Raw genomic sequence first — 283,680 nt, 5'->3', positions numbered from 1 at the left:
ATCCCTTCAAGGTACACTTGAGGTCAGAGACAGATCAAAGAGAAGGAAAGCAACTTCTGAAAGGACAAGGCTTTCCAAAATCGGGGCTGGGGATTTGCCCTCCTGTCCTAGAAGAACAGCCTTTCCCATATGCTGGGAAACCTGCAGGTGCACTCTAATCTGAAGAACCGGGTTTGATTCCCAGCTCTGCCATTTGAGCTGTGGAGGCTTATCTGGTGAACTAGATTAGCTTGTGCACTCCAGCACATGCCAGCTGGGTGACCTTGGGCTAGTCACAGCTCTCTTAGCCCCACCCACCTCACAGGGTGTTTTTTGTGGAAAGGAGATTGTAAAGCCCTTTGAGTCTTCTTACAGGAGAGAAAGGGGAGTATAAATCCAACTTCTTCTTCTTCTTCTTCTTCTTCTTCTTCTTCTTCTTCTTCTTCTTCTTCTTCTTCTTCTTCTTCTTCTTCTTCTTCTTCTTCTTCTTCTTCTTCTTCTTCTTCTTCTTCTTCTGCCTCTGCCTCTGCCTCTGCCTCTGCCTCTGCCTCCTCTTCACCACCTCCTACTGGTTGGTACTCCAGTATTATAGACATTCCGCCTGTCAGCAGGAGGTTCAAGGATGGTCTCTGGTGGACAGTCGGTAAGCACGATCCGAACCTCTGAATTGTGCGCCATCCATCCTAGCAAGGAAGAGGGTCTTTCAAGGAAACCACCCCCCCCCCCCTTCAGGCGCTACTGCCCTTGGGAGCGAGCGGCCGAAAGGGGCAAAACTCCCTTCTTTGTGAGCCCCACGAGAAGCAGCCAACTGGGTTTCCGTAGAAGGCGGAGTTTTTCTGCAAGTTGCCCAGAACGGAGATCTGCCCCCCCCCCCGCAGCCCCTTTCTCACGAGTCAACCCAAACCAATTGCTCGAAAAATTTCCTCCACTCCGCGTAGAACAGCCGCGCCTAGGTAGGATAACCACGTATTAAGGAGCGAGGAAGTGTGCGTGCCTGCAGTAGGGGATGTCCCTGTCTATCCCCCTTTTACACCAGTATCTTGACCCCCGCCACCTCCAAGCAAGAAAACAGTCCCCACGGACCTCATTTTCGAGCAACTGGGTTGGGAAGACTGGCGAGCAGGGACTGCAGGAGGCAAGATCCACGAGATCAGTCTCCGGCCAGATTTGAACGGGATTTCAACGGGATAGGTGTCTAGTTCGATCCCAAGCACGCTTAGGCGGAATACAACAGCACGTCTACTCGGAAGTCAGCTCCACTACGTTTGGCGGCGCTGACTGCCAGGTGGTCCGTGAGCATGAGGGCGCTGTCTCGCAGCGCAATCCTAAACAACCCTAAATCCATTGAAGTCGAAGGGTGTGACTCTATTTAGGACTGCACGCTGTAGAGTCTGCCTCGATGTGCGTTGATAAGATTGCTGCGGCTGCCCTAGGCAAGGGTTTAAATTCGGCGGGATCCTGCCCTTCTGTTTAAAAGAAGGCGTTTCTGAGTGGGCATCGTTGACAGCGCTCTGGATAAATCAGGCTTCATCGATGTTGCACCCAGAGCTTAAACGGAACTAAGGATCGTATAACCGAGGAAGGGAGTCCTTCTAACAGGTCTTTTTGCGACAAGAAGACAGAGAGTTGCACAGCCGTGAGCTGCCGTTCAGAACAACCGCACAGACCCCCTCCAAAAGCACAGCCTTGGTTAGGATTTACTGCCAGTGGCTTCAAGCGGGTTTAGGACCGCGGCTTGGGGGAGAGCAACATCCAAACGACTCGTTGCCAGCGATCAGTTTCTTGGCAGCGCTGCAAGATCCCACAAGCACCAGGAAAAGAAACCCAGGCGACGCGGAGCTGAGCTCTGCTGGCAGCGCGTGCGCAATGTAGGCGCTCCGTCTCCGAGGCACAGCGGAGGAGAAACGCGGACCTACACTGCCCCCTGCAGGCGGCCCGGCTCATTGGGACAAAAGGCTGTCTCTTAAAGGGGAAGGCCTCTCTTAAGGTGGACTGGCTCCAGAAGCTGCGCTCTACCTTTGGGTTTCTTTTACGTCTTCTTTTAAAATTTCCTGATCTCCCTGCAGATCGTTTTCATTGTAGCTCAGTCGCAATATTAATCCTCCTGCGGGAATCTACCCGCGTATTTTTGATAGGAACGGGGTTTCCCCTCCCCGCTCACAGCTAAATATTTGCGCTGTTTACTTTCCCATCATTTTTATTGCTTTGATACAGCACGCCCAGTTTTGTTTTGGCTGTTGATTTTATTAACGCGGCTCAGCCAATTGCTTCCCTCCCGCTTTCTCCCTTATTGATGCGAATCAATAAGAGCAGATACAGCAATAACAGCAGATACTGCCTCGAGAGGAGGAGGGCGGGGGTGGGGGCTGCGCGAAGATACCTACAGACCGGCAGGCAGAGACTCATCCCTGGATGAAAAGGGCTCATGGAAAATTATCGGAGATGGTGGGCTATACAACTGGGTATAGTCTGTTAAAACGAGGATCCTGCTTTGGAATTTGGCATCATTTAATGTGTCCGTGTTAACACCTAGACTTCGCTTCATTCCCTTTTTTCACATCTCCGGTTAGTCGGACAAGCAACCCTAAACCTATAGCAATATTTATTGACCACATCAACTCGTTCTGTGTAATCCGCCTGGAGTCCAAGTGAAAAAGGCCGACTACAAGCAATGTAGATTATTAATTCGACAAAGCGCCTTGCGATTATTGCCCGTGAGACAGGCGGACTACAAGCAATGTAGATTATTAATTCGACAAAGCACCTTGCGATTATTGCCCGTGAGCAGGGGACAGAATAAACCAGTCTGGGTTTGCTGCCATCTCCTTCGCCGCGGCGCCTGCTCCCCTTACCGATGGCTCAGTACATAGACCGTTCAGTTCAGTGGGGTCCAGACGGTTTCGAGGGGACCGAGGCCGAGCGCGCCTGTGTTTAAGGCAGCTGGAATGGGGCTGGTCCGAGACTGGTGTCCAAGGGGAGTCTCGGATAAAGAAGAAGAAGCGTTTGGATTTATAGCCCACCTCTCTCTCCTATAAGCTGGTTTACAAGCTCCTTTCCCTTCCTCTCCCCAGGACAGACACCTTGTGAGGTAGGTGCGGCTGAGAGAGTTCTGAGAGAACTGTGACTAGCCCAAAGTCACCCAGCAGGAATGTAGGAGTGCGAAAACGCATCTGGTTCACCAGATAAGCCTCTGCCACTCAGGTGGAGGAGTGGGGAATCAAACCCGGTTCTCCAGATTACAATCCACCACTACACCATGCTGGACTCCCGGAAAGTGGGGGGGGGGGGGGCAAGAAGCGAACTCCGGAGCCAGCCAGCCAGCCACCCTATCCCATTTCGAGACGCCCTGCAGACCCAGCCGGCATCCCAGCGCCCTTCCCCCGCTCCGCTGGCCCCCCCGCCAGGGAGAGCTCCTGCGGGACCGGACTCAAGTCCCGATGGAGCGCAGCCTTCGGAGCAGCGCCAGCCCTTCGCCCGCCTGCCTTGACCCAGCTGGCCTGGCCGTTGGCGGCGCTCCCGGAGGCGCTTAACCCTCTCCCGGCTCCCTGGCACCCAGCCAGGCGCTCTTGCCCACACACCGCCCCGCTCCCTCCTTCCCTCCCTCCCTCCCTCCCTCCCTCCCTCCCGAGCCGGCTGGATTCCTGCCAGCTCCTGGCGGCTTGGGACGGAGCCTGGTCTCGGACTCCAGCAGCCGCCTCGGATTGTGTCCCGGCAGACACCTGCTTTAAGAAGGCTCCCCCGGGAAGCGTGGCTCAGGTCGACCGGGCCAAACTCGGGTTTTCTTGCCCCGAGGCTTCGCCCGCTTCCAGGGTCCAACCCCATTCCCTCGGAGCTTCGCCGAACAGCCTCCGGGCCGGCACGTACCCAGTCCTCCGAAAGCTAACAGTGCCTCTGACACTATGCAAAGCGCCTTCCCCATCTTACCGGAACAACTAGCAGGTGAGGTCCACGACCATAGGGGCCTTCCCGGCAGACACCTGCTTTAAGAAGGCTCCCCCGGGCTCGTCTGCAGGGCGAAAGCGACAGATTCTGTGCAAGGCATAAGTCGACTTCCTAAGCAAAAGAAGGTGTGGGACAATGGGGCTGGACTCAGATCACACCAGCAGGAAAACGGAGGAGGGAGGAGAGAAAGAATCGTTCCGAGGCCTGTTGAAAATTTCTACTTGAGATATTACTGGCTCCTGCAACCTGCAATTATTAGTAAACAGTACTTGATAGTTATACACCACTTGGTGGTTTTCAAGGCACTCCCCCTACCTTATATTATTGTAGGACTCACAACAGTCTGGTAAGGTAGGCCAATATTACCTCCACCTTGCAGATGGGGGTGACTAGGGGGTTTCTAAGGCGGTTCCAGGAGTTGTTTATAACCAATAAATATTTTAATAGCGCTTAGGAGGACTGGCTCTGTTTTATTAATTGGCCAAGACACACCTCCAATTGTGGTAAATTTTCATCAGGGGTGATCAGAACATCTTGTTAACCTAGCAAGACAGTGAAAAGAAACCTTCTTTTCTTAGCCACAACACACCATCAATTGACTACTGTTGTTATTGCATAATCCCAAATATTTATTTAGCACTTTTTAGTCAAAGAGTTCAGGGCAGCACACTTCATCTTTATTTTATCCTCACCCCAGCCTTAAGATGTAGCTCTGCCTGAGAGAGAGAGTGACTGGCTCAAGATCACTCAGCAAGCTTCATGGCAGACTGGAGATTTGAACCCAGGTCTTCTGGATCCTAGTTCAGCACTAAGTTAACTGCTACACCTGGCCAAACAGGAAGTGGCAACAACAGCCTTGTGTCTGGGCCATGTAGACATTTCCTTGCAGTTTCTATCTCTGCCCAGGACAGCACTTAGTTTGCAGCTGCCTTGGGGCAGCACCATTGACTAGCTTCAGCTGCATTTACAAAGTCCCTGGGGCAGTGATGTAAGTAACCCTACCATTGTGATATTGCCAACAGCTTGGGTATGAAAGCTGAGCAATGGAGAAAGCTGAGAGGAAGAAAATTGATTCATTTGAAATGTGGTTCTGGAGGAGAGTTTTACGAATTCTGAGGACCACCCAAAAAACTGAAGTGGACTGTAGACCAAATCAAGCCTGAACACTCCCTAGAAGTTAAATGACTATTCTGAAGCCATGGCCCTTGGTTCGCAAGACCCCAGGAAGTCTGTCAATGAGAGGATGTTTCAGAAGACATTAATTTATAAGATCACCGTAAGTCAGAAGAGACTTGATGACACTTAACATGCACAATATTATTTACCTGCATGCGATTTTAAGCTTCAGCTGTGCCTTTCCACACAGTAGGCTTCTATTAGAATAACAGCCCCTTCCCCCGCAGATAGCTGGCAACTGTAAGATCAGTAATAAAAATGATGACAGTGCGATCAATCTACCTAGTTTCACCCAGATATTTTCCTCTTTAGGAAAGAAGCAAGCATAAGAGAGGCTTAGGAAGTTGGGGATGTTTAGTCTGGAGAAGTGAAGGGGGGGGATTATAGCTATGTTTAAATATTTGAAGGGATGCCATGTCCAAGAGGGAGCAAGGTTGTTTTCTGCTGGCTCAGAGACTAGGACAGGAGTGATGGATCCAAGGTGCAGGAAAAGAGATTCCACCTAAACATTAGGAAGAATTTTCTGTCAGGGCTGTTTGATGATGGAATTCACTACCTTGGAGTGTGGTGGAGTCTCCTTCTTTGGAGACTTTCAAACAGAGGCTGGATGAACATAAGTTGGGAGTGCTTTGATTGTATATACCTGCATGGCAGGGGGTTGGACTTGATGGCACTTGTGGCACTGGCGTAAGGCCGTTGGGCAAGGTGGGCAGCTGCCCAGGGCACCACCTTGTGGGGGGCATCAAAATGCTGGGTTCGTTACAGTGACCCCCAGCAAGGGGCTTTCAGGACAAGTGAGAAACAGACATGGTTTGTTGTAGAGTCTTCTTTGGTGGTCTTCCTTCCAAGTACTGACCCTGCTTACTTTTCTGGACCTGGTGCAACCATACTGGTTGGCTATTTTACCCTTTGCGCCAAGACTGGACAAAATCTTATTGGATATAGGGCATGGACTCAAACTGTAACATGTTGGTTGTGCCTTCATTACCTATCTTGTCCTCATAGTCTGATGCTTGCTGACCCATACTGGGGCAGATGGCCTTGTCCCATGTGTCAAAAAATCACCACAATTGGCATAGACCTAAATATATATGCCAATTCTGAAGAAAATCACCTGTTCTACATGTTGAAGAGATAAGGACATAGAAAGACAGACAATAGACTTGGATGGACAAAAAAATTGCTTTATAGGGGGACCCATGACTCATTATTTGGATTTAAGAAGAAGTTTGGATTTATATCCTCCCTTTATCTCCTGTAAGGAGACTCAAAGAGGCTTATATGGTTTCCCTCCCCGCCCAACAAATATCCTGCGAGATGGGTGGAACTGAGGGAGCTCGGTAGAGCTGTGACTAGCCCAAGGTCAGCCAGCTGGCATGTGCTGGAGTGCACAAGGTAATCTAGTTCACCAGATAACCCTCCACAGCTCAAGTGGCAGAGCAGGGAATCAAACTTGGTTTCCAGATTAGAGTGCACCTGCTCTTAACCACTATACCACACATTTCCTTAACAAGCCCAGCCCACCAATGAGCCTTTATGCAGGCAAGGCTGAATATTTTTCCCTCTGCAATGACAACTGGCAGTTATAGGCAAGTCCCACATAAAGACAGAATATGTTCATGTCAGCTAAGGTGCCTGAAACCATAAAGCATATATTAGTGCATTGTCCAAGATACGACAGGAGGTGAGTCCAACACATTCTGCCAATGTTACAAGAAATGCACTGGTCAGATGAAAGAACAATCAGATTTCTCCTATCAGATAAGAACCTTGAAACAACAATGAAAGTGGCAGAGTTTTTATCATAAGTTGCTGTAGAATGGAACCCGAATCAGTGTAGAGTGCCACTTTTGTATTTTATTCTTTGTTTCTCTGTTATGTCATGAAAGGTATTTGTTGTTGGCTGTTTCTGTTAGCCCATACCACTTTTCCTCCTTGGCTCTAATATTCAATGGTTTGAAACAGAAACTTATACTCAGAGAAGGAAAATATAGTAGTAGTACAATATAGGGAATTAGTAAATAAGTTTAATGTTTTAGGCACTTTATTGTACATAAATAGAGCACATGCACTTTCCTTCCCTGAGTATATGTTTCTGTTTCAAGCCACTGGGCATAGTGTAAATAGTAGGTTTCTTTATACAGTAATCACACTGCCTAAGATATATTGTAAGTTGTAGCATTCTCCTCTAATACTCCCCCAAAAGCTATTCTGAGAATCGTGGAACCAGCAAGGACAAAAATCCTGAAGGGAACTGAGTGAGGCTGAGGGTTTTTGTGCACTTATTGCTTGCCTCAAGAGCGTTTTTCTGTTTACACAAGAGATTGGGCCGCAGTTCTCACACAGTTTTTAGGCCCAGTCAGCAGACAAGCTGGTCCCAAACAACAGGTTTTTGTTTTGTTTTGTTTTTTTGCAATGAAGGCACCATTTACAGCCATCAGCATTAGCTACCAGAAAACTAGAAACTGAAAGCAAGAGCTTCACCCAATAGGACAAAACTAAGTTGACTAGATCCAAGCCTTTGTTATCTCACCCCTCTTCCTGCTTGATGGGCATTAAGGTGCTCAGATCTTTCATCCAGAAGCTAACTGGCAGGACCCTGGTTGCTCTCCTCACTTGAGTCAGGGTTGTCTACAGTCCCACTTAGGAAGGACTGGAAAAAGTGTTTAGTGAGGTAATATTTTTCAAGACTTTCACCAGCCTCTATCAGTGGGGAGGAGATATAGGAAGAGCCTCCCCCCTCCCCCAGCATATTTCACCTTCCTGCCTTTTCCTTGGCTGGATTAATGGGGATTAGGGGCTGGGGAAGAGTCTCAGTGCCAAACTGGACCCAGGAGAGGCCCCTTCTAAGGGCAGCCACCCAACAGGGGTTCTCCTTTTCCTTTGCCCCATAGAACACTCATTGGGGAAGGCAAACTAGTAGGTCCTGGATTTGCTGTGGTTAGGGACCCACTGCTTCTCAGGGCTGTGCTCCTGAGTAGGATGTTTCAGTCCAAATGATAGAGGACAGAATTTTTCAAGGGAATTCATGATCCGGACTTAAATGCATTCCCAGTCCATGCTGCACTAACACATCAACATTTTTTCTCAAAACTCCCCCCCCCCCAAATGTTCAGCCAATAAGACAGTTGCAGGCCTAGTTAAAATGTCTCTTATGCTTTTCTTTTCTGATGGTGTGTGATAGGTTGTAATCAAACAAGTTTTATTCCTTCTTGTCTTCTAAGAAGCCCCTTTGTGTGTATATGTGTGTGCGGCCAGAGTTTGTTTTGCTGCCTTTTGCAGAGGATTTCCTGACAGCCACTTGGGCGCCACCAAAAGATAATGCAGAGCGGTTACTCTTCAGGAACATCTATACCTCCTTTCTGTTGAGTCAAATTCGATGGAGATACCAGCTAGCAGGCAGACTTCCAGATGATTATTTGACCTTGAGATCAAATGGTGCTCCACCAGTTATGTCTATGATTTGACTAGGTGCTCAAGACAACGGAATCACATTGGTGCTGAAAAATGAGACAGGAGAGATTTTCATTGGTTGAAATCATATTTATTCTTAAAACGCCATTCAGCTCTGCAATCTTTCCTTCTGAGTAAGCGAGCAGGGAGCTGAGCTACATATCTGATCAGGAAAATGCTTTCTACACCAGAATCTTAGCTCAAGCTGAATATCTGAAAACACTTATTAGGGAGTCAAATCCCCATGAAATAAGAGAATCTGTGTATTGTCGAAGGCTTTCATGGCTGAACTCAACTGGTTCTGGTGGGTTTTCTGGACTGTGTGGCCATGGTCTGGTGGATCTTGTTCCTAACGTTTCGCCTGCATCTGTGGCTGGCATCACAGAGAAAAGTGTGTTACACAGTGTGTAACACACTTCTGGACTCAGTGTGTAACACACTTCTCTCTGTGCTACACCTCTGAAGATGCCAGCCGCAAGATCTGCCAGACCACAGCTACACAGCTCAGAAAGCCCACAACAACCAGAAGAGAATCTTTCTTCGCAGTAAACTTGGGCAGTGTGGGTTGGAGATGGTTGGGGCTCATCAGCATCTCAAGCTGAACTGCAAGAAATGAAAGAACAAGGCAAGACAAGACATTCTAGAAGTTTCAACGAAATCTTCCGAAGTCATCTCGTTTTGCATAGGGGCGCCCGATGGAAAGATGAACCTGCATTTCCGAGCCCCCGAAACTCCCGCAGTTGCTTGTCTGCTTTCCTGGAACTATTCAATCCGGAGTGGGAGGGCGTGCGAAGACGACCACCGCAATCTTATCTCCGGGAAAACCCTTCCTTCTGGTCTTGGAGGAACAGGAAAGTGTCGGAGGCGGACCCAGCCCCAGCCCCTTGGCTCCTTGCCCCGTTCCCGGGGTGGGGAGCGACAGCCCAAGAACTCTCTAGGTAGGAAGAAGTCAGCCTGGCGCCTTCTTCAGACAGTCCCGAGAGCTGGGAAGGGGCCAACTTCCTGGTCCCGTCACGAGCCAGGCCAGGGTTCCGGTCCATTTTCTAAGTGCTGCACAACGAGGCGGACGAGCTTTTCCCGGGCTGCGCCGGGTCAGGGCCGTGGAGAGAGGCGACGTGTTGGGGACGGTCCCCCAGCAGCGGTTTGAAGCGCCCCAAGGACGGATCCGGATCCTCGCTTGCCTGGGCGTTTGGCGGGGCCACAGTAGGTCCCTTGGGAGTGGGAGGAGGAGGAGGAGGAGGAGGAGGAGGAAGAACTTGGATTTATGAGTCCCCTCTAAGGATTTACTTGGATTTATGAGTCCCCTCTAAGGAGACTCAGAGCGGCTGACAATCTCCTTTCCCTCCACCCCCACAACAAACGCCCTGTGGGACCCACCAGCCCAAGAGAATGGGAGAGGGTTTCAGAGGGGACTGGGAGAGGTGAGGTTTGAACCACCTCTTCTGGACCGGGCCGTCGTAGGAGTAGTCCATGAAGGAGTGGCAGTCCCAGAACTAGGTCAGGATGAACACGTCCCAAAAGAAAAAGACGAAGAAAAAGCCCATTCCCTCCGTCCACACAGAACAGCCTTCTCTAACACGAGCGCCTTCCTTTGCGTGGCCGGGGCTCGACGTTCCCAAAAGCAGACCCCGGTTGTTCTCGGCCCTACGAGGGCGCGCCCGCACACCTGTGCTCTCGGCTGACACTTTGCCTGGGTGGCAACACGAACGAAAAAAGGTCGCCCCGACCTACTGCCAGAGGACAAAGCCCTTCCTCCGCCATCGAGTCTGTTGGCAGTGCTCGCTGCTGGCCACGGCCACGCAAGATCAGATCTCTCAGGTGGAGACCCCTCCAGCTCTCTAACATCTGGGGGCGGGGGGGGGCGACCTCCGCCGTTCCCAGCGTGGTTCGCCTCTGGGTCCCCTCAGTAAGATTTAGGCTGATTCCGCCTGGGCCAAAAACAGCGGTGTGAAAACGGTGTGAAAACAGTATAAACCCTTTTACACCGTTTTAAACCCTCTTACATCATTTTCACACCGCTTTCACACTGCTCTTTTTGGCCCATGCGGATTCCCAGTCAAGCCGCTGCTGAGCGACTTCTGTAACGGAAGGCAGGGTGAACTCCTGCTGGGCAAATGGGAGCACCCCTGGGGAACTGCCCTTCTTTTCCAACACGTGGTCCTAAGCCCAGGTAAGTCCTATTGAATCCAATGGACTTGGAAGGGTGCAAGCAACAGTGGGAGCCGCTGTGTTTTTCCACCACGGTCCCTCCTGGCAAATAGCCACCTCTGAGTCCGTACCAAAGCTTGTAAGGCAAGTGAGAATCTCCCCATCTCTCCTCCATCCGCTTCCAGCCGTTTGGATTTACAAACCTTTCTTTGTGCCTTAGTGAAAAAAGGTGACAGCGGGAGAATTGGGGCGGGGGGGGGGGGAGGGCTATTTCCAGTCTACATCCCAGTGAGGCGGATGGGTGCCTTTTATACCCAAATCCGGGAAGCTGGAAATAACAGACGCTGCTGCCGACGAAAGGGCGAGGTTAGGCGCCTTTTAAGTCCCGCTGATCCAAAGGGAGAATTTTCAGGACGTGTTTCATCGTCTGAAATCAATGGCATTTGAGAGCGCGTAATCCTGGCTGGATCCGCTCCTCAGAGAGCCATTTTCAGACCGTGTAGCGCGCGCGCACACATCGGCGCGACCTCCTGATCTTTCCTCTCACAACCTTCTTGCGAGGCAGGCTTCGACCGCGCAGCAACACTGTGAAACCCATTTTACAGACCGCAGAAGCGAGGCTGACACTGTAGCGACCTGCTCCTTTGGCTGAAGCGGAATTCGAAGCGTGGCGTTCCTGTTCTGTCCAGTGTGGCACCGGACTCGCCCACGCAGAGTAACTAACTTGGGGAGGGGGGCCTCTGGGCACAATGCTCAGTGGGTGGCATTAAACTAGATTGCATCTGGGGCTTCTTTGGGGTTTTGGAGCCAGAGGCCACATTTCTTTTGCAGCCGTGGCGAAAAATAATTGCACCTTGCAAAGCGAACCGTTCGTTTATTTATTAGCTGCGTAAATAGACAGGGCGTTATAAACTAGTGCCCTTGAGGTTTGTTTTCCCGGGATAACAATAAAAAAAGTTAGGAGACAATGCGCGTTTCCGCGGGGTAGTCTTAAAATTCTTGCGAAGCGACGCCCTTTGTGAAGTTTGTTTATTTTTCAAATTTATATTGAAAAGTTGGCTTCTGACAAAGGAGGAGGAAAGAAAGCAACTTTGACCTAGTTTGATCAATCGGCTGTGGAGACATTGCCCAGAAAGCTGGTGACTCACTAATTGTCAGATTTAGGGAGCAATCCTGATCACATCTGATTGGCATTAAATCCCATTTTATTCACCAGGGCTCATTCCCGGGAGACAGTTCTTAGGATTGCAGCCTTAGTTACATCTTCATCTGCATCATAATGTTACAGCATCGCCTGTTACATGACATCCCCTTCAGTCTTATTTTAAAGAGCCAGCACCTTTTTCTCTTGCCATACTCTGTTTTAAAGTGAGTTCTCTTTTACATGTTCTCTTCTACAGGAGAGTTTCAAAATGATTTTATGTCACTTATTTCTGAGCACATGTGTTTATAATTGCATCCATCCTATTTTTGGAATCTCCCTGGGGCTTTGACAAGCTGTAGCCCATCAGAATAGGCAAGACTTGTTCAACTTGATATGAGTTACATTTATGGGTTCGCCTGAGAAAATATGGCACATATATCCAAAGGGCAATTTTCATGGACCAGCATGCAAATTATTATCACATCCACAAATTGGAATGTAAGCTGCTGAATTGTACTGTCATGAACCAGTAGACAACAAGGGCCTTAAAGACATGTGTGCAACTTAAAGTTTGGAGCACTGGAGAAATCCTCAAGGAAGGAAGGAGTTTGCAGAGGGATATGGGCTAATTTATTTTTATTTTATTTTATTACATTTTTATCCCGCCCTTTCCCAGAGGGCTCAGGGCAGGTTACATCAACTTAAAAACACAGATGGTCCATCCAATAAGAGAAAAGACAAAAGGAAAGTCTAGCAGTGGACATATTTATGCATACCCCCAAGACTGACCTGACTGTTTGCTGAAATAGGCAGCCACCTATTTCCAGACTTTAAGGATGCCAGGAGTTATGAGGTACCAGAGTGGACAGAAGGGAATGTTGATGAAAATTAAAATGTTACTTTTAAAATGTTTATGCTGGCCATTTCAAATGTCAAGAAAATAAATGCAAAAGTTCATTCTAGTCTTCTAATTTTTCTCTCCACTGAATGTGGGGGTGCCAAAAATATCTTGCAAGTCCCACAAATTATTCCACCTGAGGTTGTAAAAGATGATTCTGAGTTGGAGACAGTGCTGGGAAAAGGTTTGGGATGAAATTTGTTCCGAAAGAATGCTCAGAAGGCTTTTGAAGTAAATGCCTCATCTGTCTTGCCCAAGCAGGTACAAGAAGTTCAACACAAAACAATCACATGAAAATCAATAGTCTGGTGTGGTTGCCCAGTAAACTGCTTGTGGGTTGCACACATAGACTGTAAAGAGTCACAAATCATGTGGTCTCCAAGATCCAAACTATTGTGTATTTAAAGTTCTGTAACTAAAGTCAGCAACTTTATTGCAGAGGCCTACGCTCTGAAGTACCTCTTTGCCACTGTCTGAAATAGAACAAAAAAAAAGGTTGCCGGTAAAGTGATTCCTTGGAAGTTAGCCGTTAGGTGCCAAAGAATGCCTACCTGGATTTACCACCTGAATCTTAGCCAAGAAGAAAGCAGTGGTGTTACAGGAGGAGGAAATGAAACTTGTGCCAAGATCGGGACACACCTGGCCTCTTTCCCCAACAGGCTGCCAAAACAGCGCGTTAAACACCCCGTTTCCCTTCGTGTCCATTGAGGAGACACAGGTAATTCTTTGCAAAGCATCTAAGGACAGGCTTAGCAGCTCTGATGCTTGCAAGATAATGCTCTGGGATCGCTTTAGGGCCATTGAAAAGATAATTCTGAGGACTGTAAAGAGATCTTTTGAGAATGCCTTTTAATAAAGTAAGAATGAGAGGTAGGGTTTCCTTTGAATGACAGATGGGATGAATCGAAAATGGGAACAATGGGAGCTATTGACACACCATTGCTACTTGATAACCCCTTGCACCTCTCCAGGGATTTCCCTGGGCCTGGTATGGGGGGTGGTGCCCCAGATGGGGATGCTGTGTTCCAGGGGGTGCATGGGGGAGGAGACTTTGACGAGAACTGGCTCTAGATGGTTAAAGTTTATCGTACCAGGATAAAGAACAGCTACATGGCACATGGCACATTCAAGACTGTTAGAAAGCTTTAAAATGTTTTACTGTCACTCAGACAGCACCAGGGTTTTGGAGTTTTTTTGCATTTACCATTACATTAGTTAGCCACATTATTGTATTTCCCCCACAGAAATTGAGTCCATCAGCTCTAAAATCTGTGTGAGACCGGCCACTAGATCAAGACAGTTAGTGTTTTACTAACTAGAAAGTTAGAAAGTTACAGGAAGATACTTTTGGAGGCTCATCTACTGAGTTTGGTACAAATTATAGCTAAGGCAGTAAATCAAGCCTGTAAAGACAAGTGTGATCTGTTTACACAGATAACATTCTTGGCTGAGAACAATAGCAGTCCCAAATCTAGGGAGAAATCCAACCTCTTCCACTTTGACTGCTTGTTGGAGAAAGCAAGGATGGTCCGGAGGGACGTTCTCTGATATAATTTGCCTTCAGGTACAGCCTCCAAGTCCAGGTATTGATAGCCTTCTATTGCCTGAATCTGCTTTGCGATCGAGATAACGACCAAGCAGGCGGCACTCAAACAGTGGAAAGAGACAAGTAACAGATGGCTAGCAAGTTAGTCGAGGAGTTTGGTTTCTATCTGGTTGTTACCTTTCCTGTTTATGAACAGAATAGGGTTTTCTTTAAATCTCTTATTCTTGCTGGCAAGACATGCTCAGTAGATAATGTAATATAGAGAGCTATCCTAAGCAGATTACTTAAAATCCTACTTGGTTCTATACAATAGGACATACTCCCAGGGAAATGTTCTTAGGGCCACACTGTTTATTGCATCAGCATCTATTACTGAAAAAGAATTTCTGTCAGGCAGATGATGAGTTCAGTGTAACTCTAAAGGATATCTATTTCTTTGGCTGATTTGTAATTTTCTTTTCGTGCCATGTAAAAGAAGAGTTGGAAGAAAAGTTGGATTTATATCCCTCCTTTCTCTCCTGTAAGGAGACTCAAAGGGGCTTACAAACTCCTTTTCCTTCCCCCCCTCACAACAAACACCCCATGAGGTAGGTGGGGCTGAGAGAGCTCAGAAGAACTGTGACTGGCTCAAGGTCACCCAGCTGGCATGTGTTGGTGTACACAGGCTAATCTGAATTCCTCCGATAAGCCTCCACAGCTCAAATGGCAGAGCGGGGAATCAAACCTCCAGATTAGAGTACACCTGCTCTTAACCACTACACCACTGCTAGTGGATTTAGCGGATTTAGCAGCATTCTCTTTTTCTGCTTGGAATTTAGTAGCTGTAGTCTTTTCAGTTTAAGTATCATGCAGACCTTTCTGGAAAAAAAACAATTACTTGTATAGGTGATGCATGAAGCTGGCAGGAAGTTTTTAAAGGCCCCTGTCTGGTTCATATATATATGCTACATTCATTTCAAGTATATGTAAGTGGCCCCACTGCAAAGGACTGGAGCCTTTAAATGTTGGACTTTAAATGTTGGACCTTTAACATACTATCTTGTCCGTTGTCTGCTGCTTAAGGTGATACACACAAGCTTTAGCCTGTCTACAGTGTAATCCTATGTAAATGCAACAGGGGCGTACCTAGGCGAACTTGAGCCCTGGGCAAAACCTGAGTTTGATGCCCCCCCCCCCCCATGGGTGGCTACCCTCCCCCCCCATGACCAAACAATGATTTTTTCCACCAGGTCGTTTCAAAGTCACCATCACATTATAGAACATCCCCCAACTCACAAATCTGAACATAGCAATGGGCCATGCCACACAGCTGAAATAATATTTGGAAAACATTTTCAAAATGCTTTCAAAATGTTTTATTACTGCTATGAAAACATTTTATGGTGTTGTATCCAGTCCCCCCAATTGGGGGAAACAGCATCACTTTCAATGTTATTTAAACTGGGGGGGGCCCAGATTCTCCCTTTAAGGTGGATTTAAAAGGAGAATCTGGGCTCCCTAGTTTAAACAAGTGATGCTGGAATCCACCCCCAAACAGCAGCATTTTAAATGGTGTTTAAACTGGGGACCTCAGATTCTCCCTTTAAATCCATGCCGAAGGGGGGAGATTTAATAACAACAACAACAACAACAACAACAACAACCTTTATTAGGCACTGAGAGAATAAAAGAAAACAAGAAAACAAGCATTGGTGGGAAGGGAGGTGAATTTAAAAAGAGAATCTGGGGAAATTTAGGGGGTGCCTGTTGTCAGGGGTGCAATTATTAAGATAGCAGCACCAAAATTTCAGAGTATCTTCATTGAGACCCTACTGATGATACCACTCAGATTTGGTGAAGTCTGGTTCAGGGGGTCCAAAGTTATGGACCCTCAAAGGTGTAGCCCCCATCTCCTATTAGCTCCCATTGGAAACAATGGGGGATAGGGGCACTCCCTTTGGGAGTCCATAACTTTGGACTCCCTGAACCAAACCTCACCAAACCTGGGTGATATCATCAGGAGAGTCTCCCAAAAACTCCCTGAAATTTTGGTGCTGCTAGCCTAAAATCTGCGCCCCCTGCAGGCCAAAAACGGAAAAACACTGAAAATACAAAATCCCTCACAAACCTGCAATTTTGTCGCCCACCACAAGGTGGCGCCCAGGGCAGCTGCCCACTTTGCCCAATGGGAGGTACGCCTCTGAAATGCAATCTAAACCATAACTTTAGATTGAAGTAATTCTGCATAGGATTCCTGATGGCCTAATGACATGTTTTGTGCATGTGCAGAATTTGCTATCAGATAACTTTTTTTAAAATAAGGCAACTCTTTTCCTTTGCAGGTACAGAAAAATAGACTTGAGAGTATTGGTAACGCTCTGGGGTGTGTGTGTGTGTGTGTGTGTGAAAAGGTCTACCAGCAATTAATGGATGCTTTAAGTTTTTCTTTCTAATACACTCAAGGCAGAATCCCAGACTTTGGTCCCGATTCAAAGACATGAGTTCAAAGCTATTCTTTGCTCAAAGTCTATATACCTCTCAGTGTCTTCTCGCCAACTAAGATCTTCCTTCGGGGCCTACTTTGCATGCCAGCTTTGCACTTGCATGCCAGCTTTTCGGCAGTATTCCCAAAGCTATGGAAAAGTCAGTGGTGACTTATTGGATCCCATTCAGAAAAGGCAACACAATTCACCAAAACAATATGGTCCAAAAACAGTCTGGTCCAAAATGCATTTAGTTCCATAGAAGACTGCATGAACACGAGCAAAAAAACAGTAGAAATACACAAAAGTACAAGATTTATATTGCACCCAAAAATAAAAATGTTCCAATGTGAGGGTGGTATATTGCACCAATGTGAGGGTGGTATATTGCACCAAAAAATAATCGTTGAACTAGGCCTGGAGATACCCAGGTCCAAATCTCCATTATTTCAGAATGTTCATCAGGATAACTTTGGCTTATTCCTTTTCCCTCTCGCTCACACCTAGCCCACCTCAAAGGGTTGTTGTGGGGATTAAATGGAGCAGAAAAAATGATGCATGCTGTCCTGGGTAGGGTGAAAATATGATTGATATACGTTGATATTTTCTTATGGAATAAATATTCTTGTACCTTTTGAAGTTTCTGTTCCTTTTTTAAAAAAACCACTACTATTAGCCTTAAACAATATCAGTCCCATTAATTTAAGAATAAGCCCATTTCTGTGTATGCACATAAGTGCAAATGGCGAGTGCACTTCGCAGTCCTTTATGTTTGAAAAGAAAGGCAAAACGGCATTAATGACTCCAGCTTCAGGTTGTGAGCATTCTGAACTCTGCTTGTTAGGCAGCTGCAAGGATCTGCTCATATCTTGTGACCTCCCCCCCTCCCCCCACTAAAACCCTGTCATTATATTAGCAGTGCACAAAGCTCTTAAAACCCCGCTCCCTGCCTGCCGCTGATGCACACTGCTCATTTTTAACAGAATGAAACGTGTTGATCTACCTTTGACTGAGCACTTATGACAAAATCATGAGCTCTTATGGTTTTAATCCATACAACTTTTATGCTGCTCTCCAGAAGCCATTTGTGCCCTGTAAAAAACACCCCCTCTCTTCAGTTCATAATCTTCTAGATGAACCTCTACATATATTAACTCCCAAGGGGTACGGTTATAAAATTACCTATTATTCCGGCTTTTATCTGAAGCATCCCTCATGAGGGGTTTTGCTCTTCTGAAAAAGAGGTTAGTGGTTTGGGAATTTTGATTTTATAAAATTTGCTTAGGCTTTTCTGTATGCAACACAGTTCGGAAATAAATACAAGTCCTCTGATTCTGTGACCTCGTTAGAAATTAATACTACCAATGTATAATGTTTACACTGAAGAAACTGATTAAAACAAAGGAAGGCCCTACCCTAATACTGTTGTGAACAACTACTTTGGGGCAGTGTGGTGTAGTGATTAGCATGTTGGACTAGGATCTGGGTGACATGAGTTCAAATTCTAACTCCGTCATGGAATCTTGCTGAATGACCTCAGACAAGTCACTGTGCTTCGGTTTAGTTTACTTCATAGAGTTGTGGTTACTAGGCTAAATTGGTCCCCAGCATGCTTGGGATCATTAGTTCTCTGTTGTCAAGTGTGTCTGCAATTTGGGCTGGGGCATCCTTGCTCTGATTTGTCACAGGAATCATTCAGTTTGGCCCCCAGTCCTGGAATGCAACAGCAGATTTGTTGTGGAGGCTGATAAAGTAAGACCCCAAGGATTTAAGCTGCATCCAACTCTGGCTTAATGTGGAAAAATCAGAACCCAAAACTAAACAAGTCTGATATAGTTCTGCGCTGTATACAGCTGTCTCTTCTACATCTCGACTTTTCTGATTGTGGAATCAGTATATTGCAGGTCAGCATGAGAAAGCACTGTAAATGGGAATTTTAATGACATAACTGTTTAATAAAAAAATGAGCAGCTACACATCCCCCCCTAAAATTAAATTTGTAGTAAAAGAAGTGCGATTCAAAGTGTGTTTGCAGCAATCTCTCATATGACATCTCATGGTGATCTGGTAGTGATCTTTGTGCATCAAAGCCTTGAGTTTTATGCATTTTTCAGATTGTTTTATGCATTTTTCAGATTTTGGGGGACACTGGGCCCCTAACCCCTGTGATGTGGAAGAGAAAACTGTTTACTTTTGCATTCACTTCCCTGTGGAAGAGCTGGATGCAGTTCAAAATACCTTGTATACCTTTTAATACTGTTCCCTGCAACAAAATTGCTACTGTACCTGTTGCTGACTGTAACTTTTATATACATAGTGTTATGAAAAGCCAAAGCAATACAGGCAAACGAGTACTTTGCACCCTCTGCCTTTATCACTTTGGAAGTGGGGGAATAGGAGACAGGCCAACAGCAGTATATCAGTGTGGGAGGTGATTTTTAATCAGAATTTAACTGCCTTAAAGAGATAGCACCATGGGGTAAGCAGCATATCCATTATGATTCTAAACAGATAGCATTAAATTAATTCACCATGTTCAAAGTGTCTTCTTCCAGCTTAATGGAAGTTTAAAAGGATGATATTTACCAGGTGACGTTATTTACCTCCTTCCCATGAAAATTTTCATCTGTCCATTTCTACATATCCCACCTGTATTAAGGGGACAGGACATTTTTGTTAGGACCCTGTTGGCAACTGCATTTTTTGAGAGTATAGCATTAATGCTGAATCTTCCAAGTGCCATTGTATGGCTCACACAATAAATAATTTTAGCCTTATAAATGGAACTAAAAGTAAGAACACAGAAACTTTGCCACACTAAGTTTATTAATGATCTGTGTTTGTTTGGAAGAATGACTGTAAACGAATGCCATCACATTTTCCAATTGATCCAAGTCTTTTCAATTTTACAGCCGGATTTTCAATATCATTTTGCGTCCCACATTAAACATTCCCACATAGCCAACCCAATGATCTTTCCTCAGCTTTGTAATTGGAGATGCAGATGTCCTTTGAAGCCTACTGTCAGAGTTCATCTTTTATCACTCATTTACTATAATTCAAATGTCTATTTGGTTTTCTTTTGATAACATTGATCATAGTAGTTCAGGAAACAATTACTTTAAAAGAAGAATTCTGCTAAGAGAATTGCTAGGAAAAAATAGAGAGTTAGGTAGTATCCATGTGTAAGTAGCACTAGCGTAACGTCCATTGGGCAGGATGGGCGGCTGCCCAGGGCATGAGACCGTTTAGTCACGTGGGGGGCATGCGAGGGATGTAGTCACGTGCAGAGGTGGGATGCATCCGGCTCCCGAGAGGTGGTTACTCATTTTTTTTTAGTGCCGAGAAGGGGTTGCTAAGGGCTAGCCTGGCCCCTCCCCCTTCCCCCCTCAGCGGCCGCTGCATCCCTGCCCTGCCAGGCAAACAGACTTGCAGCCAGCAGCACCTTCAGAGTTCAGGCTGTGAAGGAAGTTGAAGGTAAACAAAAGGAGGAGGTGGGGCGGCCAGCCAGCAGTCGACTCTCAGCAGTCGACTCTCAGCTCTCTCCGCCCCCTCCCTTCACACACACAGAGACTTTCTGGAGCCAGGAGGCGAGGCCAGCTGCAGGCAACACGTGGGTCAAAAAACGCAGCAGAGGAGAGACTCCGTCTGGAGTCTGGAGAGAAGCGATTAAAAAAAGGGAAGAGACAAGGTAACTAGCTTCAAGACTCAGTGGGTCAGAGGCAGCCGGGACCTTTCCTCAGCTAAAGTTTGCTCCTCTCCCTCTGGGATGCAAAGCAAATCCCCCCCCCTTTCTCTTTCCCTCTCTTCTGTCTGCAAAACGGGCTTTGCATTTGCTATGGGGATGAAAAGGAGGAGCAGCAGGTCTGAACTCAGTGGTTGGCACACACAGGGGCAGGCATTCCTCCCAGTGACCTGCAATACTAGCTCCTGCAAGTTTCCCTGAAAATTGCAGCATTAGCCCTCTTTGGAAAAGATCCTCCCCTTCCTGCTTTGTTTATCAGATAGACTCTGTCTTTTGAGTCAGAAAGGATTAATGACATCAACCCTCTGGATTTTTGTGATCCATCATCCTTGGGATTCTGGGTTCCATTCAATTCCCACTGGCTCTACAACCCTGTACACAATCATTGAATTGCTTACTTTGTACTCAAAACAAATTTTTAAAAATATCCATTTTATTTACACTGTAAGACCCCTTGAGTTCTGCAAAATGGAAAGGAGGTTAAGAAACATTTAAAATAAATAAGTAAAATTAATAAAGAGCTTCCTTGACATTCTAAAACTTTATGTTGCTATTCATTTTCCATTGGTCTAATTACAGAAGGGGCCTACACCTCTGATTGGGTGGGGACTTGCTGCCACTTGGAGCCTTTACTTAATGGCGAGGGGTGGGTGGGGATGCTGGCAGCTTTGCTTTTGTTCAGAGCCCTTGCAGCCCTTAGGTGGGTGCAGAGCTGCCAGGTATGAGTTCTGGGCAGGTTGGAGTCCAGCATCTTTTGACTGGATGGTGTTTTGGGGAGGATGGTGGGAGGGGGGCTGAAGGATTTCTCCTGCTTCCTGAGACTTAGAGCTCTTTTCAGTGGTTTCTGTTGGTGAGGAAAATAACAGTTCATTTGGGGGGACTTTTGTACCTGGATTTCTGTTAATGTAATGGGTCATTCACTCTTTAATTGTTGTCCTTGCAGTGGGTATTCACAAGGTGATGGCCTCACCTAAACATTCCCCCTACTTCTGGTTGTGGTGGGTTTTCCAGACTGTGTGGCCTTGGTCTGGTAGATCTTGTTCCTAACATTTCACCAGCATCTGTGGCTGGCATCTTCAGAGGTGTATCCCAGAGAAACTGGTTGTTGTGGGTTTTCTGGGCTGTGTGGCCGTGGTCTGGTAGATCTTGTTCCTAATGTTTCGCCTGCATCTGTGGCTGGCATCTTCAGAGGTGTATCACAGAGAAACTGGTTGTGGTAGGTTTCCAGGCTGTGTGGCCGTGGTCTGGTAGATCTAGTGAATGAGCCTATAATTGTTATAGTGAATGAGCCTAATGACTTTGTCATTAATATCCTTTGATGTATCTGTGCCTGAGACCTGTGTGTGGTGCCGGTGCGTTTTCCTGTTTGTCACTGCTTCACATCGCACACCATTGTTTGTTTGTTGGTATTATTGAACAATTGTAAACAGCTTTTGGTTTCTCTCCTTACTTAAGAACATAAGAACTAGCCTGCTGGATCAGACCAGAGTCCATCTAGTCCAGCACTCTGCTACTCGCAGTGGCCCACCAGGTGCCTTTGGGGCTCTCATGCAGGAGGTGAAAGCAATGGCCTTCTCGCGGCTGCTGCTCCTGAGCACCCTGGTCTGCTAAGGCATTTGCAATCTGAGATCAAGGAGGATCAAGATTGGTAGCCATAAATCGACTTCTCCTCCATAAATCTGTCCAAGCCCTGTTTAAAGCTATCCAGGTTAGTGGCCATCACCACCTCCTGTGGCAGCATATTCCAAACACCAATCACACGTTGCATGAAGAAGTGTTTCCTTTTATTAGTTCTAATTCTTCCCCCCAGCATTTTCAATGTATGCCCCCCTGGTTCTAGTATTGTGAGAAAGAGAGAAAAATTTATCTCTGTCAACATTTTCTACCCCATGCATAATTTTGTAGACTTCGATCATATCCCCTCAGGCCTTCCTCTCCAAACTAAAGAGTCCCAAAGCGCTGCAGCCTTTCCTCATAAGGAAGTTGCTGCAGTCCCTCAATCATCCTCGTTGCCCTTCTCTGCACTTTTTCTGTCTCTTAGATATCCTTTTTTTTGAGATGTGGCGACCAGAACTGAACACAATTACTCCAAGTGCGGTGCTTCCACTGACTTTATATAAGGGCATGACAATCCTTGTAGTTTTATTATCAACTCCTTTCCTAATGATCCCCAGCATAGAGTTTGCCTTTTTCAAAGCTGCCATACATTGAGTTGACAATCCCATGGAACTATCAACTAAGACGCCCAAATCCCTTTCCTGGTCTGTGACCAGTAGCACTGACCCTTATGTATGTGAAGTTTGGATTTTTTGCCCCTATGTGCATCACTTTGCATTTTGCTACATTGAACTGCCATTTCTTAGCCCTCACCTAATTTATCAAGGTCCGGCTTGGAGCTCTTAGCAATCCTTTGTGGTTCTCACCACCCTACATAATTTGGTATCATCTGCAAACTTAGGACACCACACTACCCACCCCTACTTCCAGGTCATTTATGAATAGGTTAAAGAGCACTGGTCCCATAACGGATCCTTGGAGGACACCACTCCCTATATCTCTTCATTGTGAGGAACTTCCCATTTATACCCACCCTTTGTTTCCCTGTTCCTCAACCAGTTTTTTAATCCATAGGAGGACTTCCCCTCTTATTCCTTCATTGCAAGTTTTTCTCAACAGTCTCTGGTGAGGAACTTTGTCAAAAGCGTAGGCAGGACATATGTTTCACTTTTTAATATAGTCAAAGTTCTCAGTTGGGTTCTGTCTTTTTCTTTATGGTTGTTGTGCAGCTCAAAAGGAACTGCAAACAAGGTTGATGCTGTATTGTCGAAGGCTTTCATGGCTGGATTCAACTGGTTGTGGTGGGTTTTCTGGGCTGTGTGGCTGTGGTCTGGTAGACCTTGTTCCTAACGTTTCGCCTGCATCTGTGGCTGGCATCTTCAGAGGTGTATCACAGAGAGAAGTCTGTTACACACCATGTCTAGTGAGAAGGGAATGTTTAGCGAGGTATATATTGTCAATCTCCTAAGGTGGGGAACCAATCAGTAAGTGTTTGGGTGGAACTTGCTATGCAAAGGTGTGATTGAGTACACTGTATTGTGGGTGGGGTTGATGCTGGTTTCTCCACTGTCAGACCTAATCTGACAGCCTGAAAAGCCAGACCTAATCTGACAGCCTGAAAAATTCCCAGTAGATGTAATATTTTATTTATCTCAGCTACACTACAGTGCTATCCTAAGCAGAGTTACAAACTTATAGGGCCACTGAAGTCCCTTGACTTAAGCAGGGTATAACTGTACTTAGGATGGCACAGGTAAGTATGCAACTTTGGAGGATCCTGGCATCAGTTAGCTAGGAGTGAAATCACTGTACTCCTTGCAAGTTTTATGAGCACTATTTATCTTGCTTTGTTGACTCATCATCAGTTGGGTGTAGTCTAAATGTCTATTTTTTAAATTTTACTTTATTTATGGTTTGCCTTTCCCACTTGGACCCATGGGGTCAATAGTACTGATGGATGGGGCATTCAATCAACAATGCAATAGGACTAGGGTTGTAGAGCCAACCAGAAACCTAAAAAACAGAACTGAAGCAAAACAGAAGTCTTAACACAACAACTTAAATGATGTAAAATTCCATAGTAGGATCATAGTCTCAACAAACTATACACAGCAGCATGGATCACTATCTCTAATAATTTTCCTAAGTAACTTTGTGAATCATTTGGTGCAATGCAAGTCTACTGCTTGTGTAGAAAAGCCCTCTTGAATAAGTACGTTTTGCATCGTTTTCAGAAAGCCAGGAAAGTCGGAAGCTTCCTGACTTCCTCTGGCAGGCCGTTCCATAAGGTGGGGCCACAGCAGAGAAGGCCCATGTGCAGAGAGTTGATTGGCACCTCCAGAATACACTGCTCCAATGAGCAAAGCTGTTGTGGGTCTGATTTTTATAGATCTTGTTTTCATATATGTTCTGTGTAGTAATTTCATGTGTCAGTCAGTTGAATTTCTGCTTAGCCTGATTAGTAATGACTTCTGTCCTTTTCTCCACCATTTGTCTGTGTGCATGCATGTGTATTTTAAGTGTGTATTTAACGTTTGTGTGCTTTGACCTCCATAGCCCACACTAGCCTGATCTCATCAGATCTCTGAAGCTAAGCAGGGTCAGCCCCCCCCCCGCCCCCGTTAGTATTTGCATGGGAGACCACCAAGGAAAGCTTGTCTCAGTTCACAGAGCTAGGCAATGGCAAATCACCTCCAAACATCTCCTGCCTTGAAAATCCTACAGGGTTGCTGCAAATCAGCTGTGAGTATGACTTGACAATTTTTGTTTTTTTCCGCTATGTATGTATAGTTGCATGAGTTATCAGGAGCCTGTTTGTTTAAATGATGTTGCAGGGGCATCATAGCTCCTCCCTGAATGTACTTTGCTTTAATTATCCTGAATGTCTGGGGACACCACACTGGGGCTATGTTTATTTTCCTGCCAAAGAACTGTTGTTTCAGCTGCAGTTTTATGAAGAAGAAGGGGGGGGGATCACATTTCTAGCAGTGTTTCAGATTAGTCACAGGTGTGTAATCACTATGCATACCCTAAAGGGTATATCATTTCTTCTGCTCTTATGTCAAAAGAGGGGCAGTCTGAATGAGAACCAGAGTGGAATGAAATTTTGTTCATATAGTTCACATTGTTTGTGTTTCGGGACAATGTGTGTAATAGAAGCAGTGTTGTACACAATCCCGTTGCCTGCAGGAGAAGTCCACTGAATCGCCCACTTGCAAAAATAGCTTTGCAGGTTTCATCGGGAAGAGATGGAGTGAAGACAGCTGGAAATAAAAACAGTGAACAATTAAGTGTTAAAACAACAGCAGTACCATGCATTGCCACACTGTGCCACTGACAAAAGCATTTCAGTTATTATGTCTGATAGGATGTGACTGCCTTTCAAGAGCAGCAGGTCGATTTATGTCATCACTGGATGTGCACTGATTCCACCATGAATGAGGTGCCTTTAAGAGTCTGACAGTTTAGAATGAGAACTGCAACCAGTGGGGATCAGCAAGGTTCATGTGCGGGAGCGGTTTCTCCCAGCCTTTATTCACGTGTACAGATGGGGTTGGATCTGATGCTCTGATGGCTGATCACACAGAGGTTGAAATCCTGGCAGACACTAACATTTTCTACTCTCTGATTCATGGGCTATCAGGGGATTTGTCATGGCTACTGGGCCAGAAGCCCAGGTGGCCCAGGAACAGAAGCTAAGCTCAGAGAATGGGAGCTCTGTGGAACCCATTGAAGAGGTTTGCCTATTGCTGGGGACCTGCGATCACCCCCAGAACCACAAGAATGGAAAAGAAAGCACATTGATGGATGATTCTTTTCTTCAATGTGCCATCCTCCTGATAATAATTGCTCCCCAGACCTGTTGTTAGCTATGGCATGGTAATAGGGAACATGCACGTGTTTTGCCTTTTCCCTTTGTTTCATTGACTGCTCCACCCACAGACTACAACACTGATAGGTTTGGGGATTTAAAATGGTTTTATTTACCTACAGCTCTTTAAGAATAGCTGTCTTTGTCTCTGAAATAATAGCTACTGGGGCTCACGTGTTCCATACTTGAGGGATTGCAATGCAAGCATGTTCAAAGGTTCTTTTTTCTTGTTCCTTCCCAGACCTGGACTCCAGCACACGGTAAACTCTCCTCCGCTGATTCGTGCGTTGGCCTGACATATTTCCACAGTATGTAAATGACGGCTGTTATATGCACTCTTATGGAGGTCTAACAGCAGGACTGGAGAAGCGCTTCCCTTCCACATGGAGGCCAGAGACAACTCCCTTGCAGCATATTCCACTGCCTTGCCGTTCAAAGAGCCTGGGTGTGTCACTGCAGCTGCTGCATCAAACAGATTAGATTAATATGAACGTCAAAACCAGCCCTGTCCTCCCATTCACAAAACACTTCAAACGCTGCGAGATATGTCATAGCCCAGATGATTGAGGCTAATCCACTTAATCCCCTCCCTCCCCTGAATCTTGAGTGCAAACTACCAGGACATACCCAATTACTTCCCCACAGTCAAAATAAACTCTTCATTCCAAATACTTCTGTCAAGTTTTTAATAAGAGCTTTCCCATCGCTCTTGACAGTGTCAACCAGACTTTGTAACCCACCAAAATAGCTTAAGGAACATTACAGGAAAGGGGAACGGTGCTCTCATTACTGTCAAAGTACCATCAGCACTGGCCAATTAAAAGACACCAGGCCAAATGTCTTTCAGACTTTTCTGCCTGTACTTAACAGGGGTCTTGAAACCCAGGCATCAGCTTGATGAGACAATTATTTTGTCCTCTGTGATCATCTCAAAGATGCTTCCCTTTTTGGAAAATCCTAGATCTTTAGGTTCCAGCAGTTGATTTGCTCTGCATCTTTCCTTGTTTTCCAACGCAGTTGCACAAATATATAATTAAAAGGGTGGAAATATGTCCCGCCCTGTCTAGCCACGAAACAGCTGCAGACATGCAAATGTTTCATTTCGTAATCCATCTAGGATTGTCTGGATTTAGTTTTGTAAGGCTTTCAATGTTTTGAACTGTGGTTGCCAAGAAGCTCAAACACATGACTGTCACTCTGAAGGACGAGGCTTCAGGGTTCCTTCTGTTCTTCAGGGTTCCTTTTGCCCGACAATACATACTTCCAGTTAAGGCCTAGGTTAAAAAAAATGGAACAAGAACACATGGGAACTCAGTCCCTGCTTGGTTCTTTCCATTCTTCTTTCCCCTCTCTTCAGTTCTCATTTCTTGCTCCTTCGATGGACTGACTCATGACTTTGACAACCTTAAGTCTGACTTGATTCTCTTTAGTTCTGATTGCTGTATTTGGGGCCTGTCTGTTTGGCTGCAATTGGCTCTTCCTGATTACCACTCCTGTTCTTTCTATACCTTTATCGACTCCCTTACCTAGTTCAAGACCCTAACGTGCAAATACCTCTCTGTAGGTGTGCTCAGGGGTCCTCTCGCTCTGATCCCTACCCAGCCAAAGTTTGTGGTCCACGTCTGGTGTGCTCAGGTGTTCACCAGGTACTGACAGTATTTAAACAATCATCTTAGTGTGGCATAATGCCTCAAGTGGATTTAGATCAGGGAGATTCAAGTTCAAGCCTTCACAAAGGTGGATTCAACACAGGCCAAGTATAATGGGTGTAGGATGTTATCTAAACAGTTTGTGGGTGGTGGGATGAGGGACTTAGCACAGATCCTGTTCCCAAAAGAAGTTTGGCCTGTTTTATTCCCCTCAATTTGAGATTTTTGAAAATCGCTTAACCAGCGATCCTTTTGCACAATTCTGAGTTGAAGGTACTCCTGTGTGAACACAACAGGCAGGAGACACAGCAGGCAGGAGATCCTTTATTTCCCTCCCTTCTACCCATTCACTTTGGGTTGCGCATCACTCACTGTCAGGGAGAATCCGTCCACCCACCATTCTGTGCAGGTCGCCAAGCAGGTTGTGAGCAGATTCCCTGAGCTCCTGATTTCATCAGTCCATCATCATACATGAGCACAGGAGGAAGCAGGAGCCAGTAGCGGGGGCTGGTTCCTGCTTTTGGGGTCCTTCGAGCAGACAGTGTCCGGGGGCCTCCATCTGCCCACCAGGGCTCCGCACATGCCTTCCTTTCCCCGCCTACACCTGCACGCCTCTCACCTACTTGTGCATCCTTTTCCCACTTGCATACCCTCCCACCACTCATGCTCCATTTCCTGCACCACCTGCACACTCTTTTCTTGACAGCGCTGGCTGGTGTATGGAGCTGGGAGTGCTGTTGCCATGGCCACTTGGAGGATCACCACTGTGCACCACCCACATGCTCATCCTGAATGATTCTGGGCAGTTGGGAGCATGGATACAGACAAGTGCCGGGGGACACATGTGAATGGGAGGCAGTGTGCCCCACCAGAACTGCTGGGCCCTGGTAGCTGCCCCACCTCAGGGTATGCTAGTGCCAACCCTGGCCAGTAGGTTGGTAAAGGGAATGTTTCACCCATTCTACCAAAGTAGCTTGTACCATTACACCTTTATGGTGTGGCCGCTTTCTTTGTCAATTCACTTTAAAGAATAGCAGAGCATATATGTTTCTTTCGAAGTGTTTTCAACAACCAGGTTCAATTAAGAGAGCTACCATCAGCCAGAGAGGAAATCAGCCCCTGATGATAATCCCAAAGTTGTTCAATGTTAGTACTTCCTTTGAAATCAAAGGGGGATTTTCAGCACGGGACAATTGTGGGATCAGAAAGCATTCTCTGATTGACTGATGTCTCTGATGTGATCATTAAGGGATCAGTTAGGAGTTCTGAAAAAAAGTGTTCCGGATTCTGAACAGACAGGGAGAAGAGAGGCTCACTTTGAAAAGCCAGGTGTCAGGGCTGAATACACAAGAGAGAAAGATGAGGCAAAACACTTATCAAAGGCTGAGTTTGATATTATGTGGTTTACTATAAAGCAAACTTCAGATGATAGCAGAAAAGGCTTACGATACAATCAGGTCCCAAGACCCAGAAACTACACAACAAGCTGCAATTGAATTCAGTGTCAAAAACTAAGAGGTGCCGACCTGCTAGACTTACCTTTTGCTCTTCCATGGCTTACACATGGCAAGCCATGGTTGTTCTTTTGAACAACCGCTATGCTACTGCATGTTGTTATTTCCTTGCGGGATGCCCTAGGATGCAATGGTGAGTATGCTGGAATACTCCTGGGGAGACCTTGGATCAAATCCTCACTCAGTCATGAAACTCACTGACCAATCACTCTCTATCTGAGGATAAAATAGAGGGGGCAAGCCATGCATATTTTCTGAGCTCTCTGGACAAACAGTGGGTGGTTACCTATAAGGTGCCAAAATACGTTTAGCCAATTTTCATGCTGCATCCTTTCCACGGGAGACTGTTTGAAATGTTATGCATTGCTTCAAAAATCATTTAAACTAGCAAAATGGCCATCGTTATGACCAGTTTTACTGTGATCCTTGCAAAAAAAAGGGCAAGTACTCTACTCACAGTTTCTGTTTTCCTCTTGCATTATGTACCCTATTCATTTGTAGTTTTAAACAAGAAGTATTTCAAAGAGTATTGGCATTTGTGCAGTTAGCACACATATCAGAACTTACTGGAAGCCTAGAACTGGTGTGAATGGCAGTTTTCTTATTCTTATTCCAGTTCAGGAAGTTGTGAAAACTTCAGTTCTACCAACCTGGCAAGAAGTCATGGAAGGATGGTGTGGAAGGCTAGGAAGAGTAGAGGATAGGAAAGTGAGGTGCCATTTGTGACCCATTCTTTGTTTAAAGAGCCATTCTCCCTGGCTGGTTACTCCTCCCCTTCAGAACAATGTGTGTAGGCTGAGGAATGGAGGGAACTGTTGTGATGGGAGCTGGCAGGAAGGGAAAAAAACTGCCTGGAGATAAAAAAAATAAATACCAGTAAATCTTGTCTCTTTACTAGAGGCTAATTTATCAGGTGGAGATATTAATGATTTGTGACTGAACCGGCTTCCTATCCTTAGTCATCTCATGGCTACAACAGACGTTTCTGACTCCTTCATTCCCAGTTCCTTTTTTTTTCTGTTGTGTTTTGTATTATGGGCATCGATTCGAGTTGTAAGCTGCCTTGGGTCACGGTATATAAATGTATACCAAAGAAGCAAACAAATTTAAAAAAAAAACAACAACATTAAGAGGACCCAAAGGGGCTATGACATTTTCTCCCCTGTTCCATTTTATCCTCACAACAATAACCTTTGGGGGTTGGCTTAGGCTGAGAGAGAGTGTCTGTTCCCAGGTCACCCAGTGAGGAACTGAGCCTGGATCTTCTAGGACAGGGGTGTCAAACTCGTGGCCCTCCAGATGTTCATGAACTACAATTCCCATCAGTCCCTCCCAACTTGAGCATTGGCTATAATGGCAAGGTCTGATGGGAATCGTAGTTCATGAACATCTGGAGGGCCATGAGTTTGACACCTGTGTTCTAGGAGGTCCTACTCCAGCAACTACTCTATAGGAGCTTTCTGTTTCTTGATGATTTTGCAGTTTAGTTTCTTAATACTGCAGCACAGGGAAAGTCTGTTGGGACAGAGGTACCTCATCCAATTACAGAAATGACCAGAACAAGATTTCAGAACTATAAATAATTCTGAAATGTCTTTCAAATCATGGGTGGGGTTTTTTTTTTTGGTTGGGTTGCATGCTTATTCTTTATATCCACCAGATGGTGCCACTAATCAGCTAAATTGCTTTTTAAAAAAGAGGAAGCCTCATAGTTCAAATGCTGCATTTCCTGTAGGGATAGCTTTGAAAGCTCTTTGAATCTTGGAAGTATTACAGATTTTAGGCTTCCTTTGATCTGTAACATACAGGCTAACTATGACATGGGAATAAACTACGACATGTGGTGTTCTTTCCTTGTTAGGCAAGTTAATTGTTCCTTTCCATTTATTCTGGATGAAAATCATCACAAAGGAACCTCTGTTACATAACCATCCTCCATTAAGCTGAAGCTGAATTATTATATCTTCCTCCAATGTTAAACAGAGTTTTCTGCTGATACAATGAATATAATAAAAAAACCCCAATTTGATACTACTGTGGAATCCCCCCTTTAATTCAGAATGTATTTATAGAGAACATACTTGCTCCAGTGTTGTTTATTTAGTTCAATTATACCGTGTCTTTCTCCTCTCCTCTTTTTTATCCTCACAGCAGCCCTGTGAAGTAGGCTAAGGTAAGAGACTGGGGCAAGGTCACCCAGAGAGCTTCCGTCGCAGAGTGGGGATTCAAACCGGGAACGCTGAGATCCCCAGTCTGATATTCTAACAACTACCTCACACTGGCAGCCCATTAGGGTTTGATGAGGTGCCCTACCGGCTGGCTGAAGTAAGTGGGGAAGTCTGTATCTCTGTGAAAAAAGAAAATGCAGTTTTGATGGGAGACAAGACAGAGAAAAACAGGCAGATCTTGCAAGGGTGAAGCACCCTGGTGGAGCCAAGATCTCTCTCTATGTGGGGTAGCGGATCTGTTTAAGAATGCCTTTGTGCTGTACCTGTATTTTCAAATCAAGCCAATACTACAAGTATGGCAGAAGTCACTAACGTTCCGTCATGCCCCCAGAGACACCCTCACTATTTTCCTTACTTAAACCTCAGTTTTACCCTTAGTCAGAATGGGTTTAGTTGCCTTTTGTACAGCATTCTTTGGGCGGGCGGGCGGCGGGACCTTAGACCCTGTCCCTTTAAGAAGCCCTCTAGAGGCAAAGCACTATAGCAGTCTTATTGGTAAGCAGTTCCTGCTTTACAGTTTGTTTTAGTTTAGGTGTCTGGAGAAGCAATATCTTGGATGTTTAAGGTGTAAAAGATCCATGATACTTTAAGTAATCCAGTTCCAACAGAATTGCAAGAAAACAGATTCCAGTTAGAGGACACTGAGAGATCTCAGAAGAAGCAGCAAGCATCACAGATTTCCTTAGAAGCAGTTAAGGAAAGAGTTGGTGTCTGCCAATTCTTCAAACCATCTCCAAACATTTCCAGCATTCCAAGTAATCTTTATTTAGGTAGACTTCACGGGAAGAGTCAGAGTCCTAAATTTTCAATATTATTAAACTGTTTTTGAACTGTTACTTATTTGTCTGTGGGTTTTACATTCTGTTCTGGCCAAGTGAAAGGCACCTGATTTTTAGTGTGCTTGGGAAAACAGAACATGTTCCATGGAAACCATAAAGGGTTTTTTTTTTGTGATTGCTAGAGCGTTCCCTGGTGCAATGCTAGTACATCCACATAAATCAGAAGTGAAGTCATTGCATAGATCAGGGGTCTGCAACCTGCGGCTCTTCAGATGTTAATGGACTACAAATCCCACCAATTGGCCATTGCTGGCATTGCTGGCAGGGGGCTGATGGGAATTGTAGTCCATGAACATCTGGAAGATTGCTGACTCCTAACATAGATGATACAGAATTGATGCCCCTGAAAGCCCTGCTTACGAGGAAACCTCCACATGGAGTTTGCTTGAGGGAGGAACCTGGCAACCCCACCCTGCTTAATTTACATCTGGGCTTTTGAGTAGATCAGTGTTGTTGGATGTCATCTCCACCCATCAAGCTGCTGAGAAAGCTCCCAGATGGTCTGGCATCCTTACCAAGTCGGTTCATCTTCCTTTTTCTCATGTAAGAGAGAGAGAATGGCACTACTGACCTGGCTCCAGTACCATTTTTCCTAGCAGTGTGAGTATGGTAGTATAATCACAATCGTGTGAAAGTTTGCCATTGGGATAATATTTATGATGAACTTTTATGTACTCTCTAATAACAACACAATCCTAAATGGGCCTGGTCAGAATTTGACTCATAGGCTAGTCAGTGGGGCTGACTCTCACAAAAGTGTTCTTCACCTGGCCCTGGAGTCATTTCCCTCCCTGTGACCCAAATTAGTACTTAATTAATTTGCTGAGGAATACCTGAGATGGTTACTTGCTTGCAGGAACTACAAGGCAGCTTACCCTGATGACTACTTCAAGGATCAGGTCTAAAAGATGTACATGTGAACAGTGAAGGCAACTGTTATTGAGTTTGGGAAACCCAGAATGTTGTCATTAAAAAAACAGGTTGCTTATTTGGAGCTTTTTCTTTCCATGTTGCACCAGGAACGCAACCTCCTGCCAAAAATCTAACTTCTGGCGGTTAGTACTCTGTGCCAGTGGTTCTGATTTGCCTAAGAAAGAGGCATAGTTTATGATTCTCTTCCCCACACCACGAAAAATACATGGTGCTCTCAGACTGTAATGACCTAGTGAGAAATTATCATGAATTTACCCCTGAACCTTCCAGATCTCAGGCCTGCTTGCTCAAGCTCAAACCATGCATTTTTAACATTAAAAAATGTGTTTACTGCACTGTTCCTCCCTCTCAGATGTTTCCACTGAGTCTGCTCTTTCATACTTTTGTTCATTTGATTAGTTTCCATAGAGACACTCATTTGTGGAGTTTAGAGTTCCTTCCCAGCAGGTTCTCATAAATGCCAGCTACTGATCACTGGGCTTGTGTGCCAGGTTAGCAAGACAAAGTCTTGTTAACTTTCATTTGCATATATGTGTGTTCTGTTATGGGGGGGGGGCATTCCTTAGGGAAAGTTCTTTAGCATTTCAAAGCCATTATTTTACAATTAAAAAACCCACATACAGTCCTGCCTGAATTTTGCTTGCTGAGCACTGTGGTACTACATAAGCTGGAGGAATTTCTCTCCAATTTCTGCAGGGCATTGTTGGCTCTCTTGCCTTTATTTCAAGTGCACAATAAGTGATTCTGTTTCCTGACTCATCTTCAGTATTCAGTAATGTTCCCAGTTCAGCTGTTTATACTCCTAAGCAGCCATATGTAAGAACTGGGGATCGGGAATGTAAATTACGTTGCTTTCGCACCAAACTGGATTGCTTCTTTCTGAGTAGCCACGAAATGTTGTATTCCAATGCAATGTCACTTGTCCTTTACCTGCTTTGCTACCACCTTTTGGGGAATAGTGCACTCCAAGCAAGTTAACACAGACTCTGGATGGAAATGTGCACTTTTCTGAGGTTTTGCCCATGCTGGCAGCATTTTCCTTGTGCCCCCTCCCCTACAGTTGCCATTTTCCCTGCTGCAGCACAGTATTTGCTCTAGTGCTGTAATATCATAGCAAACATCAATTAAAAAAGATTTCAAAAAGCCTTCTGGTGGCTTAGGTAGGGGGACCTGGAGGGATGTTGGGAGAGGGGCAGAGATCTACCTGTTCTAGCATTGCATCATCACTTTCAATTCATGCTGAAAGTGATGTTGTATCACCTGGGGGAACACAGATTTCCCCACCATCTCTTCAGGCCTATTGAGTGACAGCAGGGAAGGGGGAGGGGAGAGGAGGAGAGGAGGATCCTAAGAGAAGGATGTGAAACTGGTAGTCCTCCCCTGAGGGAAATAGCTTCAAGGAAAAGGGAGTGATCTCTATGAAATATTAAAGAAGGAAAATTGGACCCTGTGTATGGCCCCTTCTGCACATCCAGAATAATGCACTTTCAATCCACTTTCACAATGGTTTGCAAGTGGATTTTGCTATTCCGCACAGTAAAATCCAGCTGCAAAGTGCATGGAAAGTGGATTGAAAGGGCATTATTCTGCATGTGCGGAAGGGACCTATATGTTCCTGCCTCAACAAACTTCAGAAATTTTGTGTCATTCATTCATTCATTCATTCATTCATTCATTCATTCATTCATTCATTCATTCATTCATTCATTCATTCATTCATTCATTCATTCATCCATCCATTCATTCATTCATTCATTCATTCATTTTATTAAATACAGTCATAGACCAGCAAACATATAAAAATTACAACAATAAGATTAACGAATAGTTAACAAGCAATTTCACATGACACCAACGATTTCCGTATTCTGCTAGCAGTGTAACAAAACTTTGACACTGCATATGAAATAGTGGAATACTTATCTTCAAATAAAATTTCAAGTAAAAACTTAATGTGTAAGTCACGAAGGTTGGCTAAAAAACTAGAATATCCAAAAAGCCCTAGTTAGCATGGGCAATATTGATTTGTAGCATCCTTGTAAGATTCACAATGACATAGAACATGGGCGATCACCTCAACTTCATTTGCATTACAAGGACATAAGTATGTCTCCATAGGCCCTTGCTGGAATCTCCCGCTAAGCAGGCCGATGGAAAAGCATTAAATCAAGCTCTTCAGAAATCCCTTCAGAATTTGAAAAAAAGTAATAGCTGTTAAATATGGTGCAGCAGCAATTCCCATCCATGACTTTAGTGTCCTATATAGATTTGGGAGGAGAACTGTCTTATTCTGCAGCTTGATGTCAATAGACATTGATGAGCCAAGTTCTTTGCCCTCCTAAGACCAGACTCCAGTAACTGGTCCAGAGCTAGGCATAGCATAAGTAACTTTATGGTTATTGTCATGCTCCAATCAGGTTGTGGGCAGTGGTGGGATCCAAAAATTTTAGTAACAGGTTCCCATGGTGGTGGGATTCAAACTGTGGCATAGCGCCAATGGGGCTGGGCGGGGCACGACGGGGGCATGGCCGGGCATTCCAGGGGCAGAGCATTAATAATTTCTCTGTTACTGTAAAAAACTCTTACTCTAAAAAAAAGGTCCTAATATCCAGCTGGTATCTTTCTGTCCATAATTTAAACTCATTATAGCAAGTCCTATCATCTACTGCCAACAGAAACAACTACTTCTCCTCTAATTGACTGCCTGTCAAATACTTAATACTTTCAAATGCTTAGTTTTGTTTCTAGAAATTAAAAAGAAGGATACTTTCTCATAAACAAAGAGGAACTTTTACCATATTTCTAAAACATGTTTTTAAAACAATGCCCAACAAGGGAGAATTATCCCGTTTTTCTACCTTAAGCTAACCAGCCACGCATAAGGAAACAAACAGGACTTTATGCCAACTGTGAAATCATGAGTGAGTTGGTCACTACAGTTTAGTGAAGATTCCACCATCCACCACACTGTTAAGTTAACTATATTCTGAGAAGAGCTAATACATTCCAATACTCAAAATAATTTGCACTTTTAGATTAAAGACTACAAATTCATTAAAACATGGATCCGATGGACCATTCCTACTGCATAAGAGCATATTCAAGGAGCTAGATATCAAGGCTACTGCCAGGATACGCATAGGCCATGGCCCAGATTGCACCTCCTGCTAGACTGGCTTCAGAGTTCCTCGCGGCGCTACTGCTGAGGGAGGAGGGGGGGGCGTAACTAAAGGCAAAAATCACGATAGGCAAAATCAAGAGTAGTGACTCCATTGTTCCCATGCCCCACCACGTGACTCCAAAGTACTCATGCCCTGGGCAGTCACCCAATCCGTCCAACAGAGGTTACGAGAAAGAAGAGAGAGGGGGAGGTAGAGGGGCATGAAGAGATGGAAAAAAGCGGGACCCAGTGAAAGTAACCCCCCCTCTCGGCATACACAAATAATTAGTAACCCACTCTAGGGAACTGGTGAGAACCTGCTGGATCCCACCTCTGGTTGTGGGTCAACTGAAAGGAAAAAAGGTATTAGCCATCCAGGCTCTAGTCTCCACTTTTAGTAGCCCAGCTTCCCTGGCAGAGCATTGCATTGGCAGTACATTTTGGGGGGCATTAAATGGGGAGCTCTGAGGGGAAGCCTGGTTTGTAATTCTCTCCCTAGTGCCGCATGGTTGTTATAGAGGCCCAAAATAGAAGCTTATGCCTCTTTATCTAAGAAGTGACAACCAAGTGACACCCATGGAACAAACTGACAAACTATCTATTGGTATATAGCCGTGGTGTGGGGCGAACCTTTGCAGCACTCAAAATGCTATGGACTACAGTTCCCACTTCCAGCCCCCCTGCCAGCATAGTCAATTGGCCATGCTGGCAGCGGGGGGCCTGATAATTGTAATCCAACAATCCATCTGGATGCCAAGGTCCGCCACTACTATTCTCTAGTTATGTGAAGTTTCCCTCAGTCCGGTAGCCTTTTCCCCTGCCAAGTTTAAACCTGAAATCTCCCTGATAATCTGACTTGACCATTTCCCTGTAAGATTAAAATAAAATAGTTTACGTGTTGAGAATTCATATCAGCCCCTCTTATGCCATATTCAGACATAAACCTAATGAGAGTTTTTTCACTTCCTCCACTTACTAGGCTGGGTCAGAACACATCTATATACATTTTACACTTTGGGGGTGGGAGGAGGCTAACGGAGCTTTCTCCTCTTCCCATATTGAGCTGCTTTCAATGGGATTTGTATTCTTAGTGCATTTTCCTTCAACTACTTTTTGCTGAGTAAGGTTACCAACCTAAAGGTGGGGTCTGGAGTTGTCCAGGAATTATAACTGATCTCCAGACTAGAGATATGCAGGAAATGCCTGAGCTCCTTCATTGTCCCAAGCTCTACCTTCTCCAGGCACCATCTCTAAATTTCCAGGAATTCCTCAAGCTGAAATTGGAAATCTTAAGTGTTGGGACTAAGAACTGGAAATGAATTAACTCTCAGGGGAAAAAACTATCTGGTAACAGGAAGGTTTGTAATAAAAGGGGAAGATGCCATATACGGTACCAATGAACACAAAGTACACTCGCCTATGAAAGTTGGAGAAAGTATACTTTGAACTGTATTGCATGCATAAATACAGGCTGAAGACCACCTGTCTTTTATGACAGCCACGGGTTTCTTCTAAACTATGGCGTGAGTCCTTAGCGTCAGCAAATCTAAGTTCAGCTGCTGCTTGTTTTCACAATATTGCATGTGAATCTATGACCATAATAAAGACTGAGACAGATGCTGATAAGCCTTTCTTCCCTTACATTCAGCTTTTCTTGGCATTTTGAAAATGGTGCACGCTCATTTTGAAAGTGCGGCGTACTTTGCACCAATTAGCTTGCATTCTTCTATTTTGGGCATAAACCTCCAAACAGAATTTTCTTTCGGGCGGTATGCATAATATGAACTGCTGCTGACTTTGGCACAGTGGTTGGAGCTGAGCTTGAATAAAAAACAAGACTCTGTCCCAAAGATGTAACTTTTTTCCTCATAACCTTCAGCATTTGGGACCATTTTTACCTATTCATATAAATAACTATCCATACAAAAGCCATGTAGAGGAGCAGACTGGAACAACCACATAGTAAACATTCACTGAATTCCATGATCATTCTGGAAAAGTTGCTTTTAAGGCTCAAAGCAAGTATGCTTAGGTGATTTTTCATGATCCCCTTGTTTATTGTCTGAATTATGATGTGGGTTGCCCTGAACATGACTACAGTCAAGAAAAGGCACGAATATCCACATACACACAGTGAGACATGACTCTATCACGCTAAGTTATAATGATTTGGAGATGGGGATGTTTTTCTGCTGCAGCTTACCCTATTACATAAATATGAAGGAAATCCTCTGAATATGGTGTTGATACATTAGTCAACATTACATTAGTTGTTTTTAAATTATGTTTCTCTTGATTATATTTTGGGCTGCTGCATAGATTTGTTAGGGTGATTGATCCCTGAATGTGCAAATGCACAAATGAAAGGAAGAACCTAGAATATAGACAGTGATTCATGAACCAAATGTGACTTGAAAGTTACCAGCCAGCTCACCAATTGCTCAAGAACTATTGTCTACCTTCTACAGCAGCTCAGCTATAGTATTACAGCCAACTGCAGTTGCTTGAGGACAATTCTAGGGAAGGACAGGGGAATGGTTTGTGTGTAGTTGCTAGGTAACATGGAATGGGCCTTAAGGCAGCCTGAAGCTGGGTATGAGTCTGTGAAGTGTGTTGTCCTTTCTGACATCGTGAAAAAAATCTTGAATACATATGTACATTGAATGTCTGTAAGTAATTGCTTAACTCACTGCATTAACATTATAGAAAGGGGCAGGGAGTGTTTAATGCTGACTTACAAAATTCCAGATGTGTGTTCCCCTATATTTTCTTTTCCCCCCATTATGGATATTATTTGGCTTAGGATCTTACAGAAAGCAAGTGTATTGAATCTGGCAAGTTAGTTGTACACAGGTCCCCCCCCCCCCAAAAAAAAAAAATCACTAGGAGGAATTGCTTTTTACAAGAAACTATGCATGGTCTGGACATTTAGACTGGAGAGTTGCCTACTGTAAAATACATTTGAACTCTACTACATATATATGCACAAAAGAGTCCTGCTGTATAAGAATTTACATACTTCAAGAAGATTTCTTAGGACCGTTTTTTACAGTCAAGATAAGCCAGAATGACTCAAGATGGGAAGGGGGAAAATATTCCTGAGGAGTCTGACTCTTCTCAAAGTAAGAGAAACATTTAGAAGATATCTGAAACATTGTTGTGGGAAGAATCATTAGAACAGCATCAGGCAGACATTTTGAAGATAGTGAATGTAGCGCTTTGCAGAAGGCTAACTTGGAGGTTAAGAGCCTGGGTAATTGTGACCATAAGTGACCATGTCTTGCATGCCAAGCTAAACTGGTAAAATGTATTTTGCATAGGTGGATCCAGAACTTGATGCCCTGGGCAAGATGCCTTCCAGTGGCCTCCTACCTGGCAACACCTTGCATCATTGTCCTTGGTTTAACATGGATGCCCCCTTTAAAACTCTTCAGGGTTGGAGAGGCAAGGTACTAGACAGCCAGGCAATTGCTATTCAACTCTCTCCAGTGTGTCTCTGACCTAAAGGTGGGAGATTGCCCCTGAGGCCATTGTGAATTACATGGGCCTCTGAGGGTAATTTTCCATTTACTCGTGGAAGTGGATGGGCCATGGGTCTCGGGTCAACAGTGGACGCTCTGAGCAGAGTCCCATCATGCTTATTCCTAGGGACAACTGTGGGGCTCATGCCTCAAGCACCACTTGGGCAACCAAAGGAAGGGCTTTTTAGAAACCTGAATGCAGTTCAGACTACCATGCTGGATGTAACTACCATAGCCAAGATCAGACTGAGGGCCAATAATGTTACACAAAAGCCACAGTATAAGACTGTTTCCACATGGCACAATCATACCTGGTTACAACTGGTTTCTTACAATCTAGGTCTGTTTTATCCCTTCACATGGCTGTCCATTTCTGTAAAGGAATCAAGTTTGTTTTGCATGAGGCCAGATATTTTGTATTTACACCACAAGCATATCTGAGCATGTCCAGTGTCCCGCATTCTGATTGGTTGTTGTTTTTTAGTGGCAGCTTGAATGAATGTCAGGTGGGGAAATGGGGGGGGGGAGGTGAGCAGCAGGGAGGGGAGATCAGGTGGCTGGGCGAGAAAAATAAACTGGTTCTTCTTCTCCTGTGGTGTTTGCATGGTAGTGGCTCACCCCTGGATTTTTGAAAAGAATCGCAAACATTTGGCGATTTTTGAATACCCACGGATGAGGGAAATATCAAAAGGCAAACACACTTTAGGACTGGGAGCTGTGTGAACTTCTGGGCTAGACCAGGATATTTCCCTCACTCAACCCAGGATATTTGGATTGTGCAGAGATGACCTAACTTTACCTTTCCATTCCTGTACACTCCTGTTAGATAGGTTGGGCTGTACAGACAGAGTGTTAAGGTCATTTCCACATGGATATTTTGCTCCTTGGCCTCAAACTGGAAACTGCTGTTATCCTCTTGCATCTGCAATTTCCTCTGCCATATCATAGCAGCTAGTGGAGGTGATGGTGATTCCTGTGAGGGGATAACTGAGGACAGAGGACAGTTAAGAGGGAACATCCATGAGGATTCTACTGTTGCTTCAGGAGTCGACAACAGACAATTGTCATTACGTGGATGCAGCCTAAGATTAACACCAGTTGGCAAGTTACTTACATAATGGTAAAAAAAAAGAGTTGTCCATAAGCCAAGGCTGTTCATGGGAAATACATATAGTTTAATAATGGAGCAACACTGACCCATACAGAAACCAAAAAGCAACACACTCAAATCTCTTGGTTTGTTAAATAATATTGGAGGGGCATTTTTGAGGGTTTCAGCATTGGCTGAAAGAATTCCAGGCTACAAAGACTGTCTCAATTGAAAGAGATTTATAAAAAAAGATGACAATCAGGGATGCCCCCCTCCCCAATAACATTATACCATCAAAAGTAAGTAATGCTGTGCCTACATGCCAGAGTTGCCCTATATATTTTCCAGGGAATAATTACAGCTCCTCAACAATTCTGGCCAGACTACATATGATACTGGAGACCTGTGAATGGATCCATGATTAAATCCCCAGATATGTAATTTAGCTTCAAAAAACAATGGGAAAGTCTGTATTAAACAGGACTGTAGTTCTGGGATTTAACTCTCCACACACAAAGTTTGCCTGATCAGAAACGCCTCCCAAAGCTGCCTTGATCTAATGGAGGGGGAAAGAGCGACAAAATAGGAGTGGGGAGCAAAAACGCAGATGGAGCATTTCTAATTGTGGAAATAGAAGAATTATGTATGGTGTAATGGCTATGAATGGTGGACCACTCATTGGACTCTAATCTGGAGAACCAGGTTTGAGACCCACTTAATGGTGTCTCGGGGGGGTGGGGGCAGAGGGGGCAGATAATCCAGGCACCATTTGCCGGGGTCACATGAGAGGCACATTTCGGTCATTTGCCCCATCCTTCTCTCCCCCCTGCACCCAACCCCGGACAAACTCCCCCTGCTGCACCCCCTTCTTTGGAACGCATGCCGGAGAAGTCGAGGGTCAAGCCTGAAGTCAAGCGAGGATCCTGGCTGCTCTGACTGGGAGTCTCCAGCAGGTGGCTCTTGTCTTGACCCCCTGGCACCCTTGCTGCTGAACACCAGTCAGCTAAGCATTCAGTCACACCACAACCCACCAAGGAAAGCCTTTCTCCACCAGCTGCCAGACTGGGAGGCCAGAGTGGCTATGCTGCAGCAGCCCATGGGTTTCCCACCTGCTGGCAGCATGGACTGCACTCAAGAGGATGTGGGGCCTTTGATAGGCCTAGTGGCCCCCAGGCCTCACTGTCCCCATCCTGGTCCTATCTTGACTCCTCTTCTAGTAGCCTGGGAAGGGGATGGAAATGATCTCTGGGATGGGGCAAAGGCTTGGCCCCACTTCCGCCCACTGCCCAGCAAGCCTGGTTTGGGACGGTGGAGGAAAAAGGTCACAATCTGGCCTTTGCCAAGATTCTGCAAAAGAGCACTCTGGGATAGGATATGTGTTTCCCTTTGCTAGCAAATCCCCATGTACTGAGCATCCCTTCAGCCCTGCCTGCTCAACATGTTTAGAGAGAAGGAGGAGCATGCTCTCCAGGGCAGGTACTGGGCTTTGGCAAAGTTCCCACACTCCTCTCACTAGGAAGCAGCTGGCTGCAGTTCCTGGAGGCCCACTCTTTGACCATGGGGGTGGGGGAGGGTCTGGGGGAAGCAGGAGCTTAGAAACTCTGCCACCACAGAGGCATCTTCCTCGTGACCTCGCCAAGGGAAAGGAAGTTGGGAGCTGGGGGAGCGAAGAGGAAGGGAGGCAGTTGTAGATGCCGGGAAGATGAGAAGGAGGGATGCTGCCACACTCTCAGCCCTGGTAGATTCAGTGGTGGTGGTGGTGGAGGAGGAGCTTGACTGGACAGAAATAATACGGGTTTTTTAAAAATAGAAAATGGTGATTTTGCAAAGGGATACGCTGAAACGGCTCCAAACAAATTAAATATCACATTCCACCTTTATCTATATTTCTTCTGAGTTTAAAGGGAGTCAGCAAGTATTGACTGAGACAGAGAAGCAAAGAAAGACCATGGGGCAAAAGTTCAACATGGGGAGGGTACAATTTCAGTTCTTGCCCTGGGTGCCATTTTATGTAGATAGGCCCCTGTCCCCACTCCTTCACACGAGCAGTGGACTCTTATCTGATGAGGTGGATTTGATTTCCCTGATCCTGCACATGAAGCCTGCTGGGTGACTTTGGCCTAGTCACAGTTCTTCAGAACCCTCTCAGCCCCAACAACCTCACAAGGTGTCTATTGTGGAGAGGGGTGGGGAAGGAGTTTGTAAGCCACTTTGAGACTCCATACAGGAGAGGACTGCGGGGTATAAATCTAAGCTCATCTTCTTCTTAAATTCCCCCCTTCCACTGCCATGTCACTTATCCATGGCTGCTTTTTGTAGTTTACTTCTCTATCTATTTATCTCTATGTAATTCCAGTACTTGTCTGTGACATTAGTGAGTCTTGCAGTCTGACAAAATTTAATTTACCAGTGGTTGCACAAATTATAGGTAACTACCAACCACCCTTTCAAACTGGTCAACAAAAGCTTGTGTTCAGTGGAAAAAGGATACTAGCCTGCCTGATAAATATTTTAGGCTTAAAATACAGTTTTAACTTCTGTAAACTATCCTTACTTGGTTGCTTGGAGAAAATAACTGCTGGGTGGCAGCCAAGTGGCTGTTTACAAGCTTGCTATTGACTGGGGGACAGATGGATATATTAAGATCTCAGGGAGTCAGATGCAGATACTTTGTTTTACACAGGGGATAAGAAGTGCAAAGTAACTGTTATGATCCAGAACCAAACAGGTTCTTCCATCACTTAAGTACATTTATTATACCAATTTTGTCTCATGAAGGCATAGCAAGGTGGATACCTGCAATGATCCATCAGCATAATGGCGACTTGGACTGATAACTGGGTTGTTTCATATGCACACTGCCACTTGATTTTATTGGATATGTGTTAAAATACCACTTTCTAGCTAAATGGATGCCATGCATAATAGGATGATGCTTGTGGCTTTTCTAAAAGAGGAAAAATTACAGTTCAGGTAAGTGGCTCCAAGGAGACACTGCAATTAATGCTTGGAAGGGAATCAGCTCGTTAGAAAATGAGGACATCATGCCACACTAGGCATTAATAAGCTGACCATCTTGACACAACAAATATTTATCTCTCTAAACGTAAGCATGTAACGAGGATTTATTTTATATAAAGCACACTAATTACTGGGGAACAATTCAGATTCTGCAATGCAGAACCAAACAATCAACCAGGCTTTGTTCTACACGTTTTCTCCTTGGGAGTTACTAGTATTTTACCTTTGTTTGCTTTGTCAAACCCTTTCAGAAATGTTAATCTCATCATATATTATGCAGCATTCAGAGCTAGTTCAAGGCCCGGGGGCTGAACTTCTGATAGGAAAAAAAATGGAAAGAAAAGTTTTCTTTCCACCTACATGGAAAAAATTCTTGTTGTTGTTGCCAGAAAAGGCTTGAGGTAAGTTGAAAATATTGGGTTTGCTGTGGCATAGTGATTAAGAGCAGGTGCATTCTAATCTGGAGGAACCGGGTTTGATTCCCCGCTCTGCCGCCTGAGCTGTGGAGGCTTATCTGGGGAATTCAGATTAGCCTGTGCACTCCCACACACACCAGCTGGGTGACTTTGGGCTAGTCACAGTTTTTCAGAGCTCTCTCAGCCCCATCTACCTCACAGGGTGTTTGTCGTGAGGGGGGAAGGGAAAGGAGATTGTAAACCCCTTTGAGTCTCCTACAGGAGAGAAAGGGGGGATATAAATCCAAAACTCTTCTTCTTCAGAACCCAACTTGCTGCCTTGCTTGAGTAACTAATCTTAAATCAACAAGAAGTGCGTATATTGGATTTCTGCTCAAATCATGCAGTGGTCTAAAAATGTGTAGGATGTTCTTGGAGGACTGGTAGATGAATGTTCTTCTCTCTTAAAAGAAGTTTGGCTAGATGGCCTTGCTGGATCTCTGCCAGCTGTGTGATTCTGTGCGGCCAAGATATGATAAAAGCGTGGTTCAGTATACAAGCTTTGATGGTCCAGTTTTGTGCCAACTTAGTGCTTAGACTGGAAGACTAACTCTCTATGAGAATTCACTGTTAGAAATAGCATTCTTGGGTTTGTTTTATAAGTAATTCAAGGTTTGCCAACCAATACCCAGGGAGCATAATTGTAACTAAACTGCTTGTTAATAAGACCCACTGAAATAAGGCAGAGAGCTGATTCCTATGTTTACCTTTCCTATGGCTTGACTTAGATGTTGTGGGATTTTATTTACACATGAATTTAATATGTGCATGGCTAAATTAATTTGAGTTCCACCTAAAAACTAGTTTGCCACATGCAAAGGCAATGTCGGTTAAAGAAACTAGTTTGCCACATGAAAAGGCAATGTTGGTCAAAATGTTGGTCAAAAAAACATCATGGACTGAAAAATGTCTTAGGACTACTCAAGTGTACTGAATTGTCCCTCTGTTCTAAAGTGAGTAGTAACATACTCTTGGTGGCCCTTTCCACACGGGCCATTAACGACGGATTGGGGACGGCAAAAACGCCGTCCCCAGGCCGCCCTCGCACCAGCCGCCCGTCCCCACACCGGCGTTTCCCCAGTGCGCTCGGAAGCGCACTTGTTCGGGAAACGCCGGCTGGAAGCCGCTGCCGTGCAAACAGCAGCGGCTTCCCAGCGCTTCCCCCCCTCTCGCTCCCTGTACTTACCTTGTCCCCGGGCCTCTGGCGTGTCGCCGAGGCCTGGGGACACGCCCCCCTGCCCTGCACCGCTGGAGCAGGCGCGCAGGGCCAGAGGGGCGTGTCCCCAGGCCTCGGCGATGCACCGGAGGCCCGGGGACACGCCGAGTCGGCCGGGCGCCGGCGCTGTGCAGCGCCGGCTGCCTGGCTCTTTCTAGGACCATCCGTTTGGCGGTCCTAGCGTCATCGGGTCGGCGTCAAGTACGCCAACCCGGCCGCTTCCGCATTCGTGCGGAAACGGCCGGCCTTAACAGAGTGCCATAGTATTTTAACCCCACAAATGCTGGAAATATTGAGAACCCTTAAGCGACTGGTTGTTCTTGTAGAGAAAATGAAACATTACAATAGGTAGTATGCAAATACCACTCAACCAACAATTATTTAATTTCTGTATTATCACAAATGGAAACATAGCAGGCAATTTAATCTTCAAACTCCATTGCTTCAGTGACTTGGAAAATTGGGAAATGCTTTAAACAGGACTACCGTATGCTTTCTGCCAGACTAATAGGATTTTACGCTAATGTAACATTTAGACTTGTGGTATTCACTGTGCAGCTCACAGGCTGAATACCAATAATTACAGCTGTTTCTTTCACACTAGGAAACTACTTTTAGTCCCTTGAAATCATATCCTGTATGATTGTCTGTGATAAACTAGTTTAAGCCTGCTCTGCATTATGTAATCTTGTGGTATACTTTTAGTTTGTGGTGTACTTTTAAAATATTATAGATGATGCTGCCCCAAGCAAGACACAACAAGATGGAAGTGCTGGTCTAAGCAGAGATGCATCTTTCTAACACCACTGACTTCAATAAAATTAGATCAATATAAAGTCTGTTTAGGACTGCACCATAGATAAGGTCCACAACTCACAAGAAGAGAAAAAGGCTTTGTGAACTGGGATCATTACAAAGTTTATTGTGGTTAAAATACAAAGCATTCTCAACTGTTTCATTAATTTTATTACCTTTATGTGCATTATTCAGTCACTTTATTTTCACAGAAAGTGAGATGTGCTTGGAGAGCCAGTGTGGTGTAGCGGTTCAGGGAGGCACACTCTAATCTGGAGAACTGGGTCTGCTTCCTTGCTCCTCCACACAAAGCTTTCTGGGTGTCCTTGGGCCAGTCACAGTTCTTTCAGAACTCTCTCAGCCCCACCTACCTCACAAGGTGCCTGATGAGGGAACAGGAAGGAAGGTGAATTGTAAGCCACTTTGAGACTCCTTAAGAGTAGAGAAAAGCAGGGTATAAAAACCAACTCTTCTTTTGATTGTGCACATCATTTGGGGTAGCTTTCCGACAAAAAAGGCAATTAGTGGGTGGCATCCAGTGAAGGATTTCTGCAGATGGAAGGAGGAACAATTTTTGCCCCTTTTCTTCCCACTTCAGACCTACATGCTCTCCTCATTGTTATTCCTGGGGATCCCCTGGCCACTGAACCTGTTTTGTGATGTGACTCAGCAGTGAGAAGGAAAGGAAGAGAAAAGAGTGGGACTCTCATCATAGGAGGACTCTGAAAACTCCATCATGCTTGTGTTTTTGTGTAGATATGATGGAGAATAGGGGGAGGAGAAGGGGTAGAGGTGGCAGTACAGCCAGCACAGTGGGAATGACATACTTACCTGATGCTTCCCCACTTGTGGCTGTTGTGGAAGAATGTGTTTTCATGTCTCAGGAACAGTCACATAAGCAGCATCCAAAAGTGCGGCAGACACACAAAGAAGAAGAAGAAGAGTTTGGATTCATACCCCACTTTTCTTAAGGAGCCTCAAAGCAGCTTACAAACTCCTTCCTTCCCTCTCCCCACAACAGACACTTTGTGAGATAGGTGGGACTGAGAGAGTTTTGAAAGAAGTGCGACTTGGCTAAGGCCACCCAGCAAGTTTCATGTGTAGAAGTGGGGAAACAAACTTGGTTCACCAGATTAGAATCTGCCGCTCATGTGGAAGAGAGGGGAATAAAACCCAGTTCTCCAGCTTGGAGTCCACCAGCTCTTAACTGCTACACCAGCCACCCTCTTGATTATCCCACCCTTGTAGCAATGCAAAAACAAACCATTCCCCTAGATTGTATGGAAACAGTAAAGATAAGCAGAGGTGCGAGAAGCAGAGGTGGTTTGCCATTGCCTTTCTCTGCAGTCATCCTTGGTGGTGTACCATCGAAGTATTCATCCTACTTACCTTCTGAGATCTGACAAGATTGGTCCTTCCAACAAGCTAAACTGAAGGTTTAATAATCCTCCTTTAAAACAGCTTTTTATTTGTTTACAAGTCAAGCCTTTAAATGAAATGACACGAGAAGCTGTGCGCTGCAGAAAATATTCCTTACAAAATAAAAACTTGACGGAACCTCAAATTAACAGAACAGAGAAGTGTCTAGGAATGGAGCTCAGGAGTAGTAAATGATAACAATTAAGATTTTGAATCAGTCCACTGGCATGTCAGCAAACAGTGATACTTTCTTAAATTACCCGATTGCTTTCAGTACTGTTGCCTGCGTGGAAGAGATCTACAATGGTGTGCAAAATGTCAATTTCATCTTGGTGCCAATGAATCAGATGATTTCAGCTGCCGTAAATTACAGGCCACTGTCCCAAGCACAATAAAAAACCCTCCTTCGGAAACTGGCACCACACAAGCATAGCCCCATCGAGCTTGGTAATGCAGACAGCGGGATGAAGGACTTTATAAGGGGGGAGGGGTGCATGACCCCTACTTCACACCAAAAGTAGTAGTAGTAGTAGAAGAAGAAGAGTTTGGATTTATATCCCCCCCTTTCTCTCCTGCAGGAGACTCAAAGGGGCTGACAATCTCCTGGCCCTTCCCCCCTCACAACAAACACCCTGTGAGGTAGGTGGGGCTGAGAGAAGCAGACCAAACATAAGAACAATTGCCTAAAAGTAAGCTCTGTAGGCCTTTATAGGACATCTGGGTAAACACGCAGAGGAGGTCCTTTATTATTTGTAATCACCAGGGGTAAACTGAAGGATCTAGTAGCACGTCATGTTTTTCCTCACTATATTCTTTGATTGCATCCCAGATACATGATAAGAGCCCTGTGCAGCCTAGGCACACGGGGATCATTTGGATCAAAAACACAGAACATGAAGGGAGGGGCCTGAGACCTTCCCTCTGAATCATTTTACCTCACAGGAACAGGCCCCCGAAGAGTTGCTTCACCGAGACATAGCTATATTTTATTTATTTATTTTTTATTAATTTTATATACTGCCCTCCCCCTGAGGGCTCAGGGTGGTTCACAAGGTTAAAACATACATTAAAACATAATTTAAATATCAATTACATAAAAAACAGAACCCATTTAAAAATGTGGATGGCATCTGGCTACCCCCCTCCCTCCCTTGTTTCCACAGGAGGCCAGATGACATGGTAGATATATTTTTAACCAGGCTGGCCAAACGCCTGGCGGAACAGGTCCGTCTTGCAGGCCCTGAGGAAACTCTGGAACTCGGGTACATGTGTGGCCTCCAGTGAGGAAAGTCAGGTCAGGAAAATAGCACAAGTCAGAAAAATGCGGCTGTTTTAGGCCAGGGAAATGGCACAAGGGAGAGATCTAAGCCCCTTCCCTTAAGTGTAAATTGGGCCCCAGTGTGCCTGAGAAGCATGGAAATGCTAGAACATGTTGATTCAACCTGGGGATGTACGTGGGAAAAAATGTGTTGTTAGGCTCATATTGGGGCATAAGCTACCCTATTTTAAAATATTTTAAAAAATGGGGTAATCATCAAGCATCCCTAGATAATAGAGAAACAAGATGGCCTTTTAGGGTCAAAGTCAATGAGAGACCACTGTACATGTGGTGATTTTGTAACATATTGCATGTAGTGATAGATGCTTGCCATCAGTAGCTCACTGTTGATGGTAGCTAGAGGTGGCTTCACATGCTGCTCCTGTCCTGTTAAGATGGGATTGGGTTAATGTAGTGGCTAAGCAAATAAGCTGTGATCTGGATGGTCCCCAGTTTTCTCCCATGAATTTACTACATGGCTAGGTTTGCCACTCTGGATAATAATCACACTGGGCTACCTTGCAAGACTGTTTTTAAAATTCCTTCATTATCTAGCTTGTGGCACTTCGCTAAATCCCTGTCAGCTTCCTGTCCCCACCCAGATTTGGCAGACAATCCTCACCCTTACCTCCACGACCTTGCCCCCTCCCCTTATGTCTTCATTTCCCAGTCCTGATACGTCCTCGTTTTTGGTCTTCACTATTTCCACTCTACCACCCTCAGCTATTTAAATGTCTCCTTCTCCCTCAAATAATTCCACCCTTTCTCCCTCGCTGTCCCTTATGCCCGGAAGCCTCTTGCAAAATGCCACCTATTTCAAATCTGTCTTCAACCTCTATCTTTTCTGTGATGCCTTTGGCACCACTCTATGCTCCTACCATGCAACTAATTCCTGGTTCACACTTGCAAAAGATTGAGTTGGTAATGATGTGTCAAAGTACGGGAGAGGGGGAGGAATAGACTGTTCTATTTCAGATTTCAAGCAATGAATTTGAATAGTGTTCCACAGAAAAACTCTACGCCAATAGAAAACTATCCCCACCGTATGCTGACTGTATTGCTTTTCTATTTGCAGGGAGTTGTGAATATAAGGAAACATTCCAAAACATGATCATGATTCTACACCTGCAGTTTGAAGTGATGAACTCTGTTCTGTCACCTTCTTACTTCACTTCCCTGCATGTCTCAACTGAAACGAACACATTTATTATCTCTCTTATGCCAAATTTTGGATTATATACTCTTCAGAGAAGACACCTGTCTTCCACTTTGTAAAATGCCATGCTGTTTAATGGAGATATGCAATTAAACAGAGAAGCTGGAGGCACCTCACTCCAGAGGGGGCAGAAATGAACCGGGCAGCTTGAGTTTCCCAGGGCTCTCTGTGACATGAACATGCCGCTGGATCGTTTACCTCTGTCGCATCTTTTCTCAGCTGCTGTGTATTTTGCAGAGGAAATGAGACGGTAGGGAATGCATGCTGTGTGAATATGAAAAACCAAAGCTCAACCCCCCCCCCAGCAGAAGCAGTCAGAGCTCCTTTACACATACTGCTTGCAGCCATCTTCTATCCATTTCCCACCCACTGATTTCAAAGAAGGTTATTTTGAAGTGTAGGGTACTCCTCAGGCAATAGTGTTGATATAATAGCACTGAGGAGACTCAGGGTAAATGTGGAGGGGGTAGAGATCAGAGAGGAGGGAACCCTACACCTTTAAAATTGGGCCCGGTGTGAGAGGCACCTGTTATATGTCTTATTTCTTAATGTTTGAGGATGGTAAGGGAATATTTCCATAGGACATGGCAGTCACATTACACCCAGGCACTCTCTTGATGTGAGATGACATAAAGTGCTATGGTGGGAGGGTGTGTAGGAGAAGGCTAGTGGAGTTCTGAACAAAGCACAAAAACCTTTGAAGCAAAGAACTGGCAAGAAAATTACTAATCATATGAGAAAGTGATGAAATGTGAAACTCCCTCACACAGTCTAAGAACAGGAGGAATTATCCGCTGTGGGAGACAGGGGGACAAAAGTACAAAATGATGCTCCTCATATATAGTGTACATATTTTTCTTTATACATATGAATATAACCAACATATATAAAATAAATATATAATCAACAACTCTTCTACTGCAATAAAGCATTCTACTACTAATTAACGATTCTTTTAAATTACAGAATAAATTGGGTTGACTTCTATGAAGTGTTAATGAATCATTACACTTTTACATTATCTTATCTATATATTATTTATGAATAATTGCACTGTTGACACTTGTCAAAAATGTAAGCTGCTGTAAGGGAAGATTACCTTTGACAGCCGTCTCCTCACAACAGCAACCAATCACCTTCTGGTAGGGTGGGCGAAAAATGATGCTGAGAAAAGAGCAGGGTTGAATATTTGCAAATATACACAACTTATCAGAGTTTCCAGTTTTGCCATGTAAATGGTGAATGTACAACTTTAATATTCGGACATCTAACTTGCAATTTTAAAGTGTGAAACTTATTTAGCAGCCATTATTTCCAGAAATGTCTTCTTCGAAGATAATCATGTAAACAGCTCTGCCAGATCAGATCAAAGATCTTTATTGTCCTGTACTCAAACCAGCAACAGTCTTCAAAGCATATCAACTAGTAGTTACTAGCCAGGACAGCTAAATGGAGCTTCCAGGTTTAGAGGCAATCTACCTCCAAATATCATATTTGTGCTCTTCCGGGGGGGGGGGGGGGCACCCCAGAGCAACATAAACAACAACCACAAACTAAGCAAGTCAGCATACTATAACCATCATCTCTATTAGCTGGAGATGAATCACAGCTCGCCTCATCCACTGACTTGCCTCCCCAAGCCAGGGTGGTGAAAAAGAGCCACCCATCCTCCCCCACCCTGCAGGTTCCAAGCGACTAGCCACCCTGCAGGTACCTAGTGACCAGGTACCCCAAAGTCCAGTGTGGCTTGCTCCCCCTGGCTTCCCTCCATGAGGACAGGAGGCAAAGCTGTGCCACCAGTTCTCACCAACCTCCCCACCTGAACCCCATTCTGTGGTCCCTACCTGTGGTGGCTGGGACCATGGGGATCAGCACTTTGGAGACTGGCCTCTGGAAGGAAGGTGACACCACCTCATCCCTTCCTGCCACTGTGAGAACAGCAACCACTGCCCCAGGCCAAAATGCCAGTGCCATAGCAGATGCACAAGCCACTAGCTTCGGGCCTGGGAAAGTGGGGGAGCACCCAGAGGCAAAAAGTGGGGAGGTTGCAGTTTCCACCTCCAGCAGATCCCTGGGCCGAGTGAGGAATCTGACCCTGCCCTGTAACAGAGGGAAGAAGGAAGGGGAGGGGCAGATTCCCTCAGACCTCCTGGGAGTAAGTCAGGGGCCTGGAGAGAGGGCAGAGAGCTTCCCTAAAGGGCAGAGCTGCAGTGCAAATCAGTGCAGTCAGATACTTGCCACTGACCTTGGGATTTTCCCTTGTTATGTAGGGACGCCCCTCTCCCCAACTTGCACAGCGGCCAGCCTCTGAGCTGGCTCCCACTACCCCCTCTCTGCCCACCGCCCGGGACAGCTGTCCTCCTCACCCCCCAAGATCCAGCCCTGGTTGGAGATAAATGTTTTCAGGAGATTTTTTTTTCAAATAATTTTTATTTTATCAACAAAAAGTTACAGAAAAATGAAAGAATGTTAAAAAATAAACAAACATGAGCAAACATAACAATCACAGTTCTTATACAAAGAACTAACTGATTATATTAAATGAATCTGCATTAATAATCGTGTTCACTTAATGCAGATCCAGATAGGAGGAAAAAAGATAAAGTAAAAGAAATAGAAACATAGAAAAGGAAAAATAAATATATTTTAAAAATGGAGGGAGGGAAGGAAGGAAGGGTGGGATGGCTACTTCTGAAAGCTCATGGCTCACACAGACTTGCTGATCCTAGGTTTTCTCAGAGCTATTGGGTCTATATGAAACCCTTTCTAGTTCACCTGTTGAATTTAAGGTCTCCAGTACTTGAGAAGGTGAGAGCTGAGGAGAAACTTGCTCGCAAGTGTCCTGGCTAGTAACTACATTCCATGAGAATGGTTAGGAGCATTCAGAGGCTCAGCTGGAGGAAAGTGCCATTTTCCTGGAAGTCCTTTTCAGGAGATTTGGTAGCTCAAGAGGGGGCTGTAGCTGGAGAAGACTGAATTCCACATATTGCTTGACTTCATCAGTCAAATCTTTGGCTGCTGGCCCAAGGGAGGGATGAATTAATGCCCACTTTAGTGAGGGGGGCGGGCTTAAATGATTATAAAACTGATTATAACGGATCTTAATGTGACTTTCTCCACCCCGGATTAGTACATGAAAACTGTCTGGTCTTATACTCACACATAAGGAAGTAATTTTTGCTTCACATACAGATGACCATACAGAGAATGCTAGCCACCACAGTAAACTATTGCAATCCCTCCCAGAACTATGTTTGAGCAAAGCAGAGGTGGTTTAATTATGCCCCTGAAGCCACATGAACAAACTTCAACTGGCTATCTAGATCCAGAAATAGCAGCCTGCCAGAATGTAGTATTGCTCCTAACCATATTAATCTGCTCAAGGTCTGAGAACTGTCCCTCAGTCCCAAATCTGCCCACTCTAGATAGTGGTAGCGCAAGGAATCTGTCACCAGGTCACAACTGCTCTGCCTTGTACCTCACTGGCTCCTTATTCACCCCATGTGCTGTCACAACTGCTCTGCCTTGTACCTCACTGGCTCCTTATTCACAACTGCTCTGCCTTGTACCTCACTGGCTCCTTATTCACCCCATGTGCTGTCACTCATGCAAGCCTTTCTAAAACCAGAATGGCAAGATGCAGTGGCCTAAAGGGCTTTCAAGTTTCTTGTGAGGTTCCCTTGTCTCATGAGTTCAGTCATCAGTCTGGTTGACCTGGGAACGAATCTCAGGAAAGACTTGGCATCCCTATAGGGCCGTGGTGGCGAACCTTTGGCACTCCAGATGTTATGGACTACAATTCCCATCAACCCCTGCCAGCATGGCCAATTGGAATTGTAGTCCATAACATCTGGAGTGCCAAAGGTTCGCCACCACTGCTATAGGGTACCGTGCCTTGTTTTGTTGGTTTTATGAGGGGCTTCAGGAAAAGGCACATAGAAGAGCTATTTGCAACTCTCAGGTCAGGGCAGGGAAAGTGAGAAAGGACATGCTGCTGTCAAAAACCTGCTTCAATTTGCCTCAGCCATGAATGGTCCTGAATTGGGATGTCCAGGATGAAAAACAGAACAACAAAAGAGAGAAAAGATTTCAGGGCATGATAGAGAAGTCTGTAGTCTGCAGTTTTTATAGTCTTAAAATGGGATACAAGGATGTATTACGAACTCAGCTGGATTAGGTAGTGTTGGATGCATACTGAAGGATACTGGGACAGCAGAAAATGGCAGCTCTCCCTTTGAGAATCCTCTAGCTCTAACTGGAACACACAATTCTCTTACAAGGCAAAGAACTAAAGAAAACCCTAGTAGTCCTTACCACCACAAAGCTGCATATTAATTTAGGCCTGTTTTGGCAAATTTAAAAGTGACTCCTTGGTATGCAAGGATTAACATTGTTGGAAATTATTCCACCAATCTGAGCAAATTTCCATTGAGTACAGCATTCACCCTTCCAAGGGCTCAGCAAACACCTTCAGCAATTCTATGTGGGCTTTACGGCAATGCTCCCTTTTAATCTTTCCACTGTATTTGTGGTGAAAAGGCACTTGATGGTAATCTATGGTTGCTGTTTATTACAATGTTCGCCCACTGGAAACATGAAAACTTAAATCTTATCTTACCTCCTGCTATTTTTTAAAAAAGTCAAAATTTTGCTTGAAAATGCCAACTAAGTTTTGATTCCCTCCAATCAGTTTTGGCAGGTCAGAACGGGAGCCGATATAATAGTTAATGCGGCTCGTCGCGACATAATGGAACACTACCTGGGCTGCCTGAGTGACCTGGGTCTCAAGTGACAGTGTTGGGTCCAAAGTCACTCCCAGGCTTCTGACAGTTTCCCACGCTGCTCTGCAGTCCCCAGACTTCCTCCTCCACGCCGCTTTCTGAGCTCGCTTTGTCAGCTCGCCTGCTTATTTTCATCATTTAAAAAAATATGTCTTTTTGGGAAGGGGGGGATCTTTGAAGCCTCATCTACACAAGCTAAGAGAATTGTGCACAAGATTTCGAAGCGACGTAGTATCGAATTCACAGAGAATTGTTAAAGAAAACCCTGGAACAATCACAACATTGTTTTGAAGGGGTGAGTGTGCCCAAACTGAGGGGGGGGGGGTATAGAAAACATTTTGCAAACTTTTTGGGAATCTGTACAGAAATGGCCTGTGAGTAGCCCAAGATCAAACGTGGCATAGTGGTTAAGAGCAGGTGGATTCTAATCTGGAGAACCGGGTTTGATTCCCCACTTTCACCTGACTGGCAGAGGCTTATCTGGTGAACCAGATGTGTTTCTGTACTCCTACATTCCTGCTGGGTGACCTTGGGCTAGTCACAGTTCTTCGGAACTCTCTCAGCCCCACCTACTTCACAAGGTGTCTGTTGTGGGGAGAGGAGGGGAAAGGAGTTTGTAAGCCACCTTGAGTCGCCTTACAGGAGAGTATAAATCCAAAAGTCTTCTTCTTCATATGGACAGGTGGGGAATAGAACCCGCCTCTCCAGATTAGTGTCCACCGCTTCACCACTACACCCTCCACGGTGGCACTCTTTGGGCCTCCCCCCTAAGAACACGTCACTTGGTGATGAGACCCAAGTTGCCCTTTCTCCCCCCGCCTTCCCTGTTGAGCTGCCCGCATTTCTCTCCCGGGCGTAGGCTTTAGGGCCGGTCTCCCCCGCGGCTCCGATAGGCTCGGCTTTGCAAGGCTGGCGGCGCGACTCGAGCAGCCCGCCCTTCCGCGCGCGCGGGGCGGGCTCTGCCGGGGAACGGAGCGCGCAGGCACGAGGAGGAGGCAGAGCCGGGCGGAGGCTGCAGGCAGCGCTTACCCTCCCACTCGCTCGCACATGCTGTCCAGCTTCTGTCGCAGCAGCAGCCGCCGCCGCCGCCAGCCGGAGCCGCGCTCCCTCCGCCGCTGACCTTCCTCCCTGCCTTCCTCCCTGCCTGCCTGCAGTGCCCGGGAAAGTCGCGCTCGCTCCGCGGGGTGGGCAGGGAATGCCCCAGCGACTCCGCGGGGGTCCTGGGCCGGCGGCTTGACCATGAACCCTCAGTGCGCCCGCTGTGCCAAAGTCGTCTATCCCACCGAGAAAGTCAACTGCCTGGATAAGGTGCGCGCCTGAGGAGGGTGGGGGTCGGATGCGGGAGGGGCATTGCCTCCTGCGTCGGGGGCTTCACCTGCTTGAGGAAGTCGATGCCTTCGGGTACGGGGAGGGGGGGGGGGTGCGTTGCATCGGAGGTCGCGACGCAGGGGGTGGGGGCCGGCATCGCGCTCTCCTCTCTGCAGCCGCTTGAACTTAGCAAAGGTCTCTTGCGAGGGGCAGGAAAACGGACTGCGAAGTCAGAGGCCGCCCGGCCGCCCCTTTCATCTCCCCCCGGCCTCGGAGATGCCTGCAAATGAGGCGCTCGCTCCACGCTGGCCTCGAGCTCTTCCGAGACGACCTGCCCGGGAGTTGGGGGAGGCTGCAGGCAGGCAGGATTCGCGGCGTGGAGGGGCGGTCTGGCGCTGGTTGAGCCGCCGCCTGCGTGGGGGGCTGGGCTGGGCTGCGGCTGCAGGGCTTGGAGGGGAGAAGCGACCGGCGCAGCCCTCGCAAGGGCCAAGCCAGAGGCTTCTGCCTTCCAGCTTCCTCTGCCTCCAGCCTGGGCAGAGTCTCCCCATGACTGACGCATTGCCCGGCCCACTAGCGTAACGTCCATTGGGCAGGATGGGCGGCTGCCCAGGGCATGAGACCGTTTAGTCACGTGGGGGGCATGCGAGGGATGTAGTCACGTGCAGAGGTGGGATGCATCCGGCTCCCGAGAGGTGGTTACTCATTTTTTTTTAGTGCCGAGAAGGGGTTGCTAAGGGCTAGCCTGGCCCCTCCTTCCCCTCAGCGGCCACCTCGCCCTGCCAGGCAAACAGACTTGCAGCCAGCAGCACCTTCAGAAAGTTCAGCTGTGAAGGAAGTTGAAGGTAAACAAAAGGAGGAGGTGGGCGGTTAGCCAGCAGTCGACTCTCAGCAGTCGACTCTCGAAGCCTTCCGCCCTCCCTTCACACACACAGAGACTTCTGGACAGGGAGGCGAGGCCAGCTGCAGGCAACACGTGGGTCAAAAAACGCAGTAGAGGAGAGACTCCGTCTGGAGTCTGAGAAGGATGAAAGGGATGAGACAAGTTAACTAGCTTCAAGACTCCGCGGGTCAGGAGGCAGCCGACCTTCTCAGCCAAAGCTTCTTGCTCCTCTCCCTCTGGGATGCAAAGCAACTCTCTTTCCCTCTTCTGTCTGCAAAACGGGCTTTGCATCTGCTATGGGGATGGAAAGGAGGAGCAGCAGGTCTGAACTCCGTGGTTGGCACACACAGGGGCAGGCATTCCTCCCAGTGACTGCAATACTAGTCTCCTGCAAGTTCCTTGAAAATTGCAGCATTAGCCCTCTTTGGAAAAGATCCTCCCTTCCTGCTTTGTTTATCAGATAGACTCTGGTCTTTGAGTCGAAAAAAGGATTAATGACATCAACCCTCTGATTTTTTTTGTGATCCATCATCCTTAGATTCTGTTCCATTCAATTCCCACTGGCTCTATACAACCGTACACAATCATTGAATTGCTTTACTTTGTACTCAAACAAATTTTTAAAAAAATATCCATTTTATTTCTACACTGTAAGACCCTTGAGTTCTGCAAAATGGAAAGGAGGTTAAGAAACATTTAAAATAAATAAGTAAAATTAATAAAGAGCTTCCTTGACATTCTAAAACTTTATGTTGCTATTCATTTCCATTGGTCTATCTACAAAAGGAGAGGCCTACACCTCTGATTGGGTGGGGACTTGCTGCCAGAGCCTTGCCAATGGCTTAGGGGTGGGTGGGGATGCTGGCAGCTTTGCTTTGTTCAGAGCCCTTGCAGCCCTTAGGTGCAGAGCCGCCAGGCATGAGTTCTGGCAGGTTGGAGTCCAGCATCTTTGACTGGGATGGTGTTTGGGGAGTGATGGTGAGAGGCCAGCTGACTTCCTCCCTGCCTCCCTGAGACTTAGAGCTTTCAGTGGTTTCTGGTGAGGAAAATAACAGTTCATTTGGGGACTTTGTACCTGGATTTCTGAGCAATGTAATGGGGTCATTCACTCTTGTTCTGTTGTCCTGCGGTATTCACATGATGGCCTCACCTAAACATTCCCCACTCTGGCTATTGTGGTGGGGTTTTCCAGACTGTGTGCCCCTTGGTCTGGTAGATCTTGTTCCTAACATTTCACCAGCATCTGTGGCTGCATCTTCAGAGGTGTATCCCAGAGAAACTGGCTGTTGTGGGTTTCTGGGCTGTGTACCGGCCCTGGCAGATTCTGCCCTAATGCTCGCCTGCATCTGTGGCTGGCATCTTCTGTGAGGTGTATCACAGAGAAACTACAGGGTAGGTTTTCCAGGCTGTGTGGCCGCGGGTCTGGCAGATCTAGTGAATGAGCCTATAATTGTTATATAGTGAATGAGCCTTAATGACTTTGGTTTACACATCCTTGATGTATCTGTGCCTGAGCCTGTGTGTGTGTGGTGCGCTTCCTGTTTGTCACTGCTTCACATCAAGACACCATTGTTTGTTTATATTATTGAACAATTGTAAACAGCTTTTGGTTTCTCTCTTACTTAAGAACATAAGAACTAGCCTGCTGGATCGTAGACCAGAGTCCATCTAGTCCAGCACTCTACCGCAGGGCCCACCAGGTGCCTTTGGGAGCTCTCATGCAGGAGGTGAAAGCAATGGCTCCTCTCTGCTGCTGCTGCTCCTGAGCACCTGGTCTAAGGCATTTGCAATCTGGCATCAAGGAGGATCACAGATTGTAGCCATAAATCGCATTCTCCTCCATAAATTCAAGTCCAAGCCCGTTTAAAGTTAATATCCAGGTTAGTGGCCATCACCACCTCCTGTGGTAGCATATTCCAAACACCAATCACACGTTGCATGAAGAAGTGTTTCCTTTACAAGTTCTAATTCTTCCCCCCAGCATTTTCAAATGGTTCTGGTTCTAGTATTGTGAGAAAGAGAAAAATTTATCTCTGTCAACATTTTCTACCCCATGCATAATTTTGTAGACTTCGGGACATATCCCCTCAGACGCTTCCTTCCAAACTAAAAGAGTTCCAAACGCTGCAGCCTTTCTCATAAGGAAGGTGCTGCAGTCCTCAATCATCCTCGTTGCCCTCTTCTGCACTTTTTCTGTCTCTTCGATATCCTTTTTGAGATGTATAATCAGAACTGAACACAGTACTTCCGCGCGGTCACACTAACGGCTTTATATAAGGGCATGACAACTTTGTAGTTTTATTATCAACTCTTTCCTAATGATCCCCAGCATAGAGTTTGCCTTTTTTTCTGTGCCATACATTGAGTTGACAATCCCATGGAACTTATCAACTAAAGTCCTTCTTCCTGGTCTGTGACTGATAGCACTGACCCTTATGTATGTGAAGCTTGGATTTTTGCCCTATGTGCATCACTTTGCATTTTGCTACTGGAACTGTACTTCTAGCCCACTCACCTAATTTATCAAGGTCCTAGCTTTGGAGCTCTTCAAGAATCCTTTGTGGTCTCACCACCCTACATAATTTGGTATCATCTGCAAAATCCACAATTACACTACCCAAGTAATCTCTACTTCCAGGTCATTTATGAATAGGGTTAAAGAGCACTGGTCCTGCTAACGGGATGTCCCTTGAGGACACCACTCCCTATATCTCTTCTATTGCAGAACTTCCCATTTATACCCACTCCTTTGTTTCCTGTTCCTCAACCAGTTTTAATCCATAGGAGGACTTCCCCTCTTATTCCTTCATTGCTGGTTTCAACAGTTCTGGTGAGAACTTCAAAAGCCTTTTTGAAATCCAAGCAAGTAGACAATGTCCACTGGTTCCCCATTATCCACATGCCTGTTTCACACCCTCAAAGAACTCTCTAGTAAGTTTGTAAGACAGGACTTGTTCTCTGTAGCCATAGTTGACTTTCCTCAGCAGGTCTTGCTTTTCTACATGTTTAATACCTCATTTGTACGATAGATTCTACTAATTTACCAGGAACAGATGTCAAACCTGACTGGCCTGTAATTTCCTGGGTCCTCCCCTAGACCTTTCTTAAAGATTGGTGTGACATTGGCCATCTTCCAGTCTTCTGCATGGAGGCTGGATTGTGGGATAAGTTGCATAGCATAAAAGTGAGAAGATCAGCAATTTCAGTGCTTGAGCCTTTTAAGAAACCTTGACGAATGCAATTCAAATAGGATTTGGTAGCATTTAGCTTATCAATGGCTGCCAGAACTTCTTCCTTGTCTACCACTATCTTCGCTAGTTCCTCTGATTCACCTCCTACAGTTTGGGTTCAGGTGCAGGAATTTCTTCTCACCTCTTTCTTGGTACACAGATGCAAAGAATTTGTTCAGCTTCTCTGCAATCTCCTGTCATCTTTTAGCACACCTTTTATTCTCCTTTTGTCATCTAACGGCCTATCGGCTTCCCTAGCTGGCTTCCCTGCTTTGATGTACTTGAAGAACTGTTTGTTACTGGTCTTGATGCTGTTCGCAGCCATGCTCCTCATAATTCTTTTTTTTTTGTCTCCCTTTACAGCTAACCTCTTGCTTCTCTTTGCCACCATTTGTGTTCTCTGGTATTCTTCATCAGTTAAGTTGGACTTCCATTTTCTAAAAGACATCTTTTTTTCCTCCCTAATACTTCTCAACCTCCCCTTTGTTAACCATGCGGTGGCTTTTTTGACTGGACGCTGCCTTTCCTAACCTTAAGTGGAACACATTCCAGCTGAGCTTGAAGACTGTGTTTTTAAATAACCTCCAAGCATCTTTGGACAGTTTTGACTCTCTTGATTTTCCCTTTCAGCTTCCTAAGCACACTATCCCCCTCATCTTTTAGTAGCCTTTCTAGCGGCAATGTAACTACATTAGTTGTCACTTTAGTTCTCACATGCAGAGATACTGAATCTGACAGCATTGTGGTCGCTGTTCCTATCGCTTCAACAACACTGGACACTCGCTAATTCAGGTCCTGGGTACCACATCGAATTAGATCTAGATCACCTCTCCCCCCCTGGTTGGTTCCACAACCATTCGCTCTAAGTCACAGTCATTTAGCATATCAAGGAATGTTCTCTCCTTACTATGACCCGAGGACGCATTTTTCTCGCTATATGGGATAGTTAAACCTTCCATTACCACTACATTTTGCTTTATTGGCCTCTCTTGATTTTTTTTTTCCATCTCAGAATCCTCTTGTGCACTTTGGTCAGGGACGATAATATATTCCTAATGTTAAACTATGCTACACCCCTGGTATTGATATTCACAAAGTTTCTGTAGAGGAATCAGCTCCCCTGCACAGTCTATTTTATGTGACACTATGCTCTCTTTTGATGTAGAGGGCCACCCCACCCCCCAATACCTGTCCTATCCTTCCTGTAGAAAGCCTGTAACCTGGGATAAATACATCCCACTGTTCTCTCCTCTATTCCACCTCATGTTCTGTGATGCCCACTATATCAATGTCCTCCTTCAAAAACTCTGTACCCAGCTCCCCATTTTGTGGGTCGAAGGCTTTACTATTAGCATAGAGACACTTGTCTATTCTGTCTCTGTCTCAACCTGGGATTTATGTGTTTCCCTCTAGCCTTTGTAGACACTACTACTATCACATTGTTAAGCACCTGTTTGTATGTGGTTGATTTAGGAAAAACCTCTCTGTTCAAAAAATTCCATAGATACGCCTTCGTATTCTGAACCGTAAGTCACCTCGTTCTGTCGCTTTCCCCCCCCAGGGATCAGTTTAAAAGCTGCTCCCCGCCACCTTTCACGTGTTGAGCCTGGTTCCTTTGGTTAAGATGAAGCCCGGCCCCGGCTGTACAGGCCTGCCTTGTCCCAAAAAGGTTCCCCAGTTCCTGACAAATCTGAAACCCTGCCTTACACCAATCTTCTCATCCACACATTGGAGACCCTGTATCTCCGCTTGCTCTTACGTTCTGCGCTATGGAACAGGTAGCATTTCGAGAATGCCACCTTGGGGGTCCTGGATTTTAACCTGTTTCCTAGCAGCCCACCACTCTGTGAACCTCCGCTGCATTTCCAGTGTCATTGATGCTAATGTGGACCACAACTGCTGACTGTAGCCCCAGCACTGTCTAACAGCCTATCTAGACGGTTGCACATCCGCGAACCTTCGGCACTGGTGGCAGGCAAGTCACCATGCGTCATCATGCTCTCACAAACCCAACTCTCTATATTCCTAATGATCAAATCACCCACTACAAGGAGCCCCCACCTTCGAAAATCACCCAGAGGATATCTGATCACTAGCTAAGGAAGGGGTCCCATCTATGTGAGCTTCTTCCACCACCTCAGACTGGTACCCTCTGTCTCACTGCACTTATTTCCAGAGGCTAAGTTATTGTTGTTGTATTTTTTAAAGTTATTTTCTAAAGCACTTTTCACAGTAAAAAATTTTTTTTTAAGCATTTTTTTATTTCTGCTGTGTGGCATGGCCCATTGCTGTGCTCAGATTTGTGAGTTGGGGCATATTCTATAATGTGATGATTTAGAAATGACCTGGTGCAAAAAAAAAATTTGGTCGCGGGTGGGGTGGCCGGTGGGGCGGGGGCATACAACTCCGTTTTGCCCAGGGGCTACAGTTTGCCTCGTTACTCTGGTCTCGCCGACTGGAGTTGCTGGAGCCTCAGAGGGCCTTGAGGGGCAGCTAGGTCCCCTTTGGGCCCCCACTCGCCGGCTCTGGTTGCCCTCACGGCTGCTTCCCTGGACGAGCTGCATTCCCGGGCCCCAGTTAGCTCGGCAGGCGAGGCCCCTGGGAGAGCTCAAGCAGGGCTGCAGTGCAGGAGAGATGCTTCCTTACGCAACAGCGGCAGGCAGCCCGCTGGCCCGGCGTGACTGACAGGCGAGGCAGGGGGAGGCCCATCAGCAGCCAGAGCTTGCCCTTCCCTTCGAAATTCCTTCGCCCTCGCCCCGCCGGGATCACAGAGCACGATTGTCTGGAGGGAAACCACAAATGCTGAGGCTGTGACAGAGAGGTCCTAGTACTCCTCACCCTGAAAAGGGGATTAGTGGCTCTGTGGGAGACCTCAGAGTTTGTGTGGTGTGTCCCAGAAACAGGTTTCATGGGCTGGGCTTGCTGTGCATGGGATGAGTCTTGTCCGAGGCATTAAATAAAGAAAAACCCTTTCCTGCTAGCACTTAATGTGTCAAAGACATGTTTGTTTGTTTTCGGGTGTGTGTGTACTCCTGAAGAAGTCAACCCAGGGCCCAGAAAGGGTGCGTGGCAGGAGGAGGTGATGTGAAGTATCATTTAAGGGGCCTGAGACCCAACTGGTGAAACTCTTTCTAGGGCAGGGTCTACATTGTAACAAAAATGCCTGATCTGCACTTACTCATTAAAAAGGCAACATCAATTAAAGAACACTCACATTTCTTCATAGGATGCATTTGTCTAGTTAATGGAAGGTGGGTAAAAGAATTGTGGAGGTCACTTTTGGGTGAAGTCATTAAGGATTATTCTGTAAGCTGAATGAAACACCTGCAGTTTGGGCAAATTTCACCCCCTCCGCTCTGAGATATTTTTATTTTTTTCTGTAAGATGAAGTGGGGGTGCCACAATAAACAAGTTCAATAATTTCATTTACTACTTCCCTACCCTCCTAAAGTCTTGAGACAATTTACAGCTTCACAAAAGCATAACATAGTCTACCGTGGTGGTGAACTTATGGCACTCCAGATGTTCATGGACTATAATTGGCCATGCTGGCAGGGGCTGATGGGAATTGTAGTCCATGAATATCTGGAGTGCCATAGGTTCGCCACCACTGAATAGTAGATGTGTGCATTATGGAAAATACTTACGATGAAACATGTGGCATACATAGGTTTAAAAGGTTTTAACTTGTGCCCTGAAGTAACATTCCTCTGTTGTGCCAGTGGATTTGATGGGACTAATAGCAAATGTTGGCAGTGTAATAATGTGTAATCATAAAAATTATTTTCCAGTACTGGCACAAAGGATGTTTCCACTGCGAAGTCTGCAAAATGGCTCTGAACATGAACAACTACAAAGGGTATGAGAAGAAACCGTACTGCAATGCGTAAGTATTGCAAATATCAGATTTTGCGGAGCTGGACTGAATCTTATGGGGTGCGATTGAGAGGACAGGTAGACCTTTGCATTGTGAACATATTGATTTAGATCCACTACAAGGTTTTAGCAGACAGAAGGGGTTTCTATCTGTGCAACACAACTTCCCTGCCTCGCCCTTCCAGACACAGTCTAGAATCCTCCTGAATGGACATGTCTGAAAATTGGGTCTGGCTAAATATTGAGAGGGTGTGTCTGGGCAGAGCCTCCCTGGGCTATGAGACCCCTTGCCCGGCCCCTTCTGATGAACCAAGCAGGCATTGATAATAGGTCCCTGTGGCCCCACCTCCCACTTTGCCCTATCCTACCACTGTTCCTGCCTACCCCATCACCTTACCCTTCTGCTCGCTCCCAGCCCCCACCACAAATGTGGACCCTGTTGATACTTGGGGACTAGGCTTCTGGCTGAAGGGGATCCTTAGGAGCAGCATGGGGACAGACAAGACATTGGAAATTTGAAGCAGGAGGGGAAAATTGGCAAAAATTGTCCCCCTTTGCACACAACAATAGTTATCTGGTGAATCCAAGCCATTAATTGAACCATGCATGTGTTTGATATAGAAGGATGACTTCAGAATATAAAATTGGTATGTATGTTGTGAAAAATTATAATTTATCCTGAAAGGCATGAGAGGAAACAAAGGCCTGTGTGTGTTTGGCATCCCAGTCAAGCCTGATATCTATGACGTGTATATAACGTGTCAATGTTTAAAAAATCAACTTCCCTCAGTTGCATATTATAGTGCAGGGGTGTCCAACTCTGGTGCTTCAGATGTTCATGACTACAATTCCCATCATCCACTACAATTGGCCATGCCAGCAGGGACTGATGGGAATTGTCGTCCATTAACATCTGAAGCGCCAGAGTTGGACACCTCTGTGATAATGTATGCTGTTGATGCATCTGGTATAGTCCCTAATTTCCCAAGTGCTGTAAGTATTAGCAGTCCACGTTGTGATAATGCACCTTGATGGCTATGCTGAATTAAGATGATGGTTCATCTCCTTGGTTGTTCTCTTTAATGGAAATGCAGCAGCAATAAAAATGCCGTTGGTGTGTCATTGAGTGAGGATTGACTTTCTGATTTCAAAATGATATCAATAGCTGGATTTCTATTTGAGTGTGGGAGGAACTGAAAGAGCAATATCCTGTCTATTTTATGGCAGCTTTTGAAGGGTCAATACGCATGCTGGGAGCTTGTCTGTTTCAGTTGTTTAATTTGGCTATTACAGGTAATACTTGCGTTGACATCAAAACTTGGTTCGTGTTATTGTGCTGGTGGGAGCAATTTTTCCATAATGTTTAAAATAGTATTATTTCATGTTAAGTTCATTTTCTGTGCGTTAAATAATGCATGTTTGGTATTAACATAACCTAAAACACTCTACTGGAACATTTTGTGGAAAAATAATTGCTTTTAAAAAAGATGAGAGCTGAGTTCAGCTTAGTTAGCTAAAGGGTGGAGCTGCAGATCAGTGGAAGAGCATCTATTTTGCACGTAGAAAGTCCCAAGTTTCGTGCAGTTAAAAGGATCAGATAGTAGGTGAGACAAAAGACCTCTGCCTGGGGCACTTCAGAACCTCTGCCAATCAGAGAAGGTAGTATTGTGTTTGATAGACCAATAGGTTGATTTGGTATAAGGGCCAAACTACATGTTACAACAACCAGTTGATTGCCATGTGGACTTATAGCTCTTTAATATATTACTTTGCTTCCAAATGGCCTGTTGGGCCATAAGAAAAGACTGACTGACTGATATTGGGGACTCAATTTATAAATGCCAATTCTGTTTGGGTATTGAGCACAAGGGAGGAAGAGATATTGCTTTCCTGATCTTAAATAGTATTAGAGGACAGAACACCCCTAGCGTTCTTCTGGGTAGGGAAAATGACATGGCGGGGCCCTTTCTCCCTCAAAGTGTCCTGGCCAGAATTAGGACTCTGCAGCTATTTCAAATTGAGGTCTTATAGGGAACTCATCTAGTGTCCTGGTATGACAGATGTAACGTATAATTTGGGTCACAGTTTAAAGTCCACACATGTAGTTTGTTCATATCAATAGGACTACAATAGCTGAATCCTATGCTGAGTTGGCTTATATCTGATCCCACAATGGCCTTACTTACAACATGAGATCAGGCTAAAAACCAAATAGTTTATAGCAAGCAAAACAATTTAGCAATAGGTGACCAGTTGCTAGTGCTATAAATGTTTAACACTGTTCTAAAATATTATTCTGTGTAAATACTTCATCTGCGAATATTCTGAATGGGTTGCCAAACACTCATCTGATCAAAGGATGGCATGCTCTGTTATCTATTATGCCAAATTATTAAATGAATGACATTAAAGCAAAAAAAATATGTGTAGAGTATGGTATGGGATTGCTGGTATGGTATAGTATGGGATTGCTGTTTGCTGGTATGGGATAAAATGACAATAAATCTCTGTAGTTTATAATTATATTATGGCAGTGTTCTTACCTGAATAGTGAAAAAAATGTGGAGTTTTTGGAAACTTGATGCTTGGCTATCTTAAACATTTTATAAGATGTTTTATGCTTGTTGCTCCAAAATTTTAATTCTTGGACAGCTCCATTAGGTAGGTCAAAAAAGACTCATTGCTCAAACTCTTCCAACTTGGTCCATCTCCTGGCATGAATTTATTAACTGTTCTGATGTTGACTGATAATATTGAAGATTGTGTCCTTAACATCTAGCACCGTGGTGGCGAACCTTTGGCACTCCAGATGTTATGGACTACAATTCCCATCAGCCCCTTCGGCAGGGGCTGGTAGGAATTGTAGTCCATAACATCTGGAGTGCCAAAGGTTCGCCACCACTGATCTTGCACGTAGAACCCTAGTTTCCAACTATATTTCCATGTTGAAAGTGGAGTATTCTTGTCTAGATCAATCTCTCATTCTGTCTGAAATTTAGATATTAAAAATGATTTTAACATGCCATGGAGACAAATCCTTCTTAATACTGGTAGTTTTGATTTCTAAAATCCTTCCTATTGAAACAAATACGATTTTAAAAGCCTATTCTTAGACTGTGGTATTCCCAGGTGGTTTTTTGTTTTTGTTTTTACAAATGGGGAGTTCCTGTCAAAGAGAAAAATAATTATGTTTTGATTCGTTGGCAACTACTTGTTAGAATAAGCAATCCACTTTCCAGATTTATTTAACTTTTAATAATTGACTTTTGTTTAGTTGGTTAAACACAATAAAGTTGCTTTTTGTATTAATGATTTATTTTAATATGCATTTGTTGAAAGGTGAGGTTCAGTTTTCTAATGGGCAACCAGGCTATTTGGGAACTGATACACTGTATGGACAAAAAAAGCCACCTGAAAATGTGAGATGATGGTCAGCTCTTCAAAATCACTCTGTAAAAAAACCCAAAACCTAAAAACCTGAGATGAGAGGCCAAGTAGTCAAATTTCCCTTGCAGAAATTCATAACATGTGCTATCTCAACAATCCCAATGGATTAATGTTGGAATCAAAACATTGATATTTTGTGATTTGATCAGGTGTTAACATTTTCCTTTTATACTTTGTATTGATTTTAATTAGAAATGGAAGCCACTGATATGATTTAGACTTAAAAGCAAATGATGGTTTTATGCTGTGTGATGGGGGCATCCCTGGACTTGCATCCTTTTGCCCGCATGCAGAGTCAACAAATTAGTTATTTCTGAGTGGAAAATCATAGTTTGCCATTACATGTTCACTGGTAAACCCTGGTTTATTATTGAAATGCAAACCAGAATGAATACAAACAATTTTTTCTGTTATATCTTCCGCTGGCAAGTTATGATTTGCCATAAAAATAGAAACTGGTTACCTGGCTGCACATGAAGGGATGGAGGAAGGATCACACAAACCCATGGGTTCTTCACTTAGCAGGGATTTCTGTTGGTGTCAAGGAGTTGATACTCTCAGATTGCGTGTGCAAGAACTACAAAATACATTGTTTTTAATATAAACATGTTCTTTTTAAAGCCCCCTGTTAGTATATTCAGAAGTAGACATTTGGAATCCAAACACTCAGGAAATATAGTATAACATTTTGAATGGCCTGAAGCAGATGAATTTTTCCACTATTATGAACAGATAGGATCTTTAGATATGCATTCTTGCTCACTGTAATACATAGCTGTACAGCTCTTTTCCTGTTCGTTTGGCCTTAATAGTGCTGGAAAATGATGACTACTGGTATAGTGTTCACAACATTTAAATATGAACCTTCGGACATGTGTAATGATGTGATGATGTCTTTATGCATAGGTAGCAAACTTTCAACTTGAGACTTCCGTTCTCTTAGACATGGAAGTGCTAATTAGTAAACAGTGCATATGTTGGATTCAGGCATGAGCTTCAGAAAAGGAACAGAAAGGAAGAGATTCAAGTGGGAAAGAGAAAGGCCTCTTCACAAGCTTGTTACAGCATCAAGGAGACAAAAATGCCCAGCCCGTGTGAATCCCAGGTGCTTCAGCTTATGCTGAGTTCATTTTGTATACATATTCCTCAATTGCCTGAATCTAGTTTTTGGCATGTTACAACAAACTACCCAAATAAGTAAGATGGAAAATGTAGGTAAGAAGGTGGGGAGGCCAGCAAGGATGGAAACCATCATGATTCTCTAATGTAGGCCTGACAGAACATTTCAGTCTTGCAGGGCCTGCAGAACTGCATGAAGTCCTGCAGGGCCCAAGTCTCACGGCAGAAAGTTCCACCAGTTGGCGCACAGGGACATTTAAATAAAATTTAGGTGATCAAGGCATGGTGAAAAAGTGGCCAAGGATGCCTGTTTGCCAGAATGAGGTTCTCTCCTGCTCCTTGATCTGACATTGTGGGCTTGGGCTGGTTGCTTCAGAGTTGAGCATTTTATATTAGAAGCTTTTTGGTCACTGCTCCTGGGAGTGGAGGCTTTTCTCAACCACTTTGCACTGCGTTGTTTGAAGGCCTCTAGTAGGTTTGATATTTTTTTGCGATCACAACTGCTAGCTAGGGTAGAAGCTAATTACAGCACCATGTCAGACTAGATGGCTGCCCTATTGTACCTGTGGAAGAACATGGCCAGTGCAGAGCATGTTCCATGAGGCTGACACAGTATGGAATGGCGTCAAGGACAGTTAACATGGTTCCTGTCTAGAGTGTGAGCCCTTGCAATGTAACGTTTTAGCTACCCAGAGTGGTAAATTCAGTGAAATAAAATGCACTTGAGCCTCATTGATTGAACAATTGCATCCCAGCCTGAAGGAGACAAACTCCTTTTCCTGACTGCTGTGGGCCTCCTGAGCTGCGTAGCCATGGTCCAGCAGCTCTTGTTCCCAACGTTTCACCTGAATCTGTAGCCAGCATTTTCAGAGGTGTATCACAGATGAGTGATAGACCTCTGAAGATGCCGGCCACGGATGCAGGCAACACATTGGGAACAAGATCTGCCGGACCATGGCCATGCAGCCCGGAACACCCACAGCAACCAGTTGAGTCCGGCCGTGAAAGCCATCCTTTTCCTGAGGTTTAGCAGTAGACTGGAAGTTCATATTAGGCACCCTGCATTTGTACGATAAAATGGTCACCTTTTTATAAAACTTGAAGTCATGTGTCATGCGGCCTTTTCAGGATTCCAAGAAGCGAGAATGAAGTAATAGGGCTGAAAATCCAATTAATTCATTTTGTTTATGGATGAATAATCACAGAAGCAAAAATGATCCGGCTACTAAAGCATGGTAGTAAGAAGGGCTGAAGGCAAGAAATGTAAGAAGGGCAGATTGCAAGAAAATGATGGCAACTGCGAACACTTGGTGCATTCATTTGACAAGCATAGTTTGGTCAAGTATGGAATTCTTTCATCTTTTCTGTATCACATTGTGGTTCATTAGGATTTTTTCTGTCAGGCAAGAAGACAGCACTTTGACAAATGTTGTGCTTATAGATCATATAGCACATACCCTCTCTGATGATTTAGTGAGATGTAAATGAACTCTGTTTAGTAACAGCAGGGTAAAAAAAATGTGGTTTGACAATATCCACTGTATTTTTTTCCCAGACTTAGAGACCTACAAACCAAAACTTGACTGGATGTTCCAAAACCCTTCCAAAATTCCACATTTTCCCTATCTTTTCTCTATTATTTCTCCTACCTTTTGTGATGTCCCATTTCCCTCCCCCAATTCCCAAATCTTCTGCCTGCTTTAGCCACCGAATCCTGTTTTTCAGCATCCATGTTAACTTCTACCAGTAGGACCTTTTGTTTTCGATTGAATGGTAGCCATAGATTCTCTGCTTACCTCGTCTTTCTATGATAGCAGCTCAGCCAATGGACTATCATCCCAGATTCCTTGGTCCTTTAGAACACAAAAGAAACAACAGGCTGTATGAGAAATTTTTATATGCTGTAAGTGGAGGCAGAGAAGTCTTCCAGAACTGCTGATAGTCTCCAAGTCTTTTGAAGTCTCCAAGTCATGGATTCCTCCTTTGGCCAAGTCTTTCTTGATTTCTTTATTTCTACACGTAAAGGATTTTTAACCTGTATTTAAAATGCTTGGGTCCTTGGGGACTTGACTGAATGCAGTGGATATTGTGCTGGAAGCCAGTTTCTGTGATTCATAGCATGGTTGCTGCTCTCCAGTAAACTAATATCTCTGCTTGTACATGAGCCAACAGGACTTCTTTTTTTCAGGCTGCAGCCAGGTTCCATTAGCATCATATACCTGATACTTTGATAAAAACAGTGGTTTTTTTAAAATATTCCCTGCCTTGTGAGCCATATTTCTCTCTCATAGACCCTCTGCCATGCTGGCTGTGAGATGGGCCGGGGCTGGGGAGTGATGAAACCCCTGGAGAAGGTAGACAGCAGCAGGTTACTCAGCAAGTGCCTGTCAGTAGCAATACAGGTAGGAGTTTGGGCAGCAGGACAGGCAGACTTGATGCGGCCAGCAGCACCCGGCTCAGGGGAAGTGGGAGTCTTCTGTCCTGCCATCATGGATTCCTCCTTTGGCCATACTGTGAAGCTGGGTCGGATGGGGAAATTGTGGGTGGGTGGAAGGAGGCATTCCCCAACAGGAGGGAAGAGGCAGCTGCAATGGCAGCACTGGGCTGTTAGTGACTCAACACTCAAGGAAAGCAGTGGCGGCAATCTGGGGCAGCCCTGGTGGCTGGTGTGATGGGAGTGGGTACCTATCCCCAGATAAGGAGGCAGTGGTATGAGTAATGGTGGGCAGCAACATGCTGACTGGTGCCATCGCAGTTAGGGTGGGCCAGCCAGGGATGCAAATATTCAGTAGGATGGGCTCAGCTTGTGCCCTGAATTGTGACATCTGTGTTGGGAGGTAAGGGGCTGCAGCTGCTCAACTTTGACAGGCTCTGACCCACAGCTGGTGGGGAGCAGGGAAGGGAGAGAGAAAGAGCGCCACTGCCAGAACTGGAACAGGCTTGGTAGATGAGGATGAGGAATCTACCTGCTAGTCCTCTACCACCCACTATGTATTTGGTCATTCATCATAAATAAAGGCTGCTGCTGCTACTACTACTACTACTAGTACTACTACTGGTGCCAACTCTGAATGGAAGTGGGTAGAACACCACAGAAAGACAATGCTCTGTATTGGCCTCCATAGTTTCCTTGAGGTTGGTGGAGAAGGCCGGGATGGTGGGCTTTACAAAAGGCAGCAGGCTGGGAAAGAGATGCCATTGCAGCCAATATACACCATTGTGCCTGCTGATGTCATCAGTGGGTGTGACTTTGGGCTGCAGGTTGTGCTGCTTTTCAATTGGCCTGACCTGGCCCCAGCACAGCCAATCCAAGCTCTGATGGGCAAAAGAGGTGCTGGTACGCTGTGCCAGCTCTACCGGCCCACAAAAGCTCTGGATAAGATGATTTCTAATGAAACGGGTGGAAATGCTTTGTTGCAATTTTGCCACACCAAGACAAGGTTCAGAAAATTCTTTATTTGGAAAACAGCATGATGTTAAGGTTGAGGCACAGTTAGATGATTGTAGGTTGGATTTGATTACCATGGTCAAACTTTTATTTTGAGTATGTTAGACTTTGTCCTGACCTCTTTTGAAAGTTGCTGTCACAATAACATTTAATTTTTCTCCACTTCAGTGTTCCAGTTGCAAAAGGGTTACATTTATTCTATAGGCTGTATTTGTATCAAACAATTTATGGAGCTTTTTAGCTCTTGCAAAGGGCAAGAGTGTTAGTACTCTTTAAGAGAGAAGTGAAAGCAAAAATATGAGGACTCGACTTGTTCAGAACTGGGTAAATAACTGGTTATTCTCTCCTTTCAAATAGTTGAAATACACACATAGTTTTAGTTTGCCTGAAGTCAGTTCCCTAAGGACCTTTCTCTTTTCGTCTTGTTGTCTGTATATAGTTGTTTATACAGTTATATGTGTCTTGATGTTTGGTTTTCCTTTGGGGCTGAGGTGCCTGACCTAAGCCTCTTGGAAATAAAGCATATAGTTAGGAGCCTTCAAGCAAGGATTCATTGCTCACATGAATAAGGGTTTGATGAATGCATTGCCTCTCTGGTTGAGGCACTTCTAAATGCAAATTATAGTTTCAACATTCATACCTTGGCAGAGAACTGTTGCTCAGCTGGCATTGCAACTGTGCTCTATGCAGGGTAAGTCAGCAAGGAGTTCATCTTCAGGTGTTACATAAGTAAACACCCTAGAAGACAGTGAACCACCTGCCTAGGTTACTTACAGTTCATTCCTAAGCAGAGTTATATCTTTTTAATTCTTTTGTCTGCAGTTAGCTTAGAATGAAGCAACCGGTAAGTGTTGTTTTTAATGGTAATTAATGAATTTTGCTGTATTTATCATGAAACAGGATTAACTGAAAGTTTAATCTCTGAAAAATATTGAGCATTTTTTTCGGTAGTGGTGACTTTTGCGAAATAATTGACGTGCAGTTTTTTTGGAATTTCCAGTTAAGCCAGGTGTTTTCGGTTATTCTATTCTTAGTACCTAATTAATATGGCAAAGGTATGTTAATACTGGTCGTCTTTGACATTTATAAATTTAGTAACTCTAGATGCAATTTTTGTATTTCTGTACAAAGCAGGAATGTACAAATGCATGGAGTTATGCCATCAGTGGGGTTCTTTTGCTAAGTGCTTTTTAAATCTACAGCAATCCTGTAAGCCTACATAGCATTGTGCTGTCTGATATTGAAGTGTGGAATGGTTCGGTATATGTTAATCTTTTCAGTACTTGAACTGTACCTGTTGATAAAAGAAAGCTTCCTGTTGGGAAAATGGATACAACAAAGAGATGTTTGTTAGCTTGTATCAGACCTTGCAACTGAACTCGCTGCATTTCAGAGCTGCCCTTTTTCTAGAGCCGGCTAACCTTGTTGCCAGGAGAAATCTCTTCAAGACAGCCAGAATCTTTTGAAAAGTACCTGCCAAGCCCTGTAGAGTAAGAGTTGCTTCCTGAATTCTTAAATTGATTTGTACTGAGAGGCAGCACAGAAGTTAGAGCTATACAGCGATAATATTTTCAGAAAATCAACTAAACCAAGACAATTAACAAAACAGTAGTTTATGGAGGGATGTTTTAGAAACAAAGTGGGAATGATTTGGAGTTTGGAAATGAGGTAAATTGGAAAGGAAGCAATTTGGTAGGAAATTCCAGTTACATATAACACTATTGAATGCTCTACAATAATTTTCAGTTAAGTCTTGATTATACGAAAATACATTAGGTGCATTAAAAGTTACATCTGATGAAGTTGGCTTTAGTCCATGACTCCAGCTGTCCTTGATCAGAGCCAAGGCCATTTTGGCTCTGGCCCTGGCATGATGAAACTCTGTTAAGCAAGGCCCACACCCTGTGGGACTGGATGCAGTTCCACAGGGCCTGTAAAATGGAGATGTTCTACCAGGGAACCAATTTAGTAAACTTAGCAGTCATAGGATGAGAGGACAGGGTTTCTTATGGATCAATAATTGGTTAAATGGTAGGAACCAAAGAGTAGGAATAAATGGACAGTTTTCACAATGGAAAGGGGTAAGTAGTGAGGTTGCTCAAGGATTAGTATTGGGGCTGGTACTATTTACTGATACTGTAACCTTTATTTTGTTTCATTTATTAGACTTGTACCCTGCCCTCCTCCATAGGGCTCAGGGCAGCTAACAACAAAACAGGTAACAACAGAATAACAAACTAATAAATATGCACTGCTACAACAACACTAAAAAGCATAATCCCAATTATCAGTTATCAAAACATCACCAACCATAACAACAATATTAACATTTCTTAACGTAATAGCAAATAGCAAAGCGTCATACCATAACAACAGCATCATATATATAATAATGAAATTACAGCTTTAATAGGCCTAATTCAAGTACACAAAATGAGTATAACATTTGCAATGAATAACAAAATAATTTCAATAAATAACAACCAGTTATGGTATTCCACATAATAAAAGAAAATGCATCATTCAAATATTAAAATACAACATAGATAAAATAACTAGGCCAATTAAAATAGCAAATAATCAATTAATACGTTTGACTAGAATGTAGATAGAACTCTTATTTATTTAAAGTTAACAGTGTTAATAAAAATGTTAATAATAAAAATTTAGTTACTAAAATAGAGATCTCCTTATTAGAGCCTGCCAATAGGAACAAGGTACTATTTAATTTGTTCATAAGTGATCTGGAGCTAGGAGTGAGTAATGAAGTGGCCAAATTTGCAGATGACGCAAAATTATTCATGGTAGTGAAAGCCAAGGATGACTGTGAAGAGCTCCAGGAGGATGCGTACAACTTGGATGAGTGGGCAACAGTGTGGCAAATGAGCTTCAGTGCTGGTAAGTATAAGATGATGCACATTGGGCCACCTCCTTTCCCATCTTCAAGTGTACACTAATGGGATCCAAACTTGTTGAGATAGAAAGGGAAAAAGATCTTGAGGTCAAACCATGACTTGTCATTAATGGGAAGGAGTACTGAGAGGTCCCCAGCTCAAGTGCTTTCCTCTCTCTCCCTTCTTTCCCACTCTTGTATGTGCTTTAGAAATTAAAGTTCTGCATGATTAGCAGAATGACCCTGGCCAAAGGATAAAACCAAAATTATGAAAGGCTAATAAGCATCAAACTGAAAACTATTTATAAATATTCTACATATATAATCCACATCATCAAAATGAGAGTCCAGTTTGGATGGTCTAAAAGACAAAACATGTAGCTACAAGTAATATTGGTGGGTTCCAGAAATAGTCTGGAAGTCCAAGTCTAACAGCTGATTTACTGTAAAATATTCAGTCTCCAGCTCTCAGGTTGAAGGACGCATAGCACAATCCTAAACATGTTGACTTCAGTGGACTTAAAGCAGTGTAAATATTTTTAGGATTGCATTGATTGGCAATCAGCAAATCAGCAGACTTGTACTAGTTTTTTTTAGAAGGTTTTCAATTCATCACTGTTTTGTGTGTGTGTGTGTGTGTGTGCCATAATATTAATGTGGGTGTTTACTGTTGTTAAACCCAAAGGTTACGTATTGTCTTTGTGTGAGAAACTTTCAACACAATCTGTATGCAAGTGCAGTCTCTCCTCTGTGGGGGAGAAGTGGGAAAATAGAGCTGCAAGTAATTTAAGTTGGGAGGGAAAAGTTCACTTCCAGCAAAACAGGACTTAAAGGATAGCTTCGGTATGTCTGGACTGAGACTTTTTCAGATATAGATGTGCACTTGGGGAAAAATGGTATGTTTAAAGTTAGAATATCAGGAAGAGTATCCATACTTTTTAAAAAAAAACTGAATTATTCATTTCCCCAATTTTGTTTGGGGTTTTAGATTTTTTTCCTGAATCCTGAAATAGTTTGGGTCCAATTCTCCCTCAAAGCTAAAGTGACAGAGTCAACAAGTCCATCAGAACCAATGGGAAACCGGAGAAACCCAGCAGAAGCCCAATACAACAAATGTCAAACAAGAGAATCCAAGCCAACCAAAATCAAACCACAAGCAGAATGCACGGCCAGTGGGGCAAACCTAACAGAACCAATGTCAAACCAGAGAATCTACTTGTCTTGCGAAGGTAGACAGTTTTTGTGCTCCCCCTAAAATCTGATCATGTTGCCTGGGACTGCTGCCTCCCTTCACACTCATACCCCTTGCCTGGGAATCCTGAGAAATCATGTCTTAAAACGCTGGCCTTGAATATTTCTGGCCTTGAATATTTCTGGAATTTTCCAAGACCCAATTTTTGGTATTACAAGGAGCCAAAATGGTACAGCAAAAAAAAAAAAAGTTGTATTTCTGGTGGGGGTCAGATGTCACCCGTGACATGGCAGGTGACAGCACAAGATAATCTCCCCTTTTTTCTTTTTGTGCAGATGCTTCAGTGTTGCTGCATAGTCACATCAAACTTTCAACTCAGAGTGGATGCTCAAATATAGAGCACCAACCAGCATACATTGAGGAACACCAAGACATATTCAACAACCTCCCAGCATTAAAATATTGATACACATTGTTGTTCCAAGTCTGCTTTGCTTTGTCCTAACATATAAAAAGTGGCCATCAGTTGCTGGTATCATCAGTGAACTCACACATTTGAACAGCATTAGCAATTTTCTCATTTTTTAAAAAAATTTTTGGTTTTTTGTGGGAAACCTGAATTGATGCTTTGGGTGGGTAGAGGCAAAAATGGGTAGTTGATCACTCTGTATTTGGACTGCCCAGATTGTTGTCCTGTAATAAACCACAATATGTTTACATATGTTTACAGAACTTGTAGCAGTTTATTTTTTCTTTATATATATATATATTTCTTGATTTATATCATTGTGGTTAAAGACACAATTATCCTATCATTTCCAACTTTGTAATAGGGATGGGTATGACTTGATTGAGCCGGGCCCCTGCTGGGGGTGGGGTGGTGGTGGCTCCCTTGGCTGGCCCTAGAATGGCAGTGGGGCGGGGAGGGTGCCTGGACTGGCAAACCCACAGCAGGGTGGGGTGACAAGGAGACTTAACAGACCTGCAAGCTAGCTGAAGGGGGGCTTATTAAGCCCTCTCAAGGGACCTAATCCATCCCTCTTTCACATCCCCCATTCACATGTTTGAACCCCTGCTCTAAAACATACATACTAAGAAACACACGCACACACACACACACACACTGACTCGTGCAGTTTTGAGTAGATATCCACTTCATTACCCATAAGAAAACACCAAGTACCACTTCCACTTCCTAGTCCTTGGCAACACTAACCCAGGCAATGAATGTTGGATGATTTATCCATTCTAGCCTAACTTATTCCATCATTTTATCACTAATTCTATCATTTAATAAAATAGCGTGGTAAATGCGTGGATAGGTGGGAGGGCAACAACAACAACAACAATCTGTGCTGGAAGAGGGGCTGGCTCCTTTTCCATCTCCTCTTCAGTGCAGCAAACATGTAGAGGAGGGAGGGAGCAAGAGCTGCTGAACCAAATCCTTCAAGTCTGCTTTGTCTTCTCCTTTCTGCCTTGCCACCACTGGCGCCGACTTTATTCACACCAACATCCTACCAACAGACCAAGGAGGGGAGGAAGGAAAGGGAGCCAGCAAAGGGAACGAAGGGGAGAGGGAGAAGGATAACGACAGGGTTGTGGAGGGGAGCGGGTTTCTCGTCTATGGCAGCTTTTTCCTTCTCTCTTGTCATCGCCTCCACTTGGGCTAGGTGAGCTGGTACTGGGAGGGGTGAAATGAGGAGAGAAGGAAGAAGAAGAAGGGGAAAAGTGAGTGGAGAAGAAAGACAGGGGAAGCTTTTTCTCCCTCACAGGGCAGAACCAAAAACTGGGGCCTAGACAAGAGCTGGTCATTTGGTGAGGTGGAGGATTTTGCATGCGTAGTTCTGAAACATAAAAAAAACCCCGTTGTGGTTAAAGTGTTTTGAGAAAACATGGAGGAACAAAAAGAAACAAAAAGAAAATGTTTCAAAAATCAAATGGAGGAAAACGTGTGGAAATAAAAAATAACATGAGATACTTGACAGCATGAAACTACGTAAACCCCTTGTGACGAAAAGACCTAGTAACAATTTGGTGTAAAATCAAGCTCCCAAGGTAAAGAAGCCCTGAGGTTGTTTTTACTTCCAAAGGAAAAAGCCATGAAAATAACTTGTAAGAACTGCACAGCAGGGTTATCAGTTGACCTTTGGTTAGATTTTTGCCGACTTTTCAACAGGCAATTGTTAGAATTCCTTTCATGGAAAAATACTGTTTGTTCTTCAGAGGTTTGTTTTATTAAAAGAATAATTATCATTGTTAATAGTTTGCTTGAAGCAAGGGTGTGTTTGAAGTACATTAAAAAACTCCCCTGATCTTTAAGTGTCTAAAATTCCTGCCATTCCCTTTTTCTTGACAAAAAGATATACTGTCGTATACCAATTTTCAGTTGCCATGTATTTTGCACATAGCTGCACTGGCCTGGGGACAACTCCACAAAATAAACATTTTCCTGGCGTTCATTGTAGCCTTAACATTTATCTTAAAGGGAAAAAATTGTAAGTGTAACGGTTAAAACAGGAGGAAACTAAATGCTGATTACCTCATGTCTGCCAAATTTTGAGAACTATAAATAGGAATATTTGGAAAGGACTGAAACACAGAAACTGCTTTTACTTCAACTTGAATTCTGGACGTTGAAAAATTGTTCAAATACTTTTACATTTATAGCAACAAATTTATTATTTTTACATGTATTGCCATTCAATTCAGAGTAATATTCCTTCACGTATCCTTTGAAAATGCAGTAATTTTCCCTGTACTTCTAATAAGTATTCATCATGTCCAAGTTTTACAAAGATAAATGAACTCAACTAAAATACTCTTTCAAGGGTTCACTGTGTCCTAAAAGACATTGTGCCATTATCATTTTCCTCATATCAGTTCTAAGTGTTTGGGGACTGTCATATGCTTTGGGGCAGGGCTTACTCCCAAGATCCCCCAGTGAGCAACCTGGCCTCTGACGGCACTCCACCTCCTCTCTGGAAACAGAGAGGCTGGGGCAAAAGAGGCAGGATTTATGGGGGAGGGAACAGGAAAGGCCACGTCAAGGAGGTGGGGCCAGGGGTGGAGACGAAATCTAGCATAGGGGAGTAGACCGCAGCCTCACTGAGGGCTAGCCACTCACCAGGCAACTAGCTAATGGGTAGTTGCTATTCACCCACAGCCAGCTCTGAGACCCTGGGAAAAAAAATCTGACTCCGGGAAAAATCTGAGTAGGAGGGGTTGCGCTGATCCATGGCACAACACTAAGAACATACACATTCATGGTGGTCACAACCACAAAAAATTAAGAGACTTTCCAGGCAAACATTTTAAATTCAGTTTACAGCATTTACTCTAGTTGTAGTGATCTGGATTAGAGCAGTAGTATTTTTGCGTGGGACCCACTTTCCAATGATAAATTGCAACGATAAATGGCCTACCACTCCTACTGCATTTTTAATTGCTATATGGACTATAGTTTGGAAAATGTCACTACTAACAGTTTTCATGACATTACTATAGAAAAGCAACACTTCATATGCTGGCGACAATTGTAGAACTGTCCCCCAGCATTATTCAGGGTTCTACTGTAGACCTAATACTCATATCCTTCATCATAAGTACTAGATCTACAGGGCAATCCTGAATTATGTGACCACACACTTTTAAATTCATTGACGTTAGATAGGGCTGCCACTTGCCCACCCGTGGTGAGCACCTTCTGCCCCCACCCACTCAGGAAATTGAATAGTGGGAGAAAATTGGAGGTGGGGGGTGGCAATGATTTCACAGACACGGTGATGTCAGCTCATGTCTGTGATACTCTATGATTAAAGCTTCAAAATTATTCCAGTTAAACCAACCTAGTATTCAACCGCAAGAAAATAAATAGAACTTTTTCTGCTGTTTTCGCCTTCAGCCCTGATCCTGTGGTGACTCAAGCTCACAGGCCTTGAGGTTGACTGGTGCTGAGCTGCCAACCATGTGCTACGGCACTGCTCCTGCACCTCCTCTGGGGCCATCTTCTCCAGTGTTCCAAAGGGTCTGGTGACTCAGGGAATGAGACTGGGCCCGTAGCGCTGCTTCTTCAGCTTTATAGCCCATGATGTGAGGCTGAGCGTGTGGCATGCTTTGGTCTGAGACTTCCCCTCTGCACCTGGTGGAGTCTCTGTCTTGTCCAGGGGATCTTCTTGTGGCATCCAGTGGCTGGGCTTGGCTTCCTTCATCTCTTCTTCATCCAAGGAGGCATTGGCAGGCAGACCCATGACACCTGATTGCCAACACTGCAAGGTTTGTTATGGTGTAGGAGGATACACCATAACTTGGACATTGATCCTCGTTGATCTGAGATTGCAAATGCCTTAGCAGACCAGGTGCTCGAGAGCAGCAGCAGCAGAAGGCCATTTCTTTCACATCCTGTGAGCTCCCAAAGATATCTGGTGGGCCACTGCGAGTAGCAGAGGGCTGGACTAGATGGACTCTGGTCTGATCCAGCAGGCTCTTTCTTATGTTCTTATGATAAAATGATATCTATTTTACCATATAGTTTGTGATGTTGAATATTGTGCATCTGATGTCCTTGTGAGCAGTCATCACTAAAGAGGACAGCATCCTGGAACGAAGTTACTATGACAATTTCACAAGCAATCATGGATTCCTGGGGCCTTTACTTTAGATATGACACTGCTCACTACTTGCTCATTACATTTGATGTGCTGTTCAGTTAATATTACTTTGGGATTCACACTTCAATTACAGAAGCTCCTAGTAACAGTTGCTTAGTAACACACATTTTTGAAATAAGCTGGTTTGTGGTGATGGAGTATACAAAATTGTTAACAATGAAGTTGAAAGGTTATCAAAAATATTTTTGAAGGTTTTCTATGGACGGCTTGTTTTGTTTTGTTGTGTTTTTGTACTTTCAGGCTGTGCTGCTGGATTGCCAGCGATGAGCAATGTCCATAGTAGCATTTTCATAGTGCCTGAACATGGAGGTATCACTGTTGGAGTCAATAGAATGGTGCATTAATTTACATTAACTTAAAAGAGTGAGCTAGGGGAGACTTTGGGAGATACACATTGACTTCCCGATTTCTGAAATAGTTCAGTACATTTTGTTCATGCCAAGGAAGGTGGAGCAGGACTCTGTACAGTCCTGTGCCCATAGTAATACAGATTACATCCATAATGTATATATAAGTTGTATATAATGTATGTAAGTTGTGGCTCGTTGGTGCGCAGTTTTAACTAAGGGTTTCGACAACTATCTTGTACAACAAAAGATGTATGGGACTGTAAGAGAAAATAAAACTTTTGGACTCCCTGTTCCCAGTTTTTCTGCTGCCAATTAGACTTGAGCTTGTACCCAAGAGAGCTAAATGGCCACTCCCTAGGAAAAAGTCAACAGAACACTGAAGCAGCAAGTCAGAGACGACTTCTTCCTACAGCTAAACTATTATCTGATTTTCAGCAACCCTAATTTATTCTGCTGCTAATCTAATGTTATCTTCCATTATGCATTAAGTCCTTCACTGTTATTTCTGTACGAGTTCCCTTCTGCTTTGAAACGAAAGTACTGAATCTGCTATGGGAAGTTGGCGTTTGCACCTCCTGGGAAGGCAAGAAACACAAACAGCTATTGTCTGTTTGGAATTGTTGATTGCTCTGGGCAGCAACGAGTAGCAGTCTCAGAGAACTGGATAACTGCCATTTGTAGGTGGGGTACATGTGATGCATTTGCTTCATGTTTTGAGAAGTGATCATCTTGATGTCATGCAGGTTCCCTGTGGATTACTTTCTAAAAATATGCTGTTTTAGGAAATGAATAGCTTAACAAGAAATGTGAGAGATTTATGCTTGATGTTTGTTTCTGAGATTAGTGTTCCTTAATCTACTGCCAAGCTCACCACTGAATTTTTTAAAAAGAAAAAGAAAAAAGGAAGCAGTTGCTACCAGAAAGGGCTGTAAATACAACTCTTGCTGGTAATGTACAGTTTTGCATTCCTTTCTGCATTAAAAATAAAACTATTCTGAAGCCAACTCTAAAAAAAAAAGAATCTTGTAACTGTAGTTGATGAAAACAGCAGGGCTATATTTCTTCTCTGGAGGAGGATCAAAAAATACTATGAGTACAAGTAATTTTTAAAGGTGTACTTCTCTTTATAATATTCCATAAACAGGCAGCAGGAGAAACATCTGCCTAAGGTAGCAGTCTTCAAGCCATTGATTGGGACCTTTTGTTGGGTTGTAGAGACTCACCAACTGGTTTGCCTATGTATGAAACGTGCTGTCCAGTCATAGCTGACTTAAGACAATCCCACAGATGTTTGAAGGCAAGAGATGCAGAAGGGGTCTACCATTGCAACCCTCTTCATAGCATCCTCAGACTGCCTAAGTGGTCTCCCATCCAAATACTAACTAGGATCAACTCTGTTTTGCTTCTGAGCTCCAATAAGATTTGAGTAGCCTGGGCCATCTAGGGCAGGGCACCAACTGGTTTACAAGCCCATGTATAGAGTCACCATTTTTGGGGCTGTTTTTAGGAGGGACCTGCTGAATGAGAGATATAGAGGGCAAGGATTCTATACCTTCTGTCTCATTGTGCAGGAAAGCCGAGAGGAGCATCTGGATAGCAATAAAGAGATTTCCTCCACGGTTCTTGTCTGACCAGTAGTTTGTTGATTTACCCCCTGTTGATTGGCTTGTGTTTCCTGTCTTTCTTGATCTGTTGTCCACTGGCCTGACTTGAAATGGGTGAGATCATAAGTCTGGCTCTCCCTTTTCCTGTTCAGGTGACTGGATGCTTCATGCTTCTAGCTTAGTGGGCTCCTAGTGCTACCTAGTGGATAAATCTGGATTCTGATTCTGAAAAGGTTGAAAACAGCTGGTCTAAACTGGTCAAAGATTTCACAGGTATGCTTTGTGTTTAATCTTAGTATAAATTGGCATGACCATGTGGAATGTGAAGAGGAATTGAGAGAGTATTGCATAATATAGCGTGGAATGCTTTTTGGTTCTGTTTTTCTTCTACTGCAGTTCACCAGTAATTGGGATGCTGGGCAGTACTCAAAAAGCTGGGTCTTCTACAAAGCAACACACTGTTCCTAGATAGGTTTCACTGCCTTAAATGCTTTAATCCTGAATGAGGTTAATAGTTTCTTTCTCCCTCCTGGTAAGGGGGTCTATGTCTGGGTCATCAGTGTGAGGATTACAATCTGTGTTGCGTTTAAGGGTCTGGTGTTTGCCTCCAGAATTACATGATGAGCTACAGTGAGCCTTTCTATTATATTTCCTTCAAGCACACATGCAAATTCCAAAGAGAATAAGTATCGTCAAATGGTTATAAAGTGTTGTACCGGGACAGTTGAAACCCATCTATGTTCAAATCTCCATTTGGGTATAAAGTTCACTAGATAACTTTAAACCACGCTTTGTCTATCAGCCTCACAGGGTGACTCTGTGGATAAAATGGGGGGTAGAGAACCATGTGCTCCTTGTTGAAAGTGTGTGTATAGTTGAGGGGGAAGGTAATAAACACATGACTTAAATGTTGACGCCTATTGAGATCATTTTAATTAGAACTTCTATTATAAGACTGATAATGTTGTTCTTTTCATGGGGTAGCATGATGTAGCCCTGGTCTCTCCTCCTATTTCTTCTGTTGCAGCTTTGCAATCAGCAGTTGGGAAAACAGGTGTGTCTCATTCAAAGCAAGCTATCTTTCTGGTATGATACCTCTTGAACTTTCCACTCCCCAGCTTAGGGACCACAGAGGAATATAGATACTTTGATAAGTACCTAGAAGTTGAATGTTGATTATAGATAACTGTGTCTGTACAAATGATATGTTGGGTGCATGTCTTCATTGTGCCTGATTCTTCTGGTCCAAATGCAATACCGTAAACAGTAATTTGTGCTATACTTTGACTACATTTGCTTTGAATTGTAACTAATAACTTCCTTGTTGATTTTTCCCTTAAAAATTGAAAGGGCAGAAATAATTTGAACATAATGCGCAGTCTGCACTGGCTCCCAGTTGAGTTCCGAATCATCTTCAAGGTGTGGGTGTTAACCTTTAAGGCCTGGGACCCTCGTATCTTCGGGACCGCATTACCCCATATGTCCCTACTCGGCCCCTGCGTTCAGCAGAGGCCAATTTACTGGTGGTTCCTGGCCCCTCAATGATGCGGCTGGCCTCCACTCGGGCCAGGGCCTTTTCTGCCTTGGCCCCTGCCTGGTGGAACATTCTCCCTCCAGCTGTCCGAGCCCTGCGGGATCTTGGTGAATTCCGCAGGGCCTGTAAGACTGAGTTGTTCCACCGGGCTTTTGGAGTGCCCAGCCGCTGATTAGGTGCCCCTTCTACTCTATTCCTCCGGTTTTCGGAGTCCCCCTGTCATCTAGGGGACCCACTTTTGTTACTGTCTTGTTCCCCCTTTTTTGGGAGGGTTTAATCTGGGGTATTGCTGACTCCATTTTACTGAATTACTGCTGCGTTTTAAATATTTAAACTTTTAAACTTACATTTTAATTTAATGGGGTTTTGTTTATATACTGTATATGGAATCCATGTTGTACACCGCCCAGAGCCCTTTGGGGATTGGGCGGTATAGAAATCCCATAAAATAAATAAATAAATAAATAAAATGAGATACTTGTTTCCCATAAATGTTATTGGTTTTTGTTGAGGTGTAGTCATGTGATATCTAGAAGTTCTAGGTGACTTAGCAGAAGGTCTGATGACCTAGACAAAGCACTATGCAATTTGCAGTGCTGTCCTAAGAGTTATATCCTTCTAAGCCTTTTGACTTCAGTAGACTTCAAGTGTATCTCTACTCAGAATTGCATCATTGATCATGCATTAATTGTGAACTTTTTAGCACAGCTGAGGGTCAAACCTGAGTGGAGAATTACGGTAACAAAAGAAGCCACACTCATATGAAAACTTTTTTGGGTCGGGGAGGAATTTCAGTCTTGGCTGCTACACTTAAGCCTCCAGTCAGTGGTGAAACTGGACTCCTCTCTCGAGTGCTTTTGCCAACTTCATTGGAAACAAAATAGGTGAATGGAGAAAGACGTCCTTCTCTCATTAGGATAATTTTTGTCATTGTAGCAACAGAAGGTTGTATGTCCCGTAATTCAGCATGATAGGCTGCTGCATCAGAACAGATATGCAGGATGTGTCTTCTTTTCTGTGCCAGTTACTAAAGGTTGCTTAGCAACTTAATTCTGCCAGCTATAATGACTGTTCTAGCACCTTGAAAGTGGTTGGGAAACAGAGTGTAAAAGTGAACATTTTGATAACCCTTTCCTGTGATGGTATTATTATTTTATGAAATCAGAACTGCTAGATCTTCATCCAGTGTTGGCCTTCAGGCACATTGGGTTCTTACCAAGAACCTAGGGTGTCGTAATGTATCAGCGCAATATATGTGTGGATCCAAGCAATGTGGCCTTTTGTATTTGACAGATGGAGATTTTTTCAATATGTAGTTGGTTCAAATGCCATCCAGGGCTTTTTGGTATGGTACCCAGTGTGCCAATCAGAGACTTAACTAGGGAAAATGGAGCCTGGGGCAAAATCTGAGCCCCCCCCCCGGTATGGGCAGCCACACCTGCACAACAAAAGAATGATTTTTTTGCACCAGGTCATCTCAAAGTCACCATCACATTATAGAACATGCCCCAACTCACAAATCTGCACACCCAAAGCCCCCTAGTTTAAACAGCATTGAAAGTGATGCTGTTGGGAGGGGAATCCACCCCAAAACAGCATAATTTTCAATGTTGTTTAAACTAGGGAGCCCAGATTCTCCTTTTAAATCCTCCATAAAGGGAGAATCCACCCTGAAACAGCATCACTTTCAATGTTGTTTAGACTAGAGAGCCCAGATTCTCCTTTTACATCCACCTTAAAGGAAGACTCTGGGCTCCCTAGTTTAAATGACATTGGCCGATTCCCCATGGTCAATTAATCACATGATACTCTTGCGAAATAACCCTGCTGCCTGATTGACGAACAAGGATTCATCCCGGTTCTGGCGCTCATTCTCCCCCTTATCCTGCATCTTTGCCGAACCTGCTTGAAAGTACTACATTTAAAAAAAACATGTCTTCGATCCAGTTCCAAGGGGAGGATCGGGGGCCTAATCCTGGTTCAAATTTCCTGCCGTGGAGCGTGACACAAATGCCTTACAAGCAATCAATGCGCGCAGTACTGTTCTCATGAGAGCACGAGAGAGCAATAACCAACCAGAAACTTGGGCGGGGGAGACTTGCTGACGTAATTATGTGCTGACATCATTTTGTGAGCACGTTTTTGCAGGAGAAAAAAGGTCCCACCCCAACACGGCACAGCAGCCAATCAGGAGAGACCTGCCAAGCTGACAGCGTGGTAGTAGGGATTGTTACATTTCTTGAATCTGAGATAGGCCTAGATGTCTTCACTGGAAACATGCTGTGGTGGGGAGGTTGACATCTCGATGAAAAGGTGCAGTTTATTTTCAAATTTGGTCTGATCTAGATTTAATTTCCCGGAGGGGATTTAGCCATTGAAAGTGATGCTGTTTCAGGGTGGATTCCCCCCATCCTACCCCCCAAACAGCATCACTTTTAATGTTGTTTAGACTAGAGAACCCAGATTCTCCTTTTAAATCCACCTTAATGGGAGAATCTGGGCTCCCTAGATTAAACAACATTGAAAGTGATGCTGTTTCAGGGTAGATTCCCTCCCCCCACCACCTGTATCGCTTTCAATGTTGGTTGTTGTGGGTTTTCCGGGCTGCGTGGCTGTGGTCTGGTAGATCTTGTTCCTAACGTTTCGCCTGCATCTGTGACTGGCATCTTCAGAGATATATCACAGAGAAAAGTCTGTTATACACTATGTCCAGACTTCTTTTTTAACAGACTTCAAATTACATACATAACATTGCTAAAAGGAAACACCAAAATAAGCTTATATCATACCTTAGATACTAGCTGCTCTTAATGATTATGGTAACACTCAAGTTACTATTTTCCTTCCTTCATTTAAGTGTCAATAAGTACAATAAAACTACATTCAGAATGATTATTTGTGTTAGAAGGAACAAAATTGAGAGGTGAGGGATCTGTGAATGGATCCACCATGTGCTGGCAGCTGCAGGAAACACCCTTTTGGATCGTGGCCATGTTGTATATATGATAAATAAAATGGGATGGTACAGACATTGTATGTCTGAGCTCTGTTGTATTGTCAGAGTAGCAGCTCAGTCTGAGGCAGAGTTACACCTTTCTAAGTCTGTTGAAATCAGTGGGTGTAGAAGGGTGGTGCTCTGTTTAGGATTAACCAACCTGTTTGTTATGTTTGTTTGGGTTTTGTGTTTTCATAGCTACAAGGTGAATTTGCTTTTTTTTTTTTTTAGGTAAAATATTCTTGCAATTATTTTTGGTCTGCCTGGAAATGTTAGAGAGATATGTTACCTAATTTCAGGAACAAGTTACAAAAAAAGGAATGGAAATTTCCAATGTCCCATTTTATCTAGCAATGAAATGTTTCACTTCCCACATACTACAGTAGTATTTTATGTTCACAGTCCTACGCAGGGTATGCCTGACGGTGTCTTGCTGAGGCACAGAGCCGAGATGCTGCTAAAAAAAAAAAATCCCCTTGCATGTATGGGTGGGATCTTGAATTTTCTCACTTTCTGTCACCAGATAGTGTTGTGCTTTCTTGAGAGCGCATTCTCACTGCTTTTGCATTGCATAAAATACTTTTCAGATAATGAGTGAGTGCATTCTTGAACCAAATTTAACCTGTTGAAAGGTGTTAGTGTTATATTCAGTCAACATGTAATGAATAATTATCTGAGAAGGCCCTAAGTGGGGAGGGACCTTTCTATGTATTCATTCCAAGAATGTTTAAAATGTGTTTTCTTTCAAAAACTCATTACTGAAGAACAACAATGTGCTTGTGAGGGAGATTTCGATTGGATAACATTTTATTCCCAAATGTTAGTTGGTTGCCTTATGTCAGTTAGCATTAGTTTCTCTTCAGTTTCAGATTGTCTTAAAAAGCAAACAGTACATTATAACTAGCTGATCTCTCTCTCTTTTTGCCATCAAGTTGCAGCTATTTTTCATTGACTCTGTGGGGTTTTTAAGGCTAGAGATGTTGTGAGGTGGTTTGCCACCGCCTGCCGCTGCATAGTAACCCTGGATTTCCTTGGTGGTTTACCATCCAAATAGTAGCCAGGGCCAACCTTGCTTAGCTTCTGAGATCTGATTTGATCAGGTTAGCCTGGGCCAGGGGTCCCCAAACTTTTTAAACAGGGGGCCAGTTCACGCATGGCCAGAGCCCAGCCGGGGGCCGGACCAAGTGCCGCCCGCAGGGGGGGCGCCATTCATCCACCCTCGACCCGCCCCTGGCCGAGCCCCCCACCCTCGCGGTCCCCTTCCAATCCAGCCCTGAAGCTCCGCTGCCTTTCTCTCTCCCCCCTTTGCCACATTGGTATGGTCCCCTCCAGCCGCTTGGAATGAGCAGCGAGTCGCCCGCGCTTAATGCTGTTTGTAAACCTGGGGAAAAGGAGATAGAGAAGGGGGAGATCTTCCGGGGGCCTGATTTAGCCCCCGGGCCGTAGTTTGGGGACCCCTGGCCTGGGCTGTCGAGGCCAGGGCATTCCGGGGGTCGGGCATTGCTGGGCGGGGCTGTGGCAAGGATGCAGCCGCTGCGCCGGTCCTTGGGCAGGAAATGAATGCACACAGGCGCAGGCTGCCACACACACCGGTGCACCTCCTGCTAGACTGCTTCAAGTTCTGCACGCTACTGCTGAGGAGCAGAGGAGGGGCGTAACTAAGGCAAAAATCATGTGGCAAAATCACCAATTAGTAACCCCCTCTTGGCACACACAAATAATTAGTAACCTACTCTCGGGAACCTGTGAGAACCTGCTGGATCCCACCTCTGCGCATGACTACAAGGGAATATTCAAGAAAGTGCTTGATGACCATCTCTGAGCTGGGAAGGGATATTGAGAATCTGGGTGTGGTAAAACCAAATAACATTTAATGAGCACACTACAAATAACCTGAACTGGTGAACTGCCAAACAATCAAAATAATACAGAGCATTTCACATAATGCACAATACTAGAAAGCCAGCTATAGAGGACTGGTACTCCAAGCATGCAAACACTGTACAAGTTAGTCCATTAAAGTGGGGGAGGCCAGAGGTTAGGAGGGTGGCCTTGCTGATTAATCCTTGGCGGTGGGAAAAGGTGCCTTGAGTGTGGAAGCAGCATTGAGTGGGGTGGAGGTGGATGCAGATGGCCTCCTCTCCTCCTTGTGATCCATTCATGTTAGTACAGGCAAACTAAGGTGTTAAAAAGTTTTGGGGGGCCCTGTTTCCTTTTCATTTTGAGGATTTATCAGGAAAACAGACCGTGCAGTGCAAGAGACCAGGTGGGTCTGAACCTTTGTCTACAGGGTATGCTTCCCTTAAAAATCTGCACGAAAGCCAAAATTTGAGGAGAAATTTTCACTTTTATTAAGTAATTTGGAATAATAAAAATAAACACATAAGATTGGTAAACACCCACAGAGAGTTTCAAGGAGTCTAGGATGTAGAGCAGCAGTGGCGTAGTGGTTAAGAGCAGGTGCTCTTAACCACTCTAACCTGGAGGAACCGGGTTTGATTCCCTGCTCTGCTGCTTGAGCTGTGGAATCTTATCTGGGGAATTCAGATTAGCCTGTGCACTCCAACACACGCCAGCTGGTTGACCTTGGGTTAGTCACAGTTCTTTAGAGCTCTCTCAGCCCCACCTACCTCACAGGGTGTTTGTTGTGAGGGGGGAAGGGCAAGGATTTTGTAAGCCCCTTTGAGTGTCCTTACAGGAGAGAAAGGGGGGATATAAATCCAACTCTTCTTGTTCTTAGAGAAGTGGTCTAGAGAGGGGAATAGAGAAGGGTGTTGAGGGAAGGATGATATTTACAGATCTAGAAGATATCCGAGGAAGCGGGAACCAGTGCCAGTGCTGTTTACAGGAAAATTATGTTGGGTGCAGTGGAACAAGATCCAAGGATTGAACAAGGCCCGAAGGTGAACAGCCTTCATTTGTGGGGTGTAGTTATAGGAAAAGTTAACCCTCTGGCTATTTTCCAGAAACAAAGCAGAGTTCTGTTCCCAGGTTGGAACAATGCTATGGAAAAAGGCTTGATTGGATTAAGGCCTGGGAACACCCAACTCTTTCCAAGGCTTGGGCTGCATTAATGAAATAAAGACAAGAGGTATTCCAAGTTTGGATGAGCCTAGAATGTTGAAACAGAGAAACTCTGGAAGGTTGATGGTTCTTTGATAGTTGCCCAGGAGTTTTGAGATTAAATTAACGTTTGGGAGAAAGGATTCAGGTGATCTAGTTGATTCGCTGATCTATTTACATGTTTGTTGTGAGGGAGCAGAGCTTTTTGATCTAGCTCAAAGGGGAAAAGTTCAGGAAATCCTTAACACCATGCTTAGAATAAGCATGATGTTGTGTGGAAACTCTACAACGAGATGGAGGAAAAACTCCTGCGTGGAAGCAGCCACGGACATCTTTGATTAAGACTGATGGCCAGATATGGGGTACATAAGCTTCTCTTCAAGGTAGCCTATTTAACTGAGGGAATTAAACTGAGAGAATTACAGATAATGGCATTGCAAGGATGCACCATCAGGGAAAGTCTCAGCCTATGTGCCCGGTTGTTGACTCCTTGGAGGAGTAAACTGTGGATGATCGTGTGAGACAGAATGTTGGACTAGATGAGCCAGTGGTCTGATCTGGCAGAGCTCATCTTAGGTTCTTAGTGTGATCAAGATACATGTTCCTAGTTGTTATGCTTTCTCTCTGTTTTAATGTTTTGACATTGCCCAGAAACCATGCTTAATGGCCTGATGCGGCATGCATAGAGGAGCTGGTTGTGGCCTCAAAGTGGGAGGAAGCTCATGTAAGGCATTTAGGCAACCTATTTGGTGTATGGTGGGAGTGAATGTCAGTCACTTTCCCTTTCCATTTTGTCCCCACTTTCACTTTCCATTTTGTCTGCAGCAAACAAGATCTCTTCTAGCATGATTTTAATTTTTTGCTTTGCCATTAGAGTGGGGAGACTTACCAGTGGGCACAGTTTTGCCCCAGACATGTTCTCTCCGCCACTGGCCAGCCTTCCTACTCCCTCACACCACTTTGCGGGCTTTCCCTCTTGCCCTCCCTTCATGCTGTCGGCTCCTTTCTGCTTCCCTAAGTGCTGTAGTGATGTAGAAATTGATAGATTTATCTCTCATATGTATAATGGCGATTGAGTGGGGGAGAGGAGGAGGAAGAGGGATGGATTTGGGAGGCCAGCAAAGCTCAAAAGAAAATTGTCTCTGCTTTCAGCCAAAAGCAAGGTGGGTCATGTCTATCTTGCAGACCCTGTGGAACTGAATCAAGTCCCACAGGTCCCTGGTCTCAGCTGACAGAGAGCTCCCCCAGGTTGGGGCCAGGGCCAAAAAAGCCCTGCACCTGGTTGTGGTCAGTTGGACATTCTTGGGACCAAGGACCACTAAGAGGTATGAATTTAACTTAAAAAGAAGCTTCTTAATCACAGGCTAAAGCAGGATCTTTTAAGCATTTTCTAATTAGCCACTTGTAGGTTAAATCTAGAGGTGTGAAAAAATGCTTAGTAAAGTTTCAGTGACAAAAAGTGTGTTTCCCCATGTGTTTTCCCCCCAGGATGGAAGAAATAATAATAATAAAATATCTACCTGAACTAACTATTCTTCACTGTTTTTTTCTAGTCCCTTCCATCTGTGAACCTTGTATATAAAGCATATGTGCTATCACTAAGCATTGCCTCTCCTCCACATTTTGTGATGATGAAGCCTTAGTGTTACTTCATGCATTAAAATTGTTATTAAAACCAGATCCTTGGTTTTCTTGCTTCTGTGGTTTATGAGATTTTAATAGTTTACAGAATGACTGTTGATTTCTTTTTGTAGCATTAGCAAAAGAATGAGAGGCATACTCAATTTGGCATATGTGTGCAGTTTAGTTACTTAAGTTAAATGGGAATGTGCACTTAATTTTTTTTGCATTTAAGTGGTTCATTAAAACAGCTGTAATCTGCAAAGTGCAAGTTCCAGTGCGAGCTTGCATTAATTTTATACAGATGTGTACTGTTGGGGACTGGGCTCATGTGGTTTTTGAAAATGTGGTTTTATTTTAAAAGGAACTATGTAATCAAAGTTGTAAATTTTTATTGGATATCTAGCTAAAGGATTTTGATATATTAAGTTCAGTTGCTTGTTAATATTGAGGGTAGCCATGATTTTAACCATGCACTCATGGTGATACAGGTTGCTGGATCTGAAGCCCACACCTTCGGTCAGCATATAATAGTTATTTAAACGGTAACTGTGAAGTGGTCTTAGCCCTTATCTTGGTCACCTTTCAGGCCACCCCAACAATGTTGCTTGTTAGGTAACTTAATGTTTCCGGCAGGTGGCAGTAAAGGCAACATGGAGGAAGGTGACATAAGAAAATAAGGCCCCTTCCGCACATGGAGAATAATGCACTTTCAATCCACTTTCAATGCACTTTGAAGCTGGATTTTATTGTGCGGAATAGCAGAATCTTTGCTTTTACAATATAACAGGTCTTTGCTTTTACAATACAACAATATCATGCATGTAAACAATGCAACAGAGTTGGATTTCAAAATAGTTTAACAATGCAATAAAAACAGTGTAGTATATAAAAAGAACTGAGAAATTTTAGGCAGTTTTTATGACTCTGATGTTGACTGTAACTTAGTTTCCTATTCTTAAAAATGCATGTGGAATTATAAAAGCATAGGAGCTTTTTTGGTGTCATCAGTCAGGCCATTATACCAACAGAGAATTCTTGGCTACAGGCAGCTGTCAACCTTATACATTTGCAGGATGTCACCTTCAAAAGGTAGCAGTATTCATGGTGATTGACACTGCTGTTTGGCTGGTTAACTAAACAAGCAACATTCTTGGGACTTGACATTGGAAAAGTGTTATTGAAAGTGTTGCACGGTATAGAACTTCTTCAGGTATTTGGTGCAGGAATGCAGCCTCCTTATCTCTTGGCAAGATATTGTGGCCAGGCCTTTATAGAGAACAATTTCTGACTAGGGAGGATGATGAACTCTGAGTACTTTTTTCCCCTATACATTTTCAAGTTGGGTGCAAATCCCTTCATATCTAAGCCTGCCTTGAAATGACTTGCAAAATACCAGAGGCTGTTCCTTCTCCTTCCTCCCTATTCTTTCCTTGCAAGGGGATAAGATAATCAGTTTTGAAACAGATGCCGCCTGGTATCTATCTGTCTTGTAAATTAATATTTCCAAATGTTCCCAGCTTGATTTCCTGCTGTGTGTGGGGTGGAGTAGTTAAGAGCGTCAGACTAGTTTCTTAGAGACCCAGGTTCGAATCCTCACTCATGCCATGAAAGTTCACTGGGTGGTCCTGGGTCAATCATACTCAATCATACTCTCTCAGTCTAACCTCTCTCCCAGGGTTGTTGTGAGAATAAAAGAGGAGATTAATGTAAGCCACTTTGCGTCCACGCTAAGAACAAAGGTGGGATATAAATGAATTAAATAAATCAAATAGTGGTAGTTTTGGAACTGGAGCTGTAGTTTTCAAAGCCTCCCAAAGTCTGTTGGAAAGTGAGAAATTATACTTCACCGGCTTTCTCCCTTATGTCTCCTGCCTTGTGGGATGGCCTGTTCAAGGAAGTTAGGGAAGCTCCCAGTCTCCTGGCCTTCCTCAAAATATGCAAAACTGAACTATTCTGAAGGGCTTTTCTGCTTGGGTAATAAGACTGCGCTGCACAAAAAGGTCGCAAACTTATTTCGATAAATGATTGATCTATACAGCTGCATATAGCTTATCATTAAGTAGGATTCTGTTCGGTAGTATCAATACTGCTTAATGTGTCATGTTAATGCTTATGCTACGCTTCATTTCTTTCTGGTAGTTCCAGACTTCTAAAATTGTAATGAACTGGTTACTGAGTCTCGCATTTTGTTGACACTCACTTTGTAATCTGCCTTGAGTTCGTGTGAGAAAAGCGGATTATCAGTAACATGAATAAATAACTTCCTGTCCGTCTCATCAGAAAGTTATTTTGATGAAGTGTGGGAGCTATCCTCCACACATGACTGGTTACTCCTCCCCATTTTCAGAAAGTGAGATTTGTGTCATGGAAACGAAGGGGCAGGGACCATTGTTTGTATTTCTGAGTATGCCCCACTGAGCACTTGCAAATGCCTTCAAGAATTTTTTAGTATTCATGGAGGTTTGTTAAATAGGCGATATGCTTAAAAACAAATGTGAGTGATGCTGTTTTGGAAAATAGATTATTTATAGGGAGAGAGCAAGATATGAAATCAATGAGTGAGAAAGTCTGATGTTTATAATTACTGAAACATAGCTCTCGTGGCCCCCCCCCCCAAATTTCAGAAATTCTGCATCTTTAAGGGAGATGCAAATTTTATCCCAGCAGCACTGTAGTATACTTTCCCCAGCATTTCTGTCCAGTGTGTCTGACAGAAGCATGTCTTGGCATAAAAAATATATGTTAAAAGGGCTTGTATTTTTGCCTATGATGGGGGTGGGGTGAAGGGGGAAAGGATAGATGTATATAAGGCATCAGTGGTAAATCTTTCAAGCTTTTATTTTTACTGGTTAGTATTAGCTGTTACACCATAACTAGTATTAAAATTTTTAAATTACTATAAACCCACAGCAAGAAATGATAATATATAAGAAATGGGGATGCTTTTAAAAACAAGTCTTTCTTTATAGAAAGAGTCTAATAGCAGTACATTGTCTACTTTGATTGCATAGCTATTGGGAGAAATTATTCCTTTTTATTACATCTACACCTTTTTAAATAACCCCTTTTGCTGTTTAATCAAGGAAAACTTTGGTGGAACAAAATTTAAAAGGGCACTCACTTTCTCCTGGAAATTACTAAATGCCAGTAGATTTCCCTCCACTTAACATTTATTTCCTGTACTGTATATGTTTTCTAATCAGTTTTATACTATTGTTGTACTGTTGTCTATGTCAATAAAGGCTTGCTTCCAAAAGGGCACTTGGGTGAATCAGATAAATTCTGTATTTATTCCTCCCAAATGGTAACCCTCGAGCCCTCTATAAATGTAAATTCAGAACCACTGTCTTCTAAAATATTTAGTCTTTGAAATCTTTAATTTTACTCTATAATATAATACATTAATGTGAATTTATTTTCAAGGCACATAATTTAGCTTTGAAATCAATGAGCAATGTGTGTGTATGTTAAATAGAATGCAACTTTGAAAATAAATATTACAGTTTTCATTGAGCAGTTCTTATGACCCTGGGAAGCAAGCACAATTTTCTTTACCTGATAGGCAGACAACATCAAAATTTGAAAGATAAGAGAATAGTTGAGCTTCCAAGCTCCCTAACATAATTGCGGGGGCAGCAGAATGACAGTAAGTAGCTAAGGATAAATTTGGAATGTGAGAGAAACAATGAAACCAGGAGAGAAATATCGAAAAGCTGCTTTACTAAATTGGGCTATCTAGTAGTATTGTATATGGGAGCAGGCTTCAGATATTGAGAACCCAAAGAAGAATCCCATTTACTGCTTTGCTGGCAGTGATGCTTTGATTTTACCTGACAGCTTTCATGATGTAGTGGTTGGCCTAGTGGGATTGTGGTAACTGAGAAAATCACTTCTTTTTTGGATTGGGTGGGTGGAAAACAGCGTGAAATTATGCAGACAAATAATATTTGCAGTCCCCAGCGTGGTATCTGGGAACAGCAGAGCACCCAACAAATTACTTCTGGAAAGATTTGGATTTATTCCCTACCAGCTACTTAACTAGGAAAGAAGTTAGTGTATCATAGCTGTATACCCTTGGCTTGGCCACATACATGTTATGCTTGGGATTGGAAACTTCTTTCTGTCTGACAGGAAACAAAACCTTCCACTTCCTTTGTGAACTGACACCAACATCTTCCCCAAAGCAAATAGCTCCCCTTCACATTCTTGATGCAGAAAATTCATTAGAAAAGTCCAGAAGAAGTCAGCTTTCCATGTGCACCTTGTGCTCATTTGGAAGTAGGATGATTGTTAGCTTGGAATCCCCCTAGGGCAGGATGACCCTCAACTTGGACCATCCCAGCATTTTGTAATCAACAGCCATTTTGTGGCAATGCCCATATTTTTCTGGTTGTCAAGTCACAGATAACTTACAGTGACCCCTGGTGGGTTTTTCAAGGTAAGAGATATTCAGGGATAGTTTGCCATTGCCTGCCTCTGCATCATGACCCTGGTATTCCTTGGAGGTGTCCCGTACATGTACTTGCTGGAGTCAATACTGTCAAAATTCCCAAAGTGCCTCCTCTCTATGGAATGTTTTTCTGATCTATAAAAAAATTGGAATCTGATTAAAAGTAAACATTAAAAAAACTAGGGCTTCTGTATTTTCCAATTCACTGCAATTGAAAAGATAGGGTTCAGCCACCATTGCTGCTGTTCAATATCCTTTTAAATGGAGGTGCTGATTTTCAAGATAATTTTAATGAAAAGTATGAAAGCATGCAGCCCACACATTGCGAGCCACAATTCATTGCGAGCAAGGCCATTGAGCAGTTACATTTTCTTGATTTGTAGGTGTGAATGATTAAGCACAGATGAAATACCATGGGCAGCTTTTGTGTCATCACCTCAAATGCAACATTTTTCAATGAAGAGAGTTAGTGAGTTCAGTTCTCATTTGTTGCATGACAGGCCATGAAATGAGATACATCCCTATGAGAATACAAGACTCCAATTGGCAGCATGTAGTCTCATCCCAGATCTGTCACATTGAAAGAGGGAGAGAAGAACCATCTGGTCCCAAGGTGAAAGGAACAGAAAAGCCAAGGACAGCATGCTCCCTCCCCTTGATTTTTAGCACTTTTAGTTAGTACTTGCAGAGTGCTGTAGCTCCACTTCCCAGTTGAATTGCAAATTCAAGCACTTGGGCTGGAGATTTTCAACCTCCACAAGCCATTCTCAATATGCTGGGGGCTGCTTGTTTTCTACATTGAGAACTATGACTTTGACTTTAGAACTGAAGCTGAAATTTTTAAGTTCTCCTTACAATCCCTAACATGCCATTTGAGTTAATATCTGTTGCGTCGCTAGCCGATTAAGCCCCCCCCCCCTTGGCTCAGGCCCTTCCTGGGGCCTCATAGAATCACCCCAGCCACTTGCCGGGCAATTAACTGGCCTTTAGTTGGGCTACAATCTGCCAATCTTTTCTCTTCCCCGAACTTCCAGGCACTGAGCCTTAAATCCCCTCCCTTTGGCTTGACATCCCACCCTGGGGCCTGCCTCTTTGGCCTAGTCCTTCCTGCCTGGTCCCCTTTAAATCCTGCCCTGTCACCTCCGGCCTCTCTTCCATGAGGGAGGGGCTCCAGCAGAGTCTTTCAAGCCAGTTTGGGATTACCCCAGGGAGGCGTCACCCTGGGAGGTTCCGCTTCAGGCGAGCTATGACCTTGCTGCCTACTGACACCCTCTAGTGTCATCTGCTTTCCACCAGCTGGGCTCCTCTTTGTCTTTCTGGCTGCAGATGGCCACTTCCTGGAGGGCTGTGCACCTCTCCGGCCTTGCCAGTCGTCCAGTGGCAATGAGTTGCTTTTCAGTACAGTTGCTGCTGTTACTTTCAATTGTTTGTGGGCCTGTCAGCATTCGTCTTCCCCGCACCAGTCTGGGGCAGAGGTGTATGGGGGAAAATGGCACCCGGAGACAAGCCTTCTCCAGGCACCCCCAGTGCCTGGGGGTAGGGCTCGGGGGTGGGACCCCCACAGGCACCCCATGCCTGGCTTCTACCCTTCCCAGAGCCTGGGGAGAGCAGAAGTCACTGCCAACATCAGGAGACGTGCTTTAAAAGCATGGAGGCTGGGGTAGGGCTTGGGTGGGGCCACACCCTGAGCCCCGCCCCAGCCTTTGTGCTTTTAAAAGCACATCTCTGGAGACTGACAGTGGCTTCTGCTCTCCCCAGGCTCTGGGGAGGGCAGAGGCCATACTGCGGGAGGCCCAGAGCGGGGATGGGGGGGCAAGAGGAGCAGGGACCCATGGGTCCCTGGAGACCTGCTCCTGCTCCCCTGGGGTCTGAGAAGGGCAGAAGCTGGCTCGTTGTCTTTGAGCTCTTTTGGCCCCACCCATGTCGTTGTTCCCACAATGTGGGTGGGGCCAAGGGAGTTTAAAGACAATGTTGTCTTCAGGCTTCCTTGACCCTTCCCACATTGATGATGACATGTGTGGGGCCAAGGGAGCTGAAGATGACGAGACAGCAGTCTTCCTGAAGGCATCGGGTCACATGGGGGGCTGATTTTGCAACCCCATGTGACCAGATTAGTTGCGCCCGGGGACAGGGTTTTACTCCTTGTCCCCAGGCAGATATGCCACTGGTCTGGGGTCGCCTCTTCGTTGCCGTTGTTGGCCTCCTGGCAGGTTCTGCCTCTGCTGGTGATGTCTCTGGCCCCCTCCCTGGCAGATAAGGACACCTTCTGGGCCTCTGGGCCATGGTTGATGCTGTGAGTGGTGGGAAACTCTGGGGAGCTGATGTTGATCCCTGGACAATATCTTTATAAATTATTGGTTTGTAGCTATAAGCAGCTAGCTTAAAAATAGCATAAACATGCCTATTGGTGTTCTTAGAAACAAGGACATCTTTGGAAAAAATAATTCATCTAGCTTTTATATAAAATGATTAGTCTTTAAAAAGCTGAAAGGAAAACCTCATTTTAAAAATAGTTTGTTCATTGAGTTGATGCCGTTATTGTGGCCTTTGACCTTCATTGTTTTGCTAGGGAAGAAACACCCTTCCAGGAGGAAAGGTCACAACTACTTATTGTTGCATTGCATTTTATCGCCCGCATGCAAAACACAAATCATACTTGTGTCCAGGGTGTATTTGTAAATGCTGTAGTTATACATTTGAGGCACATTTGAGGTACTAATTTAAAGGATTCCTATTAATTGAAAAAAGAAAGAAAAATAAAATAAAAATTGAGGTGTTAAAATTAAGATGACAAATTTGAACTTGTCTAAAATAACTGAAAAATATGCTGACATGATTTTCTTTGAATGACATAATTTTGCTTTCCATTCTCTCTTCTCTGTAATTTTTTCCCCCAGGAGAGGAAAAACTGCGGACTCTGTGAGCTCAGGAACATATGAGAAAAATCTTGATCACAAGATAAACATGAGTACACGTCTTTCTGCCTCACCACCCTATTTGCATAACAATGAGGGTTGTGTTCTCTTTCACAAAAAAGAACCCTTAGTCTTCAGTTCTTTGACTGTGAGGAGAGTTTGAAATTTGACAGTAACATTTTCCCTCATCCATATCCTTCCACCAGTCCTGTTCAGTGAAATAAAGATTTTTGATAAGAATTCCTCTAAACTTGTAAATGATGTCTTTCCACAACTGAAACCCTTTAGCACATGCGGCCCACTGAGTGAATCAGCCCCTTAAGAGGGCTGATAGGTTTATGAGCCAGCTGAGGCAACCTGCCCCCTGTCCTATTAACTCCTGATCTGGCCTGGTGTGGCTGCTGTAGGCTCACCAGTCCAGGCAGCCTTTCACTCCCAATCTGGCCTGGTGAACCTGAAGCAGCTTGCCAGTCCAAACACCCACTCCACCCTGCTGCAGGCTCACCAGCCCAGGTACCCACCCACCCCACTCCTGATCTGACCAGGTAAGCTACCCCCCCTGCCAATATGGGCTGGCAAGGCTGCTGTGGGCTGGCCAGCTGAGGCAGCCCCCCTCAGTGTTGATCTAGGCTGGCAACCTGCTGGGAGCTCACCAGCTGAGGCAGCCACCCATTCCCAGGGCCCAGCCTGATCTGACCAAGTCACATTTATATCATATCCAGCCCTCGTAACAAGTGAGCTTGACATCCCTGCTGTAGCACGTCTTCCCACTTGCTTCTTCTACTGATGTTCAAATTCTAATGATAAGTAAGGCTCTGCAGGGAGGCAGAGTCAAAAAAGAATAGAGGTTGCATGGATTTCTTGAGTTTACTAATAGTGGTACCTATTTGCTAGTGAAAATTGCTGGAAGGTGACAGGACTCTCAAACTGATAACTCTGGCTTTAGACGGAAGGACCTTCCACTTCATACTACCGCAGAAGTTTACCAGAGAGGGAATTGCTGGTTCCTGGAGATGGTATTCGAACTGCCATACCAGCAAAGCACAGGTGGCACTACAAGGGGAGAAGGGTATAAAGTTGCTTGGTGTCTCAGTCTAAGCAACTGATTTCTTTGACACAGATAGATTTGCTGCCTTGCTTCCAAGCTTCATTGCCATCTCAGAAGCAGTTGTTCGTAATGTAATGCTGTTTTCCTTACAAGCTGGTTAACTGAAATTCTTGAACTAATAAAAGAAATCATGAAACAGACAGTATTAGAGATAATAGCAGTCAACAAAACAAATTGACTGGGGACAATCCAATTACTGCTGTGGTAGAGTTCCATTAATTTCAGGTGGCCCAGCAAAAGTCTGCTAGACAAGCCCCTAGATGTGTTCTCAGCATCTCCAGTTATCTAAATGCTAAATTATACTGAGTAGGCTTTCCTCAAATCTCAACTGTTTGTCATATCACCTCCTCTGTCTAAGGATTTTTCTCTTCAGCTTATTCCAAGAAGCACTGGAATGTAAAGGAATCGCTATGGAAACAGAATACTTATCAGAACTGATTACACTTTAAAGCTTGTAGAATTGGGGGTTTAGGAATGATTTGATAGTGATAGGATTGCTAACAAGATGCAGAAAATGAAAAAATGGTTTGTAAGGTTCTTGAAGTATGGTATAATATTGGACCAATGATGTATCTTCATAGGAACCATGGATGGTAGCGATGAGCAGGATAGATGGTCGAAGTATACAGAAGTGGGTCACAGTGCTTGTTTTTTTCAAAGGGTAATGGCAGCTGCAGGGTCTTCTTGATTGGGATGAGGGAATGGTGTTGTTGGGGGAGGAGAAGGGAGGACTTAACCCTTTCTCTTCTGCTGTTTCTGTGATGTAAATCATTCCCCTCTCCAAAGCTGCTACTTGTGCCATGAATGAAAACATGCAGATTCCTATACATCATCTAGTCAGCCAGTGTCTGGTTCATTGAAGCCTGTGGAGATGTTTGTGGAAGAAGGGCACACGTTCTATAAGAAGAGCCCTGTTGAATCAGATCAATTGATCATTTTGTGTAGCTTCTTGTTTCACACAGTTATCAACCATTTGCTCTATAGGATCAATAAACAAAGCTCTTCCCTTACGCTGCCTCCTAGTACTGGTATTTAGGGATTTGCTGCCTTTGTACATGGAGGTTTCCTTTACTCACCATCACTTGTAGCTAATGATTGACCTGTCCATAAATTTGTCTCATTCTCTCTTAAAGCCATGGGCAGTGAATCCCACAAGTTAATTACTCACTAAGTGAAGAAGCCTTTCTTTTTGTCTGTCCTGAACTTGTTTTCCAACAACTTCATTAAGTGCTCTTGAATTCTAGTATTATGGGAGACAGAGAAAAATATTCTGTTCATTTTCTCTGACCCATGTATAATTAGCAGAATTTTTATCATGTCCTTCCTTACATGTCTTCTTTCTAAACTCAAAATCTGAAAGCAAGATACATCATATGCAGTAGCATGTGAAATGTGAAATGTATCCATCTGTCTTGCTTCTTAATAGCAGGGGTCCCCAATCTTTTTGAGCCTGTGGGCACATTTGGAATTCTGACATGGTGAGTATAGCAATAAAATGGCTGCCACAAAATAGCTGCCATGAGAAGCAGAGCCAGGCACAATATGGCTGCCTCAGCTTAACTTCAGTAGCACAGTGCTGTGAAGGCAGATGTTGCCAAAGGACAGATTTTTTAAAAAATTGTATAGCCAATCAAATCTCCAATAGTCAATCAGAAACCTTGTTGGGCAGAAGCTCTGTCTCCACACACTTCCTAAAAATGCTTGTCAGATGACACAAAAACTGTCAGTTGGCCTTGTGGCACCCACAGGTTCCATGTTGGATTACAAGTTTGGTTGGTACGTGAAAATATTGCTACTGTCTCTACTTAAAGAATCTGGCATTCAGCCTCAAAACTCTATTGAATTTTAGACATACATTCACACACCTGGCAGCTGGCTCATAAATAAATAGATAGTTCAGCTAGGCCAGTTGCCCCCACCCCCAGCTGGAATTATACTGTGAACACCATCGTTTGTGAAAGATTGCATTTAAACTAGCATTGGCTTCTGACCAAATTGAAAAAGTAATGGGCCAAAACATTGTTCGTCTTGTATGATGAACTGAGTGAATATTATTCTGCTGAATAAGGGCTTGTAGCACCATGGCTGAAGAAAAAAAACCTGATTGAGTTTTATAACAAACATGAGCAAAGCAGTGTTCACTTTCCATGTAAATAGTTCCAATGGTTACTTGCCTTTTTAAAAAAATGCTGCCTACTACAAAATTCATATCATAAAAGAGGAAGAAGGAACTGTAAGAATACATGGCAGATTCTAGAGAGCATAAACAAAATGTGTGTTTTCACATGGAATTATAAATGATGATGATTCCCCCCCCCACAGGATTATCAAGGTACACAACATTTAGCTTTCTGTCCCAAAGGAATGTATGATCTAAAACTGGCAATAGTGGCAGAGAGGAAATTTGTGAATGTTAAAAGAAGCTTATCTATTAAGAACATGAGCACTGATATGATGGACAAGACTAAGCTTCATCTAACCTAATATTCTGTCTCCAAAAGTAGATAACTGCATTCTCTGAACAGATGCAAAACATGAAGGAGAAGATCAACATTTGGTTGGTTATGAAATAAGTATACTTAGGAGACAGACTTTTGATCATTTAAATTTCCTCTATGCTAAAAAGAGAAACAGTTCAGCTTTATTGAGCCATAAGTCTTGTAGGGAGTTCCTGAAATAATACTGAGGTTCAGAACATTGAGGTTCTGAAAGAATAAATTATAGAGGTACTGAGGTTCATGGATCAGAACTAAGAAAATACACAAAAGTTGCTTGAAATTTGTTGTTAGTAATCATAGCCCGGGCAAGTGCAAATATAGGCTTCAGGGGCTCTTCTGTGCACAGCGGTCTTGCAGATGGGTCTCCTAATGTTTTTCTGTTTATATATACAAAGAGTCATTCTCCGCTTGCCCTGAAGCTAGCTTGCTAGTCTCAGTGGACCTCTGGAGCTGTTCCTGGTTTTCTTAACTACACCCATCAAACTCCTCTTAAAGGAACAGATCTCATCACACTCTTGCTGCAAAATAAAGGGCACCGTAAAAGCCCTTTAAATTGCATTTATATTGATATGCCTATTGTAGCAGGTATGGCAATATAACCTCTCCCCCCAGAAGAAAGAGGCAAAGCCATTCCCTGGACCCCACACCCTCGAAGAAGGGGACTATGAACTAGATCCCCTCTCTCTCTTCCTGCTGCTGCTGCAGCCAGGAAAATTGTTTCAAAATACAATATTGTTTGGAAATAAAGTTGTAAAAAGTCCTCGCAACCATCAGGTAGGGCAGAAGCAGAGTGGGGGAGGTGGGGTGGAGACAAAAAGAGGCACTGTTTATATTGTTCTGGTATGAGCATTTAGAGAAGGATCCAGCAATGAAGAACAAGGGGTTAGGGGGAAGGCATGGACGTCATTGTGAGGGAACGGGGGAGGTGGGGTGGAGCCAGAAAAAGACCCTGCTTGTGTCGTTCCTTTGCTGAAGCCAGAGAGTCTTGTTTTTAATATAGAAGTTTTTCTGAAATAAAGTTTTAAAAATGTCCTCCCGGTCCTCGTAGAGGGCAGGAGCAGAGTGCGGGAACTGGGGTGGAGCCAGAAAGAGACTCTGCTTGCATTGTTCCTATTGATATATTGATACAAGCATTTAGAGATGGAGGGGGAAATGTGCAAAGCAGCGCAAGGGAGTGGTGGTGGTGGGGGGTGAGACTTGGCTATGGGTGGAGGGAAGAGGTCCGGGGCAAAGCTCACTGGCAACTCTGCCCGCTCTAGCTGCGAAGCAAAATTAAATTTGTGCTAGAAGTAGTCTCACTTGTTGTGGGGAGAATAAAAAGTGAAAGCAGGGCTCGAGGAGGTTGGTCTGTGCAAGAAATCTTGCGGTGATGCACATTTGCCCCCAAGGACAAACTACCTAAATCCTCAGATACAAACAAAAGCTGCAGATAAACACACCATTATTTCATTATAGTAACAATGCTTAATAGTATAATTGTCTTAACACATCTCACCTAGTAATTACCAAACAGATACAACAGGATGTGAATTACATTGTACAGGTTGAATTATGGTTTCCACAAATGAAACATGGTTAAAATAAGAATATGAACATGAAACTTAGTCCTTACTATATTTAATGAAATATGTGATGACAAAAATGAAATTTTCAACTGGCACCCTAAAGGTTAACCAATCATGCATCTGTGGGGATGGCATTCCAGACACTACAGGAGCATACTGAAAAGTGAAAATGGCCCGAATAAGCCCAGCTGGATAGCCCCATCAGTCAGTACTTCTGGGGCCAGCAGAGAGAACCACTGGCTCACTCTCATCCCATAAAATGCAGCAGCAGAAGTAGAGACAGTGGGCAACCTGACCCTGATTTCCAGTGAAGGTTCTGAGCCAGTTGGTCCCTGAGGCTTTAGCTGAGTTACTGGAACTTAGCCATGAAAAGCCCTCTAGGGCAGTGGTTGACCAGTAAATTTTCCTGTAAGTTAAATTGCCAATTTGCCCCGAGGTGCTATAACATCAAAGATCCCTTTTCTAACTGCCACCCATCTTACTTCAGAAGGTGAGAGGTACATAGAAGAAGACTTTTGATGCTGATCTTTATAGGCAGATTCATATGGGAGCAGGAAAGCTCAGATGTTTTGGTCCAGGGATATTTTGGGCTTTGAAGTAAGAATCAGCACCTTGAATTAAACATGAGTGTACGATTCAGAACACCCATGCAGCAGAAACATTTTGTGCTCTAGTGATACTTCTGTGGATGAGTTCAGTTGCTTCCTCATTTATTTTGTTTACACTTTTAGCAGCTGGAGACAAACCTATTGTATTTTTGTAGAAAGAAGGTTGCTGGTGATGTAGTGATAGGTTATCTTTTTGATTCAACAGCAAAAGCATTTCAGTGGGTTTGAAGAATATCAAACTTTGTTCCACTACAGAATGAGCACAGATGTTTAGCTGAATTCTGAAAAGTAATGATCCTTTACTCTGAAGGCAATAAACAGACATGAACACTCTTTTTAATATATAAAAATAATAATATATAATAATTAATTGAATAATTAATTAAAACAATACTAGTAAATGTAGGAACCTAAACTGTTAATATTTATGTATTTTATGTAGAAATATTTGATATTTTTCTTTCCTTGGAGTAGAAAATCTGCTCAACTTCCTGCATAGTCCTTTTCTGAGCAACTGTGCACGTTATACTACTACTACCACCACCACCGCTGCTGCCGCTGCCACCACCACCACCACCACCACCGCCGCCGCCGCCGCCGCCGCTGCCCCTCCCCTAGCTTCGTAGTGTCTTTCACAAGGTGTTAATTGGCTTAACATAAGAGAACCTTGAATGGGCTTAGCCCTGTAGAAACTGGCACATGCTTTATTTATATCCTGCTATACATTCTCAGACCAAGCAAAACATACTACTGAGTTTCCCCGAAAATAAGACAGTGTCTTATATTAATTTTTGCTCCCAAAGATGGGCTATGTCTTATTTTCAAGGGGTGTCTTATTTTTCTGTGTTCTGTTAGTCGGGCATGCTTCCAAACAAAAACTTTGCTACATCTTACTTTCGGGGGATGCCTTATATTTCGCACTTCAGCAAAACCTCTACTACGTCTTATTTTCAGGGGATGTCTTATATTTGGGGAAACAGGCAGTGGTGGGATCCAAAAATTTTAGTAACGGGTTCCCATGGTGGTGGGATTCAAACTGTGGCGTAGCGCCAATGGGGCTGGGTGGGGCACGACGGGGGCGTGGCCGGGCATTCTGGGGGCGGGGCATTAATAATTTCTCTGTTACTGTAAAAAACTCTTACTGTAAAATTTTTTCCTAATTTCCAGCTGGTATCTTTCTGTCCATAATTTAAACTCATTATAGCAAGTCCTATCGTCTACTGCCAACAGAAACAACTGCTTCTCCTCTAGTTGACTGCCTGTCAAATGCTCAATACTTTCAAATACTTAATTTTGTTTCTAGAAATCAAAAGAAGGATACTTTCCTTAAACAAGGAACTTTACCATATTTCTAAAACATGTTTTTAAAACAGCCCAACAGGGAGAATTATCCCGTTTTCTGCCTTCGCTAACCAGCCACATAGGAAGCAACAGGACTTTATGATTTTTGGACCTAATGGGATTTCTAACGGAAAAGCAGACCCAATTAGTAACCCCCTCTCGGCACACACAGATAATTAGTAACCCACTCTCGGGAACTGGTGAGAACCTGCTGGATCCCACCTCTGGAAACGGTACGTTGAATGTTCCATCTACAAAACAAATGAAATTAACAGGAACACACAAACATTTATCATGGCTCTAGGGTATTTTTAGAGAGGGTTTAAGTCAACATGGTTTTACGAAGGTTGTCTTTTTTTGGAATGAACTGTCCCTTTATATGTCATACCCATGCCATATATTTTACTTCATAGGTGGCTGGGACTTCCTGATGAGAATGTGAAAGAAAGGCAACGTATGCTTCCAGTATGGAGCTGGAGAGAAAGCTCCTTGAAAAAGTATCGGAGTCTTATCCAAGAGTTTGCATGCTGCTTTTATGCTGTGGGATTCGATACTCGCTTTCTCTTCAAAAACTAATGAGTTTGCGGTGGTGTTTCCTTTTTGTACTCATTAGCGGAAAAGCTTTTTAGTGCTTATGGAATTCATTTTGTCAGGGGCTCTAGATGAAACTATTTCTGGATTTGGGAGAATTCTGTTACTGAGCATCAGTCTGAAAATCTCTAGTGTAACCAACTGTATGTTCTTGTTTGTTTCTTTGTACTTAATCTCAGCTTCAGAATCAGAGTATTTGGGCCACATGAATTGGATCATGGGAGTAAAATACCTGTTTCTGTATTGTTATCTGAAAAAGGAACATTGCTAGAGGAAACTCATTGCATTTAAATTGGGAAAAATGTGACTAGAAGAAATAACAATTTTGAAAAGGCCAAATACACATGCAGATTGAACTCTTGGGTATCAGAGTTGAGGCACTTCCCTGAGGGGACTCATGAAGTATAAATCAACAAATGACGTATGTGTACCGATCTATAAATCTATTCTTGCCCATACTGTCAGGGGGAGATTGTGTGTTTGATGTGATGAACTGCGTAAGAGCACAGTGCACGAGAGAATTGCTTTATGCTAAATAGAGTCTGATACTTGATTGTACTGGGGATGCTACTCTGAGGTAATCACAGTGTAGAAGAGTTGTCTGTTCTTTTCAACTTTTTACAAAGTAATATGTGTGGTTAGATTTGCTTTGGTGGCTAACTTAACAATAGATCACTTTATGACAGCAGGTCTTCAAACAAAAGAACCATGATAGGGAATTATCTTTTTCTGAATTTGTTTTTCTGATTTCTTTCTTGTTGTGAACAAATCATGATGCTCATGTATAGAAAATTTACCTCAGCATGCATCACCAATGTTGAACATTGATGCTCTTCCCTAATCTTTATTCATTCTTCTTCCAGCTAATTAAGCGGTAGTTTATGAGAAAATACAAGCTCCCATTTTGATTTGTTAGAGTGAGAAGAGAGAGCTAGGCGAAATGAGTCATAAGGCAGCTGAGGCTGACGAGGCCACACATCTCCAAATTCCATTCATCATCGAATCTCTAATCATGCTGAGGTGAGAAATGGGAAAAAGAAGAAAAGGTGCTGTTTTCTCTCCAGAGGACTGTGCAGACATTATTTTATTTATTAATTGAATTATATTTAATATATCTTCCCTCCCCTTTTGGGCTCGGAGCAGCTTACAACATTTCATATAATGGTTTAAGAACGTTTAAAACATTTAAAATGTTCCAATTATATTTATAATTATTTCCAAGATGGCAGTAAAGCAGTACTCAGATCCATTGAGGGTTGACAGCAGAGTTGATAGAAAAAGGGAGGGGAGGAGGAGGCCACATGGCACCGTAGTTGCCTAAACCATATGCCTGGTGGAACAGCTTTGTCTTACAGGCCCTGTGGAATTGCATAAGATTCCACAAAGCCCTGCTCTCATTGGACAGAGTGTTCCAGCAGACTGGGACTAGGACCGAGAAGGCCCTGGTCAAGACTAGCTGAACCCCAAATTATAAGCGTGTCTGTGCTAAATATGCATAGCAGGGGAGCATGAACATGCCCAATGCCCCTCTATATGAGCAAGGTCTCTTCTTGCAGGAATGCAATAATTCAGAGAGGCTATATTTATATACTTTATGCATACAAGTCTTTATTTAACTTCTGCATGTTAGGGGAGACCTGTGACTTAATCTAACTCCCCTGACATGCATTTAGTCTATGAATCTGTAATATTTATGTATTTAGTTTTATAAACCCAATTTTCTCCCCAGTGGGGACACACAGTTGCTTTCAACATCATTCTTCCCTTGTCCATTTTATCCGCACAGCAACAGCTCAGTGAGGTAGGCTGGACTGACAGAGTATAATTTGTACAAGGTCACTCAGTAAGCTTCCATGGCAGAATATAGATTCGAGACTGGGTCTTCCAAATCCTAGTCTGACACTGTAACCACTACGCTATCTCTCAATACATCCATAGTCATTAGAATTGCTTTAGAGATTGTAAATTTTATATTGTGAGGTATTGTGTTAACTGCCCCAAGCCCTTGAGAAGAGGGGCAGTATAGAAATTTAATTTCTCTGAGTCGAACGATCAGATTAATTAGTATATTTGAGAAGACCCTGGGGGCAGTACAGAGGCCAAACAGAAGGGCCTGAAACGGAAAGTGTTGTTTTCCTATGCAAAATCAGAGGAAACGTTAGTGGCCTATGAAAATAAGTACATGAAGATATGCTTCAGTGAGGTCAAGGGGTGTCAAGAAGTCCCAGGGCTGGAGTGCTTTGGCAATTGACCTCAAAGTTTCCAAATGAAAGTGTTGTACTCTGATGAACTGATTCATAAACTTCAGATTGAAAATGACATACCACTCTCCATTTCTCTTAGTATGGTAAACTTCTATTCCTCATTTGGTGGGGTGGTGGGGGGCGGGGAGGAGAGAGGAAACAGCTTCTGTGGCATTTGTTTTCAACAGGTGGTTGATAGAGAGTTTTTGCTCTTTTTTAACAAATTGTTGGATGGCGGGAGTGCTATTTAGGTGCTCCAGAGGAATAGAAATTCTATCATGTAGCCAGAAGAACGACCCATATTGCTTGCCACCTGCCTTGATTCTGGACTGCCTGACCATGCCTTAGCTAACACCTGCCAACAGCACACTTATGCAAGGTGACTGCAAAGAAATTGATTGAAAAGGAGATAATGGAGGGAGACAGGAACTGGCTTGAGGAGTGGGGGCAAAGTATGTGAGATATCCTTCTACAACCCTGCAGCCCATGAGAGTGTGGGAAAGAAGGGATTAGAATACATAGTCCCGAGAGTGACAGTGGATGGGAGAGGGAATTTGTTTCCACCAGTACTTTGACTGTAGGCCAGGAGCTTTCCTCCTCTTTGAAGCCAACTCTTGACTTGCTACTGGTAGAGTAGGTAATGCATTGACTTTTGTCAGTGTATAGTCAGTGTATTGCCTGGCATGACACAAATAGACCAGTCATTGCATTTCTACCCAAGCCTTCCTGTGAGCCGTAGGTTTTTCCTAGGAGGATGGGTGTGTCACTGAAAATACCTGCCTTATAAAACTTTGTAATCTTGGTAATCAGAATTTATTGCCTCTTCAAGAAGCCATTCCTGGAGCCCAGGAGCTATTAAGTAAAAGCATATCCCCTGTGTCTCTGCAACTACTTTGTCTCTGCAACTACTGTGTCTCTGCAACTACTCTGCAACTACTCCAACTACTCCATTCCTGGAGCCCAGGAGCTATTAAGTAAAAGCATATCCCCTGTGTTTCTGCAACTACTGCAATGTGGAAAATTGTGGACTTCTTTCAAGGTTTTATGTGAATTTTGTGCCAGTGTGAGAATTTCATATGTCATAACATTTAGAATAGAACTCCTTGAAGCTTCCAGAAGACTGCCATACTCTGCAATGGATACTGGGTAGAAGGGAACAACAAAGAACCATGCAAAAGGAAGCATTTCTTACTTTGTAAAACTAAGGCCCCTTCCGCACACGCAGAATAATGCATTTTCAAACCACTTTCACAACTGTTTGCAAGTGGATTTTGTCATTCCGCACAGCTTCAAAGAGCACTGAAAGCAGTTTGAAAGTGCATTATTCTGCATGTGCGGAATGAGCCTAAGAGAATAGCTCCAAGCCCAGCTTTTCTGTGGCATCTTTGGGTTTGCTCTGTGATAAAAACTGCGTTTAGAAGGGAATTCCCGCTACATCTTTTTCATAATTACATTTAGCTCCTTAATGGTGTATTTGCCAGTGGTTAGAGGAAATATGTAACAATATGATTTACAACAGCCAGAGGATGCATTTCCCCTGTTCAGCATGTGTTCTCAATCCAAATTGTCTCCTTGACTCTCTTTAGATAATTTTAAAGAGAACCAGTGCTTATATGAACTTGTGTTTTAGGTATGCATGTAATTGTGTGTGTAAAGTGCTGTCAAGTCCCATGGATGTAACTAGCTACCTTTTATTAATCTTATATTTTCCCGGGGACATAGAAATGTTTAGTTTGTTTGACATGTTACACATTGTTGTAGTTTTTAAGGTTTGTTGGACATTTGTAAATGGGTTTTACTGTATTTATGGCTGGCTTTTAAGAAGAACATAAGAACATAAGAACAAGCCAGCTGGATCAGACCAAAGTCCATCTAGTCCAGCTCTCTGCTACTCGCAGTGGCCCACCAGGTGCCTTTGGGAACTCACATGTAGGATGTGAACGCAATGGCCTTCTGCGGCTGTTGCTCCCGAGCACCTGGTCTGTTAAGGCATTTGCAATCTCAGATCAAGGAGGATCAAGATTGGTAGCCATAAATGGACTTCTCCTCCATAAATCTGTCCAAGCTCCCTTTTAAAGAAGCTATCCAGGTTAGTGGCCATCACCACCTCCTGTGGCAGCATTATCTCCCAAACACCAATCACATCGCTAGCGATGAAGAAGTAAGTTTCCTTTTATTGGTCCTAATTCCTTCCCCAGCATTTTCATAATGAATGCCCCCTTGGTTCCTGAAGTATTGTGCCCAGAAAGAGCAGAAAAATTTTCTCTCTGTCAACATTTTTCTACCCCATGCATAATTTTGTAGATCTTCAATCCATATCCCCCTCAATAGCCTCATCTGCTCCAAACTAAAGAGTCCCCAAAGCGGCTGCAGCCTCTCCTCATAGGAAGGTGCTCCAGATCCCTCAATCATCCTTGTTGCCCTTCTCTGCACTTTTTCTATCTCCTCAATATCCTTTTTTTGGTGGAGATCGCGTGGGAGCAGGAACTGGACACAGTACTCAAGGAGTGCTTGGCTCGCACTCCACTGCTATATATAGAGGGTATGACAATCTTTGCAGTTTTATTCTCGAATTCGCTTTCCTAATTATCCCCAGCATAGAGTTTGCCTTTTTTACAGCTGCCATGCATTGAGTTGACATTCCCATGGAACTATCAACTAAGACAGTTTCTAAATCCCTTTCCTGGTCTGTGACTGATAGCGCCTGACCCCTGTAGCGTGTATGTGAAGTTTGGATTTTTGCCCCTATGTGCATCACTCTTTACATTTTGCTACATTGAACTGCATTTGCCATTTCTTGGAGCCCACTCACCCTAATCTCTTATCAAGGTCCGCTTTGGAGCTCTTCGCAATCCTTTGTGGTTCACCACCCTACATAATTTGGTATCATCTGCAAACTTGGCCACCACGCTACCCACCCCTACTTCCAGGTCATTTTATGAATAGGTTAAAGAGCACTGGTCCCAAAACGGATCCTTGGGGGACACCACTCCCGACATCTCTCCATTGTGAGAACTTCCCATTTACACCCACTCTTTGTTTCCTGGTTCTCAACCAGTTTTTAATCCATAGGAGGACTTCCCTCTTATTCCTTCATTGCTTGAGTTTTTCTCAACAGTCTCTGGTGAGGAACTTTGTCAAAAGCCTTTTGGAAATCCAAGTAGACAATGTCCACCGGTTCACTCCCTGTCCACATGCCTGTTTACACCCTCAAAGAACTCCTAGTAAGTTTTGTAAAGACAGTGATTTGCCTCTGCAAAAGCCACATGCTGACTCTTTTCTCAGCAGGTCTTGCTTTTCTACATGTTTTTTATAATTTTATCTTTAATGATAGATTCTACTAATTTACCAGGGAAATACAGATGTGTCAAAACCTGACTGGCCTTGTAATTTCCCGGGACCCCTAGATCCTTTCTTAAAAGATTGGTGTGACATTGGCCCATCTTCCAGTCTCTCAGGGATGGAGCCTGATTTCAGGGATAAGTTGCATATTAAAAGTGAGAAGATCAGCAATTTCATGCTTGAGCTCTTCCCAAGAACTCTTGGGTGAATGCAATCTGGGCCAGGGGATTTGCAGTAACATTTAGTTTATCAATGGCTGCCAGAACTTCTTCCCTTTGTCTACCACTATCTTCGCTAGTTCCTCGGATTCGCCTCCTAAGAAGCTTGGTTCAGGTGCAGGGAATGTTCCTCACCTCCTCTTGGAGTGAAGACAGATGCAAAGAATCTTCATTCAGCTTCTCTGCAATCTCCCCTGCCATCTTTAGCACACCCTTTGTCTCCTTTGTCATCTAACTGGGCCTACTCTGGCTTCCCTTGCTGGCTTCCCTGCTTTTGATGTACTTGAAGAAACCTGTTTGTTGCTGGTCTTGATGTTGCAAGGCCATCGCGTTCCTCATAATCCTTTTTGCCTCCCTTACAGCTGCCAACTTGCTTCTCTTTTGCCAACACCATTTGTGTGTTCTCTCTGGTATTCTTCTATCAGTTAAGTTGGACTTCCATTTTCTAAAAGACATCTTTTTTTCCCTAATAATTTCCTCAACCTCCCTTGTTAACCATAGGTGGCTTTCTTTTGGACTGGGTGCTGCCTTTTTCTAACCTGTGGAACCTTACATTCCAGCCTGAGCTTTTATTACTGTGTTTTTTAAATAACCTCCAAGCATCTTGGACCAGTTTTGACTTCTCTTGATTTCTTCCTTTCAGCTTCCTGCGCATCTATCATCCCCTCATCTTTGAAATTTCCCTTTCTGAAGGCGAATGTAACTACATTAGTAGTTGCCACTTGTTCAAGATGCTGGAGACATACTGAATCTGGACAGCATTGTGGTCGCTGTTCCCTCATCGGCTCAACAACACTGACGCTTCCTGCACCAGGTCCTGGGTCCCCTACATAGAATTAGATCTAGGATCACCTCTCCCCCCTGGTTGGTTCCATAACCATCTGCTCTAAGTTACAGTCATTTAGCATATCCAGGGAATGCCTCTCCCTACTATGACCTGAACATGCATTTTTCCAGTTTATATGGGGATAGTTAAAATCACCCATTACCACTACATTTTGTTTTTTTGTTGGCCTCTCTAATTTCTTTTTTTTTCCATCTCAGAATCCTCTTGTGCACTTCTTTTGGTCTGGGGGACGATAATATATTCCTAATATTAGAAGCTGTCCTTCACACCTGGTATTGATATCCACTAGTGATTCTGTAGGGGAACCAGCTCCCCTTGCATTGTCTATTTTATGTGTGTGATGCTATGCTTCCTTTGATGTAAAGGGCAACTCCACCCCCAATAAAGCCTCCTGTCCTATCCTTCCTATAGAGCCTGTAGCCTGGTATAACAGCATCCCACTGGCTTCTCCCTCATTCCACCATGTCTCTGTAATGCCCACTCATATCAAAGTCCTCCCTTCTCAAACTCTGTACTTCTAGCTCACCCATTTTAGGTCGAAGGCTTCTACTATTAGCATAGAGCAGGACACTGTGTATACTCTGTCTCTGTCCCTAACCTGGGATTTTATGTGTGTTTTTTTGCCCTCCTAGCCTTTTGTAGACACTATCACTTATCATATTAGCTGTGCTTCCTCACTTGTATGTGGATTTGATTTTAAGAAAAACCTCCTTCCTTCTGTCTGCATCCCCATGGACTCTGTATTCCAACCGAAGTCACCTCCAGCTCCCTGTCGGCTTTCCCCCAGGGATCACTTTAAAAGCTGTCCTGCCCCCTTTTTAATGTTGAGCGCCAGCAGCCTGGTTCCCTCTTTTTGGTTAAGATGAAGCCCGTCCCTTTTGTACAGGCCTCGCCTTGTCCCAAAAGGTTCCCAGTTCCTGACAAATCCTGAAACCCTCTGCGCTTACACCACCTTCTCATCCACGATTGAGACCCTGTATCTCCACTTTGCCTAGCTCGCCCTCTTGGCGTGGAACAGGTAGGATTTCTGTGAATGCCACTTTAGGGGTCCTGGACTTCAACCTGTTTTCCTAGCAGCCTAAATTTAGCTTCCAGAACTTGGCGGCTACAGTTCCTAATGTCGTTGGTGCCAATATGGACCAAAACTGCTGACTCCACCCCAGCACTGTCTAAAAGCCTATCTAGACGAGGCATTGACATCCATGACAACCTCCTCGCACCAGGCAGGCAAGTCACCATCGCAAGGTCATCACGCCTGTCACAAAACCCAACTCTCTACATTTCTAATGATCCCGAATCATCCCACTACAAAGGCAGTTTCCCACCTCCCCGAGGGTATCCCTCAGTCGCGTAGAGGATAGCTGGATCACCAGTTAAGGAAGGGATCCCATCTAAGGGAGCATCTTCTCCCCACCTCAGACTGGCACCCTCCGTCCTCAAGACCTTCATTCTCCATGACATCCTGAAGAGATGTAACCTTGGGAGTGGGACCCGGCTATTAAGTCCCCTGAAAGCCTCGGCTCTGTCACCCTCTCTGCCTCTTTCAGCTTCTCTCCAGGTCTGCCACCTTGGCTTCAAGGAGAACGCACACGTTCCTTGAGTGCCAGGAGCTCATTACCCAGCTGGAGGAGCACACCCACGACTTCTGTCCTAGTAGGCAGATAGTCATACATGTGACACTCAGTGCAAAACACTGGAAAGCCCCTCCCCCTGCTGGCTTTCTGCTCTTCATATCTGATTTGTTTTAGATATTTAAAATATTAAGCTTTTAGTCGAGTGCGTTACCCTGGAGCTATCTGCCACGTGCACTATCTGTCAAATATGTCGCTTATTAATTTAAAAAACAAAAAAATTAAGAATTAAAATGTACCAAACGCCAGCCACTTCAAAGGCGCGCCGCTGGTTCCAGAGACTGAACTAAAGCCCCACCACTCAGGACAAAAGCCCCACCTCTTAGGACAAAGAGGAACAAGAGATGAACTCTGTTAACCCCTGTTAAGCCCCACCTTCCAGATTCAGCAGCCTTAGCTCACAGCAGCCTTAATTTTCATAACTGACCTTGAGTTCTGAAAAAGGCAGACAATAAATTAAATAAATCAAATAAAGCAATATATATGTAATTGCAAAGGGTAGCATATAAAAAACCCCTCTTAGTGAATGGTTGTTCATACTGGCATCAAATATTGTGCCAGAATTGCAAAATCTAGTTTGCATTGCTATTTGGAGAACAGCAACCAACATTTAACATTCTGCTCTTAACCAATACTGTAGCTGTGAATAATAATGTCTGTATTCCTTCAGAAATTCCATCAGGAATTTCAAAATATCAAATGTTAATTACAAAGAAAGTCTGTCTATAAGCTGTGAAAGTATTCTTCACCCCCAAGGGTGATCTAATAAAGGCACTGAGTTGACTTTAAAGCTGGACATGTTAGGGTAGGTGTTAAACCACATGAACAGGTGGAGACTGGAAAACTTATCAGACATGGACGGTCCCGGGAGGGCGGTAGGCAGCTGCGCAGCCTTCGCAAAGGCTGCGCTGTTCCTGAACGCTTATCTCGTCTCCTGGCTTCCAGCTCATCGCAGAGGCCAGGGGACACGCCCCTGCAGGCTGGAGTGATGGTTCTGGAGTCACAGGCCAGGGGGGCGTGTCCCCTGGCCTCTGTGACAAGCCGCAAGCCAAGGGACGAGGTAAGCGTTCAGGGACGGAGCGGGGGACATGGCGCCTTCCAGCCGCTGCTGTTCGCATGGCAGCGGTTGGAAGACGCTGCTTCTGAAAAACCTCACTGGGAGAAACCTGTGCGGAAAGGGCCTATGAGTAATTGTATGATGCAGCTGTTGGCTTTCAAGTTTTAAGGTAATATGCCTATGAAGATGTTTTCTCTGGTACACCATTTGACCAAGGATACTTGTATCCCACTATTGTTCACAGTGTTAATGGTGAAGCATATAACACAAAATGCTAGTGATATTTATAATCCCTGCTAGTTACTCTAAAATCCCCATTTCAGTTTTGCTTTTCCCTTGCACAAATCAAAACTGTGAGTCTAATTGTGTTCTGTTTATGTGCTAGGTTGTTTTTTTAAAAATCAATTGTAAATAAATAGCATAAAAATAATGTGTAATGAATTAGGAACAACTCCAACAAAAAAGGGGGAACACTGAAAGGCTTACAAAATTGTATGTTAAGAAACCACCCACCCACCCACCCACAGAGAGAGAGAGAGCGAGAGAGCGAGAGAGAGAGCGAGAGAGAGAGCGAGAGAGAGAGAGTGCACGCGCTAATGGGTGCAAAAACATCTATTTCAATAGAGATATGTCCCCCCTTTTTTGTTTTACTTAATTTGTCTTGTTCTGTGAGTGATTTTTGTTCAACTCTTTTTTGTGGTTTGTCTTTATTATACTACTGCAAATAAATATTTTTTTAAAATCTATAAACCTGGGTTTACATTTGTAATCTCTGCAAAACAGATGTATTTGTTTCCTTGATTCTGATTAGTTGAAGCTCCTTCCTTGTGTTTGAATCAGTTTTGGAATGTGAATGAAATGTGAATCTTCTGCTCTTTTTCACTTGTTCCAAAGTTGGATAATTTGCTTCTAGTCTTCTAGCATTAGATACAGTGCTGGACTCCACCCCTCCCCGAAACTCATTTTATATGGTGTCTGCTATCAGATGTATTCTGATAGTGAACTTCAAAGAGCAAAATGCACAGCAGAAAGCACATCTCCAGCAGAACTTCAAAGAGAAACCCTAACTTTGAAGAGAACTTCATGCTCTGCACACAGCAAAACCAAAACTCTCCATGCTTTCTTGTATAACCAGAGGATGATAGAGTATGATCTTGCTGATTCCCACTGATGCACGGGATGCCTAGTGCCAAATGCTGTTGATATGATTTCCCAATTAATAATTAATATATCAAATTTGAAATCAATGGGCATGAAGACGAAGCTCCCACTTGCATTTTCTTTCTTTTGCATGTCTGTATTTTAGTATAGGAATAACTCCATATGTTCTCATTCAAGCAGCTCGATCGAATGATTCCAGAGGCTTTTGACGCCTAGTCACCAATGGAATGTGTGCATCTGTCCCTTTTGTCTCCAACATTGACTCCCAAACCTGGCACAAGTTTGGTGACCTGTTGGTAATGAGACAGACATCACCAGTAGGGATGTTTTCCCTTTCACTAGTGATGTTCCCTGCTGGCCTCCAGTCACAGAAGATGAAATAAGGTTATTCATTAATGATCTTAAATCTAGCAAAGCACCTGGTCCCGATGGTATCCCAGCTGAAATTTACAAATCGTTCATTGATTGGTGGTCTCCCCTATTAGCCACCCTATTCACTATGGTGAATAACTCGGGTCAGGTCCGGACAAATGCCACTATTATCCCCTTGTTTAAAAAAGGTGATCACAATCTGCCAGGTAACTATAGACCAATCAGCCTTTGGTGTCATCAGCAGACTAACTTATGGGGGAGGAGAAGAGCAAAGCAGAAAATAAATGTTATGCTCTTGTTAACAACAGTGTCTCCCCAAGAATTTCCTTCTAGGAGCCAGAATCACATTGAAACCTCCAGGACCTGGGGATGGGGGAAAGAAAGCATTACTGGTGTATCACTGGACACCTGGATGGTTAGTGAGAAAGAAAAGTGCAGTCACTGAACGGAGTCATCCAAATATTCTTCCAGTCATATGGGAGGTTGCTCATTGATAAGCAGCTTTCGTATAGCTGAGAGAATGTCTAAAAGCTGCCTAAGAAGAAATTGTAGTTAGTCTTTTAACTATTATTTGTGGAAGAATTTTTGACTTAATTCCGTTGTAAATACCATTGTGGTAAAAGGAGTGGCAAATTAAAAGTAATTATGAAATTGGAGGGGAGATTTACATATTCACAACCTTATTTTAATTATGAACATTTCTGTTGCAGATGTTTCCTCTAAAGTAAGTTGTTTTTCAGGAACCTTTGTGGCCAGAGTGTAGTTTTTTTATGTGCTGGTTGAGTAGTTTCATCCGGTATGGGTTCATCAGGGAAACGTCACCTTTTAGTGGGAGTTAATAAGGCCGAAAGTGAAACTACCCTCTGAAGGTAAATAATTAATGTTTTGTTTCCTGAAGGAATGACTGAAGAAACAAAATATTGGATTACTGAAGTCAGTTACTAATTAACACAAACAGCGAAGAAAGTACCCTCTTGTTTTTCTGGTAGTTACAGTGTCTGAGTACCAGTCCATCTACTACATTGCCACATAATTGTTTTGAAGCTATCTGATATTGCTTACCCCCTTTTGCTTTATTCTCCAGTATATCTACTTGATGTGAAGCCTAGTTTTTGTGTGGCTTTCAGATATGGAGTGTATGCTCATACCTGAGTAATGTGTGAAATGGTCAGTGGTTCAGTCAGGGATGGAGTGGATTGGTCAAGAGTTGCCATGGTTGGCTATTTGAAGTTACAGTACTGAGGAAGGAAAACTGCAACAAAGAATAGCATTGCTGTTGATTTATTTGATATGCCTGGTCTCTGTGCCCCTTCTTTTGCAAAGGCAAGGAGGGAAAATGACAAAAGTTAGAGCACTAATGTCATGGTTTGTGCAGTGTCTTGGGAGAGGGTAAGGTTATGTATGATCCTCCCTTTCTAGTCACTGCCACAAAAGTCCTACCCAAAGTTGTTATAAATACTCTCAGTCACCCGCTCTATCAGGCTCTCAAGAGACTCTCTGCAGCCTGCCCTGTGAGGTTCAGGAGAAACAAATAATTGAACCCAGTGATCAGAATTCAAAGCAGCTTTCTTAATGAAGGGAGCAGAGCAGCTGGTGTTTCCTGTTCTACTTGAAGCAACATAGAGATACAACAGTTTATATTTCCCTTATCTCCTATGATGCAGTGGTCCCGTTCCCTCTTTCCATTTGGCGAGGAAATCAGGAGGTACAACTTTCCGGAATGCCTATTATATATCAAGACCCCTACCCCACATGTAGCAAGCCCCCTCCCCACTTACATACAATCCCATGATCATTATCAGCACCCTTTATTCATACCGGGACGTAAAAGTTAATATGCATTAGCTAATTACGCATTCCTCTTTTACGCGACCTCCTGCCCTCTACTTGTGGTTTACGTCTACTCAGCTTTGTGGCTTTCGTTATAACTCATACACTTGTTTTTGCCTATAAACTTCTTTTTTATCATCTGTTCTTATCTTGCGGTTGGAAACTTCTGAACAAACATTAGTCTGTTAAAAAAATCTTTGCCCCTTTTATAACAAAGTGAGTCTCAGTTCTGCCCTACCTCTTCAACTAGCAGATGCAAGAAATTGTCTCTCTCTCCATGATTGTGTGTATTTGCTTGCACCAAATATCCAATGACTAACTGGGAAATCTAGGAGAGAAAAAGAAGAAGCATAAGCCATGAGACTTAAATGTCACAGGTTTTTACATTAGCAAATTAAGTCGCTGTTCTTTCAGGCTGGGGTTTTAAGAGAGGTTTTTGTAAATACATTTCCCTCAGTGTTTCTGCCATGATAAGTAGTTTATGTGGTATACTGTTTTTTCCCCAGCTTTTAATGTAGATAGTTCAGAAAAAAAGTAAGGATCAAACCAATAAAAATTGTCAGTTTACAGTTTTGTAAATGAGTCATGCTCTACGACAAGTACGTGACTCACTATTTTAAAATTTTATTAGGAATAACAGTGTATGACAGCAGTATAATATTTCAAATGGAAGAAGAGATATTGAGTAGGCTGCTGTTCTTTGTGGTGTATCCTTTGCTAAGGGCATTTTACATTTATGTAGAATAATGTTCTGACATGATTAGTGCTAATAGGATTGACCTTTTGGTAGGTGGGATCTCAGTGTAATGTCAGGAGTCCTTTATGTACAGTAATGACTCAGTGCACATGTAAAATAAGGTTGTGATCAGAGTTACTGAACTCTAAAGTGTGTGTTCACCAGCCATAAAATATTCGCTCCCTTATCACCAACAATACAGTCAGTTCCTAGCAGGAGTCCAGTGGCTGTCTATATAAACAGCTAGGGTGGAGACCTTTGATCCACAGCCACATGGAACTTTTGCCTGGCTCCCTCACCATCATACCAGGTAGGTGCAGGTCCCGGACCACTGTGTCCTGTCTCCCCACGCAGTCCCTCCCCACCAGTTGTGTACTGGTCTGAGGCCCCCTTCTCTCCACTCATTCCCTGGTCCTTTGTTGGAGATATGGCCCCAGGTAAGCCCAGAGGGTCAGGACTTTTTGAAGCAACTCCTCTAGTGCAAGCAACTCTTCTAGTACAAGGACATCTTTATGTATTTTTCTCCTAAATCCATACAGCAGTAGCTGTATGCAAGACTATGACAATGGTGTTAGGTTTCCTTTTCTTTGTCCTTCCTTTTCCTTATTTTCATTTTTTACTTTGTTTCTACTGTCTACATTCTCCCCATGTACAGTGTACACTCAATCTACAGCCCCATGTACAGTGTACACACTTTTCAGCCCCAGTCCCTCAGAGTCCTTATCATTTTCTAGTTAGCTCCTGGCATAAAACCTATGGGTGCAGATACATTAAATCAGTTCATTGAAATGAGTCATCCATGCAAAATGTTTTTAGATGTGTCTGACAAACAGAATTGTTACATAAGGTTGTGATAGTATGGTAAGGGACATGAGCAACCTTTGCCACACAGAATTAATTTCTGCTAGATCAATTCCAGGATCAAATCATAACTCAGAGCAAGTAATCAATATTTTATTCCTGATCTGAAAGGGAGAGCTCATAGAATAACTGAAATCCAAAGGTTCCAGGTTCTAGCTCATGAGCTTAATCCAGCTTCAAGGATGAAAGTATTTGAAAGGCTGTATCACAAGAAGTTGGTCCATAATTGGAGACCAATTAGAAGTTGGTGAAAGCAGTTAATTCCTTCTCTTTTAATTTCTAGACATTACCCAAAGCAGTCCTTTACTACTGTGGCTGACACGCCTGAAAACCTCCGACTGAAACAACAAAGTGAATTGCAAAGTCAGGTAATATGTGAATTAATTTATATATGTTTCGAATGACTGACACAGCTTCTCGCTAGTACTTATACTGCTTCCCATTATATGTAATTGTTTCCCATTACATGCAGTCACATGTGGCCTGGATCAGTTTGCATTATCAGGGTAGCTGGGGGGAAAAAAACACTGCACCAATTGCAATAATTGCTGTCAGTTGGCTTGTCTATTTGTGTTTCATATATTTTATTGATTATAAAATTTGAATGCAAGAAAGAACCTCACCATGGTCATGCATCATTCCTTGCTCACCTTGATACAGGTTACTGATGCTTTGGGGCATAGGGTTGCCAGGAAAGAACTGAACAGAATTACAGGATGTTCACACAGATCTCTTATTCTCTGCCATGGATTCTACTGGGATGTACAAAAATAAGGTTCTGTTGAGTTTATGGAAATCTGAATATAGGTGTTGTACCTACAGTAGACTGGATTATACCCTATATGAGAAAATAATAAACAGATTAAAATATTCTTTTGACACTGGAAATTTAGCAAATAAAATATTTGCTTGTTCATGATTGAAAGCATTTTGTTACTGTCACTACAGGTATTTGGAGAACCCTACTTCTTTCTATCTATCTATCTATCTATCTATCTATCTATCTATCTATCTATCTATCTATCTATCTATCTATCTATCTATCTATCTATCTATCTATCTATCTATCTATCTATCTATCTATCTATCTATCTATCTATCTATCTATCTATCTATCTATCTATCTATCTATCTATCTATCTATCTATCTATCTATCTATCTATCTATCTATGTTTGTTTGTTTGTTTGTTTGTTTGTTTGTTTGTTTGTTTGTTTGTTTGTTTGTTTGTTTGTTTGGTCAGTAGCACCATCTTGGATTACACTGATCTGTTTCAAGTATGGCTATTTTCTTTTTAATTTTCACATCAGGATTGTACACAACATCTCAGTATTTTCATACCAGTAAGGTTGACACCTCCAGTGAAGATTAAATGCAGGCATTTTTATTTTTGTCTCTGACTCTCAATGGACCACTGACTCATCAAGCTGTGACTCCTGAAACCAAAGTGTGTTAAAACATCAAGCCTACAATGAGGAAAAAAATCCTCATGTAGTGCAAACAGCAGGAAGAGAACACTGTACACAAGGCTAAACTACAAACATAAGGGAAATGGGCATGCAGGCCCTATTTCCCCCAGAAAATGATCTGCTCCCATTTTTGTACTACCACAAGAGGCAGGTGAGCACCAACCTGGCTCCTGCCACAGTTTCTTCAACTGCAATCAAACCTGCAGTTCATGATAAATCCTTTGTAGCCAAGTGTCCTGGCCAAGTGTCCTCTGAGAAGCGGACTTGTCGGGTCAAGGCAGCACTTCCTTCCAGAAGGAGGTGTCTGTCCATGTGGCAGATAATGGCTGCATAAACCTAGCCCACTGTGTCAGTGACCTTCCTTCTGGCCACATCCACCCTGTCTGGGCAGCTGGCCTTACTCTTAGCAAGTCAGTCAAAAATAGTTATGTATCAGGAAGCTGGGATGACAGACATTGCAGGACTTTGGTTAGATCCAGACCCTAGTGGCCTGCACAGTTATTCTCATTCATTGAATAACCATGGTATTAGGTGGTCTGCTCCAGTGAAAATGGTGCAGGGCTGTGAGCACAAGCAAATTCCAAAGCATACCTTTAATCAGCAAAGGATCTCCATTCCAACTTGTATCTGATGAAGGGAGTGTTGGCTCCACAGCTTACACCCTGAAAACTTATTGGTCTCAAAGGTGCTACTAGACTTGAATTTAGGTATTTTAATGTGATGTGACTTATTTTCAAAACTGGTAGTCGGAGAAGAATACCTGGTCTTTTAATTCCAGCTTTTGTTCAGTGTTCCCTACATTAATTTTTAACTGTTTATATGAAGGTTTGAAGTTTTATGGTGTGCATATATCTCCTTTTGCCAGAGAAGAAACTCCATCTTTTATTTGTTCACATTATTCCATTTGTGTGACAAGGCATTCTCCCAAGTGGAGCGCTGTGTGGATTCCGGGCTGCACAGCCATGTTCTAGTAGCTAAAAACTACATAAATTAGTCACATAGAACATGAGCTGCTTTTGATTGGAATGCAATACATTCCAGAAAGCAAATAATTTCCCCTTGTTTTCAGGGAAACATCCTAATGTGAGATCAGCCCTGTAGCTACGGAATACAGGCTAAAAGACTATTAGAGGTTCTTCCAAAATCTGAGAGGCATTAGATGCTCATGAAAATGTGCAAATTTAGGAAGTATGGCTCGTGAAGCCTGTTTTTGTGCATTTCATTAATATCAGGCACTGCTGTCAGGATTTCGATTAAAGCCATCTGTGTTGGAATGGCAGACCATAGTTTTATGCAAGGTAGAGGAGCGTGATTGAAAATTAATGTTCTGTTACCTATGCTGGCAAACAGACTGAGTCTTTCAAAGACTCTCATGGAGCTGAGAGAAGTCACTTTGCCCCATCCCCTGTAATGTCCTACAGCCAGAGACTAGAAGGCGGGGTGGAGACATGGGGGGTACAACAGGACCTTCAATTAAGAGCTGCTGAGAGATAGAACTGCCCTGCATCCTCTTCTCTAACTCCCACCCCACTCCAAAAGTTGCTCCTGTCTAATGGCAGTGAATATATCCTGGTTTGTCTAAATATTAGCTTGACCAAAATAAGCAAGCTGGGTTTTGTGATGTCTAGTGAACACAGGCTATATATTCTAAGCGTAGACTTGAAGGTGTGTCTTTTTATAAAAGGCTCCTGGTTTCCAAATTATTGTTTTCAAGCGAGTTTCAGTGAGGAATAGGAAACTGAGAATGTAGGTATTAAACCATGAGAGTATAGAAAGTACACTTTATGCTGAAAGCATCTTGGATTGGAATATATCAACTGCTTATCTAAGGAAGCCTTAAATAAAACTGTTTATTTTAAAATGTGTATCGTGCCTTTCCAAAGCTCAAGCATCAACATAGAACTGTAATGTAATCAACAATATCATCCTTTATGTCAAGAGTTGCTATAAACTCTGGTAGGATTTATAAGGGTATTCCAAGGAATATTTTACAACCAGATGTGAATTGATATGTGTACTCATACAGGAAAAGACAGTCCTTCAGAGCAACTTTTGGAGCAACTGGACTGGGCGATGTGCTGGAATGGTCCTGGGGTGTGTGTGTGTATACGCCGACGCACCCCCGAGTGTGGCTGTGCGGAAACGGCCTCGGGGAACGAGGTTGGGTAACAGCGGCTTCGCGCCGCTGGGGAGGAGCGAGGGTGGCGCTGCTGCGATGCAGCTGCGCCCCCCATGCGAACAGCTCCCTAGGGACGGTGTTTTTGCCGTCCCTAGGGCGCTGTTATTGGCCCGTGCGGAAAGGGCCTCCGATACCAAAGCAAGAGTTTACTCATTCCTTTGGTAGTAACAGTGGATCCAATGGGCAGCCTCATTCAAAGCAGCGAATGTGCCACCAGTGCTGGAAGCAGCGAGATGTGCCATCAGTGCGGCACCATACCACCACAACCAAGGGGACTTTGTGGTGGAACGGGGAGCTCAAAACAGGCACGACAACCCCCCCCCCCCACTGAAAAATCCCATAAGGTTTACAGGATTTATGCCACCAAAAGCATTGTGTAAGTCCAAGGGGTGGGGTGCCATGTTCCCAGCCCTCAACCCCAGCAGGGAGCTAGCTAATGTCAGCTCTGCCCCTTGGAATGCCCCATCCTGCCCCACCAAGCTGACATCCAAATGGGATGCTAGTACAGCCTTGTCACAGTCTGGAGTTCCAGGTTCTGCTGCAGTGGGATTCAGGTTGTGTATCTGCCCCCTCCATCAGGGTAAGTACCCCAGGAGGAGCAAACATGCTGGCACAAGGCTGCACTACTTTCTAGAGCCCTTTTGCCCTCCCCCCGTATGGGGCTGTATCAGGGCAGCACAGGAGCATTTTTAAATCAAAAGGCAGCAGTACATTAACTAATGAGTATTTGCTCTCAGGGTTTTTCTTCTTCTGACAAAGACATCTTACATCAACTCTTCTGTCAGGATATTTTAAATGCACTTTATGTAATTTTAATATATGTGTATATATTAAAAGGAAGGTTAAGGTTGTTGATTGTACTGCTGGTTCTAACAATTTACCCTCAGTGAGGAAAATTATGGGAACCTGTGAGAAAGCTCATTTCTATGCAGGGTGAAAGGCTTTTTGTGTCAGTTTGCACTGCCGAAAGCTGGAAATCCACATTTATCTGTATGGTACATATAATGGGATCTAATCTATTCCTGGTTTCCAACTGCTCTAATATAAATGGAATTCCATGTTAAGGTTCTCATGTGCATCTTCTTTTATTCATTTTGCTTAGAAACCAAGTGTACCATTTCAGGATTTGGTGTGAGGTTTTGGACTTAATCAGAATTCAGTTGCAACAAAGCAATGTGTATTAAAGATATTTCTGATGGTTGCATTTGTACAGGTCATGCATAATTACAGATGTAGGTGACTTAGAGAAATGGTATACACTTTGAAACATTTCTTGCCTCCCTGAATGATTCCCCATTAAAAAAAAAACAACCTGATAATTTGTAGGTGATTTCATCAATGTTTATGAGTCACCAATCACAGTGGGTTTCCCTTGTCAGAGAGTGGGAAACATAGTTCTAGTTCAGGGGTCTGCAACCCGCAGCTCTCCAGATGTTCATGGGCTACAAATTATTATTATTATTATTATTATTATTATTATTATTATTATTATTATTATTATTATTATTATTATTATTATTAAATTAATTAATTAATTAATTAAATTTAATTTAGTATACCGCCCTATCCCCGGCATGGCAGACCGCTGTTCTAGTTAGTCCTCTAGATTCTCTGGAAGTCTTTCCCACATTCCCATTTTTTCTTCCCCTCTACTAAGAATTTCAAGCAAAGAAATGTCTTTTCAGTAAGAGCAATCTGGAATTTGTATTCAATCTGGCTACAGATTATAACCAATAAATGATGGGTTTAATTATAGATTTAAAATTGTTAAGAGTTTTGGGACATTTTCCAATATTGTATGTACATACAAGATCCATTTTTAGGTTGCTATCTGTTGAAAATAAAATAAAATCTATTTGTCAGGGTCTTTGGCTATAGTCCACAGAAAGCATTGTTTACTTAGGGCACATTTGGTTACATAAGGTACATTTGTAAATACTGGATGCTGTGGGTTTTCTGGGCTGTGTGATTGTGATATGATAGTTTTTGCTCCTAACGTTTCATCTGCATCTATGGCTGGCATCTTCAGAGGGATTTCACAGTGAGATGTGTTTCTCTCTGTGCCACTGTGTGGAGTGATTGTGTGATGGAGTATATGTTTTGCTCACCTCACAGGTGGGAGGGTTGGTGGGGCACATTCATTTGTATATCAAACCATAGTGATTATCCTAACGTAATCCAGATTGCAATAGTGTCACATGCATAGAAGAACCAAAAGTGCATATATAACAGATTAGACATGCAGTCGGACGAAGATGGTAGAAACAGACCTTGCCCAAGAGATAGGATACAAAGAAGCATGGATCCCAGAGGGCGTGACTTGTGACAGGAGAGCCCACTTGGCTTGATCTAGTTCTTACATACTAAGGACAGTAACTAATTGCTCAAGATTACGATGTGCTTGCCATGGGCCACTTGGAAATTAAAACTGAATTGAATCACAGTGGTCAGATATTTTTGGCTGTGGTTAGCTATATTAACTATGCCATGTCAGCTATAGCCTCTAAAGTCCTAAACAGTGTGGGTCCAGGATTCTTAAAAGAAATGGAAAATAGGTACCAAAATACTTAAGATTTCCATATGTGGAGGTGGAAAAAGCCATCAAATTCCAAAGGTCTTATAGCAACCCGGCAGTTTTCAAGCTAGAAGATGTTCAGATGTTTGCCATTGCCTGCCTTGATGATGTGACCTTGGACTTCCTTGGTGGTCTCTCATCCAAATACCACCCAGGGCCAATCTTGCTAAGCTACCAAGATTTGGTAAAATCAGGCTAGCCTGGGCTATCTGGATCTGGGCTTTTATATGTACCTGCACTTTTAAAAAAGATCTGCCTTGGGACCCTTCCCATTGTGATCCCATTCTCTGTAATTCACTGGGTAGATCTGTAAAATAGGATCTTTTAAACAGGATCTTAAACAGGTTTTTTTGAACTCCCTCCCTAGATTCATTAATCTTACTCCTTCCTTGATGACACTGCATTAGGTTAAAAGCTGCTTCCACCAGGACAATTTTTATAGGATTTAATAGGACTTGTGGCTTGTATGCTAAACCCTCCCAGGCTTGTGGCTGATAACTGAGGAGGGAGGTAAACTAATAGAAATTAGACAATGCTTATTACAATGTTTATTACAACACAAACTAAGGAAATAATAATGTAAAATGGAGCAGCAGAACCTGTTGCCAGTCAGAAAAGAAGTGGATGGGGTGGACTAGGGGAGAGTCTTGAACACTGTTGTCTTTGTGCAGGTTTTTAACATTTTTAGCTTTCTTTGAGCTGCTCCATGATTAGATTGCAGACTAATTCTGCAGTGTGAAAGTGCAGACAAAATCATTCTTAACAAATGGAAGATGATGCTCTGAAGTGCTGTCATTTTTGTGGTGTTCAGCTAAAATTACACTTCATCTGATAGGCTGTAGAATATAATGAAAATAATTTTATTTCTCCATATATTATTTGGTAGGTAAAATACAAACGAGACTTTGAAGAAAGCAAGGGAAGAGGCTTCAGCATCGTAACTGACACGCCAGAATTGCAAAGACTGAAAAGGACGCAGGAGCAAATCAGTAATGTATGTGACAACCTTTTCAGTGATATAAGATCTTCAGAAGGGTGCAAAAAAAGAGGAAAAGGCATGATATGAGATTGTGGTGATATTTCCAAGTGTGAGTCTGTGTGAGTGAGGAAATTGAATTGTTTGAGGTGTTCGTGTGTCTGGGATCTGCTTACACAATACATTGGTAGTGTGTGTTTCCCCTCTCCAATACTAAAGATGTACTTATTATTTTCACTTGCAATTAAAAAGCTCATAAAAAATCAAAGTCTGTTTTTTTGCAAGTAGGAATATTTCTTTTATGTGGGGATGTAGCAATTAAAAGTCTGGGAAAGGTAGCTTTCAAAAGAATATTGAAGATACCGTAAGGTTGTGTGTGGGAAAACTGGGTGAGTTGTGGTAACATGCAGTGTTAGTAGATACAAAAACAGCTCTCAAAAGTGTTCACAAGTGTTAGGTTGCCATGCACACAGAAATACAAATGTTCATTGGATCTTTGAAACAGTGACACATGTTCTGCTTCTTATTTTAAATGTATTTGCTGTCATATCAACAAATGATTGGATCACATTCTGGGTAAAACCGTTGATTGGATTTAAAAGCCGCTGGTGATGCATTTCTACCTCCCTATATAGTGAATGATCAAGAACAAATGGGTGGAAAGGTGTGTTTCCAACTCTATCCCATTGTCTTTTTTATTTAAATTACCCTCCCCCCACCTTTTAATGCATTGATGGTGGCTTACCAATCCAAAACATCTAGTCCACCAATCCAAAACATCCCATATCCTGTCCCTGAATCCTTAACCATCAACAACAGATTCCAAGCATAACATCTGGAACTGTTTACTTAACTGCATGGCTGGTGACCATCTTTAAGTCTCTTGTTACCCATCTGGAACTTTTGAGATCTAGTGCATGAAACATGTCACTTTTAGCCACAGAGAGCAAAGATAAGCATACTTATGTATCTTTAAGCTTCAATCAAATGTTACGTTTAAATTAACCCTGGTTTACTGAACTAGCTATAGTTAGTGCAGCAGCTGATCAACAGTAATGGGAATCTGTCTGGAAATATGTTTATCTACTGCCAACGAGAGCCAATTATGATAAGAGTGACACAGTATGACATCAGACATAAATATTCATGCTGTTGATTGATGGCTTAAATATTAATAGTTAGCAATTAGTAAGTACAGTCGATTGCCACTGTATAACATTTGTCCTCAGAAGGCACATGTTTGAACCTTTAGTTCATTCTTTTATGAGAAAAACAGATGAAGGTATTAGAAAGGAGCTTATGGATTCAGTATTAAGAGAGTATGAATGTAGGTATTTTGTGTTTGCATTACATTTAGATGTGATTTTAGACCAGGTTGTTTAAGGGGTACTTATTACAGATTAAATGTTATAGAAAAGCAATCCTTTGTGATAAATAAAAATATCTGATTACCTTCATGTTGACAACAGTGATTAGATCATAGTTTGAGTAAAACCTGTGATATAATTGCAAAGTATGATGTGGATAAAATGTTAAACCTCCTGCAAAACCATCAATTTTTAATTCAACATGCATACAACTCTATGAAACAGATACTGTGAAAAGCATAGTTCACTCTTGGAAGAATCTTGCTATATTAAGATAAAAGGTTCTCTTAAACATTATCTGTATTAATGACACTTCACAAATATGTTTAAAGGAAGCATCTCTGTCAGTCATTAAGGTAAGTGAATAGCCTTATGTCTTGCTTTTCACTTTAATGTTAAGCTTTTCTAAATTTTATTCAGGAGAACTTTTTATTACTCGTTTTATTACTCGTTAAAGAATGTCCTACTCACTTCATTATATGTTTAATAGTTTTTAAGAAAGATAATTAAAGTCTTGAATAGAAAAAAATAGAAAGAGTGACAGATAAAATAATTATAAAGTACTAACTTTTTCTTGCATTAAGCAAATCTCTGCTAAGTGGGCCACTGTGCTCCAGGTTATTTTCTGAATCCGACAGCAAGACCAACCATACATATGTCAGGGTAGATTTATGAATCCATTAAAGTACAGTAGCTCACTGTACTAGCGACAGCAAATGATCCAATAAAAGCATACAGAATATGCCATAATACTTCACATATGGGAATGAAAGATACCAACTGAAGCATCAGGGTGGCAAGACAGTCACCTCAGAGGTAGAAAGTATGTCTGGTCTTCTCAGGAATAGCATGGAGGAATGTAGCATCTAGAATAGTGCAACGCTTCGTTCATGCTGTCATTAGAGAGCACAGAACAAGCTAGGTTTCCCAAGACATTATATTTCTCTCTGGATTTCTCCCTCTTCTGACCTTTCTTTGTCAAGATGGTTCACTTTTAAAGAGAAATGTTTTTATTGTTTTAAGTGGAGAGATCAAGTGTTCCATTACTTCACCTCCTTGCAGCTGTGCATATTGTCACAAGTGAAGCAAAGGCTTCAGCAAGATTTTAGCAATCCCATTTCTTTCTTGATCCAAACTATCTTTGCAAGCAGCTTTGAGCAACAATTTCTGCTCTAAATGGTAACTTTGCATCAGCTTTCTATTTATGCCCCCCATAGACCCCTTGTTAAGTGTAACCACACATTTCTTAACTGATTTTTCTCTCTCACTTTCAAATACTTATCAGAAGGTGTTTCAGTAACTGACTCTGCCCAGATCTCAACCACCACCTAGCAGATCTCTTGTATGAAGTGCAGGTATACTTAGTTATAGCTGGGAATCTTTCATTATTATAGCTATATAGCCTCTGAGCTTTCAATTCTATGTTCTGCCTCAGTTTTGGGATGGCATTTTTGGACCCTAAATTCAAGGATTCCCATATTATATCACAGCATGACCATGGGCCTAATACCCAACTAGGAATGTGTCAGGAATGTGCTGTGGGATTGTTCTGTTCCCCTCTCATATGTGAATTCCCTTTCCCTTCTATTTCAAGGGCTATGAATGGTGTAGCATTATGCCCACACTGAAATAAATACTAACCATGGGTAGCCTGTAAATCAGAGAAAAGGGAAAGCAGGGGATTTTCTTGTGAGAAGGGAAGAAGAGTTCTTACAGCTTATGTATTTAAAATATTTCTATCTCACATTGCCCTCTGAATAAGATTATGGCAACAAACTAATGCATTGTCAGGATTCAACAGGTGCTCTACAAGAAATGATAAAATCCTAAAAACACCAGCTTCTAAATTCAACAGAATGTCCCTGCAATAAAATTGTCTTTAAAGCTTTTAAAAAGATTTTAGAGGAAGATACCATCTTTCTTTAGAGAAAGATACCATCTTTCTTTCCTCAGGATAAAGCTTGAGCACCAAGTGAAAAAAAATCTATTAAATTTTCCTAATTTCCCACCACGGTTATGTTTTATGACTGTACCAGGTTTTCAGCTTCCTTTTCCCACAATATATAAATGGAATTTGTAAGCTAAACAAGATGAAGTTAATCTAATCAGATTGAAGTTTGTCATGAAGTATGTATTTATATATATTTGTATGTGTATATGTATATATTTGGGGGAGAGGACACCACACATCCATTGGTACCCCAGTTTAACCACTCTTTCTTCTTCAGTCTCATTCCTGGAACTGCTAATGCTGTTTCTTTCGTTGCTTCCTCAGGCAAGAATTGTGAAAACTCCTTTGACATGCACATTTTGTTTCACAGAGGCCCCTTCTGCACATGCAGAATAATGCACTTTAAATCCACTTTCAATGCACTTTTACAGCTGAGCAGAATAGCAAAATTCACTTGCAAACAATTGTGAAAGTGAATTGTAAGTGCATTATTCTGCATGTGTGGAAGGGGCCTGAGTTTTGAGAAACCTGGGGGACAAGAAAGGGAAAGAGCATCTAATGAGGCAAAGGGAGTGAGAAGTGGACGGAGTGAGAAGGGGTGGCAGAGTTGGGGTTGAAGTCCCCAGTGGCAATCCTTACTTGATCTAGTAAATTTTAGTAAATAGTACAACTTTTAGTAAATAGTACAACTATTTTAGTAAATAGTACAACCTAAATTTAGTGAAAGTAGAAACCATAGAAGTAACCCCTCCATTATTTTGATAGGATTATTTTGTCACAACAGTCACAAACCGAGAGTCTTATATGGATTGCTGTAAAAGTATTAAATAAATTAACTACTTTTATTAATAAGTTTTAAGACATTTTGGTTCACCTTTTCATGGTCTTATGGACATTTTAAATTGCTTGTACATTTTCCAATTTGTGTGGAGTGATTTAAGACACTCATCCCCCCCCCCCCCGCCAGTATTTCAGGTTTGCAACATTCACATCTGTTTTACAAGGACCTCAAGTGTTTAATGCAGTTAAATGCATTTGCATTGTTTCACTATTGTTTCATTTCTTTGTAGTTAGTAACTTTTCATATGTTAGTATTCCTTTACAATCAAATTTATTTCAGTCATTTTTTTCTCATGATGTCAAGTATATATAAGATTTATTAATATCTAAAATGGGAAAGGGAGTTAGAAAACCATCATAATAACTTTCTAAGATTTGTATTCTGATTGATTTCTTAAATGCAAAGAGAGGTTGTTAGAAGGTAAGTAAAGAAGACACAATCCTGTCCTTTGAAATAATTTTCCCATAGTTGTAGCAGCAATAGTGAGTTTTAAAAGGCTCAGAAAAAATATTGTTAATAGCAACTGGATAATCACCAATCATTGTATTGTCGAAGGCTTTCACGGCCAGAATCACTTGGGTGCTGTGTGGTTTCCGGGCTGTTTGGCCGTGTTCTAGCAGCATTCTCTCCTGACATTTCGCCTGCATCTGTGGCTGGCATCTTCAGATGGATCCTCTGAAGATGCCAGCCACAGATGCAGGCGAAACGTCAGGAGAGAATGCTGCTAGAACACAGCCATACAGCCCGGAAACCACACAGCACCCAAATCACCAATCATTTATTTAAAAATGGCACTTTTGTGCGTGCATTTGCTTTTTTGATTGTTTCATGCTTGTTTTGGTGTTTGGTACCATGAAGTAGAGAGCCACTGGAGAAGATACCAGATTTCTTGAAATTGGTGATTAGAGCAGATAGCCAAACTAGTGAAGCATAGTTCATTTCTGCTTAAGGTAAGTCCTGGAACTGGAAACAGCTTCCAAGTTTCATATGTGTAGCACTTGTCTCTGGAAAACATTTTCAAGCCTCGCCAATAAAAACAGGTTTTGTCTTATCATTTTTTCCTCTGCTGTCATGAACTGTGAACATATGGTATACATGAAAGCATTTGTTTCAGAAATGTCAATGCTGTGTATGAGTATTTAAATTGCAGCAATCTGTCTGTAGTGATTCTATTTTGCCGTTGCGTTTAAATATTATACAACTTTTTGTCAAATTTTCATTATTGTTAATTTTTCTTAATTTCAAGATAGAACTAAAATGTCTTTTTTCCCCTGTAAACAACATAACAGTTTAACAAATTAACACATGTAAGTTTTCCTTATGGAATTTTCTCATTTTTGTTGCTGCCTTCTTTTGTTGCTCTCTTCCCAAGCATTATCTGAGAATGGGGTATCCACCAGATTGACATTCAAATTACTCTTCAGCTGTAAAGAACTGGCAAAAATTAGTGATCTCTTCCTTGTGCAATGTCATCCTAGTAGTGCCATTGAGTCCTGGCCTATAACTTTGAAACTAGTAAATGATTCATTTATATAATGGTTATAAACATATTTTAAAAATATAAACAACAATCCTGATCCTTTTGGTAGCGTGCTGGAGTTCATGAAGGCACTTCGGTGTGAAAGGAAGTGCATGGTAATGCCCAGCTGTGTGAAAGCCGATGCTCCTTCCCCTGCCAGCAACCTGAGTCTGCTCTTCTAAAGGCCCACCAAATAGCACTGTTCTGTCTGCTGTTACTCCTGGGTAGCTATCCACTGCCCATGCATGCCCAAGGGTACCTGTCCCAGAGCCCTAGTACCACCAGGACCTGCTGGTGCAAGGTCCCATACTGTCAAACCACACTGCTGGTACAAGGCCCTCTGAAGCCACTGCACCAAGGCCCTCGCTGTTAATCCTCTGAAGCCACTGCTCCTGAGCCTCATCTGTGCTGCTACCGCCTGACCACAAGGCCATGAATGTCGCTGAGAGCACAGGGTGTGTGTGTGTGTGTGTGTGTGTGTGTGTGTGTGAGAGAGAGAGAGAGAGAGAGAGAGAGAGAGAGAGAGAGAGAGGATCTCGACGTTTCCCTCACTGGGCAGCAACATTGCACAGGTAAGTCTGGTGCCACTTTTTCGGTAAGCTTTCATGACCAGAGCCATTTTTCATTACTATTCAAGCTAAACAAACAAAAGTATGCAAAATCTATAGACTGCATTTGAAATATTTTGTTGGATTATTGTCTCATTTCTTAACTGGACTTTTATCCCCAATATTTGCAATATATAAAAGGCGAGGACTATTTTACATAAATTGAATAGCTCTTAACATTCTGTTCCTGTAAGCGCTGTAAGATCTCTACTGGCACAAGATCCTCTTGCATTGGCGGAATAGATTATTAGGATCCAACCCATTCTCTTTTCAATGTAAAAGATTACAATCAAAGTGATAACCACCAATCACGAACACAGGGGTCTAGGTGACGGGCTGATTTATGCCTGCCTGTGGAGACTTATGGATCCTATTGGATTTCTGAATGCTCTGTGGGATCCTGAACCCGCCGGCACTCTCGATGAGCAGGTGGAGGACTGGAACTCCCGGCTCTCCGATGCCATCGAGGTTGTTGCTCCCCGGCGACCTCTGTGCCCATATGCTCGGCTTGCCCCTTGGTACACCGAGGAGTTATGCTGTATGAAACGGGAGCTCAGACATCTAGAGTGAGTGTGGAGGAAGTCTCATGACGAAGCTGCGCAAACATCTTATAGGACGTTTATGAAGGCCTATGAGATAGCGATGAAGGAGGCGAAGAGAGCTTTCTTCTCTCTCGTGTCTGCTAGCTCTCGCCCGGCACAATTGTTTCGTATTATTCGATCCCTCACCTCATTGCCTGAGGCTTCTACAAATTCTCAATTGGCTATTAGCTGTGAGGCATTTATGAGCTTTTTTGCAAATAAAGTCACGTCACTCTGCCAGGACCTTCCTACCACTTTAGCTACAATTAGCGAACTGGAGGCCCCCTTGCCGTCTTCTGGCCCTTGCTTGGCCCAGTTCTCCCTGCTCTCCGAAGCCGCTGTTGACAGGGCCCTGGCTGCTGTTAGACCTACTACCTGTCCTCTGGATCCATGCCCCTCTTGGCTTATTAAAGCGTGCTGTGAGGAGCTGCAACCCCACCTGTTGAACATCATCAATAGCTCCCTTGAACAAGGAGTTTTTCCGGGTGGGCTGAAGGAGGCGGTGGTCCACTCGCTCTTGAAAAGACCATCGTTAAATCCTAGTGATTTGGCCAATTACCGCCCCATCTCGAATCTTTCGTTTCTGGGGAAGGTAATTGAGAGAGTGGTGTTGGAGCAGCTTCAGGGTTTCCTGGAGGACGCATCGGCTTTTGATCCCTTCCAGTCCAGCTTCTGTGCTGGGCATGGGACAGAGACGGTTCTTGTCGCCGTCACAGATACGCTCCGTATGCAGCTTGACCAGGGCGGATTGGCACTGCTGATACTGTTAGATCTTACCACAGCGTTTGATGTGGTCGACCACGATCTTTTGGCCCACCGCCTGGCTGTTTCCGGGGTACGGGGCACTGTCCTTCAGTGGATTGTCTCGTTTCTCCGGGACCAGAGTCAGCAAGTGTGGTGCGGGGACCAAGCCTCCCGGAAGTGCCCGCTTTATTGCAGTGTACCCCAGGGGGTACCCCAGTGTATCCCCACTGTTATTTAATAGCTATTTGCGACCCCTTGCTCAGTTGGTACAGAGCTTTGGGTTGATCTGCCATCAATATGCTGATGACACTCAGCTCATTCTGTTGATGGAGTGGGGAACGGTCACTATCCCTGCAGCTCTACAGCAAGGTTTGGAGGTGGTCGCTGGTTGGTTACAGCAGAGCAGGTTGAAGTTGAATCCATCGAAGACGAAGATCCTCTGGCTGGGCTGTTAAGGGGGGGCTGGGGATTTCCAACCACCAGTGTGGGAGGGGGCCAAATTGGCACCGGCCACCTTTGCCCGCAGCCTGGAGGTCCACCTGGATTCGTTTTTTTCAATGGAGGCCCAGGTGACCCATGTAACCCGGGGTGCGTTTTTCCATCTGCATCAGGCCCAGCGGCTGGCCCCCTTACTCTCCCAAGTGGACCTAGCCACTGTGATCCATGCAACGGTCACCTCCAGGTTAGACTATTGTAACTCGCTCTATGCGGACCTGCCCTTGTGTCTGATTCGGAAGCTGAAACTAGTCCAAAATGCTGCGGCCCGGCTGCTCACTGGTGGTGCCGTTAGAGATCATATCTTGCCAGTGTTGCATTGTCTGCATTGGCTCCCAGTTGAGTTCTGAATTGTCTTCAAGGTGTTGGTACTAACCTTTAAGGCCTTACGTGGCCTGGGATCCTCTTACCTTCGGGACGGTCTGACCCCGCATGTCCCAGTTCGGCCTCTGCGTTTAGCGGAGGCCAATCTTCTGGTGGTCCCCGGCCCTTCAGTGATCCGGCTGGCCTCCACTAGTGCCAGGGCCTTTACAGCCCTGGCCCCTGCCTGGTGGACGCTCTTCCTCCAACTGTCTGGGCCCTGCGGAACCTTGGAGAGTTCCGCAGGGCCTGTAAGACCGAGCTGTTCCACCGGGCCTTGGGAGAAGCCGGCCGCTGATGGCGCCCCCTCCTTCCCTTTTTATCATCTGCAGCCTTTTACATCTTGGGCCTTAAGAATCCATTCCCTTGTCAGAGGGACCTTTAGATTGCCAGAAGCTATGTTTTGTGCGCTGTTTTAAATAGTTTTAATGTTAAATTTAGAGCCCTAATTTTATTAGATTGTATTAATTTATTGAATGTGTTCTTCTTGTTATTTTAGATTATATTAGATGTTGTACACTGCCCAGAGCCGTCCGGAGGTGGGCAGTATAAAAGTTGAATGAATGAATAAATAAATAAATAACTGATAAACACTGAAAATATCTTCTCAGAATCTTTAGCTGCTGGTGCTTTCTGAAATTCTGCACATCTAGGTGCTTTTTGTCTGCCTTCCACCTAAATGTTATATATTCTGTTTGCATTAAAACTGCATTTCAGATTTAACCCTATTAGTGCAAATAAATTTACTATTTGCTGATGATCATGCACTGTGAACTGCACTGATAATTTCCAGACCCTAGTGACACATTCAAAAAACAATTCCATAATTAGAACTTGTTGGCACATTCATTCAACCTGTTTACTTGCTCAAGCATAAGCTGTGCTCTGAAATTGATAAAACAGATTGCTGGGACAATTGGCAAGAAAAGATGCTAAAATCAAGGCTCAGAGCACAGTTGTAGACTGCAGAGCTGAAGTGCTTGAGTGCTTTAATGTAAGAGAAGTATTCTACTTTATCTGAGTGGTGTGCACATTAATCTCCTGAATCACTTAAATAATTCAATGCAGTTTTGAGAAAGGGATGTATTTCCTTTTCCTGATTTAATATCCATCAATTGTTTATTACAGTCAAAGACCAAAGCAAAAACAAGTGCAATACCAAAAATATTTACATAAGAACTGTTAAAACTGCCCAATGCAATATCTTCTCCCTAATCTGCTCCCTTATCAGGGAGATAAAGGAAATATACAATTAATACATTAGTAAAATTAGAACTAATGCAGCACTAAATCATATTTTTCTGCCTTGTTAAACACAAATATTGTATCCTGATTCAAAGCTGCTGGTTTGAAGTCTTGCCTGGGAATAATATGACAAAAGAGGAGTGCCTTAACAATTTTTCAGCCTCCTCAATTGCATGGAACAATGATCAGGTAAGAAAAGAAAGGAAAAAAATTATACTAAGCTATTTACAATGCAATCATATGCATAGTTCCAGTCAATGGACTTAGAAATGTTTAAGTGCTTACTGTAAGTGTGCAAGATGAAGTCTTGTTTTGTGAAGTAGGTTGCTCGTGATGGGCAAGAAGAATTTGGCAGGCGCCCTGAGACATCATGCTGTGATGGATTGCTTCCTGAGCAGCTTACCATTTGTTGTGCAGCAGGGTGGTTTCTGGAATAAAGTGCCTGGAGTGCTAAGCAGCATTGGCCAAAAACGTCGTTTTCATAGGGTTCAAGATGGAAGGTGAGGTTCAGCATCTCTTGGCACGTTCTGTGTTCGGGAGAGAGTAAACAAAGCTGGCAAGCATTTGGGGCCAGGATGGTGTTGTCCAAACAATGGGTGCCAAGGACAGGCAAGCACAGCTCTCCCCTTATTCACAGTACCATTGTGAGCACATTTATAGCTTCCTAACACTGTTGATGTCAGAGAACATAGAAGCATGTAGCTCTGCTGAGGATGGGGACTGTAGGTGTGCAAGATAAAAACCTATTTTCACTAGGTGTTTTTTTTTAAAATTAAGAGTTGTGGAGAAGGTTCATAAACAAAGCCTAAATATGGGGAAACCTATGTATGTTATGGGTAAGCTCAAAACTTGTAACTGGCATTCAGGTATGTCACTGACATTTTCATACCTAACAGATTTTTATTAGAAGCGAAAACTTTCATAGATTTAATTGGAAGTTTCATCAGCCAAAGTTTTACTTGCACACGCATTCCTTTCATTTAATTGGTGGATTGAGATTGAAGGGCATACCTCTGCATTGACTATACAAACACAGAAAACTTCTTTTCAGTATTTTCTCGCTGTTTAGTGAGAAAAAAGAAACCTCTGTTGGCGTTTCCTTCACTTTTAATCTAAAACTAGCATATAGTTTACTCTTCAGGGTAAAGCTACTATGGTTTTGCTGTCAGCAATAAGAATCACAGGGAACTGAAACTGGCAATATTCAGTTGCAATCAGTGTCAATATTTCTTTTAAAAATTGCTTTCACAGTATAGAAGAAAATTTCACTTTAAAGCCATTCTGGCCGTTACATTTCAATAGAGTATATTGTATATTCTGGGTAATACAGTAGTTATTATATAACAAATCAGCATCAAATATATTAAATAATTTTATTAAATCAAATATGTTAATACATGTTTTTCATGTTAATGTCAACTATGGTGCTATAAAAGTCCATCTGAAAAATGCAGTAACGTGAATGGCAACATCATCAAAATAATAATACACAGGAAATAATTAAACATAGGAAATAATAATACACCTGAAATAATAACACATAATCAAAATAATAATACACAGGAAATAATACACAATAATAATAATACACAGGAAAATGTGTAAATAGTAGCAACAGAGTCCCCAAATAGTAGTAATGGTCCAAGTGCTCAGCAGTTGGTTAGACAGGCTGTTGCATGAGCGTAAGATTCAATTCTGGAAAAGATTCTGCAATCAGTACTGGATAATGAAGATAATGATTTCAATGTTGAATTATTGCTTTAAGAGACTGCAGCCTTTTCAGATACTTCAAAGTATTAAAGATTTGGTAATCACCAAAGTACCAGAAGATATCACATGTCCATAGAATAATTATGCCCCCTCCCTTCCATTTATTATACTTGATACTTTTGAAATAAAATATGTTTATATTTAATTATCTGTGAATAATCAGCTTAGCACTGCCTTATTCTAATGGAAAACTGTTGTTATTGCAGCGTGATGAATTTGTAATACTATCTCATCAGCACTAGAATATTTTATCATGATCACTCTTCAGATTCGGTCACTGAAATGCTCGCTCAGCTATGTTCATAAAAAGGCAGCTCCATTACATTGGGACAATATATGTAGTGTATCTTGATAAAAGTATAGTGCCCTTCAGACTTTCTTCCAGCAGTGTCAGATGTGATTATGCCTGAATTTTATCTTTATATTTTTTTGCAATGGAGAGTATTCAAAGATAACACACAGTAGTCAGGGTTACTCAAAGCATTCCCGACCTGCTGCATTTTTTTGTGCCTAACATTGAGAGTTTGCTTTCTTAATTATTATTATTATTTAAGAGACACATATTTAAGAGACACATTATTATTTAAGAGACACATAAGAGACACATATGCTGACTGAGTAGGATCAGAGCTGGAGCTGGTCTGCTGTCAGTTCAGCAAAGAATAAAGTCAAAAGTTACCAAGTTTGTGGAAGAGTCCAAAGAGCAGTCAACCAGGTCAGGAGTCAAATACCAGGAATACATACAGCAACCAGGAAAATCCAGGAGTCAAGGTCAGAAGCTGGTACGTTGTCAGTTAGGTCTGGAGACAGCAGTGGTGTGCAGTCAAGGTTAGGTAGAATCCACTTTCCAACCACAACTGCAGTTTCTGCCAAAGGGCTTTTATTCCCCAGAGCTACATGCCTGGGACTGTTCCTGCAAAGACTCTGGGTAATGGCTAGCCTGCAGTCTTGTGAGTGGCACCTCTCCTTTGAGGCCACTCTCAATCTCTGGCCCCTTCCACACATGCAGAATAATGCACTTTCAATCCACTTTCAGTGAACTTTGCAGCTGGATTTTACTGTGCGAAATAGCAAAATCCACTTGCAAACAATTGTGAAAGTGTATTGAACCTGTGTTATTCTAAAGGTCCAGAAGGGGCCTCTGTCTGCAATACCAACTTCCATCTGGAGACCCAGAGCTGCTAGAACCTTCCTTAGCTCTGCTGATTAGCTCTGATCCAGAAGCCTGTACTGGTTCTGTACAGAAGCTTGTACAGGCTCTGCTGATTCAGCAGGCATTTCTCTGCAAGGCTCAGTTAATTCTTCCTCGAATAAGCTGGCAGATATATCAGAACAGAGTTGAAGTTGATGGGTTTAGATGAGTGTATTTCTATTTTAACATAGTGATTGTATTTACAAAAGTGGTTAAAATGTTCTCTTCTTTGCAATTAGTGGAGCATTTTACTATTAATTTCATTTTTTGCTGAGAATGCACGGTATACGTTATCATAGTTAACAGGTGGTGGATATATGAAGACTTGTGGATCTCATTGCCCCACACTGTCTTTCCTCTTGCTTCCTTCTTTGGTCGCTTCCTCACAAACTGAATAATGCACTTCCAATCCACTTTCAGTGCATTTTGAAGCTGGATTTTTACTGTGCGGAATAGCAAAATCCACTTTCAAACAATTGTGAAAATGGATTGAAAGTGCATTATTCTGCATGTGCGGAAGGGGTCCTTGTCTCCTCCTGGAAGCACCTGACCCCCACCAACCTTTTTACTTTATTACCCAACTTCAGATTTTCTTCCTCTGCTATCTCCTCACCTTTCCTCCTGTTCCACTTACATACTCACCTGTTTCTCTTTCTGGCCCAGTCTCCCCTGCCATTTCTTCCTTACCCATTTTTCTTACCTTTTCCTGCCTTCAGTTCCCCCTTCCCCCTTTTTTTGCTTCAGTCTCTCCTACTGTATACTTCTTCTTTCTCCTCTTTTTTACTTTTTAAAGTCTGACTCTCCCCACTCCCCAATACCGATGCTAACTATGGCTTGCAATCCTTGGGGGTTGCCCAGCAACCACTAAAATGGCTGTAAACCTTTCACAACATAGTCTCCTGAGATCTTGTGGGCATACTTTTCTTAAAGAAGCAGCTGTAGGCTCTATGATTCTGGTTTTTTTTAAAAAATATCAATGTATCTTTTTATATTTCATTTTACTTTTTTTTGGCAAATCTGGGTTCCCCCTGCTTATAGAAAAATGTCTTTCCCTGGCCCCCTTGTGGGGATTTTTTTGATCCACTCTCCTTGACCCCATTTTCAGAATTACATATAATGCCAAAAGTCTTCATTGGTACATATGTTATGAGGACTCTTGAATTCTTTGACATAGCCCCCTGAGTATGATTAATATGACCATAACATTATTGAGTTTACCAATTGTAATCATTATGGATTTTTGTCATTTACGTTAAAATTAGGTCATCCGTTAAAGACATAACATTTATAAAATGAGAATGAAAAGATTAACGTTTATAATGGAAAATGTTTAAGGAATTTCTCTTCTCTACAAAAAAAAAATTAGGTAAGTTATTTTCATTAAATATTTTTGTTGTAATAGTGCTAATATTGAGCCTTAAATCAGAGCAAACTATATTGACATAGTTTTGATGTACTGAAATAAATAATCGCTATCAGAAATCTTGAGTATGTTGAGTGCTGCATTTTCCTTACAGCATGGAAACATGTATATTTTTATTATTCTACTGTGGCTATTTTATTGCTTCCATATATTATATCTATGAAATTTTGCAAAGCATAGCAAAGGCAATAAGTTAAAACATATAAAGATCTCAAAGGATTGCAATAGCCATTCAAACATGATAAGTCCTCTTTTAAGTCTTGGTTGCTGTCATTTGAAATATGGAATGCATAGGGGCCCCATTCTTCTCGTTGCCCAAACCGGTGTAAAATAAGATAGTTACTTTTCTGCATGTTACTTGCCTAAGATTGTTGGGTTAATGAATCTACCTGAATGGTTATTCAAATCAATTTAAAACAAGCAAACAGGTGGTTTGTAAGATTCTTCAATCTTTTAACTTTGGAATGCACTGTGCTCGTTTTAAGGCATAACATTTGTAAAATGAGGGTGAAAAGATTAATGTTTGTGATAGAAAATGAAAGCCAGCATGGTGTAATGGTTAAGAGCAGGTGGAATCTAATCTGGAGAATCACGTTTAATTGCCCACTTCTCCACTTGAGTGGCGGACTCTTTATCTGGTGAACTAGATTTCCCCCCCCATTCCTACATTCCTGCTGGGTGACCTGGGTTAGTCACAGTTTGTTCAGAACTCTCTTAGCCCCACCCACCTCACAAGGTGTCTATTGTGAGGAGAGGAAGGGAAAGTTTATATTTGTGGAACACTGTCGAACATGAAAGTAATGAGGATGAGAAGGTGAAATTGTTTTTATCATCTACTGTCTTGCTTTTAGCTGATTTGGCCTTGAAGATGCTTATCACATTTTTATGATTAATCATATGCCTGACAATGTGAAAAAAGCATTTCCCTTTTGTTAAAATATTGAGATACAAATTAATCGTATTTGATATTACTGACTGGATGCTGAATATGCCTAATGTTGGTCTTGATTTTTGATGCATGTAATAGGACTGAAGGGCTGCTGTGCATTTTAGAAAAACAACCTTTATGGGTTGTGACTGTGGGGTTTTTTTGTAGAGTTCTCTGTAATATTAGTGTTTCTTTAATTATGACAACACATTGGTCAAGATAAATTCATTGTGATTTCTGTGAAGTTCCTCAGATGTCACATTTAGCCGGATACCTTCAATTTTAGCACCATTTTGTGCTCAGTCAACTAATCTATTCCATGTGTTTGGTGATTTGGCCTGCTCTGGCATCATGGCGTGGTGTGGTTTTGTTGTATTTTATTGTATTGTGTTGGTTTTTATTGTTATTGGTTTTTTTATTGTGTATGTTATTGCATTATGCTGTATTTTGTAAGCTGCCTTGAATATGACTATAGAAAGGCAGGGCATAAATACTTTTAATAAATAAATGATAAATAATACATTAGCTAGGGAATTCGGTGATTTGGATGATGCTGGTGATTCGGATGTATGGTGTTGGCTTCCAGTACAGAGCATAGGGCAAGGTTTAACCTCTCAACTGGTAGCTGTCTTGTAGAATACTGATATTAGCATTATATAAGCAGTTAAGTACCTTGTCATTGTTAATGACTGGAGGTCATTAATTCATGAGGTCACCATAAGTTGGAAGCAGAACATAACACACACACACATCTTGTCAGCATGCTAATGCGTTGAAGAATTCCAGGCACATTTGGCCCTGGTGACCTCAAGTAGTCTTGTACGTGATTTAATGAAAGTAGGAACAAAAGAAGAGATTAATTTTTAAAGTACCATTAAAGGAATTACATTGAGGCAAAGTTTATTTAATGTCACTATAACTTAATATTTGACATTATTACGGAGTTGAATTCTGTTTGTAAGACAACATCCAATCTCTTAAGATTTTCAGTTTTGTTTTAAGTTTTGTAATTCTGTATTAAGTTTCTTTGCCGTCTGACTAGCAAGCACAGCATTAAACACATATTCTGTATTCTTATTTATGGCTTACCTTGAATCCTGCAAAATCCAGTCAAAATGGCAAAAGTTGGATTGGGGGACTTTCTTTTACTTAACAATGAACCTGCCTTTGGTAGAGAAAAGTTCCCTACTTAGCAGCAGTGAGTGTTTTGGCTAAGAGTTTTAATATTTAATAAGTGTTAATAATGAGCTAATTTATTATGTTCTTAGTATTCTTGCAAAGCTGTCCATTTCTGTGAATTAATTTCTGTTAATTAATTAATTAATTTATGTGAATTAATTTCTGTTAATTAATTAATTAATTAATTAAAATACCCCTGTTTTTCCAGAGCCCAAGGCAGGTAACAACAGTATGAAAAAAATGTGATATTGTACTGCCCTGAAAGCTCTCTAGAGTAACAGTTTTGCATCCTTGTGGGAGAGTAGGATTTTCCTCTGACCTCTTCCAGACGGCTGTGGGCAGACACTGAAAAGGCTGAATCCCAGACCATTGACGTTGCTTAGCCGATTCAGTCATCTTCCAAAGGAAAGCTAGCTTCCTAAATAGATGGGAGGGGAGTATTTTTCACAGTCATGGAACCTGTTTCTTCAGCAAGAAATCGGGATTCAGCAAGAATCTCAAGCTCTTTAGAGTCTTTCTGTGAAAGCTGCATACCGTTGATGATAGGAACGTTGATGATAGGTAATTTCCTGCTATGAGATGCTTTCCCCCAGAAAAGGGAGGGGGGTAGCCAGATGCCATCCACATTTTACAATGGGTTCTGTTTTTATGTAATTGATATTTAAATTATGTTTTAATGTATGTTTTAACCTTGTTGTGAACCGCCCTGAGCCCTCAGGGGGAGGGCGGTATAATAAACAAACAAATAAATAAATGGACAAACAAACAAACAAACAAACAAATAAATAAAACTCATATACCCTTCCGACATGTGCTTTATTTCATTGAGCCTGAGCCTTACTATAGTTTAGACTAGTAGCTGTGTTAGACCCAGCTATGAATTATTATTCCTCTAGAATAAAGATTTGCCCATTCAGAACTTCAAGGCTTAATGTTTTATTTTGTTTGAAAGAAGGTGGGTTGTTTATGCTAAATTGCATTTTGCATGCTTGCTTTCCCCCTTTTTATCAGTATAGATCTTGCAAATTCTAGAATTCTGGTCCTGAGACCTAACAACAACATTGTCATCTGCTGAGCTGGCTTAGCATGTGATTGACCATTCACAATTGTCAGTATGCTTTCCGTGTAGTCTTTGTATGCTCCAGAGAGCCTAAGCTAAAATCAACCTCAGCAGATTACAGTTACTCAAAACTGTGAAATAAGCACATATGATTGGATGACCTGGTAACAGTCTGAATGCCTTTGTTGTGACTTACCTCATCTAAATGCCTTTAAAATAAAGAACAATGTATATCACTGATACTAGAATACTGGGAAAATGAACACATAGCATTGCCAGCCAATAAATACATGACTTGTTTCCTGCTAACACTTGCTAAAACATTCCTTAGTTCTCACCGTGATGACAAATTTGCTTCAGGTGATGGGATTATGCGATCAAATGTTTCATATTTAAAAAGTTTACCCTACATATGTCAGGAGATTATTAATGCCTGTGGATTTCTTTTGGGTATCATGCGAAAACATTATCGAAAGGGCTGTGAGAATTTTTTTTTTTGCTAAATGATGGGAATGAAGAGTTGTATTTTCAGACCCTCTCCCAATGGCAGGAGAAAACAGGCCCCAGCCTGTCTAAACCTTGGGCCTCATTTGAACTGGAGTAGGGGCTGGGTCAACCATATCCACAGCTCTACTGTTGTGAATGTCTTTTTTAAAATGAGGACATAGCTTAACACTTCCACAATTGCCCAGATTGCACTAAGTAAAAAGTACATTAATCTGTTACAAATCAAAAAGGGTCAAGAAAGAAGTGAAAGGGTTGGGATAGGAGATGAAATAAAGCTGAAGTAGACATTACATACACATTCACCCGGCTGACCTGTTTTATGATATCATTGGTTTGTATTCTGTAGTGCTGTAGGTCATGTCATACAATGTTACAGAGCACAGTAGTTTCCAGTATTATATGATCAAAATAAGTTCTTACAATGATCTCTTTCAGATATTATAGTTGCTGTAATCTAAAAAGGATTAGACAGGGAGAAGAGAAAAGTTGTTAAACTGTATTGTATCTTAAAAGGTCTTTATGACATTTCTTTGGGTGCATTTTGAATTTTTGTAAATTCAGGAAAACTATTATCCAAATTACAGGAACCAGATTTACTGTTTTCTTTTCCTAAGAGCAGCATTAACTTTTTAAAAAAAATCTAAAGCAGCAATACTGGCTGTTCGTTGTTTGTTCACCTGATTTGGATATAGTACTTTAATGGAAATAGATGCATTATGTTGGTTTTAAAATTATGAAAGATGTTTGACTTCTATATTGTTGATTGTGTGAACAGAAGTGAAATATTTGATTATTTGAAGTTGTGTTTGAAGTTGTGAAGGGAAAGGGTAATATCTGCTTTGAGGACAACGAAAGGAATACAAATTTCTTAGTAAGAGAAGACATAGCATGAGGAGAATATCTTAATAAAGTTCAAAGTAATGGTGGGGAGAATCCTTTATAGTAGGCCAGTGTAGCTGTTTTCAAGCTTCTTTCTTTTTGCCTTTGCATGGAACTGTTTCAGACTGTCTTAGGGATTCAGGTTTCAGCTGTCATGCTCGTGGCAAATCTATCAGAGTCTCCTCCTCTCCTTTTGATAAAGCCTCCCTCTCCTGTCCTTCCGGGTCAGAGTAAAGAAGGTTTGCTTTTGTTTCTTGTAAAGAGTGGCTAAAACTACTGAGCATTTCAGGTAAATAAGGAAGTTTGATCTCAGGCCCCTTCCGCACAGACCAATAAACACAGGTTAAGGATGGTAAAAAACCCATTTTGGGGAGAAACTTCGCACAGATCCCGCCCCTAAAGCAAGTTTGCCCCGTGTTATTTCCCCCAAACTGGATTTTTTTGAGAATCGTCTTTTGAAAAATCCTGGGTTCAGCTGCTTGGGAATGAACCTCCGGGCAGGAGGTGCTTTATTCGCCTTCACTTTCCTTTAAAAAAAAATTTTTTGTGGCTTACATCTGCATAGCCATGCAGGTGCAGATGGTCATATTATGGTATCATGAGACTCTTGCTCACATTATACTCGACTGTCCGAGATATGTGGGCATTAGGAATTTCTCTCCCAGGCTGGCCCTAGACAAATATGAAAGAGACTCTGACAGTTCTGCTGTGGAGCTTCTGTTAAACAATACAGATGTCATGCTCTTGGAAAAAGTAGCAACATTTCTTTTACAAGTGACAGAACTTTCTAAGTAATGTATACTGCTATGTACAGTCTTTCTGTCTGCATTTTGAATGTACTCTTGATTTGTACTTCATAAATGTCTGGCAAAGCTCTAGAGCCTATTTTAAATGCCTAATAAAAGTTGTGTTGTGTATTATGAGATGTCAGCATGGTTGTGGGGGTTCATTTGTTCATGCTTGCGTTTCTACGCATTGGTGGGAGGTAAATAAAAAAATAGACGTGCCTCCATGCGAAGGTGCAACAGCAACCCGCATTGTTTCTCCAATCGCTGCCTGCATGGATGCATGTGAATGCGAAAACAGGAAAGTGGGTTACTTTATCCCAACTGCAACCTGCTATTCGTTTGCTGTGTGGAAAGGGCCTTAGTGAGGCAGAACTGTAGGAAATGGTTTCAGAAACCGTGAAGGGCTTTGGAAGCTGAGCAGGAACCAGGATGCTTTGGAGATAGAACATTTCAGTTTTTCCATTTTAGCGAATAGCCAGATCCAGGGCTCAAACAGAGGGCCAGTTCAAGGTATTTTGGCACCCTAGCCTCTTCTGCTCTGTTTGTTCCCTGGGTGACTGGGCGAGTGCCGCCCCTATGCAATCTAAGAAGGGATCGGTAATACTGAAATAGTTTTTTGCAATGTTTCTTTTCTAGTAGAAGTTCACAGGTATAGTATTTCCTATTTTGTCTGAAGTTTTCCCCTTCCAGATCATATGAAGAATAAACAGAATTAATGACACCCCCGCCCCCGACCTTGCAGAGTCTTGCTTTTGTTGAAGCAGATGAAATTAAATCTGGTAATTGTGGAGCACCATATGGGCTATTATCACAGTTCTTCACAACAAATTATCTGTTGATTGCACATATACACAGCACATTTATGACCCCCCACTGGAAGGCAGAATTGTACAGACATTCTTTGTTTTAAGAACTAAAAACACAAGACTGGATTCACCGTATGCTATATGAACATGAAGCTGCCTGATACTGAATCAGCCTCTCAGTTCATGAAGGTCAGTGTTGTCTACTCAGAGTGACAGTGCTTTCCAGAGTCTCAGGTAAGTCTTAAGACTTTCACATCACCTACTATTCACTACTTTTACATGGACATGCTCAAGATTGAACCTGGGACTTTCTGCATGCTGGCAGATGTATTGATGCAAGTGCAGCCAGATTGCATTATACTGTACCATGTAGTGATTTTTGATTTAATCTGACAGCATCTGGATCTGATACAGCTAAAAATACATAGGTTACAACATACACTGGCTCATATATGAGCTTGACTGCATGCATGACAGCAGGCATAGTGCAATTATTAGAGGGTTGGATTTAGACCGTCCCTTCCGCACATGCACAATAATGCACTTTCAATCCACTTTGGATTGAAAGTATAGTATGTTATTCTGCATATGCGGAAGAGGCTTGAATGCCTGTTTTGCTGTGGAGGCTTACTGGGTGATTTTGAACCAAGCATTCTCTTTCAGCCTGCCCTGCTTCACAGGGTTGTTTGCTGTGAGGCTAAAATAGAGTATGGGAAGGTGATATATTAAGCTTCTTTGGGTCCCCATTGGGGAGAAAAGCAGAGCATAAATATTCAAATAAGCAAGAAAATAGAATTAGCTCTGAAATATTGGCCTTAGAGATAAACAGAATTCCAGTCTGAAAAGGATGACCCATGTACTTGTAGACAGAACTCTCACATGAAACCCAGGAAAATTCCACTGTATCCATTGCATGTGGGCAAGTCATTGATATCTGTATAGGGCTGCCAACCTCCAAATGGGGCTTAAAGATCTGGAATTACAGCTAATTTCCAGACTACACTGGAGAAAATGATTACTTTGGGTGGACTAAATCCCACTCTCCCTAGGCTCCATTCTGAAATCCCCAGAAATTTCTGAACCCTGAGTTGGCAGTCTTATATCTATGGATTCACTATGGCTTTCTGTTTTCTTTGCAGTCCTGTCCCATCAGTCTTCTATCTATAATTATTTTACCCCAGTCTTCCTCCAGGGAGCTCCAGTGTGGGGAGCATAATGCTCCTCCATTTTGTCCTCACAAAATAGTTTTTCCTCTCAGTACGCTTCTGTTGTTTCTCTTAAAATTCAGCTTGTTTGGCAGTCTGACCCTTCAGATTTAAAAAAATGTTATTTCAATACATAAAACAAACAAAAACAAAAATATAGACAAAGATTCTGTTTCTACCAATTATATCCTTGATTTAACTATCCACTACTATGTATATAGTAGTGTTTGGTTTGCCTCTAGTATATATAGGGTAAATGAAACAGATGATATAGTAGTCTACCATAAGAATCCACCCTCTGAAGCTTGCCTTTTTCCTCATGGAAACTGATCACTGTTATCTGGAGATCAGTTGTAATTCTGGGAGATCTCCAGGCCCTAACAGGAAGTTAGTAACCTTATAAAAACTAGAGACTCATTGTAATTCTTGGAGAAACAGGGTGGATTGTATATCAAGAGACTGAGTTGTAAAAAGAAATTCCACTACACAGTGAAATTACATTTGAAAATATTATTTATTGGTTATTATTAGAGCAATGTGTAGTGAATGAGTACAATAGTACCTGTAGCCATCAGTGCAGAATGGTCTTCGTAATAACCTACCTGATGGTTGGCAACCTTGTAAAAATTGGAGACCAATTGTAATGCTGGGACAAACAGATGAGACCGGGGGGGGGGGGATTTGAGAGCTTGCCCTGGGCACCATTTTCTGTGGCTGCAGTGTAAATTTTCTTCTCTCAGTGTAGCCCTCTGAACCCCAGTTATACTGTTCCTGAGGGCTCCCAGTGTTTCAGAAGCAGCATTTTAGGGGGCATTTTGAGTTGCAATCGAAAGGGGAGGTGAAGCTTTGCTCTGCCTGTATACAAAAATTACCAGTGGCTCCAAGTCAGAATCCATGAACAAGTGGAGTGTGTTTTCCATCTTACTGCTGACTTGTGATCAGTTTCTACTTGCTTGGGATTTGGGGATGCACTTTGTAGAAACTGTCCTTTTATGCCTTTTGCATAAGAGCAGTTTTCAATTTCTCTTTTTCCTCTGCAGTAGTGATGGATGGGTTCATCGAACCAGTAGAGAAACTTAAGGAGATCCTAACTGTAGCTTTGGAGCAAGCTTGTTGGCTTAAAACTCAGCTGAATGGACTGAACCCATTTCCAAATAATACATCTAGAAATACTTCTTTAAGGCATGCTTTTCCTTTTTTCTTGTTTTGGTTCATGAATGGCATTTTTAGGATGCAATTTATTAAAGAGGGTTGAGGTTTTTTTTTTTTCACGTTAGCCCTTATCAGGCACAAGTTGTACATACCAAAACTGTTACCTAACACTTAAAATAATACTTTTAATAACATAACATAAAATCACATTAAAACTTAACAGGATAGCTAGTTAAATTAAAGTGAGTAGAAGATGGCAAATATATTTTTGACCTGTTATAAGAGAAAATATTACTTCATTTCCTTCTTATAATGTTCATTTAGGGAACAGACTAGGACTGGTTTATTGTTTTCAGCTGTTTAAAGTCAATGTTCTCCACACATCTGGGCTGAAGTATGAACATGAAACTATAAGTGTGCGTGTGTGTATATATAAAACTGTGGAGACAATAACTGGAGTGGTTTACGTTACTAGCATGGTGAAGTGGGATTATTGCATGTCCGATTTAGAACTGTCATTAGGAAATAGAATAAGGCTCAAGCTCGGAAAAGATATGTATAAAAAAGATTTGACGTTTCCCTGTTCTGCCTCCTGGCAAAGTCTCATGCCATTTTGATTTACAGATTGCTATCTTCAGGGTTTTGATGAGACTTAAAACTCTCTCCTCTTGCTGTAGGAAAATCTGCAAAGCTCAGTGGTACAGATTCGAACCATCCTGTGGCATTAGAATGTCTTTTAACTGAAAGGCCGCCTCAGGCTTCCGATGAGATCATCGTAGAGATAAAAGCCTAAATGCTGATCAAAGTTATGCCCTTGGCCCTGATGGAAATTAACTTTCTGGTGACAGAATACATAAGCGTTTTGGTTTGGATAAAAATAATCTGTCCTATTTTATCTTGTCACTTGAAACCTATTTTTGATTGTATTTTATGTTTTATTATCCCTATCTCATTCCTTTCCTTACCTCCGCAAACTCATATTCATGCCATTTCTTATCTTTTCCCATCCTGCCTTTCCCAGTGGTTGGTAAAGTCTATCTTTGTCTCAGAGAGGCCAAGTGTTTTTCTTTCTTTTAAAAAACCCTCTACAAAACCCTGCAAGCTTTTCTGAGTCTACCAGAGATTTGTTTAGTACTGAATGTTCTGAACCACCCTTTTTAAAAAACGGGTTTCGTATTTATTTTGATGTTCATAGCTTACAATTTGCTTTTCATTCACCTGACTGGTACCATTATTAATCAATTAACTAGCGACAGTTTTGCTGCTACTTTTATACAGCTACTGTATTGCTGGTACTAAGCAGAAGATTTATTGTAATACTTCTACAGCAATCTGAGGTGATTGTGCCGTAACAAAGTGTTCAGTTGATGATTATTTTCTTACGTAGGTCATTGTCTTGTTTTGCTGAATATACCTGTGTAAGAATCCATTGCAAAGCCTATTTCCTACACAACTGTGTAGGAAAATGTCTCTGTGTTGAAATAGACCTCCTACTAGCAGTACCATGGATGATTTGGATAATTTCATTGGCACTTTCTCATAGCAAGTGGTCATTGAACCTTGTGATTTATAATTAAAAACATAAGAGAAATTAAGTTGCAATTCATTCTTGATGTTACATTTGCTTCAGAGTAAGCAGTCTACATACACAGTAAAGTATAAATTGGCCTATATACAGTGTATATTCTAATTATAATTCCTTAAACCAATTGGTCTGCCTCCATTCAAGTCCCCACAAATTGCTTCTCCCTGTTGGGCAAGGTGACTCTTCTTAGCTTTTAACTTTCTCAGGATTTTGCAATGCAGTTTTTAAAAGTTTTCCCTATATTGTCTGTATCAGTCTTGAACAGCAAAATCTTTTAACTATACAACTTGAATACTAGTGTTCAAGTGTACATATATTTTTTCAATCTGAGCTCCACATTTGATTATGGAGTGTACGCAAAGCAAAGCATGCTAAGTAACAAATACAAACCTATGCCAAGAATTGCTAGATTACATACCATTTTTACTAACCTTAAATAATTAAGATCCTAAACCATGTTAACTTCTTTTGTAGAGGAACAGCTTAGCATGTGTGGCAGAGTTTAGTACGGTAGTTGTAAAACAGGTCTTTGACAGTATGTTGGCAGAAATATGTTTTTCACAAGGTTGCACGAAGGCCATATTTATTGTCTTGTCCCTGTTGTCAAGGTAACTATGTTTCCTTGTTGCTTAAGGTTCTTGATATGAAGGCTAACTTTCCCATACGTAATTATTGTAGCTGTTACATTTTTGATTCACTTATGTCAATTCTCATGATCAGTTCTCAGGTTTCTCTCTTGAATTATGGGCAAATAGAAATCATGGTAGCCTGATACTATGTGGAATTCCTACAGAATGGGATGGAAAGAGTTTTAAAGCACAGCATGATTTGTAGAGGGGTGCTTATTCTTTTCCTAGTTAGCTTTATTTTCTTTAAACCTCTCCAATCTATTCTCCCAACCTGGAAAAATATGGAAAAATTGTATGGGAGGCAGGAAATGCTGATGGTTTAGGCATATTTGACTAGAAATACCTTCCAGCACATTTTGCACAAATTTGAATTTGATACGATACACTTATTAATATAAAATAATAATAAGAGTTTGGATTTATACTCTGCCTTTCTCTCCTGTAAGGAGTCTCAAAGCAGCTTACAAAATTCCTTCCCTCCCTCTCCTCACAACCGACACCTTGTGAGGTGGGTGGGGCTGAGAGAGTTCTGAAGAACTGTTTTATTCTAAAATGACATTGTGGCAAAATTTGAATTATGTAGCTGTATTATGATGGAAAAATATAGCGGTATCAATGAGCTATGCTTGCTACTTGAGTGCAATCCTTATACGGAATGAGTGTTGAGATTTTTTTCATAGTGAGTCAAGAGTGTCTGATAATTTAAATGTCAGAGGTTGGTATGTTGTTCCTTGTATTTGTGAGTGGTCTTGTTTTGTAATGCTTTTTTGTTTGTCATATTCCATAAACCTTAAAAGTAATGCAGTTCCCATAAGCAATTAAGTAATTATTGTATATTTAAGTTAAAATATTCAAGGAAGTATTAAGCCATTTTTTTTTTGGTTTAAGTCATGGTTGTTAGTAGGAACATCTGTGATGCTTTTCACTGCACTCATGCTGAATTGTTCAGATAAGACCTTGGAAGTGCTGCCTAAATAAGGAAGGAGCCATAATGAGGCCAAGTGTTCCACAAGACAAAAGCAGCTCAGGCATTCAACAAGTTGCAGAGCTTTTGCTTTCTTCGCCCTACCATTTTTTAGCGGAACAAAATATGAAAATGCCTGTTCCGGAATCCAGGAACAATGAAAATGAAGAGATGGTAGAAAGCGATGAAGAAAAGGTAGGTGGCTCTGACACGTTTTGTAAGATGGTAAAAAAGACTCACTATGTGATTTGTAGTGATTTGTGGAATTCCTTCTTCTCCTACTTAGGTATTTCTTAAGCCGGTTGTTGAAGACAGAAACATGGCGTTGGCAAGAAAGTGCACTGAAATGATAAGTGATGTAAGTAAGGTTTCCATGAAATCACAGATTAATGTTTTTTGCCCCCCCCCCCCCCCAAAAAAAATATTCAGGTATTGTCTTAGGCACATGTGGAAAAAGGAGAAGTCCTGTTGCTTAAAATTTGTTAAGAAAATCTAGAAAGTATTGACAGTTTTATTCCTCAAAGGTCTCCTCAGCCGTGATTTCATTGAGTGCACATGTCAATCTCCCAAACTGAGCCCCACTGTTTCAGGAATAGTAATGTTGATGCTGTACTGGGTTTTTTATAAAAACTATAGTACTGGCAGGTTGATCGGTTCAGGAATGAAAACTATAGTACTGGCAGGTTGATTGCTTCAGGAACGAAAAGTAAAATAATGCTACTGTCAGCTTGTCTTGCTAGGTGGCGCTGCTGTATTTTGAAGTGAGTGAAAATTACACATTTTCCTGACAGCCAACAAAAACTTCTGCAGTCTTGACTTATCTCTTTGATTAGTATCTTGTCAGCATTAGAACTTACAATTCGAATAAGAACAGATATTTTTAAGTTGAAAATTTTGGCAATTTAGAATAAATACTTCTTAAAGAATAAATTGTAATCTCAGTAGATAACAGTGCAATCCAGAGGCGGTGGACCAAAGCTGCTTAGGAGATGACGTGGCCCCACCACCAGCATAATTAAATGTACCTTGCACTAGTGGAAGAGGCACTTATGCTGGTGGTGGGAAGCAGGGTGGTAATGCAGCGTCTGGCCACCAGTGCAGCACTGGTGGCAGCAGTCTTCTGGAGCAGGAGCTGGCAATGGCAGTGGTGTTCCCAGGGCCAGGCTGTTCAGGGCCAGGCTGAAAGTGGATTGAAAGTGCATTATTCTGCATGTGCGGAGGTGCCCTTAGATGGAGAGAAAGGAAGGGAAAAGGTCAGATGAATGCAATCTGAGGCACTGCTCGTCTGAAGGTATCAGTTGCCATTGGATTTTTTAAAAAGAGTTTTTGAATTCCTTCATTATTTGAATGAAAATATCATTAATTAAAAGTCTTGTCTTTTGAAAAAATCTTAAGAATGGGTGCTCCAGTGGATAGAAAATGTAAAACTACTGTAATTTTAAAGCCATGTCATTTTCAATTTTTGTTAGAAAATAGGAACATTTTGGGGGGAAATGGTATTTGTACAATATCTCATTAATTCTAAACTTATTTTATTAATTATTAATTTTGAATTATTGGTTTTGACTAATGATTTTTATGTATTTCATTGTATTTTGTTGTTATTCACATTGTTGCTATAAGGTATAAAGGCATCTGATAAGCAAACAGGTGTTAGTTTTGGACTAGAGCCAAACACAAATTATGACTTTTCCAGAATTATTCACTGTAAGCATTTTAAAGTTCCATTGGTTTTATGCACTTCAATTTTTCCCAACTTGACTAGTTAAATTGTGCCGAAATCTGCAGCTGCTGCTGTTTGTTGCTACATACACAAAATCAAAGACACCTTTTCAAAGAGAACTTTCTTTTCTAGGCCACAGATTTTTAAGAAAGCCTTTTCACTCATGTTATGCTGTGATTTTGTAGAACCTGTTTGGATTTCTGCCGGTACAGTCTTTAAATGTCCTCATCTATGCTTTTTGCCTATCAGTAAATCCTTGCATCTCATTTTCTGAATGAGATAAATGTAAGTTACAAAGTACAGCCTTGCTTGAAAGACTGCCAATAATTAACAGCAGCAGGTTTAAAATGGAACTAGATTTTTTTTGGAAGGAATTCAATTCATGTACTGTTACCAAATGCACTTAGGTGCAAATGTATTATACCTCAAGTGAAAGGAAATAAAAGGAGTGAAAGCTTATGCCTCACAATGTAGAGAGCATGTCAGGTGTTGAAGAAATATGTATTAGAGAAAAATGATGATGAAAATTTTGAGAGATAAAACATTCATTGTTTGGCTTATGCAAACCAAACTAGGCTGTGAAGCTGTTTAAAAAAACCCACAGATTTTAATGAATTAGTAAATCCCTTTAAAAGAAGTCAGTATGGATTTTGTAATTTGACATTGGGACAATCTGTAACTAGGCAGTACTGGAGTATATCCTAATGCGTTGGTGACACAGCTTCCAAAACGTTGCATCTGAAGGTGTGAGATCTGACTCACGAAAGCTTATGCTGGAGTAACTTTGTGGCTCATAGAACGGCTTATGACTCAGTGGAAGAGTATGTGCCTTGCACGCAGAATATCCCAGGTTCCGACTCCAGCATCTCTATGTAGTAGGCTCAGCCTTTGGCCCTGGATAATTGCTACCAGTATAGTGGCATATGCAGTTGCTTGACATGGCAGTGATCTGACTCCAGTACAAGGGCAACTTCATGGGTTCATTCATGGAAGTCATCATGTTACTGACATCAAGTCATTTCAAACCCAAGGACTTTGTATTCCCAGAAAGATTTTGTTTGGACCATCTTACATTGAATAATTTTGGAAAAGTCATAATTTGTGTTTGGTTCTAAGCCAGAGGTTACACTGGAGTAAAACGGCGTTGTTCCCATTTCTCATTTATATTTGTATCATTTCTATCACAAGTGTTTTGTTTGTTTTTCCAACCTGTTTGGTTTCTTCCCTTTTAGGTCCGCTATAAAGAAGAATATGAAAAATCTAAAGGCAAATACTTATTTGTTTTGGACACTCCCCAGCTCACACATGTGAAAAACCTCTCTGCCTTTATTTCTGAGGTGAGGCTTCCGAAAGGGGGAGAAGTGTTACTGATATATTTATTGATTTATTTTAATATTTATATCCTGCTTTTCTCCCCAGCGGAGATCCAAAGCAGTTTACAACATTATTCTCCCTTCCTTTATTTTATCTTCACAATAACAACCTTGTCAGGCTGGTGAGACTGAGCAAGCATGACTGGTGGACTCTACTTTGGAGAACCAACATTGATTCCCCCCCCTTCCACATGAAGCCTTTTGAGTGACCTTAGACCAGTCACAGTTCTGTCAGCCCCTGTCAGCCCCGCCTACCTGTCTGTTGTGAGGAGAGGAAGGGAAGGAATTTGTAAGCCACTCTGAGACTCCTTAAAGTGAAGGCAGGGTATAAACCCAAACCCTTCTTCTCATCTTCTATTGCATCATATCAAATTCAAATTTGTTCACAATGTGCTTGAAGGTATTTATATTCAAAGATGCTTAACCCACCAGCATTTCCTGCCTCCCATGCAGTTTTTCCATATTTTTGCAGGTTGGGAAAATGGATGGGGAAGGTTTACAGAAAATAAAGCTAATTCGGAAAAGAATAAACATCCCCCTACAAATCACGCTGTGTTTTAAAACTCTTTTGTGGTGGAGGAGGAGGTGATTGTAATCTGCTTTGAGGTTCTTTTCAATAGAGAAAAATGAGGTATAAAAACCAAGCCTTCTTTTTCTTCCATTACAAAATGGTATTTTTTTAACAAATCAACTCCTTAATTTAAAGCCTGAGTAAACAGAAATGTTGTAGCCTGTCACTTATAAGATAGTAAAGTAGGCACTAGGTTAACCTCAAGGGAAAGGCATTCCATAGGCATTCCACTGCTTTAAAAGCTGTTGTGAGCTAATTGTGATATGTGAGAATGGAAGTATTATGCACTCGTGGCAAAGATGCAGGGGACCAACAGATCAATAGTAACACATATTTAAAAACTGTCATTGTTGCTTTTAATGTAACCAAATGCCAATAGTGTAGAAATAATGCAGAAAAGAATTTCAGAAAATTGCAGATTTAACTACACAGAATGTTACCAATAGTGTGAGAAATGATGCAGGAGTATCTGATTGGATTTTTGGATCAGTTGGACAATAGCAGTTGGACAGTGGTGTATATTTTGTCCCATTGAAAGATCTCAGGAGATCTGTGAATTGATCTGCCATTTCCTGGACCGTCCTTGTTCTAGAATGTTCTGCCTGGGACCTAGTGCCTTGGGGACAGCACTAGGTAAGCACTAGGACCCAAGCAGAACATTCTAGAACAAAGACGGTCCAGGAAATGGCAGATCAATTCACAAATCTCCTGAGATCTTTCAGTGGGACAGAGTATAGCTGAGTTAGTTTTTCCTCCAAGGTAGACGTGTAGAGGGGCCAAGTGATGGAATGTACTGATTTTCCTATTATACCTTGTTGCTAAATTTTAAAAGCATGTTAAGTGACTATACCATCATTTTTACAATAACTCAGTCCAGCTAGGATTTGTCACAAACTTAGCCTGTGGAGATAAACCAAATTTCTAGAGAGTCACATTTTAACATGCTCCAATCACAAAACAGATCTACAAACATTAGTTCCCATGTCAAAACTTGGCAAAAATCTATTGTTGTATTCCACTTGAGATCTTTTCTTCCTGAACTTTTTTGTTATCTGCTTAGAATAATTTTTGTAAATTACTGTAAATTATTTGTAAATCTTCCCTTCCTCTTGCTTTCTAGGCAAAATACAAAGGAACTGCAAAGAAAGAGCTTTCCAACTCATTGTACAAGCAGATGCCGGCTACAATTGACAGCGTGTTTGCCAAAGAAGTTTCAAAGCTTCAGAGCAAGGTAATTTTCTACGTGAAGTTTCAGAATCCATCCCATACTTGCTCATGTTCACACCTTGACCAGTGGGGAACAATCTGTCATGCCTGGTATGTTACACTGAAACACCTGCCAATGTCTTCCTCAAAGAGGATCAGCAGCTTTGCTAATGTCCAGGGTACCAGTGTAAGAGATATTTAAAATATACATTATATTTTTCCTGTTTTTACATTATATACGTTACAGGGAAAGAACAATCTTTAATTTACTTGCTTTAGGATAAACAGTTTCAAGGAAGGCAGCCATAACTTTGATAAGATAATTCACAGCACTAAATTCTGAAACCATCATCAGAAAAATACATTTATGTATTCTAAATATCCAGTAGGCATCCAAAGATGTGTAGAGCCAGGAAATTGCAATCAATTGTACCTTTGAAAAACAAATGCATATATCCAGGGATTAAAGTCAGTGTTTTGCTAGAAATCAGGTTTACATACGTATCTGAAATGCAGTACAGTGCCTTAAAATGGCTGGTTACAAAGAGTTAACAGTTTAAGGGAGCTTTTTATTGTCATAGCAGTAAATTACATAATGTTTTAAAATAACATGCTTGGTTTGATTTATAAATGAGATTAACATAAATTATTTGGTCCTCAATGCATTTCATTTCTGGCTATGTTCCAAAAAGTACTGCATACCTTTTATGTAGTAAAAATCATATTTTTCCTTTGTTTCAGGAGAGGAGCACAGGAGCGATAATAACACTATAATACTTAAATTAAGTTAGTTGGTACAGCCTTATCGTCTTTAGTATGTTGCTCCTGTTTTAAAAGATATTTCTTAAGAACTAAATACTAAATTGTACTGTTAAACTCTGGTATTTATTCTGAAGCATTCCACCACTAAAAGAGGATATAGGTAATATATCTTAGATGTAGCATAAAATGGGAAGCCTGCAGACATATTTTCCCCCATTTGTAATATAAATCATAGCATTCTCCTGCAAAAGCGATGAAAGGAGCATAATTCCCACTCAGTGGGTTTTCAAAAATATTTCCTGCCATGGAAATGGAAGAGCTGAAATTTGCCCTTTCCCAAACCACTCTAATCTAAACCTACAGCTTCCAAAAATATAATATCCCTGCTGAGACGATTTTGATATATGCTGTAGAAAAAATTGTATGCTGTAGAAAATATTATTTTCCTTTCCTTGCCATGCTTTTTTGTATTTCTAGTGCTTCTAGTGTTTTCTGACTTAAACTAAACCCTGGGTGGCCAATTTTAGCCTGACCTGGTCAGATCGTGGAAGCTAAGCAGGGTTTGTTCAGGTTAGTGCATAGATGAGAAGACCACCAAGGAAATCCAGGGTTGCTGTGCAGAGGCAAGCAGTGGCCATCCCTCTCTGTTTATCTCTTGCCTAGAAAGCCCTAGAGTCGCCATGAATTGACTGTAACTTGATAGCATTTTCTGACACTGAGGAGAAATGGAGAGGTATTTACTGAGATAACAGAAGAGCTAGTCAAGAATATTTGTCTTTCAAGGGTAAATTCAAACCAGTGTTTCCCACTGATTTCACTGTGCCATGTTGCAGAGCTATATGAAGAGAAAATCCTGTTATTTATGAGGATCTGTGAAGGGTAGTAAAGTTCTTAGAGAATTATGGGAGACCATGCAGAACATTCGTCTTCCAAACCCAGAACAATGGATTTTGTGGCACCCTGTAGAAGAGATCTCTTCCTAGGATATTAAAATCTAAAATTAGGTCTCATTGGGTAGTTATGACAAGAAGTCACAAAGACTTGGGAGAGAGTTGCTGGAGAAGGATTTTCAGTTCAGTTCAGCTGAAATTGCTGATGAATCAGGGATTAATCCAAAGGTTTAAATGAAAGAAGACAGAAAGGCAGCAGGCTCTGGGGTGGCGCTCTTTGTGTAAGGGTGTGGGAAAATTGAGCTTTCAAACACTTGTTTCTGCTCGGAGTAGGAATGAGAAGTTATGTGCCTGTCCTGGGTCTTCTGCCCACCAAAACCACTCCCTAGTACTATTTCTTTTTCATAACCAGCAGTGAACCAATTTTCCTTCTGAAGGTTAGTAGGCAGACACCCTGTCCCATTTTGCCGTGAAAGGCTGATCCTATGTTTGTGTCTCCCTCTTCTTTTGGGCTTCCTACTGGGAGGGCCAACACACTTAGGCCTCTCCTGCACGGGTCAATAAATGCGAGATAATGATAGTGAAAAACCCATTTTGGGGGGTTTGCACAGTTCCCTCCCGTAACATGGGTCTGCCCCATGTTTCCTCCCCCCAAAATGGGGTTTACCTGAATCGCACTATCCACAGGGCATTTTGAAAAGCCCAGGTCGCAGCCACTAGCATGCTCTCCTGCAGCTGTGCATTCTGCTGTGGTGTTCCTTCCCACCCTGTATCTGCATGGCCATGAAGTTGCACAGGGCCGTCCGGTGAGGCAGCATGGCTGTGGAGGTCCAGTTATGCCTGTCTGCATGGCCACGTGTAACGAAAGGGCACTCATATAAGTTCTGCTTTCTGCGCTGCCACCAATAATATATTTTCCTCTATAGCCCACTCAATACTGATTTTCCACAAGGTCACCACCCTGACTGGGGAACACAGACACACAGACAAATAAAAGACTGGAGAGGTTTTTATAATGAACAAAACTGAAAACTTTTATTTGCGGTTTAACAGAGGCTTCTCAGGTAAACTGGAGAGGTTTAACGCTTGTTGGTTTCAGAATAAGTTTGTCTTAAGATGTTACTTCAGATTCATATGCACACCGACACACGCAGGTGTCTCTTAAGGGAAGATTTAGCTTTGAACTAATAAATTCCCTTACGCACACAGACACTATTCCTCACTGCTCCAATACCCACTGATCACACCCAAGCACACAGTCCAAGCCCAGGAGATTCTGGCACGCTTGGCCTCCCTCTCTCCCACTAGTCCTAATATGGCTTCACTGCCTCTGGACTGGCTTCTCCCAGACTGGTGATTCTGGTGATACACACAGGGGCAAGGCAGACTAGATAGGTCTGGGCAGTTTTAAAACCGCCAAGCTCCTGAAGGGCACTTCAATCTGCACCCAGTCAGGGCCTCCTCTCTCTGTCAAGCATACACCGCTTAGACAGGGACTGGACTTCTGTCAGCCAACTCTGCTGAGACAGAATCCTTTTCTTCCAGAGCTGACAGACTCCTCTCTGCCAGACTCTCCTCTGCTCTCTCTGACCGACTCCGATCAGAACTCAACTCTCCTCTCAGTGCTCTAAGCCCACTGGCTCCCCCTAGCTCTTGCCAAACGTTACTGGACCTTTTTCAGCCAATCAGGTCGGTTCTCTCCTTGTGGAGCCTTTTTTTCTTTTTCTTGCTGTTGCTAAGGCCTTCTCCCTTTGGCCTGCTGTACGCCAGCCCTTCAGGGTGGGGCAAGTTTGTTACACCACGCATCAACGGGAGGTGAGTGGGCAACAAAAGCCGCGAAGGCATGCCAGCAGCCTGCATTGCCTCAGGCTCCGGTTGCTGCCTGCATGTAGGCATGCAAGCAAGACAAGAGGATAGCAGTTTCCTGTTCTGTGTGGAAGGGGCCTTAGTTGCACACTCTAGTGGAGTAGGGTGAACTGCTGCGCCTTCCCTCATCATGGTTTTGGTATGCGTGGATTGAATAGAGCAGGGGTCTGCAACCTGCGGCTTTCCAGATGTTCATGGACTACAAATCCCATCAGCCCCTGCTAGCATGGCCAATTGGCCATGCTGGCAGGGGTTGATGGGAATTGTAGTCCGTGAACATCTGGAAAGCCGCAGGTTGCAGACCCCTGGAATAGAGGCTTTAAATGGATCAGAGAGATCAGACTGACTACACTGACAAAGTGCGGCTGCGTCTTATCGCGGCTGCCATTGCGGGAGTCAGGGCCCAGGAGCAAGGCCGTTTGCCAGGCCGGGTGAGGGTGTCCGGCTGCAGACGCTTCTCTGCGCATGTGCACCAATTCGGCCGCATGTGCAGACGATCTGGCGAGGCTGGCTTGCCCTGGAAAGGGCGGGGCAGCCCGTCAAAGTCACGGATGGGCTCTCGCGTTACACGAGAGCTCGTCAATCGAATGGGAGTCGGGCCAGAGGCCTATAAAAGGCCCTGCCTTGTGGCCACTGACAATAAAACTAAATTCAGTACAAAATTGAAAACATGCCACATTTGAAACACAACAGCCCAGGCAAGGATGAAAATGTGATAAAACAGAAATCCTCTAAGCTTCTATACATATCCCTAAAGATGGTGTGTCTTCACAGTGTTCCTGGCCAAGTAACTTTTAAAAACATTGGGTTGGATTCCACAGATCCACTGAAGGTGGGGCCTTTCCTTGGAGTGAGGTGACTTGCCCTGACATATTGCAGTAGAGGAGGGCCCCACCATTAACAGAACAGATCCATGGGATTCATTCCAATTGGTTTCTTTGCAAATCCTTACTCTGGATTTATGACTAGAGAAAATAGCAAGTAGTGTGGGTAGAGAAACCCTGATCTATGATAGATAATTTGAAATCTCTTGTTTTAAGGTTGTCTACAAGCAGAAACATGATGCTGAAAAGGGAACATCAAACTATGCACATATGAAGGAGCCTCCAGATGTTAAGCATGCTATGGAAGTTAATAAACATCAAAGTAATGTGAGTATTTTCCTCTATTAATTTGTGATGTTCATGAGTATGAAATGAAGCTGTTTGTGTGTGTCTGTGTGTGTATTTTTGAATGCTGCAGGGCTAACCTTGCAGCAAGGGAATGGTCTATTGATCTATTAAACATCAGGAAAAAAGAAAGGGATGGGGGAAGGCAGCCTCCTCAAGAATTTGCAGGAAACTTCCTGTAAACTTCATTTAAGGAAACTGACCCCCCTCCCATTTCTGTGTGATTTAGTTTGGTCCAACTAGGTGGAGCGTTTGGTTTTGGTTTCTAGTTCTCAGCTAATGGCGATGGCTGCATGAGGTGTTTTCCTGGCAAATAAAACCTGTTGTTCTGGACCAGTTTGTCTCTGCTGAATGGACTTGAGAACAAGTGCCTGAGTGAGTTCTTTAGCCCACTCTCTTGTGTAAACAAAATACCCCGAGAAAACCCCACTGTGAGGCAAACAGCCTCCAGGCAAACAGTATGTACACAAAAGCCCATAGACATCTTTGAAAGGTACAATAGACGATTTAGTTTTCAAAACATGAAAACTCGAATTTTTGCTGTATTAAATTAGTATAAGTAAATAGCTATAAACAGATTTCTTCTTCTGACTCTGGCAATAGGGTAAAAAGCTGTAGGAGAAGGAACATTTCCCATGAATAATATAGAAAGCTCACGATTTTGGCTGGTCTTATAAGTTTTGATTGTTGGCTGGATTCCAAAATGTTTCATGGATAATTGGTAATCCTTCAGTCTTACCAACCTCTGCATCTACAATCTTTAAAAATATTTTTGAGAAAAATGAGTGAACGTCTCATTGGAGGTTAGAATGCTAAATTAAGCAATGTAAGATGTATTGGATTATGCTTTTCTCATTTCACATGTATCTGTGGACTTTTGTTGACTGTGGTCATGAAGACTGAATAATCTTTGTATCCACATACCAATACGTTTAGAATTGTCTTAATTACAATTAATATGTATAGATGTTGGTCAGAATACAAATCACCATGAAATTATTTTCAAGAGCCTCATGGGACTATAGCCTTCTTGTTCCCCTGCTTCCACTTGTAAATCCTTAATGCCAGATGGCAAATTGAGAGGGTGTTTCATATCAGTTTTTGGTATGGTACAGGGTGGTATGGATGGTCCAGGCTAGCCCAGTCTCATCAGATCTTGGAAGCTAAGTGGAGTCAGCTCTAGTTAGCATTTGGATGGGAGATAACCAAGGAATTCCGGGATCATTTTGCAGAGGAAGCAATGGCAAAGCAATTTCTATTTGTTGTTTTGAAAACCCTGTGGGGTTACCATAAAGCTCATGGGGTTGAGCACTACCAAAAATATTTGATAAAATTGGGATTCGGGCTAATTTGGGCCAAAAATTATATGTGTGCCTGAATAAGACGAATATAATATTTGGTATCCAGGAATATATTCAAATATCTGAATATATTCAGGTCTGTCTGATTTTTTTTGTATTTTTCAATGTTTTTCAGATTTTGGCCTGCAGGGGGAACATTTTTAAAGCTAGCGGCACCAGAATTTCATGGTATTTTCCAGAGGCTCTCTTGATGATACCATCCAGATTTGGTGACATTTTGTTCATTGGGTCCAAAGTTATGGACCCTCAAAGGAGTGTCCCATCCCCCATTGTTTCCAATGGGAGCTAACAGGAGATGGGGGTTACCATTTGAGGGTCCATAAAATTGCACCCCCTGAACCAAACTTCACCAAACTTGGGTTGTATTATTAGGAGAGTCTCCTGAAGATACCTTCCAATTTTGGTGTTGCTAGCCTAAAAAATGTGCCCCTGACAGGCACCCCAAGGTAAGTATTGGGCGATTCTTTGGGCGGGCGGATTCTTTAGTTTTTTCTTCCTTTAAACATTGTTCAAGCTGCTTGAACTCTCTTTAAACAATGTTTAAAGAAAGAAAAAAACCTAAAGAATCCACCACCCCCATTCTTTCCCTTTCGAGTCTTCTTCTCTTTCTCCCAAGCAGTTCTCTTGCTTCCATGCCATCCCAAAGCAAAGAAGCCCTGGGGAGAAAGAGAGGGAAAGATTGGAAAGAGAGGGAAGCCCCAACACTGTCTCCCTTTTTGGAGGGGGAATGGGGGGGGGTGGACTCTCTTAGGTTTGACAGAGAGTCCATGCCCCCTTCCCCGGCAAGGTGCTGCAAGCTATGGATCTTCAAAGATCTGCAACTTGCAGGCACTTGCCGGGAAAAGGGGTGTGTGGACTCTACCCCCCTTCCCCTGCAAGTGGCTACAAACCACGGATCTTTAAATATCCATGGCTTACAGGTACTTGCCGGGAAAAGGAATGTGTGGACTCTACTCCCCTCCCAGCAAGCAGCTGCAAGCCGCGGGTTTTTACAGTTCCCTGGCGTGCAGGCAGTTGCTGGGGAAAGGGGAGAAGTGGTGGCATTCGAGGATTGTTTAAACGATCCCCGAATGCCGCCGAATACTTACAAGCCGATCCCAATACTTTCTATTTGGATCATCTCATATTTGGGCATAAGGTATTTGGGCTGAATATGTCTGAATAGGCCATGATTTGGCCCGAATAGGTGATTTGTTGCATCTGAATCACCAACCCTAGTTGGCACTTTTGCTGGCACTTTATACTTACACAAGAGGTGGTAAGCTGTTAAGGAAAAAAAAATTGAATCTTCATGTCTCGTCCTAAATTCAGTATTCTGTATTACTGTCCCTTGTTCCTGTCATACCAACTATTTTTATTTTCAACACCGGTCCCACAGACTGGAAATATAGTGAATGAAAGAAACTAGGAATAAGATTCGGATTTAACACTGATGAATACTTGTTTACTAAATTTGACGTCCTCATCTTATATAGACCTGAAAATTAATATGGCATATTTATTTACCTAATACAGTAGACATTTATGCCATACTGGCACCAAAGCGCATTTGACCTTTAATGAAAATGGGCTCTAAGAAGGGGGGAAGGGAGGGGCTCTGCAGATCCCAGCCCCTTCCTTTGTTCCCTCAGTATATAGGTCACACATATGTGCCCGATGTAACAATGTGTAGTCAAACATTGTGTGCTCACTAGACTCATGTCCATTGGAATGTTATCCCACTTTTTTAAAAAACTGATTCCAAACAACCTTTTTTTTGCACACACTTTCTACTTGTTTGGCAATATATAGATGAAAGTAAATTGTTTGGCAATATATAGATGAAAGACTGAAAATATGCCCTGATTGAATTTTTTTTGTTTATTTCACAGTATGTTTGGCAATGTTGAATTGGCTTTCTGGTTCTAAAAGCTTAAATATTATAACAGTTTGGGTGGCGTGGAGCACTGGAGACAACAGCAAACCAAACACCAAATCCAAATCATTTATTTACGGTCAACGACCAGAACAACAAAGATAAAAATACACAATTCAGCAGTAGCCAAACACCAGACTAACTCCATGGTCAGACCTGGGATCCATCAGACCTGTGGGGTCACAGATACACCTTGTAAAGATCCTCACAGCCAGCTGATTAATGGTGGATGTCTCTTTAAGTGTCAGGCCACCCCTAAAGGCTGGCCCTCTGACAGCAAGCTTTTAATCCCTTTATTAGTCAGGTTAGTAAATCTGCCATTTGGCAAACTAGATTTGGGACCAAATGTGTCTTCATTTCTCACAAACTAAAATGGATTGGAAGGACAGGAATGCTTCTGACATACTACTTCTCATCTTTTAGTATTGATATTGTGGCAGCAAGAATAGGCAATTAAACTTCTACAAGTATCACATGGCAAGACAGAGATTATTAACTTCATTGTCTTGGCAAGGGGACATGTGCCCACCAATACACACCTCCACAGACAGCTTTTTGTGGTGTTCAGTAATCAAAGGGAGGCACTTTTGACAGTTGGTGTTTTGAAAAAAAATTATCTCCCTGTTTTATGTCAGCTCATGAGTTAAGATATATTGCGCTGCTCCATAACATTAGAATTACCATTGGGAATGGCAGCATGCAGAGTATATCTCACAGACTTTTGCAAAATGTTAGCTGTCTCCATCTCTCTCTAACATAAATATATCTTTGCCTGCGTCCAGGAGGCTAATAACTCATGGGAGGAAAAGTATTGCACTAGACCTTACGTCAAACTTTCTCGGTGAAATAACTACTGTCTGATTCCCCTCCACCCCCAACACTCCTCGCCATGAAATTAACCATACTACTTTGTTTCATTTACTATGAGACTGCCGCTTGGGAACAATAAGACACAAAATTGCTGTGGATTTCTCCAAAGGATTTTGTGCATTTTTCTCTGTATTTGAACTGAGAGTTTCAGTCGATAGCTTCTGTTTTCAGCACATATGCTGGGCTTTAATTTGCAATTTATGTGGATGATGGAGTCCTTTTCAGAAACCTGTTCCTGCTGTCTTTATGATATTCCCTTCACCTCATGTGGTCATTAGGGTGAACAGCATATAATTAGCTAAATCTATGTAAAGCTCTGAATTGCAGGAGTTTGCATGTGCTTCTGGTTTCATTCTGTAAAATTACTAGCAATGGTTTGCACAGTTGTGGTGAATGAGATATGTTAACTTATAAATATATTCAGTAGATGTTTTGCCAATGTTTCATGTAGTTTTCATGTAGTTTCGTGTAGTTTTTTAAAAATGTTCCTCTATTACATAAAAAAATGACAAACATCCTCAGGGAGCTAATACCTAGAAGATGCCTTAGTTGATAAAGTGGAATAAGGAACAGCTTGTACACTATTTTGCATTATTACATGATTTCTCCACAGCATACATTGAAAGGTTTTGATTAAAAATTGTAGCCCAGTTTTTCTATTCTGTTGATTTATTCACTTTTTGTTCTTATCATAGCAACTTCACATTTTTATATAAAATTAAAATTTAGGCGTTTTAGGCAATTCATGTAAAATTACTTCAGTAATTACTTCAAAATTACTTCAGAAGAGATGGTATGAAAAAATAAGAATTAATTAGCAATTTTCATATCTCCTTTTTATATTACATGTTATTTATGATAGAATTATTTTCCTCCGACTTGAAAACTTTAATCTGCTTTGTCTACAATGTCAAAGTTTCTTAGTCTATTAATTTGATTTTTTCTTTCTTTCAAAAATGTAAGATGTAAATAATGGAGGCAAAAGCAAGTACAATTCTGTTTGATGTCCAATCGAATAATTTTTATACATAAATATTATGCTATCTTTCCCTTTTGTATTATATGTGTTGTAATATGCCATCTTTTTGTTCTGTTCTTTTAAAAATTGTAAATTGTTTATGATATGTTTTATATGAAGCTTTATTACAGTTTAATCTTGGTAATGCTCTGTGTACTTGGTTTTAATATATTTTATTGCGTTTATGTCTATGCTGCTAAGGTATGCCGGTTGTAAGACTCTTTTGTTTTATAGGTTTCATATAAGAAAGATGTGCTTGATACTCACAGATACACAGAAGTGCTGGATAGACCAGATGTAATGATGGCCACCCTGCTAACAAAGATAATAAGCAATGTATGAACTTTTTTTGTTGTTTTGGGGCAATATGAGTAATTTTAATTATATTTTTATTTTACTGCAAGCAGAATAACAGTAGAAAATGTATATAATAATAGAAATCATAGATTTAAGTTTAGAGTGACAAATGTAGCTGAACGCAATTCCCTAAAGTGGACAATTTTCAATAACTGATTCCTCCTAAATATTTGTGCTGGCACATCTCTTTGCTTTCAACAGTACAGTATCTCTGCAGTGGTAGAATGTCAGTTTCATAACAAGTTTTCAAACACATCCTAAACACTTTAGTAGTAGTAGCAGAAGAAGAGTTTGGATCCTGTAAAGAGACTCAAGGTGGCTTACAAGCAGAGGTGGGATTCAGCCGGTTCGCACCAGTTTGGCAGATTCCTTCACAGAAACGGGCACCCATTCAAAAGGAGAAACCGGGATAAAATAGACCTGGATTTTTAAATACTGAATGTAATCCGGTATAATTATGCTGTGCGAAATCAACCTAAGATTTACCCTGGACTAAATGGCTGCTTTGGAGGGTGGACTCTCACCCCCAAATATCCACGTATTTCTCATCTAGAGCAGGGATTTTTACTTTCAATTCAGATATTCTTTAAAATTTGTCAAATCTTCAATCTGTTTGGTTAAACTGAAGTGTACTTTTTTTTTAACACAGCATATTGTTTCTCAAATAAAATAAAGGTACATTTGATAAATTGGGAAAAGTTCGGGAATTGCTGATTAAAGTGTTAGCAAAAGTGGTGTCACTAACTTGCTCCATCGATGCTTTGGAGGCTTATATTTCCAATGGAAAAAAATGAAAGAAGGAAAAAAAAAACACTGAAGAAATTATTTTGACTTTTGTCTTGAAGGTGGAATATGCAAAAGGAAGCCGAGGAATGAATAAAGAACCATATGTCCTTGGAAGACCAGACATCAACCATGCTAAAGAAGTTTCCAAATTTTTAAGCCAAGTAAGATTTTGATGGTTTTCACACAATGAGTCTATTCAGATATCTTATTCCCAGGAATGCAATAAAATGCTTCACTTCTTTAATTGCAAAATGTCTGTAATTGCGTGAAAACTTGATAGTAAGTTTTCTACCAGTCTTTTCCATAGAACTGCTATATTTGGAAGATATTACATGCTGAAAATGCTGCAACTATATATCTAAGTCCAGGTGCTGTTTAATTTAACCAAAAAGCACACGTGAATTTCTTTTTCCACTGCTGGGTACCAGTATGCAGAGTAGATGAGGAAACCCGATTTCAGTCATTTTTTTGCTTAACACATTTTTACATCCTGGGAAAACTATATCATCATTTCTGCTGTACTGAAATGTTGTTTTTTACTTTTGTACTGTACTGAAATGTTTTTTTTTACTTTTGTTTCAAAGCTAACATGGCTACCCTTCTGGAAATTTCAAAGTACACATGTTTTTAGTGAAATAGTTACTTCCCAAAATAGGTATTTTGGAAAATTAAACCACGTGATTCAACTCAGCCAATGAAATATAAGGCAGCACACAGAATGGTGTTGTGTTTTGTCATGGCATTCAATTATCAAGATGATATAAAGTCACTATGTATTTATCAGTTGAATAAAATTAATAATACTTAAAAGGGGACAGAGAACATAAAGTCATGGAAGTTCTCAGAAAAAGCAAAAACAATATTTGAAGTGTGATAATGGGCTTAGTGTTAATGGTATAATTTGTATTTTTTTCAAAGTGCGGGCTCATAGTTATTAACGTAGTGTCATTTAGGACCACAAGCTGCCATTCTAATATTTGTTTAGTCTTTTTCTTATTCCACAAAAACTTTTTGCTTACTGTCTGTTTCTTACTTGAATGCTCTCTTCACAGAAAGAGATCCATTCAGACATGTAACCGGGGTGGGGGGTGGGGGTTGAACTCCAGGCATTCAAGGGGGAACACAGGAAGAACCCCACCCTGATTGATCTAGCTTGGTAATTTCTCTCTTCCCTCATTTCTCTCCCCATTTCTCTCTCTTTCCTTGTTTCTCTCCCCCTTTCTCTTTTTGCTTTTCTCTTTCCCCTCATTTCTTTCCCCCTTTCTCTCCCCATCTCTCTCTCCCTTTCCCTGTTACTCTCTCCCTCCTTTCTTTCTATTTCCCCTTTCTCTCTCTCCCCCTTTTCTCCCCTTCCCCAATTTCTCTCTCCCCCTTTCTCTTCCTTTCCTCCATTTCTGTCTCTCTCCCCCTTTCTCTCTCTTTCCCTGATTCTCTCTCTTTCCCTGTTCATTTCTCTCCCACTTCCTCTTCACCCCGCCCGACTTTCTCTAGTTAAAAATGTACAAAATTAGGTACTAAGAGATCCTCTCCATTAATCTTTCATGACTTACCTGGACTTGGTTTGTGTCTGTCTATTGTTCTCTTGCGTTATTGATGTGTCATATTAGATGACACAGCAAACCCTATCCCTGGGAGTGGCAATTATAGCATTTGTTGTACTCCCCTTCTAATCTGTATGCCTCATGCCAGCCAGAAGACAGTGGTTCCTGCCACTATGTCAAGCAGACATATGAGCAGAGAGAATGACACAGTAAGCAAGCAAGAACCGCTACAGAAGCAAATAATTTCTTTCTCCAGGGCACTGATGCAGCCATGTGATTGGTGTAAACCATACTTGGAAAAATTCAGTGTTTGACAAACCATTGTAGGATTGGTTAATGAGAATATACATCATTGATTGGTGATGGAATCTAAAATAATTATACTTTGTTATACATAAAATGGTTGAGGCCAATTTTGATATTTGGTTTACTTGTAGCAACAAAATTGTACATTATAGTGAACTGAAAAAAAGCCAAATTTACTATCAGTTAGGAATTGGTATTGGAAAGTCTGAATTTTTTTTTCCGTATCAAACTTAACTTTTGCAAGATTCAAGAAAATGTTTACTAATCAAATAAATGCATTTATAAACAGTATATGTTCATGTTCTAGAACAGCAAATTATAGGACAGAGATCTTCCTTATGCATCTTTAATGAATTTAAATTTCTCATGGTTATTTTTAAAACTATTTTGTAAAAATTGGCTGTCACAGGTGATTAGAGTTTGTATCTTTGGCTTAGCAAAATCCTCCATTTTTCTTTGCCTTCCAAAGCATAAACTTCAAGAATATTATTGGAACAGAATATGTAACCACAGTACATCTGTTAATATTTGAAAGAAAATGTTAATTAGGCCATATGGAAAAAATGAAGATTTTCTTTATGATACTTGTAAGTTAAATAATGTAATTAAAATATCATTTTCTTTAATCATACAGGCTATCTGAAAGCAATGGGGTTATGCTCCCCCCTTCTTTTTAAAGCTCCAGTAATAAGGTTTTGCTTGAATAATCCCATTATTTTATTAACAATTTGCTCTTCAGTAATAATCTTTTAAGAATACTAATTTACATCTTGTACTCAATCAGTCTGATATTTAATTGTTGTTTGAGAGATAATTATTAGAACATAGATGATATTTTAAGATACTTCCTTAATGAGGTATCAGTGTTGAAATGCAGGGCCTTCAACCCAAAGCATCATTCTGCAGAAGTAGCTGCACTAAGAAGCATGTCTCATGAGGCCTTTCCAGATTTTTTTGTGGCATTCTTTGACATTCTTTGGTCATAGTCTTAAGGTGCGTGTTTCAGCAAGGTAGCTGAAGCGAGGCGGGTCAAACACCGGTCAGTGCCTGGGTGGGAACCTGTAAATTCCATGAAAGAAAGGTGTGGCACACATATCATTAATAGCTGTAAATAGGCCCTGGGCCTGGGGCACACTTTTTAAATTCTGAGCTATTTCTTGAGCACCTGTCACATACTTTCTCCAGTCTTTTGCTTGGGATGCATATTCAGCTAGTGTTTCTTGTGGTAAATAGCATTTCTACATACTACATAAATGGTGAGCTTCAGAGTGCTTTATATTTATCCTGGGACGCCTGTTGTGTAGTTTTTCAGCATCTTAGGATATATTTTGCAAGTCTGTGGGAAATCAAACAGCAGGTGATGTTCACATATGAAAGACTTCCTACGTGTACTTATAGCTTAGGAAAACTGCTGCACAGCATAACAAGATTCTGCATTTGAAGTTAATCTACTTCAATATCTTCTCTGGAACGTAGGTCAGACCGACCAGCCTGCAGTTTCCTGGGTCATATTTTATCCCTTTTTTGAAGATTGAAATAACATTCACCTTCCAGTCTTTTGGCATATCTCCCATCCCCCAAGAGGTCTTGAAGATGATGGGCAAAGGCTTTGCAAGCTCTTGAGAAAGTTTTTGGGTATTCTTAGGAATGGGTTGGTAGCCAGTGTGATTGCTGTAGTATTGAGGACATATGCTCCTAGAATAGGGTGACCATCCGTCCCTATTTATCGGCTGGGACACTTCAACGCCATGCAGTAGAGTGTCCCGCGTCCATCGCTGGAGCTTATGCCATTGTCCCGACACGGACAATGGCCCCCCAGGTGGCAGCACTTTACTGCCTTTTCTGGCAGCGCTCCCCAGTCAGGAAACAGGGAAGGCCTGCCCAAACCAGCAAGGCTTGGGTGCTTCCTGTTTCCTGACTCAGAGGCCGCTTCGCCCGCAGTGCTGGGCAGCCTTTGTGTCTTCTGGGGCAGCCTTTGTGTCTTCTGGGGCAGCCTTTGTGTCTTCTGGGGCGCTTCCCTGTTTCTGACTGGGGAGTGCCGTGCAGCACGCCTTCTCTTCCCATGCGGCTCTTGGCAGCTGTAAGAGGTGGCTTCTGGGGCCTCTTACCGCTTTACGCTGTCAGCCTGTCACAGCCACTTCCCCGTCCCGGGATGGAAAGGTGACCATCTGGTCACCTTATCCTAGAAGCTGGTCCTGACCAGCACTCTAGCCATAGCATTTTGCTGTGACTTTAATTTAATGACTTCTAGTTACCAGATGATCTATTTCATTCCACTGTTTTCTTGTGAGGGGCTAGTTCTAAAGGTACATATGCCGGAGCTGCCCATGTATATATACTGGAATTTTTTTTCACAAGGCGATGAAGATTTATGCAAACAGATCAACCGGTCTTGATATTTTGAACATGTTGCTATTCTTCAGGAGAAAAACTCACACACAGAAACCCCTTTTGTTTTATTGCGTATTTGATAATCCAAAACCCACTTTGTAAATTTTCCTCTTGGCCTGATTTCCTAGCATTGAGGATAAAGGTTGAAAACTTAAAATAATAAACAAATCTTGGGATAAACAGAACAGTGTCTCACTAAAGTAATAGTAAAGTGTTTCTGTTGGCACATATACAATCTTATCCATTCTTTCAGTATCTGTCTGTTTCCACTGTTTTTCCTTTTAACTTATGAAGTCTTTAGGATAATATATTATGTGGCCAGGATAATATATTATGTAGCCCTCTACAAGCACAGAAATGCTTCTCTGTGTATTGTGTCTTTGTCACTTGTATTTTTCAGACACAACTTCCTATGTGGTATTAGGTTAAATGGTTTTCTGGATTGGTTTGTCTGGCAGTGTGGGTATCTTAATTCAGGAGGGGTGCATTAGAAATCTAGGTTCTTGGTTCTAGTTTTACACCCTGCTTCTGTTTGTTGACTTTGTGCGCATAACTGTCTGGTAGTTTAGAATATGCTTTGAATGCAAAATATAAATAAGCTCCACATTTATCCATTGTTAGCTCTTAACATGATATGTTTATTTCTCAGGCTAAATACAAAGAGCAATTTATAAAGGATATGAAGAACCACTGTTTCAATCCTCTTGAAAGTGCCTCTTTCAAGCAAGCACAAATTGCATCTGCTTTAGCAAGTAATGTAAGTTGGGTTGTTTTTGCAGTTTCAAAAAATGTTGGTCCCCATTATGCTTCAGAGTTGCTGCTATTCAGTGAGATTTTTGTTTTACTATTAGCTTTAATTGGACCTTTAGAACAGTCTGCTTCAAAGGGTTAAAACTCACTCTTGTACTAAGAATGGAATAATTTACGGCTAATTTTCTTTGGACACACAGTAGTAAATGAGTGCCACCTAATGGCCATTCTAAATAGTTGGGAAAAGAATTAAAAGCAGAACCGCCTTTTCTAGTGAGTGAAAGTGGATGTGTATTTCGGTATTCCTTGCTTTTGCTCTTTAACTGTATATATTATTGTTATTATTGTAGGTGAAATACAAAGACCTGGAAAGCCTCCACGAGCCAACATCTGCACTTCCAAACCTGTTGCATTTAGAACATGCTTTGAAGGCTAGCAAAATCCATAGCAATGTAAGTTGGCATTCTTGTAACTTTCTACATTTTTAGGGTTTTAAACATGAATCTAGCTTCCCTTCCATGGTGGTTGGTGTCCCCCAAAACAGAGATACCGAGCAAATCTTAAACTGGTGCCCAAAGAGACGGCAAAGCAAGGAGTCCCAATGATAGAAGCCCACTTCTGGGAATTACAAGCATGGAAGTTCTGCAGGACTTAGTCTGTGTCTGCCACAACAGAATGCCAGCAGATTGGAGCAAGAGAGGAAATGATTGCCGGGACTGGCGCTGCAATTGGACAGCATGGAGGGCATGATAACACAGGCCTCGGGAGCGGGGGCAGGCAAAGGGGACACATGATTGGGGAGCGTGGGACTATGCCCCACCCTGCCCCAACACTTCCCTTGTTTGGGGAAGCACTACAACTCAAATCTGATCTCCCTCCTGTGGTGACTCTTTCTGCTATAAAACAAAGAATGAAATAGACCCAACAGCAGAGATTAAAAAGCCAAAATATTGTTGAGGAACATGCCTACAAGCTCATCTAGTTACTGTGGATGAAACATTGCAGTGGCCCGGCCAGGATAATGCTGGGGAGGGGGTTATTGATTATTTTAATCTATATTTTAGGCTGATTTCACCTACTACAGTGTTGATATTGAATGCAGACCTAAAAAATTTCCGAATGTTGAACAATAACTTCTGTTCCAGTTTAACTTTGAGTATTGTTAAATCATAGTTGTACACAATTAAACAAAAAAAAGGTAGACCCTAGTATTTAGGGTTTTGGGGGTCAGTTTTTCTTTTGTGATTTTGTATTGTTATGTATTTTTAAAGTACTTTTGTAGGCATCATATTTTATCATGGCACATTGACTTAGGGTACTTTAGTTTTCAAATATGTAATGATTGCTCACTGTTTTAGTTGCTTCCACTAGGAGGCAACCAGAGACTGTAAAATCTGAGCTGTTAATATATGAGCAATTCAAAAAACTCTGAAATTATTGTTTTAGTCTGGGATCTGAAGGACTTTCTGTTTCATAATCTGCCCTCTCAATCCCTCAAACTCTATCCCTGAAAGGCTGAATGCCAACTCTGGGTACTTTCAGAGCTGTATACTTGAGGTGTGAAAGGCGTAGAAGCCTTTGAACATGAGAACCTACTTTTCGTTTAGAGTCTAGGCTCTGCTATTTGTATTCACAGCCTATAATGCTGTGGTCCAAAGCTGTACATAAGTTGGAGTGGAGAGAGTAGGTATTGTTATACATCGCAACTGAATGAGTAGATTGTGCCATAATTTCAGTGGCTTTGATCATGGGTTTTGGAAGAAGAAAGCTCCTGAATTAGCTTCTCCTGAAAGGTGCTAGTGTCACATTGCTGCTTGCATAATCCTGTCAAGACTTAGAAACAGACTCTCAGCCTTGAGTGTGGTTTCCATGGTCATTTTGGTTTGACTGTATCATACTGACAGGGATTCCCCCCCTTTAAAAAACAACAACTGTTTTACAGTTTTATGATTTTGCAATGAATTTTAGAAAAATATAAATAAAACTTTAAAATGTTTTTATCCTATATAGAGAGGCTATGCTAACTGATAGTTATTTGAACTGTGTGTGTATGTGTGTATACACACACACACATAAACACACACAGACACAAATATATTTTGCTATTCTTTGTTTCAGTATGAATATAAGAAACTGTTTGAGAAAAGTAAGGGGTTGTATCATTTTGCACCAGATACAGTTGATCAGCTGCTCCACAAAGAAAATGCAGTTCTACAAAGTCAGGTATGCTTCCTGTTTTCATAAGCCACTGCTCTGTGCATTCATGAAACAAAAGTTATGTACTTCTATAAGCCGAGCAATTCTCTGCATAGTAAAAGGAAAATTGCTGTGCATAAATTCAGCATTTCCATGCATTGTGGAACTTGTATGAAGATCTTGGTCTTCTATGTATTTGTATGAGCGAAGTTTTTTTTTTTAATTTGCTACAGTTTTGATCAATATTCTATTTTGTTAGGTTAAGTACAAAGAGAAATATGAAAAATCTAAAGGCAAGTCAATGCTAGAGTTCTCAGAAACACCAATGTACCAAGTTTCAAAGCAAGCTCAAAAGTTTCAAAGCGAGGTTGGTGAAATGCTTATGGAAATCCAATTACTGTAGTACTAACACTACTATATTCTGCTTAATTGTGTGTGAGTAAAGGGTTGTGGACTCTTATGCTGATGCCCTTTTGTTCATTAAGTGCAGGGGTTTTAAACCTTTTTGAGCCTTAAGGCACCTTTGAAATTTTGATGTAGTGCGGTAGATGCAGTTATGACATGGCTTTCACAGGAGGCTGATCCAGCCATACAATGGCAGCTGCAGCTGACCCTCAGTTGCATAGTGAAGATCCTTGTGCTGTGCTGGCAGCTGCTGCCAAAGCAGGATTTTTTAACATCTGCATTATCAATCAAATCTCCACTGGCTAATCAGAAACTTTGCTGGGCAAAAACCCTACCTGGCTCCACCCACTTTCTAAAAATACCTTGTGGGGTACCAGGAGAGTCGTCAGCAGGTGCCATGGTGCTCAAGGACAGCACATTAAGGACCCCTGATGTAGTGCTCATTCAAGTTCTCTACCCACAGAGATATATTGTGAGGATGGGGCTCTTAATGTAGAATAACCTCCTAGATACATGCTATAACTTGGGACAGTTCTTTGTCCCCTGTTTGGTACAACACTAGCTTTTAAACCGAGATATTGCTCAAATACGATGATTATTTATGATTTAGAAATTGTTCAACAAGTCATTTAACTCTTAAAGCAACAGAATTACATATCTTGCATACACTTCCCTGTGTTTTCTAAACAGCACTGGTTTTGTTTTACTGCATAGAAAATGTATCGAAAAGATTTTGAAGATAAAGTCAGAGGAAAACCATCATTGGATTTAGACAAGACTCCGGAATTTTTGCATGTGAAAAATGTTACCAAACTGTTGAAAGAGGTAAAAGTTAAAAGATGAAAGAGCTAACGATACATGCATCTTATATGTACAGTAGTACTTCAATTTTCGTCAATTTTGGTTTTCGTCGACTTTTTCTGAGCAAAATTTGTCTCAGTTTTCCTCGATTGCCTTGGTTTTCATCGCTCCCTCCCTCCCTCCCTCCCTCCCTCCCTCCCATCTTCAGGGGAAGTCACCCTAGCGAAAGGAAGGTTCCCCCTTCCTTCCTTTCACTCCCTCTGCCTCCCGGCTGGGGTTTGAGGAAGCCCAGCCAGGAGAGGCAGACGGAGCTCCTTATTTGGGCAGTGACATCAGGGGAGTCACTGCCCAAATAAGGAGCTCCCTTTGCCTCTCCTGGCTGGGCTTCCTCAAACCTCAGCTCTGCCTCCCAGCTGAGGTTTGAGGAAGCCAATTAATCCGTTCGAGGCACTTTTTAACTGGATTTACTTTGATTCCTTTGGGAAATAGTGCCTCGGTTTTTGTCGATTACGGTTTTTGTCGATTCCTTTTGGACGAATTATCGACGAAAACCGAGGTACCACTGTATGATTACCAGTATGAAAAGCAGATCACAGTTGTTTATGAATTGTTTCCCTTATTATCGTTATATGGTTTCCATCATATGTTTATTCCTTCCCTTTTAGTTTTTCCTTGTGCCATTTACAGTCCTACGAACCATAGAAAACCAATGTGGAACAAATCACTCAGAGCCACTCTTACTGTGGCATTTGTTTGATAGCTGCTCTTTCTCTAGACACTGTGCTCAGTTTGTTCATTGTGTCAAATCACAACTTATGCTTACCATAGTTCTCAGTCATGGTACTAGTGTCCGCATGTGCAATGGGAAAACCATGGTATAAAACAGTATGTGCACTCTTGTGTCTTGGACACTTAGCATTCAGCTTTCAAAGTTCATAGCCTCATTCCTGTTTTCATGGAGCTACCCCTTCTATAGGGGGAGACATGATTATAATTACAAATTGTCTATTTGGTCACCATGTGAAACTATAGGATGAATTGAGCATGGTTTGCAAACTGTGGTTGAACTATATTTTCAAGGCTGCATTTTCTTATTTTGGTTTGCTGGCCAGTCATAAACTGTGGGTTGTTAATTCTGAACATCACATCAAACCATAGTTAAGCTTCCCTAACTATGATTTAGCATGATGTCTGGACCAAGCCTTTGCCTGTGGCTTGAAGGTACATAAAGCAGATGCATAAAGGTAATAGAGAGAAGAGCCTGTTTTATCAGTCAAGCAGTAACTTTCCCCCTCCAGTTAACAGAATAACAGTCTCCGCTCTGGCTTGCCTCTTCTCTATTATCACTTTAATATTATTGTACAGGTTCATTACAATCACGGTAACTTTGATTTCTGGATAAGTACCTCTGTATCGTATTGAGCACACCTTTGTCAATAATAGCAGCATTAATAGAACTTGAGTGATGGTATCATTTTATTTTCTGTAATCTGCAGTGCTACCCTCTGTAGCAGACACATTTACTATTTTATATGTTATCTGTGTAACTGTAGTAGTAGCATATGTATTTTTTCCAGGAACATGTAAAGATTACTTTTTTCACACAAGGTGTATTCTATCTTTTGATTTCCCAATTCTATTTTAACTGATAAATGTGTGCCATCTAATTCATATTTTATAGGGGTTTTCAAAGCATTCCTTGAAATATTTAATAAGAAGTTTTTCTTTTCAAGATCTTGCTCATGATTTAAAGCAGAGAAACTTCTTTTTCTAAACCTTCAGAAAGAGTATAGAAAAGATTTGGAAGAAGGGATAAAAGGAAAAGGGCTGACAGTGTTTGAAGATACGCCAGATTTGATTAGAGTGAAAAATGCAGCTCAGATACTAAATGAGGTAGGTTATGTTAGTAAAGGTTATTAATGTCATGGAAAGTGCACTTTTCACAAAGCACCCAATGAAATGTATTCTTAGTTTTTACAGTCAATGGAAAGAGTACATGCTTTGAAACCATTTCTACCTGTTTTTAATAGAAGGAATACAGAAAAGATTTGGAAAATGAAATAAAAGGGAAAGGAGTTAAGCTCATTTCAGAAACTCCTGACATTCAAAGAGCAAAGAGACTGTCTGAAATTGTTAGTGAGGTCAGTAAAAGAAAATATTTAAAATTTTGTTTATATTTTTTGTGGCATGATGTTAGGGTGAAAATAAAATTGATTGGTGATACTTCAGAACAAGTAAAATACAATGGCTGCATTTTTCACTAACAAAACCACTGAATGCTACTACATTACTGTCATGTTTCTATTAAACATCATAGAAATTTTGGTTTTGAAATATGTTGTTTGAACTGAATATCCTGTTTGTGCGTATAAGTACAGTTTCTCTTTTGAGTAGGATAGGGAAAAATCTTATTCAATTCTTAATCAAAATTTAGTCCTGACAAGACAGAGATTCTCCGGATTATTAGAAAGGTAGGCAAACATCAAATCTCTCCTCTCAAAACCTGGGTGGGGTTATGCTCCCCTTGAAAAACCAGGTTCTCAGCTTGGCAGTACTGCTCGACGCAGCCGTCACCTTAGAAAACCATTCAACTGTAGTGGTTCAGAGTGACTTCGACCAGCTTCTGCTGGTGTGTCAGCTGTGTCCATTCCTGATCAGTCAGACCTAGCTGTAGTTATATCTAAATTGGACTGTTGTGGTGTGCTTAGGGCTACCCTTGAAGAGTGCTTGGGAGCTGCACCTCACAAGGTGTCTGTTGTGGGGAGAAAAAGGGAAGGAATTTGTAAGCTGTTTTGAGACTCGGGAGACTTACAGGAGAGAAAGGCATGGTATACATCCAAACTCTTCTTCTTCTTTAGAGAATAACTGCTTAAGCTTGCCTAAAAGTAAAATTGCCTATAAGGAGAGTCTCAAGCATGTAATGTAGAAGCCTTAAAAGCTGCCTATGAAGGTAATTTATTGGATATTTTGTTCTTTGTGAGCTCAATAACAGATATATTCTTGTACTCACAGAAAGAATACAAAAAAGATCTAGAGGCTGAAATTAAAGGGAAAGGTATGCAAGTTGGTACAGATACACCTGAAATGCAGAGAGCGAAGAAAGCATCTGAAATTGCAAGCCAGGTATTATTTGCTCATTTACTAAATTTTTATCCCATCTTTCTGCCCAGTCCGAGTGGCAAAAGTCAGAAAAGTGCAAGCTGTTTTATACTGAGCTACATGCCTTCTGTCCTGTCCACATAAGTCAACTCACTTTTCTCCCATGTGAATTTTTGATGTGACCACAGCAATTAAAACAAGGCTGACCCACCTGTAACCATAGACCTCTCTTCCGTCACTCATCCTTTCCTTCAGTTCTGCTGTGAGCATTCTGCCTGCTGATGTGGTAATTTCCTGTTCTCTATCAGGGACTTTGAAGAACTGAGGGAAAGGTGATTTCCTGTCAGCCTTAAGTAAAAAGGGGTAGGAAATGTCCAGGGAGGGGGGTGCATTGTGCTCCAGAAAGAGCTTAAAATTTTTCAGTGGCAAGCCTGTAGAGCCAACTGTACCATGTGTGACCCCATGCTATACTATTCCTTGAAAAACAATTATAGGTGAAACCATATTTTCCTTTCCTAACATCTAGCTCTGGTCTCAGTTTTATAACGTGGGAACTGTCCATGGTGCTGAACTAATCATCACTGGAAGTAATTTTTGCTAAGTGGTAAGGTCTGAATTCCAGAATGCATTTGATTTTTAAGCCTGGTTTCAGAATAGTTCCATGATTAGTGACCCAAGGTATAAAAGTTAACCCATTTCACCCTTTTAACTGTGTCATCTTAAGACAAATGAATCACTGCAGTGAATGGGTTTAGAGACTATAACTGTGGTTAGGGTTGTGCTTTTAAACCTTTTTAGTTTGTATTGATTTTTATGTTTTCATCTCTGTAGTAACAATCATTCTGTAGTTGTTACTCTAGGTCAGTAAAAAGTTATTAGTTGATTTTTTTGGCAGAGAGGTTTGAAAGACATTACATTTTGATATATTTTCTATTTCATGTCCACTTGTGTTCCCTGTGGTGTTTCAGTTTCTAACAACAGTCTATACTGGTATCAGTGAACTATACAGGATATATTCTCCAGTTCCCACTAAGAGGGAGATTTTTCTGTTTCCCCTGGTAAATGGAGATTTCTGCAATTGCCCTTAATTCTTTTTTTTTGATCCTATCAGTTGTCTATAATGTTTGAATATATAGACTACTTCATTAACATAGAGTTTGATTCAGGTGAATGAAATAGATATAATCTGAAAATTAAAAACTACCGTGTTTTCCTTTTGTTGAAAGATCTTAAAATTGGTAGATCTGTGTATCTCCTACAGAGACAATGTTCTGAGTTTATAAAAGGACGTTTTGAGCTTCAATGGTACTATTTAATAAAAGCTCACAGATAAAAGCAGAATCTGCACAAAGCTTTTGCTACTGTAGATCTGAGTGTTGCCTGTTCTGCCCTTCATAGAAAGAATATAAGAAACTTCTAGAAATGGAACTTAAAGGAAAAGGGATGCAGGTGGGCATGGATACACCTGATATCCAACGAGCTAAGAAAGCTGGTGAAATTGCAAGTCAGGTGAGTGTGGACTGCAATACTTCAGTGACATTTACAGTAAAAATATTACAATGGTCTGTCAAAAATGTATTTTGACCAAATCCCTTTGAAATAAAGAAACCTAGAAAATAATCAAGCTGAATCCTACAGGGGCACGGCTAGTCACTGGAAATCTATTTTGCCTTGTAAGCATAGCTTTGAAAGCAGCACGCATGAATTATTCCAGCTGTACATATATGAAAAGTTAGATATGTTGTAAATCTAATAATTCATTATTGTTCCATTTTTGCAGAAAGAATATATGAAAGACCTAGAGACTGAAATCAAAGGGAAAGGAATGCGAGTGGGCACAGATATCCCTGAGATACAGCGAGCAAAAAGAGCTTCTGAAATAGCCAGCCAAGTGCGTAGGGGCTTCAAGTAATTAACAGTGCAGTCCTGTGTAGAGTTATTCCTTTGTTGAAATCAATGGGCTTAAACTGGACTTACTCTGCATAGAGTTGGACTGTGTAACTTATAGTTCAGTGGTGTCTCCTGCACAAAGTAAGTTGGTTCAGATGTTGTTTGCAATTGTGGTTTGAACACTTAGGGCAAACCATGCCAGTTGTGATGTGACAATGAGCTACGTTTACGCTGAAGCAGAGATGATTAGCGTAAGTTCTCTGTGCAAGAGGAGGAATGGGAAAATGAGTGTCTATAAGATTCATTCACATAACAGTAAATACCTCTTTGGTGTTAAAATCTGAACAGCGGCACTGTTTATTTTGTTCCGATGTGAACATTAATTTCATCAGAAGTATTAATTCAATGTATGCCTGTGAGTTCTGGGTCATTCAGTTGCTGGCACTGTATTCTGTTAAATCAAAATGGGAAATGTATATATTTTATAGAAGAAGTATAAAGATGAAGCAGAGAAGATGCTTTGGACCTATACTGCTGTACCAGATACACCTGAAACTGAAAGGATTAAAAGTGCTCAGAGAAATATTAGCACTGTGAGTAGCACCAGGTTTGATTTCAATGTAAAATTTTTGAAATGTTCTGTGTTAAATGATATTTCAGGATGTAGCTATCCCCAGTTCACTTATATGAGTGGAAAAATCACTCATACATTACCATGCTCTGAAGCCCACAAGTAAGCATTTTCACTCTCCTTCTGGCTAATGTGGTTCTAGTAACCATCTCTTGAACCTTGCCTAGATTTGGATTTGTTAGTATTGTGGTGTATTGATATAAATTCCGTTGCAGAAGTAATTTTTCTAAATGATAAATCAGAATGCTGAAAAAAATGTTTCTTAATGCAGGCATAAAATAGGAGTTCTCAGAAGACTACAAGTTACAGAAAAATTTAAATGTTATTAGTTCCTGTGATAATTGAAATTACTTATGGAAACCTAAAACATCAACAGTAATGTCAGTGCAAATTAGTTCTTGGGATATTGCCTACTTAAAAAAAAAGCTCATTTTTTTCTTTTGTTTAATGAAGGTGATGTATAAAAAGGGACTAGGTGCTGGGACAGCAGTAAAAGAGACTCTTGAGACTGAACGAGTAAAGAAAAATCAGAAAAATATCAGTACAGTAAGTGTTGTTAATGTTAGTTATTCCTTTGCCGAAATAATAGTTGCAGTAAGAGTAGTAATAATCTAAATTATTTTGTTTAATATCACAGCTTCCAGTGTTTTAGCTGGTTGTTGGCCTTTCATTACAAGTTGACCCTCACCCAGAGGCCTAGGACATTGTAATGTAGTGTCGTCATTGTTGTTGTTTTAGTCCCAAGTAGTATTTAATGCAAACCAGGGTGGAGCGAGGGGAAACTGTGCCCTGGGCACACTTGCACCCTGCACCCCTGCTGCGGCATTGCCCGCCTCCTCCACGCCCCCTCCATGCCCCCTCATGGCCTGGCCACACCTCTGCCATGGTTTCGCCCGGGGTGTTGCACCCCCCTGTTGGTGTAACAGCACTGATGCAAACCCAATTAATAATAGTTCATATGAAATGCTATACTTTGTGTGTTTTGTTTTTGTAAATTAATAGGTTTATTATAAAGGGCAGCTTGGCAAAGCTACTTCTCTGAGCGTCACCCCTGAAATTGAGAGAGTCAAGAAGAATCAAGAGATTATCAGTTCGGCAAGTTCTTTGGTGGTCCTTGATTAATTTTATTATTTTAGATAAGTAACCAATTTATCCTTTCTATGATATATGCCATTTAGCAGAATCTTCTAATCTTTACAAATTCTTTTGAAAGAGATTTATTTCTAAAGTTCATACTGACAGATACTGAATATGAATAATCAATTAACAGTAAATCTGAGATTTTCCTTTTGCTTCCTTTGGTTTTCTATACTTCAATTTTATTGCCTGATGAAGTTTTTAGTGTGCCCTAAATTTTGTATAGTGTATTTAATCAGTTGAGTCTACTACATATACATAGTAGTCAAAATTAAAATTGCTTCCATACATTGATAGGCAAAGCATTCATTGCTGGTCCTTTTTTTAAACTGGGGGTTGAACAGTAAAGAAAATTTGTACATGCTGTTAAGTCTGGTTGTCATAAATCTTCATGGTTAATGATCATGTGGTGTTTTTACAGGTTAAGTACAGCAGCGATCAGCAAAAGATGAGAGGTAGACCTAGTGTGATTCTAGACACACCTGAGTTAAGGCATGTCAAAGAGACACAAAACAACATCTCAATGGTAGGGTACATTTTTAATGTGGCTGAAGTGTTCTAATGAACAATATTTTGCTGTAGATGTGGATTGCACTCCTCATTAATGTAGGTAACTAGCAACACACTCCTTGAATGTATTTTGCAACTAAAGGAATGAAACAGTTAACTGCATATAAATATTGTATTTTTTTACAGTACTAATAAAATCGTTTTCCTAACAACTCAGTGTGCGGCTTCTTTAATATTTCACATGGTTCCTGTCTGTTTCAGTATCTCAGAGTGTAACTGGAGAGGTGATACACACACTGCCTTGTGCATGTGACTGGTTTGTGTGTGGAAGTGGAAATCTGAATGTGTCATGCTGATTGAATTTGTTAGCAAATTTATGTATGTGAGTTTCTAGTATAAGGTTCTGGGGGTGTGTGCATACTAAAAATTACAAAAGTATTGCTAATGCCTTGGTAATGCGTATTCAGGGTTTGTCCTGAAATGGTTGATCCTAACACTTTGGTATGAAGCACTTGTTCCTACTACATCTGAATTTGTATGAAATGAATGATGTTGAGAAAGGGCTTTAGTATTGTTACTTGCACGTGAATGTAACTGGTTAACATTAAACATATTAAACAGCATGACTCTTTTTATATTTAAAAGTATTTTTCAAAAATACCTCAAAAGTATTGTTAAGAAAGTTGTGAAATATCTAGGTGGATATCTTCCTGTAATGAATCATTGCATGATGGTTGTTAGTTGCTTGGATAATATGCAAATAAATATTAGGCAAAATAATGATGCTTCGTCTTTTTGCCACTTAAGACTTCTGGGTTATTGGGTAATAATCATAATTTAATTCTTACTCCTTGGCAGATCAAGTACCATGAAGATTTTGAGAAGACAAAAGGCAGAGGTTTTACATCAGTAGTTGATGATCCTGTGACCGAACGGGTGAGAAGAAATACCCAGGTGGTTAGTGATGCTGCATATAAAGGGGTTCACCCACATATAGTTGAAATGGACAGAAGACCTGGAATCATTGTGGGTAAGAGAATATGTATGTTTCATTGCTGAAAAGAGTTATGTGTGGGGCACTTCTGCTGCTAGTCCCCTTAGTGAAAAGAATAATCTTGCCCTCAAACTGTTTGTTCTAACTGCAGTGCTAACCACATGTAATGTTAAATATGTTTGGTTTTGTAATATTTTTTGCAAAAAAAAAATTAAAATGATAGGTCAGTTTGGGGTTTGGGGAGTATAATTCTCTTGTGCAAAACTGAGATAATAGGAAGATTAATTAGCTCAAGAGGTGATGGGAAAATGGATTCGAATCAAACATTCATTTGCTGTACAAACGCAAAAAAGGTAAAAGAAAATGGAGGTGAGATGTAAAAAGTACTTAAATTGTTAATTCAGAGGCAGATAATTAAACACTTCAAACATTCTTTTATAAAATGTAAGCAGTCACAGAGTACAATGCCATTGACATTTTCATATAGATCACAGCACGTGGGCTTCAGGTTCATGCTTTCAGTGTGTGGGAAAGGAATCCTATTTTTGGAAAAAATGCATTTTTATTTGGCAATTATATGAATGATCTTGTGTATTTGAAAGGAACGATAATCAGGTAGTTTTGCCCAGAGTACTGAAATTTTTCATTTGTATTCTTACAATGTTTGACAGTATTTAGGACATTTATGAAGATAAGAAATAATTAAGAATATCATGTACTTTTATGACTACCAATCAAATGAGTGCCGCGAATATGCCTGTCACAGTCATCTGTTGGAGAAGTGATAACTTCTCAAAATACAATTAGCCATTTCAGGGGTCTATTCCACATATTCTCAGATAGCAATTTACACTTGGCTTCCTGGATGCTGTTATTACCATAATGGATCCTTTTAGATACCGTTTCCCCAAAAATAAGACAGTGTCTTATATTAATTTTTGCTCCTAAAGATGCGCTATGTCTTATTTTCAGGGGATGTCTTATTTTTCCGCTCCACAGCGGTATGCTCTGGTTGACGGGCATGCTTCCGAACAAAAACTTTGCTATGTCTTACTTTCGGGGGATGCTTTATATTTAGCACTTCAGCAAAACCTCTACTATGTCTTATTTTCAGGGGATGTCTTATTTTCGGGGAAACAGGGTAGCTGTTTCTCACTGCAAACATAGTCCTTCAGTAACTAACAATTTAATGTAATTATGAACTGAGCTATATCTTTCTAAGTCTGTTGAAGTCAGTGGGCCTAGAACAGTGTAACTTTTCTTAAGATAGCATTGTAAATCAGAAAACCCAATACCTTTGCACCAAGGTTGATATTTTATTGATCTTAGTTTTGGCATACACTAGCATACATTAACTCTTTCTCTCCCCCACTCCCATTCCCAGTTTCAGAGTCAAAACCAGTAAAGACTTAGTGGGGATATTTGACAAATGCTGTTTGGAAAGTGCATATGTAGTTATATGGATTAAATCCATGTTACAAATAGTATTTTAATTTTTAGTCTGAAATGATTCCAAGAAGGTAAATTAAAAGTCTGAACTACTTTGCTAAATAGCTTCAAATGGATAGCCCATGGATCAATGGGCAGGAAGGCTTGGTGTGGGGGAGGGGAAGGCTGGGAGGGCTTTCACAGCCCCAGAGCAGGACTTTGTGAGTCCTGCTCCCTAATTGGTGGAGGGTTCGTTGTCAGATATTCCATCCCTTAGTGCTTTATTATTGGTAAGATGGGAAGACAGGCCTCCAAAATCAGAGGTCAGGTCTACCCCTAGTAAACCTAAGAGCACTTTAAGATTGATAGGAACTGAAGATGCTGACTCTATCGATCAAATAGACCTGGCCTTGGAGACTAGATCTACCGCCTACAGGACACAGTGGAGTCATTATTTCATATAGCCAGCAGAGAGGGCAGGTCAACCCTCCATAAGAAATTGGCCTATTATTTCCGATGGCCCTTACAAAGGCCAAATCTTCCTGTACAAAGCAATGGGATCATTATTTCCTGTTGGTACATCTGAACTTTCTGCTTCTCATTGGAAATAATGGCTCCATTATTTTCTGTTAATGGTGAACCTAGCCTTGGAGGCCAGGTCTACCTAATCAGCTGTTTGGCAGTATCTCCAGTTCCTTTACATGTCAAAGGACTATTGTTTTCTATTGTTTTATTTTGGAAGCCAGGTTTTCCCATAGAAAATAGTGGCCCTTTAAAAACCTCAAGGCAGGATGAGAACAGCTTCCCATCTCTCCCCCTTGGCTCCTGGCCCCTGAACCTCAACACAGTTCTGAAATTCTGGGATATAAATTTTCATTACACCCAGAAATTGCTACATCTTATGAGCCAGGGTAGGGAACCTCAGTGTTTCTTTCCAGGATGTTCAGGATCCGACCAATTTCCTTATCAGTTTCGTCCTCTGTCAGCATGGCATGGCCAATTGGGCCATGCTGGTAGAGAGCTGATGGGAATTGCCTTGAACATTCCTGGAGAGCATCTGGACCTAGGCAGGGTTCTCTGGAAAACATCCCCTGATATTCTAAAACTATGAGATCGTAGAGCAGAAAACAGTGAGAACAATCTGGAAAGAACCTGAAATTTCAGAAGCAGTTCTCATGAAGATGTACAACCATTCTTCTTCACCTTCAGATTTTACTAATTGCTCCCAATGAAGTCTAATCCAGGGATAATTTCAGGTTTTAGAAGATAGTTCGGCTATTTCCAGTGTGTGTGCTACCAAAGCTAGGGAGGAAAAAAGACTAGCAAAGCAAAGCTACTTTGGCTCATGGGTAAAATGTCATAGAAAAATAAATCCTCTTTTAAAACAAAAATTACAAAAGGTTTTAGGTAAAAATGAAACTATTTTCCATTTTCTCTCTCTGAAAAGAAGTGTTGTGTAGCTTGAGTAATAAACATTAAATTAAACCCATTTTTGATCCTGTTAAAATTCTTCATTTTATTTGAAAAGAATGTCATAACTGAGACGCCAAAGGGTTCACAGAGATGGTCAGTCCCTTCTATTGTTTTAGGGGGTGTGGGTTTGTGTCTGTTATCTGCACTGCAGTATCTATGCATTGTCACATCAAAAGGGGCGATTGGTTAGAGCACATGTTTTGCTTCCAGTAGGCTTCAGGTTCAATCTCTGGTACCTCTGATAATTATTTAAGGAAACAGGTTTCTCTGCCTTACAAAGTGGAGAGCTGATTCCAGTCAGAGTGGACAATATGTTTTCATGTGATTTTAGAATTCTGATAATCTCCCAGTCATAGAGATCAAAATCATAGAGATCAAAAACTCCCAATACATTTATTTATTTATGTAGAACTCACCTAAGTTCGCACTGAGCATTGTAAAAAGTCAGTAAGAATAAGGCACTGTGGGTTTTATGAGAACGTAAATGTGTGCATGAAAATCCTAACGATTTTTAGAACCTTGGTGTTTTTATTTCCTTCACTATCTCTCTTACTTTTTTGGGGAAAGACCTCAAAGTTTGGCGTACAGATCCTGGTTCCATCTTCGACATCGATCCCCTAGAAGACAATATTCAGTCTAGGAGTCTACATATGATTTCGGGTATTATTTAACTCATAATTTCCCCCTATGCCTGGCTGTGTTCACAAAAACTAAACTTGAAATAAATGTTGAGTCTGTTGTGTCAGCTGTATGTGTTTAAAGAAATCATTATGTAAAAATAGTAATTTATTAGAATGCTTTAGAGGTATCTAGAGCAATATTGACACGTATAGTTATTCTTAATGGAATCAATTGAATATAACTAAGCAGCCATTCAAATGTTGCTCTGTGCTTGCATATACAATTGCCAGCTCTGGGTTGGGAAATTCCTGGATATTTTAGGGTGGACCCTTGGGAGGTCTGCTTTGCGGAGGACTTGGCAGGCTATACTGTTGTAGAATTCACTCTCCAAAGCAGCCATTTTCCGCAGGGGACCTTCACCTCTGTGCATTGTGCACTGTGCACCTCTAACCCTTCACCTCTGTAGTCTGAAAATCAGTTTTAATTCCGGAAGATATCCAGCTCCCATCTGGAGGTTGGCAATCCTTGCTATGTTCTGTGAAAAATGTAACTAATGCATCTGCTGATATGGCTCCTGCTTTTCAGCTGTGATCTGTGGAAGCAGTGGCGCGCTTCTGCAACAATATTAATGTAAATTGCTGTTGGCTATATGCATGACTACAGTTGGTCATTCTTCACTTCTTCCACATGGAAACTCTCACAGATAAATTTCAGAAGAGCTTTTACTAGTCCTAATGTTGTAGTTGCTGAACCATTTCTTTTACAGTAGTTGTACTAATTTGAGTATTTTTTCCAACTATGCTATCCCCATAAAAGTGAATTTACCTAGAGAGGGGGATATTTATAGAATGTACAATAAATCACTTTCTTCCATGCTGTGACTTGTGTGTTTACTCAAAGACTTGGATCCAGTGCAGGATTTCCGTGGGTGGAAGGATGACTTTTTGTGATTCCCTCCTGCCAAGCCAGACTTCAGATTCCAACTTCATGCTATTTCTTGGGGCCCTCTTTACCTGAGAGGCACCATTTGTGGGGAGATTTGGGGTTGCATTGGGAGGGTAAGGAAGTCCTCTTCTGCGAGTTGAATTTGCAAGTGGATCCAAGCCAGTGGCTATATAACTGCAGGATATCTATGCCACACATCTTAGTCCTGGTTTACACATGAAAAAGAATGAATGAGGTGGCAAAATGAACTATATCATTTCTGATCCAAGGAAAGGGAGAAACCCATGTAGAAACCCTCTTTAAGTGAAAAATTAGTACGTGAGTGGTGGTGGTGGGGGGGAAGCTTCTAGTTTATCATTTTGGGTGCTATTCCAGTTTTCCACTATCAAGGAATTATTAATCGATGCACAGTTTTAAAAATGTGATCCTTCTCCCAGCGGTGATTTGGTTGTTTAATACTAAAGTATCTGCCCAGCAGTTATATGCAGTGGCAGTTAATGTGGTCAGACCCACTTTTATACTTTCTTCATAATATTCTGAGTGCTCCCAAATGTACAGCTGGTATGGTTTTTGTGCAAAAGTAGGTGATCAGTCATTGAAGTTGCAGGCCTAACTAAGAGCTTTTAAATTAAAGATCTTGAGGTCTGGTTTGCTTCTGGAATCTTTACGTTTAGTTAAGAGTGACAGTTTTAAATCTGTCTGGGACAAGCTGGTGGGAAATAAATTGATATGTTTAAATGTTACTGGTGATGGGTAAAATACACTTGGGAGTCAGGATTTATACTGCCCCATCAAAAAGCATTTGAAAAAGCAAATCTTGTAGGACTCCTTCATCTCTTGCTATCAGAATATGGCCCCTATAGAAGACCCCAGAGTATTTTTGGATTTTGACTGTACTAATGTACAGAAGGACTTTTATGCTGGCCTGCCTGAAAATGTTTATTTCAGCAATTATGCTAGGAAGGTACTTTGGCATATTATTTTCTAGTAGCTTATGTGCCTGTGGATTAAAGAACATTGGTACTATTGATCATATTCTTGAATTTCCATGTTTTTTAGGTGGTAGAAATGAGTTGGTATTTCCTTTGATTGGAAAGAATATTGTCCCTGTGGAGACCAGTGTTTCATGGTTGCTGTCAAAGACCCCTGACCTAGATTGACCAGGCTGGCCTGATCTCATCAGATCTTGGAAGCTTAGCAGGGTTGCCCCTGGTTGATTATTTGGATGGAGATCTCCAAGGAATGGTGGGGTCATGATGCAGAGGCAGACAATGACAAACTGCCTCTGAACTTATCTTGCCTTGAAAATCCCACCAAGGCTTGCCATAAGTCAGTTGCAACTTGCCAGCACATTCCACCACCAAGTGGCAAAGAACAACAAAAGACTTTGCAGCTCACACAATATTTGATAGTAGTGAAAGCTTATTGGACCTCTAAACTCCATTAGTTGTGTTTCCTGTTCATGGCATTGGCTGAATAAACAGTAACACAGGTAGTGTTAGTAATGTTATCCTTCACCTTTAGTCATTCTGCCACCTCAGCAGCCTGTTGCATGTGTAGATCAGTTCTTAAATTTGTGCATGGAAAGACAAAATGGACAGTAGAATATCTTAGGATGGAGCTATACAAACGTTTGTGTTTCGTACTGCAGAATTCATGTGGTTCTTTCTGTAATACAACACCTTTCCTTTTTTGAAGCTGTTGTCTCAGTTTGTATGTTTTGAGGTAACTCTTGAATCCCACTTATGAGTATTTTAGATCTGCATCACTTAAGACGGTGCTGGCAGGACCAGTCACTATGTTCTCTGTCTCATATTCTATTTTTGATACAATTGATTAAAAACCCTCTCTCTTTTTCTTTCCTCATCTGTCTTGTAAGTATTGATTGCAAAATTGTTTTCTTTTCTCTGTAGAAAAAAAAAAGCAAAGACACCTTCATAGTAAGCTAATACATTTCCATTCTGCCAGTACTTCTGTGATCGGAGAAGATAAGTCAGATGGTTCTATATTTTCTTATCCTAGTGAGGTAACAAGACGATCTAATGAAGAAGGTATCCAAAGTTGTCCATTATTTCCAACTGATTAACAATCACAGTGTTTACAAGCTTTGAACTCTTCTAAATTCACTCTATAATCCCTGTTTGCATATCAAATGTTGTGTGACAAAAAGCATTTGTTTTAATGTCAGAGTCCGTGATTCATTGACAAAGTTTTTGCATAACATATTTTTTCGCAGTATTCACAAGTTGTAATGCCTCTTTGATGTGATTACTAAAAATTAACACTTTTTGATTTTAAAAACTGCACTCACCCATTTCTGACAAAGACTTGAATTCTGATAAGACAAAAATATTTAGACTGGACTTCTAATAGATAAAGGTTTTAATATTTTTTTTTAATCTGGTCTTTTAAAAATCAGTGTAAAATAGCTTTAAATAGATAAACGTTTGTTGCGGGTTAGTGTGTCAGTCTACATCTAGAAAAATCTTCAAGTTTGTACAATGTGAAGAAGCTCACTGGGTAGCCTTGGACAAGTCATTCCGTTATTTATTTAGAGCATAGGTGTTGAACTCGTGGCTTTCCAGATGTTATGGACTACAGTTCCCATCATCCCCTACCAGCATAATTCTGGCAGGGGATGATGGGAACTGTAGTCCATAACATCTGGAGGGCCGCAGGTTTGACACCTATGAATTAGAGTATTTATATATGACTTTTCTTCTGGAACACAGAGTCAAAGTGATTTACAGATTTTGGAGTAATAGATAATCCATGGTATGACTACAATAATTCAAAATCCTAGTAATCAAAACATTTATTGTTCATGTCCCTATTGCAAAATTCAAATTGGGGGTGTGGTGGAAAGATTCTATTGCTGAAGCAAGGAAGTCACACAAAGAAGTCACACAAGAATGGTGAAGGGCTTTGATCCCAGAAAATGCCATTCAAATTTGACCAGTAGAATTCAAAAGTTTAGATTTACCACATGGCAGGGCAGAGTTTTCCTGGGAAGGTGAAAACAAAGGATTTAAGATCTTCAGATCCTCTGAAGATGCCAGCCACAGATGCAGGCGAAACGTCAGGAGAGAATGCCGCTAGAACACGGCCATACAGCCCGGAAACCACACAGCACCCCAGTGATTCCGGCCGTGGAAGCCTTCGACAAAGCATTTAAGAATTCCACCTGAGGGGTTTGATTAGGAAGCATCTCTCTACCAGGGGCTCCTGGGAGAGGGGACAATGAAACTTAAAAGGAACTTATTTTGCTAAGAGAAGTGTACTAAGATTTTGTTATTTTCACTTGAAATAAAAGCTTATGAAACTTGGCAGGCTGGAGTGCTGGATGGGAAAAGAATCCACAAATGATTGCTGGATTGCACCCCCCAATCCAAGGGCAAGATTGTGACAAGGGGATATACTATACTAGCAAAACAAACAAAAAATCCACCCACAGAGACAAAAAATAGAAAAGCTGGTGATGTGCAGGCCAAGGTGGTAAGCAGCCTCTTCATCTATCTCACCTTTTTCATAATGATAGAATGATTAGCTGCCTCCTTTAACCAGAGAAATCTTCTTAAGAAGTGGTCAAAAAACTAACTACAGAGGCTGAGGAAAAATTATTGTACCAAGGAACTTTATCTTGATGATGATGTTATCCATTCAGTTGTTCTCGACCCTTGGCGATCCAATATGCAAACTCTTTCCGTATTTTTCGATTAAGTACTGCTTCTTTCAGCTGGTTGATGTTCATGCCTGTATCAGCTTTTATGGCATCTAGCCATCGTATTCTTTGGCTTCCAGGTCTTCTCCTGCCACTGACAAGTCTGAGCATCATAGATTTTTCTAGTGAATTTGATCGCATCAAATTCCAAAGTATGTAAGTCTGAGCCTGGTTATTTTCCCTTCTAGTGTTGTTTCTGGTTTTATGCAGCTCAAGACTTCTGCGTTTGTCACCCTAGCTGTCCATGGTATGCATAGTAGCTTTGGCTGGCACCTTGGTAGTGTTAGCCTATTCAATGAAACTGTCGGCTTTCTTTGTAGTTTAGCTTTCACACCCATACATTATCTTAGCTAAAACCATTCCTGTAGTCTATTGGCAATGTGTACTTAGCCAAGGGGTCAGAGGTCCGGTTTTTAGGTAGTGGCCTCCAAGAACCCAATGTTGACTTTTGATGGTCTTTGTGATGGTCTCTATGCATCACACACATAGGAAGTGGAGCTCGTCAATAGCATTGCTCAGAAAGTTCTGCCCACCTAAATGGGTAGAGCTACGCCTGCTGCTTAATCTAACCCAACTGACACAGGAGCACCAAGAACCACCTGTTGCTGGCAAGGTACCCACCTTGCCAGCAACAGGTGGTTCTTGGTGCTCCTGTGTGACTGCAAAGGTTGTGTGACTGCAAAGATTACCACTGAAAGGAACACATCCAAGAGTTTGTATCTCTGGCCATTTTCAGGCTTAAGTATCTGAAAGGAGTCTGTGTGTGTGTGTGTGGGGGAGTCTGTGTGTGTGTGTGTGGGGGGGGAATAGTCGGTCTTGAATCTATGATACAGAGCTGCTACTAGCAGGATCTTCCCAATTTTCCTTCCTATTAACTCTAGAAGGTTCTAAATGACAGGCTGAAGTTCCTATATGTGTGATGACCCAGATGACTTCTCCAATAACAATATTTAACAGTTAAGCAACCTGTCTTACCATGGTCTGGGAGAGCCATGAACTATTCACAGAACTGTGTGAATTGGATTCTTCTGGCTCAGAGTAAGGCTCACTTCACCTCGGCAACCCAAACCAAATGAAATTTGAGATCATAGCTGTGCAATTCTGGTACAATTGTAGAGTCTCTGTTCTTCTCTGGGTTGTTTTTTTTTTGTTATACATTGCCGTACTCTTAACACAGTTAACATATTGTATTCCACATGATTTGAAAATGAGGTTTCCTGGTATTTTCCTCATGCTTTCTTTGGATTGTTGATATGTATTAAAGTCCCAAATTACAGGATCATACTTTTTGTGTTTCAAACCATTTCTAGTAATGAATATACATGACTCACTAATAAGTGTGCTTGTTATTGTGTCTGCACTTTAAAGTGGATTTCGCATTGTTCTTAAATAGGCATATGAAATATTCATTGCAATCTTCTGTTCTGCTTGACTATATTTCTGGGCCGTTTGAAATTGTGCCTTGTCATCTCAGACTGAATAATTTTGCTGCTCCTGTCTGCCTCTGACAACAGGAGGAAGACTGTGCTTCTTATTTTGGAATGCGTTTCTCCAAATGGTTTGAAACACATTCTTCATCACTTGATCTCAAGCAAGCTATATATTTTCTGTTGCTAAACAGCAATGCTAAATGATTTGGTTAATGTGGAAGGAAGAATCTCCTGTTTATGATGTCTTTATGATGCTGCTTCATCCCTCCCCCCACCCCCGAACAGGGATGGGTGGGGTTTGCTGGTGACCTGCAGAAGGGAAGTGGTGGGTGTTTCAGTTCTGGTTCATGCAAGTACACCACACGAGCAGCACATAGGTGAGGGTTTATTTAGAGTTCCAGCATACTAAAAGTTGGAAGTTCCAACTTTCTGACCCACATCCACAGGAGTTCCACAGGGCCTGTAAGACTGAGCTGTTCCGCCGGGCTTTTGGGGTGGGGTCAGCTGCTGAGGGTGCCCTCTGTCTCCTACCCTCTTCCCCTTGTTCTCTGTTTGTTTAATTATGTGGCCCATTTGTTTCTCTGTTTGTTTAATTATGTGGGGGCCTTTTGGGTTCCCCGGGACTGGGTTGGTTTTAATTTTCGTATGCTGGTTGTATTGCTGTTTATTGGTTTTAATAAGGAGACAGGGCTTGTATTATATTTGTACTGGTTTTAACTTTCCCCTGTCTGTATATGTTTATTTGTATACCACCCTGAGCCCTCCGGGGGAGGGCGGTATAAAAATCCAATGATAAATAAATAAAAATAAATAAACCCAGTAGTTTGTTCGCTTTTCCTGGCTTTTGTGTGAATTTAAAATATACTCAGGTCTGCTAGTGAAGTTTTGTTTATTCATTAACTGATTAAGGTAACAAGGTTTCATCTCAGGATATTTTGTCTGCTTTAGGAATTCTGATGATTTGGAGTTTATGTTGTTTTCATGTTTTGTTTGTCGGAGTAGATTTTTTTTTTTACCTGAACATGGTATATCTTTTTCAAACCAAAATTAGAATATGCTTTAAGAATATTTAGAATATTTTAAAATGCTTTTAAGGGCTAATTACTTGTGAGCCCTCAAACTTTTTCTACCATTGCAAGACACTATTCATTATGTACTTCAAATATGATTTTGAGAGTGTAGTAGTGGTGGTGGTGGTGGTGGTGGTGGTGGTAGTAGTAGTAGTAGTAGTAGTAAAGTGTATTGAAAATTGCTTCAGATTGCCTAGTTGAGCAGATAATTAAAACTCAAGCTTCTTTTCATCATACTTAACAAAGCAGGAGCATTTAGGCTAGGTAGCTTTTTGTGTGTGGTTGCTTGCAATCCTATGCAAAGTTGCTACAGTCTAAGCCCATTAAACCAACCAGCTTAGACTGCAATAACTGCAAAGGATTGCACTAACCTTCAACAGTGTCCAACATTTCTGTGCTCCGATAACAAAATAAACAAAGTTGTTCTCTTTATTGTAGTAGAAAGTTAACAGCTATCCTCTTTGACTCTTGAAAGCTTATATCTTGACAATTTTGTTGGCCATTGAGGTGTTACTAATTTGAACCAAACACGTTCTTGTTTGTATGTACTTTTTAAAAAATATACTTTTGGGGATTTAAGAGTATTTAAACCGTTATGAGGTAATGATGAGGGTGTTGGAGTGAAGAGAACTGTGTTCAGACCCTACTCTTTCCTGAAGTTTCCCTGGTGATCTTGAGTCAATCATATGGCTCACTTATATCCCACGGTGGTTGTGAAAATAAATTGGGGAAAGGAAAATAATGTATACCATCATGAAATCCTTGATAATTTAATAGACAATTAAAGGAGAATTTTAAGATACAAAAGTCATGGCTACATGCAAATTTGGTTTCTAAGTAAATAAAAATCTAACCTTTTTAAGTGTAACTGGGGAGGCAGTAGGATGCTCAAGTATTTTCTTGACTCTGCATGTGTTTTGCGTTTTTCCTGTTTGTAACTGGAACAATTTACTTCCCACAGTTTGCTCACCGGGTAACAACATAGTCCTTCTAAACTTCACTATTTGCATCCACTAGGTTTGGTGTGCATACTCTTGATTATAGATTTATCTTTTGCAGTTCCTCCAGATTTTCCTAAAAGATACTTTGTTCTGCCAAAGCCAAGCTTACCAAAGTGCTTTCAGCATACAGCCTGTGAATTTAGCTGCTTTTCTGATGGGAGGAAGTTACCACTTTATATAAGGAATCTCAGGGCACCCTCTAATAGCAGATATATGTTTGTGTTCTTTTCTCATGCAGCACCTGTGCTTCCTGGGGCCTATCAACAGAGTCAGCCCCAAGGATATGGTTACATGCACCAGACTAGTGTGTCATCTATGAGGTCAATGCATTCACAGCCACATTCAGCTAGCTTGGTGAGTATTTAGCTGAATGTTTAATTCCTTTTTTATTGCAACGTCTTTTGAACAAGTTTTCTTTTCATTTAACAATATATTGGACATAAAGCAGAAGGAACGATCAAGAGTCAGCTTCTGGTGCTATTCCTCCTATGTTTATTAAGAGCTTCCACAAGACTTCATGAGGTTCTGTAATCACTAGGTTTTGTAGCACTTTTAGGTTTCTCTTTTTGCAGGAGATTGTGCAAGTTATGCAAACTGAAGAGATCCCTTGAATTCAGCTCCTTTTTTTCTGCATTCAGTATTCTAGTTACTACATGCTATACAGCTCCTCTGAGCATCAGAGGCCTTCTACATGCAGAGGAGGACATCTTAGGATCCAAACAAAATCTTGTATAATATTAAGATACTTTTTTATTTTTCCCCCAGAAGACTAAGCCTAAAGTCAAAGATTGTTATATGTGCTGAATCAAGAAAATACTGATTCTTTTAAAACAAGAGAAGAAGAAGAGTTGGATTTATATCCACCCTTTCTCTCCTGTAAGGAGACTCAAAGGGGCTTACAAACTTTTCCCCCTTTCCCCCTCAAAAGAAACACTCTGTGAGGTAGGTGGGCTGAGAGAGCTCAGAAGAACTGTGACTAGCCCAAGGTCACCCAGCTGGCGTGTGTTGGAGTGCACAGGCTAATCTGAATTCCCCAGATAATCATCCACAGCTCAAGCGGCAGAGCAGGGAATCAAACCTGGGTCCCTCCAGATTAGAGTGTGCCTGCTCTTAACCACTACGCCACTGCTGCTCCTTCTGTTCCAAATAATGCCATGAACTGAAGTGTGGGTTTAATTAGTTTTTTAAATGTTGTATTTATACTAACTGATGACTTTGAGGACAGGCGTCCACTGGGACTAGGTGTCCACCTGGTTTGCTTTTCAGTCAGGTCAACCCTGCCTTTGCTGGCCTTGCTTAACACAGTAGGTAATGAGAGATTTCTTCCTGCACCCAACTAGAGGATCTGAATTAACCTTTCCAAAGGCTTTGCCTCTATAAACCATTTAGCAATGTTCTTCAGGATTTATTTGTTAAAGGATGATAAATTTTTTTGCCATCAAGTCACATCTGACTTATGGTGACCCCTGGTGGACTTTTCAAGGCAAGAGATGGCCAGAAGTGGTTTGCCATTGCCTGTATCCACATTGCAACCCTGGTATTCTGTGGCAGTCTCCCATCCAAATATTTAACTTCTGGGATTTAACAGGATGAGGCTAGCTTGAACTAAGGATGATTATCAACCTTTAATTCTGATAAAACAAAAGAGTATCACTGATAAAATAAAAGTTTAATCAGTGAACCAAATAGAAAACTTGTAGACTTTTGAGAAATTATTCTCTTTACAAGACAGAAGGAAATATTTGCTAAAAAATTAACCCTACAATTATTGTGAAAATGAATGCTAAATTATCAAAGTCTATAAATGGTTACCCTGTAATACTGTATTGTTGAGGGTGAGTGGAATCTGCAACAGAATACCTGGAAGAGAGAGGGTACAGTTGAACAAAAGCTGCCCTCCCCTGATTGTCCAGCTCACTTTAGAGCATTACCAGTAATGCCCTGTTCTACATTTAAAGTTAATGTGTGCCACAGCAAATTAACCCATGAATTCAGTACTTCTGAATATCATTGCACAATATTTATTTAGGGTACAGGATCCATAGTATCTATATATTCGCTCAGATCTCTCAATCAGAGGTTCATAGTTCTGATGAGATTCCATATGCAATAACCAAGGGTACAATCCATCAGAAGTTGTACTACACATATTCCATTGAAACTAATGGAATCGATACACTGTCAGGGTGTTCTTACTTAGATTCTCTGCACTAGTGGATCTTGTGCACTCTTGTGGGTGGAGAGAGTGGGCTTGCAGCTGGGTCGGGGAAAGGTTTATGATTAATTCAATGACGCACTCTGGATTTGAGCAATCAGAAGTCTTTATTGAAATGAACATTGAACCCCTGGCTTTTGCCAAGCCAGTTCTGACCCATCTCCCAAATACGCATTGCTTAATTGCCTCTGCTGTTCACTCCCTCCCCTGCCCCCAACTACGTAAAGTAAAATCTGGAAAAGAAGAGGAAAGTGAAAGTCCCTTCCCAAGGTCTAGGGCAGGGGTAGGGAACCTGCGGCTCGAGAGCCGCATGTGGCTCTTCTGCCCTTGCACTGTGGCTCCATGGTCCAAGCCGCCGGGCGGTCGGCTGCCCGCGGTCAGCTGGGCCGTGCCACGGGCTTCCCCTCTCGCCCACCCCATTGGAGCGGGGCTGGCGCTTTCCCGGCGGCTGGCTTCATCCTTGCCCGCTGGCTTCATCCTTGCCCGCCCTGCAGGCAGCAGGGCGGGCGCATCCATGCGCTTCTCAGAATGAGCGGAGTAAAAGGTAAAAAAACCCCAATATATATAGTGTTATCTTTATTTTAAATGTCAAAAATTATTTGCGGCTCCAAGTGTTTTCTTTTCCCATGGAAAACGGGTCCAAATGGCTCTTTGAGTGTTAAAGGTTCCCTACCCCTGGTCTAGGGAAAGATAGAGAGCCATATGGCTACCTCTCCCTTTGTAGAGAGGACAAGAGATGCCACTGTTGTCTGCATTGCAAGCACAGCAAGAAAGAAGACATGAATGGAGAGATTCAGTAACCCAAAGAGGCCCCAGACATTAAGCTCACACTGACAGCATGGGATGGATGTCCCACCAATGGGTGTGCAGGACTGAAGTCAGCGCTCCAATTGGTAGAGAATTCATTGTCTGAAAGTGATGACTGGTTGCCATTCAGGGAATAATATATTTGGTAAGATAATTAATGAAGGATTAAAATGCTGCTGGGGATATACCAGAAATAATTTGAACAAAATGAATCTATAAAGTCATTATGCCTCTGGTTCTTATTAAAGGTTTTCTGAAAGCTATTAAGCATTGTCACAAGCATTTTCCCAAAACAATAGATCACAGTAGTTAGTGGAAGCTTGGCTTCTGGGTTTGAATTGGCAGGAATGTGTACAGCAGAACTTTTTTTGCTTACTGGCTAACATGTATTACTGCATGGTTTTGGTGAATATTTTAAGAAATTGCTACAATTTCAGGAATACCATAAATAAAATTGCTCTGACCTGAATGGCCAAGGCTAGCCTGATCTTGTGAAATCTTGAGATCTAAGCACAGTTGGCCCTGGTTAGTCGTTGGATGGAAAATTACCAAGGAAGTCTGGTGTTTCTAAGCAGAGGCAGGCAATCGCAAGCCAGCTCTTTTCAAGCCAACTTGAAAATTTTGTGGGGTCACTATAACTTGGCTTAACTTGACAGTACTTTAAACACATACATAAAATATATTACTGTGTGAGTAATACTGTGTAAGCTGTGGCAAGAATGGTGACTGGGAAGGGTCTTAGGGACCATCTCACTCCAATCTTGTTCCATATCCACTGTTTTCTAATTTGCCTCAAGGCCCAATTTAAGGTTCTGGTATTGACCTATAGTCCTATAAGACCTATATATTGATCAAATAGCCCTGGGACCAGCATACTTTAAGGACAGTCTTTTCCCATCTGGACTTACTGGAACATAATGGTTATCTTCAGGGGCCCTACTTTGTGCACCTCCGTCATCTGAAGCTAAAAGGGTGGGAACCCAAGGAAGGACCTCCTTGGTCATTGTACCAAACCTCTACATGGAGATTTATCTGTCCCCTTCTATCATTATCTTCTTCCCTTACTGATTCTTCCTGCAGTTTATGTTTTTAAAGAACTGTTTATATAGATGGTTTGTTTTTAAAGCTCCTTTTTGTTTCCCACTTTGAGGGCCCCAATTAGGTGCAAAAGTGGAATAATATGTTATAAATAAATAAGTATAAATCTAAATACCTATCATAAGATGGAGGAAAAGTAGCCTAAATCCTCAAGTTTTGCTGTAGATTTCTATCATTGCATACACATTCTTGGTTTAGTCTGGTTGTGTGATATGTGATTGATTAGTATAATATACCTGTTCATCCCATAGTGTTCTGCCTTCAAATTGATAGTTATATTTGATTTTTGACCACCAAGCGAACAACTAATATTTTATGAAATTTCTAACATGCATAACTTTGTACTTAGAACGATATATCCAGCTTAGTATTCATCACCTTATTTTATGAACAGTTTCTGCAATTTAAAAGTTTGCTAAGGCTCATTCCACACAGCATATTTATAACAGGCTGCGATAGTTATAAATGAACCCTTCCCCCTTTTTATAAACGGAAAATGAATTCATTTATAATGATTGCAACTCATTATAAATATGCTGTGTGGAATGAGCCTAAGCTGTGCATACAGTTTCATATTGGACGTAAATGGGGGGTTGGTTGGGGGGGAGTAGCACCCCACTTATTTTTGTATTTAATGGACATTCCCCCCTCATTTTCTTTCTAAACAGAGAACATACAGAGCTATGTACGACTACAGTGCCCAAGATGAAGATGAAGTTTCTTTCAGGGATGGTGACTACATCATCAATGTCCAACCAATTGATGATGGCTGGATGTATGGTACTGTTCAGAGAACTGGAAAAACTGGAATGCTTCCGGCAAATTACATTGAGTTTGTTAATTAATGCCATTAGTCCTTCTGAGCTTTTATTCTGATTTACCTACTCTTTCCAAAAGTACTTTTAAGATGACATCTTCATTACTTCCCTGTTAATGTAACTGTGTGCTCATTTGCTGAAATCAACAGTTCCTCTAAGAAACCGAAGAAGCACTGAGCTCCGAAAAGTATACTGCTTAAATTTATCTATAAAAACAGACTGTCAGTGGAAACTGGGTGCTTCTAATCACGTAAAGGTTTCCATCAATTAGCTCCCCAACATAATTCTGCCTTTAATGTGGCCGTAGTTGGCTTTTAAGTTATAAACCATAAGCAGCTGTTACCTTTCATTTGCGTGACTTTGAAATTGTAAGAGACTATAGTTTTGCTGTTTAAGGTTCAAGCCATTAAAAGCCCAAGTGAATTGAATCGTTCAGATATTTTTGTTGTGATGAATGCTGTGCGCAACAGTTGCTTACTACTGCCAGGCAGCCTTAAAACAACTTGTATTTCACTCTTAATGGTGAAGGTTTCCTGACACACAGTCGTCGAGTCTACTGTATACTTCTCTGAAACTTTCATTTGCTCTCATTCATTCTTCCGACACTTGTCCGTCTTCCCAGACCACCAGTTGTGAATGAGTTATAATATAGCAGTGCCTTTTTGCACAGCTAGAGACAATTTTAGGATGCATTTAATGCCTATCTTTTATATTTTGTTTATGCCAACCTTTTCTATTTTCCCTTGTATTAACAGTGTTTATATAGAAATGCCTATCTTCAAAGCACTTTACAAGTAACAGTGATCTCTCTCTTTTGCCAACAGCAGTCTTACTATACAGGGACTCGTGATAGCAAAGCTTGTAGCAACATGGTCATGAGATGTATATATAGCTGGGGTTATGTGGATTTGGACTTTGGTTTAGGGCCTGACAGATGAGCAGTATGACTTTTCTGAGGCTTAATAGATGAAAAATATGCATATGATTAAGAGAAAAAAATAATTAGTAAACTTCCATGCCTATCAATATAAATAATTGAATTATGGCATTCATTTACAATCGCAAAAAATGAAAAATACTTCTAAAGCACTGTTAATTGGCTTAGTGGTAGTTAGCATGAATGGAATGACCGAATATTTCTAAAAAGGGTTTGGGCAGCCTGACTTAGAAGCTCTTGGTGGCCGGGGATGGAACCACTCCCACGCCATCTCCAGTGGGCTTTCAGGTGGCATGGGAAGGCAGAAACAAACAACCCCCCCCCCCCAGCCTCCTGAAAGCCCTCCATAGGTCTAAGCGAAGTTATGCCACCCTTTTGGCCCTGACCATGGCACTCCCAGCTTTAAATTCTGGGTGGAATTCGGCTCCATGGTGGAGTTCAGGAGCAACAGGATGTTGGCGCATTTGCCCTCTCTGCTGGAGTTGCCCCTTGTGCTGGTGGAGGGGGCAAACATGCGGGCACAGCCCTCCACCACCTCCATTGGCCCATTCATTCCTCCAAAGGATTGGGTTGGAAATTCCATTTTTTAAAACCTTGTCATAATATAGAAAATACGTTGAATAAAGATATTATTGTAGCAATCAGAATTTATCCATAAATCCAGGGCAGTCCTATGTATAAGCAGTACCTGGGTTCTAATTTGTTGATACATTTTCCTGACCATTTTCTGTATGAATATTGATTTTTGCTGCCCTACACTTATATTATCTAAAGGAAAACAAAAAAGAACTATGGAATGAGTATATTTTTCTATTTAAGTCAGCCCAGAACTAAATAAACTGTAACTATTTATGATGCTATCTCTCTTTTTTCTCTATCATTTTTAAAAAATCAACTCAATTTTATTTAAAGAAGATCAGGGAGCGAGATGAGATGCTAAGTAAAATTCTTTGATAGATTGGTACATATATATTTTTATCTAAGGCATAAAATATCTTTTGTGGAAAGATGAATTGCTGATGTTAAGGGTATGGGGGGGCCTTCATAGCCCATACACTATTTTGAATGTGTACTGGTGCCATTGTATTTAGTCCATTTTTCATTATCTGAAGCAGGGGTGTCCAACTCTGGCCCTCCAGATGCTCTTGAACTACAATTCTCATCTGCCTCTGCAAGCATGGCCACTTGGCTATGCTGGCAAGGGATGATGGGAATCATAGTCCATGAACATCTGGAGGGCCAGAGTTGGACACCCCTGATCTAAACGAAGCATATTCAAACCTCTTTTAGAGAGTAGTGCTCTCTAACTTTTAAGAAAACAATCTCTTTTTTTTCTAGAAGGGTGACGTGATATTTTGAATGTATTAAAAGTCATGTGTAGAATAGAAAATTCTAGATTTCTATTATTTAATGAAGATAAAATAAACCTCTGATCAGCAACAAGTTGACTGTTTTTTCTCCAAGCTTTTTCCCTGGGTAGTGGTAGTCATTAGATTGCCAATTTTTTAAATTCAGATAGTTAATGTCATTTTACTATGGACTGGATAAGGGCTTGGAAACTAAGTAAACAAGGCTCAGGGCTGATTCAGATGCTCACAGGACATTCTTCCCATCCGGTTGTTTCCACTCCATTGTGCATGAGGAATTGCTTGTTTTCTCAAAGTGAAAAAAGATGATATCACAGCTTGCTGTGGAAGGGATATAAATGATATCCATATGGCTGAGTGTTGCTGTTTCATTTGATAAATGCTTGATTTGATGCTCAGTGCCAATGAATAGTATCTGTTTTGAAATATTCTTTTTATGAAGAGGGTCACTTCATTGCCATATTATAGTACAGTTTTGCCAACCTGGAAAATAGAAATTATTACTTCATTTAATATTTAGGATAGGAGTGTAAGTCAAGAAATATACCTAGTGTCATAAATCCAAATATCCTCAAGTATGTCGGATTATAAATATTACTCTTGGAATAGTTCAGATGCTCAGTTGCTTAGCAAGTTTTTAATAGTTTGTAATTTACTAACAATTGATTTGGAGTGGCTTGGTTTTGTTTAAACTTTGTAATATGCTGGAATTATAATATTGTATGTACACTGAAAGGTAAAGTGTGCCCAGAATTTTCTGTCTGTGCCCTGAACCCCAGTGCAAACAAGGATCTGAATGTCTTAGAATAACATAAGATAATACAAAATAGGATAATGAAAAAAGGAATAAAAATACCAAGTTTTCCAGTCATCTCTGCTGTTTCTATTTCTGAACTGAACATGTTATGAGGGAGTTCATGTAAGTTATCTTTTATACTGATGTATGATACTCATGTACAAAATACATATGTGGTATTTCAGATGTGAATGGTTCAGATATGTATTGTTTCATGCTTGTTGCTTAAAAATAGAAGGGAGAAGGATTGGACCTCTACTATTGTGTTGATTTAAAAGAAAAAGCACAGGAAACTGCACACATATTTTGCATCTCATGCAGAAGATATATTCCTTATTTTGAGCTGCAGACCCGCAAGTCTTGTGAAAGAGAGAAATCCCTTTCACTTCTCGCTATATTTTGTCTCCCTTTTTCCTCCCTCACAATTTGGTCCCAATTTCTTGTTCCTTTCCTGCTTTCTGTTAACTTTTCTCACCCCGCTTGTGAGGGTATCTCCCTTTTGCAAGTTTACTTTGTAGGTATTTTGGTGAGGAAAAGTGGATCATAATATGACTCCCAGTTGATCTCTGATCAGCTATATGTTGGCCTGTAACTTACAGGCTGCTGCAGACTTCCTTGATCAGTTCACATTCTGATTGTGAACGCTCACCGAGGTAAGAACAAGTGCCAGACAAATTTGCTGAGAAATTCATGGTATCCCTATTACTGAATGGGATTTTCCTACTTTCCCCCTTCTGCTGCAATCTATGTAAGCCCACTGAGCAGAGGCATTCCTCCCATTGGGCAAAGTGGGCAGCTGGCCAGGGTGCCACCTTGTGGTGGGTGACAAAATTGTAGGTTCGTTTGTGGGGATTTTGTATTTTCAGTGTTTTTCAGTTTTTGGCCTGCAGGGGGTGCAGATTTTAGGCTAGCAACACCAAAATTTCAGGGATTTTTTGGGAGACTCTCCTGATGATATGACCCAGGTTTGGTGAGGTTTGGTTTATGGAGTCCAAAGTTATGGACTCACAAAGGGAGTGCCCCATCCCCCATTGTTTCCAATGGGAGCTAATAGGAGATGGGGGCTACATCTTTGAGTGTCCATAACTTTGGACCCCCTGAACCAAACTTCACCAAACCTGGGTGGTATCATCAGTAGGGCCTCACGAAGATACTCTGAAATTTCAGTGCTGCTATCTTAATAATTGCACCCCTGACAACAGGCACCCCCTAAATTTCCCCAGATTCTCTTTTTAAATCCACTCCCTTCCTGCCAATGCTTGTTTTCTTGATAAAGGGAGAATCTGAGATCCCCAGTTTTAACATTGAAAGGGATGCTGTTTCAGGGTGGGGGAGAATCCACCCCCAAATTGCATCATTTTCAATGTTGTTTAAACTGGGGACCTCAGATTCTCCCTTTATAATGCGATGGTGACTTTGAAACGACCTGGTGGAAAAAATCATTGTTTGGTCACAGTGAGGGAGGGTGGCCGCCTATGGAGGGGGATCAAACTCAGGGCTCCAGTTTGCCCAGGGCTCCAGAGGTATGCCTCTGCCACTGAGGGTCAGCAGGAACAGCATAGAGTCCATGTGGTGGGAAATCAGCAGAAATTCAGTCAAATTGCATGGCTGGATATACGCCAGTGTTTCCTCCCATGCGGAACCCTTCCTTGAAACATGGTTTTGTTAACCTGTAATATATGAACTATCCCATTGTTCAGTATTTTTAACTGAAGTCTGCTTTTAAAACTGGAATAAAGAGATAGAAAGTATCATGTTCATCATTTCCAACTTTCCATTGTACAGTAACTGCTACTTTTACTTCAATATAAAGCAATTACAAATACAGAAATATTTGGAAGGATTAGTTTAACATTTAATAAAATGGTTGGATTTTCTGTGTATGAAATATTTTACTTTACCTACTGCATAAACTTCAGTTAATATTTAAATAGCAAATTGAACCCATTGGTGATTAACATTTAAAAAGTCCTCCTAACTACTGTCACAACCCAGTGGCTTTTGCTAGCTAATGCAAACTTTTGCTAAATTAAAATGAAAAGCAGCTTCTAAGTCTTTGATTTTCTTTAGCTTAGATCCAAAGAATGAACATGTGCAATAGGAAGAGTCTCATTTGTGTTTTTGCTGCAGGCATGTTCCGTCCCTTGGACTAGACAAGGTGATTTTTAGGATAGAAAGCTTGGTCGGGTATTGTGAACACCTTTCCTGGGTGATACCCAGGCTGGGATGCCGCCCTGCACCAGACTCTAGTTCTCTCTACTGTGAGTTGGCCTCAGAAGTGACGCCCAAGGAATTCTTGTCACTTCTGGTGGACTGATTCCCCAGCTATGCAAGAATTCATCCACTAACTTCCTCCCTGACCTCCTCACCCCTTCCCTCTTTATACTGATTTGGTCCACCCCCACCCCCAGCTATCCAACTCCTACCCTGGCTTCTCTCCCTTAGCCCTTCCCACCTGCCTGTTTCAGCCTGACCTCTCCTCCCCATACGTATAGTGGGCTCTGCCCCCCTGGGTTGCTTCAGATGCTGAGGCCTGTAAGGGCTGGCACCACCCTCTCACTTGGGCTTAATGCCTCAACACTGTTCCCTCCAACCCTGGCCTCTGGCTATTACTGATGGAGCTCAGCTTGGCTGTTTCTCTCCCTCCCTCCCATAAAGCCTCCACAGTGCTTTTGCCTGGAGAAACGTCTCACCAGTTGGCTTTTCCAAGTGTGGTTGTGGCTGTTCTCCTCTGAGCTGTCTTCTCTTCCTTTGTGCCCTTTTGCTCAACAGGCTGCTTCAGTAAGCACCGTCACCGATGGAGGCAGTTCAGGGCCCAAGGGAGGCAGCTCCCTGGAATGAAGGGTAGGGGGACCTGGCACACAGTATTGGGGGGCTCAGAGTGACCCATGGCAGAATGTCTATCACTATTTTGGTGTTTGGGGGAAGCAAGTGCACGTCCTCATGTGTAAAATGAGACATTCAGGGACACCCCACTGCAGTGCCAGTGGCCTCACCTGAAACAGTAAACGCACAAAGGGTCATCATCTCCTTAAGGCAGCAGACTTTAGACTGTGGAGTTTAATCTTTTTAAAAAATGCCCTACTATTAGAAGTGTTAGCACTAGGGGTGTACGTATGGATATGCTGAACTGAAAAAAGTAGCAATTAGAATGAAGCTGAGAAGCTGAAAAAAGCTGACATCTGGATCTGCCCTTAAGTGCATCATGCACACTTCTTGCTGACGGTGCACTGGTGGTAACATGATAACATTCTGGGCAAGGGTGTGGAGACCATGGGCTCTGCTCCATGCCAAGGCTCTGTAAGGCTCTGCTCCATGCCAAGATTCTCAATGAAGTGCACACGTTGGACAATATTTTTGTTACTGTTAACAGTCAGATTGTAGGCTGGGTAGGCCTACAAGATTCTCCATTGTTTACTCTAGGATTGTTTATTCTAGGATGCAAAGCAACAGGCCAGTTCAGCTCCTTACAAAGAGTACTTGTATGAGGAGGTAGGCAGGGACATCACCGTGGGCCTCATGGTGACTGATGGTGAAACAAACATTAGGGTATTGGCAGTGGCATTAGGCCTGAAGCACATTTACTGTGAGGCTCACCTTCTCCATATCTTGGAACTATCCCTTGGGTTTGGGTTCTGCAGAGAATACCCCAGTAGCTGCGTGGCACAAGGGAATGTTGGAGTTGATGCTCAATTCAGTCCTTGGTCAGCCACCCCAAACCAAAACTAATGCGTCTGCATCAAGTCAAAACTGCTTTTCACCTTGTTGGAGATGAAAGGGACACAGTAGGATAGGGACCAGTGTGTCAAACAGATACCAGCAGAATATGCAGGAGTGCCACAAATAATGAAGCTCATGAAGATGTGTTTCTGCCTAACATTCTTCTGGGAAATGGAGAGCTAGTAATTACAGGCAGCTGCAGCACTACAGGTTCAACCTCTGAGGTGTGCGAGACTGCAGAGAGAGGGGTATCAGCATGCACACAGATCCCTCTCCCTTTCACTTTCTGTTGCCCTCCTTCCTTGGGAAAATATTGAAGATATTGTTGCCAGTGAGCCTGGATTTTGCTGGGCACCTGCATGTGGTGGCTTCATTGGGGCTGGCAAATATGACCCTTCAACTGCTAGGTATTGTGTGATTGGAGATGGGTTCTGTTAGGCTTATGTTGCTAGAGCATTCCGGGGTTTTGCTGGTCACCTGTGTGTTGGATTGGCTTGCAGCTTCATCTGGGGTGACAAAAGGGCCCCCACACCATTAGCTACCTGGCATTGTGTGGTTGGACATGGGTTCTGTAAGGCTTCCACTGTGAGAGTGTGCTTGGGTTTTGCTGGGCACCTACTTGTTGGATTGGCTTGTATATTTGGCCCCTGTGACCCCTGTTCTGATTTCTTGTGTTGTTTTTTTGACAGTGTTGTTCTTAGGCTTTGCCATGCATTGGTTTGTGGTTCTGCTGGATTGGGTCCTGATATGGTTCTGTTGGGCTTAGGTTGATTTTTTGGGTGGGAGGTATTGACCTTTTTTTGCTCACAGGCATGCCTCTTTGCTATTCGCTGGTGAAAAAGGGCTGATTTTTCCTCCATTGGAAGGATTGAGGGCTAGGAAACTTTTGCTCCAATTGCATTCAGTGGGAGATCTCTGTGGGGCTTGGGAGGCTGTTTTTCAAGATAGAGGTGCCAAATTTGCATCACAGGTGCTGGTGACCCTCCTCAGACTCTCTTCCCCAAGTTTGATGAAGGTTGGGTTGGGGGGTCCAATTCTAAGAACATCCAAAATGGAAGAAAACTGGGTGTCCATAGTATTGGATCTCCAACACCAAATTTCACCAAACTTGGGGATTCCTCCGAGGAGAGTCATCAGCAGTTCTGCTGCAAATTTGGAACCTCTACCTTGAAAAACAAACTCTCCAAGTGCCCAAAATATTCCACATAGACTCTAACAGAGTGTAAAAAGTTTAGATATCTGAAAAAAAGAGCTGAAAATAGCATTTACCAGCATGAGCATTTGGCTTTTTTCAGCTTTTCCAAAAATTTTCTGGTCCAATAAATCCAAATCTAAAAAATACGTTGAAATGGTGCACACCCCTACCGACCATTCCGTCAACATAATTTGGACTATTCTGCCTTATGCGTTTCTCAGTGTATATTGAGTAGAGTTTATACCCTTCTAAGCCCACTGACTTCAATGGACTTAGAAAACTATAACTGATTGGGATAACACTGTTTATATCCTGAGTTGCTGTTACTGTTGGTTTGTATGGATTTTGTTTTTATTTGCTCTGATTAATACGATTACTTTTTCTTGTTTTTACTGGCTATTTGCTTCTGTCTACTTTACAATATTAGTTGTAGGATGCTTGAGCAGGTCAGGAAGGGGTATCATACAAATTTCCTAAATAAATAAATTTTCTCCAGTGTGAATATTCTCCATTGTTTACTCCTTCATTGTGGGATGCGAAGCAACAGGCCAGCTCAGCTCCTCACAAGGAGTGCTTGTATGAGCAGGTCTAAAGATTGTCATCTGAAAATCTGGTCCGCCACTTCGGTTGGTTTTTTTCACATTTTGTAATATTTAGCCTGATGAAGCGTTCTGATGAGCTCAAAGGTTTGCCCAATAATTTGTATTATGTGGCTGGTTTTAATAAAATGTATTACATGCATTTTAAAAAAAATTGCATGGACCAATATAATTGGTCACAACTTTTTCTTCCTGTTAAGCCTTTGATCATCCTTCCAGGTATGAAACACAAGTGTTAGCTATTAGCCCATTCACAATAACCAAGAGAGCCAAACTCATAACACTACATTTTTATGAACAGAAACAAGCAAAGCAAAGGTGTGCATATGTGTCTTCCTAAGGATGTATGCCCCATCTATAGAACCAAACCTTAGAACAGAATAAACAGCAAACTCTGAACCCTGCTTGAGCTATATTTTCTTCTGGAACTGCCTGCAGAATTTTAGGCTATTCACTGGAATTTCATATGCTTTGTGTATCTGATCTGTAGAAATTGTGTATTGTATGTGCAATGTAATCAAGTTGCTAAATTGTTTTATTTTAGAGAAATCCGAAGTTGCCTGCTATGTCATTGCAATCCTGTATCCATCAATATTACAATCTGCTTCAAACACCAGAATTCAATTTTTTTCTGACTTATTTTGTTAGCATGGTATTCATATTTTGGTTTTTGTAATGTGTTAAACAAAGCAAAAAAAAATTCCTCTCCTATATGCTGTACTTTGACATACATTTGCTTAAAAAGAGTGAATAGACTTGTAGTTATTTTTCAAAACTGTACTTTATTTCAGAGTAAAAAGAGGGAGAACAGGAATTGACTGGATTAAATGATGTATCAACAAAATTTGACTTTTGTTATGCACAAGGATAACACCAGCTATTAAAATATATTTTATTAGAACTGCTTTAAATCCTTTTTCTCCCCCCGTACACTGTGAATCTTGCCTTGGTGAACTAGAGAACATTCTAATGCTACCTGAAAGTACTAATCTATGCAACGTAGTTTACATTTTGTCAAGTAGTTGTAACACTTCCATATTTTGCAAATCATTCAATGGCATAGAAATAAAATATTAAATCCACTTTTTATGGATGCATTATATGAATCAAAAACATTTTGAATCTACCATCATCCTATAATCTCTCTGATACTTAAGTACCTGCTACTTTGTCAGACAGCTGCAAGGTACATGAGGAGAGGACTTAACTATGCATGCTAGTCTATGGGACACGTGGATGTAACACATTCCTATGCATCACTTTCACGCAACTGCTTCTGCAGGATAAAATAATTTCTCCTTACTCTTCTGCAAGATCTCTGTCAGTTGTGCGAGAGTTCTACCGCCATCAGTCAAGGATAATGGAGAAGATTTCTGCCACATCCTCTCCCCTTGTTGTAGTAATGCAACAACTATATATCAACAGGGATAATGGTGGACAGGGAAACTGTGAATGATTGGCTGGAGATGTGTATTTGGGTACACCAGAACTGAAGATATAGCTGGAAATCGCCAAACATTTTCCAAAATAGTTTTAAAAGGGAGAGAAGGGCTACCTCTGGCTCTCTAAGAAGAGTTGCTTGGAAGAGTTACTTAGGGAGCCCCGTTTCTCTCTCCAATAGTCTGCCTTCATGAAGCAAACATGCTTTAGAGCTCTGGGCCTGTCCTGCAGAATACAGGCTGCCAGAGGAAGGGTAATCACATTACCAATGGTTTTAAAAGGTCAGTGTGGTATAGTAATTAGATTGGTAGACTAGGATCTGGGTTCAAATCCCCACTCCGCTATGGAAGTTTGCTGAATCACCTGGGTCCAATCACATACTCATTCAGAACTAACCTACTTCACAGGATTGTTGTGAGGACAAAATGGATTTGAGGAGGAGCATATAAATTGATTTGGGTCCCAGTTGAGGACAAAGGCAAGATATTTATGACGTAAATAAAAAAATACTAGTGCAAAATTTGAAACAACCATTGTGGGTATATGAAATGTCTCCATTGTGTGCAGGAGTGCAGGAAGAAGAATTGTCACCTGTTCTCTTTGCATTCTATGTCTAATCTTGGCTATATTAGGAAAGGAGATCTTATAAAACATCCCTTCTTTGAATTTTCCCTGAGTGAAACAACCCTGGGAAGCAATATTTAGGGAAAACAGTGTGCTTTCTGGAATACACATGGTAGTAACACACACACACCCCCACCTCAGATTGGGAAAATCGTGAAAGAGAGGGAGCTAAAGGCTCTTTGCCATAATATCCCATGGTCCTGATCCTAAGACATTTTGTATGTGGGAGTTGAGGTGAACCCACAGTTCATGTGTGACTACGTTACATCTGACAGAAGGTAGGGCCCCAGACCTAGCGGACTTTAACTTCCATGTTTTATATCCCCTGTCAAACCAACAAGGCCTTGGACCTTTCATTATATCTAACCCATGAGTATGTCAAGTTCTATTATCTGGTGGGGGGGGGGGACAAGTATTCAGCATCTTTCCTGTTTGACTTCAAAATGCTTGATCTATTGCTAGACTGAAGAGAAAGGGGTACAATGAGGCACAGCTGAATTTTTCACGTCATTCAATTTCAATTATTTATGTATTTAGAAGTAACATTAGTGTCCCTGTTTTAGAACTAGTATTCTTGTTCCAATTCCTGTATAGTACCCAATGACAAGAAAAGTGTTTAACATTATTCAAACATATTGTTTTAAAAGCAAATTTGGATGCTAATCTTGTTCACGACACTTAATGGCAAAAGATTCAGAATTCTAGAGGGAGTGGAAATGTCAATTGCAGGAAAAAACATCTCTGTTGGTTTAAATTCAGCCTGGCTTTTAAATATGAGACATGTACAGACAAAAAAAAAAAGAAAATTAAAGAAAAGTGCTTGCATTGTCTGGCTTCTGCAAGACATTCTTCTCCCAAACAAAGGATTCTGAAAAGTACTAAAAGGAAGAAGGAAATCAGAGACTTTATGGACCCCATCCAAATAAAATGGAACACATTAACACAGAGTAAAATGGGCCTGTATAAATAAGTAGAACTTTTCACTTAATGAGTTGTGCAATCTGTAACCAAATCTATGCACACATTTTGTACATATCAGAAACATACATTTCTGGAAACCAAAATTCATTATTTGATGTGTGTGCTGTGTCCAAGGCGGTTTCTGCACGGGCCAAAAACAGCGCCCTATGGACAGCAAAAACACTGTACATGGGCCGCTGTTGCACAGCTGCCGCCGTGCTCTCCCCTCCAAACTTTTCTAGTTTAACTTGGAACGCATGAAGAAGAAGAAGAAGAAGAGGAGGAGGAGGAGGAGGAGGAGTTTGGATTTATATCCCCGCTTTCTCTCCTGCAGGAGACTCAAAGGGGCTGACAATCTCCTTGCCCTTCCCCCCTCACAACAAACACCCTGTGAGGTAGGTGGGGCTGAGAGAACTCCGAGAAGCTGTGACTAGCCCAAGTTCACCCAGCTGGCGTGTGTGGGAGTGCACAGGCTAACCTGAATTCCCCAGATAAGCCTCCACAGCTCAGGTGGCAGAGCTGGGAATCAAACCCGGTTCCTCCAGATTAGATACACGAACTCTTAACCTCCTACGCCACTGCTGCTCACAGCAGCAATCCTAAAGCCCCTGATTTAATGCCATCCAACAAACTAATTCTACTGAGAGCTTACCTGGAGGAATTGCTCTTTTAGAAAACCATATTTGCACAATGTAGTGCTAAAGACTGAGTCATTTTCTTTGTCATATAGGCTTGATGAACCTGTGATGGATTGAGTACTGAAGTAAGATGAGGACTGATTCACACAAGCTTGTCTTTTTGATCTTCGCAGTGCAAACACTACAAAAAGCATTTTTCATACCACTGCCCCTCAACCCAAACATAATGGATTGACTCATTGTTGCCAAGGTGGATCCAATAATTCCTTTCTGCTAAATATTTCTCTGTTGGATTAAAATTTATTGAAAACTATTGTAAGATCCAATCTATTTTTTTCCTTTGGAAATGATTCACATGCTCAGTTGCATGTCACCCAATGTAAATCCTAAAGGTACATGCATACACAACCTGGATTAAGATCTGGATTATAACGGTTGGAATGCAGCCCTTGGAGAAAAACCACAGCTGTACTGCGTGGTTGTCATATGATCTTGATCAAGAAACAACTCTGCTTCAGTGCCTTGTCTGCAAAATGAGAAGAAGAAAGAAGGAGGAGTTTGGATTTATACCCCCCTTTTCTCTCCTGTAAGGAGACTCAAGGTGGTTTATAAGCTCCCTCCCCTCCCCCCCCAACAAACACTCTGTGAGGTAGCTGGGGTTGAGAGAGCTTCGAAGAACTGTGACTAGCTCAAGGTCACGCAGCTGGCATGTGTTTTATTTTATTTATTTATTTGTTCAATTTTAGTATACCGCCCCATCCCCAGGTGGCTCTGTGCGGTGTACAACATAGTCGTCATACAATTGGAGTGCACAAGTTACTCTACTTCACCAGATAAGCCTCCACAGCTCAAGTGGCAGAGTGGGGAAACAAACCTGGTTCTCCAGATTAGAATGAGTATGGCATGAACAGTTTCACATATTGAAAACGTTTTCGATGCACTGGTTCTGTTGACAATACATGTAGCTGTTAGTGAATATGTTGATGTCCAGAATGTGTACTGTATATACTTTCAGGTAAGGATTTTTTTTAAAAAAAATTCAACTCATTCACAAAGCATTTGGGTGCCTTGGACCCACCCATTGTTCTTGGACCCATTTGGTGTCAACAGTTGTTTCATATTTGATAGTTTTGCATGTGCTAACTAAAAACTAAAATAAGCAGAACTGTCTACTTACCTATACAACATGGCGGTATCAGTTGAGGCACAAAGAGATTTTGGATGCCAGTACAGAAGCACCTGTGTCTCTGTCTTTCAAACAATAAGATGTACTATGAAGAACAGGTTCAGACTGAGCTGCACATATGGTTCTGCATTGAGCTGCACATATGGTTCTGCATTGAGCTGCACATATGGTTCTGCTGTGTTTTACAGGGAAATGAGTTTGGAAGGAAAGTTTATGCAAGCACGGTTTAACATCCTTTCAACATTAAACTAAAATGACTGCTTTATGTCCATACCATGCCATGAAAGACTATGTCCATGTTCCCAGAGGCAGGCCAAAACCCCCAGTCATGTTATGGTACATTGTGAACTATATGTTCTTCTGAAGAACTCTTGTCTCGATGCACACCTTAAGAATGTCGCCTCATTAACTGACAGTGGGAAAGTTCACTTTCTTTTACAAGACTGCCAGCCCCAGAGGACAGTGGAGGTACCAAAAATTTTATTATAAGCTATGCAATTCTGTTCTTCTTTCTTATAAACCTAATTTTGTAAAACATTCTTTTTCTTTTTCCTACTTTTTCTCTCTTAACTATGCCAATAAAAGGTTGATGGATGAATGAATGAATGAATATACGCAACAAGGGTATTGTTCATTTTAATGATTTCCCCAAATACACATTCTATTTTTAAGTTGAATACAGTGTTTATTAAAATGTCAATTTTACAGTGTCCTTTAGTATAAAAAGCAGTTACTCAAAAAGAACACAGGGGGGCAGATCTATACTATTTTATGAGTTCTCTCTGCTAAAAGGAATGATTAAACTTCAGGACAGCAGGAGCATCTTGTCAAGCACATAATTGGGTTAACTATTTATAGTTAGCATTTTAAGGCATGCATAATGTGATTAGTCATTTTTATATTAAGCCAAAATGCTGTTGATATATATTTTTAAAAAAGAACATGATGCTGAAAAAGACTTCAGTTCAAAGTTCACCTGATAGATGGAGAACAGTTAAACTGTTTATAAATCCATTAATCCCTTGAGAGCCAGCGAGGTGTGGTGATTGCAGCAGATTCTAATTTGGAGAACTATAATAGATTCCCCACTCATCCACATGCAGCCTGCTGGGTTACCTTGGGGTAGTCACAGTTCTTCCAGAACTCTCCCAACCCCACCTTCCTCATAAAGTGCCTGGGGAGGGGAAAGGAAGGTGATTGTGAACCGCTTTGAGGCTCCTTATGATAGAGAAAAGTGGGGTATAAAAACCAACTTTTCTTCTTCTTAATGTTCCTAGCATGGTCTATTAAAATGCAAAAGCAAAGCAACTTAAGATAAGATAAGAATGCCATGAAATGCTGAGAACCATCAATTTGTTCTCCTTCAAGGTCCTGTGGAATTCTGTAGCACTTCTCTCTGTAATGCACCAAAGGTCAAGCTGTACACTTAGCACTCTTTGATGCTATATCTGTTGTTGGGTTTCTGCTACTTCAGCCTGGAGGTGGTGGGAATGTAATGTGTCTGTGTTCTCTGTATTAAACACATAAAGCTTGTGTAGTATAGCCGTTAGAGAGTTGAACTAAGACTAGGGATATCTAGGTTCAGATTCCCACTTACCATGCAGTTCACTAGATTACTGGGGCAGCCAATTTATCTGAGACTGACCCTCACAGGACTGTAGAAATAAAATGGAGGAAGGGAGAAGCATGAATGCTTCCCTGAGTTCCGTGGAGGAAGGGTGGGATAAAACTGCATGCAATAAACTGTGGTCCCCAATGCTTTTGAGTCTGTGGGCGCATCTGGAATTCTGACACAGGATGGGAGATACAGTAACAAAATGGCTACCATAAAATGGCTGCTGCAGGAGGGCAGAGCCAGCCACAAAATGATTGTCACAGCTTAATTTCAGAACACACCACAGATCTTTGTGCTGTGGTGGCAGCTGCTGTCAAAGCAACATTTTAAAAAATGTATCGTCAAAGGCTTTCACGGCTGGAATCACTAGAGTGTTGTGGGTTGTCCGGGTTGTATGGCTGTGTTCCAGTTTCGCCCGCATCTGTGGCTGGCATCTTCAGAGGATCTGTGGCTGGCATCTTCAGAAGATTTTTAAAAATCTTTACAGCCAATCAAATCTCCAATGGTCAACCAGGAGCCTTGCTTGGCAAAAGCCCTAGCTGGTCCCATGGTAGGCGCCATGGAGAAATGAAGCACTAACCAAACAAACCTTACCTCTTTGTGTGTGCAAAGATGCCTGTATGGAGAGCCAAAACCCTTTCTCTTTATGGACAGGATAGTTTTGTTTATACAAGATTTTTAAAAAGGGAGGCATACTAATATTTTCCCACTGGTAGCAAAAGCTTCCTCATCTGATTTCTCTGATTATGTGATATTAAATACTTAAATAATAATGAAGTAATTTTCTCTTTCTGCACCTGAGGTTCTCAGTACGATAAGAGATTTTTTAGAGAACGAAAGCCTATTGCTATACACGGCAGACACTTGAAAAGGTTAAGGAATGTTCAGCATTCTCCTTGCATTTCTACCCTGGAGTCCTGTATTTCTGAAAGTGCTGGAGAAGTTTAATTTTGTATCCTGGATGTGTTGTAGAGACTCCATTTAAGCCTTATCTGCTGAGTTGTGAGAAACTGCTATAAGGAGTCTACATCTGAAAGATTTTCTGAATAAGCACTGGGAACAGAAAGCTAAATTGAAGTCAGGGATTTTCACTCAGAGATAAACGAAGCAAAATCCAAAGCAAATATGCCATGTTCTTTAATATAATTATTGTCACAGACCTGAGTTGGAAAATTAGTAACATTTGAATATAATAAAGGAAGATCTTTACTTTCAAGATGACAGGTGAGACCTGGAGATCCGCTTGAGAGCCAGCATGGGTGTAGTGGTTAAGAGCAGGTGGATTCTAATCTGGAGAACTGGGTTTGATTCCCCACTCCTCCAACTGAGTGGCAGAGGCTTATCTGGTGAACCAGATGTGTTTCCACATTCTTAACATTCCTTCTGGGTGACCTTGGGCTAGTCACAGTTCTTCAGAACTCTCTCAGCCCCACCTACCTCCCAAGGTGGCTGTTGTGGGGAGAAGAAGGTAAAGGAACTTGTAAGTCACCTTGAGTCTCTTTAGAAGAGAGAAAGGTGAGGTATAAATCCAAACTCTCCTCCTCCTTGAATTACTGCTCAATCAGTCCTCTAGAATTGATCTCCCGGCTACAAAGTCCAGTTTTCCTGGATGAAATGGATGCCTTTGAGGGTGTTCTCCATGGCTTTGGACACCTCTGAGGTCCCTGCCTCTCCAGGCTCCACCTTCAAATCCCCAAGAGTTTCCCAACCTGGATCTGGCTACCCAACCTCCAACCCCATCCCCTCCAATGGCTAAAGGAGATTTGGTAACCAGACTTTACCCCTCTGTATTCTGGCATCTCACTAACACTGCTGCAGACTGATGACAGCAATGGAGATGACATGAAGTCATCAAATGATGGGCGTGATAGACAGGCACCTTGGCCAGCCAGCAGGGTGGATTCTTGATTTTGTGCTTCATTTTCTTATTTTAAGGCAGCAAGAATGGGACAGCAATCAGAGAGAGAGAGACAGAGAGAGATTCAGTAGGTATATAGCAACAAGGCTGGTATATAATTTTTTTTTTAAAAAAACAGCTGACCTTCCTATAATAATTCTGACAAACATTTTCCATTTTCAGCCTGTCAGTGCCTTGGCTCAGATTTTAGAAGTCTTTCTAATTCTGTGCAAGTATGGATGCTGTCTTTAAGTGAGCTAAATTGTTCTCTGGGACTGTACCTGCTGGACTTTGCTTATACTAATTGGCTGGGAGGACAAATTGGAGGAGATAAGAAGCTTTGTCCTGCCCCTCCCCATACTTGCCTGCAGACCCATGATGGCCCCTTCCCTGTTTTTGACCTTTAAAAGCCTATATGATCTGGCCTCAAATTATCCATTTAAAAGCCTATATCAGTGCTGGCGAACCTTTGGCACTCCAGATGTTATGGACTACAATTCCCATCAGCCCCTGCCAGCATGGTCAATTGGCCATGCTGGCAGGGACTGATGGGAATTGTAGTCCATAACATCTGGAGTGCCAAAGGTTCACCACCACGGGCCTATATGATCTTGTCCCAAAGTATCCCATATGTAGGTTTACCAACTTCTAGGTAATGGCTGGGGATTACAACTGTCTCCACGCCACAAAGGTCAGTTCACATGGGCTGATTCCGCATGGACCAAAAACAACAGTGTGAAAACGGTGTGAAAATGGTGTAAAAGGGTTTAAAACGGTGTAATAGGGTTTATACTGTTTTCACACCGTTTTCACACTGCTGTTTTTGGCCCATGTGGAATCAGCCATGGAGAAAATAACACTTTGGAAGGGACACTTTATGGCATTATAGCCCACTGAAGTGCGTTCATTACCATAGTTAGGGTTGTAGAGCTGGAATGGCTCTATAGGTCATATTGCCCAGATCTTGTCCAGTTGGGGTAACTGAAAAACTCACAACAGCCTGTTGATTCAAGCCGTGAAATCCTTTGACAATGCATTACTCTTCATGTTTTTACCCCAATCACTTGAGTCACATTTGCAACTCTTCAGCCTCATGATAGTCTCAAGTGAACGTGGCAATATCTTTTCTGAACTGAAGCAACAAAAATACATGCATCTTGGAAGGAGTTATTCTGTTAATTGAAATCACTGGGTTGGATCAAGCTGGCTTTTTCAGAGGGAAAAGGGGGGAAAGGGGGTTCCATTTGAGCACTAAAAGACTGTGTTGGGCGTTATGGGACCTGCCTGAACACAAACTGTGGAGGAGGGTTGTAATAATAATAAGACTGAGTGAAAAAGTTGACTGGATACAGTCCAATGTGTACTGTAACCTAACCATTTGCTAGTAAGATCAGATTGGTCTTTGTTGTGGCCCCAAAGTTGCTGCTTATTTAACTATTCTTCACCTCATTCTATATAGTTGTTGTCTGCTGTTCTTTGGAGTTCTTAATGGTAAACATGTCTATTTCTCTTGATCAAGATCCATTTCTCTATCCCTAGACAAAGTACAAGCTGACCTCCTTAGTCTGCCAACCTCTCTATTAGCTCCGGTCTCAAGACCCTGTGTTACTGAGATTAATTAATGGAAATGAGAGAAAATAATGTTGAATTTTTTCATAACTTGGGTTTTTTTTACTGCTAGCAAATAAATGCCATGTACTCATGAATCATTTATTTGCTTCTTTCACTAAAGCAGTGGCCACCAAAGTCTAGAAAGTGCATGCATTTAAATACATTAGAGGAAATACAAAATTAACATAGCGTATGCGAAGTCTCCCCTGGAGAGGGACTGGATAAGGGAATAGGAGATACTGCAGTATACTCAGAGCACCAAGATTCTTCTACAGATTTTTACCCCTGAAATGTAAATGGCTGCATATTTTTAGAACTGGCTCATGCCCTCATTAGTGATGGGTGAAGAAAGAGATGTTGCTGTAAATATGTCACTTAATTGGATAGCCAATATGTAAGCTGCTTTAAAATTTTAATTTCTAGATACAGGTTTGCTCACCAGTGAGTGAGGGGCAGCAGGACAGAAAAGAAAGAAAATGTTTTCGATTTTCTCTTAACTGGTTACATAGCAACAAAGTGCAACAATAAAAGGTCTCATTTCAGTCAAGTGTTGTATTCCTTGAGCCCTGTTGCACTGAGTGGTAAACTGCAGTCCAAACTCTGCTTATGGCCTGAGTTTGATCCCGACAGAAGTGAGTTTCAAGTAGCCAGCTCAAGGTTGAGTCAGACTTCCTTCCTTTTGAAGGCGGTAAATTGAGTATCCAGCTTGCTGGGGGTAAAGTGAAGACAACAGGGGAAAGCAATGGCAAACCACCTTGTATACAATGTCTGCCTTGTAAATGTCATGATGTAATGTCACCCCATGGGTCGGCAATGACTCGGTGCTTGCCCAGGGGGCCTGCCTTCACCTTTGTACTTTTTAATATCAAATGAAAGTCTGTTGTAGGAAAGCAATTCAATAGTAATTCTGCTTATTTCAACAGCAGCTCTGGATATAGGAGTGTTGGTCTAGTACCATAAGAGTGTTACCAGACCAACCCATGGTGGGTGGGTGGGGCTCTGTTTTAAGATAGTGGTGCTTCTATCTATCCTATCAACACTTGGGGTACCTATCAGTGGAGTGCCAAAATGGGGAGTATATTCTCTCCACTGGCTAGTGTATCCACAAGGACACCATAAAATCCTGTCTGGACTTGCCCACGGCCACATCTCCCTTGCCAATATCTGCTGCATCCTTTCTAAAGCAGAATACAATACTCCTTCCCTGGAGAGTATTTCCATCTCCAGCCCTGGACTGTACACCTTGCAAAGACAAAGGACTTGCTAATATCTCTGGACACCACTCTGTTGATATTGTCCCACAACATGTTGTTCTTTCTTCTACCAGAGCTAATAGCAGGCTGCTCAGCTCTGTTCATCGGATTATTCCACTCCAGGATCAGGTGACTATAACCTTTACTCCCCAGTTCCCTTCATCTATTCCAAACCTGTCCACTCAACACTGCTTAGATCCTAGAACTGTGTGTATGTTCTGCTACTTTGATTATTGTGTGCTTGTTTACTCCTATTATTCCTAAATAAAACTGTTCAACTTTATTTTGCTCCCCTGCGGAATTTCTTCCAGAAGCTGACCTTGATATACATAGGCAACAAAGATCCTGAGCTTGCTAAGGGTCTTCTCTTGCTAATTCCCCCACTGTAAAAGGGACAGACTCCCACCATTTCATGTAACAGGAGTAATGGACAATTTTAAAAAAATCAGCTTACACAGTTGGCACATGGAGGTGTGTCTTGGTTTGAGGGTGAACTTCTCCCTCTTTCCTGAGAGAAGAAGCTGTTTTTAAAAGAATAAAAAAGAACACGAAGGCACAAGAAACTAACCCCATTACATCATTTCTGTTTCATTGTTTTCTAGGATTATTCTCTCATCTGTAGTGTGTTCCCATGAAAGAAAATGTGCTTCAGACAGTACCACCCCATGAAAGAGGTTGATGTGCATATGAGTATGTTCTTATGTTTCTTATGTTCTTATACTCATAAGAGTATAAGATGTTCTTATACTCATAAGTTCTTATACTCATATGTTCTTATACTCATAAGCTTATCTTGCCAGTGCTAATGATTTTATAGTTGAATGGGCAGACTTGTACATATATTTTTACTCTCTCTCCTTGCTGATCCTCCATCTGCCCAGGAAAAATTAAACCAGAAAAATGTCAGAATAAACAATCGGACAAGAAGGTTCCTAAGTGCTCCAGGATTTTTCCAAATAATTTGATTTAGATTGCTTACTGTGTTTGCAAATGGGCATAAATTATCTAAAGGTAGCAATTAAGTGGATGTGGGTCAAGATGTAATCCAGAGAAAACTGAAGTACTGTTCATAAGTAAGAGAGCCAAAGAAGAACTGAGGTTCAGTCAGCGAGCCTATGAACCTTGTAAGGGGCAGGTTTGCCAACTTTGTGGCTTCATATCCCTCCCGAGCTCTGTCCCTTCAAACTCAGGCCTTTCCAGCTCCCACTCCCCCAAATACCCAGGAATTTCCTAACCTTTCGTTTGACATGTTTTAATTATATCTGGTTTATGCTGAGCTCTGATTTTATATTTTTGATCATGTTATTAATTTTACCATCTGTTATAATTGACCTTATGATATCTGATTGTTTGGAACTACTGAATATATCAGATATCATAAGGTCAATTATAACTCAGATGGTAAAATTAATAACATGATCAAAAATTGCTACAATCATATTACTGAATATAAATATATTTTATATAGTATAAATATATTCAGTAGTAATATGATTGTAGCAATGTTTGTAGTCATTATTTTAAGTGTCTGTGTATGTAATTTGCACAGAAATCATAAAACGGTGACTATTGGGACTGTGCCCAGCAACAGCACCATCTGCACGTCACAGGAAGATAGCAGAGAAAACAGAAAGTGATAACTCTGAACTTCCTTAATCCAAACTACAGTGCCTCAGATGTCTGAGGCACCCTACCATTTAAGGATGGCATTTCTAAGGATGATACTTAGCATCAGTTGCCATTAACTGTCAGAACAAATGCACAGTAGTCCATTACTTGAGCTTTGGAGATTGTGTAATGCACATTGTAGAAACTGCAGAATGCTGAACACATCCCCCTACAATTAGAACTCTTCTCCAGATTTGAATCAGGAAGAAATGGTACTCCAACCTACTGGAATGTTTGCCTTCATAGCAGATACAAGTTATGTTCTTGATAGGGGAAAAGATAACTTTATTTTATATCAGAACTATTTTGATTTTTACATTACACAAGTCAGCCACAAGAGTTTGCTATAATATAATATTCTGTATATTCCTGGCAGATGGTTGCTTGTAATGCTTGTAATGCCAGTTGATGGCCTGTCATGTCAAGCGAGGAGACTTGGGCATGGTAGCTACTCCACAATATTCAAACACATGTTCAAAGCTACTTGATGGCTTTGAATTGAAGTCCAGTCATGTAGGTTTTTACCCTTCATCATCCCTGAACAACATTTGCCATATCTGTCCCTGTGCTATTTGAAGCACCCTGCTCAATTCTAGGTTCTTTGTGGAATTTCTCCTAGCGGTGTATCTGATATCCTTGAAATTTTCTCACACAGCTGCAAGGGCGCCTTTTAGTGCAAACAGTGCTGGGAAGATCTCTTCCCCCATATTGTAGATCAAATGCACTTGGATTATAATCTATGTCTCTTTGCTTTGCAAGCTATATCGGCGAAAGTTTAATTAATACAATATTTCTCTCAAATATTAGCCAGGCTGCTATAGTTTGTGTTCTGGAGAGTGCCTTGTTTCTGCCAGCAATTTGCAATCCTGACTGCAGAACTTGGCCAAGGGAATTATTGGCATTTATTTGGAACAGCCAAATGGGAAGGGAGTCGTGATGGTAAATGTCGCTTCCTTTTCCAATGGTGGTCTGATACGAGCTGTTTCCTTCACAGGGCTGCTCCTTTAGAGGCTGGAGCCAAGGAACAGAAAATCTGGCAGCAGCAACAGTGAACTCTGAGTAAACTGGTTAGAATGAGAATTTTTCTTTCTTTGGGTCCCCTCAAAGGGAAATATTTTGGTGGTAAAATAATTGGCAGGGAATTGATTGGAGAGATGTGAGAGGAAATTAATTTTGGAAATTAATTTAAGAGTTTGGTGTCCATGCTCACGAACGATCCCACCTGTCTTAGAGCATCAGTTGTCTAACAACCTCAATAGTAGCTTGATGTCTTTAAAATAGATACCGAAGCAACAGGTGCTGAATAAAAAGGTATTCAGGGCCATATCATACCTCTTTGATTCAGGCTGTGATCTTTGGCAACTCTCTTGTCTTCATCTAGTCCAGCGTTTGGTGACTACTTCCAGAAGAGGAAGAAACCCATAAGCTGAGCATTTCCCTATCACTTGTCCTCAACATCTGTGCTTCAGAGGCATTCTTCATAATGAAAGTTCCATTTAGCTATTGTTGCTGATAGAAGAAGATTCCATAGATAGAACTGGAGTCAAAACTAGGAGGCTAAATTTTGGGTGGGTAAGCCAAGGTACACTATTTTGGGAATGGTTCAGTGGGCAGACTTGTAGGAATCCCATTCATTGTAGGTACTGGTTATCCATGAGCAGTAGTCTCTGGAGTCTCAGGTGTTTTCTTTTAAGACTAGCACTCCTGATTATTGATCTATTTATTTATAGTTCAGTCACTGTCAGCACCCATAAAGCTTAAGTGTCCCAACAGCTGAAAAACTTGAAACATGTTCATTTTCCTGGTACACTTTATAATTTTAGGGTCATATGTGAAGAGTATTACTGACAGAGAAGCACTCTTTCATTGAGTGGCAAGATATTATTCTGTTCAGTAGCTCAGAAGCAATATTCAGTCATCCTACTGCAGAGACAGGTATGACCCTATGTCAGGCAGAAATGTCATTATCCAACAGGATATTAAAATCTAGATATTAAAGTTGTCAACATTTTGGCAAAAATATGATTCTGGATATGAGTGCTGTTGGAAAATATCTTTAAATATAATTTTGATACAGTAATACTTCATCAACTATGGTATCCAATATTGATTAGTACAGTAGTGAGATAGTGAGAGTATACAATAGCATAGGTAAAGAAAGATTTCTGTGGAAAATGATGAAATAGTAAATATTCCTCTGGACTGGACAAGTGTCTGATTTTCAGATTACTCTTTTTTTAAAGGCTCCGAAATGATTTAAGAAGAGAGGCATAAGCCCTGTCCACACGGGCCAATAAAAGCAGGGGAAAGGTGGGTTACATGAGCCCACACTCGCCCTGGCCCCTTCACATGGCTGGCTGTCCCATGGACAACCAACGTGTTGGCAGGGGCACTCACCTTTGCATGAAGGCACTTTTTTTGGTTCTTCCCTGCTGGCTTCCTCCCCCCTGCCCCTGCCTGCCTGCTGACTGCCCCCCGCCCTGTGGTGGGATCCAAACATTTTAGTAACAGGTTCCCATGGTGGTGGGATTCAAACAGTGGCATAGTGCCAATGGGGCTGGACGGGGCATGACGGGGGCGTGGCAGGGCATTCCGGGGCGGGGCATTGCTGGGCAGGGCTGTGGCAAGGACGCAGCCACTGCACTGGTCCTTGGGCAGAAATGAATGCACGCAGGTGCAGGCTGTCACGCACACTGGTGCACCACCTGCTAGACTGCTTCAAGTTCTGCACACTACTGCTGAGGAGCAGAGGAGGAGCACAACTAAGGCAAAAATCACATAGCAAAATCACCAATTAGTAACCCCCTCTCGGCACACACAAATAATTAGTAACCTACTCTCGGGAACCTGTGAGAACAGCCTGTTTCCTCTGCGTGGCTCCGCAGTTGGGAGCAGGGGAAGCGTTTTTCAAGATTCACGTTAAAACAAAAGAATTGCACATAATACAATTCTTGAAAAACTGGAAGCTAAACAAAGTTGTTTCTTGGATGGAAGACCATCAAGGAAGGCTCTGCAGAAGAGAGCAATTGCAAACTGTCTCTGTTTCTTACTTGCCTTAGAAGCCCCTTGCTGGGGCTTCTGTAGGTTTAGTTGCAAGTGACTTGATGGCACATATATATGTACAATATTTGAAGGGGGAGAAATGCTCTTAAAACTATAGCTTTAAGACTTGAGTAAGGCTATAAAACTATTGAAAAATGTGGTCACCAGTAGCCTGTCTGCATGGCATATGAATTGAAACATAGGGGCATGGGGGGAGGTGGGAGGAAGCATCCACAATTTCCCACAAATAATTGAAACATCCATATGTGCGATCCTTTAAAAATGTGTAAACTCCTTTATTTGTTGTTTTGACTGAAATAATAGAGTTAGAAATGAATAAATGAGGAAGACAGAACACCAAGGTTATGTTATTTGATCCTCCTTGTTTTAGCCTTTGAAAATGGAACATGAACTAATTCATTTTCAACGAATGTGAAATCCAAGGGCAGATAGTTCATTCGCTCAGGGCAGAGAAAATGTATGAGCTCTGTTGAGTGGTGGCCTCAATTGTCTGAAGGAAGGGCTTAATATAACTACAGAATCAACAGAGCCTTTATACGATGCTAAATTCATATATATCCTTAAATCAGAATTCTTTCTAAATAATGCCCATGCCTTGATTTTAGATATATACAATGTTTGAACTTTTTAAAAATGTTACTTTTCTAGAAATATGTTCTGTTCTACTTTCTCCTCCTTGCTTTGCACCTAAGATATTTTCCCCTCCTAGATGTCACACTCTTTTCCCTTTGCCAGGCTCAGCTGTGGCTTGTTGATGATGTCCTGAAAAGGTGTGATCAGTAAACACAGTTTACATTTTGTAGACAATAATCACTGTATTAAATATAATTGCATAGGGTGGCTGACGCTAGGGGGCATCATATGAATTACTGTTCCACACTTTGGCTGTTTCCACATGTGCGGAAAACAGCACCATAGGGACAGTAAAAACACCGTCCCTGGGGTGCTGTTTTGCACAGCTGGCGCTGCTGCATTGCAGCAGCACCGTGGTCGCCCCCCCAACTGGTGAAAAGAAGCCACTTTTGAACCTCGCTCCCCGAGCAAAGTTTTTCAAAAGCAGTGTCTTCCCGCCGGCGTGGGGCAAACTGCACTGGTGTGAGGGTGCTGCTTTTGGTATCCCGTGTCCCCTAGGCAAATACGCCATTGCCTGAAAGTGGGCATATCTCACATCATTGGGCACACCCTGGAAACCAAATGTACAACACTTTTGGGGTTTTGTTTATATATTTATTTCTTTACAAAATTTGTATCCCACCTTTCTGCCCATACAGAGGCCATCAAGGCAGCCAACAATGTAAAACATGCCTTAATGAAATCATGCCTTAAGGCGATCAAAACCAGCACCTTCCCAAACACACATCATTAAAATAATTTTTAAAAAGAGTTAAAAACAGAATTGAAATGCGTACAAAATATACAATATTGGTTAGGAAAGAAGGATCACTGAAAGAATGTCAAACAAACAAAAGTCTTCACCTGTTTGCGGAAAATGGCAATAGAAGGGAACAGATGCATATCATCAGGGAGAGATTTCCAGAGCTTTGGTACCAGCCCCCCTGCCTCCCCCACCCCCGCCACACAGACCAGGAACTTCCCATCCAAGGCTCAAGTGTTCCAAATTTCTGCTTTGCAGGGAGATGAAACTATGTGCTGGTTCCTTGTGGTTAAAACAATATGGACACATCATAAGGCAGCATCATATTCATATGATATATTCTGGTACTCCAGTTTAATGTTGTTGAAGATGAATGGGAATACATGGACAAATTGATCAGGAGAATGATCAATTCCTTGTGTATGTTAGTGTACTTAGAAAGAACAGGCAACAAGAACACAGGGACCTAATTGTGGTACAGATAATTGCATTTTTATGCCTTAAACCTGCCTACAGCCTAATCTGAGAATAAAGCAGCAGGAAATCATTTTATGGCAGTGTGATTCTGTAGTTGATCAAGTATGGACTGGTAAGTAGTTGCCTATTGGGAAATGGTTTCCTTTCATTCTGGTTTATGGTGTTTGGTTGAATTTATAGTTCTCTTTAAGATTTAACCTATAAAGTCTCCCTTTCTTTATTCAGGACAAGATCCCATTTTAATGAATAAATGCAAAAATAAATGTGCAGAGTGGATGAAATCCTCTCAGCTTTGCTGACCAAACATAAGTTGGCGACTTGTTGTTCGTTGTCAGCACTGTAACTGCCTCCCCAATTCTTCGGATAAATCTTGTTTTTATTTTCATCTAAAGTTTGAAAGTGGGTTCTGTGAGCAAGCTTCTAACACAAAAATTAATTGCTTCTGGGACACAAAAAGACAGACAAACACCTACAGTCAAATGCTGTTTGTCACTTACCTACTGCCACAGTATTGCTTTCCAAAGCAGGCAAAAAGAATAAGCTTATGTTTCTTCCGTGATCTCAAATGTATTTACATGGAAGTAAATGCCATTAATGGCCCAATCCGGGGAGTGGAGGCTAAAGGCAGTTGTGGAGGTGGTGGGGCCCTATGCTGGCAAATTTGTCCTCTCCAGGGCACTTACTAGGCAGAAGGGCAAATCCACTACTGGGTGGCCACCTCAGCTTCCCAGGCTGCTCCAACGCAGCATAGCAGCTTGCAGGAGTGTTCCACAGGTGTGGTCAGCGGTGAAGCTGAATATATCTAAATACCAACAGCCATTCACTGGGGGCATTTCCCCACTCACTCTGATCCCCCCTATGCCGCACGCTGCTCTCAGCGCGCAGCATCCCTGGCACGTGCCTGGAGTCCCCAGGACCCTGTGCTCTGCTCTGCTCTGCTCTGCTCTGCTCTGCTCTGCTCTGCTCTACTCTGCACGGGGCACTGTGTCAAAGGTGCATACCGTTTTCTCCAGCATGCCCAGGGATGATTTAGCGCGCTGAGGGTGTGACAGCGGCAGCCTTTGGGCTGCAGCTGGGCGCTTGTCGCCGCCTCTATCGTGGAGTGCCCCGACCCTGTGCTACTTTGAGGGAGAGTAAGCCTTGGGGCTTAAGGTAAGTGGGAAAAGGCCCTGGGAGTGTTTGGTGATGGTGCTGTTTCAAAACATGTCTTGCAGACAACAAACAAGAAACATGTCCTGGAATCAGTGGTCTTCATGATGACTATGACATAGAAGTTGCTTCCAATTTCTCTGGAACTTCATTCATTTCATTTCATAACCTTTATTTAGATGGGTAGGAAAGGAAGAGCAGAGAAACCCATAATTTTATATATCCCACTGATATGATTATTTCTAAATAAAATAAAGTAGAAAAGCTAGGGATGCCATTTCCCATGGCAAATATAACTTTAAGGCTGACTTCAAAACAGGACAGGAAACATTGGGAACCGCAGGAGAAATAAATTTAAATATATTAATTTCCAATTTGTCGATTGCCTCCATTGCTGAAGTGGTCAGTGTTCTGGGGATGTGCTTGTATCCTTGAGATTAATTCCACTGCACTACATAATTGCTTTTTATTTGAGCAACGACATCCCAGCCTGCAATGTTGCATGCAGAACTTTAGCCTGCTGCGGCAGCTGATTTTTAAGGCTGGAAATGGGGATTTATAAAAATGATGGCTGACATGTCCAAAGCTGCAAAGTCCCAGTGGATGTTCTCATAATACAATTTGTTAGAGATTAGAAAAACAGGGGAAGGTCCCTTCTGTCTGTCATGCTTCAGGAACAACAAACACAGCAAGTTTAAAAATGATTAATGAAGCCAGGATATGAAAAATGCTTGGTTTAACTGGGCTGCTAATAAATTGTATTTAACAGGAGAAGCGTGAAGGATGGCTGTTGGTATTTAGATATATTCAGATGGGTAGGAAAGGAAGTGTATAAATTAATAGTGACATTTTAATTTTCGGCAGTAGCACTTCTGCTGAATGCAAAGAAGTTATATACATATATAGTATTTGGGGGGTTTATTAGAAAAAGTGGAGTCTATAGATAGGGACAAAATAGTGACAAGACCTTTCTCTGGTGAATATTTGAGCTCTCAAAGGAAATGTATTTGGTTCCTGTGAGTTAACAGAAACTTGTACATTCTTGCAAGATTTTTAATCACTACCGTCATCTGTCACTAAGATAGTTTCAGGTGAGTAGCTGCTTCAGTTGGTAGTAGGAAAACAATTCAAGTCCAGAAGCATGTTAAAACTGAATATTTTTTTTTAGTAAAGTTCACTTCATCAGACAGTGAATCTAATGAATCACTGTGATCCCTAGGGATCCAGCTTCCAGAGGAAAGAAGGTGGCATGAGTAGATGGCACTTAATACTATTTCCTAAATAGGTTCTCACTGTTTGCCAACCAATGGGCTCCTACAATCACTCAGGGTCCTGCAGCTCAGATGTTCAGGAATTCACACTTTAACAGTTTCTACCAGCATGGCCAATTGGCCATGCTGACAGAGGCTGATGGGAATCGTAGTTCCTGAACATCTGAGAGTCAGCAGGTTCTACCCTGCCTCAAGACTCATTCTCCAGATAGCGTTTTTTATCAGCTTACCAGCATGGCCAATTGGCCATGCTGACAGAGGCTGATGGGAATTGTAGTTCCTGAACATCTGGAGAGCCGCAGGTTCCCTACCCCTGCTCAAGACCATTCCGTTTTTTACATAATGAAGTTTGATTACCATTTATAGTTTAAAATTATCCCTATTAAAATTATCCCTAATTATCACCATCTCTTTCTCATTGTTCCTTACATCTGTTCATAGCCAAGGTTTTGATGCTGCTGCAGAAAGGGACTGTTTCTCAATTTAGTCTACCTTTTTTGGGGGTGGGGTACTTTGCTCCAGGTACTTTATTGTTGATAAGAAAGGTAAACAATACTGGATTTCATACTCTTCAACAAGTACCCAAAGGTTTCAAAATTTAGAATTCGGTCTCTTTCAGACATCCTTCAGTTGTTGTCCAATGAAGTATGGTTTACAGTCATAGATTAAAGGATGTTTATTTTCATATTTCTATCCATAGATCCCATAGGAAGTTTTAAAGGTTTGAATACAGAGGTAACTACTCTGAATATAATGTGTTACCCTTCAGGTTAGCTACCGCTCTTCATATTTTTACCAAATGCATGTGAGCTGTGGTTGCATTCTTAAAGTCAAGGGGCTGTGCTGTGTACCCTTCTCTGGATGATTGGCTGTTCATGGCTTCCTCTTGCCAGTTTCTGGAAAACAATCTGTCTTCTGGAAAACAATCTGTCTTTGGCTTCCCAAATATTAACCAATTTTGGTTTCGTGATCTTCAAAAATTCAAATTATAACCTACCCAAAAGAATTAATTGGAGTAGTTTTATTGGTTTTATTGCTCATTGTGAAGGACAACACAGCAGTTTTGCATCAACAAGCAAGAGGCCATGGCTCCTAAGTCACTTTGTGTTGAAGTTTCCTGATTGTGACAGGAACCTATGGAATTGGGACATTGGGCCTGAATTCTAAGTTATGCCATCCACTTGGCTCATGATTAATCTATCACAACATTGTGTGCTGATGGGTTGTGTATTTTTATATATATATAAAACACATTCATAATATATAATATTTATTAGATTTTTTTTATTATTAGTTGATTTCACAGCTGCTAGTTTTTTAGCTGGTTGTTGGCCTTCATTACAATTCGAGCCTCATCCAGAGGCCTAGAAAGTTGTAATGTATTGATGTAGTATTCATGCTGATCCCAATAGGGATTGTTGTTGTTGTTATTTAGATTTGGTATACCACCCACTCCCGGAGGCATTATTTCAATAAGTATTTCAGGTAATTGCAAGATGTGAGTACGCATGTTAATCCCAACCAAGTGGAAGAATAATTCGAAGTAACATTCCAGCCAAAGTGTTTCCTCTTCATATGTATAAAGAACTGGCTTTCTTAATCCTACAGATGTTGTACAGCTATCCAATGAAACTTGACTACACAAGTCACATATGGCTTTTTGGAATTTCATTCAAAATGCAACTGCTTTACTGAACCTTAATTTTATTTTTTGCCTTTATAATTCCCAGATGTCTCCGTCTGTGAAACTGTTTCTTTTATTAGCAACAGCTGTGCCAAATTTTGAGCATGATTGCTGTTGTTAAATTCTCCCAAAGGCAAATTCTGAAATGGTTGAAGTGTCCCTAAAGAGGTTATATCGTTTGTATCTTTCAGTTCCCATTTTGCAGACAGCACATGGAACCAAAGGGCCTGCCTCCCCAGCTATAGTTTATCCTCACACTACTGTATTTGTTCCAAGGTTTATGAACATAATAAATTTCAGGGAATAAGTGAAGTCAACTCAGCCTATTAAGTTTCATTTTCTTTTAATACTCTAATCCCCTCAGGATGTCATTTGCCGTAATTGTTTCTTAAATGATCCCCTGGTGTTTAACTTCAGCGTTTTTGCTTGGAAAGCCCTTTTGCACAGACAAGTTATGGAGCAAAATGGCAAACAGGACAGCTGTTTCCAATTTGTTTTTCTTTACTTTGCAATTATCACCATTGTCCTCTTATCTGTTTTTTAGGGGAGAAAAATTGATAACCGCCTTTGGTATTAACTGTACACAATCTAAGATTTTATATGACTAAATTAAATTTCCCCCAGATTCTTTCTTATTGCCTATAAATACAGAGTTTATAGTCTTGGCTCTTTTTTTTTACCTTGTTGGATCAATTTCCTTGTCCTTTGGTTGACTTTTATACTTGGTATTTTGTGAGTAATGTAGCAACCAAAACACTTCCTGAAGAGATATTTATTTAATCATCTGTATTCCATATTCTCCTGCTATCCTTTTCTCCTAAGGCAGCTTAAAGTAAAAATTAAAAACATAAAATAGGATTAAGTGTGTGTGTTTATAACTGACAACCTGCCAGACCTTTAAAAGAACAGCAAAGTCAACAGCACCACATAGTAAATAATAAATTAAAATGTCAGTGGAACATTTTAAAACTTGAAACAAGTGAAAACAGGCCCTAGGAAACAACAGGTGGAACAGCAAGCAGGGCACATCTGTACAACATTCTTTGAAAGAAGTTCTTTCACAATTCACAGAAAATTAAGGAGACACAGCCTCAAAAAAATGGGTTTGAGGAAGGTGCTACCCTGTCAAAGTGTCACAGTGCCTCATTTAAGATGGACATATGGAGCCTCATTTCGGCACCTCATTTCAAATAGGCATGTGGCAAGATGGAGGCCAAGTGTCAGATATTATGGGGAGGTGTCAGGATGCCTAGTAGTTGGATTGCTTTTGGGGCTGCTTCTTGCCTTCCGTGGGTGGGGGATGGGATGTCTTTCTCCACTCTGTCTGGCCAGGTGCTGGCCAAGGCCAGGCTCAGTGGTTTCAGTTCATGCTATCTCACTGTCTGCATATTTTCTCAGTGCTGTTCACATGGGGGGGGGGGAATGTGAAAACATATTACTGTCTACAGCGTGGGAAAAGCCATTCTTGACTTTTCCAGGCTGTCCTCTGGATCCTGAATAAACCTCTGTTCTCTACATGGAATTTGTTTCAGTTTTTGGGGATCTGACAGGAGGGGAACTTGCTATGAAAGCAAGGAAGTGATGTGGGGGGAAACGAATGGTGAGAAAGATGTGATAGCCCAGTTCTGCTTCACTGGGTGGAACCTTGGGAGGCCTGGGTTCAAATCCTGACTTCAACCATGGAAGGTGACCTTGGACCTTCCACTTTCTCTTAGACTGACCTACCTCACAGGATAGTTTTGTGAGAAAATGAAGGAGGAAAAAATTATGTTCTAAGGTGTTCTGTGTCCCAACTGGGGAGAAAACCACTCTGAGCCTGCAGTGGTGGGGGAGAGTGGGGTATAAAAAGCCAAAAAAATAAATAAAACCAAGATGAAAGTAAACAAATATAAATGCAATGAAGGTAGGAAGTGAACAAAGATAAAATTAGCTGGACTGTATTTGCATTAGAAGATAATGAAAGGAGACTGAAAACGTAAGGAGTAAATGATTAAAGGGGGAAAGGTAGTTTGGAGAGAGAGGGAAAATAATCTGCAGGGACTAGTTATTTGCCTAGGGAGGGGGGGAGAGAGAGAAGAGAAGAGAACCTTTATCATTGTTATGAGATTACAAAAATGCCAAGCTTAAAGAGAAATCTTGTGCTGCAGCCTTCCCAGTGTTAAAACTGCTGTTGCAGTCGCCATAGAAGCATCACCAGTGTGATAAAACCCAAGAGCAATTTACATCAGGAGAGTCCATTTTCCCTCCAGTGGGAAGGTAATTCAAGTGCAAAAAAACCCAGTGTGGGCTGGATGCATGTATGACTAGAATTTGCGGGGGGGGGCCTTGCAAACAGGCAGCAGGCGTGTCTGATTAAGGCTTATTTTTGAAATTGAACACATTCCTATTGAAATCCAGTCCCTGAAGTCCACTGGTATTAAAAGAGTGATGTCCATATTGGATCCTTGAACATCTGCAGGTTGACAGGTACACCTTTGGCGATAGGCCAAATTATCTCTTCTACACCATTGGAGTCTTGCAGACCTCAGCACTACCAACTTGGCTTTTCTAGGTACATTTCATGGACTATGCATCTTAATGCCAGAAAAGACACTCATTTGGGAGGGTCAGCATCTGCCAAGTGGATATAGTGCTTCCAGTCTAATAGTGAGGTGAACTATTTAGTGTTCTGGGAGGGGGTAACGTAGCTTGAAATTAAGCATGCTCGAGTTCTGAACCCATCAACTATGTCAAAAATTCAGTATGTCTAATTCTCATGAGACTGTTCTGGCATTTTAGCAATGTGAAGCCCATTTTAAAGGATCCATGTTGCCAATGAAATGGCCGCTGTTTGTAACTTTCAATTGGCCTCTGGGCCTATCAAAAAATCTCTCCCTTAATCTCCAGTTTATCATTTGTCCTCCGACATGGCTTATTCTTAAAATAAACAAGCCATAATCCTTCTGAGAGTCCTCCAAGAAGTGAACAGCTTGCAAAACACCCACCAGAGTGCGGAGTAAGCAATTAAAATAGAAAAAGACTTTCCCATTACTGCTCAGGATCTCTAAAGCAGTTTTGTGCCCTGAATCACAGAGCCACCTGCAGCTTGGTGTATCATCTGCCACTTCAGCTAAAGAAGTGAAATCTTCAAGATTTTTTGAGGAAAAAAATCTGCTTTTGTAATATGATAGGTGAAAGATGGAATTAACCCTCCTCCCCTTCTGAGGCTGGAACAGAAATATTGCAAGAATCCCACCAAGCTCATGGTCGAGAGCTTCAGGAACTAGTAGAGTGGATAGGACTCAATAGTAGGCATATCTTTTGGTGACCCTTGTGAGAGCAGAAAGGCAAGATATACATTTTGTAAATAGTAAATAAAAATAAATGATAGATCATAGATTGTAAAGCCTACATTACATGTGAAATGTTTTTTGCTCACCAGTCAAGAAGCAAAAACCCAGCTTCTTGAGGTTGGCCTAGCCCTAGGTTATAAATTAATGTTTTATTTCAAAATTTTCTATTATGCTTTTTGACCAGAAAAGATCCCTCCCAAAGAAGTTAACAATACAAGAAATTCATGAATCACTCCAAACAGTTGATCAACAGAACTCAGAAGTGGAAACATCAGTTTATGTCTAATGCCCATCAACCATACAGGATTTTATGGTATGCTGAAAAGTAGTAAGACTTGATCCCATATGGAGTTCCCTTGGAAGAGCACTCCAAAGTCTATGCACTGTAGTAGAAAAAGGCCCTTTTCATGTGCCAATTCAATTACTCTGGAAAGGGGAGGCAAATAGCAGAAGCTTACCAGGTGAGGACACAAAGGGTTGGATAAGTTTATATAGGTTGAGATGGGGCTGATTAGAGCTTTAACAGTCAAAATGACCAATTTGAATTAGGCTCAGTGGCAAATAAGCAGCGCATGAAGATGAATAATTATGAGATTAATGGAAATTTGGAAATAACAAAACAATATGGGCATCACTGCAATGACCCACAAAGTTACAAGGAGCTTTAAAACTCAAATATAGACAGGCATGCTCTCACCAATGAAAAGGTTAAAGCTTGAAAGAAGTCTTTTTCTATTTTAATTTCTTTGCACTCTGGTGAATATGTAGATAGAAATATCCAAGATTTTAAAAAGTGAGAATGATAAAAAGTCCAGATGCTGGAATGAAAAAAGTTGTCCTTGTTCTGTATTATCACCATCGCCTCCATGGTCTCATGAAGAAATAAAACACTAACCTAAGTAATTTGGTAATAAAGTGCCAATTTGTAAACTCACGTGGCTTTAATGCTAGATATGTTGAAAAGAATTAGTGCAGACTGGGAAAGGAAAGGTTAGTGACTGTGGTGTTCATAAAATTCTACCAGTACTTAAATTATGAAAAAAATGGTTGATCCAGATCTTTTTAGATGCTTTTTTGAAATGTCTCTGCATATCTACACTTTATAGTTCCTGATAGATGCTCAGAAATCAAGTGACCTCTCCAAATTATCTAGTTTACAGACATTTGTTTCAGTTCCAGACTATTCCCACAAAAAATTTTCCCTTTGGTTAAGGTAGTTGCCTGTGCAAGCATTGGGTCATCACTGACCCATGGAGTGACATCACATCATGACATTTACTAGGTAGACCATGTTTGTAGCACGGTTTACCATTGTCTTCATGTACTGTTCCCACAATGTTTTTCTACTTTATTAGAACTCTGTTGTATAGTAGAATACAGCTTCAGTCATGAGTTTTTAGCCATCCCTTATTATTCATCACTGTATATCAAAGCCATTTGCATTGTAATGAGAGGACAGTTTAAACAAGCACAGGCACGCCTGGAACAAATGTTACAACACTCTCTAGGATACAGTGGGCCAGTGTAAGAAAGCTATACACTCAATACTTGGCCAAGCCAAAAGCAAATTAAAATGAAATGGATGCTCAGATGTGCTGTACTAAGGTTTTACGGTCCAAGCGGAAAGAGTCAAGCCTCTTCCACATTCAGTAAAGCAAACATAGTATGAAAGACTCCAGGTCTAGAGAATCATAACACTGATAAATAGATGAGTACAGATAAAAAGCACAAGCAGGCACGATGTAATGTGGCTGATAAGTGAAATAAAATGAAAGGTGATTTGTGTTTGTGTATGTCTCCAAATCTAAAGAAATTCCCATTTCTCTGTCGTATTTTTCCTGTGGCATTACTGTATGCCTTTTCTAAACACAATGATGAAATATTAGTTTAAATATTTTAATGTTTAGGGAGGTATGCTTTAAATGTTTGACAAAATATTTGGTTTCAGTTCCAAGCAATTAGCTTTAACTAAGGGCAGACTAAGGGTCGTCTTTCTCATCGGTAGATTAGTGGAAATTTAGTTCAGTTCAACCACAGTTGAGTGTACTGATTTAATGGGGACCAATAGTCTAGCATCTTGTTTAATTGTGCCCTTTTTTATTTAAATCAACTTTTTCTCCAGTCCCACAAAGAAATCTCATTTGGCTTACAAACCTCTAAATGGCTTGGGACCAGGATAACTGAAGGACCATCTTCTCCCAGACGTTCTTGCACAGGAATAAAGATCACAGAAAGAGGCCCTCTTGGTGGTCTCATTGACTAAAGAAGGTTGTCTGATGGATACAAAAGAGAAGGGCTTTTTGGTGGCAGCCCTATGGAATGATCTCCCCAGGAAGGTACTCACCCAATGCTTCCCCAGGAAGGCTGTCTCATTCTTGATCTTTATGGTGCAGCTGAAGACAGATTTAATCAGGGCAGGATTCAATTAGTTCATGCCTATCGGCAGTTTTAAATTGTGACATTAATTCATGGCCTGTTGTGTGTTTTATGTGTATTTTCATGTTTTATGTTCAATCTACATTATGTTGCCTTGAATTCTGCAAGGTAGGAAGTTGATATTTAAAATAAATAAATTAACCGCTCCCCACAACTCCCAGTATACAGTATGTAGCAAAGAATGTTTACTTGGACACTCTGTTGCTGAAATTCTATACATACCTATCTGGGAATAAGCCCCACTGAACAAAGCAGGATTTATTAAAATAAACTTCTACAGCAGCTTGGTTAAACGTTCAACAGACTGATTTCACAGTCTGGCAGGTTCCGCAGCACTAAGAATCTGGCTTACAAAGTATGGCAGCGATGCCTCCACTTCTTGATGAAATCCTGTAGCAGTGTTCTTGAAAGCAGAATTATTTAAATATATTTTGAAGAAGATGAGATAATGACTAGTTTTCAAAAAAATAACTTTCTCCCTTTTTGTAACTTCAGCTGTCAGAGTTTCATTCCCTTGCACTCCTTTGTAAAATTGGTTGCACTTTTATTTCACACCAATAAAATGGCCTATCAAGGAAAGTTGCTCCATTACTGTGCTTACTAACACTACAAAGCTTGACAGTGCTGAATTTGTTAAGAGGCCACATAACTGTCAGAATAAGACAGGTTCTCTTTGTCACCTTTTCTCCCCCAAAATATCATTCTATATTTGCAACAAAATCTTAATTGATGCAATACTGTTGTCAAAAAACTACCACTAATGTGACATACCAGAAGAAGAATGACATAGAAAGTCAGCAGTTGCAACTCTACAAATAATTTTTCTGTTTGCAATTAAACAAGAGTAATTACATCCAGTATGTACTACCGGTAATAGGTATTTTTCTTCTATTTGTAAGACTCAGATATAGGATTACAAACCTTTAGTGGGCCTGGTGTTACAACTGATCCCAGAATTAGAATTGATCTGAGGATTATACAGACCAGAGCCCCAGTGAAAATGATGGTTTTGGAGGGTGGACCGCACTGAGCTGGTCTGTATACTCAAAAGCCTTGGAGCAAGATCCTGGAGAGCCAGAAACACAGTCTAGGGAAGAGCAGGAAATTCAGAAAGACCCCAGTAGACGTTCCATACATTGCCCTTCCAAAGATCCCATAGTTGAAGTTCTTCCACCAGAACTGCCAGCTGTCCCTCCTTCTCCAGATACTGGGGCAACTAACTCCCAGTCTAGCACCCAACTCATAAGCCTACCAGCTTCCAATTACACCCAGTAGGAATAGTGGAGGTAGCAGGCTCACAGTGAGGTTGCTGTGATGACATGCATGTTAGCAGCCCTTATACCATCTGGAAAACCAGACGAGAGCTCATCAACAGTTGGAACATTTTATTTAAACCAGGGGTAGGGAACCTGCGGCTCTCCAGATGTTCAGGAACTACAATTCCCATCAGCCCCTACCAGCATGGCCAATTGGCCATGCTGGTAGGGGCTGATGGGAATTGTAGTTCCTGAACATCTGGAGAGCCGCAGGTTCCCTACCCCTGATTTAAACCAAAGACAAGGAAGGACAGACCCATCCAAGAAATAGTCTTCAGGGTAACTCTTGGCTCTCAAGGAGACTGGTGGACCAAGAAGCTTGAGGTCAGAACAGTGTTTAGGTAAAATTTAAGTCACTCCCCAGACATTGTCCCCAAACTCCAGGAATTTCTAAAGAATGTTCACTAAACGATGTATTATCAGTCACACACTCTCAGATTGACTTATCTCACAGGGTTGGTGGGAGGATAAAAAGAGGAGAGGAGAATGGTGTTAGCTTTAGTCCCCACTATGAAGAAAGGAAGGGTATATGTGAAGTCAATGAATAATAATAAATATAGGTTCCTTTTAAACCACTGCAGCTTTGATTGGAACGCTATCCCTAAGTGTGTAAATTCATTTGTTGGAATTTATGTACACCAATTGTCTATATTTTGTTTGGTTTTATAGCAGATTTGGAAAATACTATCATTTTGGATTTATCATCATTTATTTCTAGGGATTCAGTTTTACAATAATCGATAAAGGCTCTGATTGAATGTTTTAATCCACTCCTAGTTCTTGACAACAAGACAAGATCGTCTGCATATGCTTCATATGCATATGCTGGTATTGATCAGTTTTTCAAATATGGTGCATGAGTGGTTGGCACAAAATCATTTAAATACAAAATAAATGTGGTGAAAGAACACAACCTTGCTGAACTCCTTGTTTATTTCTATCTGATTGATGCATATCAAAGAGCCATCATGGTGTAGTGGTAAAGAGCAGGTGAACTGTAATCTAGAAAAACAGATTTGATTCCTCACTCCTCCACGTGAGTGGGGGATTCTCATCTAGTGAACCAGATTTGTTTCCCCACTCCTACATTCCTGCTAGGTGCTAGTCACAGTTCTTCAGAACTCTCTCACATCCACTTACCTCACTAAGTGTCTGTTGTGGGAAGAGGAAGGGAAAGGAGTTTATAAACCCCTTTGAGTCTCCTTACAGGAGAGAAAGGGGGGGTATAAATTCAAACTTTCCTACTCTTTGTCATCATTCACAATCCATCTTCATGCCTAAATAGTTCACAGAGTAGAGGTTCATTATTAATTTCAGCAATCTTTTTAGGATATTCGAGGCATATAGCCTCGATTATTCCATAATCATGAATGTGAAACTGAATCAAAAGCAGCTTTTAAGTCTATAAATGCCATGTGCAAAACATCTGATTATTTTTTTTGTACATTTGCTCACTAATGAAGCTAAGGTATAACAATGATCTTTGCAAGAATAGCAATAGGTTAGTTATCCCTTGTTATGCTAGTCTTTGACCAAATAACAAATGGATGAATGAACAGTTATCTCTTGCCATCCTTCAAAGCTGCTCCTGTTGAGTGTGCTTCTTTGGATCATTCCAGAAGAACTGTTTAATTCAATTATTTTTATTGAGACCATCATTAAAATATCATGTTGCCTACAATCTCACAAACGTTTCAGCTTTTTCTGATGCTCTTTATAATGTGTGTTATGCATTCACCATAGATTAAGCTTGACTATATGGTTGCAATCTGGATAAAATGACAGAATCCTGTATTTTTATCCTTTTATTCAAGGTGCTCATAAATTGTAGCTCGACGATCAAGGCATATGAATACCCAAGCTCACCTTTCTGCAGGCTGAATTTATGCATTACTCTCTTTATAAGAATAATTTTGCTTCCTTTTGACAATAAGTATGGTTTTCATGTTCACTCGGGGAACATCTGTTATCTTTCTGACTGCTTTAACTACACTTTGTTCCCATCTTGACTCTGTTGCTATGTGCTATTCGGAGTTTGTTGCCAACGGAGAAGAAAAGTTTAATGAAATTCAAAAACTTTTAGTTCATTCATCTTATTTATAATCAAAGGTAGAGAATGAAAAGGAAACCAAGGTTTCTTTTTTTTTGGGAGGGGGATCAATTATGTGGTCAAATATGTTTTGCCACAACAAGAATCATATCAGTGGAACTTCTGGGAAATGTTCTTAAAAGCCAGATGGGTACATATTGCATCAGTTTAAAAGACACTTTGCTTTTGATGGAGACCCTTTTTTGATAGTACCTTTCTCTAGTCATAATTTCAATAGTATTAGCCATCTTCATACTTGTCCCAATAAGTATAAAGGGGAATTCTTCCTGTAGAATTTCTACTAGCCAAGCAGCAGTTAAAGGAATATGAATTCTGCCAGAAAAAAAGGTAGGAGCTTGTGTAAATACCACTAAGGATAATAATGTGTAACTAATATTGCATGAGAGCAGAGTAGTAAGCTGCAGTGCTGTAGTCAAAGCTTTGCTCACAATCTGAATTCAGTCCCAATGGAAGTCAGTTTCAGATAGCTGGTTCAAGGTTGACCCATCCTTGCATGGTTGGTGAAATGAGTACCCAGATTACTGGGGGTAAAGCTTAGTTGACTGGGGAAGGTAATGGTAAACCAACCCATAAATATAGTCTGCCTAATAAATGTTGTGATGTGGTTTCACCCCATCGCCCAGTAATGACCTGGTGCTCTCACAGAGGACTACCTTTAACTTTTCATATTGCACAAGAACATATAAAATACACAAACTAACTCTTCAGGAAGATTTCTTGTGTTAGTTGAAGCTTCTGGTTATCTATGGATGCCTAAGGTGTTTTCAAAACTCCTTGAAATGACCATGGCCGTTTCTGCACGGCCCCCTCGTGCCCCCACGCCGGCAGGAGTTCTGTCGGCGTGGGGGCGGGAGCCTGCTCGCACGTAAGCGTGTGAGCAGGCAACGGGGAGGCCGGCAGAAGGCAGGGCGGCTCCGCACAGAGCCGCCTTCATACGGTGCCCTTCGCTTGCCTGGAGCAGCCAGAGTCGCCGCCACGCTGCCCTCCGACCCCTGGAGGTCGGAGGACAGTGTGGGCGGGGCTGCGACGCCTGTAGGCTACCAGGAGGACACCGTAAGTGGGCGGAGAAAGCGCCCGGGCGGCGCGGTTCGCACCAAGGCCGCAGGGAAGACGATCACTCCCCAACAACAACCCTTTAAAGGGTTGTTGTTTAGGGCGGCTTGACGCCGCCCTGGGGGGAGGGAAGAGGCGTCAGGTCGCCGCTGCTGCATTGCAGCAGCGGCGCCTGTGCGAACGGCGGCCTGGGGGCGCCTTTTTTGGCGCCCCCAGGCCGTCGTAAAAGGGCCGTGCAGATACGGCCCATGATAGTGATGGAGCCCTATGCTGGGTGATTTAGAATGAGGAGTTGGGTGATTTATAATTAATGTGGTGCATGAACATGATGTCCTAGTGAGTTGTCCTGGCATTACTGAGTATGCTACATTTTCCCATCTTACTGGCATTACTATCCTACATTTTCCCATCTGCAGAAAATCTCTTGAAGGACCCTTCATCCATAAATCTAGTGGACAATGCATTTGCCAAATCTGTGGTCTACTGAGGCCCATCAAATTTATTTGAAATTTTACATCTTGTCCCTTAGCCCAAAGGCTAGTTCCAGATACAGGAATTTGGTTTTTTTTAACTGGCAGTAAAGATTAGACAGATTAGCGTAATTTGCTTTGCTTTTAATTGTCTACTGCCTGATGTGTAATCTTCTGCCTTGTATATTCCCCAATGACCTTCTGATACTGATGACTATTTTGTGGTTTTTATTATTGAATCCCTCTTTGAGAATTGTTGTGTTGAAAGACAGGCTTATTTTTCTCTATTAGTAAATAATGGTTTTGCACAGCTGCTGTATCAGTTAGGGTCACTAGACAGGGTTACTAGAGTGAACTGGAAATCTGCAGTTGTGTGCACTGAACCCCCCCCCCCCCAGCATCTGATCCTCAACAAAAGTCTTTTGTATTTATAATTGTCCATGGATGGTGACCCAGAGAGGCTTATGAAGTCAATTGATGCTTAACATAACTCCATTTCCTGAACATTTAAAACATAATCAGTAGTTCTCCATATTCTGCCACCCACCTCAATGCCTATCAACGGCAGGCTCAAAAAGCAACTTTCCTGCAAAACTGGGCCAGTAAAAAGGCCCTCCTCCTGTTAAAGTAGTGTAACTACTCATCAAGTTCTGTTGGTATTAAAACCAGGGGTGTACATATTTATACTCACCTTTTATGTTACTTTCCAGCCCCACATATGAAGATTACATTTCTTTTGTACGAATATATTAAAAGTTTGCCACATATCCATGCTTCCCCCAAAAAAGATCCCAAGTAAAGCAACAATTTGAATATTCTTAAAATTAAACATGTGATTCTGCTCTTATAGTTTTTATAAAGTTTCTTTGTAACAATTTTTTAAAAAATATTCTACAATAAACGGCTAGTTGGAATTTTTCATCATTATGTATTTTTCCAGTAGATGGTACAAGTATTTTTTTCTCTATCCGCAGCTATCCTTACATTGTCATGTACCTGAAACACTCAGCTCCTCCTGTCACTATTACTTATTACTATTACTCATTGAGCGCATTATGATGCTATTAGGCCATAATATGTAGGCAGGCTGTAAATAAGCTGATACGACTGAAAGTACCAAAAACAACTATTCTGTATATTTATATTGCCATAAAAACATTTTTACAAGCAACAACAAAGACTTCTAAGCCCTGCAATTAAAAAAGCTCAGTTTGGGGACATAGATTTAGAAAATAGAATCGACCCTTTCTTCATTTTGATCTAAATACAAGAAGGATCGTTGTTGTGGATCCTTAATACATTCAAATGTGAGTTTTACTGCTCAGTGTTGCTGTCCTACAGTTTGGATATCATGCACTTTAATTCAATAAGAATTTTGCTCGGGCCTAACTTTCATTTGGTGGAATAAGCCATTGGAAAATTAATCACCAGCTACTCTGACTCTTATGCTAGGCAGTAAATAGGTTACTTCAAACCAACGACGTACTATTAAGTGCACTAGTTTGTGCATTGTAGAACGGAGCCTCATGGGATCTGGGAGATAAGCTGTGTTGCAGATCATGGGCAGGCCATGTTCTGCTAAGATGAGGAAGGGCCCATAGATTAGTGACAGAATACCTGCTTTGCACACAAAATGTGCCAGGTTCAGTTCCTGGTATTTCCAGATAATAAAATTGCATGGGTAAAAAGCGAGTCTGCCTGAGGCTTTGGAGAGTTCTTGCCAGATATGACATTGGTCCTTCCGGCTCAGTGTTAACAGCTTAAGGAAGTTTCACATCTCTTAGCTCCAGTGGAATGAGTCATTCCTTCACACTGCACTACAGCCCTCCACAGCACCCTCCGACAAGTGATCAAGCTGTAAGAAACATTTTTATACTAATAAACTATTATGCAACAGTCTGTTAAATTGGGTTGTTAGGTGATTCTGAAAGCTTCTTTCTCCTGCAGCATACAAAGGAAGAAGTTAAAAAACGTGGGTTGACTCTCTTGAGCGCTGAGTTAAATAGTTTGGACACACAAAAAAATAGTTTAATGGTGAATTTGCATTTTGCAGAAGTGTTGCATTGGAGGTATTTGTGACAGTGATAGATGGAGTTCTAGCTAGTTGAGAATTTAATGGATAACCAAGCAACAGAAGGAAATAAACGTTTTAAAAGAGTAACAATGGACCACGCTTAGAAATCACAAAATAATATTGGGAGCTTGTAAATCTCATATATTAAGAAGTCAAATGCTACACAGCATCCTAATGGTGAGCAGAATTAATGAGAGAACTGGAGCGTAATGAAAGGTTCAGATATAAAAGTCCACTTTTCAATCACTTCATCATCACTTGATGAGCAGCAGCTAAAAATATGAATTAGGTGTGTTTTACAGCACATGCTTTTAAGAAGAGCTGAATTTTTGTTTTGTTTTGTTTGCAAAATGCAAGGAAAGCGATCGGTCTACATGATGACCAATCACGCATACAGCTCCCCACTTGAGATCTTTTGAGATGTTACAAGGCTTGCATACCAGGAGTTTTCCAATCCCAGTTAACAGGAGTGTGTGCTACCTGCAATCCTCCCAATGTGCATTAATGTGCATTATTGTGTGAGCAACAATGCTATTTTTTAGATGCTGTGAATGAGAACCCTGGGAAATGTATGGGGGATATATGCACCCAGTGGCTCGTGCATGGTGAATATGCACATAGTTCCTGGCCATACAACATGGCAAAGTCATGTAGGATTAGGGGCTCTTTATTTGTGTGTCTATTGTCATCAAGAGATACGATAATTGTATTTATCTCTTCCCTTTTCCCCCAGTGGAGCTGCAAAGCAGCTTACATCATTGTTCTCTACTCCATTTTATCATCTCAACAACCCTGTAAGGTAGGTCAAGTTGAGAGACTGTGATTGGCCACCCAAGGTCACCCAGTAAGCTTCCATGGCACAAGTGAGGAATAAAACCTGGCTCTTCCAGGTTATAGCCTCACACTCTTCTTAATTACTACACCACACTGGTTCTCCAGCTTGAGAGAGTCTGTGCAATTTCTTATCCACATGCCTGGAGCTTGCACAAGGGACTACCTTTACTTTTAAAACCAGAATAAATGTATTAAAATTGTAACCTTTTCTGCTCATAAACAGAACTAGAAGGCAGTATCAGTTGGCACAGTACCATTTATAATTGTTATATAGTGTGTTCTAATGCTCCATTACTGAAGAGACAAGATCATTGGTACCATTGCTAGGTGAGAGGTTTGATAAAGTAGCAGCTGGAAAAGCAACAGAATGTGCAGTGCGTCCTCTTCCCGTGCGTACACATTAAGCATTATCCACAAGATACCTTTTTTTGCTGCTATGGAGCAATTATAAACAGTGGATGTCAGAAAGCTATAGTGCTAATAATTCATTCTGGAAAACCATGCATGCACATACAAATCTTAAACTGAATAGCTAATACCAAGCTCAAAAAGCGGCACATAATCATTCTGCCTCCAAACACAGAATTGTGTGTTTAACCGGTTTAACTATCGCATCTGTTGTTTAGTATCTGGGAATTGCACACCACCTGCATATTTAGTAGACTAAATGATTTCTGGTCCCATGTTCGGTTTCGTCGTATGAGACAGAAAACAAGCAGACGCAAATGCAAAGCCAACACAACTGGGTCAGATAAAAAAAAAGTTAACCTGGAATTATTAATGTATTGCTTAGGGCTGCTTTACCTCTTTCCTTTTATTCCCCCAATCCTTGCATTTCTTACCATTGTGATTAGATTGTCCTCCTGCAAGCAAGGGTTTCTTATTAATGTTGTGACAGTATTATGCAGCACTTGGGGTCTACCAGACCCTAACCCTAACCATTATCACAGGAACCAAAGGGGCCTTCCTAAGGTGTGTAATAGGTACCAAAGTCTTCCATGAAGGGAAGTAATTTTGCAGAACACTAAAAAAGCACCAGTCATTCTATAACAGCATTATAAGAATTGCACTGTTAAAGTCTCCTGTTACACATACTTGAGACTTATTATTCAAGACCATCCTCCTTCTCTCCAATTAACCCATTAATAGTATTTCCTGCTCTTGAGGAGATTGCACCCCAACAATGAGAACCGTATTTTTGCCTTTTAATGCTCAGCATCTAGTGGCTTTGTATTTGCTAGATTATTTCCCCTGACATTTGATTCCTGTTCCTTTTTGCTATTCTGGAGTCAGACAGAGCTAATAATATCCCTGGTGGACACTTGCAGCTGCCAACCACCAATAGGATCTCCAGATTTCCCAGGAGGAAATTACAGTTTTGAAGGGTGGACAGGATGGCATTATGCACTGCTGAGCTCTCTCCCCAAATCCTGCCATCCTCAGGCGCCATTCCATTAGGGTTTGTTTATTTATTTATTGTTAAATTTATATACCTCCCCCGAAGGGCTCTGGGTGGTGCACGACAAAACAACAAACAATAAAAACACACAAAATACAGAATATAAATTAAATATTAACTATAAAATAAAACCCTTTAAAATACAGCGTACAGTACAAAATTATCGGTGTCCATTAAAATCCACATTTAAACCTTCCCAGAGAGGGGGAACGGTGGGTCCCAAGATGTTAGGGACCCAAGATGTAAAAGAGGATAAAAGCAGAAAGAAGGAGGGGCACCAATGAACAGCTGGCCCCTCCGAAAGCCTGGTGGAACAACTCAGTCTTACAGGCCCTGCGGAACTCACCGAGATCCTGCAGGGCCCGGACAGGTTGCCAGCTCTGGGCTGGGAAATTCCTGGAGGTTGGGGGGTGGAGCCTACAGAGAGCAGAGTATGGAGAGGGAGCTCAGCAGGGATGTGATGCCATTAAGTTCACAGTCCAGATCTTTGTTGTCTGCAAACCATTTATGACTCTAGAAGATCTCCATCCCACACCTAGAGATTGGCAACCCTACACCTTACTGATCATGTTTGAACTTGCTATAGTTAGCTTGTAGCCTAGTTACCTGAAAAAGAAACAAAGAAAAGGCAAACCCTTGAGGCATATTTGAAGATGGTAGGGCTCCTAGTGGCTCAGAAAGATGCAATATATTTAATCTTCAGTTGTCTTGAAGATAAAGAGAAATTCAATCAAATTAAAAGCATGGAGACATTTCCCTTCAAGCCACATAGAGCAATCAGAGCTAATAGAAAACATGCTGTACTCCTGAAGCAGATAATAACACCAGTGATGAGGTATTATAGTTTGGAGGAAATGCTTTTTTTAAAGGTAATTTAACGAGCTAAATGAGGACAATATCCTTTCCGTATGTATGCCAAGAAGGGCAGGGAATAGGGACATTACATTGCAAGGTATCATGTAAATCTCTTAGGGATGATTCCTGAAATCAGTCAAAAGTTGATTTAGTGGGATAAGGATAAGTCCTTAAAAGACTTTCAAAAATTGTTTTCCCCTTAGTTTTCTGCTCATAAATCTATATTTGTAGCGTGATGAAATAAACTTGGTGCTCCATTTGATTACTCTGCAGAACTTGTTCCACTGATACTGACAATGCAATTAAACATATTTTTGTACTGTCTTTGAGAACTGGCCAAGCAGTAACCAGAGATGGTTTGGGAGGAAAGAATGTGACAGGAGGCTTGGCTGGGGAAAAAGCACAAAATGGAAGGGTTGGGAAAAAACACAGAAAAGGAGGATTAGGATGGAGGCAGAGGAAGAGGAACTAGTGCAGAAATGGGATTCACTGTCTTCTGCAAATACCTGGGGATCCTCTGAAATGCTACCTGATTAGTCCACAGTAGAGATGGCCCTGTGGCACACAGAGAGGTAAATCACAGTACTTCAGACAAAGCTCTAGTTACAATCTGAATTTGATCCTGACAGAAGTCAGTTTCAGATATCCACCTCAAGGCTAATTCAGCCTTCCGTCCTTCTGAGGTTGATAAAATGAGTAAAGTGGGGGGTAAAGAGTAAGAAGAATGGGGAGGGCAATGCTAAACCTTGAAAAGCTCTTTTGAAACTTTTGAAAGCTCTTTTGATGTAAGAAATGTTTGGAATTAGAGTAGGAAACATTCTGAACCTTTGCTGTAAGCCTACAGTCTGGTTATTGCTGAAGGAGTTAAAACAAATGGCCTGATTTTCTGAAGGAAGAAAAATACCCCACACATTTTGATGTATTTTCACTTTACCTCACAGCTGAAAGGGCAATGGCAAATTACTTTTGATTCCAATGCTGTTTATCTGCAGGGATGATAATATTTTGAAAGAAGAATGAATTTTATACCACCATATAAAAAAAATGAAAGAAGTCACTGCAAAATATGGTATATTCATAAGACAGATTCATAACACATTGAATTTGGAGGGACATAAACAAGGGAGCTGAGAACAAAACATGAGCCTGTTTGGGCAATAAAATGTTCACCTTGTTTATAGCCTTTTCCCATAAAGGTCACTGGTAATCCAAATAAATGCAGCAGCTTCCTGCCCTAGGAAACTTATCTATGCAGTCTAGCCTTTGGTTTTGTTTGATTTTCTCTCCTCAGTCTTTTAAAAACATAAATTGTGAATTCCCTTGGTGGGGAAAGTACACAAAGCAGGTGAAAAATTACTATGACAGGAGATTGAAAAATTGAGACCCTATTTGACTGAGTGGACTGCTTCCATCAGCTGATAAGAAACAAAATGCAGAACCACAGATTTTTGTTCTCTATTTGAAATGTATGAACAAACAACAGCAAAAAGAAAAATCCCACGAGAAACATGTAAAAAAAATAATAATGGGATGCAGCCTTTTCATTTTCGCTTGTGAAAAATGCTATTCGGATGTTGTCGGTGCAATCCAAAACACACTTTCCTGGTAGTAAGCTTCACTGAATAAACCTGCATAGGATCCTGTTTAGAATTGCTCTTTTAGCAATCCTACGCAGGTCTACTTGAAAGTAAGTTCCATTTTGTTCAGGGTTCTTTGTTCAGTTAAGTGTTCTTAAGAGAGCAGCCTAAATATGTAATCTATACGAATAATCAAATAAGTCTGTGATAAATCTTCATTAAGTGTTATTCCACCCAGGTGTCAGACGGGAACGTTATTTTGTCACTGCTGCAACATAACTTTTAAGAGCCTGCTCTGCTTTTCATTATAATATTTTACTTTTGAAGTTTAAAAGTATGCTTTTCCTGCTGTTTTTGCTTGTGGTTATTCTTTGATTCAGAGCGGGAGCTGACAAAACTTATATGAAGTGAGAATCAAGAAAAGATCTAAGACTCCCCCTTCCTCTTAACTAGCATATTCTAAAAAAGATGCCATTTGATCTAGGAATGATAGATTCTTATGACATAAACAATGATACCTTGTAGTGGCTGCATCCTTCAAATTTCTTCAATGCCAGATTATTTTACAACAAAGACTGTGTTTTTCTGCACATCCAGAATAGTCTGAGAACTTTTTCTATCTCTACTTCAATAGCATTGAACCCATCTTGATCTTAAGTTGCATGGGTTAGTTTCAAAGTCCCCCTTTTGCCTCAGTTCTACATCTTTACTACCCTTTCCCTTCATTTCTACTTCTGAAGGCAGTTTCCCCTTAGACACTGTTTACTTTGCACTTTTTTGTCACCCGCTTTGTCAGTCATCCCAAATCCACAGAGGTAAGTATACCAGTTCAACTTATAACTTCTACTTCTCGCACAGAAGCTGGGCAGTAATCCAGTGTGTTCCCTAAACAACTGAACATTCCAAGCTATCACATAAACTCAGCCAATGTATGGTGGATTCTGCACATCACAAATATAATGTCTTTAGGACATTATCTATAGCATTTTGGGGGAAGAATTTTGTACAGCTCTCTTCCCCAAAATGACTTAGGCCCGTTATATTTCTCTCAACCCGGGGTTTTCAAAGATTGCTAAACTAGTGATCTTTTCCCCCAACCTGGGTTGAGGATGATTCTGCTCTGCTAAGTGAATGCCAGCAGGCAGCAAATGCTTTATTTCTCCCACCCAAAACTCTTATTTTCGTTCCTTCCGCTCATGCCCACCATTGTGTGTGCTGCAGGAGATTCTCCATGGAGGTTCCCCATGGAGGTATCCACTGCTTGCAGCTCCTCCATTTGCTATTTCACTGTACAAAGTAGATGTATAAAATTTGTCTAACCCAGCAATCCCATGCATGTGTTGTTTTTCCTTTTTTGTTGTTTCGAGAGGGCTGACTGAGAAGCTATGGCAACATGACTAGAGAAGCGGCAATATTTGCATATTTGTGTGCACTGGGCAGAAGCAATTGCGGCAGGCTGGTGGGTAGGGAGACTAGCCCAATTCGCCCCATGTGCCCCTTGAAATTGGCACCTGAGTTGTCTGGGGGATGTTTGAGCTGCAGTGGGAAGAGGAAGTGAGAAAGCTGATGGAAATCCCTCCCATCTGCAGAAATATTCTACTGAATTCAAGCCCTTTGCTGGTGCTCTTTGGGTACGTCAGAGGACGTGTGGGTTACTGGTTTATGGCTATGGACTACTGCATATCTCACAGCAAAATACATTTACAGTACAGTAAAGATACTTAGTATTCTGCTTGTATATTTAGAGAATCTGCAAGAAAGTTAACAAGGAACAACTGTTGGGATAGTTTGTCCTGTTCCACCACTGTGCACAAATTGATGTTCCCGATGATCAGCAGGTTTTACTAAAATGATATTAGGGAAAATGTCTTGCCTTTAGGATGATGGATGCCATGCATGAGGAATGTGTGGCGTAATTTGTTTTCACTTGTAGAAAAAAAATGGATCTGCATTGAAAATCTATCAGGGGAAAATTAAGGAAAAGACTGGAACAAGCAGCAATTTTTGTGCTCCTCTTTGGCAGCAGTGCTGAGCCTGAAATGATGAACGCTTCATAAATCTGAAATGCAAATCAGGGATTGGGGGGAGGTGGGGACAGACAGTTTCAGTTTTATGTATGTTAAAGGGATAGGTTGCATCTGCAGACATGGAACTTGTCCTAAAGAATGCCACTGCTTTGGTTTTTACTTTTTTCTTTTTGTAAAATTAATTTCCTTTTAAAAAATATAAACAGTACGGAAAAAGGGAACGAAATAAAAACGATATCACCATAGCTAAAGAAATATGGAAAAAAGAGGAAGAGTTAAAAGTTGAAAACAAGTAAACAACAATTATATCGATGTATTATTGAAGGCTTTCACGGCCAGAATCACTAGGATATTATGGGTTTTTCGAGTTGTATGGCTGGGTTCCAGTAGTATTTTCTCCTGACATTTCACCTGCATCTGTGGCTGATCATCTGAAGGTGCCAGCAAAACATCAGGAGAAAATACTACTGGAACACAGCCACACAACCTGGAAAACCCACAACATCCTACTGATTCCGGCCATGAAAGCCTTCAACAATACATTAAACATCTCTATAGGGAGAAATTGTTCCAAGATGATCTGCTGAAGATGCCAACTACAGATGCAGGTGAAACATCAGAAGAAAATACTATTGGAACACGGCCATACAACCCGGAAAACCCACAACATCCTTATATCAATCTTTACAACTGAAAAAAGTAATTCTAATGAACACATAATCTTATTTAATCAGAATCAAATACGATATAAATCAAAATCTATATACTGGTATATAAAAAACTAACAGTGTTTTTGTTGATGACAGTATACCTCAGTAACTGCTGGGCCAATTCCTCTGAAAATTTCCAGCCACTATAGTCAGCCAGGCGAGAGTGTTTTTAGATGTTCACATACCTGAAATTTCACACCTGGCCCAGGTAAAATGCCTTTTTCCTGGCGCTCCCTGGTGAAGGACATGCAGCTGCCTGTGTGTAACTGTCACCCGTAGAATGTTCGTGCAGCTTAGAATGTTCACTCAGATGGCCAAATATGAGCAGTGGAAACAGTACATAGGCAGTAACTCGAGTGGAAGTGAAACATATACACACACATACACACGAGGCAGAGGGAAGGGTGGGAGAGGGAAGAGAGGCATGCAAGGGAAGAGAGGGAGGGAGAGGAAAGGGACGGAGGGGGAGGCATGCAAGGGAAGAGAAGTGAGGGAGGGAAGAGAGTGAGGGGCAACATGCAAGGGGAGGGAGGGAGGGGCCAGGCACCCTAGATTCCCTGAATACTGCAGTTACAGTTAAGAAAACCAGGCACGCATTACTCAGGAGTACAGCAACTGTGACATACTTTGAATGGCTGTGTTGCGCCCCTCAAAGGGTTTCCTCAGAAGCGACACCCATTGCCACCAACCAAACTTACTCCCAGGTAAAGGATCATGACCAGCCAGCCTAGATGTGTGGGAGGGGTGCCTTTCCATCCCCCTCCCAGGAATGTGGGCACACACATCACTGACATCGCACAGTATCAGGCTGCGTGTTTGCATGAGCATGTACTGCTGGCCTCTGCAATTGATTTGCCGCTACTGTTCCTTTCCCATTTCACCACAATAAGCCACAGCAATACATGGCTGGGCCCCACTAGTTAAATATAAAATGGAGCTGCATTTATAATCTTATTAATAAAAATAAACTTACATTAACTTATATTCTGGATAAAACCAACTTTAATCATTAGTCATTTACAGCCTTATCCACAAGCTGGGCGCCTGGCCATCCGTCAAAGAGGCTTCCTGGCAGCATGGGAGAAGCCTCAGTGGGCTGTGCTGGACTTATGCCGGTGAAAGATTGACTTACGTGCAGGCTGTGGTCCACCAATGTATTGTGGGCAAAGGCCAGAAGAGAGTCGGCTAACATTGGCACCTTCCTCAGCCCCGCCTCCAGCCCATTCCCACTGCACCTGTAGCAGGGGTTCTGGGATGCTGGTGCAGTGTTCAGCACCATGTTCCAGCACTGGGGAGGCAGTGGTGGCAACATGCTGGCAGAACTGCTCCTACGACAGGGTAAGTGCCACGGGGAGGGCAGATTCACAGGTGTAGCAATCCCTGAACTGGATTCACTCCTTCCCTTTTGGATGGGGCTCTGAGGCAGCCTAACTAGTTGTAACTGCAATCTTATTATATGTGTTTTAAAAAACAAATTAATAAACAAGTACATATAGTTATATATACATGAAAAAATCTATTACAGTAGACCATGGAGTCTTTACTCAAGTATGGTTATTATATACTTGACTTGCAATTATCTGTTAATATTTATATGTAAACAGATATTAAATATTATTGGGAATACAAATAGTAACATCCTAAATAATCAAGAAGGTGCTTTAGTAAATATTTCCATCATGTAATACTTAGAATACAATTCTTTAAATTCATGTTCTGGTCTTCTATTTACTAGATCGGTCAGTTTGGCCATGTTAAAATATTCTCTCATTTTATCGTCCCAGTTTTCTTTATCAGAAAATCTCTCCATTTTCCAGTTGGATGCAATTGAAACTCTGGCTGCTGTTAATAAGTATAAAAATAGCTCTTGTAATTTTGTTAGTCCTTTTTTTTTTTTACAAAAATGCCTAAAAGTATGATCTCTAATCCATTCGTAATTTAATCTTCAATATTTTTTGCATTTCTGTATGGATTACTATCCTTTTTTCTTGCAGGTTCACCACATACAGAAAAATGACCCATTTTTTCCCTTGACATTTCCAACATGTTCCCTTATACTTTTTATCATTTTTCCTAATGTCTTCAGGGGTTAAATACCATCTAAAAACATTTAATACCAATTTTCCTTCAATGATTGATGCTGTTTGAAAATATGTCATCCATTGAATATTCTTACTTTCTACTAGCCATAAAAAATTTAATTTAGACATTCTCTGCAGCTCCTCTCGTATTTTTACCCACCTTGTTTTGTAATTGTCTTTAAACAGTGTGTGGTTTGGCTTGGTCAGTTGTTTCTGTTGTTACAAAATGGGCTATTTCCCCATAGTCTAGTGCAGTGATGGCGAACCTATGGCACGGGTGCCAGAGGCAGCACTCGGAGCCCTCTCTGTGGGCACATGCACACAGAGTTTGTCATGTGGGCGTCATGCACACATACACACATCGAGGCTGGCATGGGCCACTGAGCACAATGTGCATGCACCGCGGTGAGCAGGGAGGACTCAGCTGGCGGGCCTGGTGCCTGTGCTCTGGGTGGCTGATGCCTGAGGGGGGGGCATAGAGGAGGCAGAGATGCTAGAGAGGCACAGAGCAGTGTGCGCGGGACTTGCTGGAGGCTAGAGCAGACTGGCCCCTGCTCGAGCGGGTGGGGTGGAGGAAGAGGGAGCCAACCGTTTTTTTCTAAACTAAAACCTCAGCATTCACGTTAAACTGTGGGGTTGGCACTTTGCAATACATAAGTGGGGTTTGGGTTGCAATTTGGGCACTCGGTCTCAAAAAGGTTCGCCATCACTGGTCTAGTGCAGGGGTAGGGAACCTTTAACACTCAAAGAGCCATTTGGACCCGTTTTCCATGGGAAAAGAAAACACTTGGAGCCGCAAATAATTTTTGACATTTAAAATAAAGATAACACTGTATATATTGGGTTTTTTTTACCTTTTACTCTGCTCATTCTGAGAAGCGCATGGATGCGTCCGCCCTGCTGCCTGCAGGGCAGGCAAGGATGGGGCCAGCGGCTTGGCCTCGCCAGCCGCCGGGAAAGCGCTTGCCCCGCTCCAACGGGGCAGGCAAGAGGGGAAGCCCGCGGCGTGGCCCAGCCGGCTGCGGGCAGTTGGTGCGCCCGCCCTGCTGCCTGCAGGGCGGGCAAGGATGGGGCCAGCGGCTCAGCTCATGGAGCCGCAGTGCAACGGCAGAAGAGCCGTATGCGGCTCTCGAGCCTCAGGTTCCCTACCCCTGCTCTAGTGGCATCCTTGCAGCAGAGCAAACCATGCTTGCATTGCAAATGCCTTTTAGTGACATTGGTTCTGGTGGGTTTTCCGGGCTGTGTGGCCGTGGTTTAAATGTTTTATCTCAGATGTTAATTATACTGATAAGAAATAGGCCGAAGAAAGGAAAAGAGAAGGTAGGAAAACACATTGCTTTAATAATGTTATGGTACGTGGAAGGAACTGAAGTGATTATGATTTTAATTTGCCATGAACAAATGATTAAAACATATTAAAATAAATCTTAAAATAGCTGCAGAAAACAACCAGAATTCAGGTTTTTCCTAGACTGGTAGTTTTTTTCCTAGGCTGGTAGTTTTAATGAATTTCAGGCAAATTTTATTCTACAAATGTTGCAATTGTTTCTACTCAATACCCCTTGCATACTGAACACCTGAATAAAAGGGAATTCAAGTCTGTATTGACTTATCCTAGCGAGTTGAGAGCAAAGTCTTAGAAAATAGATTTCTGTTGTAAATCAGCATCACTGCTTTGATTTGATCCTGTTAGTAACCAAATAATCACTCACTCTGGAGTAAACATTAAGACAATTTTTAATGCTACCATGAGGATATTGGTATTATATATAAATATATCGGTTTTAATGTTTTGTAATTGAAACTTATTTTTTTCCTGTAGCAAAGAAGACAGCTTGGGTAATGAATGAAATTCAATTCCCATCAGATCAACATTTTAAAGGAAGCAATACAGTTTTCAACAGCCTTGGATTGCTGAGGTAGCACATTCTATACATGGTTCAGGAGTACAGACGTGGATGCAAACTACTGAATTAAACATCTTGTGGTGTATGAATCATCTGGCAATTAGTCTTTTTTTAAATTAGGAATTATATTTGCATTAAAAAAATAGGGAAAGGTTTGTGGCCTACTGGTATAACATCTATTTTACATTTAAAAGGTCCCAGGTTTGATCTTCAACTTCTGCAGTTAAAAAGATCCATCAGCTAGGGAGATAAACTTCAGAGATCTACCATCTTTGTGCTTGATGGTCCCACATGGGGAACTGATTTTATGACAGATTTTTCAACAACCTGTTCACAGCTGTTCAGCTTCAACTTTGCCTTTCTAAAAGCACAGTAAAGTGCTGTTGTCTTTTTATGCCCACTAGCCAGTGGCTTTAAAAAGTCTTAAAATAGTTGCAGAAAACAACCAGAATTCAGTTTTTTCCTAAACTGCTAGTAGTTTTAATACATTCCCAGCAAGTTTAAAACATTCCCAGCAATCTGCAATTACTGTTTCTAGACAGATAATGAAGTCAGGGTACCAGCATGCTTCCAATCTGAGATGGATTCCACATGGGCCCCTACAGCAACTTCCCTATAGCATATTTGATGCTGGTGGAACTCTGGGACCAATCACACGTTGAGGTGCAAGTGGCCCCAGAGCAGCCACGGCCTACGGAGGCACCTCTGCATGGAAGCACCTCCATTTTCTTTCCCTACATTCTCTCTCTGTATAATGTGATAATTGCAACAGTGTGATTAAGAGTATGATTTGAGGGATAAAAAGCCTAACAGAATGCTTAGAAGAACTGCAGGTTCAGGAATAAAACATAAGTTCTTAGGGAAGTGACTTTTGAGAATTGGAGCCCTCAGTGGGGGAGAACTGGAGCCCTCAGTGGGGGGCTGAATCCGTTGGTTGCCACACTGATGGATTCACCTTCCCTGGGGCACTTATCCTGGCAGAGTGGCGATTCCACCGGTGCGCAGCCACCACTGACCTCGGGGCTGGGATGTGGCGCTCAATGTGGTGCTAGTGCCGCTGCCACCATTGCTGCTGTAGTGGGGACAGACTGGGGGTGTGTCCAGGGAGGAGGTAACTGGGGAGGTCTACTTTAGTTGGCTCCCTCCCAGCCATAGAGGCTTTTCGGTGGAGGGGAGGCTTTTTCACTTTTCAAGCCTCCCCATGCCACCAGGAAGCCTCTTGGGGGTTGCAACTGGGTGTAGCTGTGATGCCATGACTGTGTGCCTGACTCTTGGATGGAACGGCCCAAATCTGAAAGCTTAATCAGTGAGAGCTGTATGGGAAAGTCAATTTTATCCCCCTTGACATGCATTTATTTAAAAAAAATTAAAGTTGCCTTTCTACCCAGCCGTTAGTTCCCATTGTGACAAACAACATTTTTTTAAAAAAAACTTAAAATGCATGTAAAATATATATCCCATTAAAAATTGTAAGAAGTACAGTGGAAAGTTTTTACTAGATAAAATGGAATGGTCACGGTATAGGATAAGGATACATTTCCTTTTAAGCAAACAGTAAGATAACTAAGGACAACAGAAGAATCAAGAAAGGTTCACAATTTGCTAAGCTAACAGAAGAAACTGGAGAACTCAGTGTTGCCACATTTGAACAGATAACTCATCAAGACAGTTCGCTCAATTAACAAGTAACTCTCTGGTAAAGTGAACACATAAGATATTGCTGCTACTTACCTAAGGTAGAGAAAGAACTAAATGTAGATAGGTAAATAAGATTAGGAACAGAATCCAGAAAACTGTGAACGGGGGTTTACTCACAAGACATTCATTCCTCCTTTGTCTTTCTGCTACAGTTCTGTGTATTAGAAAGAAATTCCCTTGGGAATGAAGTATAATTTGATGCAGGGATTATAGCTGGACTCTCTTACACAAATGGAGAGGAGAGTTGATCCAACAGTGTGTTTTTAATTAACTGAAACGTTTCATCTATAGAAATGCCCAGTAGATCAGCCACTGCTGATGTCTAGACATTGGCTTGATCTACCAAAGATTTACATGGACAGAAAGTGTAGCCAGAGGGATGAATAAAAATGATTTTGTTTTAATATAGTTTTAAATAGTAAGGATTTAGGTTTTATTCTGGTTTTCTGTAAAAGTTTTCCTTCCTGCTGTAAAATGTATTATTCTCTGAATGTATTGTCTGAGTTGCAAGCTGGCTGAAACATAAGATTAGATTATGCTAAAGGTGGACCCAGAGAAATAGGATGCAGAAAGTTAACAAATCAGACAGACCCCTTTGCATTTTGACATAGCCCCAAGTGATTGTCACACACATCCAGCAGCTGATAGTGAAATTTATGTTAAAGAATTTCCCCCTAGTTTGGGGAAAATCACAAAGGAATAGTTTAAACTACGCAACCATACTAAAGTCTCTCCCAAATCAGTGGCCGTTTCCGCACGGGCATTTAATGGCGGCCTGGAGACGGCAGAAACGCCATCTCCAGACCACCATTCGCACAGGGGGCGCAGCTGCATCGCAGCCGCCACCGCTCTCAGCGCCGGGCGCTTACGGCGTTCCCAGAGCTCTTGGAAGCGCTCTTGTTGGGGAAACGCCGCCTCGAAGCCGCTGCCGAGCGAACGGCAGCGGCTTCAAGACGCCTCCCCCACTCGGCACTTACCTTGTCCCCGGGCCTCCGGCGCGTCGCCGAGGGCTGGGGACACCCCCCCCCCTGCCCTGCGCCGCTGGAGCAGGCCCGGGCTCTTTCCAGGACCATCCGTGCGGACGGTCCCAGTGTCGTCGGATCGGCGTCGGAAACGCCGACCTGGCCGCTTCCGCATTCGTGCGGAAACGGCCAGTACTTTAGAAATAACTCATTAACAGCTAGATACAGGGCGGAACGTCAAGGTGAATATGCACAAGAGCCAGTGGGCAGACATCTGCGTTATTACGAAGACAACTATCTGGAGGTGTTTCCTGACCAAAGATAAGATCCAGATGTCTCAGGGGAAGAACCTTAATGGTCCATGATGGCCTTTGATGGCCCAGTATTATGAATGTATAATTCAATCTATGATGTAACCTATAAAAATACTATAAGAACTTTGTATTTTGCTGTGTCCAGGGTGCCTTGCCATGCTTTGCGTCTTCGTGTCGTTGTGCCATCCTGCCTCCTGGTGCCTTCTCTTCCAAACTCTATTCTATTACAATCTTATGCTGCCCAGGTTGTGGTAACAAAAGGATTTTCCATCTGAAGAAAAAGACTTTTATACATCCCCTTCTCATTGCAGCTGGAAGTGCAATTGAAATGCAGTCTGAACCACAGAATCTCTTGCCAAGTTACTCAGTCACTTACAGTTTGTCTTCTTTTACATTTGCATAGTTGCATCTCTCCTCTCAGTGACTGACATTCAATCTGTTGCGTGGTTATGTGGGTTTGTTGGTAGAGAGACAGCAAAGGCACACACAAACATCTAAATGGCAAGTCTCAACTAAAAAAGTGTGTAATTGATTCTCCCTACCTTTAACATGTGCTTTTTAACCATGGGAGGCAATGGCAGGTGCGGGAGAGGAATCAACAGCTGTGAGAACAAAGTTTAATTTTGCAAGAAAACGGTTCAGTCATACACAACAGACATAGAATTCATTCAGATTCATCAAAATATTGTTGGAAAACAATGGGCACCCTGATTGTGAACAGCAAGCCGGATGCAGGAAGAAATGATTCATGTTGGGTAAACAAAGTTTGGAGAAATGGCCACTTGTCTTTTCCCCATTGCTCTGTTTTTCCTTATTGTGATTACCTGCTCTGTATGCCAAGAGAAAACACTCCTATTTTCCACAACAGGACAAAAAGCAGCTTAGTGGAAGCAATGCAATTAGAAAAATGGCCCATAGAGAAATAAGTGCTCTTTTTTTTCTGGCACTAGCCTCTGATTGCAGAGCAGCTTTGAGTTTTTTAAGATTCACGGGCCATTCAACCTCAATAGATAGTTAAAACAAAGTGGTATAGGGAAAACATCTCCTGAAAACTGTGCAAACGTAGGAGACCCAACTGTAAATCTCAGAGACAAAGCTGAACAGCCTTCAGATGGAAAGACACATCAATTGATGGAAATGGTAAAAATTAAATACCAGAGATATCAATTTATTTATTTAAAATATTTATGTCCCACCTTATCTTCTTACATTCAAGGCAGCTAACGATGCAGCAAAAAGGAACCTGACACAAAAACAGTTTAACAGCCCATCAACAGATGAAAATAATGCACAAGATCAGCACAGCTAGACTTATCCTCTGCCAAATGCCCTTTGAAATGGAACTATTTTACATGCCTTCCTGAGTACAGAAAGTGAAGCCCGATAGTATCCTGCTATGCCATTCCAGAGAACAGATCCTGCCACAGAAGGCAATCTGTCAGCATGAGTTCATTAATCTACCTAACCAAGAGCAAGATACTTTTGCAATGAATTTATCCATGAGCATTTTAACTTTACATGAGATGAACTTGTTCTGGGAGGTGACATGCATCTTGTAATGAATAACTTTATGGATAGATTTGGCAGAAGTGTGAAAAAAGCAGCAGCTCATTAGTCAGATGACTTTAAAAGGGTGTTTTAATAATTTCAATTAAAAAGATATTTGGAAGATTCAGCATCCAGATGGATGAGATTATATCTTTGGCTTAATGATAGATGTGTTTATGCTTATCCTTGGTTAATTAGTAAAATCCATTGAGTATCCTCATACTAATTCAGTGAGTCTTGATCTTCCACTCTATTTTGAATTTTTTCATAGATCATCAACTTTAAAATTCAGCAAAGTAGGTAAAAAATATCAACCCATGAAGATCCCAGAATATGTTTAAACAGGAATTTTGCAACTTTCTTGATGAACAAGGTGATTCTATTAGCATCAAGATGGCACCTTGGTCTCCTCTTTAACAAACAATGGCTTTAACCAGCATCAAGTTTGTGTAGTAATTGTGGCTTTGCCTTAAAAAGTGAAATGTATTAAATTATTTTATTTACTTTATCATTGAGACTTTTATCATTGAGATTAAGGTGAATACAATTTTTTTAAAAACAGTGCAATAAAACAATAAAATAGAAATGATAAGGTGATAAAACTATATTATGAAATAGTAAATAAAGCAATTAAAACAACACGGTACATAACCACTGCCTCACTCCTCAGAGTTGCCAAAGACAAACAGGAATCCACCTACTGCCTCCCACAAACCCGAGAGTACCTCCTGCTAAATGGACTCATATGTCAGAACTCTGTATCTGTGTTGTCATTTACAGGATTTGCCTCCTTTTTGTGATCTACTGCAACTCTGCACCTTCAAGCTACCATGCTTAATAGATGGCTTGCTGACCTGCTTCCCCTCTCCATTACTGCACTTCAGATAATAAAGCCAAATAGGCATGAGGTGTTAGACTGAATGTAAAATGTTCAAAATATAAGAAAGTTTAATAAATAAATTAAGCTTTTGGACTGAGCAGGGGAACAAAGAAAGGGTAACATGCAGTCCTCTCACTCTATACTAGGTACTTTCTAACTGATGTTTAATTCAAGACAGGATGACTTTACTTGAAGTTGCAGTCATTTAAAGTTCATCACCACCTTAGTTCTCACGTATTGTCCTGCCATGTGGACAAGATGGATTCCTTAGGTAAAAGCTTAGTCAATCATGGCTTGTACTCCCAAACAAAGGATGCAAAAGTAAGAGAGATTCTCTCTCATGTCCTAAGAATGTATAGTCTACCTTGGGGTCTCTGTCCTACCTGAGGGTCATTTGGATATTTCTTCTGCAAAAGGAAGGCTTTGCTTTCTAGCCATTGACTCTTTAATAGTCCCTGTCATTTTTGGGTGTGGCCAGGTAGCAGGATGCGAGGTAATAAGCTATTATCCTGCTTCAGCCAGACTCATTAGCATAACCAAAGCTCTGTGTTGGTAACTTAATGGCTCCTTTCTTCAACCCCCACCTCTCTGCCAGCTACTTATATAGACAATCTGAGAAGGTTGGTCAAATAAATCACAGGATTGGATTTTATGGATCAGTTCATGTAATGATGTTTATATCTGGCATAAGGAACCTTATGATCACACAAAAAATTATTCTGCCAACAAAAGATTCTTTAGCATTAGCAGACAACCATAGAAAAACATCATATTTACCAGAAAGGATTTTCAAGATCCCTGCCCTTAGAATGTGTCTCATAAGATCTCTTCACCATTTATTTTTAAAATATGTTGTACTGGTTTGAGATCATTTTAATAGTGTCATTATTGTTATTGTTGTTGGTAGCAGTAGAAGTAATATACAAAGATATTACTTTTATCCAAAGCTCAGGACAAAATTCACAGACATTAATAGTTTACAGTTTTTACAATTAAAGTTTTTTCTCTGTTGGACAGATAAATGTGTTTAAATAGAAATTAATTTTCTTCTTTTTTCTTGAAAATATTCCATCCTGTCTGTCTGATAAAGGAAATGCCAGAAGATGATATATGTACAAACCTAAATCCAGACAGCCTGGCAGTCATTAAGAATGTATAATGTCATAGTGAAGCACAGAGACACCAAAGAAGTAAGTCTCAACACTAAGTGGAAGCTGTTTGGATGCAGATGAACAGCCTGTTGAACTTTGGCTCTCATGATCACTCCAAACCCAATGGATGCAAGCTGATCTAGTGGATAATCAAATATCCTTGATGCTAGGCAAGAGGGATTGTTGCCGTTGTTAATCTCCTTTACTATTACATATTAGTTAATGTATTATATTGGGTTGAGCCTGTGTGGTGTACTGATTAAGAGTGGTGGACTCTAAGGCCGCTTCCGCATGGCCACGCTGGGGTACATGACATCGACCCAACCCCCCCAGGACCGTTCGCACGAACAGTCCCGGTAACAACTGGGAAGACGGTGCTGCACTGCGCCGTTGCCCGATTGACTTACTGTCCCTGCGACCGTTCGGCGCCTCGCCGAGGCCAGGGGACACGCAGGGCAGGGGGGGCCTTCAGGGTTCCTTCTTAATCTTTTCTTGTTCTTGTTCTTTTCCATGTCTATCTTTGTTTACTCAGTTGTTTATTCTCCAGCTGTCACATCTAGTCTCTCCTTGCTCACCGATATCTTCCTAGAGCTGTACCAACAAGATAATTTACTTTGATTGCCACTGCCTTTCACCTTCAGCTTTTACCAACAATTCCTGGGTATTCTTGTCTTGTCCCTGTGATATCTTCCTGGCAGCTGGCTATGATAAGCAAAAGACCTTTATTTGGTGAAAACAAGTCTTTTCAGACTGCTTCTAGAAATGGGACAAATGTAAAAAAAAATCAAATAAACCTTCCTTGGCACTAGTTTTAAATTATGAGCTCTAATTTAGAATTCTATCTGATAAAATTTGAAAAATGCAGAATAGTCATGTTGAAGTACAACACAAGGGAAGAGTGGTTGTGCCCTGAGTGTAACAACATTAATTTTAATAAACATTGGAAAGTAAGAACTGTATGAAATAAAATTCTAATGTATTGTCAAAGACTTTCACGGCCGGATTCAACTGGTTGTGGTGGGTTTTCCGGGCTGTGTGGCCATGGTGCGTTAGATCTTGTTCCTAACATTTTGCCTGCATCTGTGGCTGGCATCTTCAGAGGTGTATCACAGAGAAAAGTCTGTTTCACACTGTGTCTAGTGAGAAGGGAAAGTTTAGTGGGGTATATTGCCCATGTTCCAGGGTGGGGAACCAATCAGTAAGTGTTTGGGAGGAACTTGCTATGCAAAGGTGTGGTTGAGTGCATTGTATTGCGGGTGGGGTTATCAGTCCATTTTTTAAGTGAGCTCCCAAAGGCACCTGGTGGGCCACTTCGAGTAGCAGAGAGCTGGACTAGATGGACTTTGGTCTGATCCAGCTGGCTTGTTCTTATGTTCTTATGTTCTTAAGTACTGGTAGCCAAACGTTGCTAATTTTCAGTCTCTTCTTTCTTGTTGAAGTTGTCTTTGTGTTTGTGAATTTCAATGGCCTCCCTGTACAGGCTGACATAGTAACCTTCCGAATTCTAATGCTTAGAAATTGTCACAATTCTTACATATTGTGATTAAACCTCTAGCCAATCTATCCTCATTGATTATCCAGCTGTAAGAGATGATGGAATTCCACTTATGTATTACTGAATTACACACTGTTAATTCAGAATGTTTTTTCTCACCGTGATGTGAGTTTTATTCTGCATAATTATTGTTCAGAAAGAAATTAAATCATTTCAAGGAATGTTTTTAAAGAACAATGCCTACATAACAATAGAAAACATAATATTTAAATATCTACATAAATTAAGCTAGTGATGAACATTTTCACTGATCTAAAAGGGCTACTTTTCAACACAATTGAGCAATTCGTTAAGAAGTGCTGACAAGGGAAAGGGAAGTAAGAGAAAAAGTAATTCTGTTTATTCTTGCAGAATTTTAGACTTATTTAGATACAATTTTAATGCCTGACATATTTATTGAGAACTGCTACAAATGGTTTAATTAATATTTTTTATGTACAGCCAGAAGTTGAATTTACATTTTTAATGATACATCATTATTCTGTTTCCTATACTGGACATATTTAGTACCACATAAGTACCCAAGTCAGTCTACTAAATAATTAAAGTATGGAACAGAGGAAAGAAATGTGAAGTAGTTAAAGGGCTTGCCTCAAATTGTTTTAAGACACACAATTCCCTCATTGTTTACTCATGTGAACAAGGAATTGAAAAGTGCATAACCTTAAAATTGTTGCATATTCAACAAACTTGTGATGATGGTAGAATCTGTCAGTGGATGACCCAAATATGTGTTTGTGATGGCAGATACTGAGAGAAAACACAACACTTTGAATTTGAAGCTGATGGGCTAAGGATATCTAGTGTAAAATACATGTCTTCTAGTGCATTCCTCATTCAGCTTTTTTCTAATACAAATATAGCTATACTGGTAGCTAAACTGATAGCCCAGGAAGTCAGTGGAGGGAAAATGGGATAGGGGAGAGATCATTGTCATCCAAACACCATTATGTCATTTCCAGTGTGACCCAAAAGTGACTTCATCAGGTTGATGGGAACACTCTAGCATTTGCCTAAAAGTGGGTTCTATTTTGTTGAGTCAGTGGTGTTTATTCCGAGGAAAGTTGTTTTAGAATTATATTCCTAAACATTTCCTGAATTTCTATAGAGTATAAAAATATTTCCACAGAGAACCAGCTATCTATAGTGTGTGTGTGTGTGTGTGTGAAGTCTTGCTCTTGAGCAATGAAGACTTAACTGAAGAAATTATAAAAAATTGGAATCAACATAATTAATTTGCTAGGTGGTTAAATGAAACCCAAGTGAGGTAAAACACTGATAATTCATGCTAAAAAAAGTTGGATATCTTTAACATGGTTGTAACAAAGCATTAAAATTTCCTGAATACACAGGCGCGCGCGCACACACACACACCAATTAACTTCTGGAATATACACACAAATATAGCAGTGGGTCCTACCCATAATGCCATTGCTCTGAAGTTGTAAGATATAATTTAATCTATTCTGCCTTATTTCAGTGAAGTGGAATGAAATTTCTTCTACTGGATTGTGAGCAGAGTACATGCTTTGCATGCAGAAGATTTCAGGTTCAATTCCTGGTATAGGGGCAGTGTAGTATAGTGGTTTTATGCTGGAGGAGGATCTGGGAGACTCAGATTAGCATCTATACTGCCATGGAAGTTTGCTGGCTGACCTTGGACAAGTTGCACACTGTCAGCCAAGCATACCTCATAGGGTTGCTGTGAAGATTTGTAGCATTTTGCATTGTTTTATTTGTATTTATGGTTTTATGTTATGGTTACTGGTTTCATCTGTAAGTTTTAACATGTTGTGTACACTGCCCAGAGCCCTTTAGAGGTGGGTGGGATATTAAATTTAAATAATAAATAAATAAGATAAAATGGAGAATGTAGACTGCTTTAGATTCCTACCAGGGAAGAAAGGCAGAGTACAGGTGAAGTAAATAAATAAATAAATTTCCTGTTAGAATATCTCAGGAGTTGGAAATGACATTTTTTTACCTGAGACCCTGGAGACCTGCAGTCAATGAGAGAAGATGATACTGGTACTGATGACCGATTCACTTGATACATTTGCCATGAGGACTTTAGATTACATTTGTGCTGGCCGCTTCACACTTCCCAGGTGTGCATTTTAGATCAGAGCTGTGGAAGAAGGATGCTGATTTAGGAATGAAATCCACACAAGGCTTGTAACTTTAGGAGATAAATAGAAGTCTTTTTTTGTGAAGGAACTCCACACTGGGATAATAAAGCTAGAGAAAGCATTCTACCTATCTGTCTAGTCTAGAATGGAGAGAGATTGCAGAGAGAACATCTTGCCTCGTGTACGTTAGAGAAAAGAGAAGGAAGAGGATGAAGGGGTCAGGAGGAAAGAATATCCTAAGAGATGGCATGCTGGGTAGGCAGAGAGTAGCAGAGCAGATATGAAGAAATAAATCTGACCTGTGTCATTTGCTTGCTCTACTTCTCCCCCTGAAGTACTGGAACATGACAGGATCTTTCACTTACAACAAACTTGATCACTTTTTGGGTTTTGGCACCTGTAGAAAAAGTACTTAAGCCAACCCCATGCCACTTCACTAACCTAAAATGATTTCAGGGAGTTGTTTGCTCTGTTGTGAAACTTGCATGTAGCTTGGCTTGCCAGTGTCCAGGTATTGGATCTAGATCTCCCATCATTACAACTGATTTCATAGACTCATAGACTTGGGTGAGCCATAAGGACCATCGAGTGCAATGCAGGATCACACTAAAGCAACCCTGACAAGTATTCATCCAGCTGCTGCGATGAGGGGGATCTTCCACTGCTGAACTGCTCTTACTCCAATTTTTTTCCTAATGTACCTTTCCACCTGTAATTTACCATAGATCCATTATTGTGGGTCCTATCCTCTGCTGCTAACAGGAACAGCTTCTGGCTGTCTAAGTCATAACCTTTCAAATACTTAATGATAGCAATTATGTCCCACCCCCCTTCTCTTTTCCTCCTTTTTTCTCTTTTGCTAAGCTTCTTATCTTTTCATCAAGGTCTTGGTCTCCAGGCCCATGATCATCCTTGTTGCTCACCTCTGAATCTCCAGGCAACAGACATCAGTTCAGCTGGAAAAAAATGGTCGCTTAGGAAGGTGGACTCTATGGCATTATACCTAGGGATGCCAGCCTCCAGATAGGATCTGCAGATCTCCTGGAATTACAGTTTATCTCCAGACTACTGAGCCTAGTTCCCCTGGAGAAAAGGGACGTTTTAGAGGAAAGACTCCATAACATTGTACTCCATGGAGGTCCATGTCCTCACCAGCCTGGATTTGGTAACCTTACCTCCCCCATCTCCCTCAACCTGGCAACCCTAATTAAATCTCATCGTCGTCGTCGTCGTCATCGTCGTCGTCATCATTTATTCAATTTAATAGACCGCCCTACCCCCGAAGGGCTCATTGAAGTACCTCCTCTCCACAAACCCCACTTTAGGCTCCACCCCCCAATTCTCCAAGTATTTATCAATTTAGAACTGGCAAATCTCTCTCTGTGTAAGGCCACCATGTTGTTTCAGTCTTCCTCTTTTCCTGCTGCCTTCACCTTTTCTTAGCATTATTTTATTTTCCAGTGACTCTTGTCTTGTCATTATGTGACCAAAGTACAACAGCCTCAGTTTTAGCCATTTTTGCTTCTAGAGACAGTTCTGGCTTGGCAACCCTACATGATGATTACAAGTAAGTTTTCCAGTGGAGCAACTAGGGCTGTCTGGGACCAATTAAGGTCCTGGGAAGAAGGCTGCAGTCCCTTTTCTTTGTGTGTGCTTTGATGAGAATTGGGTTCCCACACACTTGAACTATTGATAAAACTTGCATTTATAGCAGCACTATAGAATCTGCTCGTGACCATTCATAATCCAAATCCAAGCCTTTTAGTCTGTATACTTTGATTTTGTTTACATTTTACAAACACAGACTTTACATTTCATGGAAATGAAACATCTGTTAGGATTTCCCTTTGCTGATTCTGCCATTAACAGACCACAAGGCCTCACCACACATTTTAGGTGTTAGAAACAAGTGTAAACACTCATGTATTCAGCCAAGGGATCCTGAGACTTGCAGCTTTTCAAGGATGTTCAAAAGCTACAAATCCCCTAGCTTCCTCACAGAACAACTTTACTGCAGCTTCATGAAAGCTTTTAAATGTATTTATATTGTTAATGGGCTGAGAGATGCAAAAGGATTGAATGTGAAATATGAATGAAATTTATGAATCTCTGCTTCAGTAAATATAGATGAGTCATGATACTTAATAGTCATGTAAGTATGTCTTCTAGGGAGTCTTTTACATTGTTATCAAAGGAAATTGTGTAATCTGAGCACCAGGTTAATGGGATAATTTTCCCAGCATACATTAAGGGGAATAGCAGCCACATAGAACTAAGGATAAGGGCTACAATATAGAGAGGGAGGATTATTGATCCTCCTTTGTATGTTTTGTAATCAGAATTAGGAGCCATATGCCTTTGATAGTCTTTCCCCACTTCTAGGGCTAATAAAAGTATTAGCATCGTGGCCCTGATCTGAATAAGGCCCTAGGAAGCCACTGTTTCTCTTTTTAAAAAAAAATGAGAAAGGACTGTCCAGGTATCTCCCAGCATCATGTGGAGTTTGGCCTTGAAACATGGCTGCTGACTACTGAGATTTCTGCTAAACTGAAATGCAATTCCTCAATATTTCAAGCCCGGTATGTTCAGTTAAAGAAGCCAGAAGTATATATGCTTGTTGGGAGGAGGCAATTCATACTTCCTATTCTCTCACCGTGCCACCAAATTATAAGGGAGCCTAAATCAGAAAAGCAAGCAGCACATTGTGGGATGACTGATCTGGAATTATGAGATACACTTAGGAGAGTAAAAGAAGTGGAACTAGACAGCTGGGCAAGAGTTGCAGTAGAGCAAAAAGAACAGCACTATCTTGCTCAAGGAGGCATGACAGAGAACCGTGGAATTCTAAAGACTAACAAGTGTAATGTGGCATGACCTTTGATAACTGCAGTACACGTGATATCCACTTCTGAATCTCCTAGACATCCAAACATTTTAACAGACCTCTACTGGGTTGAAATGTCTTACTGAAACTCAGGCTCATCTAGACCTTAACATTAAACTGATTTTTTATAGAACAGTTTCAATGAAGTCTTTAAGATCAGCAGTTGCATTTTTGTTGAAACTTGTGTAACTTTCTTAATGGACTATCACAACATCAGCCAAGGGGCCATTTATAATATTACATTTATTAAGATAATCAGCATGCTATAAGAATCAGAAAGCAACAGGAAGTGGAGGAATTTGGACAAAGCCACAAGGCCATGATCTATAAGTGGACCATGCTTTAAGAACAATGGTTGGCAGAGCCAGATTGAGAGGAGTGAGGGGGGGGGGGTAGCTGCCCTGGGTGTGAAAAGAGAGGGGTGGTGGTGCAGCAGCCACTGGTCAGAGGCTGTAGGCAGCTGCCTGCCTGGCTGCTGAGTGTGCTGCCCTGCTGAGTTCATGAGGTGGAGTCACTTCCAACTTATGGCAACCCTAGAATTAATGACCTCCAAAACATCCTGTTGTTAACAGCCTTGCAGAGGCCCATGACTTCCTTGATGGAGTCAATCCATCTTCTGCTTTTCCTGCTGCCTTCCACTTTTCCTAGCATTATTGTTCTTTCCAGTGAGAGGATATTTCAGGAGTAAACTTGTCTGAAGATCTCATCTACTAGAGATCTCATCTACACAGATATTCTATGTAGTCTGACTGAGGGAGGAAGGAGGAAAGGGGTAAAATTAGGTATGTTTTATTCATGCATTTTGATATCTGCCTGAGGCATTCCAGTCACAAACTTGAAATTTTGAGCATTCTTCTGGGAGAATGAGAAAGGAGTGGATTGTTCAGGCCAGATCTGTAGAAGACTTTTTTCTTTCAGTCTTCATTCTTTCAGCAGAATAACGAGACATTAAAGCTTTTGCAGGATGGGACGTGCTTTCTCCATACTGTTCCTGTTCATCCTACTGTCTAACCAATGTCTAAGATGGAGTTGTTTTTTGTATTAATCACCACCCTAAAAGTGAAACACCTTGTAATCCTTTATCAGTATAATACTCTTAAAATAGTGCCCTTCCTCCCAGCAAGCTTCCTTGGCAGGGTAGGGATTTGAACATGGCCTTCCAGATCCAAGTCTGGTATTCTGCCCCTACACTTTTCCGGAAGACAATTAGAAAAAGGGGACAAGCTGTGTCAACATGTTATTTTTATTGAGAAGAGCCCTGCTGCATCAGTCCAGTAGTCACTCTAGTCCAGCATTCTGTCTCACTGTGGCCAACTATTTCTCCTGGAGGTCCAACAACAGAGTATACAGGCTGAGAATAAAGACTTTGAATCCAATTTCTTTATTGGGATAGTAGGCTCCCTTCACTGGACTTTAAATTTCACCCTGAATTCATACTGAATTGGCTTTTGCATTTACTTGAATACTGACAGCATGACCCTGCAAGTGCTCTTGTCTTAAGAGAGCCCATCCTTCCCTTGCTCCTCTCCCTTCCAACATTCTTGCCATGGAATGATCCTCATCCTGCCTCTGAGTTCATCAAAGTCTGTATTTGTAACATCTAACATACATGTCTGACTATGAACTGCCTTAGCATCAAACAACAGAAGGAATTCTGGGATGGATTCATAGATAATAGATTAATAAGATAATGTAAAAGTGTAATTATTCATTAAGAATTCATAGAACTCCACACAATTTATTCTATTATTTGAAAGAGTTGCTGATTATATATCTACATTATAAACATTGATTACATACTTACAAAGAAAAATATTATACAATATAAAGGGCACCATTTTTTTCTTTTGCCCCGCCCCCCTTCAAAAAATGTAGATCTGATGGTTGGCGGACTGCATCTGCATTACACAAAGCAATGGGTAGATATGATGGTCAGAACGAACCAAGATATTTGAAAGGGAAATCAATAGTTTTGAGTAAGAGACCTAGAATAAAGATGGTGAAATATTAATGTTTCAGGCCTTGCCAGAGATGAAAGACCATGTCATTAGGAGTCCATAGCACTACTGGAGAAGGGGGGAAAAGCAGGAGATTAAAAAAAACTCATAAAAGAAATTATGTTTCCCCTTCAAGCTAGATGAACACTGCATTTCTTTCTCTTTCTTTACTGGGCATTTTTATTCTTTCCAGTGAGTAGTAGGGCATTTTTATATATCCTGAGTGGAACTTGGGTAAAAAATGTTTATTTCAAACACAGTTCCAACAGTCTGTTATACAGAAGGAATGCATGTGTATTGCCATGCCAGGAAACCATCTCCAGCAATCAATGTCATTTAAATCACCAGATTCTTGTCAGAGTGTACATTCAGTTTGCAAATACACTGCTATAATTTTAGCTGCTCTCCATATGATGCCTTTTTGTGTGGAGCTGCTTCAGTAAACCATCCTTTTATGTCAAAAATATTTTTGACTGACATAATCTGTGTACTAATAGACCCAGCTGGAGAGAATTGTGATAGTCATGGTGGAAGGTTCAGACAGTGAACTAGAGGAGTTGAGCAGAAGCTTCTGTGTATATGCAAGACCAATTCAAGGTATTTTTTATCACCCCAATCAAGGTTAGTTTGTAATCTCTCACCCAGGCTAGTCTCTAAACCCAGTACAATATGGTCTTATGGAAAATATTCCAAAATAGCTGTTCAGCATGCACAGGATGCACTTCTCGCATCACAAAATCACTGCATTTTTTATTCCCCCACATGATCATTCCAGGGCAAAGTACCTCAAGTTGTAGGATTTTCACAGAGCCTCCTTTTTGTAGGAGACAAAATGCCCTTCACCCCTCTTTATTTTTTCTTTCATCTCCTTGCAATCTTTTAAATTTGGAAAGCTAGCAACAGGACATTCTGAAGGTCATTATTTATTTATTTGGACTTTATACTCCACCCTATATGGGGGTCTCAGGGCGGCTTACAAAATTAAAAAATGTAAAAAGCAACAGTCATCCAATAATGCCATAAATTTCTGCACCTCCAATTCTGCCATTAGAATCTCCGATTCTGCAATAACATCAGCTTTCAGGAAATGGTGGGCCTGAGAAGAAGGGAGGCCTAAATCTGTCTCTTGTTCAGCTTCACCGATGGACCAATAGGCCTAAAAGGACAATGACTTTTGTTCATAAATCCAGAATAAACATGACCTTTAATGTTATTTTTTATGCGGGCGTGTTATGTTTCAACATATTTCTCAGAAAGGAGACCAAAGTGTCACTTTCTCCTACCTTCTAGAAAAGGGTAATGCTTCACGGTTTAATTTCTGGTGTTTTCCAAAAAGTGACAAACTGTCATGCACCTAACATAGAATGGCTTTGAAAGGTCTTTCAAGTTCACAGATATGAATAAACAAACAGAGAGGACTATGAATATACTGACCTTTATTCTAAGACTTCATGTATCCATATATTGGATAAAGTGGAAGCAGAGTAATGGCAGAGTGTGTACATTTATTTTTCAAAAGCCACAATATTCCTCAGACTCTTTCTTTCTCCTGACTACCAATTTTTCTTTTTTGCTGTGAGCATTTATTTTTCATTTCAAGGCAATAAGTGTTGCTTATTGTCTAGAAATATTGGGAAAGGATGAAACACTGCAGGCTACCTTCCAGAAATAGCAGGAGAATTTGTGCTGTGCTATGTTTCCCTTTATCTCTTCTGCCCTTAAAAGAAAATGCTTACTCTGTTTCAAAACTGAAGCCAGGAGTCTTTGTATCTGACAGCAATTTTCATGTAAAAAAAGATCCGTAAAAACTTGAACTAACAGCATGCATAGAACCCAGCCTAACTGACATACAATTAGAAGGAGAGCTCATTTGGAGCAAAACTGCTTTACACCTGGGAGGAGTGAAGGTGAAACAGGTATGGCTTTTTGGTGTGAGAACTCTATTGCCAAACCTATAGTGACAGGCAGTAATCACACGAGAATTTTGTCACCACTCATGCTGTAAATGACAAATCAGAACTGAAACCCAGGGAAGAAATTTTATTCTACATGAAACTAACTGATAAGCATGTAATTTATGATGATTATTACTTATTTCAGTTCCAGCATCTGAGATGTCTTCAAGGTGGTGGGGGAAAACCACACTACTCATCTGGGATTACAATACACGTTTTCAAACTATGGTTAAAAATAAGTCGTTTCTTCAGTTATTTTACAAAAACTGGGAAGCCATTTGGCTGCATGAATCTCTATGATGAACAAATGACACAGAACAGTTGTAGATGTTCAAAAGCAACAATGGACTTAAAAGGAAAATAATCACTTTAACAATCTTTGAGCTCCAGATGCTGCTCCTTCTGCCAACTCCCTTGGGAGGGAAGAGCCTAGAATCTGGACAATATCATCAAATATTGGAGTCCAGAAGATGCAGCCATAAGTATAGCCCCATGTACATTATGTTGCGTCTGCTTACTGGATTTTATGTTGTATGCATGTTTGGAGCCCGCCTTGGCTGGAATGGAGTAACTGGGTATGTATATATAATAAATACAGATTTCTTTTTTCTGTCAACACTTATAAAACCTTTTGATTTAAGTAATAAATCACAGCAAAAAATAAATGCTCACAGCAAAAAATAAATGCTCACAGCAAAAAAGAATCTTTGAACTTTCTTTGGATGAGAAAATTTGTTTTTTGAAAACTCACACTTGCTGCTGAGTGTTATTCTTTACTCCATGAATTGTTTTATGAAAATAAGACATATTGCCACGTTGCTTTGTTGTATTTGCATAAATCCAAATACCAACACATCAGCTGCCACCATCAGTGAATACCCAGGTGCCATCCATTTGGCACAAGACTTCTTCATAACGCCATCAAGAACAATGGTTGGAGCAGAAAAAATGCTGGACCACAATCAATTGAAACAAAACTGCCCAAATGAGTGGTAAAACTGCTTAATACTGCTGATTCTGCCACCAGTTGTAATTCTGAAACCCACTAGGCTAGTAATCTGGAGATAATCTTTGCATCTCAGAACTCTGTGCTTAATGGAAGGTATGTTTTATGTCTTTCTTGGCAGACTTGTTCTTTAAAGTAAGGGACAGCAACACAAACCTGACTTTTGCAATGTGGTTTTGACCAGCACACCACACTCCTTTCTGTTCTATATGTCCAAGTTCTTCCTTTACATTGGATAAGAGGGGCAAATAAATTCTTCTGAAAGTTAATAGACACATGGTTTTCCTCTGGGCATGAGTGCAATAAAAGCTACTTACACCCAAACTTGAAAAGGTTTTGGAGCAATCTTAATGGGAGCTTCTTGGCTTTGAGGCAATACAATAATTAGAAATCATTCTTCACAGATTGGACTCCAAGAGTTGTTGTAGGGACCTGTTGTCATCAGGGTGGATCTATTATGTGGATTTCTACAGGGTGCAATTCTATCCCACATGCTTTTCAATCTCTATGTAAAGCGTTAGGATAACTTATTTGTAGCTTTGGGGCTGGAGTCAATATGCAGCTGATACCAAACTCTATATATCCTTATCCAAATCACCTGGTGATGCAGTAGAGTTCCTGAAGTCTGCTGTGGTAAATTGTTACCAGACAGACCCATGGTGAGTGAGTGGGGACTGTGCCCCTATCTTTTTCACCAACCTTGAGGTCACCTACGGATGCAGTGCCAAGATGGATGCCATATTCTATATCAGCTCACGGTCACCCATAAGGACAGAAACCTACCTGGACTAGCCTCCCACCAACACTAATTTACAAAATAAACCTGAGGAAAGGATAAAGTTTGCATTAAAAATATTTATTAAAATACATGGATGGTGGGCAGTAATCCCTCAAATAATAGAAGCATGTTTTTAGCTTTAAGAAATGAATGCCTACTAAGATCTTGCAAGACTGTGTTTGAAGATCTTGGTGGCCATTGGGAAAGGGGTTGTTAGGAAACCACAACAATATTGCTGAATCTTTCAAGCCCAAATTTCTGTCCATCAGTAGTATAGGAAGGGAGCAGGAGTGGGTTGAGATGTCAAAACAACCTTTCCAGATCCTTTGATTAGAGGAAAACTCTCTAGGCTAGGCCTGGTTGCAGCTGTTTCATGACTCTCCAAGGTGATATGCTACAGTGCAACTTGACCAATTCATCCAGGAGTGGTAGAAGCCACTGCACAATTTACCACCACACAATTCATCCAGTCACCATGCATCACAGTGGATAATCTACTACTGAGCAGCTAGTGCACATTGTTTGGGCCTGGTGGGTGCCATACAGCTCACTGTGAACTTACTCAGGGCCAGTGGGAGTCACTGCAAAACTCACCCAGGTGACTCTGTACTGCACAACCTTCAAAACTAGGCTAGATTTTCCTGAATACAGACTGCTGGGCCAGGGAAGAAAAGCTGAAGATTGGGAGTGGGTCAGCTAAAGATTAGGGGAATGAAGAGAAGGAAGGAGAGAAAGGGGAGAGGCTATGGGGCAGCCAGGGGAAAGGAAAGTAGAAATAGAATGGGAAGGAAGATACAGGAGAAAAAATTGATATTACTTTCAATTCCTTTCTGGTTTAACACTTGTAGAATGATAAAGCCAGAAGCACTTTGTACTCCATTTGGGAAATCTCCTGTTCAGTGCAGGAAATCCAAAGCTAGAACATCCCAGAAAGATTGCTGACTACTGGCTTAATGTGCAAACCTGCTTCGAGGGAGACCCCATGTCCATCAAGGTAATTAGTTTGATTGTTGAACTGTCCATACTATTGAAACATTTCTCCTAATGTTAAACTGAAATTTGGCCTCCTGTAAATTAAAAGATCCATTCTTGTCTTCTGGAGCAACAGAGAACAAGTCTATTTCACAGCCCTTCATGTATTTGAGGAGTTTATATACAATAATTATACCTCATCAAAAATTAAGGTGAGAATTAGGCTTTCCTTGCTATTTTTCATTCTATACCTGTATTACTTAGAGCTCTCTTTCTGCTTATGTCTAAGACTGTACTGAGAGTCTTGTGCTTGATCCAGTGCACATATATGACTTGGGCTGTGTGCATGCCTGTCAACATATTAGATAGAGAATTACATTAGAAATTGAATTTTCCTCAATTGTTATAGTCTTGCGGGTCTCAGAAGAAGTTATAAGAAATGGATTTAGAGAAAGGACAAGTAGTATCATAAGGGTTTTCCCATCATCACTGCCCTAAGGGGATTTTCCACACAGGAAGCTTAAAGTAGCTTCTGCTTCAATTGCTCTGTAATGGGAATGTGACACCTACATTTGCAACGCACTTTCCCATTATAAGTGCCGCTGCCCTCATTCTCTTCCATATTAAGGACAATCAAGCATTAACATAAATAGCGAGAGAGACTCGAAGGTGATTTAAGCAAATGCTCTTAAGGATGGTCTAAAAAGGCTGTTTCTTCTTTCAGCTTCTCATAGTGCTTCAAGTACTTTTGTGGAATTAATCCAATCTGCAACATGGTTTTTCCATTCATAAAATCTGCAGGCACCTCTTGGCTTTATGAAAGAGCAGGACCCTCTTTTTAAAAATCCCTGCTCTGCCAAACCTGTGCAGAAACCTTGGTCCATTCCTCACAGTACAAAAAAAAGAAGACCTCTGTGGGACGTCTTAAAAAGAGGTGACTGCTTCTTTTCACTCCGCACACCCCAAAATAAGCCATCCCCCGGAGGTTTGGTTTGGTGCCAGACAGCAAAGGCTTCAGAGGGGAAACGAGGCTTTTTCCCGCCAGACTGTTTTGCTCTCTGATCAGTTTCACCCTCAGCTTGCACCAGACATTTTGTCAGCTGAATGGATTCTCCCTGCCTCCATTTACAGAAGGTTGTTTGCTCTGCAGGCTCCAATCCTGGGTGCCTTTTCAGCCCAAACAGTACATAGTTGTACTCAGCTTGTCCCGCCAATTCTTGCAATATATAATTTCCCTTAAAAAAAATTCATGGAGCATTCGGCACAGCCAGGCAGGGGACATCTTGCAAGATCCTTAAGGAAAAAAGGTGCACTTCAAATCATTTTCAAAAAAAAAAAGATGTCTTGCGCTTAAATAAGGCATCCTGAGAATGTCTGGGGGGGGGGGGGAAGCTGTGTGGAATTCCTTCTCAAGATGCATTTTTGGTCCTTATTTGTGCCATGTGGAACAGACCCCTGTTGATGCTGTTGTTAAAAGACCTTCTTCATACTCAATTAAAAGGATTTTTCTCTTGACAACTTCATGAAGTTAATAAAGTAAATAGGATAACTTTTTACATTGTGAATATAGAGTAGTTGCACTAAAGCTAAAAAAACCTGTGTTCATGTTCATCAGTTCACAGAGTTCAGCCAACCATCTCTGACAACATATGTAAAGCTGGGTTTTGATTAGGGATGCTGAAGATTTCACTGTGAACATGCTTTAACTACCTGTGTTCAAAAGTAGTTCAAATTTATCATATTCGAAGGCAGTAATCATACATGAGTTGATCACTCAGTCTATTCAGTTTGTGATGAGCAGTTGTGAATACCTGCCAAACCATTTTGACCTGGGTTATTCCTAAACTGAATTAAACTGACCAGCATTCATTAGCATCCTAAGGACTATTTAGCCAAACACTGATGGATGGGATTTTATTGAAACACAGCATTTACTGTTGACTGATTTATATGAGTTGTGAATGATCTGAACCATTTTGCACTGGGTTATCCCAAAGCTGCTCATACGTAAGGATGCTCCTGGTTCAAACTGATTGGCAGCTGTTAGCTTCAGTAAAATCTACTTACACAAACTTGCTCGAGGGAGCAAGCTTGTTTTCTGCTGCTCCAGAGACTAGGACCCGGAGTAATGGGTTCAAGGTGAAGGAAAATATATTCCACCTAAACATCAGGAAAAACTTCAACTTTTGTAAGCTGTTTTGTGTTCCCATTGAGGGTGATAAGAATAAATGGATGGATGGATGGATGAATGAATGAATGAATGAATGAATGAATGAATGAATGAATGAGCTATATGTGTCTAGTTATGGGGAACACAATTCAAGAAGGATATTGACAATCTGGGAGAGGTCCAGAGGAAGGTGACCAAAACTGTAAATGGCCTGGATTCCATGCCCTACGAGAAGAGACTTCGGGAGCTGGGGATGTTTAGTCTGGAAATGAGAAGGTAAAGGGGTGACATGGTAGCCATGTTTAGATATTTGAAGGGGTTATCATGTTGAAGAGGGAGCAAGTTTGTTGTCTGCTACTAGGACAAGGAGTAATGAATTCAAGATACAGGAAAAGAGACTCTACCTAAACATTAGGAAACATTTCCTGACAGTAAGGACTGTTTGACAGTGGAATGCACTATCTTGGAATGTGGTGGTCTCCTTCTTTGGAGATTTTTTAAGAGCGGCTCAATGGCCATCTGTCAGGAGTGCTTTAACTGTGTTTTCTTGCATTGCAGGAAGTTGGATTTGATGGCCCTTGCGGTCTCTTCAAACTCTGTGATTTTATGGCTGTTTCCGCATGCTCCTCCCCTGGCATGAATTGTGCTGGTGGAGGCTCAAGGACTGCTCACACAGCAGCGTGCGAGCAGCCCCAACTTTCTCCCAAGATGGAGAGGTGGCTCCGCACAGAGCCGCCTCTCCGTCGGCCCCCTCCACTCACCGTCTGGTCCAGCGTTGCTCTGGAGGGCTGGAGGGACACACCCATGCTGCCTCCGACCCCTGAGGGTCGAAGGGCAGCGTGGGCATGTTCCCTAGCCCTCCAGAGCAGCGCTGGATGGGGCGGTGAGGGGAGGGGAAGATGGCGTCCTCCCAGTGGTGCAGTTCATATCGCACCAGCGGGAAGACGGCACTTTTCAAAAACCTTGCTCGATGAGTGAGGTTTAAAGTACCGGCTTCATGCGTGAACGCTTCCCCAGGGACGGTGTTTTTGCTGTCCCTGGGGCGCTCTTTTCCGCCCGTGCGGAAAGGGACTATGATTCTATGAAACACTGAAGGGCAGGATTTTATTTGAAACAGATCATTTACTGATTTATGATTTGTGAGTGAACAAATTGTCTATTTAAACAAATGTCTACTGAGCAAAGGTGTGTACAAATTTGGAGGCGTGATTATACACAGCTGCCCCAAACCCTCATTTACATGTCTCATTGAAAATAATAGTCCCAAACACTGGAACCACAGGGCTTTTTGTCTGGAAGATGGTCATAGATAGAAGAGTTGCTACCAGCAGTGACAATCCTAAATATGGTTAGTGGCTCCATTTGTTTTCCTGGATTAGCTGCCATGTGCACATTGGCAGGGGTTTAGAGACAAGCTCTTGAGAACTGGGTTGCAGTTGCCTTCCACACTTGATCTCCTTGTATTGTCACAGCAGCTTAAGTGGGGGATAGAATCAAGACAGTTTTTAAAACCCTGAAATTACAGACCTTGTAAAGATGGGGTAAGATGTCAGCATAATAGAAATAATGTTTTTCTCCTACATAATTATGAATAAAAACTTTGAAAATTTAATTACTAAAGCAACCCTCCCAAAGACCTTATTTTTTTCTAACTACTTTTTTTTCATTTGAATTGAAGCTCAAATGTATTCATCAGATATGAGAGCTTCAACATTCTCAGCATGGAACCTATTATTTATTTCATATAAAGATTCTCAGAATAAGCAGATAAACATTTCCTGAATGACAATGTTTGTAATGAAATAATGAACATACAGATAATGGCTGTTTAAGTTAAATTCATCTATCGCATCTGTATCCCACTCTTTCTCCATGAAACTGAGGGTTGTATACATGTTCTCCTTTCCTCTATTTTATCTCACAACAACCAAAGTTTACCCAGCAAGCTCCTTGGTATGGTAGAGATTTGAATCCAGGTCTTCTCATTCTTGGTCCAACATTCTGAGTTCTACATCATACTAATTCTCTCCATTGTTTTTGATACTAAAAATTCATAGACACCAAAATACTCATTCCCCAAAAGCTTGATGACAGGGCTACAAGAGTTTATGTTGGTTCTGAGGAAGTCACTGATTTTGTTCTCTAATTTCCTCAAAGCCATACCTGGAAAGGTGGCAGCTTTTCTTTGTGACAAAGGTTGGCTATGGAGCTAGTTAAACTAGATAACGATGGCAGCAACCATGCTTATTTATTATCATGCTCTGCTCTCCAAGAAGAATTATATTAAAAACCCATCTTCTCTAAATATTGCAGCTATCTCTGGCTTCATTTTCTCCTTCTCTTTTCCTTCTGATATTACTTCAGTCAGAAAGAGAGACAGACAGACAGACAGACAGACAGACAGAGAGAGAGAGACAGAGAGTGAGAGAGAGAGCTCTTATGAGCTGTGCACCTTAGATTTTCTAATATCTCTGACCGTTAACCCCTTTACTCTGAAGAAGTATCTAATGAACTGTGCATACACATGGAAGCTTATTCCAAGAATAAAACTTTGTTGGTCTTGAAAATGCCACTGGACTCAAGCTTTCCCCCTCTTCTCCATTTATTCTGCCATTTTATCACTCATCTTCCCCTGGGCCACTGACTCCCCCTCCCCCTTGAACCCATAGGTTTTGCCTCTTGGACTGGAGATAACCCTTGCCAAATCTGTGTCTTCCAAAAGTTGACATTGCTGTGTCCCAATCATTTTTCTCTCACCTTTGCTCTGATACTTTAAATGAATTGATACCAAGGAACCCACACAGAGGAGAGAGGCTTTATAAGAGCTTGCAGTGCGGAAAGAGCTTCTGACAACCCCATTCCTTAGTCAGCATCAAAGAATCCACTCTGCAGAGAAGCTATTAAAATGCTCAGAAGGTGGACAGAGATTCAGTCGAAATGCCAGCTTTAGTAAGCATCAAAAACTCCAAACAGAGCAGTTGAGCCAGCTGTCTAAGACCTAAACTGAGCTTCTCTCTCTCTTTCCTCTGCAAGGACTTTAAAACCAGGATGGGGCCAGAGGCATGAGCCTCTGAACCAAGATGAAGAGCAAGCCTGTGGCCCTATGTAAGCCAGG

At 41.7% G+C, this 283,680-nt stretch overlaps 1 protein-coding gene and 1 long non-coding RNA gene across 9 annotated transcripts; both read left to right on the top strand.

The window, feature by feature from the left end:
- Positions 1–55,997: 55,997 nt before the first annotated feature.
- NEBL (nebulette) lies at positions 55,998–204,228 on the top strand. 8 transcript variants are annotated; one of them, XM_048511025.1, is made up of 25 exons: positions 142,049–142,916; positions 154,771–154,850; positions 154,942–155,013; positions 157,611–157,715; positions 159,443–159,553; positions 164,087–164,197; positions 169,614–169,715; positions 170,582–170,683; positions 175,410–175,517; positions 175,861–175,962; positions 177,629–177,733; positions 177,966–178,073; positions 178,826–178,936; positions 180,695–180,805; positions 180,943–181,053; positions 181,925–182,035; positions 183,410–183,520; positions 183,792–183,902; positions 184,390–184,494; positions 184,986–185,078; positions 185,535–185,627; positions 186,091–186,195; positions 187,038–187,209; positions 199,101–199,216; positions 203,651–204,228. In XM_048511025.1, exons 1-25 carry the CDS (start codon positions 142,877–142,879, stop codon positions 203,825–203,827), a joined length of 2,673 nt encoding a protein of 890 aa, XP_048366982.1. In that variant the 5' UTR covers positions 142,049–142,876; the 3' UTR covers positions 203,828–204,228. The 8 variants fall into 8 exon arrangements, with proteins under 8 accessions (XP_048366988.1, XP_048366986.1, XP_048366987.1 ...); XM_048511024.1 differs by having other exon boundaries at positions 142,829–142,916; positions 154,580–154,850; XM_048511026.1 differs by lacking the exon at positions 177,966–178,073 and having other exon boundaries at positions 142,829–142,916; positions 154,580–154,850.
- LOC125440916 lies at positions 76,271–77,196 on the top strand. Its single transcript, XR_007245765.1, has 2 exons — positions 76,271–76,506; positions 76,805–77,196. It is a non-coding gene; the product is annotated as an uncharacterized LOC125440916 (long non-coding RNA).
- Positions 204,229–283,680: the final 79,452 nt, after the last annotated feature.

Source organism: Sphaerodactylus townsendi, linkage group LG11 (assembly GCF_021028975.2).
Source record: "Sphaerodactylus townsendi isolate TG3544 linkage group LG11, MPM_Stown_v2.3, whole genome shotgun sequence".
NCBI classification, from domain to species: domain Eukaryota; kingdom Metazoa; phylum Chordata; class Lepidosauria; order Squamata; family Sphaerodactylidae; genus Sphaerodactylus; species Sphaerodactylus townsendi.
Note: the sequence above shows the minus strand (reverse complement) of the source record. Positions and strands in the feature narration are given on the sequence as shown.

What these genes read in the sequence shown, in the direction of transcription:
- NEBL (XM_048511024.1), top strand. Translation starts at nt 154,683, where the DNA reads ATGAGGCCAAGTGTTCCACAAGACAAAAGCAGCTCAGGCATTCAACAA. An exon ending in TAACAAAGATAATAAGCAAT is followed by an intron (nt 169,716 to 170,581) that starts GTATGAACTTTT and finishes TTTGTCTTGAAG; the next exon opens with GTGGAATATGCAAAAGGAAG. An exon ending in ATCAAGAGATTATCAGTTCG is followed by an intron (nt 185,628 to 186,090) that starts GCAAGTTCTTTG and finishes GTGTTTTTACAG; the next exon opens with GTTAAGTACAGCAGCGATCA.